The sequence below is a fragment of the Petromyzon marinus genome, chromosome 20 (genome assembly GCF_048934315.1).
Source record: "Petromyzon marinus isolate PM22_M1 ecotype Great Lakes invasive population chromosome 20, UKy_Petmar_22M1.pri1.0, whole genome shotgun sequence".
Taxonomy (NCBI): Eukaryota; Metazoa; Chordata; class Hyperoartia; order Petromyzontiformes; family Petromyzontidae; genus Petromyzon; species Petromyzon marinus.
Genome location: NC_133686.1, coordinates 1,183,779 through 1,417,105, shown reverse-complemented (window position 1 = coordinate 1,417,105; position 233,327 = coordinate 1,183,779). Strand labels below are relative to the sequence as shown.

The following is a 233,327-nucleotide window of genomic DNA, read 5'->3' as shown; positions in this document are numbered from 1 at the left end:
TCATAGCCGGAGCTGTGAGAGAGCTCGGCGCTCGGCAGAGTTGAGCCTGCATAGCGCACGCGTGTGCGCGACCATCATGCGTGCGACACAGGTGCTATAGGCTGCTACTGCGGGGCAGCTTTGTGGGTAGCAGAGGGCAGTGCAGAACAACCCGCTGTTGTGCTGCACTTCTATGGTCGTTCACACCCTCCCAGTGCAAGCGCTGTCCAGTTGGACCTCAGTCAAACTCAACCCCCTACCATCGCCCCCCCCCCTCCACGTCGCCCCCCTCTTCCTCATCCTGCCTCTTACTCGATAGCTACTAACAGGCAACACAGTTTAACACCACGTAGCAGGCTTTCGCGACCAATATTATTCATAATAAAGGTCGTTGGGTTAGATCGCGTAAGTATAGATGTTGTGTCTTAACCCTCCACCACCCGACACAGCCAATTAGTAAGGGATTTGTCACGTAGACAAAACGCCAATTAGTTACTACTTCAGCCCACCGGTGTGTTGGAGAGTAAATCCACAACGTTTACAATTTGAGTAGTACGACGTTTCGTTGGTAATTACATCCAGCATCATCGGGCGATTTGCCAGAATAGTGAAGCCCTCCACCTGCTTCCGGTCGATTGACTTGCCAATTAAAAACGGGTCATCAGCAAGAACTTTTTTTTTTCAAATTGCATTGCTACCTTACGAGACCTCGTCATGTAAATAAGTCCACTCGCCTCCAACTACCATCAACCTCCGCGTCTCTCTAACGGCATCCCTATGTATGTACTATTAAGAAGGGCCATTAGCCGAAACGTCGCCTATTGTATTGTTTTGCTTTTAATCCCCCACACACAGTGTTACTGACGAACGTGTTGAGTTTGTTTATTATTTTAATGTAAAAATATATTTTCGTACGATTGTTTGAATCATGTTTTTATTGTGTGTGTATATACATGTTGTTTTGTTTGTTATTACTGAAAATGTCTATGCTAACGTCCCTCACTTCCGCTCAGCATCTCCCCGACGCGCCGCGCTGACGAGACGCAGCCCTGGATCGCCCATTCACCGCGACCTCCGTGCTCCCCTTTCGGGGGGCGATGCTCGGGAAGCCCCCGTGGGCCGGCAGGGGGGGGGGGTAGTGGGGGGAAGTGGGGGGTACTGAGGGTCAGGCCACGGATGACCGGACAAAAAATTCCCCGCGGCTGACTTCCTTGCGTCTCAGAGATCTCGCGCAGCAGCTGCTGCGCGTGGAGTTCCCCAGCGCGGACCAAGATCATAAGTCGCTTTAGCCCCAGGCTGTATCACCACCCGCCCGCGGCTCACCCCGGCGGGAAGTGGGATGGGGCGAGCGGGTGAGCGTCTCTCGTCTCAGACCCAGAACGGTGCTCGCTAAATTGAGCCCTCAATTGCGGCCGCTAGCTCGCTCCCACGATTTGTCATACCCCCCCCCTCCTCTCCCCCCGCCTAATGCAGCAGTCGTGGGGGTCCGTGCGGAACGCGCTGCTGGGGGGTGGCGGGTGGAGGGGAGTGGGTTGGGGAAATGATTGAAGCGGGGTTTGGTGGTGGGGGGGGGGTGTCTACCCCCACCGCAGGCCTCCCCCACTCTACCCCCACACGCCCCCCCCCGCCCTCCCCCCCCATGCCCCCCACGTCCACCGTCTCACGTAGCCGGAATCCATTGATGGAGCGCAGAGTCTGGGGACTGTAGCCTTAAGCGGCAGCGTGCTGGGTCCACGTGTTCGAGCAGGGGAGCGGTGGCGCAGCGGTTGGCGCGCTTCGCTACCAACCCGGCGACCTCGAGCTCGATTCCCTCGCGCGGCCAACACCGGTGACGATTATCTGAACCGGTCCTGGGTGGGCCTCCCCCCCCCCCCCCCAATAGGTCGACTCAGACCTCAAAAAATGAGTGCCCCGTGCGGTGTGTCAACATCGGCACTGGGGAGACGAAGGTGGCTGGGCGTGGGGCTGTCCGCCCACCCACTCGTGTGACGTGCAGGCCTTCGTAGGTGCTACTCGCTAACAGCACTTGCCCCAAAAGTCGGTTCAGGCTATACGGGGGATCTTTGTCTTTGTGTCCGAGCTGGTCTCGGTTCAAATCCGTCTGGCCGTCCAGAGCAGTGCTTCTGGTGGAAGTAGTGCGAAGATGTTTGGTGGTGGTAGTTGTGGTGGTGGTGGTAGTTGTGGTGGTGGTGGTAGTTGTGGTGGCGGTAGTTGTGGTGGTGGTGGTAGTTGTGGTGGTGGTAGTTGTGGTGGTGGTGGTGGCGGTTGTGGTTGTGGTGGTGGTCGTTGTGGTGGTGGTGGGAGCACAGCCGATACATCTGCCAGTCATCTCAGTCAGTCACAACCCATGGCACCTGCTGGGTTTGTTCCGTGACTTCCTGGCAGCAGCGAGCCTTGGACACTTCACGTGGCCTCAAAGCGCATCTCGCCTGGCACAAGCGCCCTGGTGACGTTACAAGCGCCGTGGTGGTGTTGATGTTGAAGATGTAACCAAGCCACTCATCCTGCGTGGCGACATCTGGTTACAATCGCCACACGTGCTCAGCCGGGCGCGACCACATACATCACACGGCTTCATCTCACGTGTGTGTGTGTGTGTGCGCGCGGGCGTGTGTGTGTGTGTGCCTGCCCCCACCCCCATCTCGACATGTTTACAGTCGCCCGGGGAGCGTGTCACTAATGTCTCACGTGAAATGAGCGCGGGCAGCCACTTACGTTGATCACGACCGGTGCACCGCTCCGCTCAATTCATTCATTCCGCGAAGAAAAAAATAATTAGCCTCGATTAGAGCCACATTTCGTCCGACGCGCGTGGGTGGTAGTGCTGATGATGGTGATGAAGATATTCACATTGCTCATGATGGTGATGTTCGGTGTGGTGGTGGTGGTTTTGATAAATACATTGCCCATGATGATGATAATGATCATGATGGACATCAGCACTGGGGAGACAAAGGCGTTCCTGGCGTGGTTCGGGTGTCAAAATTACCGTCTCGTTGGCATTCCTTCATCAGCGCTCCCTAGCAGCACAGTCCTGTGCAGGCGAGACAGGTGACCTTTGTCAGTGCTTTTATCATCATCATCATCAACAACATCATCACTCCTACGAGACCGGTCCAATATTATTCACACCCCCCCCCCCCAAATAAAACTTCTACTGTAAAAAATAAAATAGGCATATGTTATACAATGTCTATTCTAGAAACCATTAAACAATAACATCGCTCCGAGCACCGGGAGAGTATAAAAAAACAGTTGCTTGAAACCCAACACGGATTCTTCCATCTTAGATCTCTCTCTCTCCCTCGCTCTCTCGTCTCTCTCGGCGAGCCGAGCCGTGGTGAAGCCACGGGGTGAGTCGGCAGGCGACGAGCAGCAGCAGGAGGAGGAGGAGGAGGACCTCAGGACCAGAGCGTCGTGCATGGAAGCCGCCTGATGAGGGCGGCACGTGGCCCACCCGCGGTGAGAGAGGCCCACACGCACGAGCGTAGGAGGGCGGTAATGAGACGCGAGCTCGTGGTGGGCGCCTTTGCTCCCTCCCTTCCTACACCCCCCCCCCTCTCACAAAGCCAAACTATCCACACATCTATCAGACTCTCACGACACCCCTCCTCGTCTCCCGCAGCCCCATCGCTCTCTCTCTGTTAGATTCTCGCTCACGGCCACCACCAGTGACGATTATCTGAACAGATCCTGGGCCTCCCCGAGGCACCTTGTGCGGTGTCTAAACATCGCCACTAGGGAGACAAAGGCGGCCGGCCGGGCGTAGTGCTGCCCCCCCCCCCCCCACCACCAGCCTCCCTCATGTGCCCGTGCCGGCCTTCATAGGTGATACTGGATAACAACACTTGCCCCCAGCAGTGAGTTAAGGCTACACGGGGGGTCTTTCTTGTAAGCGCGTGGAATCGCAGTCGAGGAATGATGGAGGAGATGATGGCGAAGATAAACACCGCGCCGGTTATCAGGAGCGAGCAGGCGGGACGGATGAGAGGTCTCGGCGGGAGCGCGTTGTAACCTCTCATCCCCACCCCCCTTCATTCCCACCCGCTGCACCCCCCCCCCCTCCTTCATCCTTCTCCCTTCACCCACTCACCCACCTCCCAACGCAATTTCCCCCACCCCATCAACACCTCCCATCATCAAATACTCCCCCCCGCCGCCCCTTTCATCAACCCATGCAGCCACAGGGTGCACCTAGCCTGGCACAAAAGCCGTGAAGACGACGTCGCCGTCACTTAGGAGCGCGCGACGTCTGTGCTTCGCGTCTTTGCCTTTGTTCCCTGCAGTGGTGGCGCTGGGCGTGATCGAACGAAGCAAAGTCTGTGGCACCCAAGCAGCGCAAGGCGCCCCTGGCTGAATACTGAACCGATGGATGCATCAAACATAAGCTCGAATCCAGATCGCAATCAACTTTACATTCACGTGCCCCGTGATTCCGCGGGACGACCCTGCACGAGAACGATGTTGTGTACCCCGTAAAGCGACATGGCCATGCGTAGTGGTGGTGATGGTGATGATCGCTCACCATCGCAACGGCTGATATCATCAACACCGCACGTGGGAGTTGAAAGTGGCAGCCACATCATTCGACCGCGTATTGATGCTAAATATGGAGTGGGTGGGGGGAGCAAAAGAAGAGGAAACCGAAGATCAATCGCGCGACCAGCACGGCTAGAGGGAGAACACGCGGACTGAAAACACACAACAACATGCATCGCCAGGTTCCGGGATAGAACCCGCGTATGGGTGTGTGCGTGCGTGTGTGTGTGTGCGTGTGTGCGTGCGTGTGTGCGTGCGTGTGTGCGTGCGTTCGTGTGCGTGCGTTCGTGTGCGTGCGTGTGTGTGCGCATTACACGTGAGTTTAAATCCAAAGCGCGCTCAAGCCATTAACGCGGCCTAATTGGCTGTCCTATGCGTCATCGAGCGCGCGCGTGTTCATGAGTTAGTGCCATCGGAGTAACGCGCTCATCTACATAATCACGCTGGGCTAATGGGCGAGGCGTACGCGCCTCGAGAAGTGGTCGCTCATTGCCTCCGCAACAGAATCCACCAGCAGGGCAAGGCGATGTCCTGCCGTTCGCATCCACCATTGCACGTGATGTGTGTGGACGTGTGCACGGTAAACTTCTGTAGCACCGCGCGTAGCCACAACGAGGGTCTCGCGTGGGGGTTGTCTCGCTGCTGGCTGGCTGGCAGGCAGGAGGAGGTCACGAGAGAGAGCCGGGTGCTATGGGTAGACTGATGTGCCAGGCTAGGTGCGGGAGGAGGTCACAGAACAGACTCGGGTGCCATGAGTAGACTGAAGGAGGCGCATGACAGATGCACCACCACCACCTGTGCCCCTGACCGTGCCAACTTCCAGAGCTTCGCCGCCCGGCGCTCCGCTCGTTGTTCTGAGCGTCACTCCTCTGCCCTCCGTTGTTGCTGGAGGGCGACTGCCTCCAACTGCCCAGTAGCAGCAGCAGCGTCCTTCACGAGCCTCCTCCTCTTCCACAGAGACCGACCTGGACACTGCTGGTACCGGTCAACGGCCAGGCCACTCAGCTCCAAACCCTTCTGCACCGCATCAGCTCCATCTCTTCTCCGGCGCGTGCCACTCCCATTCATTGTAGCTCGACTCTATTGTAGCTACAGTCTATTGTAGCTACAGTCTATTGTAGCTACAGTCTATTGTAGCTACAGTCTATTGTAGCTACAGTCTATTGTAGCTACAGTCTATTGTAGCTACAGTCTATTGTAGCTACAGTCTATTGTAGCTACAGTCTATTGTAGCTACAGTCTATTGTAGCTACAGTCTATTGTACTACAGTCTATTGTAGCTACAGTCTATTGGAGCTAGAATCTCACCTCGTCATTGCTCACACTCAGCTAGCGCCCCCCGATTCCCGGCCACGGCTTACGTCAGTGGCGAGCGAGACCCGAACTGGTCTCTGTCTCCGGCAACCATCGCCCACTGGATGCGTCCCGTGACACGCACGGGTTGCGATGCGTTGCAGAAGCCACGTTAACAACAACGATCGCATTCCCTGCTATGATGGGTTGGGGGGGGGGGGGTCAGTTTGTCCCTCATTCTCCTGGGCATCTGTGAAAAAGAGCTTTACAGCCCATCAGATTCCACCAATATAAATACATATTCCGATTCTGATTGATCCCAATCGTCTTGTCAGCGCCCGTTACAAAATCAACCCGGAACGCGCCCAGTCTCATGCTGAGGATCTCGGAAGCCAATCAGGTATGAGCCTGGTGGAACGCACATGGTGGTACAAATGTCTTGTGACCCAAATCGCATCCTCTAAAACGAAATATTCGGCTCCAAACTCCCGTAGCTCTCCGCACACAAATGAGATTCTGTGTCCAAGTGACCTGCTTCCACATTAATGGATTGGTTGATGGAATTAATTGAACAGTTGGTTAATTAAATGACGTATTGCTTGGTTAATTGAATGGTTCAGGAATTGTATGCATGACTGATTGGCTGATTAAATGCATGGTTTATTCATCGAGATGCTGGCTGATTGATTTGGTAATGATTGGTGCGTTGATTGATTGGTTAGCTTATTTTCTTTGCTCAATTGATCGATTAATTGGTTCATTGGCAAGGCTTGGAGCAGGGGGGTCTGGGTGCGTCTCTCGGACAAGGCGATACGACCCGAGACTCGCGAACTCCCCTGCGCTCACAGAGGATGAGTTCGCCCCCCGGTTCAGTGCAAGCGTACGGGACTCGATTTTCTATCGGCCTGCATCCTCCATTCATTCATTTATTCATTCCACCTGAATTAACCTGAAACGTCTACGGGACCCACGCGATGGAAACAGAGTCTGACCCTGACCCCAATACTAACCCAACTCCTAACCCTGACCCCAATCTTAATACCACCACTAACCCTGGTCCCATTAATAACCCCACCACTAACCCCCCGATCCCAATCCTAACCCAACCTCTAAACCAAACACTCACCATGATCCTCGCCTTATCCACAACCCTTAACCTAACTAGAAGTTTAACCCGAATCCACACCGCTAAGGGTTAATGGTCAGAGTGACCCTCACCCTGACCATTTACCCTCAACCCTCGTGTCGACTCCACTTCGATCGACACAGCGACGTTGAGTTCTCGAGCCTCGATCGCTCCCCCCCCCGCACCCTCCTCTCCCCACTACCCCCCTCCCCCAACTACCCCCCCCCACTACCTCCTCCCCCCACCACTACCTCCACCCCCCACCACACACCTCCCCCCACCATCCCCTCCCCCCACTACCCCCTCCCCCCACTACCCCCTCCCCCCACTACCCCCTCCACCCACCACCGACCTCCCCCCACTACCCCCCTTCTCCCACCACCCACCTCCCCCCACTACCCCCTCCACCCACCACCGACCTCCCCCCACCACCGACCTCCCACCACTACCCCCTCCCCCCACACACACAATCGGCCCTAGGTCACCAACGTGATGTCGGCGCTGCTGCAGTGCTGCACCACATGGCACTGCGCGCGCGCGTGTGCGTGCGTGACAACCCTCAAAGACAAGTATCTAGTCGGCGACGTTTCGGGCAACGGCCCTTCAGCACAGCGGTTACAAATAAACTGCGGGCGGGGTTGAGGGTGGGTCTGGACGATCGCTGCCCACCCCCCATCCCTCCCGTAATTAACTACGAACAATGCAGCCTCGACCTCGCGGCTCCACTCGATCTCAATTTATGAGCACGACCCAATAAAAAAAGAGAGAGAATTTACACTGCGCGAGATTCGTCCCGGACACGTGGATTCGTGCGGCTGCGCTGGGGCCTGCCGCTGGCTGTCACCGCAGCGCCGTGAAATAATTAATTAATAATTTACCAGCCACGTTCAATCTACTGCTGGATGATGACTCCATCGCGCACTCACCTCGCCGTGAGCTGAAGACGGAGAGACTTCGCCTCTCACACTCACCACTCACCACAGAGACACTTCGCCTCTCACACTCACCACTCACCACAGAGACACTTCGCCTCTCACACTCACCACTCACCACAGAGACACTTCGCCTCTCACACTCACCACTCACCACAGAGACACTTCGCCTCTCACACTCACCACTCACCACAGAGACACTTCGCCTCTCACACTCACCACAGAGACACTTCGCCTCTCACACTCACCACTCACCACAGAGACACTTCGCCTCTCACACTCACCACTCACTCACCACAGAGACACTTCGCCTCTCACACTCACCACTCACCACAGAGACACTTCGCCTCTCACACTCACCACTCACCACAGAGACACTTCGCCTCTCACACTCACCACTCACCAAAGAGACACTTCGCCTCTCACACTCACCACTCACCACAGAGACACTTCGCCTCTCACACTCACCACTCACCACAAAGACACTTCGCCTCTCACACTCACCACTCACCACAGAGACACTTCGCCTCTCACACTCACCACTCACCACAGAGACACTTCGCCTCTCACACTCACCACTCACCACAGAGACACGTCGCCTCTCACACTCACCACTCACTCACCACAGAGACACTTCGCCTCTTCACCCACACTCACCACAGAGACACTTCACCTCTACACTCACCACTCACCACAGAGACACTTCGCCTCTCCACCCACACTCACCACTCACTCACCACAGAGACACGTTGGGATCGTGCGCGTGGTGAGGCCCGCAGCGTCATCGTAGAGAGTCACGGTAAGATCACAGCGGACACAACAACCCTCGGGGTGGATTACCGCAGTCACTGAGAGCAGCGCGCGACCACCAGATTCAGCTTATCCGGGCCATCAGATGGTAACGGCCACCGGTGAGACCTTCATCTAGCAGTGGAACGATCATGACTGATGTGAATCCCCCCCCCTCTCTCTGCCCCCCCCCTCTCTCTGCCCCCCCCTCTCTCTGCCCCCCCTCTCTCTGCCCCCCCCTCTCTCTGCTCCCCTCTCTCTCTGCCCCCCTCTCTCTCTGCCCCCCTCTCTCTCTGCGCCCCCTCGCCACCCCCAACCCCCCCACCACCCGCCCCCATTAGCGAAATCAAAAGCGGAAATTCTCCTCCCGATTCGAGTCGCTCAAATTCCATGAGCAGATTAATCCGCAGCGCGTTTCGTGTTCCCTGGAAGTTTCGTGGGAGCAGCGAGTTCGGGGCTGGGGCTGAGGGCCTCCAGATGTCGTCGGCGGGGGAAAGGGGGGGTCGGGGGGATGGAGGGTGGGTGGTGAGGGGCGGGGGTGGGTGGTGAGGGGCGGGGTGGGTGGTGAGGGGCGGGGTGGGTGGTGAGGGGGTGATGTTTCAATGATCAGAAATAAACAGTGGCTCTATTGTATCCGGTGTAACCGGTCTACCCGCGATGGGAATGTGGAATTTCCACCACCACTCTCTCCGGGCTGTGAACGGGAGATGAACGCCGCCGGACTGCTAACTGGAGATTAATTTGACTTCTTGAATTCATATCTGAGGATATCATCCTGCTGCTGATTAAGATGATATCATGCCGACGACAATGTCATGCTGATGTTGTTATCATTCTGATGATATGCTGGTGATATCATGCTGATGTTGATATCATGCTGATGATATGCTTATGATGATGTGCTGATTATATAATGCTGAAGAAACTACGGTGTTCAAGAACGTGTTCTTCTCGCGCTTACACAAAGACAAAGATCCACTGTGTAGCCTTAACAGACTGTTGGGGCAAGTGCTGTTCGTGAGCACCTTTGAAGGCCGGAATGGCTCACGAGGGGGTGGGGTGGCCAGCACCGCGCCCGGCCACCTTTGTCTCCCCAGTGGCGATGTTTACACAACGCACCCAGCACTCATTTGAGGCTGAGTCGGCCTAGGGGAGGCCCAAGACCGATTCAGTTAATCGCCACCGTGCGCGGGAATCGAACTCGGGTTGCGCGCGTTCGTAGCACAGCGCGCTAACCACTACACTACCGCTCCCCACCAGTAACACACAACAACAAGCGCCATTCGCCATTAAGTAGCGGTGACGTCGCCACAGGGCCTGTGCCAGGCTAGGTGCACGCTCAGGCTATCACGTGAAGTTTCGAACGCCCGCTGGCAGGATGTCACGGGGAAGACCCAGCAGGTGCCACGGGTTGACCGACTGAGACACACACAGAGCATCAGGCACGCGAGCGAGTGAACACTGGCTGGTGCGCGTTACACATTGTAGTTATTATTATTATTCTTGTTGTTGTTATTATTATTATTGTTGTTATTGTTGTTGTAGTTATTATTCTTGTTGTTATTCTTGTTATTATTGTTGTTATTATTGTTGTTATTATTGTTGTTATTATTGTTGTTATTATTGTTGTTATTACTGTTGTTATTATTGTTGTTGTTGTTATTATTATTGTTGTTAAGCTGCTTCATTCACACCTAGAGTTAGAGCCGTCCATGTTGGGGGGGGGGGGGGGTGCAGTGGCCCCGGGTAAAATCCCCCCCCCCCCGCCATCGACGCCTTCAAAGTATTGCATCTGATGACGCCCCCCCAAAGTGTGGGGCCCAGGACGGTCGCCCCGATTCGCCTCGTACCCTACCGACGGCTCTGCCAACAGCCCGTATCTGACACCCAGACGTACACGTATCTGACACCCAGACGTACAGGTATCTGACACCCAGACGTACACGTATCTGACACCCAGACGTACAGGTATCTGACACCCAGACGTACACGTATCTGACACCCAGACGTACACGTATCTGACACCCAGACGTACACGTATCTGACACCCAGACGTACACGCGATGTTTACTGGGGGGGGGAGCACGGGGGGGGGGGACTGCCCCTCCCAGCCTGGACACATTTTTATTTATTTATTTTCAATCGTTTACAATTAAGATTAAAAATTAATTAATTGATTATATGCCACCGCGATTCCGAATGTGAGGGACAACGCGAACCCCTGCCTCCCCCAGCTAGAGAAGGCAACCCGCCCCTATGTGTGTTGTCCTTCCCCGCACCTCCGTTTAGCACGGTTAGCTACGTATGGTGCGAACAGAGTTCAACATAGTTACATATATGCTTACACGATATATGTCCAATGTGGTGTGTACGCTGAGTGAGTGCTGTGTGTGCGAAAGAGCATTCCTAGGCAATTTAACAACAGTGATGTCTCCTCGTTTCCCTTATCTCCACAACTTATTACAACTACTTCTTTGTTTTGTATTGAACTGATACAGAACTGGAGGTAATCATTCATGGTAATGATTTGGAATGTTGTGAACATTTGTCAAGTGGCAGGAGCTCCCCCCCACTCCTCCTCCCCATCCTCTGCCCCCTCCTCCTTCCCCCCCTCCCACTCCTCCTCCCCCTTTTCCCTCTCTCCTCCTCCTCCCCCTCCTTTTACAACATCTTCCACCGGATTGAGAAATTTGGCAGACCACACGCAAGGCTGAGAACACCAGACAAACAAATTCACAACAACGTTGCGGAGATTTGTAAGTCACGAAAACAATAGTCTCCTTCATCTCTCTGTCAATCTACATTTTTTTATAAATAAATAAACATTAACTAAACCCAGGGGCGGAACCAGGATTTCAGGCCGGGGTGACATTCAACAAATGTTAATTTCAAGTGATTAGAGAGTCAGGCTGTTGAACTAGACGCCATCGGTTGGCGACACACTCTGACAGTGCAGTTGCACGGAGTCCGCCAGACCGAGTGTCGTACATTTATACTCAGAATGTCACTCCTGTCACCCCTCCTGGCTCCGCCCCTGACTAAACCCCATCAGTCTCGCGGACTTCTGAGAGTGCAGCATTTCGGCAGCATTTGGTTCAATATAACAAAGCTCTGGGCCTGTTTTGGCGTTCACTGTCTCATCGGTAGAGTCAGGCTGAAGTCATCCACTCCCCAAAAGTCCGTGTGGCTCATGGGATGTGTCGAAAAATATGAATGTGCTTTATTGTTTCACGTGGAGGTACATATGTACCGCATTCGACACTGCAGGTCACAACAACACACTCACCCACTCACTCAACCGCTCCCTCGCTCACTTACTCACCCACTCACTCAACCACCCATTCACTCACCCACCCACCCACTCATTCACCCACGCACTCCCTCGCCCACTCACTCCGTCGCCCACTTACTCACCCACTCGCTCACCCACTCGCTCACCCACCCTCTCGCCCACTCACTCACTCCGTCACCCACTTAATCACCTACTCGCTCACCCACGCTCTCACCCACTCACTCACTCCGTCGCCCACTTACTCACCCACTCGCTCACCCACCCTCTCGCCCACTCGCTCACTCACGCACTCCCTCACCCACTCGATCACCCACTCACTCACCGGTTGAGGCACTGGATACTCAAAGACTTGCTCTCTGAAACTATAAACTTATTTTTGATTACCAGCTAAGGCCCACTGAGGTACATAGCTCTTTTTCAGAAGCAATCTGGCCACAAATTGTAGCTCAACGAAGTAGCTCATCACGTGACAATGTACAGCAGCCAAATGCTCTAAACGCGTGTTGCTAAATGTGGAGGGGAAAACCGGAGGACCCGGAGAAAAATCCACGCGGCCGCGAACAGAGGGAGAGACACCGCAAACTCCAAGGTCAGGATCGAACCCACGACCTCCTGTATACCAGGCGAGGTAGTTAACATCTCATAGCCATCGCGGCGTGAGGTCTGGAGGAGGGAGAAGGCACGCGGGGTCTGTCCCCCCCCACACCAATCCCTCCGCCCCCCCACACCCGGCTCCCGCTACATTGAGGTATTCTAAATCATCGAGGTTGCAAACTCACATGTCTTGTTTACAGCTGTTTAGTTTGTTGTTGTTGTCCTTCCCCCGCACCTCCGATTAGCGCGGCTGGCTGCGTACGGTGCGAAAGGAGTTCAACGTGCATCAGATTACACACCACGTGGTGACGAGGTGCATCAGATTACACACCACGTGGTGACGAGGTGCATCAGATTACACACCACGTGGTGACGAGGTGCATCAGATTACACACCACGTGGTGACGAGGTGCATCAGATCACACACCACGTGGTGACGAGGTGCATCAGATTACACACCACGTGGTGACGAGGTGCATCAGATCACACACCACGTGGTGACGAGGTGCATCAGATCACACACCACGTGGTGACGAGGTGCATCAGATCACACACCACGTGGTGACGAGGTGCATCAGATCACACACCACGTGGTGACGAGGTGCATCAGATCACACACCACGTGGTGACGAGGTGCATCAGATCACACACCACGTGGTGACGAGGTGCATTGTACACACCATGGTGACGAGGTGCACTACATTACACACACCGTGGTGACGATGACGACGACATTGACGATGGTTCTTCTGTGGGGGCCGATGCCTTGACGCCGGAGCGAGACGAGAGGCGCGGACGTGGCGACTTTCATTCCCGATCCTGGCTCCCGCCTCGTCCACGACTTTCATTCCCGATCCTGGCTCCCACCTCGTCCACGACTTTCATTCCCGATCCTGGCTCCCACCTCGTCCACGACTTTCGTCCTCGATGGCGCCTTGGACGCCACGCGACCCGTGACGACGAATCCCAAATCGATAAATCTCTAAATCTCTCCAACGGCGACAAAATAAATGATCGCAGCGGAATAGCAGCAGTGTATTGGTCCGTTTGTTTTTGTTTATTTACACGACACGCAGGAAATGTCCCAATTAGCGCGCACGCGATCCGCAGTTTGTCTATCACGGCGTCGCTACTGATGTCCCTCGTTCACATTTTACTCAAATGTATTCGACTGGGGGAATTCGGAGGCGCGACACGAAGAAGTTACACCGGCAGCAACTTGAGCAATCGGATACAACTGAGGAGGATGAGAGCAAAGCAAAGTCGCCGAGTTATATATCAGGGGCGGAGGTGAATGGAGGCGAAGGTCGCGGATTTGTCGACGTCTTTGAGACAGGACGCGGCTCAGATGACCAAAGAGAGGAGGATCACGGTGCAGTTCTTCAGGAACTACTGGTGAGGGTTTTTTTTGCTGTTGGAATTGCGCACTCCCAGAAGGCCGTGCGGCTAATGGGCGATGTAACAAAAAATTTTATTTATTTTTGACGTGGAGAGTCGAACGTGTGAAGCAGATGTTTTTGATTGTTTATTTTGTTACCTGGCGATGAGGGGGGGGGGGCGAGGCGAACTCTCCATGTGGCCAAGCTGGGTAGCTAAGCGGGTCCCGTGGACGAGCCCTTCTCTACTCCTTGCAAACGCGGCAGCTACACCTGGACACAAGCCCGAATCATAACACGATTGCCAACCGGGCACTGGCCCTGACTTCTAACCGCTAACCCGATCGGCCCGCCAGACTCCATCCCATGCAAACTCGAACGACAACAGACGAGCCGACCAGAACGCAGCGTCGGACAACGAGAATCTCAACTGGTCGTCACCCTCTTCTGGAACAATCGCCCGATGACGCTGGATGTAATTAGCAGCGAAACGTCGTACTATTCAAATTGTAAATGCTGTGGATTTACTCTCCAACACACCGGTGGGCTGAATGAGTCACTCATTTGCGCGTTTTGTTTACGTGACAAATCCCTTGCTGGCTGTGTCGGGTGGTGAATGGGTTACGACACAACATTCATACCTACGCGATCTAACCCAAAAAATGTTTTATGAATCATTTTGGTCGCGATAGCCTACGTGTTAAAGTGATAATCTCCCTGCGATGACATCGGATCGACTGACCGCCCAACACTTCACGATCTCGCGAGCATCACGCCACGTTCCTCACTCCCCAGCGCAGCATGCGGGCCCTCTCCACGTTTTGATGAATTCACGTTTGATGTTTGAGCGCTCCCTCTTGCCGCGTAATGATTTATTGACTCATTGACGCTCTTTATTTAACCACAAGAGAGGCTATTTTCACAAATCGTTATTCTGTTTTATGATTGAAAGGCGCGCGTGTCTGTGCGTGTCTGTGCGTGTCTGTGCGTGTCTGTGCGTGTCTGTGTGTGTCTGTGTGTGTCTGTGCGTGTCTGTGCGTGTCTGTGTGTGTCTGTGCGTATCTGTGCGTGTTTGTGTGTGTCTGTGTGTGTCTGTGCGTGTCTGTGCGTGTCTGTGTGTGTCTGTGTGTGTCTGTGTGTGTCTGTACGTGTCTGTGTGTGTCTGTGTGTGTCTGTGTGTGTCTGTGTGTGTCTGCGTGCGCGGTGGAGCGGTAGCGCACTGCGCTACGAACCCGGCCACCCGAGTTCGATTCCTGCTCACGGCCAACACCAGTGACGATTATCTGAACCGGTTCTGGGCTTCCCCAATGTCGACTCAACCTCAAATTTAGTACCTGGTGCGACGTGTAAACATCGTCACTGGGGAGACAAAGGCGGCCGGGAGTGGTGTTGGTCACCCGCCCTTTCGCGTGCCGTGCCGTGCCGATCTTCGTAGGTGCTCGCTAACAGCACTTGCCCCAACAGTCTGATAAGGCTATACGGGACATCTTTGTCTTTGTTGGGTGGTGTAGTGGTGGCGCAGTGGTCGTGCAGTGGTTTCGCGCGATTTGCCAACGAACCCCGGCGACCTGAGATTGATTCCCGGTCACGGGAGCCCCAGGGACCGGATTCAGGTGATCGTCACTGGTGGTGGCCGTGAGCAGGAATCGAACCCGGGTGGCTGGGTTCGTAGCGTCACCGCTCCCCACTCAAACAGACAGACATACTCCTTGCTCGCTCGCTCACTTCGCTGTAGCTAATTTACCAATTATACAATCAACTCTCACCAACCAGCTGTAACCGTGAGAGAACATCTGCCCCCCTCCCCACATCGCCCCCCCCCCTTCCCACACCCCCTCCCCCGACGCCCCCCTTTGTTCCAGGTGAGTATTTTGGGCTCAAAGCTCCCTCGATGCCGGCGCTGTTCCCTCTTCCCTCTCGCACCTCCCGGACCGCCCCTCCCCTCCATCCCCTCCTTCTCTTCTTCACCCCCCCATCCCTCCCTACCCCCCCCCACCCCTCCCTACCCCCCCACCCCTCCCTATCCCCCCCCCTTCCCCCACCAGAGTCCGCGCTCGCTTCGCTCTCACAGCGATCCGTGCGCATTCGACCGCGCCGGGCGGACGCGGTGACTGGCACAAGGAACGGCGAGTGGTGATTCTAGAACACGGGTTCATGTTAATTCTAGAACACGGGTTCATGTTAATTCAAAGGTGGCACTGCACTCCCCACCCATCTCCCCCACCCTCCTTTGCCCCCCGTCTCGAGACCCCCACGATTACGATACTGGACCCCGCTGTGCCTGTGTTGTTCACCCGTGTACGTAAACCGATTTGTATTCTTTATTTGTAGGATCGCGAGGCGGACCGACTCCACGGCTGCCGGTACCCCCGGTACCGCCCGGTACCCCCAGTACCGCCGGTACCGCCGGTACCTCCAACAGCGGCGATCGAATCCCCAGAGCTGTCCTCGGGTCTCGAGGAAACTGCCCCCCCCCCCCAAATCATCCGACTAAATATTATTCAGAGGCGACGGACTACTCCCCCCACACCCCCCCCCCCCGCTCGCCCCCCCCCCCAAAACGAGTTTCCCTGCCGGCATGATTCAACTCAGATGAAGAACTCCCTCCTTCGCATCCTCCTGCTCTTCCATCCAGGAGGCTCCTCCAGCTTTGGCCGGATCCCCGTGACTCCCCTCCCGCTACTGGTGGAGGTGGTGGCGGCGACTGGTCGAGGCGTGCGGAGGCTCCCTCCCTGTATCAAGGTGGGCTCCGTGTTGGCGACCCCGGTCCGCGGTGCAAAGAGCGCGAGTGTGCAGGCGGTGCAACTGCGCCCCGCGCCGGAGCTGGCGTGCCGGAGGCGGTCCAGAGGCCGGGTTACGAAGAGGGGGGAGGGTGGTCAGCTACGGGGGCTCAACGCGGATGTCCTTTGATGTCAACAACACAAACAACAGCATCAACAACAGCATCATAACAACAACAGCAGAGAAACCGGGACACCACCGCTCGCCGTCTGCGCTGTCCCCGCCTCTGTGTCCGCACGCGGCCCTCCGCGTGCGTGGCTAACGGGGGGCTCTCAGAGGCACCCCTGCGTAGGGGAGGGGGTGGAGGGTGCCCGCGTGGGTCTCGAACCCCCGCCCCACCGTCTCCCCCCCCCTCCACCACCACCATCTCCCCCACCCTCCTCCCCCCCCCCCCCCGCGTGATGAACGCGGAGGGAGGCGGTAGTCTGCTGTGACCCACGTGGCACCACAGACGGAGAGAGGAACAGCAGCAGGAGGATGGTGCAGAAGCGCTGAGGAGTTGAGGAGCAAGGAGGTTGAAGAGGTGAGTGCGACTCCCGTCCGTGTGTGTTTGTGTGTTCCTGTGTGTGTGTCAGTGTCTGTGTGTATGTTCCTGTGTGTGTGTGTGTGTTCCACTGTGTGTCAGTGTCTGTGTGTATGTTCCTGTGTGTGTGTGTGTTCCTGTGTGTGTGTGTTTGTGTGTTCCTGTGTGTGTGTGTTTGTGTGTTCCTGTGTGTGTGTGTTTGTGTGTTCCTGTGTGTGTGTCAGTGTCTGTGTGTATGTTCCTGTGTGTTTGTGTGTTCCTGTGTGTGTGTGTTTGTGTGTTCCTGTGTGTGTGTGTTTGTGTGTTCCTGTGTGTGTGTTTGTGTGTTCCTGTGTGTGTGTGTGTGTGTTCCACTGTGTGTTTTAGTGCCTCTGTATGTGTGTCAGTGTCTGTGAGTATGTTCCTGTGTGTGTGTTCCACTGTGTTTCAGTGCCTCTGTATGTGTGTAAGTGTATGTGTGTATGTTCCAGTGTGTGTGTGTGTGTGTTCCACTGTGTGTGTCAGTGTCTGTGTGTATGTTCCTGTGTGTGTGTGTTCCTGTGTGTGTGTTCCACTGTGTTTCAGTGCCTCTGTATGTGTGTCAGTGTCTGTGTGTGTGTATTCTGGTGTGCTCCAGTGCGTGCGTGTGTACCAGTTTGTATTTGTCAGTGTCTGTGTGTATGTCCCGGTGTCTCTGTGTGCGTTCTCTGTCTTTCCACTGCTGATGTTTACACATTGCATCAGCTACTCGACGTTGAGTCGACCTCGGAGAGGACCAGGATCGGTTAAATTATTCGCCACTGATGTTGTCCGTGAGCGGGAATCTAACTTCAGTTGCCGGGTTCATAGCGCAGTGCGCTAACCACTACACTAAGGCCCCCCAGGATAACACACATACACAATGAAGCACATTTGTGTAAGTGGATGTGTGTGTGGGGGGGGAGCGGTGGTGTAGCGCTACGCTGCGCGACAAACCCGGCGACACGGGTTCGATTCCCCTTCATAGTCACCAACACCGGTGATGATTATCTGAACCGGTCCCGGGCCTCCCCTAGGTCGACTCAGCCTCAAATGAGTAACTGATGCGGTGTGTAAACATCGCCACTAGGGAGACAAAGACGGTCGGGTGTGGTGCTGGCCACCCACCCCCTCGTGTGCCGTTCCGGCTTTCGCAGGTGCTCGCTAAAAGCACTTGTCGCAAAAGTCGGTTGCAGGTTATACCGGGGAACTTTGTCTTTGTAAATGTACCAGTGCGCGTGTGCGCGTGTGCGCGTGCGTGTCAGTTGCTCATCCTCGCGCACGATGCACGCGCGAGACTCCGAGCGCCTCTCGATTCCCCCGTGCGCCCGAGGCATTGTGACCGTGCAGGTCAAAACTGGAGGCAAGTTGGGGGAGGAGGGGCCGCGCCTTAGGGACCCCTCCAACGCCCTCGCCCCAAGCCCCCCGCTCCCCTTCCCAATGGGCTGGGGGGTGAGGGGTGGGCTGAGGGGGGTGAGGGGTGGGCTGAGGGGGGTGAGGGGTGGGCTGAGGGGAGTGAGGGGTGGGCTGAGGGGGGTGAGGGGTGGGCTGAGGGGGGTGAGGGGTGGGCTGAGGGGGGTGGGGCTTCCTCCTGCCCGTTCGTTGTCGTTCGTGGAGGTCGCCCTCCTCCGTCGTAATGAATCCTCAAGGGGAGATGGTCAAATCAAATGCTCTCCACCCTCAATGTCAAAATCGTGATTCTCGCCACTGGAACTTCAATAACCGTAGCGAGGCGACCGGGGCACATCGTCTACCGTTGTTCATGTTTTATTTCTTCCCAAATTGATTCAACGTTGCGCTGTCGACGTCATGCCCACCCCCCCGTGACACGGCAGTGCATCACGACGTGACGACGGTCCCGCGGAAGGGGATATAGTGGAACTATTTCCGAGCAGCAGTGGCGGCTACGCACGTGGGCTGCCTGATATCCAGGGCAGCGGCAGCAGCGGCGGCGAGGGTTGGTGAGAATCCCCTCGCTGTGGGTGAGGGTCGAGCCGTTCCCTGGCTCGCCAGGTGAAGGCGGTGCGGCAAAGTGCACCCACCCCCGCCTGTCCCTTCTGTACGGGATCGAGCGTTACCCCCTCGCACGCGTGGAATGCCTCCGGGTGCTCCGGTTTACTCCCGCGTGTACTCACTCATTAATTGGCCGATAACACTTTATTACATATTATTATTTATTCTTATTTATTATATATTATTTATTATATAGTCTTATTTATTGTATATTATTTATTCGTATTATATAGAGGATCGCGAAGCTTGGGGGACACTCGTTGGTAGTGCCGGATCCTCACTGCTGCCTTCCCCGCTCCTCAGCTGTGGTTCCTCCTGACGCCTCTGAGTCGTCCCCTCTTTCTCTCTCTCTCTCTCTGAGTCGTCTTTTTGTCTCTGAGTCGTCCTCTCTCTGAGTCGTTCTCTCTCTCTGAGTTGTCCTCTCTCTCTCTCTCTGAGTCGTCCCCTCTTTCTCTCTCTCTCTCTGAGTCGTCCTCTCTCTGAGTCGTTCTCTCTCTGAGTCGTCCTCTCTCTGAGTCGTCCTCTCTCTCTGAGTCGTTCTCTCTCTCTGAGTCGTTCTCTCTCTGAGTCGTTCTCTCTCTCTGAGTCGTCCCCTCTTTCTCTCTCTCTGAGTCGTCCTCTCTCTGAGTCGTTCTCTCTCTCTGAGTCGTTCTCTCTGAGTCGTTCTCTCTCTGAGTCGTCCTCTCTTTGAGTCGTCCTCTCTCTCTGAGTCGTCCTCTCTCTGAGTCGTCCTGTCTCTGAGTCGTTCTCTCTCTCTGAATCGTCCTCTCTCTGAGTCGTCCTCTCTCTGAGTCGTCCTCGCTCTGAGTCGTCCTCTCTCTGAGTCGTTCTCTCTCTCTGAGTCGTCCCCTCTTTCTCTCTCTCTGAGTCGTCCTCTCTCTGAGTCGTCCTGTCTCTGAGTCGTCCTCGCTCTGAGTCGTTCTCTCTCTGAGTCGTCCCCTCTCTCTCTCTGAGTCGTCCCCTCTTTCTCTCTCTCTGAGTCGTCCTCTCTCTGAGTCGTCCTCTCTCTGAGTCGTTCTCTCTCTTTCTCTGAGTCGTCCCGTCTCTCTTTCTCTCTGAGTCGTACAATCTCTCTCTCTCTGAGTCTACCTCTCTCTGAGTCGTCCTCCCTCTCTCTACGAGAGCGATGAGCGGATACCGTGCGATGGTGGCAGGACAGTGTTACAAGCTGACGTCATTATCATCATTATATGGAACTAGTTCTGATGATCCTGCATACCCCAATGTCCCTTCGACCCACACCCTGCACGTTCCCACGCCCCTACCACAGAGGAATGTTCCTCGCCGGACAGTCAACTCGATCATTTGTAACTTTCAGAGCTGAAATTTAGCCAAACTAAGTGATTTAAAAAAAAACGCTCGTTCGTGTCGTGTGTTGTTGTTTGTTTGCTTTGTGCAGCGACCGGGGCCGAGTCCATCAACTCTCTGCACTTGGGAACCCGGTGGTGTCATCACGGCGTGGCAAGAACCCGGATTCGAACTCAGGTTCCGGGTCCTGACTCCAGACCTTCTGTGCGCGACATTAGAACATTAGAACCATCACCTCGTGCTCGCCTGACCTTGACCTCGTTGACCCCCCACCCACGTGCGCGAGCACCATGCCGATTCTGACGAGCGGCGGGGAGGCCGCGATCGGCGACCTGCACTCGTACGGCGCCGACTCGGCCTTCCGGCGGCCCTTCGCCTTCCAAGAGTCACCGGCGGCCAAGGGCCTTCACTACCGAAGGGCTCGGCTCCTGCCCCACGACTCGGCGACACTGCTGCAACACTCGGCTCCTCCTCCTCCTCTGTCTCATCAACATCCTCATCAACATCCTCATCATCATCCTTATCAACATCCTCATCAACATCACCCTCCTCTCCAGCACCACCGTCACCACCAACACAACCAGCCCCACCACCACCATCATCACCTCCACCAGCAGCACATCCACCAGCAGCGCCAGGTCGTCATCAACGTGGGTGGCATCCGATTCGCGATGCCGTGGACCACCCTGGAGGCGCTGCCTTCGTCTCGCCTGGGCAAGCTGCGGTCGTGCAGCTCGCGCGCGGCCATCCTCGAGCTGTGCGACGACTACGACGGCTCGAGCAACGAGTTCTTCTTCGACCGCCACCCGGGGGCCTTCCGCCTCATCATGAGCTTCGTACGCGCCGGGAAGCTGCGTCTGCTGCGCGACACGTGCGCGCTCGCATTCCGCGACGAGCTGCGCTACTGGGGCATCGACGAGGCGAGCCTTGAGTGGTGCTGCCGCCGGAGGCTCCTGCGACGCGTGGAGGACGACGCCGCCGGCACCGCGACGACGCCGCAGCAGCCGCAGCAGTCGCAGCAGTCGCAGCAGCCGCAGCAGCCGCAGCAGTCGCAGCAGCCGCAGCAGCCGCAGCAGCCGCAGCAGCCGCAGCAGCCTCAGCAGCCGCAGCAGTCGCAGCAGCCACCACGACCGCTACGGACGCCGCTGGCGCCGCCGCCGCCGCCGGCGGCTTCGAGTGATGGCCCCGCGGACCCGGCGTTGTCGCGTCGAGCTCGCGTGATGGTGATGTTGAGGGACATGGTGGAGGATCCCAGCTCAGGACTGCCCGGGAAGATCTTCGCGTGCCTGTCCGTGGCCTTTGTGGCCATCACGGCCGTGAGCCTCTGCGTCAGCACCATGCCGGACATGCGCGCCGAGGAGGAGCAGGTATTGCGACGATGATGGTGGTGCTGATGATGATGATGGTGCTGATGATGATGGTGATGATGATGGTGGTGATTATGATGGTGCTGATGATGATGGTGATGATGATGGTGGTGATGGTGATTATGATGGTGGGTGGTGATGATTATGATGGTGATGATGGTGGTGATTATGATGGTGATGATGATGGTGATTATGATGATGGTAATGATGGTAATGATAATGGTAATGAAGATGGTGGTGGTGATTATTATGGTGATTATGATGGTGGGTGGTGATCATTATGATGATAGTGGTGATGATGGTAATGCTGATGGTACTGATAGTGGTGATGATGATTATGATGGTGATGATGATGATGGTTGTAGTGGTGGTGATGATGATGATAATTGATCAGGGGCTTCATTGCAGCAGGAGCTGTCTGAGGCTGTGCTCCCGAAACTGTGTACCGGCTTCCTGCCCTCCAGCTGTCGCGGGGAAGTTTGGCGGAGTCCGGGCAGGGGAGGTTGCGGGTCCCGAAATACATTCCACACACAGTACTGTAACGTGCCCTCGAATCTATCTGTGCGGAATTTCGCGAGTTGTCAATCGTGTCGTGGGATGGGAGGGGCAGTCGCCCCGGGGCTACTCGGGAAACTCTCCCACGCACACACAAACCACAGCACCGCTCGTTAAAGGGATTGGCCACACACTGCAGTGTGGCGGGACCCTCCCGAGTGAGCGACTGGCGGGGCCACGTGACTCCTTGTCCCCAGAGACCCCCTCCGTGGCGGCCCCCGATCCTCATCGTCGCCCTGCCGCGGTTGGCCGCGTACGGCGCGAAAGAAGTTCAACGTACATAAAGACGGGGATCAAAGAGTTGCGCAAGGAACCCACCGCGTGCGCTCGTGGAGCAGAAGGAGTCCTCCGTGTGCGAGGGGGGTCCCGGCGGGTGGGGGGGGGGGGGGTATTTGACGCTGCATCCGGTATCGGACAAGTGCGTTCGTCCGCGTGACTATCTGTCGATGTCTCTGTGCACCTGTCTCTCTACTGGTCCGTTTCCTCGTCTGCCTGTCTGTCTGTCTGCTTCTCTGTCCGACGTCACACTCGTTCCTCCATCCCGTCATCCGCCCGTCCGTCGGTTTGTCTGTCCGTCCATCCGTGGCTCTGTCCGTCCGTCCGAACTAGGACCTGGGGCGCTGCAGTCCACATCTTGGTGTGAGGGTGACGTGATTGGCGGGGCGATTGGTGTTCGGCCTCTCTCTCTCTGTCTCACCCCTTCTCCCCGTGCACCCGCACCCCCTCTATGTCACTGTGTCTCATCCAGAAATGCAACCTCCACATTCATCTGGCAGGGCCGAGTCTGCGTTACCGCCCCGAGTTACCCCGACAGAATTATCGGCGATTTCTGTCTCTGTCCGCGTAGAGACATCTGTTTATCTGCAGCCCTGGGTGGATGGTGGGGGGGGGGCTAAGTGGGGGGATGGAGCGGTTGTGGTGAAAGCTGCCAAATATTGCGACACCTGCAGATTTCCCGATGGAACGCGAGTGTCGCTATCGCTGATGGGACGTGAATTCCTCGCCCCAGGAGACGACTCCAATAGCGCGGTTGCAGTGACCGCCAGCTGTGACGGGCCCTGATGACGGGCCCTGATGACGGGCCCTGATGACGGGCCCTGATGACGGGCCCTGATGACGGGCCCTGATGACGGGCCCTGATGCCGGGCCCTGATGACGGGCCCTGATGACGGGCCCTGATGACGGGCCCTGATGACGGGCCCTGATGACGGGCCCTGATGACGGGCCCTGATGACGGGCCCTGATGACGGGCCCTGATGACGGGCCTTGATGACGGGCCCTGATGACGGGCCCTGATGACTGGCCCTGACGACGGGCCCTGACGACGGGCCCTGATGACGGGCCCTGATGACGGGCCGCCGGGTTCGTAGCGCCGTGCGCTCAACACTGCGCCACCGCACATAAACGCATACAGAGATCCCAGACAGTTGGGGCAAGTGCTGTTAGCGAGCACCTATGAAGGCCAGAAGGGCACACGAGGGGGTGGGAGGCCAGCGCCACGCCCAGCCGCCTTTGTCTCCCCAGTGGCGATGTTTTTTACGCACAGCACCAGGTGCTCACTTGAGTCTGAGTCGACCTAGGGGAGGCCCCAGGACCGGTTCAGATAATCGTCACCGATGTTGTCCCGTGAGCGGGACCCGAGCCCGTATCGCCAGGTGCGTAGCGCGCCGCGCTAACCGCCACGCTGCCGCGTCCCCAGGGCCGCTGCTCGCGCAAGTGCCGGGACGTGTTCGTCGTGGAGTCGGTGTGCGTGGCGTGGTTCTCGCTCGAGTTCGCGCTGCGCTTCGCGCAGGCGCCGGGCAAGTTCCGCTTCCTGCGCGACCCCCTCAACCTCATCGACGCCTTCGCCATCCTCCCCTACTACGTGACGCTGCTCGTGGACGCCTTCTCCAGCGAGGGGCGCTCCCCGGTGGCCGGCGGGGGGCCCGGCTCCTACCTGGAGAAGGTGGGGCTGGCGCTGCGAGTGCTGCGCGCGCTGCGCATCCTCTACGTGATGCGCCTGGCGCGCCACTCGCTCGGCCTGCAGACGCTGGGCCTCACCATGAGACGCTGCACGCGCGAGCTGGGGCTGCTCCTCCTCTTCCTGTGCGTGGCGATGGCGCTCTTCGCGCCCTTGGTCTACCTGGCCGAGACGGAGCTGTCCGGCTTCGGCGGCGGCACCGCCACGCGTTCGCGCGACTTCACGAGCATCCCCGCCTGCTACTGGTGGGCCATCATCTCCATGACCACGGTGGGCTACGGGGACATGGTGCCGCGCAGCGTCGCCGGCCAGGTCGTGGCCCTCAGCAGCATCCTCAGCGGCATCCTCCTCATGGCCTTTCCCGTCACCTCCATCTTCCACACCTTCTCGCGCTCCTACGTGGAGCTCCGCGAGGCGCAGCTGCGGAGCCTCCACCAGCGACCGCCCGACTCGGCGCTGCTGCGCGACAGCTGGGCCGCGTCGCCCGCCAGCGAGAGCTCCGTGGAGGACGCGGACGACTTGGCCCCGCGGCACGACGCGGTCGCCGCCGTCGCCCGCTGAGCGCAACCCGCGACGCCGTGGGCTCCGTCGCCGGGGTGGAGTCGCCCGGTTCGAGTCGCCCGGTTCGAGTCGCCCGGTTCGAGTCGCCCGGTTTGAGTCTCCCGGTTTGAGTCGCCCGGTTTGAGTCTCCCGGTTCGAGTCGCTCGGTTCGAGTCGCCCGGTTTGAGTCGCCCGGTTTGAGTCGCCCGGTTTGAGTCGCTCGGTTCGAGTCGCCCGGTTTGAGTCGCCCGGTTTGAGTCGCCCGGTTCGAGTCGCCCGGTTTGAGTCGCCCGGTTCGAGTCGCCCGGTTTGAGTCTCCCGGTTCGAGTCGCCCGGTTTGAGTCGCCCGGTTTGAGTCGCCCGGTTTGAGTCGCCCGGTTCAAGTCGCCCGGTTTGAGTCGCCCGGTTCGAGTCGCCCGGTTTGAGTCTCCCGGTTCGAGTCGCCCGGTTTGAGTCGCCCGGTTTGAGACGCTCGGTTCGAGTCGCCTGGTTCGTTCCGGAGACGTTGGGCACGCGTTCGCTGTGCTTGACGCTCGTGGGCTCAGTCACTCGTTCGTTCACTCGCTCACTCAATTATTTGCTCACTCGCTCGCTTACTTATCCGTTCACCCACTGGCTCGTTCGCTCACTTATTCATTCTTCCACCGGCTCGCTTGCTCGCGTGCGTGCGCAATCGCTCATTCACCCGCGCCCTCACCCGGTCGCACGCTTGCTCACCTATCAACTGGCGCACACACAGAGTTCACCCACCAACTCGCCACCACCTCACCACCAACAAGCACTCTCCTCGCTCACACGACAGCTCACCCGGTCCTCGTCCAGTCACTCTCTCGCTCACTCACTCACTCGCTCTCTCACTCACTCACTCGCTCTATCTCTCGCTCAGTCACTCGCTCTCTCTCTCGCTCATTCACTCGCTCTCTCGATCTCTCCCTCGCTCGCTCAGTCACTCACTCACTCACTGGCTCTGTCGATCTCTCTCTCGCTCACTCACTCACTCGCTCTCTCTCGCTCACTCACTCACTCGCTCTCTCTCTCTCTCGCTCAGTCACTCGCTCTCTCTCGCTCACTCAGTCACTCACTCGCTCTCTCGCTCACTCACTCACTCGCTGTCTCGCTCGTTCACTCAGTCACTCACTCGCTCACTACCTATCTAGCTCATTCGCACGAGGAATCTCTCGCTCAGGTAAGAAAGACAAAGATCCCCCCCCCTCATAGCCTCAACAGACTGTCGGGGCAAGTGCTGTTAGCGAATAACACCTGTGAAGGCCGGCACGGCACACGAGGGGACGGGTGGCCAGCAACACGCATGGCCGCCTTTGTCTCCCTAGTGGCGAGTCGACGTAGGAGAGGAGCAGAACCGGTTCAGATAATTGTCACTGGTGTTGGCCCGTAAGCCATCCTCGTGTCAACAATAACAACCCCATGTGCTTGGTCGTATTTGCTGTTCGCTGCCCTCGCTGCTGCTAGCGGAGGTTTATCTCCGCTTCCCCATCACGGTGAATCATTCTCGTCGCGGATACGGGAGGCTGAGTAAATTACATCCGCTCGCTGCGCTTCAGAGCTCTGTCATTTCAAATCGAATAACGCCGCGGCCGCTCTGTGTCTCTGTTTACTTATTTACACGCGCGCGTGCGGCGCTCTGGATTTGCCGAGCTGCCATTGATTAAGGGAGGCGAAGGCGCAGCCGTGCAAGTGCTCTGCTCACGCCACTGCGACAGCACCTCCGCTGGAGGGAACTCTGGAGAGTCTAGAGAGAGCTCCGCCTCCCCCTCCTCCTCTACGGGCTATTGCAGTGCCGGGCTAAGCCAGTGCGGGGCCTGTAGCATGATGTTATAAAGGGGCCCTAAATTAATAAACACCTAAATATTAAAACACAAATTTGTAACTTGCGTAGTAAAGTAATTGTATTTTTTCATTTGCTATACAGCCAGATAATACGACAAATCGCTAACCTTAAACACCCAGTCGTTCATAAAAGTTGAAGGCGGTATAGTACTCTAGTAATAGAGCAAGTGCTGAATCACTGAACCGGAATTGATAGCTTGAAAGCATTTAGCACGGGGCCCTTGAAATTGCGGGGCCCTTAGCATTTGTAGCTACTTTTGCTGTTAGGATAATCCGGCACTGAGTAAACCCCCTACAACATTGACAATTCATTTAACCTCATTCGCTCGCTCGTCCAGTCTACGCGAGAGACGCGGCGACCCCCAATGAAGCTCCCCAGGGTGAATGTGTTGCTCGATCGCCCATTGGTCGACGTTGCACGCGTGCAGAGGCTCCGATGCGGAAGCGGTCGCGAGCGGGCAGTGCGGTCGCCGCTCTGACATTGCCACAGAGGCGGTGGCTATAGGGGCTGCGTATAAAAGGAGATCTCAGAGGAGAGAGAGAGACTTTGGAGATGTCACTAACTACCTGCAGTGGAGGCCAGCAGCGGCGGCGGCGACTGAAGGCGACTGAGCCCACTGGGAACTCCCAAGTCTTGTTGACGCTGTGAGTACAACCCGACTGCACTACGCCGTCTCGTGTCTAATGTTCTGTACACCAGGGTCACCCGAGGCGATGGGGACCCCTTGCGCGGATCGCTGTGGCCGTCGGGACGAGAGTCCGAGGCGGAGCAGGGGGGGTGGACGGCAGCTAGTGCTCAATGAAGATGATTCTCGTTGTAGTCACGCGGTGGGGGGGGGCAGGCGGCTGTCCCTCGCGCCAGCCCGTGGCGAGCAGCCGTCGGGTGGCACCGTGCGCTACCAAACTTGCGAAGTGGAGAAGCTCCTTGACGCCGAGGACTGCGGTGAAAGTTAATTGGCGAACCGTGCGTGCCGGAGTGCTGAGGGTGTGGTCGCGCGTGTTTCACTTCTTTCGCACCGGACGTAACCAATCCCGTAGCTAATCGGAGCTGCCGACAAAGGACAACAAACTAAGCGCTAAAAGTTGTTCCAAAGAAATGAGAGTGTCAGCGTAAATTACTTTAAAAGTGCATCATAGCTCCCGGTTAGCGTCCTAATATCGGAAGGAAGAGGCGTTCCAGACGGCCGCAGAATCGCATCTTGAGAGCGCCGCGCGATGCGGGGACCGCCGCCGTTTTGAGCGGCGTGGCGCGCCGCCTGGCGGGTTGTCGTCCTGGGGCCCCGTGGGTGACGAGGTTGAGGGGCCCCGTGGGTGACGAGGTTGAGGAACCCCGTGGGTGACGAGGTTGAGGGGCCCCGTGGGTGACGAGGTTGAGGGGCCCCGTGGGTGACGAGGTTGAGGGGCCCCGTGGGTGACGAGGTTGAAGGGCCCCGTGGGTCACGAGGTTGAGGGGCCTCGTGGGTGACGAGGTTGAGGAACCCCGTGGGTGACGAGGTTGAGGGGCCCCGTGGGTGTCGAGGTTGAGGAACCCCGTGGGTGACGAGGTTGAGGGGCCCCGTGGGTGACGAGGTTGAGGGGCCCCGTGGGTGACGAGGTTGAGGAGCCCCGTGGGTGACGAGGTTGAGGGGCCCCATGGGTCACGAGGTTGAGGGGCCCCGTGGGTGACGAGGTTGAGGGGCCCCGTGGGTGACGAGGTTGAGGAGCCCCGTGGGTGACGAGGTTGAGGGGCCCCGTGGGTCACGAGGTTGAGGGGCCCCGTGGGTGACGAGGTTGAGGGGCCCCGTGAGTGACGAGGTTGAGGAGCCCCGTGGGTGACGAGGTTGAGCGGCCCCGTGGTTGACGAGGACCACGGGAGGAGAGAGAGACGCTGACTCCAAATACACAGCAGGCGTCAGGGTCGGGGTGGAACCCACGACCTCCTGCATACCGGGCGTGGGACTTAACATCTCTCCACCCGCGGCCCATAGTTGATACCCCCAAACCCACGTGTTTTTTTATTCCCCCAAGAGAGTTGAACGATGTCATTAACCCCCGCGGTATGGCCTCTGATCCACGCGTCCCGCTGCCTGCGAGTGGTTTTAGTCGAATCGTGGCGCCTCCCCCGTGCTGCTTGGCGCATCGGTCAGTTTGTGTGTTCCACTTATACTGGTAGGAAACGTAGTGGACTGGAAGGGGATTAATTCACAGGAGGCAGGGGATTCATTGTGTATGTCTGTCCACGTCGGAGGGGTGGGGCTGGGTGGAGAGCGGAGAGTAGGGAGGGGCTGGGTGGGGAGGGGCTGGGTGGGGAGGGGAGGGTGGGGAGGGGCTGGGTGGGGCTGGGTGGGGGGTGGGAGGGGTGGGGCTGGGTGGGGTGGGGCTGGGTGGGGGGTGGGAGGGGTGGGGCTGGGTGGGGTGGGGCTGGGTGGGGTGGGGCTGGGTTGGGAGGGGCTGGGTGGGGGGTGGGAGGGGTGGGACTGGGTGGGGTGGGGCTGGGTGGGGAGGGGCTGGTCACCCCGTGGTGCCCTTATATGGACTGGAAGCCCAACCGTATTTCCTATTTAAGCTTCTGTTCATCCCTCCGGCCCCCCTCTCTCTGCCTCCCTGTCCGTCTTTCCTCCCTCCTTACCTCTTGGTGGACTTGTATATGTATTTCTACTGACCGTGTACCTCGTATTCTTCATTCTATCTATGCTGGTATGTGCAATCCAAAGGTTGAACACGAAATTTAACACTCTTCTGAAATTCGTGGTCCGCCAGGAAGTGTCTGTGTTGTTGGCCTGACTGGATGTGCTTCACATAATGTTTTTTAAGGTTTGTTGAATTCTCGTCTCTCATCTTTTTGTTGTATTTACCTCCGTGATTTGTTCTTGACACCTGATGAAGATCGCTTGCGTTGTGATCGAAACGTCGTGATTGTTTTTTGTTTTAATATAATTTTATTGTATTTCTACATACGTGACTTTACCGAAAAAACCAATGAGTAGGAGGCAGGGGATTATACACTGCACTTTCTGGCGTCGTTTTATAATTCTGCTCACTTTTCATTTTGCTTTCTTCTGCGCACGAAAATATCCGTACATAATTACTTCAAATGTCCTACCAGCCCCGTCCGCAGGAATGTGTTCTCTTCGCCAACGACCCGCGTCTCTCCCCTAGACGATGCCACTCGTGTGGCCGTGGCTACACCGCGCCGCGGGGAAGGGGGGGAGCAGTGTGTGGTGGTGGGGGGCGGTGGGGGAGAGGGTGGGAGAGGAGGAGAGGGGATGAGAGGTGAAGGATGGAGACGGAGCGGAGGAACGGGAGCACAGGGGCTCAGGGGAGACGAGGAGAGGGAGGAATTGACACACTTTTGTGTACTGTGTAATTATACACGTGATTTTATTTGAAAATGTTTATGTTTAGTGACTGAGCGGGCTGATTGAATCCGCTCTCTGCTTCTCATCTTCGTTATCGAGATCAGCTCGCAAACACTCGGGGTGTCTTATCGCATCCGATCACTGACAGCAGGCGTTAGATGCCCCCCCCCCTCCATCGCCATCCTGTGTATATGTAGCGGCCGTGCCTGTGTGCGTGTGTGTCCGTGTACTCGTGGGGAGCGGTGGTGTAGCGGTTAGCACGCTGCGCTATGAACCTGGCGATCCGGGTTCGATTCCCGCTCACGGCCAACGCCAGTGACGATTATCTGAACCGGTCCTGGGCCTCCCCTAGGTCGACTCAGCCTCAAATGAGTATCTGGTACGATGTGTAAAAATCGCCATTAGGGAGACAAAGGCGGCCGGGCGTGGTGCTGGTCACCCACCCCCTCGTGTGCCGTGCTGGCCTTTATAGGTGCTCGCTAACAGCACTTGCCCCTACAGTCTGTTAAGGCTATACGGGGGGTCTTTGTCTTTGCATAGAGTTGTATGCATTGTGGCTATGTGTACGCTCGATATTATGAGTGCAATGTGGAGGTATGTGGAGGTGTGTGTGTAGGAGTGAATTGTTTAGTGTAGCGGTTTGCACGCTGCGCTATAAACCCGGTGACCGATCTTGGGACCTACCCTAGGTCGACTCAGCTTCAAATGAGTACCTGGTGCCGTGTGTAAACTTCACCACTGGGAAGACAAAGGCGGCCGGACCTTGTGTTGGCCACCTCACCCTCTCGTGTGCCGTGCCGGCCTTCATAGGTGGTACTCGCTGACAGCACTTGCCCCAACAGTCTGTGAAGGCTACACGGGGATCTGCGTAGTAGTAGTACTTTAGTGTACGCATTGCGGCTGTGTAAACATCGCCCCCACCCCCTGTCCCGTCCTCCTTTATCGCCCATCCAATTATAGCGAAATGATTCACACGGACAGGGACATGAATTGACAAAAGCGTTGGGGATGTGAGCGTTCATTACGGCGGGGGGGGGGGTGGAGAGTGGGGGGGGGGGGCGAGGGGGGATTAACCCCCGCTCCGCCCCCCCCCATTTTTAACCCTTCATGCGCTGAGCATCACGGGGGTAGGCAATAGGGTTAGGGTTTGGGAGACGTGGTTAGGATTTGGCTTTATGGACTGGGTTGTAGGCCTCGGCAAGGTAATTTACCCTTTTTACCGGGTACAAGGGTAAAGGTAAAGGGGTCGACATGTCAAGGGGTAAGGTAAAGGGTAAGGTAAAGGTAGCACGAAGTATTACCCGGTAGGGTAAAGGTAGCGTGAAGTATTACCCGGTAAATACGGTGCCTTGTTTACCGCTAAAAGCTCCGTGGTACAGTCCGTGGCCTCCATTTAATAAGTAATATATTTTTTTACTTTTTTTTTAAAACACGCTTTTATGAAATCTACGAATAATGTCAGAACTCCACGACTCCAGTAAGTGGCCCCGAAGCTCGCCACAACGTAAGGGGCCGTGGCCAATTACAGCCAACGTCAGTTGACAGTGGACAATTAGACCCAAGCCGAAACATAACATAAAAAACATAATGTTTAAAAATATTTTTATTTTATTTTTAATGATAGAATATAGTATTGTCATCAGTATGACGTAAGTATAGCAAGTTTTCAGTCGAAACCACATTGGGAAGTGTGTTAACCTTTTACCTTACCTGCTGAAGGGTAAAAGGTAGGGTAAAGGTTTTTACTTTTTACCTTACCTTGCCGAGGCCTACTGGGTTGTGGGTGTTAGAGTTGCGAGTCAGGGTTAGGAATGGCGTTGCCGATGGGGGTTGGTGTTAAGACTCGTGGTTGTGGCTAGGGTTGTGGTGAAGGTAGTGGCTCGGGTTGTATGCTGGTGGGGGTTAGGGGCAGGGCTGGGTGAGGGCGCTGGGGCCGCGAGCGGATTGGAGCGCCAGAGCGCGACAATAGATTTGGCCCTCGCCATATTTTTGTTCGCAGTCGCGCCGTTTCGCTCCGAGCTTCCAATCCATTCGCCGGTCCGCGTCGCGCCGCCAGACGATGACGCAGCTCCGGGCAGCAGCGAGCAGTGGCATCCGCTTGAGAGCCCGGATAAACCGCGGGTCGTCTCGGTGGCTCAACATCGGATTCGAACCCAGGTCCGCGGCTGTCCCAGCTCAGCGTTTATAACCTCCCGCACCTGAATCCACCAGGCCACTTTTCCTGAATGTTTGGGACAGGCCCACGCTCAATCCACTGCTGGATGAAGGCCTCCCCGACACCCCCTCCTCGCCCCACCACCTACCTGTCACCATCTCTCACAGCCCTGCAATGCAACAATCCATTTGGCACCGACACGATGAGCTGATTTCATTGCTCCATCTCCCTCGGGGTTACACCCTCTCGTGCACCCCTGACGTACGTCTCCCTCTCTCTGTGTCTCTTCCTCCCTCTCTGTCTCCCCTCTCCCCCCTCCTGTCCCTCTCCCCCCCCCCACTCCTGTGTCTGGTTGTAACAATGAATGGAGACACGGGTTGGGATGTACCGATGCGTGACCCGTGCCGTGAGCAGCTACCCCGTTGCGTGTCCTCCTCATCCTCCTCAGACCGTGTCGATGGGAGGTCGCTAACTCACGTGGTGACTCCTGAGAGAGGCGTATCGATTGGCTGTGTGTGTGTGTGTAATGACGAGAGACAGAGAGATAGAGACGGATGAATTGATGCGTGTGTGGGCGAGAGTTCGGCGGCAATACGCCGATGAAGACGCAGTTCGTGTCGTGTCGTCTCGCTCGGCCGGTCGGCCGGCCGGGCGTGCTGCCTCACCTCGTGCGCCGCGCCAGCCTTCATCCGTGCCACTCGCTCGTAGCAGTTGCCTCCTACAGCCTGTTAAGGCGACACGGGGGGAGGGATCGTTGTCTTGAACGGGAGTGCGTACAGTCTGTTAAGGCTCTACGTGAGATCTTTGACCCAGCAGTCAGCGAGACTAGGGGGGAGATATTTAACTTCATTTTTACATGGGGCCACGGTGGCTAGGAGATGTTAACTACATCGCCTGGTATACAGGAGGTTGTGGGTTCGATCCCGACCGTGATGCCTGCTGCTGTATATTTGGAGAGTTTGTGTGTGTCTCTCCGTGGTTGCGTGGATTTTTCTCCGAGTCCTCAGGTTTTTCTCTCCGCGTTTAGAATCAACATCACCACGCGTTCAGATCATTTGGCTGCTATAAATGTCCACGTGGTGATAATCCACTATCATTTGTGACCAGGTCGCTTCTGAAAACGAGCGACACTGTTCGGCGGGCCTCACCTGGTAGAATAACAGAATAGTAGCGAATCATTTATCCGAGTGGTGGAGAAAGGAAGAGTGGAGGGGGGGGGAGGACAAACGGCTCCTGAGATTTCCTAATGGATTCCTCGTTCGCCACCTGCGCGTGGCTCGGCAAATCCTTGCTACGACAAACACAAAACAACCAAAACGCACCCGCGGCCATGAGATTACATTTTTTTTATTTTTTGTAATGAAACTTCGCGTGAGGTTGCTTTCGGCCAGAAAACCCCCCTAGACGATACAACAACAACAAAAAACAGTGTACAACAAAATAGCCCTTTCGTTGTGGTTGTTGTGAGTAAGGCAGAGAGCGGCACGAGTTGGCGGGACTCGGAGAGCCGGAGCGCGAACGCGGCTCCAGCCACGCCGCGTTCCAGTTGCTGTCGGAGGCCGAGCCCAGCGTAGCGCCGAGAGATTGGCGCTCGCTCACTCGCTCGCTCGCTCTCTCTGGCCACCTCGCGACCACCACCTCGCCCGGATTATAAGACGCACCTTCGTGAATTTTAAGAGCAACCGTTGCACGGTGCGTCTCGTGATCCCGGCGGGGTGTTTGTGTGTTTCTCTTTGGCGGGGAAGGGGGGAGCGGTGGTGCCGTGGTTAGCGCACCGCGCTGCAAGCCCAGCCGCACGAATTCGATCATCGCTCACGGCCAACACCGGTGACGAATATCTGAACCGATAGAGGGCATCTCCTGTGTCGACTCGGACTGGAATGGGTCAGGCTATACGGGTGATCTTTTGCCTTTGTACGAGTGTACGTTTTTGTCTTGTACGTGTGATGGTGTGTGTTTTTGTCTTGTACGTGTGATGGTGTGTGTTTTGTCTTGTACGTGTGATGGTGTGTGTTTTTGTCTTGTACGTGTGATGGTGTGTGTTTTTGTCTTGTACGTGTGATGGTGTGTTTTTTGTCTTGTACGTGTGATGGTGTGTGTTTTTGTCTTGTACGAGTGTACGTGTGGTTTTGTCTTGTACGTGTGATGGTGTGTGTTTTTGTCTTGTACGTGTGATGGTGTGTGTTTTTGTCTTGTACGTGTGATGGTGTGTGTTTTTGTCTTGTACGTGTGATGGTGTGTGTTTTTGTCTTGTACGTGTGATGGTGTGTGTTTTTGTCTTGTACGTGTGATGGTGTGTTTTTGTCTTGTACGTGTGATGGTGTGTGTTTTCTGAGCGGGTGTAACAGAGCGTGTGCGTTACGGTGAAAGCGCGCGTGTGTGTGATATGTAAACATTGCCACTAGGGAGACAAAGATGGCCGGGCATGGGGTTGGCCACACAACCCCCCCCCCTCCCCGCCCCTTGCGTTCCGCGTCCGCCTTTTATTCGGCGTTGACTCACAGCAACTTGCTCTATCGGTCTGTCGACCCAGGGGGTGGCTTCGTGTGCCTGTGTTAGCGTGAATGTGTTCGTGCGACCCATATTTAAAAGAACCTTTGACGGCAGGAAATACTGTGTGTGTGCTATCCGAACGCTTCTTGTGATCCGGATAATACCGTGGACGATTAAGCCGACGACGGATATACCTCCCTGAGAAACCGCAAAAATACTCACAAATGTATTATTAACACACCTGCAGAGCAGCTGTAACCCATTAATGGCAATAATATCACACAGCCTTTGTGCCAGTCAATCCACTGCTGGATGAAAGCTTCCTCCGTTTATCCGTGTCGCTCGCGGGAGGAGTTTGACCATACTTCACCACGCTGGTCAGTACGGTGTGATGAATGGGGGAGGGGCGAGGTGGGGGTGGGTGGACGCAGGCAACCCCGGTTCTGGACGATCGCCGTAGCCAGGAATCGAACTCTTTGTTTGCTGGGATCGATAGCGCGGCGCGCAACTCCCTTGACCAACGGTGACGTCATTCGCACGGATGGCCCCGAAGAGTTATAAATAATAAATAAATAACTGCGCTGTTCGATATCCCTGATTGGGGGGGGGGAGGCTACGTCCACACAGAGGGGATACTGGGGGTGCACACTGAAGCCTCTGGTTTTCAGCCTCCCCCCCCCCCCATATATACCATCGTCCCCCCCTTCCCCACCACCTCCCAATATATGTATATGATGGTTGTATGGCAAGATTATATTGCTCCTATAACAAACAATAACAGTGGCCATAAACTACATCTCGAGTGTATAAAATAGGTGCTAGGTTCAGCCATGGCCCTTGTATCATAGCACACGGCTGTTCTGTAGATGGCGTGCTTAGATGTTCAATGTGCTGAAGAAGGGAGATTGCCTGAAACGTCGTAACCTATATATTTAATTCCCTTGTTTGTTTTTTTGTTAAGGCCAGATTTGGCGAGGAATGTTGAGATGGTCTGTGTTTATTATGTTTAACACGTAGCCTTTCGCGACCAATGTCATCCATAATAGAGGTTTTGCTAGTTGGCTGTGTCGGGTGGTGGCGGGTTTAACAACACATTTATATATATATTTGTCTATTGTTGTGCACCCACGCAGCAGCGGCAGCATCGCCAAGTGATCGGTTGTGATGCATCGAGAGTCTGTGCAGGCTACACGGGGGACCTTTGTCTTTGTGTGCACACCTGCGTGAGGGCGAACACGTGCCGGAGAGAGACAGCTCACAGCGTGGATCATCTCCGTCTCTCTGTCTCTCTCGCGGCGATAAGTAACACCGGTGGTTTGGTACGAACACTCTACACACGTCTACACGCACCCATTCACACTGATGGACAACACGCATCCATTCACACTGATGGACAACACGCATCCATTCACACTGATGGACAACACTCATCCATTCACACTGATGGACAACACGCATCCATTCACACTGATGGACAACACGCATCCATTCACACTGATGGACAACACGCATCCATTCACACTGATGGACAACACGCATCCATTCACACTGATGGACAACACGCATCCATTCACACTGATGGACAACACGCATCCATTCACACTGATTGACAACACGCATCCATTCACACTGATGGACAACACGCATCCATTCACACTGATGGACAACACGCATCCATTCACACTGATGGACAACACGCATCCATTCACACTGATGGACAACACGCATCCATTCACACTGATGGACAACACGCATCCATTCACACTGATGGACAACACGCATCCATTCACACTGATGGACAACACTCATCCATTCACACTGATGGACAACACGCATCCATTCACACTGATGGACAACACGCACCCATTCACACTGATGGACAACACGCATCCATTCACACTGATGGACAACACTCATCCATTCACACTGATGGACAACACGCATCCATTCACACTGATGGACAACACGCACCCATTCACACTGATGGACAACACGCATCCATTCACACTGATGGACAACACTCATCCATTCACACTGATGGACAACACGCATCCATTCACACTGATGGACAACACGCACCCATTCACACTGATGGACAACACGCATCCATTCACACTGATGGACAACACTCATCCATTCACACTGATGGACAACACGCATCCATTCACACTGATGGACAACACTCATCCATTCACACTGATGGACAACACGCATCCATTCACACTGATGGACAACACGCACCCATTCACACTGATGGACAACACGCATCCATTCACACTGATGGACAACACTCATCCATTCACACTGATGGACAACACTCATCCATTCACACTGATGGACAACACGCATCCATTCACACTGATGGACAACACGCATCCATTCACACTGATGGACAACACGCATCCATTCACACTGATGGACAACACGCATCCATTCACACTGATGGACAACACGCATCCATTCACACTGATGGACAACACGCATCCATTCACACTGATGGACAACACGCATCCATTCACACTGATGGACAACACGCATCCATTCACACTGATGGACAACACTCAACCATTCACACTGATGGACAACACGCATCCATTCACACTGATGGACAACACGCATCCATTCACACTGATGGACAACACGCATCCATTCACACTGATGGACAACACGCATCCATTCACACTGATGGACAACACGCATCCATTCACACTGATGGACAACACGCATCCATTCACACTGATGGACAACACGCATCCATTCACACTGATGGACAACACGCATCCATTCACACTGATGGACAACACGCATCCATTCACACTGATGGACAACACTCAACCATTCACACTGATGGACAACACGCATCCATTCACACTGATGGACAACACGCATCCATTCACACTGATGGACAACACGCATCCATTCACACTGATGGACAACACGCATCCATTCACACTGATGGACAACACGCATCCATTCACACTGATGGACAACACGCATCCATTCACACTGATGGACAACACGCATCCATTCACACTGATGGACAACACGCATCCATTCACACTGATGGACAACACGCATCCATTCACACTGATGGACAACACGCACCCATTCACACTGATGGACAACACGCATCCATTCACACTGATGGACAACACGCATCCATTCACACTGATGGACAACACGCACCCATTCACACTGATGGACAACACGCATCCATTCACACTGATGGACAACACGCATCCATTCACACTGATGGACAACACGCACCCATTCACACTGATGGACAACACGCATCCATTCACACTGATGGACAACACGCATCCATTCACACTGATGGACAACACGCATCCATTCACACTGATGGACAACACGCATCCATTCACACTGATGGACAACACGCATCCATTCACACTGATGGACAACACGCATCCATTCACACTGATGGACAACACTCACCCATTCACACTGATGGACAACACGCATCCATTCACACTGATGGACAACACGCATCCATTCACACTGATGGACAACACGCATCCATTCACACTGATGGACAACACGCATCCATTCACACTGATGGACAACACGCATCCATTCACACTGATGGACAACACGCATCCATTCACACTGATGGACAACACTCACCCATTCACACTGATGGACAACACTCACCCATTCACACTGATGGACAACACGCATCCATTCACACTGATGGACAACACGCATCCATTCACACTGATGGACAACACGCATCCATTCACACTGATGGACAACACGCACCCATTCACACTGATGGACAACACGCATCCATTCACACTGATGGACAACACTCACCCATTCACACTGATGGACAACACGCATCCATTCACACTGATGGACAACACGCATCCATTCACACTGATGGACAACACGCATCCATTCACACTGATGGACAACACGCACCCATTCACACTGATGGACAACACGCATCCATTCACACTGATGGACAACACGCATCCATTCACACTGATGGACAACACGCATCCATTCACACTGATGGACAACACGCACCCATTCACACTGATGGACAACACGCATCCATTCACACTGATGGACAACACGCACCCATTCACACTGATGGACAACACGCATCCATTCACACTGATGGACAACACGCATCCATTCACACTGATGGACAACACGCATCCATTCACACTGATGGACAACACGCACCCATTCACACTGATGGACAACACGCATCCATTCACACTGATGGACAACACTCACCCATTCACACTGATGGACAACACGCATCCATTCACACTGATGGACAACACGCATCCATTCACACTGATGGACAACACGCATCCATTCACACTGATGGACAACACGCACCCATTCACACTGATGGACAACACGCATCCATTCACACTGATGGACAACACGCATCCATTCACACTGATGGACAACACGCATCCATTCACACTGATGGACAACACGCACCCATTCACACTGATGGACAACACGCATCCATTCACACTGATGGACAACACGCACCCATTCACACTGATGGACAACACGCATCCATTCACACTGATGGACAACACGCATCCATTCACACTGATGGACAACACGCATCCATTCACACTGATGGACAACACGCATCCATTCACACTGATGGACAACACTCACCCATTCACACTGATGGACAACACTCACCCATTCACACTGATGGACAACACGCATCCATTCACACTGATGGACAACACGCATCCATTCACACTGATGGACAACACGCATCCATTCACACTGATGGACAACACGCACCCATTCACACTGATGGACAACACGCATCCATTCACACTGATGGACAACACTCACCCATTCACACTGATGGACAACACGCATCCATTCACACTGATGGACAACACGCATCCATTCACACTGATGGACAACACGCATCCATTCACACTGATGGACAACACGCACCCATTCACACTGATGGACAACACGCATCCATTCACACTGATGGACAACACGCATCCATTCACACTGATGGACAACACGCATCCATTCACACTGATGGACAACACGCATCCATTCACACTGATGGACAACACGCATCCATTCACACTGATGGACAACACGCATCCATTCACACTGATGGACAACACGCATCCATTCACACTGATGGACAACACTCACCCATTCACACTGATGGACAACACTCACCCATTCACACTGATGGACAACACGCATCCATTCACACTGATGGACAACACGCATCCATTCACACTGATGGACAACACGCATCCATTCACACTGATGGACAACACGCACCCATTCACACTGATGGACAACACGCATCCATTCACACTGATGGACAACACTCACCCATTCACACTGATGGACAACACGCATCCATTCACACTGATGGACAACACGCATCCATTCACACTGATGGACAACACGCATCCATTCACACTGATGGACAACACGCACCCATTCACACTGATGGACAACACGCATCCATTCACACTGATGGACAACACGCATCCATTCACACTGATGGACAACACGCATCCATTCACACTGATGGACAACACGCATCCATTCACACTGATGGACAACACGCATCCATTCACACTGATGGACAACACGCATCCATTCACACTGATGGACAACACTCACCCATTCACACTGATGGACAACACGCATCCATTCACACTGATGGACAACACGCATCCATTCACACTGATGGACAACACGCATCCATTCACACTGATGGACAACACGCACCCATTCACACTGATGGACAACACGCATCCATTCACACTGATGGACAACACGCATCCATTCACACTGATGGACAACACGCATCCATTCACACTGATGGACAACACGCATCCATTCACACTGATGGACAACACGCATCCATTCACACTGATGGACAACACGCATCCATTCACACTGATGGACAACACTCACCCATTCACACTGATGGACAACACGCATCCATTCACACTGATGGACAACACGCATCCATTCACACTGATGGACAACACGCATCCATTCACACTGATGGACAACACGCACCCATTCACACTGATGGACAACACGCATCCATTCACACTGATGGACAACACGCATCCATTCACACTGATGGACAACACGCATCCATTCACACTGATGGACAACACGCATCCATTCACACTGATGGACAACACGCATCCATTCACACTGATGGACAACACGCATCCATTCACACTGATGGACAACACGCATCCATTCACACTGATGGACAACACGCATCCATTCACACTGATGGACAACACGCATCCATTCACACTGATGGACAACACGCATCCATTCACACTGATGGACAACACGCATCCATTCACACTGATGGACAACACGCATCCATTCACACTGATGGACAACACGCATCCATTCACACTGATGGACAACACTCACCCATTCACACTGATGGACAACACGCATCCATTCACACTGATGGACAACACGCATCCATTCACACTGATGGACAACACGCATCCATTCACACTGATGGACAACACGCACCCATTCACACTGATGGACAACACGCATCCATTCACACTGATGGACAACACGCATCCATTCACACTGATGGACAACACGCATCCATTCACACTGATGGACAACACGCATCCATTCACACTGATGGACAACACGCATCCATTCACACTGATGGACAACACGCATCCATTCACACTGATGGACAACACGCATCCATTCACACTGATGGACAACACTCAACGTGTAGTCGACGCAGACTGTTGCGGCTAGTGCTCGCGAGCACCAAATGAAGGCAAGGCCACACGACGCAAATATACCCCCCCAGTATAGGCTGAACAGACTGTTGGGGCAAATTCTGTTCACGAGGAGCACCTAATTAAGGTCGGTAGGGCTTCACGAGGGGGTGGGTGGCCAGCACCACACCCGGCTGCCTTTGTCTTTTCCTCTGCCCTCCAGTGGTTATGTTTACACATCACCCTGGCTACTGATTAAGGCTGAGTCGACACATGCACACACAGACAGACACATATACACACACGCACGTCTATCCATTCACCAACCACGTTCGCTTTTGTGAGCAAATCCAAAACCGGGGTTGATGTTTTTGTTGTCTTGTTCGGCCCATCGACTTGACGGGGAAACGTGGAGGAGTTTTGCACACCACGTGGGTCTGTGACGCGTGGCAACTCGACAAATCAATCCGCCCTCGTGCTCTAGAAATGAATCCTGCAAGGGCAGAGGAGCAGCCCCTGCAATTGCTTTGCTCACTTCACTGCTGGCCGCCGTTAAGAGGGAGCGCCAGAGAGAGAGAGCGAGAGACCCATCATCTCCCACGCTAGCGAGACGTCCTTGGAAGTGGGTGGGAGTTCCCACACTTTACCCCACCAACACGCGACATACCGATCTCCGATTGAGCACTGGTGGCTACGTACAGTGAGAAAAAAAGTTAAACGTAGTACGTCATCCGTAACACCTGCGGTGGAACGCAACCGCGTGGGTGGACCGTGGCCAGGAAACGTCCCCCACCCCATTTGGGTCTCAAACTTCCGAGCCGGGAGATCCAATGACGACCTCCCTGAAGCTGTCCACCCGTGATGACGCAACACGGGGCCCAGCGCAGGCTCTCAGAGCCACGTCTCACTCGCCCTTGAGCCCCCACACCCCCACCACCTCCTCCTGCTGCTGCTGCTGCTGCTCCTGGCCCCCCCGCCCGGCCCCCGCCGACCCCCCAGCCCCCGCGTGACGTCCGGCCCGCGTGGCCGTAGCGTGCCACCTGTGCCAGGATGGCGACGTCCATGCACACCTGGGTCACTCCGCACGCCCGGAACTGCAGCGGCGCCGCGTTCGCCACGAAGTAGAACGTCTTGAAGACGTCTCCCACCAGCCACAGCAACACCATGGCCACGCTGGGGGGGGCGGGGGAGGGAAATAATGGAGGGTGGGGGAGTCAGGGGGAGCAGCCTCCGCCATCTTTGACAGAATCCCAAGGCGCGAGGTTTCACAGCCAGCGTGAGTGGGGTCCGCGTGACGTCATGGGAGGTATTCGGGGACCTCCAAGGAATTCGTCTCCCCCCCCTTCACCTCCCAGCGGGGGGGGGGGGGGGGGCAGGAGGGTTCAGGGCCCCACCACTTCCGTTCTTCCCAACGCGTTAATGTCACGAGATGCAAAACTAAAATTTGACGGCAGGATTTGGAAATTGCCCACGCGCCGATTTGACAGCGACACACACCGAGGGGGGGGGGAGTAGAGGGGGGGGAGTAGAGGGGGGGGGCTTGCCCACGTGCGCCCCACACAACTGGCGCTGCGCTGCTGCTGATGCTAATGATGATGGCGAGTAGGTCGTGGTGCTGCTGCTGATGATGATGATGATCACTTACACGAGCCGCGCGGGTGCATGGGGCGGTTAATTGTAGGGGGCAGAGGCGCAGCTCGCTAATTGGGGAGCTCGCTAATTGGGGAGCTCGCTAATTGGGGAACCCTCGCGGTTTACAGGACCCCGATATTTTACACAAAGGTGCCAACTCACGTCCGGCCTAATAACTCGTGTAAATAATTGGATGTGATTTATATTTATTTCCGAACATATATAACATCTTAATTAATGTTAAGTAACGTATATACAGGCCCGAGTGTGACGGGACAAACGTGACTCGTTGTCTGCTGGGTTGGGGCGAGTGTTGCCCTCCAAGCGGTAGCTCTTTGCCAGCCGCTTCCGCGGGCCGTTCTCCGGCACGGAGGGGATGCACCACCGCCTGCTCTGAGACTTCTTGAACGGATGGGTCGACCCCCGTTGGTCAATCCACTGCTGGATGAAGGCCGCCCCAAGCCCTGGTGGGGTCACCTTTGGGGTTGCTTTGACTATGTTTCACCACGGTGGGGAGCGAGTTGTTTCAAGTCGCGGGGACAATGAAATGCAGTACAATTTACGATTTTTTATTTTTTTTCCCCGCACTGCCCTCTGCTGCCCACAACGTCGCCTCCCCCAGCAGCAGCCTATAGCACCTGTTATGCACCCATCCACACTGTATCCGGGCTCAAGCCTGCTTAGCTTGTAATGTCCGTGTGCGGCCCCGTGTGTCCGTCTGCCTCGCCGCTGACCGCCAGTGCCGCCGGATTGGTTGCCTCGGCGTGGAGGTTCAAGAGGACGATGCCGCCGCACTGCCCTCTGCCGGCCGCCACGCGGAATGCCACGCTGAGTGCACCGAGCGCTGTACCCACGTGCTCTGCGGCGTGCGGGAAATACCACGTGGTATACGGAGGGGGTCGCGTGCACCCCGCGACTGTTGTGTCTCATGCAGTGTGCGGATCTTGTCGGGAGGGGAGTGGAGGTGTGGGTGAGGATTGCAATTGACCCCCACCACCTCTCGACTTTTAAAATCTGGAAATTGCGGAACTGATACCGCTCCTCTCCGCCTCCCCCCGTGTTGTTTGCGTGTTGTACCGTTCTTACCCCGTGTACCCCTTACTGCGGTCAAAGCGGCGTCATAACTCATGGGATTACCTCCCGGGACAGACGCAGATTCCGACTCTGACCTCATGCCCGCGGCGGAACGCGCGCGGTGGATGCGGTACAGCTGCGGGGCGCCCAGCATCGCCTCGCAGAGCAGGGCGCCGGCGCCCAGCACCTCCACGGCCCAGGGGGAGCCGCGGCAAAGCCACGCGCTCGCCACGGCCGCGGCCACGCTCAGCACCGCGGCGCACGTAGCAAAGTCCCAGAACGAGTCCCAGCGCCAGAAGTCTTCTGCGCGCAGGGCTGGGGGAGGAGGGGAGGAGGGATAGGGGAAGGGGGGGAGGGGGGTGAGTGAGGAGTGGGGGAGGAGGATGTGGAGGCTGGAAAGCGGAAATCGGAATCACAATATGTATACTGGGGAAATCCGATGAGCTATAAAGCTCTCTTTCACAGATGTCCAGTAGTAAAAGGGCGGTAAAGGAGGATCCGAAAGGATGAAGTAGGATGATGAAGGATGATGTAGGATGATGAAGGATGATGTAGGATGATGAAGGATGATGTAGGATGATGAAGGATGATGAAGGATGATGTAGGATGATGAAGGATGATGAAGGATGATGAAGGATGATGTAGGATGATGAAGGATGGTGTAGGATGATGAAGGATGATGTAGGATGATGTAGGATGATGAAGGATGATGAAGGATTATGAAGGATGATGTAGGATGATGAAGGATGATGTAGGATGATGTAGGATGATGATGTAGGATGATGAAGGATGATGTAGGATGATGAAGGATGATGTAGGATGATGAAGGATGATGTAGGATGATGAAGGATGATGTAGGATGATGAAGGATGATGAAGGATGATGAAGGATGATGTAGGATGATGTAGGATGATGAAGGATGATGAAGGATGATGTAGGATGATGAAGGATGATGAAGGATGATGAAGGATGATGAAGGATGATGTAGGATGATGTAGGATGATGAAGGATGATGAAGGATGATGTAGGATGATGAAGGATGATGAAGGATGATGAAGGATGATGAAGGATGATGAAGGATGATGTAGGATGATGAAGGATGATGAAGGATGATGAAGGATGATGTAGGATGATGAAGGATGATGAAGGATGATGAAGGATGATGAAGGATGATGAAAGATAATGTAGGATGATGTAGGATGATGTAGGATGATGAAGGATGATGATGAAGGATGATGAAAGATAATGTAGGATGATGTAGGATGATGTAGGATCATGTAGGATGATGAAGGATGATGAAGGATGATGAAGGATGATGAAGGATGATGAAGGATGATGTAAGATGATGAAGGATGATGAAGGATGATGAAGGATGATGTAGGATGATGTAGGATCATGTAGGATGATGAAGGATGATGAAGGATGATGAAGGATGATGTAGGATGATGAAGGATGATGAAGGATGATGAAGGATGATGTAAGATGATGAAGGATGATGAAGGATGATGAAGGATGATGAAGGATGATGATGTAGGATGATGAAGGATGATGTAGGATGATGAAGGATGATGAAGGATGATGAAGGATGATGATGTAGGATGATGAAGGATGATGAAGGATGATGATGTAGGATGATGTAGGATGATGTAGGATGATGATGAAGGATGATGAAGGATGATGTAGGATGATGTAGGATGATGAAGGATGATGTAGGATGATGAAGGATGATGTAGGATGATGTAGGATGATGAAGGATGATGAAGGATGATGAAGGATGATGAAGGATGATGAAGGATGATGAAGGATGATGTAGGATGATGAAGGATGATGATGTAGGATGATGTAGGATGATGATGTAGGATGATGAAGGATAATGTAGGATGATGAAGGATGATGAAGGATGATGTAGGATGATGATGTAGGATGATGAAGGATAATGTAGGATGATGAAGGATGATGAAGGATGATGTAGGATGATGATGTAGGATGATGAAGGATGATGAAGGATGATGTAGGATGATGAAGGATGATGAAGGATGATGTAGGATGATGGAGGATGATGTAGGATGATGAAGGATGATGAAGGATGATGTAGGATGATGAAGGATGATGAAGAATGATGAAGGATGATGTAAGATGATGAAGGATGATGAAGGATGATGAAGGATGATGAAGGATGATGTAGGATGATGAAGGATGATGTAGGATGATGAAGGATGATGAAGGATGATGAAGGATGATGAAGGATGATGATGTAGGATGATGAAGGATGATGAAGGATGATGAAGGATGATGATGTAGGATGATGTAGGATGATGTAGGATGATGTAGGATGAAGGATGATGTAGGATGATGATGAAGGATGATGAAGGATGATGTAGGATGATGAAGGATGATGTAGGATGATGAAGGATGATGTAGGATGATGAAGGATGATGAAGGATGATGTAGGATGATGAAGGATGATGTAGGATGATGAAGGATGATGAAGGATGATGAAGGATGATGAAGGATGATGTAGGATGATGAAGGATGATGAAGGATGATGAAGGATGATGAAGGATGATGTAGGATGGTGTAGGATGATGAAGGATGATGTAGGATGATGAAGGATGATGTAGGATGATGTAGGATGATGAAGGATGATGAAGGATAATGTAGGATGATGAAGGATGATGAAGGATGATGTAGGATGATGATGTAGGATGATGAAGGATGATGTAGGATGATGAAGGATGATGAAGGATGATGTAGGATGGTGTAGGATGATGAAGGATGATGTAGGATGATGAAGGATGATGTAGGATGATGTAGGATGATGAAGGTTGATGAAGGATGATGAAGGATGATGTAGGATGATGAAGGATGATGAAGGATGATGTAGGATGATGAAGGATGATGTAGGATGATGTAGGATGATGTAGGATGATGAAGGATGATGTAGGATGATGAAGGATGATGAAGGATGATGTAGGATGATGAAGGATGATGTAGGATGATGAAGGATGATGAAGGATGATGAAGGATGATGAAGGATGATGTAGGATGATGAAGGATGATGAAGGATGATGAAGGATGATGAAGGATGATGAAGGATGATGTAGGATGGTGTAGGATGATGAAGGATGATGTAGGATGATGAAGGATGATGTAGGATGATGTAGGATGATGAAGGATGATGAAGGATGATGTAGGATGATGAAGGATGATGAAGGATGATGAAGGATGATGAAGGATAATGTAGGATGATGAAGGATGATGAAGGATGATGTAGGATGATGATGTAGGATGATGAAGGATGATGTAGGATGATGAAGGATGATGAAGGATGATGAAGGATGATGAAGGATGATGAAGGATGATGTAGGATGGTGTAGGATGATGAAGGATGATGAAGGATGATGTAGGATGATGTAGGATGATGAAGGATGATGAAGGATGATGTAGGATGATGAAGGATGATGTAGGATGATGAAGGATGATGTAGGATGATGTAGGATGATGAAGGATGATGAAGGATGATGTAGGATGATGAAGGATGATGTAGGATGATGTAGGATGATGAAGGATGATGAAGGATGATGAAGGATGATGAAGGATGATGAAGGATGATGAAGGATGATGAAGGATGATGAAGGATCATGTAGGATGATGTAGGATCATGTAGGATGATGAAGGATGATGTAGGATGATGAAGGATGATGAAGGATGATGTAGGATGATGTAGGATCATGTAGGATCATGTAGGATGATGTAGGATCATGTAGGATGATGAAGGCTGATGTAGGATGATGAAGGCTGATGTAGGATGATGAAGGATGATGTAGGATGATGAAGGATGATGAAGGATGATGAAGGATGACGTAGGATGATGATGTAGGATGATGATGTAGGATGATGATGTAGGAGGATGATGTAGGAGGATGATGTAGGATGATGATGTAGGATGATGATGTAGGATGATGATGTAGGATGATGTAGGATGATGAAGGATGTCCCGTGTAAAATAGCCGCGTAACTGCCTAAAACAGGATCATCCTTTTTAACACGCAAATTAAGCTTACACATCATCATCACTATCATCGTCCGGCATGTGGACTATGCACGATTACGCAGACCATTGTAAGACTTCAGCATCACCAGCCGCCGCAATGATAGCCATTAACAACATCCACCTTCGCTAGGTATCAATACAATACACTACAGTGCACCATCTATGTGAGGGGGGTCAACAGGTGGAAGGGAGGCCATCTATCCCCTCCACTTGTCACCGCAATCGATCCCTGAATCCCTAAAAACCTGAACCCCTAAAAACCTGAACCCCAACGCCAAGGGGATCGCAGACCCCGAACAGGGACGAGGGAACGCCGCCCTCTAGCGGAGAGAGGGGGTGGTGGTGGAAGTGAAAGTGCGGCGTAGAGAGAGAGAGGGTGGTGGTGGTGGAGGAGGTAGAGCAGGAAAAGGAAGTGAAAGAGTGGGAGAGAGAGGGAGTGGGAGAGAGAGTTGACGAGGTGAGCGAGTGAGAGTGGTGACGCGCGCGTCTCACCGACGAGTCTGCGTGGCCGCGTGTCCGTGGCGCGGGGGCTGCCCCCTCCTCCACCGGTGGTGCCCCCCCTCGTGCTCACGTGAAGCATCGCCATCATCACGGCGATCATCACCACGCTCTGCAGCAGCAGCGGCAGCTCGAAGCGCTTCCACACCCTGCGCGCGACAGCAACAACAAGAAGACGGCCGTCTCACAGGCGCAGAGTCGTGATCCTCAGCGGCAGTGATCTATCCACTGCTGGATGAAGGCCTCCCTTATGGTCATCGCTTTCGTTTCAAGTAAATGATTTGCTGCCGCTACTGCCAGCCTAGGGAGCGCCCAGGACTCGTTCAGACATCACCCCCCGCTGATTTTGGCCGTGTTCGGGAATCGAACTCGGGTCGCTGGAAGCAAAGTGCGCGTTAAAGAAAACAACGTAACCTCCACCCCCGAAATATCACCGGGGTAAAAATAAAACAGCCGTGGGCCGATTTGGCAACGGAGCGAGAACACCGAACCGAAATAACTTTTGACTTAAAACTTTCGTGACTGCAGAAATTTATACGAACTAAGTTCACCCCCACCCCCCCACGGGAGCCGCCGCTGCTCGGCCGGCCTGGAGCATGGATGATCGGCGTAAGGCACTTCCACGAGAGTACAAGTTCCGCCTTTCCATAATCTCTCTTCATAATGATAATTAAATATTATGCCCTGCATTGCTCTCAAGTAATCCTATTAACATGCGCATGGACAATTATAATTGTTTTTTACCCTTTCTGGCAATAAATCAGGAGGTGTTAAGCTCAGACACCAAATAGAAACCTCTTGCAAGGAGTCAAGTTCACTGCATTAACCACACACAGCACTTGTGGTGAACGTGCAAACAACACATGCTCTGATCATAGCTGATGGCATTGTCTTTGAAACGGATTGGTCTCCGCCAGAGACAGCAGCCTTCATCATTACCTCGTCTCAACAGTGTCAGACGACAGAAGAACGCCGAAAGACGACCAGTACGAGGACAATGCACGAAGAACAGTACGAGGACAATGCACGAACCCAAGCATTCATAGCTCGGGGTGAGCAGCTTCATGATGGGAACTTTTTGCCAGTATCAAAGTATGAAAAATAAGAAGAGGTTTTACCCTTTCTGGCAAAGTGAAACCTCTTAACGCCTGTTTTATTTCCAGAAAGGGTTAAACTTTTATTCGTATTTTTAATACTTTGATACTGACATAAAGGTCCCATTATAACATGCCTCTATTTAGCTTTATATATAAACATCAACTATGATGAGATGGATATAGATAAGGTTCTAAACGAATTGCCGGAGCTGTTCCGGTAGAAACAAAGCGGTTGTCGATTCAGCGTGCATCACGTGGTCGAGACAAATATGGCCACAGTGCAGTTCCTCAGGAACTGTGATGATTATTTTCCCTATAAGCATCGGCACGGCCACTGTTATTCTCTCTTGGGGTCACTCTCCACTCGAGTCGTTCGCAGATTTTATTTCAGACACGGTGGGCGTCAGGCATGGAGATTGTTGGGGGGGGGGGGGGGAGATACTCAAAACTCGTCGATTTATAATCGATTTTTAATCGATTTTTAGCCACACGACGCCTCGCTCACGTGACGCTCTCGCGATAACGCTGAATGACAACACCCGTCCAGAGTTTTCGGGTCGTGTTGAGACCCAAATGTTGCAATTCCCCCCCCCCCCCCCCAGAAGGCCCCGCGTGGCCCATAAGATATGAAGGGGGGGGCTTTGGGAAGGAGGTGAATGGTCTGATTGTTTGTGTTGTTCCCCGTTCATTGAGTCACTCAACCGCAAAGTCACCCAGTAACTAACGCGCTCACTCAACCGCTCACACATTTACTCGGCCACTCATTAACTCCTTCATGCTGCCACTCATTAACTCATTCACTTTGCTGACGTATCCACTCGCATTTGCCCTCCGCCCCTCCATCCCCTCGCCCCCCGGATCCGCCACTGTCAAGTGCGAGATGTCGCAGCTGGGCTCTGTGAATGTGCCCAGCAAGTGGAAAGACGTCACGGAACGAACGCTCGCCCCCTCCTCCTCCCCACTAAAATTTGCCCGAACCCCCCTCCACTAATATTGCCTCTCCCACAATAATAATAATATTGTTCCTACCACCCTCCACTAACATTGCCTCTCCCACAATAATAATAATATTGTTCCTACCACCCTCCACTAACATTGCCTCTCCCACAATAATAATATTAATATTGTTCCTACCACTCTCCACTAACATTGCCTCTCCCACAATAATAATAATATTGTACCTACCACCCTCCACTAACATTGCCTCTCCCACAATAATAATAACATTGTTCCTACCACCCTCCACTAACATTGCCTCTCCCACAATAATTATATTGTTCCTACCACCCTCCACTAACATTGCCTCTCCCACAATAATAATAACATTGTTCCTACCACCCTCCACTAACATTGCCTCTCCCACAATGATAATATTGTTCCTACCACCCTCCACTAACATTGCCTCTCCCACAATAATAATAACATTGTTCCTACCACCCTCCACTAACATTGCCTCTCCCACAATAATAATATTGTTCCTACCACCCTCCACTAACATTGGCCCAAACCTCCAATCCCCACGAAGATGAGGCCCCTACTCCCCAACTAAAAACAACTTCACCATCATCAGGCCCCAGAGTGGCGATGCTGCCCAGCTGTGGTGCATTCAGCCGCGCCCGTTGCAGAGGCTCGCGGTTCGGATCAAGCGGCCGCCCTGACTTAATGCTGCGGCTGTAGTGAACGGCAAACGATGCTTCCGCTGAATCACGCTGGACGTTACAGATCTCGGGGTCAAACTAGTAAATGACACCGCGAACGACTCGTTTGTGAACTATAGACGACACATCGCCCCTCTGCCGGTAGACTATCCTGGCCCCTTCAGGCCTCCCCTGGCTCGACAAAATACAGGGACTCCTCTACTTACGAACGAGTTAGGTTCCAGAGGTCTGTTCGTAAGTGGAATTGTTCGTGAGTCCAACTTTACTTCTGTCGATTCCAAACGTGTTTGTGCGGCGTGTACACTAAACACGGGGAATGGCTTTTAAACGTTTTATAATCTCCTGTAGATGTTGAGGCCACTGGTTCTTCACGTTCTACAGATGTAGATGCCACCACCGCCATCTATTGCGCAGCGGTTGAACTTACGACTCTCGGTCCGAACAGGCAACTGGACATCCGGACAGGTTTGTTCGCATCTCTGAAAGTTCGTAAGTCGAGTGTTCGTAAGTAGACTTTACCGAAAGACCCAAATAATATGAATTCCTGCAGTCACCAAAGCTTTTAAGTCAAAAGTCACTGTAAGCAACTTGAAACGCCAACTACCACCGTAGAGAACCACAACCATCAACACCACACCGCAACCACCCATCACATCAACAACCACCGCACAACCACCACCGACCAACAGCACCACCACCACCCATTCCATTTTAACAACAAAGGCAAAGATCCCCCATACAGCCTTCACAGACTGTTGGAGCAAGTGCTGTTAGCGAGCAGCTAATGAACGCCCGTACGGTACATGCAGGGGTGGGTGGCCAGCACCACTCCCGGCCGCCTTTGTCTCCCTAGTGGCGATGGTTCGCTGGTCGTGGATCGCGGTATAGGGCTTGGTTCTGTTCAGGTCGTGTTGGGTTCCGGGTTTGGGATGGCGTTTGGCAATTGCCATAATTACAGAGGGGTGGGCGAGGAGGGGAGGGGCCTTGGCCTCGTTACCCCCACGTGTGTTTGTACGAACGTTGAACTTCTTTCGCACCGTACGTAGCCAATCGTGATTTAATCGGAGGTGCGGGGGGGACGACAACAACAACACTAAACACGCGAGTTGTTGAGAGGGCGAGAAGGGTGGTGGTGGTGGTGACGGCAGTTTAAACAATGTTTAACTCCTTATCGGCATCTGCATTGTAAAGCACTCGAGCTGGGTGTGACTGGTGGTTGTGATGCTTGTGATGTCCACGATGACGATGATAGTGACACTGGAAACTATCGTCTTGCTCATACCGACGATGATGATGATGATTGTCCTGCTGATACAGCTGTTGGTGATAGTACGACTGGTGATACGGCAGTTGATGGTACTAACGGTGCTACTGATGATACAGCTGATGACGATGATAGTGGTACTGCTGATGATGATGGTGCTACTGGTGGTGATACAGCTGTTGATGGTACTGATAATGCTACTCCTGATACATATGATGGTACTGATAGTGGTACTGCTGATACAGCTGATGGTACCGACAGTGCTACAGCTGATGACGATGATGGTGCTACAGCTGATGACGATGATAGTGCTACAGCTGATGATGATGATGATGGTCGCAACGAGCTCCATCCGTAGCGCGCGCTCGCTCACCAGAACACCACGCGCAGCACGCTGGCCGTGAGCACCACGAGGCAGACGTGCAGAGAGAAGTTTTCTGTTCTCCCGGAGCGGCGAATGGCGAGGTACTGGGGCAGGTAGGGCACGGCTCCCCCCAGCACCATCGCCGCCGAGGCAGCATACTCCCAAACAGTCATTCTTCGGCTCCTTCTCTGCTCCTGCTGCTGATGATGATGACGATACTGCTGCTGCTGCTGATGATGACAACACCTGCTGATGCTGTCCACATGGCCCAGCAGCAGCGCTTAGCCCCAGCCCCTTGTCCAGGAGTCCAACCCTAAAGCCCGCGGGGGGGGTCGCGGCCTCGCGCGGTTGATGAATGCGCGACCCGGGCTGAACCGCGAGCAGGAGGAGGAGGCGGAGGAGGAGGAGGGAGGGAGGGAGGGGCGAGTCGGTGTCTGTGACGATCCCCTTCTTCGTCTGCGCCTTCACGGGCGATTCGAGGTTTGTTTTGCGTTTTGGGGTTAGAGTTCGGAGTGAGGTGAGGGTTGGCGTTAGGAGTAGGGTTTAGGCTGGGGTTGTTGTTGTTGTTACAGTTGGGAGGCTAAGAGATGCAAGTTGTAGTTCGTGTTAGGAGCTTAGTGGCGGGTAGCGTTAGGGTTCGAGCAGACACTGAGTGACTCATTTCAACGATTGTTTGAACGGAACACTTTCGGTTACTCAACCTCCCCCCACCCCCCATTCATCCGGCGGCATAAGCGTATTAATAATTCATTATTATAGTAATTATTCATTATGATAATTATAGTAACTATTAATTATTATTATGATGTGCGACGAGGCTGTGGGCTGGATGAACCTGAAGGCTGTCGCTGCTGGCCGCGTGACCCCTCACGGGCGCCGCGTGACCCCTCACGGGCGCCGCGTGACCCCTCACGGGCGCCGCGTGACCCCTCAGGGGCGCCGCGTGACCCCTCAGGGGCGCCGCGTGACCCCTCACGGGCGCCGCGTGACCCCTCACGGGCGCCGCGTGACCCCTCAGGGGCGCCGCGTGACCCCTCACGGGCGCCGCGTGACCCCTCACGGGCGCCGCGTGACTCCTCACGGGCGCCGCGTGACCCCTCACGGGCGCCGCGTGACCCGCAGCCTCCCGGGGACAGCCGCCACAGCCACGGTTGCGGGCCGGCCGATCACTCTCAGTGCGGTACGCGGGAGCCAGAGGCTGGCACGGGCAGCGAGAGGGGCAGCGAGAGGGGCAGGGATGGGGGGCAGGGAGGGGCGGGCGGCAAAGGCTGCGGTGGGGGAGGGGCAGTGAGCGCGCATGCAGTTGAGAACGCGCTGCGGGCACAATTCAGGTTTGGTCACATACCTGGGAGGGGAGAGAGGGGAGGGAGGGGAGAGTGGAGGGGGTAGGGGGGGCGTAGTGAGGAACAGAATACTGGGAGAGGCAGAGCCGGGGGAGAGAGAGCACACAGGCTAAGAGGGGAGACGCACGTGGGAGGCCAGAAACGGAGAACCGGGGAGAGAAGACAGAGGAGGGGGGAGAGAGAGAGATAAGGGAGAGAGAGAGCGAGAGTTGCTGCACTATCTTGCGGGTGTCCGCCCACACCGCTAACGTTGCCGGGATCCGGTAACGCGAGAAGGCGGTGGTGATGGGAGGAGGCGAGTGGGGGAGACGCGGGTGGTGGTGGGGATGATGGTGATGGTGGGGATAGTGGGGATGATGGTGATGGTGGGGATGATGATGGTGGTGCCCTCGTCTCAACGCCACCGCTCACATCGCCACGGCTCCTCCCTCCGCCTCCTCTTCCGCCTCCTCTTCCTCCTCCTCCTTCGTCCCGCGCCGAGCCTTCCCGGAACGTCACCGCGCACGGAGCGGCGCGTGCGTCACAGGGGGGCGGCGGCGGGGGTGAGGGGAGGGGCTGTGGGGGAGGGATGAAGAAGCAGAGATGCGATGAGCAGAAAGGAAGAGGGGAGTGAGTTTGAGAGACGGGTGATCCCGTGTAGGCAGTTCCCCCGGCTCTCTGTGGTGTGCCGCGTGGAGCAACAAGGGACATCGCCGTGGCAGAGAGGCAGGAGCGTGAGCTCGGTGAGGAACGAGAGAGCCTTCGGGGGAGCCGGGTTGACTCGAGCCGAAAAGACTCGACCTTGTGACCCCGGGCTAGCGCAGCCAGCGCGTGCGTGCGAGTCGCAGGAAGGCGAGAAGCAGAGAGGCGGCAGGGAGAGAGGAGAGGGTCAAGATTGGCGATACTGGGGGGGGGGGGGGGGGGGGAGAGAGAACGGAGAGATAAGAGAGAGAGTTACTCTTTGGTTCTTTCGGTAAAGTCACGTAGAAAATCAAATAATAGAATACGACGTATCGGTTGCAACTCAAGCAACCATCATCAGGTAAGAATGAATGATAAAAACTCAGACACGGGAACAGCATAGGCAGACACACATGCAGAGAGAGACACACACTAACACCTATTCTTGGTTCTTTCGGTAAAGTCACGTAGAAGGGAAACAATAAAATAAGAAGAATAAAAATATATAAAACAATAAAATTCTCACGACGTTTCGACTGCAACACAAGCAATCATCATCAGGTGTGAAATCCACAGCAAGAAAATTTGAAAAAGTGGCGGGTTTTTTTAACGTTAGCACCACGGATAGCGATATGACAGTTTGTTCAGATGGACGAATCCATCTATGTTCGGAAAAGAGGAGGGGGGAGACAAAAATAATGGATGCGGTCTGAAAGCCACTGTAAGCGTGAACAATCAATTAAGACCCGAAATGGTTTATCAAATCCTTCCAATGACTGCTAAGCCAGAATCCAACTTCTCGCTTACAGTGGCTTTCAGACCGCATCCATTATTTTCGTCCCCCCCCTCTTTTCAGAACATAGATGGACTCGTCCATCTGAACAAACTGTCAAATCGCTCTCCGTGGTGCTTACGTTAAAAAAACGCCACTTTTTCAAATTTTCTTGCTGTGGATTTCACACCTGATGATGATGGCTTGTGTTGCAGTCGAAACGTCGTGAGAAATTTATTGCTTTATATATTTTTATTATTCTTATTTTATTGTTTCCCTTCTACGTGACTTTACCGAAAGAACCAAGAATATGAATCCCTGCAGTCACGAAAGCTTTCAATCAAAACACTAACACCTGTTTCTCTTGGTGTGTGTCTCGCTCGGTGTCTTTGTGTGTGTCTCTCTCTGCATGTGTGTCTGCGTATGCTGTTCCCGTTTCTGTGTTTTATCATTCATCCTTACCTGATGATGGTTGCTTGTGTTGCAACCGAAACGTCGTATTCTATTATTATTTGATTTGATTTTCTACGTGACTTTACCGAAAGAACCAACGAGTAATTCCTGCAGTCACGAAAGCTTCGAATTTAGAGAGAGTTGCTAACCGGACTGCGAGGTCAACCGGCGCGGGCCACGGTGCCTAGTAATCCAGGGTTGGTGGATCACGCACGAGAAGGCGGTGTGCTCTACAGCAAGCACGCGGACTCCACCTGCTCCGTCTGAACGGGATAGAGTGTTTCCCCGTCGCACGCGTGCGGTTTCCCCCCCCCCGAGTGCTCCGGCTGCTTCCCACGTGACAGCACTCATTGGCGGACAAAAGCTTGATAGAGGACTACAGAGCGTGGGCAATTGTTTGCGCGAGCTGCTGCCATCACGATCGTCTGTGCCCCCCTCCCTCCCTCCCTCTCTCTGTGAGCTAACGTTTTGGGCAACGACCCTGGTCCAGATGACCACAGACGGCGTGAAAAGGCCGACCGAGAACAAGACTGGAGGTCGCACCCGGCCTTTTGAAAAACAGTGACACATTCGCACGATTGTTACAGTCATTGACGGAGTTTATTGATTCATAGGAGGAAGAAACAAAAGTTGTAAAACAAATCACGCGATAATAATATTATTACAAGTTGATGTTTTCTTATTATTAAGACTTTGGCTTTAGAAAAAACAATTATTTCCCTCTGTCGCCTGCTCAACGACCGCGGAAGCTTGGACAATGAGGAGTGGCCGCTGCTGTGGCGTGTGCGCGTGTTCGGGTTGGTTCCGCGTGTTGTTCTGGCACGAGGTCCGACGTTCCGCTCCACGTACCGGCAGCTTTTATATTCGGTTACTGTGGCAACCTCCCGATCCCTGATGCTCCCAGCACGTGACGTGCTTAGATGCCCGCAGAGTCGCAAAGAGACTCAGAGATGTGTGGACTCACAGACCCACGGACTCGTACAGAGGAACGCGTGGCACTGCAGTGCACACGCAATGGCCATCGGGTGGACTTCACGCACCGCGTCTGCGCGCGTGCGTGTGCGCGTGTGGACTCCCGTCCCGTCCCTGCGTAATTCCGAGCGTGCGCCTCTCAGATTTAATTCCATCAGGGAAAAAAAAATACACGGAAATTCCTCGCTTAACGCGGCGTGGTGTTCACACAATGCGTTTTCGCTATAACGCGGCTCTTCCGCTCGGGGACGCTTCTCGCACAACGCGGGTCTCTGAGCGGTCGACGACGAACTACTTTCATGAGCTGCGCAGCTGAGCGGAGTGATACGGTGCTCGGAACGATACAGTAATGAGGCGACGTACCGCCAGACATTTGTCGCGTCCATCCGTATATCTCGCCAAACTTTAGCGTCGCGTTGTTTACAGGGAGAAGTTGTTTTTGCTTGACGCGGCACTTGTCTTTTTTAGTAACGAATCTACCGCGTTAAACGAGGACTTACCGTTGCCCGTGCACGGATCGGTGATGTTGAGATCCACCAAGGAAGTGAGTGGGCCGTGGAGTGAGACGCACGCTTGGGGACTGCGCCGAGCGACAGGATGAGGAACGCCACGAGGATGAGAGAGGGAGAGTTCGCGAACTGGAGAGGCGTTGGCTGTTGAGACGCATCATGGCTTGAAGGGCGGATGATGGTGACGACGATGATGATGATGACGATGATGGCTGATGGAATGGCACTATGGATTGTGGCATCGCCGGACAGCGAGGGATGACACCGGCGTGGAGAGGCCTTCATCCAGCAGTGGACAATTACTCATGATGATGATGGACAGGCCTTAATCCAGCAGTAGATAGACCAATGGCTGATATGCGGGCGCTACATGCCCTTGTCTTCATCTCCGTTATTGGGATTTCTCTGAGCTTAAAAAAAGCCACCGATGATTTACATGAACTATGTTTGAGCTTCCACCGCGAACAGCGATTTCGCCTTTTTAACTGAGCCCGCAATCCAGAGGTCGCCCGTTCGACCTCCCGGCGCGGGAGTTAAAACAAGGATGGAAGTTTCTTAGCCCCCCCCCCCACGTCTCCCCCCCCCCCCAACCCGCCTCTGTCCACCCAGCATCGGCAAGGGAGCTCACCCCGGTAGATTTGATCGGCAGATCGCGTATCGGTGGGGTAAAGTGTGGGTACACACACCTCCTGGTAGCCGAATCACGGCGGCGGGCACGCGTGCAAGAGGCGGCCAAAAATACCCCCAAACACCCCCCCCCCCCCCCCGCCGAACGGAGGCACCCTTCCTCTAACACTTGCAGCGCTGCGCCTTTGCCCGTGTAACACATTGCGTTGTATAAATGCATACATAGAGGATGGGGGGGGGGGGGTGTGAAGGAAGGGGTCTCGCTTTGAGCCCTGCATAGTAAATGTCCGACGATAAAATACAAAAACAATCCCCTCCACGTCGCCCCCCAGGCAACCCGCCGCGCCAGCATCAAGCAGCGGGCAACGCGGGCCGCTCACGCACGGCGAAGCGGGCACGGAGCCTGCGCGCACAGCCGCCGCTGCTGCTGCAGGAGTGGAGCGGGCAGCAGAGGGCAGCAGAGGACAGTGCAACATCAACAAGGCCGTCCACAGGGGTGGGTGGTGTGGGCCACGGGGTAAATCCCACACCGCGTGGACCCCCCCCCCAAGCCTTCAGACTAAACCGGAATCGTTAAATCTGACACCGTGACGTCAAAGCGAGCTCCCGCCCCCCCCCCCCCAAAGCACCGGGCCCGGGGCGGTCGCCACGATTCACCGGCGGTACCCTCGCGACAGCTCTGAACATCAACATCCTAGTTGTTGTACTCTGCTGGACTGTACTTCTGTGCTCCCAAGTGTACGCTCCCCCGACCTTCGCCCAGCCCGCACCCGAGACCAGAGAGCCCGCGAGATTCCATTCCGTGTCTTGAGTGTGACGCGTTGGTTGGTGGTTGTTGTTGTTGTGGTGGTGGAAGTGGTTGTGGCTGTTGTAGCCGCTGAGATCAGAGTCTGTTCCGTTTCTTGAGCCCAAATCTCACCCAAGCTCTCGCCTCAAACACTCCCAGCACCATCACCATTCCATCATCACGACCGCACCATCATCATCACGACCAAAGCATCATTACTGCCATCGTGCTCACAGCATCATCATCCTGTCGTGATGCCACCATCACCACCCTAGCATGGCTATGGCATCAACACAAAATATATCATCAATGCTACTACAGCATCACCAATCAGCATTATAATAGTAATCATCATCTTACCATGGCTACATTACAAAACAAAATACCATCAGTATCACATCATCATCCTAGCATCACCACACATCATAAATATAATAATCACTCACATCATCATCCGAGCATCACCACACATCATCATCATAGCATCACCACACATCATCATAAATATAATACTCCCATCCACCACCACAATCATCATCCTACAGTTGTCACATCATCGTCATCATCTGCCCCCCCCCCCCTATCTCAGGACTTTGGCTCGTCATCCGCTCGTCACATCTTCACGCTGAACACCATGGTCATGAACTGCTCGAACGAGATGTGGATCCAGCCGTCCAGGTCCGTGTCGTGGCCTCGGAACGAGTTGGTCAGAGTCTGCGGCGGAGCGAACGTCACCACAAAGTGTTAATACACAAGGCAAAGGTTCCCCGTGTAGCCTTCACACGCTGTAAGGGGCAAGTGCTGCTCACGAGCGGCACCTCCTGAAAGGCCGGCACGGTTCGGTCAACCCACTCATTCACGTATTCGAGTCACTCGGCCACTGATTCAGTACATCACTGAATTAAGTTGTGGTTGAGTGATTGAGCGAATGAGTGGTGGAGCGACTGAGTAAATTTATTAAATAAGCGGACCGTGGCCACCACTGCTCGACTTTTATTAACTCGTTAACTCACTCGCTGCTAGATATTGGTCCTGGTTCGATGTGAAGCTGTACATCACACAAAGTAACGATTGGCGAATGTGTGGCCAGTTGGACCGGACTCCCTGGGTCCCCCACCAACTGTATCGCTCTAAACTATAAACCATTTTTATTTTACCAGCCAAGGCCCACTGAGCTACACAGCTCTTTTTTCAGAACCGGCTTGGCCACAAATGATAGCTCAAGGAAGTGGCTTATCACGTGGAAATGTATAGCAGCAAAATACTCTAAACACGTGACCTTGATTCTAAATATGGAAGAAAAAAATCCACGCGACAATGTAAACTCCAAATCTACAGCAGCAGCAGCAGGCGTCAGGGTCGGGATGGAACCCACGACCTCCTGTACACCAGGCGAGGTAGTTAACATCTCCTAGCCACAACATCTCCTAGCCACAACATCTCCTAGCGCTCCCCTAACTAACCCAGGCCACGAGGGGCCACGCAGTCCCATCGCCAAGGCTTCTCGTCTCCCACGTGGCTTGGGTGCTTGGGGGGAGGGGGAGGGAAGCTGGGGGGGAAGGTGAGGGGGGGGGGGTCCAAAGAGGGGTCGCAACCAGCCCCGCCCCCCTAATACCCCCCCCCCCCCCCGGCGTGGTAGTGAAACAAGAAGCCCCTTTCATTGACACGGGGCAGCCAGAGGGGCGAGGCGGGTGGTGGGGAGGGGTCACGCACCGTGCCCAACGCAATTAGCCGCCTCAGCCGAGCTCTGAGCCGGCCGTTGTTGCGTGCAGGATGCAAATAGCCCGAGCCGCGGTGCACAGGCGACTCTGTGCACAAGCTGGGGGGCGGGGGGGGGCGGGGGGGGGGCGGGGGGGGCTGTCCGTCGCCCCCCCCCCGCCACCGAGCGTCGCCCACTCGGGCAGCAGTGGCGAGAGGCGGCGATGCCCCGGGCTCTGTCCCCCTCCTCCCCCCCCCCCCCCCCATTGACCAGCGTGGGGAAGTATGGTCGAACAATTCCTAATGATCGACACGGCGTGGTAAAGGCCTACTCATCCAGCGGCGGTGGAGTGATGATATCTCGTGACGATGCTTTTCGAAATAAGAATTAAGAACCTGACCCAGAGCGCCCCCCCCCCCGTACCTGCAGCACCACGCAGCACTGGATGAAGTCGTCGAAGGCGATCTGACCCCGACTCTGGCGGTCAAACCTCCAGATGAGGAGGTCGTAGAACTGGTCTGAGAAGCGGTAGCCTGGCGCGCCATGCCCACGGGGAGAGATCGGCCCCACGTGACTCCCAACACCGGCCAGGTTCGATCACCCACCCACCCACTCAGCCACACATCCACCAACCCACCCACTCAGCCACACATCCACCAACTCACCCACTCAGCCACATATTCACCCACTCAGCCATATATTCACCCATTCACACACTCACCTACCCATCCATCCACTCACTCACCCATCCACTTATTCGCCTACTCGCTCACTCGCCCACTCGCTCACTCGCCCGCTCACTCACTCACCCACCCACCCAACCACTCACTCATCCACACATTCACTCATTCGCCCACTCACCCACCCACTCAGCCACACATCCACCCACTCACCCTCCCACCAACTCATTTACCCACCCACTTATTCACCTATCAACTCACCCACTTTCCCACTCACCCGCCCACTCACCCACCCACTCGCATAACTTCTGAAGCACCCCACCCCCCACCGACGTACCGAACGCGGTGAGGGCCCCCCGCAACTCGCGCTTGTCGATAAACCCTGAAGAGTCCTCGTCGAAGCGGCGGAACATGGCCTGCCAGTCGCTCACGTACTTCCAGAGGCCCGCGAACTCGGCGAAGTTGATGGTGCCACGCCGCTCGCGATCGAACAAACCTAGACCCCCACCACCCGGAGGGGCGGGGCGTTGGAGGGGTGGGGGGAGTCGCGCGCTTTCAGATGCGCTGCTTCTGCGGCCGTCTGGAACGCTCTCTCTTCAGATATTAGGAAGCCACTGGGAGCTGTGATACACTTTTAGTTCATCATCCAGATTGACAATCTAATTTCTTTAGAACTGCTTTGTGTGATTAGTTGGTTGTCCCCCCCCGCACAACAGGTTAGCGTGGTTGACTACGTATGGTGCGAAAGAAGTTCAACATATATACAGACGAGGAGAGAGAGAGAGGGAGGGAGAAGTTGATAGACACGCAGACAAACGCACGATGGACATCCGTGAAAAAGAGCTTCATTCTGATGTAGCTGGGTGGTGGATGGATAGACAGAGAGACGCCTGGACAGACAGCTGGAGAGACACGTGGACACAGGCAATCCAATAGATACATACATACAGACACACGTACGTACACACACAGCAGTGGCATGACCCAATCACCATTGTCTTCGCTCATTACATCATTGACTCATTGTCTAATTACATCATTAGCTCACTTTCTCGTTAACTCATTACCCCATTATCTCGTTCCCTTGTTCGATTGTATGGCTTTAACAACTGCGTGTTCAACTCCCCGTATATCTGAGCGTGTGTGTCTGTGTCAGTGTTTGTGTGCGTGTGTCAATGTGTTTGTGTGTGGGGGGAGCGGTGGTGGAGCGATTCGCGTGCTGCGCTACGAACCCGGCGACCCGAGTTCGATTCACGATCACGGCAAACACAAGTGACGATTATTTGAACCGGTCCGGGGCCTCCTCTAGGTCGACTCAGCCTCAAATGAGTACCTGGTGCGGTGTGTAAACATCGCCACTGGGGAGACAAAGGCGGCCGGTCGTGGTGCTGGCCACCGTTCCTGCCTTCATAGGTGCTCGCTAACAGCACTTGCCCCAACTGTCTATTTAGGCTATACGGGGCGTCTTTGTTTTAGCAGCAGTGTAAGGTGGTTACAATGCGCTACAAATCCCGCCACGCGAGATCGATCCCCGCTCAGGGCCACCATCAGTGACCGAATGTCCGAACCGTTCCTGGGTCTCCCCTAGGTCGACTCGGCCTCAAATGAGTACCTGGTGCGGTGTGTAAACATCAGCACTGGGGAGACAAAGGCGACCGGGCGTTGCGTTAACCGCACTTAATGGGTACCCGCTGAAAGCACTTGCCCCACCAGTCTATGTCGCCTACACGGGGATCTTTGTCTTTGCATGCGTGTGTGTGTCCGGAATATTTCCGCGTGTTTAAGACACCTACCCATCATCAGCTGTATGGTCTGTATGTTGAATGGCGTCCACGTGCCTGTAGGGTGGAGAAGGGGGAGGGAGGCGTTGTGGGGCGAGGAGGGGTCAGGGAGGGGTGGGGGTTGGGGGGTGGGTGGCGGGGTGGGGGATTGGGTGGGGGGTTGGGGGTCAACATGAGATCTGAAATCACGGCCTCGCCCAAATAATGTCACGTGACCACAGCAGCATCAACAGCCAACGTGTGTGTGTGCCTGTGTGCGCGTGTGCAATTGGATCCTTGGCTGCGTGCGTGCGTGTCACGAACGTCGTGGAGGAGCGGTGGCGCGGTGGTTAGCGCTATGCGCTGCGAACCTTCGCGACCCGAGGTCGACTTCCGCTCACGGCCATCACCGGCACCATTGAGGATTATAATATCTGAACGGGTCCTGAGCCCCCACGAGGGTCAACTCAGCCTCAAATGAGCAATCAGAATATGTATTTATGCTGGAGGAATCCGATGAACATCAAGCTCTTGATAGCCGGGCGTGGTGCTGGCCACCCACCCCCTTGTGCGCCGTGCCGGTCTTCGTAGGTGTTTGCTCACAAGAGCACTTGCCCCCACAGTATGTTTAGGCTATACGGGGGATCTTTGTCTTTGTATCACAAAGCCACGCGCCGGCGTGTGCTGTGCTGATTGTCGGAGCGCGAGAACACGAAAGTGTTCGACAAAATAACCAGGTCAGACAATTCTCGAGTCCATTCCTGGACGCAAAGACCACTAAGACAAAGATCCCCCGCGTAGCCTGTAACAGACTGTAGGGGCAAGCGCTGTGTGAGCGAGCACCTAATGAAGGCCGGCACTGTGGCAAACGAGGGGGTGGGTGGCCAACACCACGCCAGGCCGTCTTTGTCTCCCCAGTGGCGATGTATGCACACCGCACCAGGTACTCATTTGAGGCTGAGTCGACCTAAGGGAGGCCCATGACCCGTTCAGAAAATCGTCACCGGTGGTGGACGTGAGCTGGATTCGAACTCAGGTGGCCGAGTTCGTAGTGCAGCGCGCTAACCGCTGCACCACCACTCCCCAATACACTGACACGCACACTGACACGCAGTGTATGTTACACATCCCATCAGCCAAACCGCAATCTGGGGAGTGCATCATTTCAGCAGCAGCAGCGGTGGCGGCGGTTCAACTCCAGCAAACACTCTGATCGGCTTCGACATTGGGCGACTCATCAGCAGTCTTGCCCGACCCGACTCAACAACGCTGGCGAACAGCCACTTAAACTACCAGCTCAGGCCCCTCAGAGCTGGCCACGAATGATAGCGCAACGAAGTGGCTTATCATCGTGTGGAGGAAATTTACACCGGACAAATACTCTCTAAACGCTTGATTGTTGATTCCCGACGTAGAGGGGAAACCACGGAGGAGCTGGAGACAAAATCCACACGACCACGGCGGGAGAGAGAGAGAGAGAGACGCGCAAACGCCAAATATACAGCCTCGGACGTCACGGTGGGGATCGAACGCACGACCTCCTGTAGACCAGGCGCGGTAGCTAACATCTCCTCGTCAGCGTGCCGCCAGTTGTCCCCCAGACAAGGAGGAATGTCTCTCTCTCTCTGAGCAAGGGTGGTCTGTCTCTTCTCTTCTTTCGTATGGCAAAAGAAAGAAAGCCCCCCCCCCCCCCCCCGCGTCCCACGAGCCCCGGGCGCTAAGCCCGCACGAACACGGCGAGCGGCTCTGCCAACACCTGCGGTGTTTCTTTGTTGTTCACCACAGCCCTCTGTCGATCCACTGCTGGATGGAGCGATTCCCCCCCCCCCCCCACACCACCGCGTGGGGTCACGTGGGGTGGCGGATTGACCGGATGAGCCACTGCAGCCCCCGCCGTCGAGATATAATTCGTGATGGCCCAGGTCGCAACGGAACTCGGCCAAGGCTTTACAGCTAAAATACAAAATAGTTTATAGCTTTAGTTTATACTTCACGACACTGTGCCGGTCACCGGGAGGGGGTGAGGGTGGGGGGGGGGGCTAGACTGTACTTCACCACGCGGGTCAGTGCTAGTTGGTGTGTCGACACATCATGGGGGTATTCACGTGATCACACACCTCAACTCAAACTAAACTCTGTTTACTTGACCAGGTAAAGCCCCACTAAGCTGTACAGCTCGTTTTTGAGAAGCGACCTGGCTCTCACAAATGATCGCGCAACGACGTGGCTCATCATCACGTGAATGATTTATAGCAGGGAAATACTGTGAGCGCGTCATGCTGATTCTAAATGTGCAGGCGAAAACCGGAGGACCCGGAGAAAAATCCACGCGTCTACGGGGAGAGAGAGAGACGCAAACTCCAAATACACAGCAGCAGCAGCAGGCGTCAGGGTCGGGATCGAACCCACGACCTCCTGTATACCAGGCGAGGTAGTTAACATCTCATAGCCACCGTGGCGCCCCAAGAATCTAGACACACGAGTCGAGATTCTTCACGAACACGTCTAACAGCTGTAGCACCCCCTCCCCCCGTCCCTCTCACAACGACTTCGATCTCTGCGCGTTCTGTTCCCAGCTGGTTAAACCGGACTGGGGAGGTATGGCGATTCCCTCCGGGCTCGCCACATGGGCAAGCCGAGAACGTCCCCTGACAATTCACCCCCCCCCCCCGGGCCTCCACCCCCCCCCCCCCGGGCCTCCACCCCCCCCCGGCCTCCACACCCCCCGCGCCCCCCCCCCTGACCATCCCCCCCCCGACCATCCCCCCCCCCCGACCATCCCCCCCCCCGACCATCCGCCCCCGACCATCCCCCCCCCCCGACCATCCCCCCCCTGACCACCCACCCCCCCCCCGACCACCACTCAACACCACCGCCCCCCGAACCCCGTTCCGTTCCCCCCCCTGGAACAGACGACGCGTCACGCGGTGTTCGCGTGACGCTGCGCTTGTCACGCGTGACGCTGCGCTTGTCACGCGTGACGCTGCGCCTTGTCACGCGTGACGCTGCGCCTTGTCACGAGTGACGCGGCGCCTTGTCACGAGTGACGCTGCGCCTTGTCACGCGTGACGCTGCGCCTTGTCACGCGTGACGCTGCGCCTTGTCACGAGTGACGCGGCGCCTTGTCACGAGTGACGCGGCGCCTTGTCACGAGTGACGCTGCGCCTTGTCACGCGTGACGCTGCGCCTTGTCACGAGTGACGCTGCGCCTTGTCACGCGTGACGCTGCGCCTTGTCACGCGTGACGCTGCGCCTTGTCACGCGTGACGCTGCGCCTTGTCACGCGTGACGCGGCGCCTTGTCACGAGTGACGCGGCGCCTTGTCACGAGTGACGCTGCGCCTTGTCACGCGTGACGCTGCGCCTTGTCACGAGTGACGCTGCGCCTTGTCACGCGTGACGCTGCGCCTTGTCACGCGTGACGCTGCGCCTTGTCACGCGTGACGCGGCGAACGCGAGAACGCGAGAACGCGTGACCTTTCATCCAGAGTGCCCCCCCCCACCCCTCGCTTTTATGAGTGGACTCTGACAGCGGCAGGGTTCACAATCACCATCATCACCATCGCCGTCACCATCACTACCATCACCACCACTACCATCACCACCACTACCATCACCACCACTAACATCACCATCGCCGTCACCATCACTACCATCACCATCGCCATCACCCCATCACCATCGCTACCACCAGTACCATCACCACCATCACCACCAGTACCATCACTACCATCATCACCACCAGTACCATCACCACCATCACCACCAGTGGCACCATCATAAAGACAAAGATCTCCCAGTATAGCCTATAACAGACTGTAGGGGCAAGTGCTGTTAGCGAGCACCTATGAAGGCCGGCACGAGATACGAGGGGGTGGGAGGCCAGCACCACGCCCGGCCGCCTTTGTCTCCCCAGTAGCGGTTTATTGCACACCACTACACCAGGTACTTGTTTAAGGCGGAGTCTACCTAGGGGAGGCTCAGGACCGGCTCAGATAATCGTCACTGCGGTCAGCGGGAATCAAACTCGGGTCGCTGGGTTCGTAGCATAACGCGCTAACCGCTACACCACCGCTCCCCACACCACCACCACCATCACCACGCTACCTCCCCAGCCCTAGTCTCATTTGTAAGAGCGACCTGGGTGAGTGGGGTGAGGGTGAGTGGGTGAGTGGGAGAGGAGGCGAGTGGGTGAGTGGGTGAGTGGGTGAAGGTGAGTGGGTGAGGGTGAGTGGGTGAGTGGGAGAGGAGGTGAGTGGGTGAGGAGGTGAGTGGGTGAGTGGGTGAGGGTGAGTGGGTGAGGGTGAGTGGGTGAGTGGGAGAGGAGGTGAGTGGGTGAGTGGGTGAGGGTGAGTGGGTGAGTGGGTGAGGAGGTGAGTGGGTGAGGGGGTGAGAGTGAGTGAGTGGGTGAGTGGGTGAAGGTGAGTGGGAGGTGAGTGGGTGAGTGGGTGAGGGTGAGTGGGTGAGGAGGTGAGTGGGTGAGGGTGAGGGGGGTGAGGAGGTGGAGAGGGGAGTGAGGGTGAGGGTGAGTGGGTGAGTGGGTGAGGGTGAGTGGGTGAGGGGGTGAGTGGGTGAGGGTGAGTGGGTGAGTGGGTGAGGAGGTGAGTGAGTGGGTGAGGGGGTGAGTGGGTGAGTGGGTGAGAGTGAGTGGGGTGAGGGTGAGTGGGTGAGGGGGTGAGGGTGAGTGGGTGAGGGGGTGAGTGAATGAGTGAGGGAGTGAGTGAGGAGGTGAGTGGGTGAGTGGGTGAGGGTGAGTGGATGAGGGTGAGTGGGTGAGTGGGTGAGGAGGTGAGTGGGTGAGGGGTGAGTGGGTGGGTGAGGGTGAGTGGGTGAGGGTGAGTGGGTGAGGGGGTGAGTGGGTGAGGGGGTGAGTGGGTGAGGGGGTGAGTGGGTGAGTGTGAGTGGGTGAGGGGTGAGTGGGGTGAGGAGGTGAGTGGGTGAGGGGGTGAGGGTGAGAGTGAGTGGGTGAGGGGGTGAGTGGGTGAGGGGATGAAGGTGAGTGGGTGAGGGGTGCCTGTTTGTGAGGAGCGGTCGTGGAGTGGTTAGCGCACCGCGCTACGAACCTCACCACCAATAACATTGGCGAATATTTGAACGGATCCTGTGCCTCCCCTAGGTCGACTCAGCCTTAAATGAGCACCTGATACTGCATGTAAACAGCAGCACTGCGGAGACAACGGCGGCTGGGCCGTATCCTTGGCTACCCACTCCCTCGTGTCCGGTGCTGGTCTTCATTCGTGCTCGCTAACTCTTGCCCCAACAGCCTCATGAAAGCTAGACGGGAGATCGTTGTCTTTGTTGTTTGAATAGGTGAGTGGGTTAGTGGGCAAATGAATGGGTAAGTGGATGGGTGGGTGGGTGAATGAGTGGGTGGGTGAATGAATGGGTGGGTGAATGAGTGGGTGGGTGAATGAGTGGGTGGGTGAATAGAGGGTGAATGAGAGGGTGAATGAGTGCGTGGGTGGGTGAATGAGAGGTGAATGAGTGCGTGGGGTGAGGTGGGTGGGTGAATGAGTGGGTGGGTGAGGTGGGTGGGTGAATGAGTGGATTAATGAGTGGGTGGGTGAATGAGTGGGTGGGTGGGTGAGGTGGGTGAATGAGTCAGTGGATGAATGAGTCAGTGGGTGAATGAGTCAGTGGGTGAATGAGTGGGTGGGTGAATGAGTGGGTGGGTGAGGTGGGTGAATGAGTGGATGAGTGGGTGGGTGAATGAGTGGGTGGGTGATGTGGGTGAATGAGTGGGTGGGTGAATGAGTGCGTGGGTGGGTGGGTGAATGAGTGGGTGGGTGAGGTGGGTGGGTGAATGAGTGGATGGGTGGGTGAATTATTGGATGAGTGGGTGGGTGGGTGAATGATTGGATGAGTGGGTGAATGAGTGGGTGGATTAATGAGTGGGTGGGTGAGGTGGGTGAATGAATGGGTGGGTGGGTGAATGAATGGGTGGGTGGATGAATGAGTGGGTGAGTGAATGAGTGGGTGAGTGAATGAGTGAGTGGGTGAGTGAATGAGTGAGTGGGTGGGTGAATGAGTGGGTGAGTGAATGAGTGAGTGAGTGGGTGGGCGAATGAGTGGGTGGGTAAATGAGTGAATGGATGGGTGACTGAGTGGGTGGGTGAATGGATGGGTGCCTGAGTGGGTGACTGCTTAGGTTCAAGCTGTAGGGTTTGATTTGTTTCCCCGGATGAGAGCTCAACAGACCAGGGCAGTCTCGTTTGCATGCGCGAGTAACCAAAATGAGAAATGCAAAAAAACATGAATACAGTAGCAGGCATGTAGCAAACAGAAATGACCGTTGGCACTCGAGAAGTCAAAAATACGTATTGTGCAAACATAAATCACCGTTAAATAATTAAATTTTCAGTTCGTTGAATAATAACGTAAAATAATTAATTCCCAAGTTTAAATCGGCGAGACTGTCGCCGTGGTTCGTTATGTAAGGCGAGCGGCAACACGAACACACACACACAGCTACACACACAAACACACAGTCACACACAGCTACACAGCTACACACACAGCTACACAGCTACACACACAGTCACACACAGCTACACACACAGCTACACAGCTACACACACAGCTACACAGCTACACACACAGTCACACACAGCTACACAGCTACACACACAGCTACACAGCTACACACAAACACACACAGCTACACACACAGCTACACAGCTACACACACAGCTACACAGCTACACACACAGTCACACACAGCTACACACACAGCTACACACACAGCTACACACACAAACACAAACAGCTACACAGCTACACACACAAACACACACAAACACACACAGTCACACACAGCTACACACACAGCTACACTCACAGCTACACACAGCTACACACACAGCTACACACACAGCTACACACACAAACACAAACAGCTACACAGCTACACACACAAACACACACAAACACACACAGTCACACACAGCTACACACACAGCTACACTCACAGCTACACACAGCTACACACACAGCTACACACACAGCTACACACACAAACACAAACAGCTACACACAAACACACACAGCTACACACACAGCTACACACAGCTACACACACAGTCACACACAGCTACACACACAGCTACACTCACAGCTACACACACAGCTACACTCACAGCTACACACACAGCTACACAGCTACACACACAGCTACACACACAGCCACACAGCTACACTTACAAACACACAGCTACACACACACAGCTACACACACAAACACACACAGCTACACACACAAACACACAGCTACACACACAGCTACACTCACAAACACACAGCTACACCGCTACACACACAGCTACACTCACAAACACACACAGTTACACACACAGCTACACACACAGCCGCACAAACAGCTACCCACAGCTACACACACAGCTACACACACAGCTACACTCACAAACACACACAGCTACACACACAGCTACACACACAGCCGCACAAACAGCTACACACACAGCTACACACACAAACACACAGCTACACACACGGCTACACATAAACACACACAGCTACACACAAACACAAACAGCTACACACAAACACACACAGCTACACACAGCCACACACACAGCTACACACAGCTACACATAAACACACAGCCACACACAGCTACACACACAGCCACACACAGCTACACATACAAACACACACAGTCACACACAGCTACACACAGCCACACACAGCCACACACAAACACACACAGCCACACACAGCTACACACACAGCTACACACAAACACACAGCCACACACAGCTACACACACACAGATACATACACAGCCACACACACAGCTACACACAGCTACACACACACAGCCACACATAAACACACAGCCACACACAAACACACACAGCTGCACACAGCTACACAAAACACACAGTTACACACAAACACACACAGCTACACATACAGCTACACACAAACACACACAATGCTACACACAAACACACACAGCTACACGCAAACACACAGCTACACGCAAACACACACGGCTACACACAAACACACACAATGCTACACACAAACACACACAGCTACACACAAACACACAGCTACACGCAAACACACACGGCTACACACACAACTCGCTACACGACCACACTAAAACAAAGATCCCCCGTACAGTCTTTGACAGGTTGCCAAGTGTACGCTGTTCGCGACCACCTGTGAAGGCGGAAACAGCACACGACGGGGGGTGCGTGGCCAGCACTTCCACGCCCGGCCGCCTTTGTCTCCCCAAAACGGATGTGTATACACCGCACCGTGTGGTTTTTTTTTTGTCAGGTTGAGTCAACCGTAGGGGAGGTTCAGGACTGCTTCAGACATTCGCCGCTCGCGTCAACAGCGAGCGTGTGGTAGTGGAACTCTGGTCGCCGGGTTCGTAGCGCAGCGCGCTCACCATTGCGCCACCGCTCCCCACGACACTCACCCGGCCGGGGACGGGTGAGGGAGGAGGGGAAGGGTCCTTGCCCGAACCAAAGGCGAACGCCTCCTTACATTTCTGCGGTTACTCATTGGTTTTTTTCGGTAGAGCCACGTATGTAGAAATACAATAAAATTATATTAATTATTGTATTTCTACATACGTGACTTACCGAAAAAAACTATGAGTAATTTTACGCAGTCACGAAAGCTTTAATACTTTATTATTTCTGCGGTTATTTGTTTTTGGGTGGTAACGCTGCTGCCGCTACCGCTACCGCTATTAGTCGCTGCTGCTGCCGCTATCGCTGCTGCTATTAGTCGCTGCTGCCACTGCTGCTGCTATTAGTCGCTGCTGCTATTAGCCACTGCTGCTGCTATTAGCCACTGCTGCTGCTATTAGCCACTGCTGCTATTAGCCACTGCTGCTATTAGCCACTGCTGCTGCTATTAGCCACTGCTGCTATTAGCTGCTGCTGCTGCTGCTATTAGCCGAGTAGCCGAGGGCCGTTTTTGGAGCGACCTCGCGCAGAGCCGCGATTGCCGAACCGCCTTGCTCACTCGTCACCCCGTAGAGTTTCTCACCAACCTCACCCCACATACTCACCTCCACCTACCCCCCACCTACCCCCCTCACCTACCCCTCTCACCTACCCCCCTCACCACCCTCACCCCACATACTCACCTCCACCTACCCCCCTCACCTACCCCTCTCACCTACCCCCCTCACCACCCTCACCCCACATACTCACCTCCACCTACCCCCCTCACTTACCCCTCTCACCTACCCCCCTCACCACCCTCACCCCACATACTCACCTCCACCTACCCCCCTCACCTACCCCTCTCATCTACCCCTCTCACCTACCCCCCTCACCACCCTCACCCCACATACTCACCTCCACCTACCCCCCACCTACCCCCCTCACCTAGCCCTCTCACCTACCCCTCTCACCTACCCCCCTCACCACCCTCACCCCACATACTCACCTCAACCTACCCCTCTCACCTACCCCTCTCACCTACCCCCCTCACCACCCTCACCCCACATACTCACCTCCACCTACCCCCCTCACCTACCCCCCTCACCTACCCCCCTCACCTACCCCCCTCACCTACCCCCCTCACCTACACCCCTCACCTACCCCCCTCACCTACCCCCTCACCTACCCCCCTCACCTACCCCCCCTCACCTACCCCTCTCACCTACCCCCCTCACCACCCTCACCCCACATACTCACCTCCACCTACCCCCCTCACTTACCCCTCTCACCTACCCCCCTCACCACCCTCACCCCACATACTCACCTCCACCTACCCCCCTCACCTACCCCTCTCATCTACCCCTCTCACCTACCCCCCTCACCACCCTCACCCCACATACTCACCTCCACCTACCCCCCACCTACCCCCCTCACCTACCCCTCTCACCTACCCCTCTCACCTACCCCCCTCACCACCCTCACCCCACATACTCACCTCCACCTACCCCTCTCACCTACCCCTCTCACCTACCCCCCTCACCACCCTCACCCCACATACTCACCTCCACCTACCCCCCTCACCTACCCCCCTCACCTACCCCCCTCACCTACCCCCCTCACCTACCCCCCTCACCTACACCCCTCACCTACCCCCCTCACCTACCCCCTCACCTACCCCCCTCACCTACCCCCCCCCACCTACCCCGCTCACCTACCCCCCTCACCTACCCCCCCACCAAACCCCCCCAACCTACCCCCCCATCTAATTCAGCAGGACCTTACCTCTGCGTTAGTGTAAAAATCCACCCACTCATGAATATTAATGAGGGGGGGGGCTCATGTAGAGTGACGTCACGCAAGGGGGTGGGCCTCATGTGGAGTGACGTCACGCACGGGACACATTCTTGGCGTATTATTGTAGTAATTGATCGTCGTACACTATATTCTCTGTGGAGAGGGGATGACCACCCGCTGGGAGATGGAGCGGTGAGTTCGCCTGCCGTTGCTGGGGTACGGATTCTCGTTGGGGGTTGATGGCGCTTTGGGGAGGCCTTCATCCAGCAGTGAAATGATCATGGCTGCTGCTGCTGATGATGATATTCAATTAAACTAAATTATTTTACCAGGTATGGCCCACTGAGCGATATAGATGTTTTTCATAAGCCACCTGGCCACAACTTTACCAAGTGGCTTAAACCCACGACTTCCTGCATACCAGGCGAGGGAGTTAACATCTCGCCACCGCAATCAGAAGTTTGTATCTCCACGTGGAGACACGGAGAATGGCTCTGCTTAGAATGTCAATAGGCACGCATCAGGTCCCACAGCAACACATCATGAGCTTGTGGACAATACTCAGAGTCCGATTGACGATACCATCTGGGTAACGCGACAGCGTTTGCTTCACGAGCCTGACTGCTGATGAGACCCAGGAGATATTTAAAAAAAAACCGGTGCAGAGTTTGCCTGCCGGGACTAATACTGCTCCTGCTGGAGAATATTGGTGTGGAACGCCAACATTATTATTATTACTACTACAGTTTTAATATTAGGCCGATGAACCGACAGGGTTGCGTTGATTGATTTGCGTGCGAAGAAGACGCGGCTGACGTCGGCCCCGTGGGCCTATTGGGCTCGCCCTCGTGGCCACGCCCTGCTGATGATACCCGGAGACGTCGAAGCCGATGTTGTTGGGATTTTGCATCCCCGAGCACCGTGGTTGAGATGGCGCGGCAGTCCGGGGCTGGGGCTGCTGCTGCAGGGCCCCACTCGTCACTGCGCCGCGCTCCCACGGCACGGAGACCCCCCCCCCCCCCACCGCCTGCCCTGTGGACTCGTCCATCGGTCTCCGACATCCAAGACTCCCCACAGCTCCCCCCCCCCTCTGTGGGGGGGGGGCTGGGGGGAGGGGGGGCTGGGGGGAGGGGGGGGGCTCGCAGCTCCGTCCGCGAAGCGAGCGGCCTCGCCTCGGCGCGAGAATTCTCACCGTCCCGCAAATTCCACGATTTAAATAGAGACGGGGGGAGGGGCACGTCCCACCCGCCCCTTCTCCCCCCTCCCCTCTATCCCCCCCCCCTACACGGGATGACTCTTTGTAACAGCTGAATGATCCTGGCAGAAGGAAGGAAGCGATGACGCTTCACGTACCGTTCGACAGCGCCTGCTGCAATTCCATTGCAGAGATAGTTCCACTTCGGTCCTTGTCCACCCTGTGGGTAGGGGGGGGGGCCCACACACGGCATTCATTAAGTTGGAGAGCGGTTCGTGGTGGGAACTTGAGCCATCATTGGGGGGGGGGGCGGGGAGGCGGTGTGGCGGTGGCGGTCGTGGTGGGGAGCGGTGGTGCAGCGGTTAGCGCCACGCTACGAACCCAGCCGCCCGAGTTCAATTCCTGCTCGCGGCCAACACCAGTGACGATTATCTGAACCGGTCCTGGGCCTCCCCTAGGTCGACTCAGCCTCAATTGAGTACCTGGTGCGATGTGTAAACATGGAAAATGGCGAGACAAAGGCGGCCGGGCGTGGTGCTGGCCACCCACCCCATCGTGTGCTGTTCCAGCCTTCACAGGTGCTTGCGAACAGCACTTGTCCCTGGGTAACGCGGCAGTCTGTTAAGGCTACACGGGGGATCTTTGTCGTTGGTGGTGGCGGTGAAGAGTCAGATCTGCAGCGGTCGGCAGGTCAGAGCAGGGAGTTATCGTTGCGAGGAGTTCCGTTCCGTCTCAAACGGGCTGCACGTCTTCCCTGAGCGTCAGTCGACGCTTGCCTCGCCCAGCTGTGTGTTGTGTCGGGGTTCAAGGCCACCCGGTGAACGCCCTTCAATAATCGACCGAGTTTGTGACAAATTCCAGCGTTCTAGCTCTTCTAGAACGTTAGTGCCAAATTCCAGTGTTCTGGCCCTTCTAGAACATCGCAAGATTTGACATCGATCGTATATCTAACCCCGTTCAGTGCCCCAAATTTAAACCTCTTGAGGTGAGAATTGAGCCCAGAACAATGATCACCAAAGGTCATTTGAGTCTAATTTAGTGGGAGTTTAACCCGGGAGGACCGCATTACCACGTGGACTGCACACCCGCTGCTAATCAGCAAACACGGTGATAGTGGAAGTATTACCACGTACATGGTAAGGGAGTCGCGGTGGCTAGGAGATGTTAACTACCTCGCATGGAATACAGGAGGTCGTGCGTTCGATCCCGTCCCTGACGCCTGCTGGATATTTGAGCTTTGTGTCTCTCTCGGTCTCTCTCCCCGTGGTCCCGTGGGGTTTTCTCCGGTTCCTCCGATTTTCCCCTTCACATTTAGAATCAACATCACTGCGTTCAGAGTATTTGGCTGATATAAATTTCCACGTGATGATAAGCCACTTTGTTGAGCTATCATTTGTGGCCAGGTCACTTCTAAAAGAAAGAGCTACATCGCTCAGTGGGCCTCACCTGGTAAACTAAATAGTGAATAGTTGAGTTCATGGTATAATACAAAGCCCGGTCTCCAACTCGCCTCCACTATACCGCTCGAGCTTCTCTATGTGCTGCCATGGAGGACCGTTGCCCGAAACGTCGCCTATTATATTACACAGTTTTTCCTCTGTAAGGCCACACGCACAGTGATGCCACTTCGAGCGTTTAGTCGTTCCATTGTCCTTCCACCGCACCTCCGACTAGCGCGGTTAGCTCCGTGCGGTGCGAAAGAAGTTCAACACACAGGGGACGTACACGCACGCAGGGGACGTACACACACACACCTACACACACACACACGTACACACCTGACGTACACACAGGGGACGTGCACACACACGTACACACACGTACACACACACACACGGGACGTACACACACACACGTACACACACACACCTAACGTACACACACACACAGGGGACGTACACACACGTACACACACACACGGGACGTACACATACACACGGGACGTACACACACACACGTACACACACGCACGTACACACACGCACGTACACACACGGAACGTACACACACACAACAGGGGACGTACACACAAACACACACACCTGACGTACACACACACGGGACGTACACACACACACGGCACGTACACACACACACACGTACACACACACACGTACACACACACCTGACGTACACACAGGGGACGTACACACACACACACACCTGACGTACACACACACACGTACACACACGGGACGTACACACACACGTACACACACACACAGGGGACGTACACACACACGGGACGTACACACACACGTACACACACACACGTACACACCTGACGTACACACAGGGGACGTACACACACACACGCACGTACACACACACACACGGGACGTACACACACACACGTACACACACACACACACGTGTACACACACACGTACACACCTGACGTACACACAGGGGACGTACACACACACGCAGGCGTGCGCAGAATGTGAACGCTCTTTGTGTTTCGTTCCGTTTCTTCTGCCGGCGCGGTGCGATTCGAGCTCCGTGAGCCAAGGACATTAATCGTCGGGGCAGCAGCGCCAATCCGCCTCGCTCGTGCGGCCCTCCACCACCCCGCCGCGGGGAGGGGGGGGATTTCTGTTCGCCGCTCGCTGTCCGCCAGGCGGTGCCACTGCTCGATGGGGGCGACGCGCGGGCTCCTTGTCAGTGATGCGGCTCAAAATAAAGTGTCACGAAATGGGTGGCGACGCGAAACGTCGTCGTCGGTCCCCTGGCTGCTGCCGGTCAGAACCGAGCCGCGGTCCCTCGACTCTGCACGGCCAAAGTTGGCCCGGATAATTGGCGTGACAGACCGGGTCTGTTTCCTGCCTGTGTGGACTTGATAACAACAACAACATAAGTGGCGCGTGTTTTTAAAGGGAATAACCCGAATCCACCCCGCTCCAACACCACCACATCTGTCTGCGTTGTGCCTAATTAGGGGGCCCGGGGAGTCCGTACGGGGTTAATGGTGGCCGAGGTGAGAGTTAGGACCCCTATGACTGGGTTCTAGGGGGTGCTGAGTGCAGAGAGGACCCGCGTCGTAGAGGGGACCCGGCCCAAACAGTAAACCGTCGACTACCTTCAATATCATTGTCCTAGGCGACGAGTATCCACGATCATCGCCAACCATAACTATGATCGTCTCGTCAAAACATCATCACAGTTGTCACCATCAGCCGCAGGGACAGCACTCGTCAACATCGTCGTAAAGCGCCGCATCAACATCCAATCTCCATCACGAGTAGCAGTGGCACCAAAATCATGCACATCATCATCAGCATCATCATCACAGACAATAATAACACAATCATCCAATCCTCACCATGATCCAATCATCATCCATCACCCAATCATCACCATCGTCAAATTAACGCTCACCATCAGCTGGGTCTCACCTCTGAAACATCGAGTAGAGAAAGGCTTGATCCTGTACCGAGCCCTTGGCCATCGCGACCCCGGGGCCAGCGAGAGGCAGCGCTCCGAGAGGTGGGGGGCAGCGGGGAGAGGTGGGGGGCAGCGGGGGCAGGAGGTGGGGGGCAGCGGGGAGAGGTGGGGGGCAGCGGGGGCAGGAGGTGGGGGGCAGCGGGGAGAGGTGGGGGACAGCGGGGGCAGGAGGTGGGGGGCAGCCGGGGGCAGGGGGTGGAGGGCAGCGGGGGCAGGAGGTGGGGGGCAGCCGGGGGCAGAGACACCCCGCGCGATGTGTGGCGTGATACAGAGAGCGTGAGAGAGTGAGAAAGAGCGTGAGACAGAGACAGAGAGAGAGTTAGACAGAGAGCGTGAGAGAGTGAGAAAGAGCGTGAGACAGAGAGAGAGAGTTAGACAGAGAGCGTGAGACAGAGAGAGAGAGACAGAGAGAGAGTTAGACAGAGAGCGTGAGACAGAGATATAGAGTTAGACAGAGAGAGTGAGACAGAGAGCGTGAGAGAGAGAGTGAGTCAGAGAGAGTGAGACAGAGAGAGAGTGAGACAGAGAGAGCGTGAGACAGAGAGCGTGAGAGAGATATAGAGTTAGACAGAGAGAGTTAGACAGAGTGAGACAGAGAAAGAGAGTGAGACAGAGAGAGTGAGACAGAGAGAGAGCGTGAGACAGAGAGAGCGAGACAGAGAGAGCGTGAGAGAGATATAGAGTTAGACAGAGAGAGTTAGACAGAGTGAGACAGATATATAGCGTTAGACAGAGCGCGTGAGAGAGAGCGAGAGACAGAGAGGGAGTGAGACGGAGAGGCTCGCATCCTCCTCCTCGCTCTTCCCCTCCCTCTTCCGTGGACGTCACGGCGCGCACTCACACACGTGTGTCAGTGTGTACGCGTGTGTGTGTACACGCGTGTGTCAGTGTGTGTGTGTACACGCGTGTGTCAGTGTGTGTGTACACGCGTGTGTCAGTGTGTGTGTACGCGCGTGTGTACACGCGTGTGTCAGTGTGTGTGTACACGCGTGTGTCAGTGTGTGTGTACACGCGTGTGTCAGTGTGTGTGTACACGCGTGTGTGGGGGTGTGAGTATAGTGGGGAGCGGTAGTGTAGTGGTTAGCGCTACGCTGCGCGACGATCCCGGCAACCCGAGGATCGATTCCCACTCACGGCCACCAACATCGGTGACGATTTTCTGAATCGGTTCTGGGACTCTCCTAGTTCGACTCAGCCTCAAGTGAGTACCTGGTGCGGTGTGTAAACATCGCCACTGGGGAGACAAAGGCGGCCGGGCGTGACGCTGGCCACCCATCGTGTGCCGTGTCGACACGTGCCCCAACAGTAACCTGTGTAGGTTATAGGGGGGGGGGTCTTTGTCTTTGTTTGTGTGAGTGTTTGGGGAGCGGTGGCGCAGTGGTTAGCGTACTGTGGCACATTACAATACGTTAACATTTTAAACAGCTACCGCGCTTGGCTTGCTATCACAAACGGTTGTCATCTAGGGATAGACTCCTTGAAGGAAATGCTTGATAGCAATGGCCTTCCTGAGGAGTACCGATTAGACATTCGTGGTTCCAATGGGCTCAAAGGCTTGTACAGTTTAAAACTGCTGTTACTCCAGCACGCCACCTGCTGTACAATAAAACAAAACGCGCTCGTCAACAAACAGCGCGAGTCCTGAACAAGAAAACAACATAAATATATAACAGACGTTTCGGGCAATGGACCTTCTTCATAGCACATTAACGTATCTGTTCTGTGTGTAGAGTGACGGCTTGTAAGTTCGAGTCGGGGCTTTGCGGGTTATCATCTCGGAAGAAGAAAAATAATTGTCCGAACCCGGCACACTACGTCCAGTATACACACGCCTCTCGCTGTACATGTGGCTTACTCATCACCATCATCCAATCATCACCTACCACCTACTCCGGTCTAGCCGCCTCCGACACCACATCGGTGTTGTTTGACCATACTTCACCACCCCAGTAAGCGGTGCATCACCGCGTCTGCCTGTCGCGCCCCGCGTCTGCCTGTCGCGCCCCGCGTCTGCCTGTCGCGCCCCGCGTCTGCCTGTCGCGCCCCGCGTCTGCCTGTCGCGCCCCGCGTCTGCCTGTCGCGCCCCGCGTCTGCCTGTCGCGCCCCGCGTCTGCCTGTCGCGCCCCGCGTCTGCCTGTCGCGCCCCGCGTCTGCCTGTCGCGCCCCGCGTCTGCCTGTCGCGCCCCGCGTCTGCCTGTCGCGCCCCGCGTCTGCCTGTCGCGCCCCGCGTCTGCCTGTCGCGCCCCGCGTCTGCCTGTCGCGCCCCGCGTCTGCCTGTCGCGCCCCGCGTCTGCCTGTCGCGCCCCGCGTCTGCCTGTCGCGCCCCGCGTCTGCCTGTCGCGCCCCGCGTCTGCCTGTCGCGCCCCGCGTCTGCCTGTCGCGCCCCGCGTCTGCCTGTCGCGCCCCGCGTCTGCCTGTCGCGCCCCGCGTCTGCCTGTCGCGCCCCGCGTCTGCCTGTCGCGCCCCGCGTCTGCCTGTCGCGCCCCGCGTCTGCCTGTCGCGCCCCGCGTCTGCCTGTCGCGCCCCGCGTCTGCCTGTCGCGCCCCGCGTCTGCCTGTCGCGCCCCGCGTCTGCCTGTCGCGCCCCGCGTCTGCCTGTCGCGCCCCGCGTCTGCCTGTCGCGCCCCGCGTCTGCCTGTCGCGCCCCGCGTCTGCCTGTCGCGCCCCGCGTCTGCCTGTCGCGCCCCGCGTCTGCCTGTCGCGCCCCGCGTCTGCCTGTCGCGCCCCGCGTCTGCCTGTCGCGCCCCGCGTCTGCCTGTCGCGCCCCGCGTCTGCCTGTCGCGCCCCGCGTCTGCCTGTCGCGCCCCGCGTCTGCCTGTCGCGCCCCGCGTCTGCCTGTCGCGCCCCGCGTCTGCCTGTCGCGCCCCGCGTCTGCCTGTCGCGCCCCGCGTCTGCCTGTCGCGCCCCGCGTCTGCCTGTCGCGCCCCGCGTCTGCCTGTCGCGCCCCGCGTCTGCCTGTCGCGCCCCGCGTCTGCCTGTCGCGCCCCGCGTCTGCCTGTCGCGCCCCGCGTCTGCCTGTCGCGCCCCGCGTCTGCCTGTCGCGCCCCGCGTCTGCCTGTCGCGCCCCGCGTCTGCCTGTCGCGCCCCGCGTCTGCCTGTCGCGCCCCGCGTCTGCCTGTCGCGCCCCGCGTCTGCCTGTCGCGCCCCGCGTCTGCCTGTCGCGCCCCGCGTCTGCCTGTCGCGCCCCGCGTCTGCCTGTCGCGCCCCGCGTCTGCCTGTCGCGCCCCGCGTCTGCCTGTCGCGCCCCGCGTCTGCCTGTCGCGCCCCGCGTCTGCCTGTCGCGCCCCGCGTCTGCCTGTCGCGCCCCGCGTCTGCCTGTCGCGCCCCGCGTCTGCCTGTCGCGCCCCGCGTCTGCCTGTCGCGCCCCGCGTCTGCCTGTCGCGCCCCGCGTCTGCCTGTCGCGCCCCGCGTCTGCCTGTCGCGCCCCGCGTCTGCCTGTCGCGCCCCGCGTCTGCCTGTCGCGCCCCGCGTCTGCCTGTCGCGCCCCGCGTCTGCCTGTCGCGCCCCGCGTCTGCCTGTCGCGCCCCGCGTCTGCCTGTCGCGCCCCGCGTCTGCCTGTCGCGCCCCGCGTCTGCCTGTCGCGCCCCGCGTCTGCCTGTCGCGCCCCGCGTCTGCCTGTCGCGCCCCGCGTGTCGACAGCCGGACTGTTGTCTGAGTGTGTGCGCTCATGTGTTCAGACGACAAAGACAGAGATCCCCCGTGTAGCCTTAACAGACTGTAGGGGCAAGTGTTGTTAGCGAGCACCTGTGAAGGCCGGCACGGCGCACGAGGGGGTGGGTGGCCAGCACCACGCCAGGCCGCCTTTGTCTCCCCTTAGTGGCGATGTTCACACATCGCACCAGGTACTCATTTGAGGCCGAGTCGTCCTACGGGTGGCCCAGGACCGGGTTCAGATAGTCATCAGTGGTAGTGGTGGTGGCCACGAGCAGCAGGGATCGAACTCGTGTCGCCCGGTTCGTAGTGCAGCGCGCTCACCGCCACGACCCAGGCCCTTCGTGGCGATGTCTGCGTGCTCGCGAGCGGACAGTCGACGTTTTGGACACACGTGGAGAGACGCGCACGCAGGCAGAGCGAGACAAGTTGCGTGCGAGTCTGTTCGGCCTCGACCCCGCACACCTCAATGTCAGCCGCCGCCGCCACCGCTGCTGTGCTGCTCAGTCGAAAAACAACCCGAGCCGTGCCACGCGCGTGCAGCGGCACCGTGCCAGAGGAGGGAGGGAGGGTGGTGAATACTGAGAATTTTAATGTCAATCAGATGTGTGGCTGTTGACGGGGAATGACACGGCGTGTGCTCTCATAGCAACAAAAACAAACTCGGAACGACACTGCGCGCGCGTGTGTGACTCTTAAAAGAACAGAATTTATACAGCAGAGCGACGTTTCGGGCAATGGCCCTCCTTCACAGCACACACACTCTCGTCCCAAACGTCGATCCGCAAACACACGCGCGCACACGCGTGCAGTGTTGTGTTCATTATCAAGGAACGTGTTGATGCTTCTGCTGCTGTTGTCTGTCTGTTTACACAGCAGCATTGCCAAAAACATTTAATTAATATTTGTGGGTGACTTTGGTCAATTGCAAAAATCAATCTTTCCCTGAATGTGTGGTACATTCCACCACCAGTCACCAGTTGTCCATCCTTAATGGCCACGGAGTTCACGAGGACACTCCCTCTCTCACTTTGTCCCACTTCTCACATTCAACAACAATACTATCCCACTGTGTTTCTCTTCTAGAATCAAACAAAACCGTTCAATATTTAAACTTGTAGCATCTTCTAAATGTGTAAACATCACCCCCGTGTGCGTGAGGTGCTCAGGGCAGGATAAGGGAGATGGGCAGGGTAGGGTGAGGGAGATGCCCAGAGCAGGGTGAGGGAGATGCTCAGAGCAGGGTGGGGGAGATGGGCAGGGCAGGGTGAGGGAGATGCTCAGGGCAGGGTGAGGGAGATGCTCAGGGCAGGGTGAGGGAGATGCTCAGGGCAGGGTGAGGGAGATGCTCAGGGCAGGGTGAGGGAGATGCCCAGGGCAGGGTGAGGGAGATGCTCAGGGCAGGGTGAGGGAGATGCCCAGAGCAGGGTGAGGGAGATGGGCAGGGTAGGGTGAGGGAGATGCTCAGGGCAGGGTGAGGGAGATGCTCAGAGCAGCGAGGGGGAGATGCTCAGGGCAGGGTGAGGGAGATGCTCAGAGCAGGGTGAGGGAGATGCTCAGAGCAGGGTGAGGGAGATGCTCAGGGCAGGGTGAGGGAGATGCTCAGGGCAGGGTGAGGGAGATGCTCAGGGCAGGGTGAGGGAGATGCTCAGGGCAGGGTGAGGGAGATGCCCAGAGCAGGGTGAGGGGGAGATGCCCAGGGCAGGGTGAGGGGGAGATGCCCAGGGCAGGGTGAGGGAGATGGGCAGGGCAGGGTGAGGGAGATACTCAGAGCAGGGTGAGGGAGATGGGCAGGGCAGGGTGAGGGAGATGCTCAGGGCAGGGTGAGGGGGAGATGCTCAGAGCTGGACGCTGGAGGTCTCGGCTGCGCCTTCCGGAATCACCGCGACCCCGCGGGGCTGCGCCATGTGGCGCCACACGGCCAGTGCGAGGCGCGCGACCAGCAGCACGCACGTCACGCCCAGCAGCACCACTGCAAAGACACAGACAAAGGTCCCCCGTGTAGCCCACGCCGAACTGTCCGGGGGCAAGTGCCCTGCCGCACCAGGTACTCGTTTTAAGGCTGCGTCGACCTAGGGGAAGCCCGGAGACCGGTTCAGATTTTCGCCACCGATTGTTGGCCATGATTGGAAATGTAACTCGGGTCGCCGGGTTCGTAGGGCAGTGTCAGCTGCAGAACAAGAAATGTTAACTACCTCACCTGGTATGCAGGAGGTCGTGGGATCGTTCTCGACCCTGACGCCTGGTGCTGTACATTTGGAGTTTGCGTGTCTCTCTCATCATCATCACGGTGGTTACGAGATGTTGACACCCTCGCCAGGTATACAGGAGGTCGTGGTTTCGATCTCGACCATGACGCCTGCTGCTGTATATTTGGAGTTTGCGTCTCTCTCTCTCTCTCTTCTGTGGTCGGGTGGATTTTTCTCCGGGTCCTCAGGTTTTCCCCTCCACGTTTACAATCAAAATCTCGCCTTCAGAGCATTCGACTGCGATACATTTCGACGTGGTAAGCAACTTCGTCGAGCTATCATTTGTGACTGCCAGGTCGCTTCTGAAAACGAGCTATAAAGCTTAGTGGGCATTACCTGTTGAAGTCCCATAGTTGAATTGTATTCAGTTTAATAATAATAATAACAGATTTCCCAGCCGACACGATGCATTCACTTTGTGGCTCACTCCCTCTTCCTGCACCCTGAGATGTAACAACAGCATCATCATCGTCGCTGCCCAAGTTCGACAAGAACGACACCGCCAATGTCTCGACTGCGATTGAACAGCAGCAGCGGCAGCAGCGGCAGCAGCGGCAGCAGCAGGGGCAGCAGGGGCAGCAGCGGCAGCAGCAGGGGCAGCAGCAGCAGGGGCAGCAGCGGCAGCAGCAGGGGCAGCAGCAGCAGGGGCAGCACCGCCCCCTTCTCGGCGGCTTGCAAGAGCAAGCGCCGAGTCACCGCTTGCCGCACAGGGACAGCTGCCACTTTGGTGGGGCCCCTTGCAAATTGCGTTCAGATGCGAGTCGCTCATCGCGTGTGCAGCGTTCTCGCTCTCTCTCCAAGACTCCCTGGCGTGAAGGTGTCCCTGGTTGTTGTTGTTTTATCAGAGGTGTCAACACTAAGCCCACCTCGCTTAGCCCCGTTATTACTCTCCCTCTTTGTCTCTCTCTCTTTGTCTCTCTCACTTTCATCTCTCTCCCTCTTTGTCTCTCTCTCTCTTTGTCTCTCTCCGACGCGCTCTCTCTTTCGCCCCCTCTTCCTCACGCACTCTCTCGCACACACTCCCTCCCTCCCACACACTCCCTCCCTCCCCCCCGTCTCTCACCCGTGAAGACGTCGTTGCCGGAGGGGCTCTCCGCGTCGTAGTTGCGGCTCACGCTGCCGCTGAGCGCCACGATCACCACGGGGTAGACGGTGAGCGTGTAGCGCACGTGACGCTCCAGCACCACCACCTCCAGCACGAACCTGGACAACAACAACAACAACAACAAACAAAAACCGTCACGCGACACAGACCACGGCGCTCGTGCCAGGCTAGGTGCGCATGTGAGGCCACGCTATGTGTGCGCGGCGTGCAGTCTCGCTAGCGGGACGTCACCCGGACCGGTGCCAGCACAGCGCCGCATTCCACACTCGGTGTTTTCCTGCGACGTAGCTCGTTACGGGCGTCGTTTGACCATACTTCACCACGATGGGCAGCGCGCGCCGGTGAAGGCGGGGGTGGGGGGGGCATAGAAGCACAGTACCGCAATGGGGTTTGCTGCACTGCCCTCGGCTGCACACCACGTGGTAGCCCTCTGCTGCTCGCACCTCGCGCGGTTGGCTTCGTGCGGTGCGAAAGAAGTTCAACTTACAGCGGCCTATAGCACCTGTTATGCACGGTGGTCACCCGGGCCAAGCGCTCTCCAGCCTCAACCCTTGCCTGGGGTTCGACCTCTGACGAGTTCGGGGCGCAGACAGAATTGTGTCTCTCGTCTGGCGCCCGATGAGAGGGCTTCAGCAGAGAGAGACAGAGAAAGTTGGTGTCGTGTCGCTGTTCCTCCCCGTCCGTTGGGTTGCATGGCCACAGTCACACTGCTGTGGCTTGTCTTTAATATATCTCTACGTACATGTAGTATCTCTATGGGGCTCTGTGTATCTCTATGGGTCTCTGTGCATTTATATAGGTCTATATGTATCTGTATGGGTTTACTGTGTGGTCCAGAGATTGGGTTGCATGGCCACAGTCACACTGCTGTGGCTTGTCTTTAATATATCTCAATGTGTCACTATGAGTTTACTCTATCTATGAATCGCTGTGTGTCCCTATGCATCTCTATGAGTCTCTGTCTCCCAATGGACTTTACTATATGGCCCATAGTTTGAGTTGCACTACTGTGGCTTGGGTTTAATATATCGCTACATACAGTATATCTATGGGTCTCTGTGCATCGCTATGGGTCTATGTAGCGCTTAGTGTCTCTCTGGGTTTACTGTGTGGTGCGTAGTTTAATGCGTGTATCAGGTCTGTTGGTGTGACGTTCCGGATGGTCATCGACAGGGCTGAACTTTGTCACTCGCGACTCTCTGCAACTCAGCTGGGCTGGCTTGGAGTAGCGATTATCGGCATAAGGCACGAGCACTAGGATACAGGGCACGCCTATGCACAACAAAAACAATAATAATCCCACACTATTATACTCTACCCGATATTCCTATAGTTCCATAAACGCGATGGAAAAAATCAGAATAGGCTTTTAGTCTTCCTGAAGGTGTTAAGATGTTTACACACTAAATAGATACCTATTGGAAGGCATCAAGTCTGCGTTAACCACACACAATACTTGTGGTGAAACATGCAAACACGCTCCGATATCTGCCATGGTCTTTGAAACTGATCCACCTACACCAGAGACAGCTGCCATCGTCTTTGAAACTGATTCACCTATACCAGAGACAGCTGCCACCGTCTTTGAAACTGATTCACCTACACCAGAGACAGCCGCCATCGTCTTTGAAACTGATTCACCTATACCAGAGACAGCTGCCATCGTCTTTGAAACTGATTCACCTACACCAGAGACAGCTGCCATCGTCTTTGAAACTTATTCACCTACAGCAGAGACAGCCGCCATCGTCTTTGAAACTGATTCACCTACAGCATAGACAGCTGCCACCGTCTTTGAAACTGATTCACCTACACCAGAGACAGCTGCCATCGTCTTTGAAACTGATTCACCTACACCAGAGACAGCTGCCATCGTCTTTGAAACTGATTCACCTACACCAGAGACAGCTGCCATCGTCTTTGAAACTGATTCACCTACAGCAGAGACAGCCGCCATCGTCTTTGAAACTGATTCACCTACAGCATAGACAGCTGCCACCGTCTTTGAAACTGATTCACCTACACCAGAGACAGCTGCCATCGTCTTTGAAACTGATTCACCTACACCAGAGACAGCTGCCATCGTCTTTGAAACTGATTCACCTACACCAGAGACAGCTGCCATCGACTTTGAAACTGATTCACCTACACCAGAGACAGCTGCCTTCCTTGTGGCCTCATCTAAAAAGTCTTAGACGAGAGGACGCCAATTTGCATCTGAAAATGCATTTTCACAAATATATTAAAATTCATGCGGCGTCATGGTATACGACATAAGTTAACGGCTCGGCGAAGCTGCCGGTGAGACCGTAATCACAGGTGAGGCTCCAACCCTCCCCGCCTCCCCTCCTCCAACCGCTCACCAGGTGAGCACCTCCACGGCGAGGATGGCGAGCACGGCGCTGTCCGTGGCCGTGCCGCTCACTCGGCCTTCGTAGCGCAGCACCACGCCCAGGTTGAGCAGCGTGGCGATGCTTGTCCACGTGGCATACATGGCCAGCCCATTGTGAGCCTGCGTCACGTGGGGGGGGGGGCACGTGGGGGTGCACGTGAGCGTCACGTGCCGAGGGGTACGGGCGAGGGGGCGCCACGGTGGCTAGGAGATGTTAACGACCTCGCCTGGTATACAGGAGGTCGTGGGTTCGATTTTAGAAACTCAGTCGGGGGAGGGGAGGGGGGCGCAATGGGGGAGTCGATGGGAGGAGGAGTAGGGGGCTCGTGGGGGTGATGCTGTCACTCTTGGTGCGAGTGTGTGTGTGTGTCACCTCGTGTGTGTGTGTGTCACCTCGTGTGTGTGTGTCACCTCGTGTGTGTGTGTCACCTAGCGTGTGTGTGTGTATGTGTGTGTCACCTCGTGTGTGTTACCTAGCGTGTGTGTGTGTCACTTTGGGCTCGCCTTCCCATCAACCGGAGGCGAGGAATGGTGGTCGTGGTTACTTATGCCCCCACCGAAGATGAACATCCGTGGAGGGATGCAGGCAAAGCCAAAGAGTCAGATGCCTTCTATGACCTCCTGTCACAGGTGCTGGCTAAAGTGGCCCCTCGGGATAGAGTCATCATGTTGGGTGACTTCAATGCCCGAGTTGGTCATGATACTGGCACCTGGTCTGGAGTGATTGGAGGGCATGGGCCAGATCAGCTCAATAACAACGGTAGGAGGCTGCTAGATTTTTGTGCAGCCCATGGGCTTGTAATTACCAACACGCTGTTCCGGCATCGGCGCATCCACACAACATCATGGATGCATGCCGGGTCCAAGCAAGAACATCTGCTGGACTACATAGTGACGGACCAGCGAATGCGAGCCCATGTCCTTGACACCAGGACCTACCGTGGAGCTGATCTGCCCTCTGACCATCGACTAGTCATCTGTAAGATGCGCCTGCCATTCTTCCACTCCGGTGGTGGGTGTACACCCAGGACCCCATTCCAACCTAAAGTGGCCTGGTCTCAGTTATCTGATGAAAGTTGCAAGCGAGAATTTCATCATCGCTTGCGGCTGGGATTGGCATCGTCCCCGACTCCTCCTGATGTCGAGGGTAAATGGGCGAGGTTTAGGACTGTGACTCATGCAGCTGCAATGGCTGCTTTGGGTACGCGGTCCAGACCTCCCCAGACACCCTGGATGACAGAGGAGTTGTTCACGATGGTTGAGAAAAAGCGACAGGCCCACTGTCATCGGCTACAGAATCCCACGTCAGAGAATGAGGAGGCTTACCGCAGTCTTCGCTCGGAGGTTCGGAGAGCCGTGAGGCGCTGCAAGGATGGGTGGTGGTCGCGGGTTGCTGAGGAGATGGAGTCTGCCTCAGTGGCCCGTGATCACAAATCTCTATTTAACTCCATCAAAAAAGTAACCTGCAGCGCCACACCTATTACCATCATTAGGGGAAAAAACGGTGATCCAATTTCCGACCCCCAGGAACAGGTTCGCAGATTTGCTGAGCATTTCTGTGAGATCCTGGGGGAGGGAAAATCCCTCAGCCAGGAAAACATCGTGGCACGAAGTGAGGATGACCCTGCTGAGGCTGCGGTGCCTCAAATATTGGATGAAGTCACCCCCTGTGAGTGGCTGGCTGAGGTGCCATCTGCTGAGGAAGTATTGAAGGCGATCCGGAGTCTGAGACCAGGAAAGGCAGCGGGCAGAGATGATCTCCCAAGCGAAATGCTGAGGGAGGGTGGCGTTTGTGCACAGACTGCCCTATATGACATCATAACAACGGTCTGGACCACTGGACGGGTTCCGCAGGATTGGAAGGATGCCCTGGTGGTCCCCCTTTTTAAGAAGGGGGACCGCACAGACTGTAACAACTACAGGGGCATCTCACTCCTCAGTGTGCCGGGAAAGGTCCTGGCAAGGATTATTCAGCATCGCCTTGCCAGGTACGCTGAGGAGAGGCTTGCGGAGCCCCAATGCGGTTTCAGGAAAGGGCGGTCCTGCACAGATGCCATATTTTCTGTCCGTCTGCTACAGCAGAGGTGTAGGGAATTCCAACAAGACCTACATCTCTGCTTTATTGACCTGGTCAAGGCCTATGATACCATCAGTAGGCCTGGGCTCTGGGTCGTTCTTCGTGCTTTTGGAGTACCTGACCCTCTGCTCACGATCATTAAGGACCTTCATGATGGTGAGCGGGCCCGGGTAAAACTACGTGGCCGGGAGTCAGAGCCATTCCCTGTACACCTTGGGGTGCGACAGGGATGTCCTCTGGCTCCCACATTATTTAACATCTATTTTGACCACGTAGTTCGTGAAGCCTTCAATAGCTGTACCGGGGGAATCTCCATATGGTACAGATATAATGGGAGGCTAATCGATGCCCGGGTGCGGTCAAGGGATGGCTCCCTGTTGCTCAACCACGTTATGTATGCTGATGACTTGGTGATGGCTGCTCAGTCAGAGGAGGAGTTGGAGACGCTGCTGCTGGGGCTGGAGCGTGCCACTAAGAGGTGGGGCCTTACCATCAGCCCCACCAAGGCTAAGCACCTGCCTGGGTGTTTTGTGCCATCGGACACTCCACCCCCACAGCTCCCAATCGGTGATGGGGCAGTTGTGGAGAGGGTGGAGAGTTTCCCATGCCTGGGCGGTGTGCTTGTGGCTGGCTCCAGTTTGGCAGCGGAGGTCTCGCTCCGGGTCGGTCGAGCGGCAATGTCTTTCCATCGGTTGCATAACGCTGTGTGGAAGCTACCTGGTCTGTCGCTCCGCACTAAGCTTCAGGTCTTCTCGGCCACGGTCATTCCCTCCCTTCTCTACGCTTGCGAAACGTGGACCCCCCTAATGGAACATCTTCGCCGGTTAGAAACATTTAGGCTGGCCTGCCTACGATCCATCCTGGGTTTAACCAGACTGGATTGTGTGAGGAGCTCACAAATCCTTGAAAGATCTGGGCAGGGTCCCATCGGTGAGCTCCTCCGGCAGGCAAGGCTGCGATGGCTGGGTCATGTAGCCCGCATGCCCAGCCACCGCATGCCGAAACAGCTTTTGTTTGGCCGGATTGAGGGGGCTAGGCGGGCGCGGCACGGGCTAGAGAAGAGATGGAGTGATGTGGTACAGGAGGACGTGGAGCTGAGTGGACTTGCCGATGACTGGTACCAGCAGTGTCAAGATCGGCCTCTGTGGAGGAGGCTCGTGAAGGATGCTACTGGGCAGTTGGAGGCAGTCGCCCTCCAACAACAACGGAGGGCGGAGGAGCGACGCTCACAACAGCGAGCGGAGCGCCGGGTGGCTAAAGCACAGCAGGTTGGCACAGTAGGGGGCACAGGTGGTGCATCAGCCAGTCATCTCAGTCAGTCGACCCGTGGCACCGGGGTCTGCCCCGTGACCTCCTGCCAGCGGGCGTTCGACACTTCACGTGGCCTCAGGGTGCACATAGCCTGGCACAAGCGTCGTGGTGACGTCACCGCCACTTAGTGGCGAATGGCGGTTGTTGTTGTTGTGTCACCTAGCGTGTGTGTTACCTCGTGTGTGTGTGTCACTTAGTGTGTGTGTATGTGTGTGTCACCTCGTGTGTGTCACCTAGCGTGTGTGTCACCTAGCGTGTGTGTGTGTTACCTAGCGTGTGTGTGTCACCTAGCGTGTGTGTCACCTAGCGTGTGTGTGTGTATGTGTCACCTCGTGTGTGTGTGTATGTGTCACCTCGTGTGTGTGTGTGTTACCTAGCGTGTGTGTCACCTAGCGTGTGTGTGTGTCACCTCGTGTGTGTGTCACCTAGCGTGTGTGTCACCTAGCGTGTGTGTGTATGTGTCACCTCGTGTGTGTGTGTCACCTCGTGTGTATGTGTCACCTCGTGTGTGTGTGTATGTGTCACCTCGTGTGTGTGTGTGTGTCACCTCGTGTGTGTCACCTCGTGTGTGTGTGTGTCACCTCGTGTGTGTGTCACCTAGCGTGTGTGTCACCTAGCGTGTGTGTGTATGTGTCACCTCGTGTGTGTGTGTTACCTAGCGTGTGTGTGTCACCTAGCGTGTGTGTGTGTGTCACCTCGTGTGTGTGTTACCTATCGTGTGTGTGTCACCTAGCGTGTGTGTGTGTGTCACCTAGCGTGTGTGTGTGTCACCTCGTGTGTGTGTTACCTATCGTGTGTGTGTCACCTAGCGTGTGTGTCACCTAGCGTGTGTGTGTATGTGTCACCTCGTGTGTGTGTATGTCACCTCGTGTGTGTGTCACCTAGCGTGTGTGTCACCTAGCGTGTGTGTGTGTGTATGTGTCACCTCGTGTGTGTGTATGTGTCACCTCGTGTGTGTGTGTATCACCTCGTGTGTGTCACCTCGTGTGTGTGTGTCACCTCGTGTGTGTGTCACCTAGCGTGTGTGTTACCTAGCGTGTGTGTGTGTATGTGTCACCTCGTGTCTGTGTGTGTCACCTCCTGTGGGGAGCGATAGTGTAGCGGTTAGCGCGCTGCGCTATGAACCTGGCGACTCGGGTTCGATTCCCGCTCACGGCCAACACCAGTGACGATTATCTGAACCGGTCCCGAGCCTCCCCTAGGTCGACTCAGCCTCAAATGAGTACCTGGTGCGGTGTGTAAACATTGCCACTAGGGAGACAAAGGCGGTCGGGCGTGGTGCTGGCCACCCACCCCCTCGTGTACCGATCCGGCCTTCATAGGTGCTCGCTAACAGCACTTGCCCCTACAGTCTGTTAAGGCTATACGGGTGATCTTTGTCTTTGTCACCTCCTGTGTATGTCACCTAGCGTGTGTGTGTGTGGTGCTGGCCACCCACGCCCTCCCCACGTACCGCGCCTTCATATAAAGTGCTATTCGCGAACAGCACTTGCTCCAACAGTCTGTGAAGGCTATACGGGAGCTCTTTGGTGGTAGTGGTGGCGGGAGGTGTTTGTGAGCGTTGGTTCGGGTGGGCACCAGTGCTGGACTAAGCCAGTGCGGGGCCTGTAGCATGATGTTATAAAGGAGCCCTAAATAAAAACACAAATATTAAAACACAATTTTTTAACTTGCGTAGTAAAGTAATTGTATTTTTTCATTTGCTATACAGCCAGATAATACGACAAATCGCTAACCTTAAACACCCAGTCGTTCGTAAAAGTTGAAGGCGATATAGTACTATAGTAATTGAGCAAGTGCAGAATCACTGAACCGGAATTGATAGCTTGCAAGCATTTAGCGCGTTGCCTTTGAGAATCAGGGGCCCGTAGCATTTGCTACTTTGCGACTACGATAAACCGGCACTGGTGGGCACCAACGCTCACAGAGTGAAGGTGAGCGAGCGGCTGAGCGAGCGGGTGAGCATACCAGGATGCGGGTGAGCCACAGCTCGCGGGGAGCGATGGTTTTGAGCAGCAGCTCCGCGCTGCGGTAGGAGAGTGCGAGCATGAGGTAGAGCGTGAAGGGGACGAACGCCAGGAAGATGAGCGATGGGATAAACAGCCTGGACACCACACGCACACAAAGATCCCCCCCACCGTGTTAGCGAGAACCTCTGAAGGCCGGCACAGCACACGAAGGGGCTGGGTGGCCAGCACCACGCCCGACCGCCTTTGTATTCCGAGTGGCGATGTGTACACATCACACTAGGTTTAAAAATAAAATAATGTAGGCTGAGTCGACATAGAGGAGGCCCAGGACTGGTTCAAATAATCGTCACTGGTGAGCGGGATTCGAAGCCGGGTCGCCCGGATCGTATCGCAGTGCCCTAACCGTTACACTACCGCTCCCCACTACAAATACAAAGATCCCCCATATAGCCTTAACATAAAATTGTGGCAAGTGCTTAAAGCCAGCACCTATTAAAGCCGGAACGGCACACGAAGAGGTGGGTGGCCAGCACCACGCCCGGCCGCCTTTGTCTCCCCAGTGGGCGATGTTTACACACCGCACCGGGAACTCACTTGAGGCTGAGAGAGTAGCCCCCCCCCCCCCGCCTCTAGGGACATCCCGAGCGGGGTTACTCACTCGGCGTCCCACAGGAAGAGCCAGGCCACGTTGATGACGTTGTTGAGGAGCCAGATGAGGTGGAAGGCCGGCGGCGTGGCGCTGGCCTCCTCGTAGAGGGGCCCCTCCTGGCCGCTGTGGGGCAAAGCGCAGACGGGAACCGCGGCTCAGCGCCTCGGCGCAGCCAACACCACGCGCGGTCGTCCGCTGAGCCCAGGGCAGACGTCTCGCGCGTCGGTACCAGCCGGGGTGTCAGCACGGCACTGGCTCACACTTCGTCTGTGTGGCCAACAACAGTGAAGGCCGCGGTGGCTAGGAGATGTTAACTACCTCGCCTGGTGTACAGGAGGTCGTGGATTCGATCCAGACCCTGACGCCTGCTGCTGCTGCTGTATATTTTGAGTTTGCGTCTCTCCCTCTCCCCTTGGTCGCGTGGATTTTTCTCCGGGTCCTCCGGTTTTTCCCCTCGACGTTTAGAATCAACATCACGCGTTTGGAGTATTTGGCTGCGATACATTTCCACAAGATGATAAGCCACTTGGTTGAGCTATCATTTGTGGCCAGGTCGCTTCTGAAAGAGAACCAAATAGTTAAATGGGCCTTATCTGGTCAAATGAAAAATAGTTTTGTTAAGTGAATGACGAAATGGCCACTGTAAAAGACCGGTTTATCAAGAAATTAACTCTTATTAACAATGTGAATTAATCACTACAGTACTGCTGCATGTATGTTCGCACCCTACGTAGCCAATCGTGCTAATCGGAGGTGCGGGTGAAGGACAACAAACTGAACACAAAAAGCAGTTCTAAAGAAAGCAGTCTTCAATCTAGACGATTTAAAAGTGCATAGCTCCAGTGGCCTCCTAATATCGGAAGGAAGAGCGTTCCAGACGGCCCGACCGCAGAAGCGCATCTGAAATGGCGCGATGTGGTGACCACCGTCTTTGTTAAATGCCCGAGCCAAAAGCCACCGCTGGGAGGATGACTGCTGAAGACTTCGTACCAGGGGTCGTACCAATTTCCGCTCTGGCCCACGGACTAGAGAAGTGGTTTTAAAACTGGGGGTGCACCCTGCACCCCCTGGGGGTGCGAGACACGGCCAGATTTTTTAGAAGGTAAATAATCGAAAACACAAATGAAGCACGGACACGTGAGCACGAATAGTTTGTGTCATCACCCGTCGATGTATTTTTTGACGTTGTAAATGTGTTAACGCTTAAGAACCACTCAGTGGTCGAGAGGGAGCACAGGGGGCAGCGGTCAGTGGCGCACTGGTTAGCACGCCGCACTACGAATCTGGAGAGCCCAGTTCGACGGGCGGCCTCGGCTAACATCAGTGGCGGAGTGCTGTCAAACTACAAGGGTTGGTGGATCACTGCACAAGTCGAGTGAAACTCCCCCCCCAGGAGGAGGTTGCAGTACCCTGGCTGGCCAGGAGAAGGAAGCACACAAGAGCGTGGACTAATCTCCATCTGTCTCCATCTGTAAGGGGATAGAGTGTTGCCCCCTCGCCCGTGTGGGTTTTCTCTCCGGGTGCCGCGGTTCCCTCCGACGTGTATAGTAAGCAAGACCCTTTGACTCATCGGCCGAACCAAAATAAAAAATAACGTCTTCAAATAAAACCCCCAAATGCACGAGCGGGACTCTCGTGACAGAGACTCCCACGACTCGGCGTGCATTTCCTGCGTGAATAATAAAATTATTATTTTTTAATATATTAAAAAACATTATATTGACTGACAACAGTGTGGGGGGGGGAGGTCTTTACCCCCCCCCCCCCCCCCAGCGGTGGTTGTGCAAAAGGACCGTAAATCCCGATTGTTGGAGCACGAAGCCACAGCCACGCCTCGACACCACGGCGTGCTCGGCGTGCTCGGTGACCCTTCGTCTTTGCCCCTCTCGCCCTGAGCTCGCCCAGCTCAAACAAACGCCCCCCCCCCCCCTACATCCCACCCCTCCCTCCTGTCCTTGGTTCCCCCATCGTGTTGGGCACTTCCCTCCCCCCCCACCCCCATATAGATCTTCACCCTCCCCCCCTCCCACCCACGCGGTGTCCCCACTTGGTGGTTTGGGCAGCGGGGGCCCAGTGCCACGGCTGCCTGCGGACGGCCCCGTGGCGCTGAGTGGAATTGTCGCGAATTCTCAGTCCCAACTCTGTCCCCCTCTCTTCCTTGAGGCCTCGCGGGCCCGCGTTTTTGGTGGCAAATTACAACAAAAACAACAAGCAGGCACCCCCAAAGATATCACACCCCCCTCCGCTCCCCCACCCCCACAAAGATACCCCGTATAGCCTTAACAGACTGTAGGGGCAAGTGCTGTTAGCGAGCACCTATGAAAGCCGGCACGGCACACGAGGGGGTGGGTGGCCAACACACCGCCCGGCCGCCTTTGTCTCCCCAGTGGTGATGTTTACACACCGCACCAAGCACTCATTCGAGGCCGAGTCCACCTAGGGGAGGCCCAGGACCGGTTCAGATAATCGTCACCGGTGTTGGCCGTGAGCGGGAATCAAAGCCCACCCCACACTCCCACCGACAAACCCCAAGCCCCCCGTCCTTCCCACTGCCGCTCGCCCGGAGCGCCTCACCGGCGCCAGAGTGCGGAGAGCGCGTGCGTGACCCAGAGGGCGTTCCACGCGTAGATGAAGCCCCAGATGCTGAACGTCCACCCGGCCGGAGTGACGCCCAGCGAGTAGCGGCCCGAGATGGCGCCCGTCGTGTTCCTGAAGAGTCCTGGGTCACGGCGACACCACGGGACGGATGGACGGGATGGAGGAGGAGTGGTCAAGTGGGGTCAGCGGGTGGGGGTCAGCAGGTGGGGTCAGCAGGTGGGGTCAGGAGGTGGGGTCAGCGGGTGGGGGTCATCAGGTGGGGTCAGCAGGTGGGGTCAGGAGGTGGGAGTCAGGAGGTGGGAGTCAGGAGGTGGGGGTCAGCAGGTGGGGTCAGCAGGTGGGGTCAGGAGGTGGGGGTCAGCAGGTGGGGTCAGCAGGTGGGGTCAGGAGGTGGGGTCAGCGGGTGGGGGTCAGCAGGTGGGGTCAGCAGGTGGGGGTCAGCAGGTGGGATCAGCGGGTGGGGTCAGGAGGTGGGGTCAGCAGCGCGGGGTCACCTTTAATGGAGCCGGTGGCGGCTGCTATGTTGAAGATGATCATGGCGACGAAGGAGACGAGAGAGAGAACCGGCAGCGCGGCACGAACGGCGTGTGGGGCACCCATCACAATGCGGCCTGGGCACAGGGCAGATAAAACTCGGTACTCACGACAACATGCCGCTTGGCATTCCGAGTGCGCACATCTCCGCGCTTTTGTGAACGCGCTCCTTTCAGGTATTGCACATCGGACGAAGGCGTTTGAAGTCGTTGCAGACAACCGCGAATCTGCATGGCGTGTAATGTAGGGTCACGTGAGCGGTAGCGGCAGCGGCTTGGGGAGGCCTTCATCCAGCAGTGGATTGATCATGCCTGATAATCATGATGATTGTTGTCTATTTTGCGTAACAAAAAAATATTAATCGATTTTCACATACCTTGTTGAAGTCCCCGGTGTGAGAATCAATTTAAGTCGTTCTACTCCCGATGATGATGCTGATGATGCTGATGATGCTGCTGCTGTTGATGATGCTGATGCTGATAATGATGCTGCTGATTATGCTGCTGATGATGATGAAGCTGCTGATGATGATGCTGCTGCTGATGATGATGAAGCTGCTGATGATGAAGCTGCTGATGATGCTGCTGATGATGCTGCTGATGATGATGAAGCTGCTGATGATGAAGCTGCTGATGATGAAGCTGCTGATGATGCTGCTGCTGATGAAGCTGCTGCTGATGATGATGCTGCTAATGACTGAGATGAAGCTGAGACTGGTCCACAAGCAGCTCGACCGGCCGTCCAGGTCCCAACTTGTCTGTAAGAAAGCAAGAACACAAAATATCACGCACACGTACATACACATACACACACATACACTCACACACATACAAAAGATCCCCCGTATAGCCTTAACAGACTGTAGGGGCAAGTACTGTTAGCGAGCACATACACACATACATACACACACACATACACGCACACACGCACACACACGCGCGCACATACACACGCACAAACACACACGCACAAACACACGCACACACAAGCACATACACACACGCGCACACACGCACGCACACGTACGCACACGCACGCACACACACGCACAAACACACACGCACACACACACACGCACAAACACACACACAAGCACATACACACACGCGCACACGCACACACACGTACACACACACACGCACGCACACACACACGCGCACACACACATGCACACGCACACATGCACACACACGCGAACACACACACACGCACATACACACACACGCGCACACACACGCACACACACACATGCATACACACGCACGCACACACGCGCACACACATGCACACAGAGGCGCGCGCGTGTCACACGACACTTGCTCCGCGAGTCCGCGCGTGTGTGTGCGCGTGTGAACGAGTTGGTGTGTGTGTGTGTGCATGTGTGTGTGCGAGTGAGAGTGAGTGAGAATGAGTGAGTGTGAGTGAGTGAGTGTGAGTGAGTGAGTGTGAGTGAATGAGTGTGAGTGAGTGAGTGTGAGTGAGTGTGAGAGAGTGAGTGTGGGTGAGTGAGTTAGTGAGAGTGAGTGAGTGGGAGTGAGTGAGTGTGAGTGAGTTAGTGAGAGTGAGTGAGTGCGAGTGAGTGAGTGTGTGAGTGAGTGTGAGTGAGTGTGTGAGTGAGTGTGAGTGAGTGAGTGTGAGTGAGTGAGTGTGAGTGAATGAGTGTGAGTGAGTGAGTGTGAGTGAGTGAGTGTGAGAGAGTGAGTGTGGGTGAGTGAGTGAGTGTGAGTGAGTGTGGGTGAGTGTAAATGAGTGAGTGTGAGTGAGTGAGAGTGAGTGAGTGAGTTAGTGAGAGTGAGTGAGTGGGAGTGAGTGAGTGTGAGTGAGTTAGTGAGAGTGAGTGCGAGTGAGTGAGTGTGTGTGAGTGAGTGTGAGTGAGTGAGAGTGAGTGTGGGTGAGTGAGTGAGTGTGAGTGAGTGAGTGTGGGTGAGTGTAAATGAGTGAGTGTGAGTGAGTGAGAGTGAGTGGGAGTGAGTGAGTGTGAGTGAGTGTGGGTGAGTGAGTGAGAGTGAGTGAGTGTGAGTGAGTTAGTGAGAGTGAGTGAGTGGGAGTGAGTTAGTGAGAGTGAGTGAGTGTGAGTGAGTTAGTGAGAGTGAGTGAGTGGGAGTGAGTGAGTGTGAGTGAGTGAGTGTGAGTGAGTTAGTGTGAGTGAGTTAGTGAGAGTGAGTGAGTGTGAGTGAGTTAGTGTGAGTGAGTTAGTGAGAGTAAGTGAGTGGGAGTGAGTGAGTGTGAGTGAGTTAGTGTGAGTGAGTTAGTGAGAGTGAGTGAGTGGGAGTGAGTGAGTTAGTGAGAGTGAGTGAGTGAGTGTGGGTGAGTGAGTGTGAGTGAGTGTGGGTGAGTGTAAATGAGTGAGTGTGAGTGAGTTGGTGAGAGTGAGTGTGAGTGAGTGAGTGTGAGTGAGTGAGTTAGTGAGTGGGAGTGAGTGTGAGTGAGTGAGTCCTTGTGAGTTCCGCACGGCAGGCGTGAAGTCGCTTCTCTCTCTGTCTCAGTCTCTTCTCGCAATGGCGCTCGTTACAAAACACGGGAGTTGTGTAAGACTCAACAAAAGGGAGTTCTGTAAGACGCTCAATGCTGCTGCATCCCCCCCACTGCTGCTGCTGGGTTGGGGGGATTGGGGGTGGGGTCAGGGTCAGGGTTAGGGGGCTGTCTGCCATCGTAACCCGAGACCTCTGGTTGGAACATTACACAACAACACTTTAACAATCGCACACACACAGCATCACACACACAGCATCGTCACGCACAGCATCATCACACACAGCATTAAACAACAACAACCGCCATTCGCCACTAAGTGGCGGTGACGTCACCACGACGCTTGTGCCAGTCCATGTGCACCTTGAGGCCACGTGAAGTGTCGAACGCCCGCTGGCAGGAGGTCACGGGGCAGACCCAGGTGCAGGGGTCGACTGACTGAGATGACTGGCTGATGCACCACCTGTGCCCCCTACTGTACCAACCTGCTGTGCTTTAGCCACCCGGTGCTCCGCTCGTTGTTGTGAGCGTCGCTCCTCCGCCCTCCGTTGTTGTTGTTGGAGGGCGACTACCTCCAACTGCCCAGTAGCGTCCTTCACGAGCCTCCTCCACAGAGGCCGATCTTGACACCGCTGGTACCAGTCATCGGCAAGTCCACTCAGCTCCACGTCCTCCTGTACCACATCACTCCATCTCTTCTCTAGCCCGTGCCGCGCCCGTTTAGCCCCCTCGATCCGGCCGAACAAAAACTGTTTAGGCATGCAGTGGCTGGGCATGCGGGCTACATGACCCAGCCAACGCAGCCTTGGCTGTCCAGATCTTTCAAGGATCTGTGAGCCCCTCACACAATTCAGCCTGGTTAAACCCAGAATGGATCGTAGGCAGGCTAGCCTAAATGTTTCTAACCGGCGAAGATGTTCCATTAGGGGGGTCCACGTTTCGCAAGCGTAGAGAAGGCAGGGAATGACCGTGGTCGAGAAGACCTGAAGCTTAGTGCGGAGGGACAGACCAGGTAGCTTCCACACAGCGTTACGCAACCGATGAAAAGATATTGCCGCTCGACTGATTCGGAGTGAGACCTCTGATGTTAAACTGGAGCCAGTCATAAGCACACTGCCCAGGTATGGGAAACTCTCCACTCTCTCCACAACTGTCCCATCACCGATTGGGAGTTGTGGGGGTGGAGCGTCCAATGGTACAAAATACCCAGGCAGGTGCTTAGTTTTGGTGGGGCTGATGGTAAGGCCCCACTTCTTAGTGGCAAGCTCCAGGTTCATCAGCAGCGCCTCCAACTCCTCCTCTGAGTGAGCAGCAATTACCAGATCATCGGCATACATGATATTGTCGAGCAATAGGGAGCCATCCCTTGACCGCACCCGGGCATCGATCAGCCTCCCATTGTAACTGTACCAGATGGAAATTCCTCCGTTACAGCTATTGAAGGCTGCACGAACTACGTTGTCGAAATAGATGTTAAATAATGTGGGAGCCAGAGGACATCCCTGTCGCACCCCAAGGTGAATAGGGAATGGCTCCGACTCCCGGCCACGTAGTTTTACCCGGGCCCACTCACCATCATGAAGGTCCTTAATGATCGTGAGCAGCGGGTCAGTGACTCCAAAAGCGCGAAGAACAATCCAGAGCCCAGGCCTACTGATGGTATCATAGGCCTTGACCAGGTCAATAAAGCAGAGATGCAGGTCTTGTTGGAATTCCCTACACCTCTGCTGTAGCAGACGGACAGAAAAGATGGCATCTGTGCAGGACCGCCCTTTCCTGAAACCGCATTGGGGCTCCGCAAGCCTCTCCTCAGCGTGCCTGGCAAGGCGATGTTGAATAATCCTTGCCAGAACCTTTCTGGCACACTGAGTGAGATGCCCCTGTAGTTGTTACAGTCTGTGCGGTCCCCCTTCTTAAAGAGGGGGACCACCAGGGCATCCTTCCAATCCTGCGGAACCCACCAGTGGTCCAAACTGTTGTTATGATGTCATATAGGGCAGTCTGTGCACAAACGCCACCCTCCCTCAGCATTTCGCTTGGGAGATCATCTCTACCCGGTGCCTTTCCTGGTCTCAGACTCCGGATCGCCTTCATTACTTCCTCAACAGATGGCACCTCAGCCAGCAACTCACAGGGGGTGACTTCCTCTTCCAATATTTGTGGCACCGCAGCCTCAGCAGGGTCATCCTCACTTTGTGCCACGATGTTTCCACTTGCCCCATGATGTAGGTGTGGCGCTGTAGACCCCATCTCCTTAGCAACCCGCGACCACCACCCATCCTTGCAACGCCGCACGACTCTCCGCACCTCGGAGTGAAGGCTGCGGTAAGCCTCCTTATTCTCTGACGTGGGATGATGTAGACAGTGAGAGTGGCCGGCCTGTCGCTTTTTCTCAGCCAGCTGGAATACCTCCTCTGTCAGCTAGGGTCTTTGGGAAGGTCTGTACCATGTACCCAAAGCAGCCATTGCAGGTGCATGAGCCACAGTCCTAAACCTCGCCCATTTCCCCCCGGCATCAGGAGGAGTGGAGGACGATTCCAACCCCAACTGCAAGCGATGATTAAATTATCGCTTATAGCTTTCATCAGGTAGCTAAGACCAGGCCACTCTGGGTTTCAATGGGGTGCTGGATGTACACCCACCACTGGAATGGAAGAATGGCAGGCACATCTTACAGATGACAAGCCGATGGTCAGTGGGCAGATCAGTTCCACGGTAGATCCTGTTGTCAAGGAGATGGGCCTGCATCCCCTGTTCCATCACTATGTAGTCCAGCAGATGTTATTGCTTGGACCCGACGTACATCCGTTGATTTTGTGTGGATGCGCTGATGCCGGAACAGCGTGTTGGTAATTACAAGCCCATGGGCTGCACTAACGTCTGGCAGCCTCCTACCGTTGTTATTGAGCTGATCTGGCCCATGCCTTCCAATCATTCCAGACCAGGTGCCAGCATCATGACCAACTTGGGCATTAACGTCACCCAACAGGATGACTCTATCCCGAGGGGCCACTTTAGCTAGCACCTGTGACAGGAGGTCATAGAAGGTATCTGACTCATCGACCTTGCCTGCATCCCTCCACTGGTGTTGTTCGTCGGTGGGGGCATAAGTAACCACGACCACCACTCCTCGCCTCTGGTTGATGGAAAGGTGAGCCCAAAGTAGCCTGGGGCTTTCAGCTTCCCTCACCTCACCGCCACGCTCCCACGCCCCCTTCATTATTTTGTTCAGAAGAAGAGCCACACCCTGTTGTTTGGCAGTCTGCTGCCCCGAGTAGAGGACTGTCCACCCCTCATGGTGGCAGGAGCCAGAGCCGGTCCACCGGACCTCCTGAATACCAGCAGCACGCAGAGACACACACAGACACACGAAGAGACACAACGACACGCGGAGGCACACACAGAGACACACACAGACACACGCAGAGACACACAGGCACGCGGAGCCACACGCAGAGACACACACAGACACACGCAGAGACACACGCAGAGACACACAGACACGCGGAGACACAGACACACGCAGAGACACACACAGACACACGCAGAGACACACACAGACACACGCAGACGCACAGGCATGCGCAGAGACACGCAGAGACACACAGGCATACGCAGAGACACGCAGACACACGGAGACACAGACACACGCAGAGACACAAAGACACGCAGAGACATAGACAGACACAGGAATAGGCTGTACGAAGTCGTGCGCGGATTGAAGCGAACTTCGCCGCGACCGATGTCCGAGTGTCACTCGCTACCCGCGTCAACCCAAGTCCCGGGGGTCTCCCGCTCGGCCCGACTCTGCTCCGCTTGGTTCGCTTGCTGGACTCCGTTGCCGCGAGGAACAAAGGGAGGATTATCATCCTCGTTCTCGTGGTGGTGCCAGACGCATCGCCGCTGCCCAGACGCACGGGGGCGCCGCGCCACCGTCACGGCGGAACAATGCGGCCGACATCAGACTCGGAATACCGTGTCCACACTGGAGGAATCCGATCAGCTATAAAGCTCTTTTTTATTTTGTTCACAGATGTCCAGTAGGGTGACCGTGGGTCGCAGAAGATGTTTTGTGGCGCTCACGACGCGCAGAACGAGGACGAGTATGGCATGCTGTTTATATTGCTATGGTTTGACCATTTGCATGTGTTTGATTTTTCGGAGAAAAACTGTTTATTCAGCGTATTTTCAGTATATCCTCAACAATCGGAAACATGCTTGTTGAATATCGTCGTCGATTGTGGATTGTCGCGTCTTAAATATACTGACGCATCTGGAGCGCACGGACGCAAGGAACGCGGTCACGTGTCTCCATCCACTCATCAGCACGCACTGGAAGTTGTGACGGAGAGCGGTGGACGTTACAGCACCAACGTGTTTGTTGGGACGATCTTATTCCTCCTCCCTTGACATCGTCAATCTCTGCCCGTCAACAAATTTTCTGAAAGCAGAAGTTTAGCGCTGGATAGAGCCACGTGATTTGTGACTGTGAACCGAACCCTACGTTTCGATGGTTTCACTTTATAATGCGCAATTTTTATTGAGGGACTGCGCGCGTGTGTGTGTTTATTGTCTCGAATGTGGCCTGGGACTGGTTTTGCTGTTGTTTTACTGCCTTTACCCAAGCTTCGGAATTGATGTACAAATAAAGTCAATATGTACTAATTAACTTATCGACTTAATGTTTTTACTTCTTTAAGGGGCACCGTGGCACCGTGGTGGCGTGATGTTATCGTTCTTTGCCCGTCATGCATGATGTTGGAGGTTCGATCCCAACCTTGGCGGCCTGTATATTTGCATTTTCTGTCTCTCTCTCCCCGTGATCGCATGGGTTATTTTTTTCTCTGGATTCTCCGGTTTTCCCCTCGACATTTAGAAGTATGTGCTCAGAGTATTTGGAGCATTTGGCTGCTACAAATGTCCATGCGATAAGCTACTTCGTTGAGATATCATTTGTGGCCAGGTCGCTTCTGAAAAATAAGCTAAGAGCTCAGTGGGCCTTACCTGTTAAAATAAAATAAAAAGTTAGTTTTTTTGTGATTTGCTTACTTTTCCTAAACTTTTTCCACGCCTCCCATGCTTTTTGCATTGTTGTTTTTGTTGATGTAACTTTCTGACCGCCGTGTCCTTACAAGATATTTGTGGACAGGGGGTGGGGGGAAAGAGCTTCACAGCTCATCGGATTCCTCCAGCGCTGCATAAATTAAGATTCCGATCCCAGCCGCGGCGCGTGGACGGCGCGCCGGCTCGCCATTGGCTCAGCGACGTCCGCGACTTTAGACCCCGCTCCTTCCTCCGGGACGCGTGCGTCATCACCGGAAGCGGCCCACGGAAGCCACGTGGCGCGCGAGTCACGGTCTTATTTCGTTCAGGATTAAGGGCAGCTGAAGTAGCAGCAGCAGTAGACATGGCATTTTAGATTTGTTAGCAGCTTCATTGTCTGCTCGGGAGGGGCGTGGATCGCGTGCATCCTTCAACGGAGTGAAGACAGCCAAGTGTTCGCAATGCGGTCGATGGTGCGACCAGGTGAGATCGTGGACGCGCCTCGGATGTTTGAATAGTTCCGCTCTCGCCCTGTGTGTGTCTACCAGGCACCGTCTGGCCTTCTAAGCATCGTGGCATCGGGAGGTTTGTCGAAGGTGAAATGTGGTGCGCGTGTTTTTTGCTCGGTGTGAGAACTGGGTAACTTCAAGTTACGAACACAAACTAGGGGGGGGGGATAAAATGGGAGAAGCTGGCGCGCCGGGTTCGTGTTGGCGGGCCCAATCCTGAAACGGTGTCCACGTAACGTCCGCGACAAGGTTCGATATGTGTGTGTGTTCACTGACTTTGTACTGTTTGTGTGTGTGTATATATAGATTCGTAGCGTGTAATGATAATTGTGTGGGTGTCTCAATTAATATCGCTTATCGCGTGGGCCGAGTTGGAGACTTCGAGTCCGAGTCCGAGTGATGAAACCGCTCACGAAACAATGCGTGACTACTAAAAGTTGTTAAAGTTGTTGGGTCCATGAACACAGTGACACCAAACAACAACAACAACGCATGCACGCGAGACAGAGTCCAGTCAGAGGTGGTGGGGGTAGTTTATTTTCTTCTGTCGAGAAGATTTATTCTCAACTCCAGAATTGATCACCGTCCGAAGGGAAAATAAACCGCGGTACAAATTCAAAATTTTTCTCCAGTTGCGTTTGCCTCGACCCGCAGACCTCCTCACTAAAATGACCACACTCCTTACGACACGAGGCGTATGCAAGGATGTTGAGGGGAGTGCAGGACGTGGTTGTGGTTAACGCTCGTCACCATGGTCACTGGCTGTGTCGCCTGTTGGTGCCAGTTGTACTTACTGGCGAAACGTCGTACTTTGGATTGTAGGTGTTGTGGGTATACTCCAACACACCGGTGTGCTGTACTAGTAACGAATTGGCACGTCTTGTTTACGTGACAAACCTTAAAATTGTCTGTCGGGTGGTGGCGGGTTTAACGACACATTTATGTTTACGCGATCTAACCCAAAAAACCTCGTGGCTAACACGATCAATGTTAACGGCATAAAAAGATGACAAGTATTTTGTTCAGGTTATAACAAGATCAACATCAATGCGGGTGATACAAGGCCAGATCCCACGGCTGCAGGGGTTCGAGGCTAAGTTCGTTCACAGGTCTCGGACACGAGTCCAGCTGGGGCGGCCGAGGTTGTAAGGAGGCCCGGAGGCCTCGCAGGCCTGCACGGGTCACGGCCTCAGGCACAGAGGCCTCGCAGGCCTGCACAGGTCACGGCCTCGCAGGCCTGCACAGGTCACGGCCTCGCAGGCCTGCACAGGTCACGGCCTCGCGGGCCTGCACAGGTCACGGCCTCGCGGGCCTGCACAGGTCACGGCCTCGCGGGCCTGCACAGGTCACGGCCTCGCGGGCCTGCACAGGTCACGGCCTCGCGGGCCTGCACAGGTCACGGCCTCGCGGGCCTGCACAGGTCACGGCCTCGCGGGCCTGCACAGGTCACGGCCTCGCGGGCCTGCACAGAGGCCTCGCGGGCACAGAGGCCTCGCGGGCACAGAGGCCTCGCGGGCCTGCACGGGTCACGGCTTCGCGGGCACAGAGGCCTCGCAGGCCTGCACGGGTCACGGCTTGGCGGGCACAGAGGCCTCGCAGGCCTGCACGGGTCACGGCTTGGCGGGCACAGAGGCCTCGCAGGCCTGCACGGGTCACGGCCTCAGGCACAGAGGCCTCGCAGGCCTGCAAAGGTCACGGCCTCGCGGGCACAGAGGCCTCGCAGGCCTGCACAGGTAACGGCTTGGCGGGCACAGAGGCCTCGCAGGCCTGCACGGGTAACGGCCTCGCAGGCCTGCACAGGTCACGACCTCGCAGGCCTCGGCACTGGCCCCAGTCAGGGGCAGGGTGGGGGTGGTGTAATCTGGCCGCGTTATTTTTCTCGTAGCTTTATTATTTTTATAAACAAAGTGAATCCTCCATTGTATTGAAGCTTACTATGATGTGTGTCATAAACAGTGGGGGAGATATCAATGTTTTTGTTACATGAAAAATCGGAATTCAAACCGACGTCGCTTTTGTCAAATGGGGAACATTTTAATTACTTTATTTTTAACTTAACAGCGATTCCAAGTGTGGAAACGAAAAATCCCAGCCTCTCATTCCACGGCACTCATCGTCCTTACGTCCGGCCTCTTGGCGGCACACCGAGCCTGAAAACAATCGCCGTGAGCGGAGGGAATTCACAATCCTCCTGCTTCGACTTATCAGCGTGTTGGGAACCGGGGACGTCAAGTGGTACACCGACATCTTGTTTTATTATAAACAGAAGTCAACATCGTAATCAATAAATTTGTGTCGACTCCGTCCCACCGCGCACACAAACGCCGCCTGGCGCGGGGATCGTCCTGTCGTGTCCAAGCGCAGCAGCAGCGAGGACGAATGTGCGGAAGAAACAAAACTTTGATTAGCGCATCGTGTCGAGCTCGTCGAGAGGAATACATTGTCGTGTCGTTCGCCTTCAACAGACATACAATGACGTCGCAATGCAATTTATGCGAGAGCCCCGGGGGCTTATGGAACCCTGGGGTCCCGCCAAAAGGTTCAGTTGCGCGAGTGTATTCGTCGTTATCTGCGTCTCGTTGTCCGTGTGTGTGAATTGTGTCCGTCTCGGTGTCGATGTGTGGATGGCCGTCGAGGCCTCGTTAATCTCGTCGACGACGCAGGAGTCGGTCGACCGCGGAGCATGCCCGCCAGGCCGATGCATGTTCGTTCAACTTCTTTCGCACCGAACGTAGCTAACGGTGCTAATCGAAGGTACGGGGGGGGGGGGCAGGACAATAAACTAAACACAAAAATAAATCTGTTTTAAAATAGCCTCGCTGGCCGCACATTATGGCCTGTGGCTCTGCAATTGTTTTAAACAGCATGGCGTCATCATATTGTGACAGCCACGTGCGTTATTACTGAATGTCAGTTTGTGACCCGCGCGTGACGTCACTACGCCGGCCAGCCCCCCTCATCATGAGCAGGTGACGTTACTCCACATCGAACAGCCCCCCCTCATTAATAATCATGCAGAGGTGACGTCTTACAAATGGACCCCCCCCCCATTAATGATTAGCAGGTGGTCACTCCACATGGGTGGGCGAGGCGCCTCCTCCCCCCCCCTCCTCAGCGTCAACTTACAACCCTCACTACAAAGGCAGAACCCTTGCGTAACGCAATCTCCGTAACGCTGTTGAGATATCGAAGTAAAAAGGACGTCATGATGAACGATTTAAATGAAATAAGTCTGTCACCACGGCATTACAAATTGCACACGAATTGATGCAATGAATATCACATTGCGGTCTGCTTTTCGCTTGAAAGTTTCAGGTTTACTGAAATACACCCGTCCTTGGACGGGCAAAAGCTACAGCGCTCGTGGCAGAGTAATGGTGAGTGAACTGCCGTTAAATATCTTAATAGAAAATCGTTCTCCGTAATTAAAGTGCGTTGGAGCACAAAACGCGATCCTGTTAAAAACTAAGGTACAATTACGTTCTGGCAAACCGATATCGCCGTCTTATCTGTGAAATCGAAGATTTCAATTTGCATCGTGACAAATAGCACGGCGACCACAGGCGAAAACAATTGCCCCTCTTCGTCCACCCTTCTCTCGTGGCACAGGGAAGATCACCCCTGGAAATAATGAACACTTGGGGACACGGTGGGACATGGTATATAACATTTCCTAATGAGCACAAGTGGTACGAACCACTGTTAAATGTGGAAAATGTCAGAGGTGCTGGGTAGTTCCAGACTGGGTTCGAGTCCAGGCTGTGGTTTATTAACAGGCTTTCTCAAGCTTCGAGTTAATGGTTTAGGCTCGGCCAATGACGAGTGTGCAAAACAACCATAACATTTCATTTGTTTGTGCTTCTAATTCGGTTAATTTCCAGGAAAAAATATAAAATTGGTGTGGCTATCATTAATACCGTTCGTGGCAGGGCGGGTGTGTGGAGCAGAGGTCGCTTGAAGCCAGCTCAGTGGTAGCTGCGATATAAATTTCCACAACGCGTTGCACACACTTCTGCCAGATTTCCTAATGGATTGTTCGTCTCGTCACAGGTATGGAAAGATTGAAGACCAGCGCAGCAGGAATGCGGTGCGGCGTTTCCCAGCTTGCAAGGGGGGGGGGGGGGGGTGTCGCTGCTTGGTGGCCATGGAAGGTACTGCAGTGCAACACTTGGTCGAGTGTATGTAACACGATTATAACGTGACGCAAGGGAGAACACTCAAAACTATGTTATAACTACGGTCACCATCACTAAATCTCAGATGTTGACCCATGTTACACAAACGGTGCCTAAGAAAACATTAGCAATGCCACATGACACCGGTGCGCTCGTGACCTTGCCACAAGTGGTACTTAAAGTCCACCAATTAACCCGGCAAGCCGTCATGATGATGACCGAGTGTGGCAGCTGACACATAATCTGCAAATGACGTGAGAAGTGTGGCAGGCATGGAAAGCCGGACGCTCTGGCAGGCACGGGCTGGAGTTCAGGGCCGGGTGTTTTTATGACAGGGTTGGTGAAGTCCACTCTCCTGGTCCATCTTAATCCAATACCGATTTACGTGAATTCCCAGAGGCGTGGCCAACAGGTAATCCCAGAGCTTACAGTTTACCTTAAACACCTGCCGTGAAGTGTGCGTGTGTGTGTGTCAAGCCATTGTGGTGACCGACAGCGCAAAGAAATCACGCAGTGTTCCACTGTAGAAGTAATTTATTGATAATGTTGTGCTTTCAAAACACTTTCTACAAAACCCAATACGAGGAGGAAACCCCATCTCTGCTTAAAACAGCACAGCAAACTAAAGCAGTAAATGTTTATATATAATATAATAATATACAGGGCTGAGAAAAGCCAGCACAAAATAAACAAGTTCTACAAGGAAGCCAACTAAACTGCATTGTACAATATTGTGTATATATATAAAAAAAGATATTTAGGCTTATACTGAGACTTGTTTTACTATTAACCCAACAGTGAACAACATTTGCACCGAAGGGGCACTTTTTCCTCATATAAAATACATTTAAATACACTACTGTGTACAAAATTTCCAAAAAAGAAACTCGCTCGACACGAAGGATGTCCCGATTGATGCCTCCGACTTGGAAAACGGTAAACCTTCGACGTTTGAAAACCATTCCCTGTCACGAAACGACAACCCCCCCCCCCCCCCCACCAGATAAGCTCGTAGAGTAGACAGACAGACACGTCAGTCACGTATACCTCAATGGGGCTCCAAAAAAACTCTAAAGTTAAAAACGCATACTGACTGGTAACAGCAAAAAACCGCGGTCTCAACAGGTTTACTTCGGAAGTGAAATTCACAGCTGATGCTATAAACAACATTGTAATGAGAGAGAAAATAACAACCCCCCACAAGGGGACAGGCATAATAAATGTCATTGCACACGCGCGCACACACACTAAAGTTCGGCAACTGTATGTAATTAAGCATCACAGACATCATCCGTTGGCCTGAAATCACAGCAGCAATAATGTGTAAAGTGCGGGAAGCGTATGTAATACAAACCAAACGAAAAAGCCAATGAGGGGGGAGGAAAACAGGGCCCAAGCGACCACTAGACGCACCTACACGGTCTGTGAAAGGCCATTTCAGCGTGTAACAAAGAGCTGCCGACTAAGACGCGGACACATCACGACCACGTACAAACATTGAATCACAGTGTTAAAAGCTTATTTTGTCCACGTAAGACACAATCAGCTACCACTCCAATACACCAGAGCACGTTGACACACACACACGACTAACGTCAACAACTGAGACCAGATTCACTAAAATCCATACTACCACTTTTAGCTTGTACAGCCATGGTTAAGCCGTGCAGAAGTGCCTTTTGTTGTTGCCTTGGGCAGAAATCCATCACTCACTCGGAATGGTGGTCGTATGTTCATTCCTGCATACTGCAACAAATTAAACAAACGAGTTAATTGCAACACACCCAGCAAGTCGCTGAAGAGGCGCATTGTTCCAAAACAATTCATGATTGGTATGTGTAGTTTCCTCACCATTCCGATCCTGCTACACTATTTCACATAAATACGTGTTGGACGTTTCTAATCTGATCCACCATTATTACGCACAGGCTAAAAATAATTTCTCACTGAACGTTTTAAGCGTTCACTGGTTGACTGGTAGGTGGCACTTGGCTAGTAGCCGCGAAGAGAGCTCAACTGGATGTGGTTTCCTGGGAGCGAGACTATTTTTCAGATCACTAACCCAGACAGGGCTGCTGTAAAAATTAAGCCCTGGATGTGTAACTTCTATGCTCGCCAACCTGCACTGATCAGTGTGAAGTATGGTCAAACAACTGTTGTAACTGACACTCCATGGGGAGACCTTCATCTAGCAGTGGATAGACAAAGGGTTGGCAAGCTGAAATTAATCCCTGAACATCAGGCAATAAATCAGATTTAACAGAAAACACCAACTTTGATTTTATAAGTTGACCCGTAAAAATATATACACTTAAAAAATACAGCCATGTGTTCACCAAGGCCAACCAGCCAAAAGTCCAATAAAATAAAAAGTTCTTAGCAGACAGGGTAAAAACCAGCCAGCCCAATAAACGCTTATCTTCCAGCAAACCAATTCGGTTCAAATTTAATCAAGGCACCCTTTAATACAAGAGCCAACAAAACCTGGGAAAGAATGTACTACCCAGATCTAAAGTATAAAATGCCACGCGGCTGAGTTGTCTTAGGAATTAGGCCATGTGTTTGTGGCACAAATCTGGGTTAAGTCTACAGTTCACGTCCAAGCAGATTAAAAGCCTGACCCGATCACCTACGCCTCCCATGGATGGAAAGTGCAGTCGAGAGCTAATTTACAAAATTATGACTGAGGCAGGTGGCTTGTGTGGAGCCCCAACCCACGGCAGAGCCAGGTCTGCGTAGCGGGGTTTACCCCACCTGGACTTTCCACGCTCGTCCTCTCCACATTTGTTAGCTGCGTATTAATACACCGCTCATGTAAATGTCGTTCTCCCCTGTTCTGGGTTTTGTGAGATATCCTTCCCGTGCATCCCGGTTAATTTTGTACCTGAAGGAGGCAGGCAACCCAAGTGTGAAGCCAGGTCTGCGTAAATGTATGTTGAACTGGAAACTTCTTTTGCACCAGACGCAGCCAACCATGCTAATCGAAGGTGCGGTGCAGCAGCATCAGCTATGCTGGATCCCTCACCTGACATCGTGGTCCTGGTGGTGGTGGTCGTCGCGCCGTGCCTGTAACGACACGAGCAGCTCTTCGATGCGCTCCATGTTCTGGTCCAAGGTGAGGCCGGCCATGGGATCTGTGACGCAGGCGGCGACAGCGGCCTGCATCCTGCCACCCGACGCGACGTGTCCACTCGCAGGCGCCAAGGAGCCTGGGGCGGCACCGGCTACGCTACCGGCGGCGTCGCCCACGGCGCTGCTGCCGCTCCCGCCGCCGCCCAAAGACCCAGACGCCTGCAGGAGGTGGGAGGCTGGCAGAGCACCCAAGCCAAGCTGCATGGGCTCCCCGCCGCTACCCAAGGGCTGGCTCTGACCAACTGAGCGGTGACGACACGCGCAAGACAGACCGGTGTTAGAAGAGGTCACATTTTGAAAATCAAAAGGGTACTGTATACATTTCTTTCATTTACCCCCCCCCCCCCCCCAGGCTAGGGGCATCATGGAATGAGATGAAGTATCCATTTGGAACTCATAGCAGTGCAACCCTCAATGTTAGAGAAAGGCTCAAATGGAAACTACATCTGGGATCCCTCCCAGTGACCTCTGGTGAACCTTCCCACCTGCTCTGCCATTGACAGTAGTGGTTTGTGCATGATAATTACTGAAATTTAGAAAAATTAAGTGCAAACATTTACTGTAATGTTTTTTTGTGCCATTGGTTGTCAAGCTGAGACGCATCAACTTACGAGACTTGAGAACCAGGCTCAATCACAGGTGGCTACTGGGAGTTGAATCCGGCATCTCGGCGGTGTCGGCTCAACGATCTTGAGCCACACTGTACCTCAGCAAAAGTACTGTGTTCATGTGAACGCTGAACCAACGAAACAAAACTTAGCATTCAAGTTTGTTTCATCTATTCCCTTGAGTAATATTCTGTTACAAGGTCAAGAGGTCATCACGACCACTGTTAAAACATCAAGCCATTGCTTCCTTCTACTAGATTCCATAGCTATTGCAAAATGAAAACCCTGAGGTCCATTTCCAAGATATTTTTGGTCACCGTAACTTACCAGTGTCCATGTCCACGAACAGAAACAGGTCCGGCTGTTGCAGAGTGACCGCCTGCTGATTTTGCTGAGACGTCATGACGGCCGCGTTGGGTGCCTGGGCCGACGCCTGCGATGCCACCAGGCCCCCCCCTGGCTCTCCCTGGAACCCGGAGAATATCGTGGCTTGCCGAGGAGGGTTCTCCGGCACTTGCGATGGCAACATCTCTCCGGCGGCCATCGGTACGACCGAGCCATGCCCTGCCACAGACATAATGCCATCGCCTGGCAGGCTGGCGGGCGGTTGGTTACCACCTGCGACCGGCGTCACGGACGCCTGAAAGAGGCCAGGCTGTCGAGTCTGAGCATTGCCCTGCTGCGCCGGCAGCATTTCTATTATGGTCTGCGGTGGTGCGTTGGACATGTGAATGTTGATGTTCGGCTGGGAAGGTAGAATATTTCCTGTCGAAAATAACAACGTAGGTTGCTGAGACATTACGTTGGTCTGCATGGCCATAATGCCACCATTGGTCTGAAAGAGGCCGGGCTGTACTGCGTTTACATTGGGGTGACTGGATATGAGCTGTCCAATGGCTTGTGGTTGGCTTGACATCTCAATTTCGTTCTTTCCCTCAGTCGAGATGCTGTCTCCGACCACCAGTAAGCTGAACTGTTGAGTGTTGCCGCTGTGTTGCACAATTCCTGAGGGCTGAAACAAGCTGGGCTGCTGAGATAAGTCTCCAGTGGTTTGGAAAAGGCTTGTTTGTGAATTTGTTTTTGGTGGCTGTGAAGTAATGAGGCCTAGGTTTTCATTTTGGGCAGATATCTGCATTCCAGAGTCAACCTTCATGGATGACATGGAGCCCTCCACCTGATACAGATCTGACTGCTGGGAGCTTTCGCATGGCGCTACACTGCCTTGGAATACAGCCTGCTCCAAGCTTCCGTTTTGTTGCGTTATACCTCCGTCAGCCTGGGATGAATTCAAGATCTCAAGCTCCTTGTTTATCTGAGAAAGCATTTCATTGGTGTGGTACATGCTGCTCATTTGGGTCCCACTGCTCGGCTGAGAAGAAACGATGTTCACGGCGGCCTGAAAGAAGTCTGCCTGGCTGGAACTGCTGGATGCCTGAGTGACCTGAAAGGGATTCGTCGGCTGAGGACTCTCATTGGAATGTTTGTTCAAGTCGCACACAGCACCTTGAACCATGTCGACTGGCTGGCACTGCTCGTGCACCTGCATCATGTCCAAGTTGGACTGAAACATATTGGAAATACCACTCCCTGTGCACTGCTGCAGCATGGGAGCACTCGACTGAAACCCATGCGTCTCCGAGGTGGCGTCCGACCGCATCTCCATGAGGTTAAAAGTGTTGGAATCGGAGCATTGGCTGCTGCTCTGGCCCGACGCAATTATTTGGATCATTTCAGCCTGGATCTGCCTGTTGGCATCAGCAATAACCTGCTCCACCACTTCGGCTGGAGTCTGCTGATAGACGCCAGTCTGAATTGGACCCTGTGGAACACTCTGTGTTGTGTACTGCATCATTTCATTGTGCGTCATGAAATGCGAGGACTTGGCTGGATTTTGATCCTGGTGAAACAGCTCGGGTTTCATGTCAACATGGGGCCTCTTGTGGGCCGCTTGCTGCACATCCATGGCCTCCTGGGGTTGGAAGATGGTGCCGCCGCCATGCGACCTCTCCTCCAGCGCCTGCTGCATCTCGATCACCATGTTCACCGTGTCCAGGTCCTCGGAGCACATGCTGCTCGGCTGTCTGTGCAGATTCACGCCCTCGCAGCGCAGCAGCGGCGACGACGGGGGGTTCGCGTTCGACCCCGAGGACTGCATCAGCGTCAACTGCGGCGGCGCCGCCGTCACCTCGCACAGCTGCTGCTGCTGCTGCGGCACGTGCTGCTCGGGACGTGGGTGGCTCACGGCCATCCCCTCTTCCACCTGAGCGTTGGTCTGCGGTGCAATCTGAAACATCTGTTGGGGTGACTGCTGCTGCTGCTGAGGAGGAGGCTGTTGAGAAGGAGGCTGAGAGCCCTGCTGCATCAAGTGCAACTGCACGGTAATGGGCACCATCGGCTCGCCAGCAGACAAGATTCCATCCATGATGCTCACGGGCACTTGGCTGCCTGCAGAATCGTTTTCTGCTTGCGCCTCAATGCGAGGAGCCACAGATGATTGCTGCGCCATGGGTTCTCCTGCCGTCTGAAAAACGACTTGCTCCATCGATGGGTTTTGCAGTGCAGCTGCAACTTGCAAGAGGCCCTGTTGTTGTTGTTGTAGACTGCTCTCCTGGCTCTGCACTTGTACAATTAAGGTTTGGGGGGTAAAATTTGGAGCCTGAACTGGCTGGCTCTGCGGTTGTTGCTGCTGCTGTGGTGAGAGACCTCCGTGGGCAGAAAGAAGAGCAACTGCTATGTCGCTTGGCTCGGGTTTGAACTGGCTCATGGCAGAAAGCTGTGCAGGGGATCCAAGTTGCGTCGGTGACAAACAGAAGCACGGCTGTTTCATATCCTCCTGTTTTGGAGACATCTTGCACGTAACACTAACCTCCCCGCCGGGCTGTAAAACAAAATCGGAACATGACAACACATACACAACACATGTCATCTGCCCTACATACACGTACAGTGAAGTCTAGAATACAATATGCATACACAAAAATGCAGAGACAACAGACCCCCCCCTTCACAACACAAACTTCCACAGTATTCAGTCATTTGCACTACACACGCACATATAAATGCACACAAACAAAGATCTCCTTCAGAGGGTAGACCACTGGCACAAATCTGCTGGTAAGCACCTATTATTGCTGGCATGCGACGTGAGAAGGTGGTCGAGCCAACACCCACACCCGGCCGAGACTGCCTCCCCTGCATTGCGTGTTGCTACACTAGCATAACAAGTTGTCATTCTAAGCCGAGTTGGCCACATGCATGCGTGCGCACACACACGGTATTCTCTTTGGCACTGCTGGGCAATTAATTCGACACTTTCCGACTGCCTCATGGTGGTGCTGCGGGCTCCAGAACAGAGAAGCGAAAAATAAATAAAAATGGGGGCCCTGGTGAAGTGGCAGAGGTTAGGATTAAGGACGGTGGGGGAGGGCTGAGTACAAGTGGCTAGTTGAGGGATCGGCAACCAAAATAAAATCAATTTTATTTGGTAAAAAAAACTATTCCAAGAGCTGCAATGCATGCATATACCAGATCCTTCAAAAAAACGTTACAAAGCAGTCCTTAAAGAGCCGCATGCGGCTCTGGAGGTTGCCAACCCCTGGGCTAATTCAAAACGGTTAACGGCAAGACTAGCGTTTGGTTAGCCAGTGAACTCCATATTAAAACTTACTTTCCTTTCCCCTCCCCTTCACTGCAACACGGAGTCCCTGATCATTCTTTGGGTGCTTTCTGTTTCTGAAAAATTGCAGGGGCACACTTTAACAAGTACTACGGACGGATTATCACACCTGTTGGGGCAGGGGGCTGCTGTTGGACACCTCCATCAGGGCAACGTCGTCCAACTTGGACAGGAGCACCCCGTCCGGCGCGTCGCAGCTGCCCGGCTTGAGGGCCAACGTGACGCACTGGCACGCCACCGATGCTGTACGGGAGGAGATGCAATTGTGCGGCGATGCAGTATGGAAGATCACAGTGGAAAGTGTGGGCATCATCAGTGATGCTTTGAAGAACATTATTCGTAACCAGCCCAAATGTCATCCAGACAAGTGGCTTTATAGCAGACCCAAGACATGGTGGCATTGAAAAAATATATATTTTGTAGCATGCGCTTATCCTAAATATTTATGAAAACAATTACATTGATCACACTTGTGCCAAGATGCACAGTAATCAGAATACCCATAGGCTGAATATCAAATACCTAATTAGGTAATGGTGCTGTGCTGCAGTTACTTGCTCTCACAACTGCTGGCAAAATAAAAGATTGTATCCTGTGAATCCTGTTGGGCTCACATTTAAATGAACATTTGCCCAATTGTAAGAATGACGTGTTGATTGCAATGCATTAACTACGCACACTGCTGTACAGGGTGGTGCATATGTCTTGTGACCCTCCAATTAATTGACCCCTAACATACAGAATTCCTGGATCCTTCACAAGGCCATTGCTAATATTTACAATGATAATTAATGAAATGATTGCATGTAATTATTACATTGCTTACATTACACACCCATTGGTATCCAAAAAGATTAAGTTTTACAGAATTAAATTAGGGTCACAAGGCATCTGGACAACTCTTGGTTGCAGCATTCCCCTCTGGATGTGATTTTATATATGGGATGATTTTATATCTATATATAAATAAGGGAAACTTGTGAATGTGTGTTAAAAATGTTTAGCATACTTCCTGACATGCAACAAACTTGAAATTTGGCATGTGGGTATCTTCCAGACTGTACACAATGCAAAAAGTATAAAAATAGACTTCTGTATTTTGGGGAGTAGGGGGGGCGCAATAATGTATACTTTTTGCACAGCAAGTGACCTGTTACATCAAATCTGTCATGTGACCCGCGCATGTGGAAGCGTAACGCGTTGTAGTGTAGTGGTTAGCGCGCTGCGCTACGAACCCGGCGAGCCGAATTCGATTCCCGCTCACGGCCACCACCGGTGACGATAATTTTAACCGCTCCTGGGCCTCCCCTAGGTCGACTCAGCCTCAAACGAGTAACTGCTGTGGTGTGTGAACATCGCCACTGGGGGGACAAAGGCGGCCGGGCGTGGTGCTGGCTACAAACCCCCTCGTGTGCCGTGCTGGCCTTCATAGGTGCTCGCTAACAGCACTTGCCCCCTACAGTCTCACAGGCTACACTGGGGATCTTTGTCTTTATCCTGTGTGTGTGTGGGGTGGGGGGGCAGCAAATGCATAGCGATTCGCACGCTGCGCTACGAACCCGGCGACCCGAGTTAAATTCCCGCTCACGCCCACCACCGGTGACGATTATTTGAACCGGTCCTGGGCCTCCCCTAGGTCGACTCAGCCTCAAACGAGTAACTGGTGTGGTGTGTGAACATCGCCACTGGGGAGACAAAGGCGGCTGGGCGTCGTGCATCCAAGTCCCGGGCGAAGCCGGATAGTAAAGCAAGTATTATATATAAAAGAAAGATTCATTGAAAGCTCATGTGTTCATAACTACAGCTTGAGCAACCACCTCGGAGAGAAGAGAAGACTTACTTTGTAAAGGCTCTTCGAAGGCGCACTGTGACGACTCCTCACTTTTTATGCTTTTCGCTTTTGCAGGCACCGTGACTGCACGCACACACACAAGACAGACGTTACAATGTGCCAGAGTTTAATCCGTGAAGATGTTCAATAGCTCAAATATTCATCACAGGATAAAGGGTAAAGGTGCAGCCCCGCAAGTGCCTGCTCATGCCAATGTTGGCTGATGGTCCTCTGCTATAGGGAGCTCTCCAGAGCCTCTTAAGGGTATTCTGGACTACTCTCTCTCACTTGCCAGATGTTTTGGAAGAGGTGGAAGTAGTCACACTAACCCCGCCACGTGACCTGCTGATAAACAACTGTGACATACCCATTTATACTGTTGGGTGGACAGGCGGGGGAGGATTTAAGTAACTTGCTCAATGTTTCAACTGGTGTGCTGGAAAATTTAACCAGCAGAGACCTCTGGGATTTCAAGTCCAGTGTGCTAACTATTGCATAACAGCAGCATCCCACTGAAATCGGTGCTTAATTTCAGCCTGGTCTGTCTGGATCAGCAAGCCAGACTATTTCTTCACCTAGCACACCACATCCAGTATTCCACACCTCCGATTAGCATGGCTATGTACCATGCAAAATAAGTTCAACATACATATACCTCTAGCTATGGCGACTCAAAGTCACATGCATTCTCCAATCAACCACCGACTCAGAAAATATTGCATGAGTAATTAAAAACCTTGCATTAAACCCACCACACAAACAACAGTGGAGCACCATTAATCATTGCTATGGTGAAATCAACAACCTCTTTTGGCAAACCTACAACTGCATACCAACCTTCACGCCTCCGCAGGCATTTTTTTTATTGCAAAGTTGGGTCTAATAAAAACGGTGCTATGTTGATGAAACAAAAAATATTTAACTCCACAGGCACACGTGGTGTAAAGGGATGAGCATTTTTGAGATTTCCCAATAATGCATGTACATATTCTTAGTTCTTTCGGTAAAGTCACGTTGAAGGGAAACAATAAAATAATAAAATATATATAAAACAAAAAAATTCTCACGACGTTTCGACCATAACGGTCGACACACCTGATGACGACCGTTTGTGTTATGGTCGAAACGTCGTGAGAATTTTTATTGTTTTATATATTTTTTATTATTTTATTGTTTCCCTTCAACGTGACTTTACCGAAAGAACTAAGAATATGAATTACTGCAGTCACGAAAGCTTTAAATCAAAATGCATGTACATTAAATCTATATACATGAATGTACAAGTGCTCCTATCCACATGATATTAAATCATGAAAACTTAATTTACGTGTAATAATTTTTTCACCATTGCTCCAAAAAGCTGGCCCCTCCAAAACCTTTAACTTGTTGAGCCCACTCATCATCCATGGTCAATCCACTGCTGGATGAAGGCATCCCCAAGTCGCCACCACCTCGCACGATCCTGTGATGTAATAAGCCACCTAAGCACCTGCACACAAGTTGATTTCATCGCTCCATCTCCTTGGTACTATGATACACAAATAGCGAGCCCGTCATGTGACCACTCTACGGAAACCCAGCACGAGCTTACCCTCTCCCCTTACCTGTGTCGGGTGTGTACGTGAACGGCTGCACCTCATGCGACCGCCCTGCGCTGCTGTTAACAAAAATCCCCACAGACACAGGACTGGCGATGTCGGGGTCGCAGTACGGCGGTACTTTCACTATAAGGTGGTTCTGCACATCACACACACACACGCACAGATACGTGTCACGAATGGAACAATAAGGAAAACGACGAAAGGCAAAGATCTCCCGCTCTTAAGCGCAAGTGCTGCAATAGTTGGGGTCGCCAAGAGATGTTTGGAGGCGCGGGGCAAAATGTGAGATGAGGCTCCCTCTCGAATCTGAAGTCTGAAGAAACTGCCACATCTTTGCTGTTAGTGAGCACTTATAAAGGCCGGCATGATACAAGAGAGAATGGTATGGCCTTGGTCTCCCTACTGTAGATATTTGCACAGCTTGCCAAGCACTCATTTAAGGCCGAGTTAATCTACTGGAGGCCAAAGACAGGTTCAGATTCCACTTGCCAGTGATGTTTAGCCGTGGCTGTGAATTTAACTCTGGTTGGTGTATTTTGTAGTAATGTGGCAAACCAATGTGCCACTGTTCCCCACCATACAGAAATCTGCAACTGGAAATTTTACAGTGCAACGGTTTTACAGGATGCTGCGTTGACATTTAACAAACAGCATGGAAACAGACCAAAGCGTATTTGTTTATTTACGCTTGATACCAACATGGCAGGAAGGGATACATAAACCCCACACAACACAAGGACTTTTATTAAGTTACCCGAGTGGAACACTTCGCAAGGCAAAAACCCACCCTATGGCAAGACGAGACGATCTTTACAAATTACAACATCCAAGCCATGAAAAGCATCCATTGCCACAGCTGACGCATGTGAATAGTTACTGCGCATCGACAAACAGTAAACTTACAAAAATCCATGCAGTAGACAATCTTACAAAAATGCAGTATTTATCGATAATAAAAGTATAATCACCATTGATATCAATTTCAAGGTCTGCGCTATATTCCAGTTGATTTGTAAATGTCTATCAAGGCAATTTTAATTAATTTTCACTTTCAGAAGCTTTTTATTTGTTTTTAGTGCTGATGGTTTGGCAAATGCTAACATGTTGTTTGATAGCAGCAGCATTGCTCCTGAAGCTATGCAACACAATATAATTTGGATGTACATTGCCTTCAAATGCAACCGCATCTCAAGATGGCACATCACTGCATGCTCCGAATGCAAGAATAATGGAAATGTGAATACCTGGTGATAAAACTCCATATCAATCTCTGCTTCTGCCTCCCACACAACTTGTCCTTCTGTATCGAGAGGACAGAACATAACAAACTGGTTCGTGTCAAACTCTTCAGAGAATGCCAGCAGACAGTGCTTCGTATTGGTGACATTACATATGCAAACTTAATAGCGCCATGGGTCAACAGCAAGACTACGAGGCAACGTTAAAATAAGCACTCCCGTCAAGCGACAGACAGCATTGTTTTCAGACAGCTATCAAGCTGAACATACATTGAATGTTTTACTCAAAATAACACGATGGCTCTACAGCGACTTCTGATGTGCAATAGAAAAAAATCACGTTACGTTGGAGGTCACTGTACTCACTCCAATGCCCCCCCCCAAGCCCGACAATTGGCCACTTATCTCTCCCGATCCCACTCGCCTTTCATCACTCATTTCACCTCGCATCTCCCACCACCACAACCCCGTTATACCCTCCGACGTCCATCCCACCCCCCCAACCACACGGGGGAGCTCTGCCCCGGCACGCACCTGCTGCAGTCTCCTGGAAGATGACCTTCACACCTTTGAGAAAGTTCTTGCCGATGATAAAGAGCTCCTCACCCCCTTGTGGTGAGCAACTGTGTAGGCTCTTTTTCAAGATCTCTGGAGTTCCTGCTGGCTGAGCTGCAAGACACAGCAGCAAGAGGCGATCATTATCGTCGTCGAGGCCACACCGTTGTTGCAGTGACCACAGTCGTAACCACAACCGCGCAAGGAAAATGCTGCAGCTGATATCGCAACCGACGATCCTCAGCAACCCAACTGTCATCCGAATCACCACGCTTTACAGCAATTCACGCCAATTAACAAGTTGTACTGTTCAAAAGTAGTACATCAGAATTTTGTAGAATTGTGTGTGTGTGTGGACAGATTGTCACGGGTGCCAGGGTGGCATAGTGGTAACTCTTGTACCACAGTAAGATAGTCCTGGGCTCCATGTCCGACTCCAGTACATTTTCTGCGTGGAGTCTCTTCTCCCCCGATCTGCAAGGCTACTCCGGTTTCCTCTCATTGCTAAAAATAAAACAATGTAACTGGCATTGGCCAAATATCACAATGCTAAAAGATTTCCTGCAAACCAATCCATTTGGATTACACGCAGCAATCATTTCACCATGCTGTGAAAAAACGTGGCCAGGCCGTCTTTTAAAGAGTCTTGCGAATGAGTGAGGCCTTCCTGGGTAAACAAGCCAACGGTCATAATAAATCGTGCTATATGGCAGTTCAAATATGCTAACAGTATTGTTCAACTCTTGAAACTACGAGTGCTAAAAAAACATTGTCTAAATCACAAGGGTGTTCTTTTGATATCAGTAAGCTATCATCGATTGCCGAAACGCTTGTAACAAAATACACCACAGTTTACGAATTTGTTTATAAATAGCCTACCAAAAGCATAGTTCGATTCACTGTGGGGAGGGCGCAGGGAATTCTAAGCACGAAAAGAGAACGGAGCCCCAAGTGGTCTGCACGCTATTCATGGTACTTTGCTAGAGGAAGGTATAAATCAGTACGAACCCATGTTCCACTGCATGAAATGTTGCAACAACTGCCGCATGTTATTCAATGTCAACCGATTGCTGGAGATAAAAATAGGACGAGCGGAGATGTTCGGTCACGGGATACGGCATTGGGCTGTGTCTATTGTCCCATGTTCGGTATTGATTTAATTACCTTAAAAGGGCCCAGATGCCCTCAAAACAGTGTTGAGGCTTCTCTGGTTGAGATCTGTACTGCTATGTCCTTGGTTGTGTTCATCTAACATACACAGTTACAACTGTTAAGATTTAAAGTTAAGTTAAATGATCTACAAATCAGTGTTAAATAAGCAAATCATGTGCATCTCTTTTGGAAAATATTTTTAAACATTCACCTAATTATTTCTTTACATATTCAAGGCTTATGATTGGTAATGACCATGATGATGACACCTTCTCAGTGCAGTGTGTCAAACCCTACAGACACAAGTGAGCAATGAACAGATTCAACTTCAATGTTATCTGTACAAAAGTAATCTTTTTTTATCTCGCCCAATATCAGTTATAAAATAATATTCTCGGATTGAGTCACACGGTTATCCTTGCGCTGGTATGAGAGCACGCGCGGGACTTCATACCGACGCTGGTCCAGGGCTTCCCAAAATCCTAAATAAAGACACGAGGCATGCCTGTGTTATGTGGCCATACATGATGAGCCAAGCAACCTCGTGTGCCGTGACCTAGATTTCAGTTACTCTACGAGCCTTCGAAAGCCTACCGTCTGTATTAAATTACTCTCCTTTCCCCTCTCCCATTTCCAGTGCCCCAGGCCAGCTGGCTCACCCGGGCATTCTTACACAATAAACTTATCACTCCTTAGAAAAATGTTTTTGCAAAACGTGATATAAATTTCAAAAGTCTCGTTGATTAAATGCATTTACAACCTACGCTCTTGTTTGAAAGTTCCATGCTTTTCCCCCATTATTTCTTCCTTTGGGGTTGAGAATGCCACGTGGGACAATTTATACCTCTGGCAGCGTGGGGCATGGTGAGGGCATAACCATTAGCATCGGCTTTGCGCGTGGAACAGCTGACCCCTGACTTACAAACTGGGAACGGTAATCAGCAGGTTTGCAGAAACCCTCACGCCAGGATAAAGAGCTTCTTTATTTAGCCGTGGCAGTCACACCAGTGATCAGTTTAGCGGGGCACACATGGAGTGGTGCCAGGGACACAAAGGCAGCGTGTGACAGAGGTGACTGGCAACAGCAGAGCAGATTCACTGCTCAATAGTCCGATTCAGGTTTTTTAGTTGTCGGCATACAATTTTTATTTACACGAGCCAAGGATGAATCGTGTTAGTAGCCATGATGAATTATGATTAACAAAAGTTTAATTGGTTTGATAATTTCTACATTACTGTATTTTATTTAGACCTTTGTGAGAGCTTACGTAACTGCATCAGTTTCCATCAAATGAAATGCCTGTTCACATTTTACAAAAGCCAGCCACAATGGTATTTGATAGTTATTTATACTTTATATAGATTTATGTTCTCACGAGTACAACAACCGTTACTAAATACAGCTGTCACGGGTTGCTTTGCCTCTCAACTGCCCATTACACAATTCTCTATCATAAACAGTTAAAATGTGATCGTAGGGGATTCCCACCAAAAAAGAAAAGGCGATGAGGATGGCCACTTGCGGAGATGAAACCCTTCATCAAGCATGGCTATTAATAAAGTCTCATTTGTCCTGCCTACACTTCGATTCACCAACCTGTATTGACCAGCATGGTGAAGTATGGTCAATCAACTCCCATGACTTGCACGGATTGAGGAGCCTTTATCCAGCAGAGAAGGGACAAATGGCTGTAACATTTTGTTATTTTATCATTAGGCCTTCCGGCCAGGAAAGTCACGAAAAAATTGCACACGAACGACGCATTCACGCAAGCACCCGATGTTCCATTTTGAAGTTTTAAAATGAAACATCTTTTGTATTATGTTTTGAATGACATAATTGTACTTCTTCATTAAAAGCTTCGATAATTTTACATCTGGAAGACTTAATTGAAAACGACATTCGTGTGAATTTTCTCTCGTCGTTAAGTAGATGGCCTTGCTGGGGGTTTGGTTCGATGCGGACTTTCACCTGTTTGGGATTGCGGGATCGAGATAAGGCGACAGAGCTGGCCGTGCGAGAAGACCGTCGCCTGCAGATCGATTCCAACGTAATCGAACGTTTGTCCCTGCGCCTCCGTCGTTCATGCAGGGGGCGCGTAGGTTTGCAGCGCCCCCTGCATGAAAACGACGGAAAGTGCAGCGTTCACCACAGGTAAAGTTGTGTGTTTAATATTTTTCTTCTCAGCCTTTCCATTAAAATAATATTAATCACAATTACCCAAGTTGAACAGTTCACATCATGTATCTTTTGACTTTATCTTCTGCCAATAAATGGGTTTTATTTCAGGAGTTCATTCGGCGATCCACCAGCCTTCGTGAGATTAAGTTTCACAGTTGGGTACTTTGCCAAATGCCAAAAAAACCCTGCCCATTTGACACAATCGCACTTCAGCAGTGCTCCCCCGGTGGGTCGACAAAAGATCACGTGGCCTCCGATGGATATTTCCAACTGGATATCAAAACTCGATCTACCCTTGTAAATATTTCTATTTCCACACGACAGAATCTCGTGTCAAGTGCATAAAACGCAACGATACCAAGCAACACAGTACAGGGTGTCATTGTGCCTGCAAACTTTCAGAGTCCCTCGTGAGGTTTCTTGCTACGGGAGTACATAGTACACGCAAATATATCTGTTTCAACGGCTTGCGCACTAGCAATGAAACGCTAGCTTCTCAGTACGGGCTGACTGCTTACTTCATGAGGCTACTGCCTGTGAAAACCTGAACGTCCACAAGTATTGATTACTCAGTGGCCAAACTCCCCGTGGCGTAACATGCAACGATTTGAATCCCCCAGAATGCTATACATGGCAATTGACATGAACGAAAATAATCACACCCTGGGTCCACTTAAGAACAGAACATTTTAATCACCGATTTAAAGCTTTCGTGATTGCAGTAATTCATATTCTTAGCTCTTTCGGTAAAGTCACGTTGAAGGGAAACAAAATATATATAAAACAATAAAAATTCTCACGACGTTTCGACCATAACGCAAACGGTCATCATCAGGTGACAAACCAACGGCAAGAAACATATACTCTGTTTCTTTTTTTTATTGTTTTATATATTTTATTGTTTCCCTTCAACGTGACTTTACCGAAAGAGCTAAGAATATTTTAATCACTGCTCATCACAAGGGTGGACATGCACTCTCAGAAGGCCAGGGTGCCTATGCCACATATATGGCATCCACGGCACAAGTTTAATATATAAATGCAGCGTTCACATTTTCTGTAGAGTTTTACAGAGCCACTTCTCACATTTAAGCAGAAATTGCGAGGTATAATAAATGTGTACATTAATTATTAACTTTGTATGCAATGGCCATCCCTTTTTCATTACACTGCTGGATGTTGGTTATTTTGACCATACTTCACCGTGCTGGTCAGTGTGGGTTTGTGAAGGAGGGGGTGGGTTACAAACCAGTTAAGATCTTCCTTGGTAAACAAGTGTAGTAATAATAAACAATGGGCACCCAAGAAACTGCACTGCCCACTAGTACTGTCCCAGAACCACCTCGCAAAACTGAGGTGAAGTATAAACTATAAAACTACAAACTTTGTATTTTACCACGTAAGGCCCACTGAGCTATATAGCTCTTTTCAGAAGCAATCTGGCCACAAATGACAGCTCAACTAAGCGGTTTATCACGTGGAAATGTATTGCAATCAAATACTCTAAAACGAATGTTTCTAAATGTGGAGGGAAAAACTGGAGAAAAATCCACCCGGCCACAGAGAGAGAGAGAGACATGGAAACTTAAAATATACAGCAGGTGTGAGGGTTGGAATCAAACCCACTACCCTCCTTGTAGATCAGGCGAGGGACGTAACATCTTGCCACCGAGTATGGTCGGTCGGGTGCGGCGTCGGCACTCACTGCACAGGATGGGCGTGGAGCAGGCCTGCAGGGTGAGGGCCGGCCCATCGGGCCGCGGGATGGTGACGCGGAACACGAGGCGCACGCGCGTGCTTTTCTTCTTGGAGCGCACGGGACCGATGCGAGCCTCCACGTCTGCATTGCGCAGCTTCAAGATGCCGACACAGTCCACGCTGCAAGGGCGGGGGGGGGGGGGGGCAGTGATGACGACCAACGGTTAACGGTTGCGCCCGCAGGGGGGGGCGGCATTGATGGCCAATACGAGAATAACTGCACAAAGGTGTGTCTAGAACAGTGGTTCTTAACCTGGGGTGCACGCACCCCCTGGGGATGCGAGATGTCCTTCCTGGGGGTGCGAGAAGTTAAATAATCGAAAACACATTAAGCACGGGCACCTAAGTACGACTACTTTGCGTCATCAAACCTATGTTATTTATTTATGAACATTATAATTGTTTTACGATTGAGAAGCAAAGGAGTGCAAGGCTACAGTAAAGGTTAAGAACCACTGGTCTCGAATATGCTGCTCCTTGGGTCTGATTGGAAATCTACTTAAGAGAAGCCTCCTGAAGAAGCTCTCCCAACACCATGGAGCAAAACGTGGGACGTCATGCCGGACTAAACACGTGGTATTCAACCAGAAAGCCCACCAGAGGAGCTGAAAGACTAGTTCTCTGTCTGGACTCATTACACAATGTAACACAATTTTTCTTCCTGGGTCGTCAGTGTTATTCCCTAAATACTTATGCCTAAAAAGTATAGAAAATGGCTATTATTCCCCACAAGCTTGCTTTTGTGACCAGGACAGTGATATTTTGGAATGTATCTATTTTCAATTAGGAAACAGGCGAATTTGTGTCTTTTCGTTAACATAAAGTCACAAAAAACAACATACAAATCAAAATTATCATGTATTTATACTAAAGTAATAAAAAAATTACAAGAAAATATTTAGAAGTGAGTAATTTTTCGAGATTTACGAATATTTACGATTATACGAGAACATGATGGGTAGTCTCCCATCATGTTCTCGTTATTCTGTTCTTGGTAGCGGCGTTCAAAGTCCAGTATATCCTGGGGGAAGCGCTCGCCTTGCTCCTCCGAGTACGCTCCCATGTTCTCCTTGAATTAATCAAGATGAGCATCAAGGATATGGACTTGAGGGACATCCCACAGCCCATTGTGCCGTAGTTCTTCACCAGGGTCTCAACCAGCTCCACAGTTTTCGACCTTGTGTTTGCCCCGGAAGCCACGAACCACTGCGGCGCAAAGCTGTTCCAAGCGGCTTTCTCCTTGCTAGTGAGCTTCTTGGGGAATTAATTGCACTCCACTATCTTCTTTATCTGTGGTCCGACGAAGACAACGACTTTGACCTTTGCCTCAGACAGTTTCGGGAAGAAGTCTTGAAGGTACTTGAAGGCTGCCGACTCCTTATCTACAGCTCTGACAAATTGTTTCCTAAGGCCCAATTTGATGTGCAGTGGTGGCATCAGCACCTTCCGGGGGTCCACCAGTGGCTCCCACTTGACGTTGTTCCTCCCCACAGAGAAATCGTTCCGCTGTGGCCAGTCCCGCCTGTGGTGGTGCATCCTGGTGTCCCTACTGTCCCAAAGGCAAAGATAGCAGGGAAACTTGGTAAAACCGCCTTGGAGACCTATCAGGAATGCCACCATTTTGATGTCTCCGATGACCTCCCAGCCATACTCGTCATACTTCAAGGCATCCAGCAAGGTCTTGATGCTGTTATAATCCTCTTTGAAGTGCACCGAGTGAGCCAGGGGAAGAGACGGGTACTTGTTACCATTATGGAGCAGCACGGCTTTGAGGCTCCTGGATGAGCTGTCAATGAAGAGGCGCCACTCATTCTGGTTACAGGCGATTCCAATTGCCTGGAACAGACTGGTCACATTGTGGCAGAAACAGAGCCCATCTTGATGGGTGAAGAAGCTGCAAAAAGGCTGGTGACGCTTCCTCTGATCTGCGACTTGCACACTTTCATCCAACAAGTTCCACTGCTTGAGCCTAGACGTCAAAAGCTCTGCATTGGACTTGGTGAGACCAAGAAATCTGATCAAGTCGTTGAGGTCTTTTTGGTTGGGGTAGTATGGGTTTCTCTCCTCAGCTCCACATCTGAAATTGTCATCTGAATCTACAACGTCTTCCTCGCTCTCTGACTTGCTGCTCTCTTCTAAAGATGGCTGCTCTCTCTCCGGAGGAGTGGGTACAGGGAGCCCAAGGCAGTGTGGCACCGGGGCGATGGATGAAGGAAGGTCCAGATACGTGATAGCAGGTGCATTCTTGCAAGAAAGACGTTTGGAAGGGTCCACCATGCAGAAGTAGCAGTTGCTTGAGTGGTCAGTGGGTTCCCGCCAAATTATTGGGATAGCGAACTTCATGGCTCTCTTTTCCCCTCTGTACTATCCTACAAAAATACATTTATTTCACCCATGACTAATGTGTAAGAGATTAAATCTTAACTTGAAGCTTTCGTGACTGCAGGAATTAATCTTCTTTGGGTCTTTCGGTAAAGTCACGTACATAGGTTTAAAACATAAACAAAAAACTACGACGTTTCGATCGCAACACAAGTGATCGTCATCAGGTGCAAAAAAGGGGGGAAAGCCACTAAAGGCAAGCTGTTTTAAAGGTTTAAAATGGGCGTAGCCCAAGCGTCTTGGTATCAGAAAGAAGTGGACGGGGTACAAGTGCCCTGGGGCCAGCAGAAGCGGAGATGGTTATGACAATGTGAGATTGGAGAGCAAGAAAGGGAAGACGCACAAGCCGTGGAGAATTTAACAACTTGTGGTACGCCCAACACAGAGGCGACACCGCAAGGACTGGAATTGCTTGTCCCATCTTAAGTAAAATAAAACTAACATCGGAAGGTGACAAGATGGAAACATCACAACCAGTTATGACTTAAACTGGTTGATGACGTCCTTCCAATGATTTCTGTGTTTGTACCCATCCTCTCGGTTGAAATTGTGTCTGTCTGTATATCTGGATGGCTTCATGAACGAATCTTTGTTGATAGCCAGTGGGCTTGCAAAGTACCTTCGTCTCAGAGAAATCTATTTCGTGTGAGCCTACCGCATTAAAACAATGATCAGCCACGGCCGAAGTGTTGGTCCTCCCGTGTTTCAAATCTATCTTATGCTCATGAACACGGTAATCATTGGAAGGATGTCATCAACTAGTTGAAGTCATAACTGGCTGTGATGTTTCCATCTACTCACTTTTAAATCTTTTGTCGTCATTTTTGTATTACTTTGGTATAAATACATGTTAATTTTGATTCATATGTTTTTTATGACTTAATGTGAACGAAAAGACACAAATTCGCCTGTTTTCTCATTGAAAATAGGTACATTTAAAAATATCACTGTCCTGATCACAAAAGCAAAGTTTGTGGGGAATAATAGCCATTTTCTGTACTTTTGAGGCATAAGCAATTAGGAAATAACACTTACTACCCAGGAACAAAAAAATATACAAATTGTTCCAGTGTTATCAAAAGGCGACAGCTCTACATCTACTCTTTTGCATGGCAGTACATTCTACAAAACTAGTGTAGAAACAAGCGATGATGGTGGCTGTTTACCTCTGTACAGTTGTACACGAGAACTGGGTTACTCAATCAGGCCTTAGCGCACACTCGCCCACAATGCCAACCCACACGCGTCCGTGGAAATAACTCCAATTAATATTTTTTGTAAAAACTCTCCCAGGAGGCATCGGGTGGGCTGAAGGTAATGGTGTGAGACTTCACCGACAAGTTAACCTATCTGACACTCAAAGGTGGTTTCATTGCAGAGCAGCAACGGAGTACAGCTGAACAATATATATAAATGCTCACTCGTCGGCAAAGTGTGGACTATTGGTTTACGTGGGCCAAGTTATAATTATCACTTCCTTGTAAGCACAATTATGTAATCCTGTGCACCCAAAGCACACCCGAGAACACTTTTTGGAAAATTATCTTAATTAACTAAAAATCACAAGGACACTTAATGTTATCTCACAAAACGAGCAATAAAAAATAACAAAAACGTAGATAAATTGTACGTTCTATATGTGTTGTATGGACAGCATGATACGCATATGGAAATGTTTAATGGAAACATTCTTGGCTACAACAGCACATGATTTGTGCAAGAGCATGTTTTTCAATCGGTTCCCACACGCTCTAGTTGATTTTTTTCTTCTCTTTTTCTCTTACTTGAACGCTTGGTCCACACGTTTAAGCGAAGCATAATGGTCACAATGCAAATGCCAAACCAGACAAAAATTAAAGGCACGCCACTGCTCTATGCTATCCACAGCATCGACATTTAATGGTGGGAATAAACACATTAGGGTGACTAAAGCACTTACTCCTTGGCTCTGCATTATAGCCCAACAAATACTATTTGCCACGTTCCAGCCATTTAACATTGTTCCACGCACCATTCCAATCACTAGAGATTAGGATTTTTCTCCAATATTATTCATCAGTGTCTTAAAGCCTTAATAGGGAAATATGTTGCTGTGAGATGCATAAAACTTCATCATCTCACAGGTAGCCCTGGACTAGCAAACAAAGGTGAGTGCTATTCAGTTACATTTCAGTGATCTTTCAATCGCGATATTTCAACATTACTATTCTACAAGGGGTGAGGACCGATGGTGAAGAATAATGACAGTGTGGAGGCCAGGGAACGGAACGCATTTAAAGTACATCCCTAGATGAGATGGAGTGACAAAATCAGTCTTGTGCAGATGCTAGGTGGATATCATAGCATTGTGAGAAATGGTGACAGCTTAGAGAGACCTTCATCCAGCATGGCTGATGATGATGACTTAAATATCCTGTGTACATATCTAGTATATCAGCATGACTCCATGGAGGGAGGGGGGGGAAACTCACAGTTTTATTATTACTTTGTCTCCACCACTATAGCTAGAAATTGTCCAAATTTTAAAGGAGCTTATTCTGCTAACCCAGAAGTCCTTGACTGGTTTCCAACTCAGCGCATCACTGACATCACCCGGGGCTTATAAACAATAATGAAAATGCGTCATTTCCAAATCTTGCCTAATGCCAGCTTTATTTCGGATTGCGCACAGCTGGCGACCTTGGCTACGGTGGGGGTTACAAGGTTCCTGCTCTCCTCAAGAACCGGCACGAAAGGCAGACCTCCGGAGGAGACGTGCGAACCTGTCGAAGCTTACAACTACCATGTTCGCACCGCCTCCGCGCATGTAAACAAAGTGTGGAGAAGCATTAAGGGATTTTGGCGAGTAAAGCTGTAAAGTTTATTTATACTGCTGCCCTTTTGCTAACGTGAACAATTTGAATTTGCCATCGGACAAGCGCGGATTACTACTGACTACAGGCAACGGATTACTCTACCTTACACTTCCTGCTTTAGTGTCATACACGCACGCTAAAAAATAAATGGCTTTTTTTCCCCAAATATCATAGTTTCAACTGTTACATTGAATGAGAGAAACGCTGAAGGTAGAATGGGTGAGTCTGTCAATTTGGACCTCCATACCACAGTGCTTTCGGCTATGACCAAACCACCGACACTATGACCCCTATATCACCAAATATTATACAAGCACTCTTGAGCCTGGACAGTGCTTCCATTGGCGACCAACATGAAATTACAGGTATGATACGCTGCTGTGGGGATACGTGGTCGGCAGCAGAGGGGCCATGCAGTAAAACCCATTGTTTTAATTAACTTCTTTGCTCGCAATATATGTTCCCCACCTTGACCAACCCGCACTGAACAGCATGATGTGCGGTTAAAACAAACCTACGAGACCCGCTGAATGTGGGGGCTAATTTACAAAGGGCTGTACACATACCACAACTCACACTGAGCCAAACACAAATTGTGGGAATCATTAGGTTCACTACACTTTAAAACATGCCATGAAAAAGGACAATGCATTTTGTTATTCCCTGTTCATGTCATGACTCGGATCCATTAGTGAAATATCTTGATGCGCTGGCTCAATATCCCAACTTTGCATTAACCGCATGTGGATTCTTTGCTAAATGAACCAGGTTCAATAAATACAGTTACAAATTGATTGCAGATTACTCATTCGACATTGCATGTGTTTCCATTTTCAAAGCTAAAAAAAACACCTGAAAAACACAGCATGTTAAGTGCTGTACACACAGTAGACTGTAGCCATAAAGGAACCGGTTGCATGATTTATATTCGTCGATGCAAGGGATTCTCAAACTTCATTCCACATACCCCAATACAGTGCGCACACCTTTTCACATTTCCCAATCTTCTCATATAAAACCCATGCCAAATACACATACCGCAGGCACGTGATGACACCTGATGACTGTCTAACACGAAAAGCTGCAACATGATAAGGTACAAGGACACACCGCTTTGCCTTTATATTGTACATGTCAGTCCACTGCTGGATGAAACGTGCGTTCAGAGAATTTGGCTGCTAGAAATTTCCACATTCGTTAAGCTATCATTATTTTGTGGCCAGCTCGGTGGACCTTACATTACTACTATAATGAGCCAAGAATGTCTGTTTGTGTGTAACGTGCGTGACGTCACTCTACAAGCCACACACCCCCGTCATTAATATTCATGAGCGGGTGGATTTTACACTCACGCAGGTCGAGCGGAAATCAAATTTGTTTTCGCAAATTCGCTTTAAGTTTGACGTTTCTTTATTGAAAGGGACTCTAATAAATAATTCTACGCAGAAACGTGGATTTGGTGTCTTTATTTCTTCAGCACTTGAGACAAAAGGTAAGTCTAATTTATGCTTCTACATTATGGTAAAATAGACATTTCTCGGTGATTTTCCAGATATTTTATCGAATTCCAATTTATTTCAACTCCAGCGACTGAAAGCAGAAGAGAATAAAGTATCAGAGCAGTGAATTTGAACAAATTTAAGGTCAATTATATACAGTGCTACAGTGACATGAAGGGAGGTGTTTTATGACGTAGCTTTGTGCAAGAATCACTGCCATTAATACAGTGCTACATTGAAATGCAGTGAAGTGTTTAATGACGTACTTTGGTGCAAGATTCACTGCCATTAAATTTACACAAGATACAATTATACTCTATTCAATTTTTTCGTAAATATTACAGCTTCCATCCTATGACGGGCAAACAAGCTCGCCGTAAAATAAAAATAAAACTGTTTAACAGCTGAATAGGATGAGGGCCTCCCCACAGCTGAACGAGTCATCTGCGTTATTCGACCATATTTCACCGTACCGGTCAGTGCGGGTTTGAAGGCAGGGAGCATTGATGTGAAAGCACCGAAGCAGAGCACAGCAATGGAGTTTTCCGCACTGCCTGCTATTGTCCACCACGTAGCCACACAAGCACCTATGACCCCCCCCCTTTGTGATGGTGGTCCCCATCCAAGCACCATCCAGGCTGAACCCTGTTAAGCAGCCAAAATTTAATGAGATCCAGACCCATTCCAGGCGATTTGGTCAAAGGCAGGGTTGTCGTGCGTGGTAAAGTGTGGGTCTCACACCCACCACTTCCTCCAAGATATCTGGAGAAGCATGGAAGACCAACATACCCTTTCGAGAGGTGGTATCTAAAGTTCCCTCTTGCAGAGGAGACCATTACACCAGCAGTGGCACGAGTAAGAAATCTCAGTCCTTGCCCCTTTACCATTACCAGCAACTGCTTATACCTTTTCCCCTACGGTAAGCACATTAACATAAATCACAGACGTGATGGTGAGCCAGACAAACGCGAGGCAGACAGAGGGGTGCAGCTCGGGCGGGCGGGAAACTCACGGCAGAGTCATGTCATTGGCTGGGTCCATGGTGACCTCGATGACAGTGGTGCCCTCCACCTCCAGCTCGCTGCAGAAGGTGGTGTTGCGCCCCGTGACGCGGCACGCCTGGTAGAATCCGTGCGGCTTCACCCGCCCTGAGTCCGTTCCCACAAACACCTGCAGCGTCACTGGCTCCTTGTAGCTCTCCAGCTGCGACGGGCAAAGGATGGGTCGTTCAACGGCGTTCGTTAGAATCGGAATAGTTATTTACACTGGAGGAATCCGATGAGCTATACAACTTTTTTTCCCACAGATGTCCAGCACAGGCACGGGGTGAGCACGTTAAAACAATACAAAAACACGATAGGAGCGCAAAAAGTATAGGAAAGGTAAGCAAATCGGTCTGTCCCGTAAACAAGATGCCGTTCGCCACCAAAACAGTTCGACCGCAGCTTCCCCTACGGGGACGGTGACGAATTCCAGCGGTAGTGCATTAGCCGCTTGTTGCAGAGGCTTGTGGTTCGGATCCAGCTTACCGCCCCTATTAATATGGCGGGTGTATTATCCATAAAATACACGTCTACTTCACAGCGGACGTTAAAGGATCCTGTGATGTCATTCCAAAAGAGTAGGCCTATTTTAAGTGCTGGCGTTATGGTCCAAATTGACCACGTTTGAAAATGTACACGCAACACACCAATTTAGATTACAAATTGCAAGATCGCAGACGACGCCTGCGAAAACACAGCGACCTTCGGGATAGCCTTGCGTGGCTAAAGAAATTGATTCTCAAGTTGCAACCACTGCGAATCACATGCATATCATAAAATATCAATGATCGTCTTACCACACATACCAAAATGTTTTTACAGTCCAGCCATGCATGTGCCTGTGTCCGTTCAACCAATCGCACTGTGTGAAAGTTCGAGCGTGCCAATCATGCATGCCATTTGATTCCACGACTTTTGGAATCGATTATTGCTTCCCAAAGCAACTGTCGTTAGATTCTCAACCCAATGCTCACAACATGCAGACATAGCACTCGAAGTCTAAGCTACGGAATTTTCTTAATTTTTTTCAATTACCACTCATACACCTACACATCTCCATCCCCCCCACCACCACCACCTGTACATCAGGGATCACCAGCTTGGTTTTCAAAGTTTATAAAGATAGAATGTGTAAAACATAAAAAGGCATTGTCCTCAGGGTCAGCAAAGCCATTGTTTGTATTTAAAGGCCACTTTCAGCTGCTGAAGGGTCATGCTCGGAATTATTTTTCCTCGGCTCAAGTGACAATGAGGTCATCAGCAGTGCCAATGTATAGAAGACCGTGTGAAGTTCAGCACACACAAAAGCATGAGTGTGACAATTAGCCAACAGTAAAAACTATGAAATAATACCGATGTTAGAGAAACATCAAAGAATGAGCTTAAATGTCAAACAAAACGACAGATGATTAATGTCTGCTGCAATCAGGGAAGGGGGTTAAAAGGGATCACCTTATGCTTAGGTTAGCATTATCGGCCCTGCTCATGGGGCCCACGCTGCTTGATTGCGCGTGTGAAATGGCTGGAATTGGAGGTTTGGTTTCGTCCGGCAAGATTTAATGAGTCACAAAACAAAGTTAGGACAATCCCAGGCATGGATACGCCACACCTAGACACTGCGATAGGTCAGTGCCAGTGGAATGGTGTACTGCGTGCGAAAAACAAAGTGAGCAAGTGTGGCCAGGGCATCCAAATCTGACTATGTTTCTCAGTTGCACACCGGGTAGGTGCAGGCAAGTCCACAGCATGTTGGAGCACAAGTTGCATCGAAATTTCCAACAACGATGCCAGATTAAAATAAAAAATTGGCAGGATTGCTCATGTGCAAGAAAACAATGTATACAGGTTGATTAAAAGGTATTTATTTTATATTACAAAGTTTAGTTTTGGGTTCAAATTAGCAATGTCAATGGAGCAATCTGAAAAAAAGTCTGAAATAAACCCCACTGTAGATATTCGAGTTAACACTGCTCCCTGTGAATAAAAAACGTTTTAGTTTGAGCCAAGCCTCTTGTGGGCCTCCGTTTTGGCTTGGCAAGGCTGGGGGCGATGGCTCTGTTGCCAGCACGCCCACACACTTACCATCAGATTCAAGCCAAGCCCGAACATGCAAACAATAAAGCATGGGTTTGTTTCCAAATACTGCCAGCACAGACCACACAAATGCCTTTAGCATTTACAAAGACTGGCATTAAAGTTCTGAAATCTAAGTTTTGTAAGTTAAACCTTCCCCCACCTTGTGTGGCAAAGTATCATCAAATAACTCCCATGACCACATGGTGTGAGGGAGTTCCGCATCTAGCAGTGGATTGACAAAGGGCTTGACATATACCTTTGAAACCTTACATATGTAAAATATCATTGGAAAAAGTGAATTACGGATTATTAAAAAAAACTTACTCAAGTAAAAATAACACCTATTGCATAATATTTAAACACAATGTACTTTAGGATACTGCAAAAAATGTATACTCATAACACAGGTTTATTAACCAATAAGAAATATCTAGCCCTTCGTTACAGTTCTCAGTGAACACATTTAATGGTCATTAAGTTATATGTACCACACAAAAAAACCCAGACCTCATTGTGCGGAATAAAATGTCAAAGCGTTGGCATGCCATTGTGGTTACCTAGTACTCATAATACCTAGTACTCTTTCCGTTTCCATTGATGTTTAACACCAAGAGCCATTACTCCACGGTTCAGTAATGGCCTAAAACGAAGTCCAATTTGCCAGTATCACTCACTTCCCATTTCACTTGCCTGAGCAATGAATGGCAAATCTGTTATCAGCTATTGGCATAAAATCCTTTCCCACAGAATGTAATAAAATAACAAACATTGGTAGGAAATACAAATACTGTAAAAAGGACTCGGTAAATTTTGTCCGTCATCATTCCAGGCATTGGGGGTTGGACAGCCCTGAAGTTAACACACCTATTGCATAATATTTATGCAACAATTTATATGCATTCACCAACAAGCATTCTAAAGGGCTCTTTCTTGGCAGCTCACTGCACACGCATTCCCGCCACTCGTTTCCCCACCCATCTCTTGATAAAAATCAAACCACCCGCAGCATGTCCAAACATGAGCCATGTCCAAACATGAGGCCCGCTGAATTAAGGGTGGATTTCATCGGCTAACCGGTCAGCCTTGACAAGCCCACAAGGGTAAACTTAAAATAGTACTGCCAAAAAAGGGGGAGTGGCTAAGCAAAACTGTCAAGGAAAGAGCAGTATCAATTTACAAAGTATGAGCTGTTTGCAGAGGGCAAGTTGGTATGAAGGCAGTGAGTCGGTCCACCTCAACCTGACCCGAGCTGCGGTTCACTCGCAAACATGATCACAAAAGGCTCGTGAGCTTTCCGATGTCGTTGAACAGTCCCTTTCCATATCACATGCTGTTATTTCTGTCTTGCTTATAACGAGCGCACGTGTGTGCGCTGCCCTTCAGACCAAAGTCAACTGTGAATAAACGTTGCGAAATTTCGAAATACATAGGTTCGGGCCACCGGCCTCTTTCTGTCCAAGGTCCACACGTGTGGTAGTAGCCCCCCATCTCGGCCCCTAATAATGTGCTGCCTGGCACCGTATCAAAACAAACACGCCACCTGCAAGTGTGTGGATTTCACCATTCAAAACATTTCTCAGCGCAAGCAAGAGTGAACAATTCTGTGTGCGCTTATGCAGAAGCCAAATTCATCCAGTGGAATAAGAATGTTCCACACTAATATAAACAAAGCCTCCTGAAGACATCGGACAAACGTTTTGTGAACCACAACAGAAGCATATCCATAATTTTATTTAAATAACTAAAAATACTCTACACACATGTGATATCTATACCTCATGTCCTTTTCCTGGACCACTTAATTTATATGCAATGCATTTTTGCGCACTAAACCTTCTCATACGGAATCAGAAGGGGAGATTAAATAATCATTAAAATCCAATGACCCAGCTTCCAATGGCACAGAGCAAATAAAGGTTAATGAAGTCACAGACTTTTAATAGCTCTCGTTATAATTCTAAACACTTGTATTTAATTAAAAACAGTTTGAGGTGGATTAACTGCCAGGGAATTCAAGCTGCTTGCAGGAAAAACGCCATGTGAAGAAAGCGGAAGGACAACAAAGGCTAGCAACTGAAGTTAAGTAGAGACTGGCTTACAGAAGGACATCATAACAATATAAATGGTCGAGCAACTGCAGTTGGATGCATTCATAACGCAGTCTGTTCTGCTATAACGCAGCAGTTGCGTTCCCGAAGAACACCTCATTTATGCAAAAATCGCGTTATCGTAAATAATAATATAGGGCAAAGCACGTGAGATGTGTATGCAGGCTGAACAAAGACTGAGGCACGTGGGTAGCATCTAGAAGCATCCCGCCTCATGTGACACGACGCCGAGGCACCCGTACAACTGCTTATTCCTCTACTCGCGTGACGTGGTTCCGTTCAATCCATCACATCGCATCCAATTCTCGCGTGATGAAAACTACGCGTTACAGAACAACAGACTGTATTACGTTAATCACATGGCAGAAAGGCGTCGTGTCGAGAGTACCAGCTGTTGTGTTCCAGCGTGATCGTTATGTACCACTAATGCCGGTGGCACTCTCAAAACTCACTGTACGCCGACAGTGTAGTGGAGCGCGTTTGTGTTCGCGCAGTTGTCGGGTGTTATGCGAGATCACGGGGGGGTGGGAGGGGGCTCTGAAAGGCACCAATGGAAATGTGTTTAAAATATTAATGCATCAGCTCAACTGAGGCTTACAGGCCGACCATATGATACCACACACTGAGCCAATTTAGCAGCAGTTAGAGGAAGAAAAACACAAAAGGAATGTAAGCCTCATAACCACCCCCCCCCTTCAAATGGTTGCAGATTTGTGGGGACAGTGCAATTGCAGCGCGGGACGATCTGCAGATGAGATGGCACAGTGCCAAGTAGAATCACATTCAATCTGCCCAGCTTCAGGGCAAACCGTGAGCCTTTGTAGTGAAACGGCTCAAAGTGCCAGTGACCAGAGGGGAACATCAATAGAGCTTAATGGAAATGAATAGGATACACTGTACAATTTAAATCCTGACAGCGGTTGATGCGTTTTAAACTGTGTACACAGTAACGTGCCCGAAACTGGCGTACGTCTAAGCAAAAATGCGCATACCGAATTTAGACAATTTGTAAGGCATAACTAATGAACGCCAACTGCTGAATATTTTCCTCCATCCAAACCGTTACCATATTTTCTGGATTATAAGACACTGGGAAAAGTAAGACACGCCCAAAACTTGTGCCCGTTGTCAATGCGGCAATACAAATCTGAATCATTAGACCTCCTTTGCCAGTACCACAATGTAATAATAGGGTTTTCCCCTTTTTTATTACAACAAAACTGAATCCTTTTTACAAGGATTCATGTCTGCATTAACCACAATACCTGCAGTCAAAATGCAAACAAAAAACAGACTATGATAATATATGCATTGTCCTTGAAACTGATTGGTCCACACCAAGGGACGGCTTTCTTTTGAGCCTCGACCCAATTGGTGCCTTTTGGCGTCATCTGGTCAAGAGAACACACATCGAATTCATAGCACGGCACCCCCAACTTGTGCTTTAAAATTACTTCTATGAGCCAAGAATGTCTATGTGTGTAACGAGCGTGACGTCACTCCACATGCCGCACTCCCCCGCCCGGTCATTAATATTGATGACCGGGTGTATTTTTAGACTCGCGCAGGTCGAACGGAAATAGACATTTCTTGGTGATTTTCCAGATATTATATCGAATTCCAATTTATTTCAACCCCAGCGACCAAAAGCAGAAGAGAATAAAGTAACAGAGCAGTGAATTTGAACAAAATGAAGGTCAGTTTTGTGCAGGATTCACTGCCATTAATACAGTGCTACAGTGAACTGCAGTGAAGTATTTTATGACTTCGTTTTGTGCCAGATTCACTGTCATTAATACAGTGCTACTGTGAATTGCAGTGAAGTGTTTGAGGACATACTTTGTGCAAGATTCACTGCCATTAAATTGACACAAGATACAATTATACTCCGCTAAATGTTTTCTTATTGTACTAAGCAAGCTAGTACAATAAGAAAAAACAGATAATCTTTTAAATCCGGAGAATACGGTATAACAAATTAGCTGGTGGTTCAGATCATTTAAATGCTTTGCTCTGTCATGGGGATCGTGAGAATGGCGGAGTTATGCTACGGATTTGGCTGCAGGGGGGGCTTGTTTTGGCAATGGAACTTGTTTTTGTCGAGGTCCAGGCAGGCCTGAATCAACTCACGGGGCTATGCTTTTGCCGCCGCACGAGCTTCATAATAAAGCGGCCAGAGCATGTGCTACCGCAGAGGCTGGAAGGATGTACCTCACAAACACCTGAATTACGGATTGGCCAGGACGGCACAGCCAAGTCTTTTTTTTGCAGAGTAGTTTCTGCTTTGGGATGCGGTAAAATGTTTGCAGAACTCGGGAGGAAATTTTTTTAAAAGCAAATTGCCTTGAGGGGTGCAATGCAAGAAAGGTGATTTTATTCGCCAAGAAGAGGCACACTGCACGGGTGCTGGTGGGCCTTTAGAAAACATCTCAGAGGTAGCAACAGTGGGCCAAGGGGCAAGGATAAAAAGCAAGTAGGGGAGGGGGGGATCTTAAGATTCGGTAAGTTTAAATCCAAAGCATACACCAGCACAAAAGTAAAAACATATCAATCAATTTCTGGATGAAGGTCTCGCCCATGCCGCCATCCCCCACTGTTCCGCGGTGCAACAACCAACCCAGCACGCACACGCTCCATCTCCGCAGTGCACGGATTCCAGGTGAATTCCCTCCCTCGTCTGCCACACCATCATTATCATTTCACATCAGCCTTCAACCGTTGTCGTGGCTTGTCCTGCCCAAGCCTGCTTACTTTTGTTCGCAGCCAAAATAAAAATTGTATTTACCTGCATATATTCTCCAATCAATGTGTTCCTGTTTATCTCAAAAGTATTTCCAAGCGTAAACTTCTCCATGCTTTTTGGCGCACTTCATTTTTGCAAAGAGCAAAAACACCCACAAGGAGTTTGCAATGGAGCGATTAGCAGTATGTTAAGCACTCCAGAGAAATAAGTTTTGTTTACCTGTGAAAAAGGAAGGCACGGACCGGCTATAGTTGACATGCTCAATGTTTAGTGTATAATTATTTTTTTATGTGGACCCAATTGTTACTTAGCTGCAGTCAAAGTAGGGTTCTTCTAGGTCACCTTGAATTCCCAAGGGGTGATGGGGAGCAAGTCCAAGCTGCAATAGTTTAAGGACATCGGCGTTCAATTGGGCTCTCGCCACAATTCTGCACAAAAGTATATGACGGGCAGTCATGTGTTTTTGATTATGAGACATAGAATCACTTCTCTACTCTTTAACAGTCACACCACTATTACAATTTTCTGATCTGTAATACAATCACTGCACACAAAATAACCAGGGTTCATATTCATCTTAACATTACATCGTCAGACACGCACTACACACCTGTAAGACCTTTTGGGTGTCTTGTTCTTAACATCTGCTTACCAGGTGCAACACTGGTAACGTGAGTGACGGTGAAATTGTTGCAACGTTCCAGCGCATGAAAGCTCACAAACGTGCAAAAAAGTCTGAATGTTTACCTTCTGACAGGGAATGGCAGCTTGAGTTTCTGTAAAACATTAATGCTGTCAAGTGTATTTAGGGTTACCAGCGGTGGCGCCAACCAGACTTACACAGAGCTATTTTTTGCACGCCTGGCATGGTGTACTGGCCACACATGTCGGGGTAATCACAGAGCCACCTCCGCCAATTCCTTGCAGAATAGATTCTTTATTAACCTTCCCCAACTAAAATAACATGTCAAAACTACTACACAACTACTGTGAAAGGATTTTTTTCGTCAGAAAATAAAATTAAGCCGAGCGTAAACTTGTGCGTACAGCATTCTGCTGTGAAGACATGTCCCTGTTTAAACCTTCTTCACCTCCTACGACCTTACCAGCCAGAATGTACAAGTAAATTCACACTCAGCTAACAGAGGCCCATTCACCTGTAAGAGCAGCAGCGCAACAAGTCGGTTAGCTTTGCCCTTCTTCTTTCGTACGGCTGATGGAGATGCAGAGCAACAACTCCAATTTTACATTCAGGTGGTCAAGCCAGATAACCACAGCTGGAGCAACAGAGTGTATCGCTGTGAGGTCTCCGTATTTATGGATCGGGCATTGCGTCATTATACATGGTACGGTTTATTCTCGATAACCACAGTCGCACGCTGGAGAATTTTTATTTTCCATATGTGCATGGAGTATCTGCCATGATTTGTGCGGATGCAATTTATGGTGGACCATGAGCTTCGTGGAAGATCAAACTCGGGGATCTTCTGCGTTGGGTCTTTCTCTTTACGCTACACCACAGCAAGTTTTGTAGGGTCCAACTCAATACCCATTTTCCACCGTGAAACCGAGCCGCATCAGTGCCATGCCGATTCCAGCGCAGTGCAAATCAAGAAGCACGGGGTTGGTTTTTCCACTGCAGAGCCGTGCCACTCACATTAGACGAAATGAACGAGTCTCGACGCATGCAGATGACCTAGCAACGCTGTCATCACACACCGATGTGCAATGCACACGCCATTAGCCCTATCCCTACCCTACAACTTGTCCCCGAGCCAAAATGTTTTGTGAGACTAATTTGTCAGTTTGGTTCGGAAAGGCAAAATAGCCAGAGAAAAACCTTGCAATGTGTTCTGCGCTCAGCAGTAGGTGAAGGGCGACAGTGGCATTTGTGGGTTTTTCACACAGCGGGAAAAAAAAAAAAATCACAACTATTTTACCACTGCTCACTTTATCCGTGGCACGACTTGGATGTGCCGGTGGAAAAAGGAATACGGCGATCAACACAGCGTGGCCATTGAGTCACCTTGACAGTGGGGAATCCTTGCTGCGTGCTGTCCTTCACCGACCCGCGGCTACCCTCGGTGAGATAGCGAGCACGGTGCTGGCTCTCCGGTTGCACCAGGATCTTGAGCTCCATGCTGTCGGCTTTGCTGGGGAACTGACCGCTGAGCGACGCAGCCTTGCCCGGGGAGGTCACCTCACGGCCGCCACCCTTCACGGTGCTGCCGAGCGCAAAAGACATTGCACACCAAACGTGCGCGCATGCGGCATTCGCAGGGAAGGGAGGGCAAGGGCGGGGAAGATGTAGAGATAGGGCATTAAGTTGCCTTGGGCGATTCAGGTGATAGCAGCAAGCAATCAAAACCCACTTTAAGAAGTGAAAACTTTCACAAGACACGTCAAGAGTGTTAAATGTGTAGTTAATGTCACTTACCTTCAATGTGACAACACAAAAATTACAAGGGTGCATAGGAATGCCCATCTTTCTGAAAGTAGGCCGTTTGCTCACAAAGCACCCGCGTAGCGAGATACAGCACTCCCAATTGGATTACCCATAACACACGGCAGCATTAATAGGGAAACCACAGCACAACAAGCCTTGCACACCTCTGGGAGTATAATTCGTAGTTTGCAAGCAAGAACTATTTTGGCGATGTCATGGGCAAAACCTGGAGGCATTTCTTTTGACACCAGCTGTGACTGGCAATGGTTACTTGATAGTCACCAGTGGATATATATTCCACAGCGTGCTTAAAGCAGATAAGCCAAATTACAGGGGCCAGAATGAAAGGCAACAAAACGTGCATTATGCAACAAAATAAACGTTTTAATTTTCATGGTACTATATGGAGAAAGGAGCTTTTGTGAAGAAGGCTGATATAAGATTAGCCAGATAACTCAACCTTCTTTAGTATGGTATGAAAAAACCCAGCTGCAATACACAGCACTACAAGTCACCCATTGTCTTCTGGTAGATATGAATTGTTATGCCAGCTTAGAATTGAAAAACAGTGTGTATATGCGATGAAGCTGACAAGCTATAAAAAGCCAAAATACCGTTCATATATACAAACTACACAGCACGTGATCTACATTAAACACTAATTGCACTGCCAAGGAAGAGGCTGCCAAAAGCTTGCCTTTCTAAAATCCTGGCAGGAATCACAGCGGCCAATATTTTGTTTTAAATTTTCGTGTCCGAAGGCTACCAGATATATATCCTGGCTTTGGCAGCCAGGGTTCACCAGAGAAAGGTAAACACGCACCATTTGCAAGTAGCAACTCCCAACGTTATGCTTTGCAAGACGTTTTGCAAAAATCACGCAAGCTTGTTGTTACATACCGTGTAGACAATAAAAAGGCACGAAGCGTTAAACAAGTAAGTTTATTGTACTTTTTGGAAGTACTTTTTAACATTTTGTTGTTGCATTTATCAATCAGCTTTTTACAATGCCATTCATAAAGCTGGAAAGCAAATATATCTACAGGCCAGCAAATCAAGGGCAATACATAAACATGTATAATGAAAAATAAATACTCGTTCTTTTGAGGCAAGGCAGGGTACAGATAGTTATCATTAATTAACAGTGTAACTTGAGCACAAACCACAACAAAGCACACATCAAACACAAAAAAATACGTGAAATGATTATGAAGGGTATTCATTTATTAAGACACCATTCAGTAAAATGCAGCATCACAGCACACACAAAACACTTGTGTGCTTGACAGCTCACCCACAACTTCCGTGAAGGTGACTCTCAAATGAATTCAAGCTGTTACACCCATTTCTGTGGTTCTGACGTAACAAGTATGAAATTAGTTCATTTGAAACGGAATTTAAAGGCCACGTTTAATATCAAAAAGGATGCAGGATGATTTTTCTTGTGGACAGGGGGCTTCAAAACTGACTTTTGTCAAATGCACACACATTTCACAAAAATAATCAAAATGTACAACCCTTTGTCAATCCACTGTTGGATTAAGGCCTCCCCATGACCGACTCAGCGCAAGGCCGCCTTTGGCCATACTTCACCAAGCTGGTCAATGAAAGTTGAAGGGAGGGGGGTGAGGGGAGGCTCAAGACCAGTTCAGATGTCATTCACCACTGCTGTAAGCTGTGGGCGGTAATACAAATAAGGTTGATTGGTTCATGGCGCATTTTGCCAACCACTGCACCAGCACTCCACCCCATTAACTTCATAGGGCTTGAACAAACAATCAGTACATTTAGTATTCACACCATTCCTGTCGTAAAGGTAATCACGAAGGTGCAGTTTCACAGACAAGTATAGTCTGCCAGCAGCAGGCAATATTGGTATGTGGTTATAACAAATTAATTTCTATGTAATTTCTAATTTAGCAAATCTGCACCATAGTATATTCTTTCCCAAATAATGTTGCGAGATCTTTAACGTCCACTGCAAAGCTGAACAATGGGTGGTATTTGGGAAGGATGTTTGGGTCAATGCAGCCACAGTATTAACCAGGACAGCTGCGGGGCTGAAACCGTGAACCCCTACTGCAAGCGGCAAACGCGCTTCTACACGGCCATGGCACTGCCCTTCGGTGGTCTTTACACTCAACTCAAATTCCTACATAGTTTGCTGTTTCGTAACATCCTTCCTCTTACTTGCTATTCAGAACCACAAATTTGTGCACATGTACAGGGCTTGGTTTGTTAGGAGAGAAGGGAATGTTTTTTAATGGCAAACCCCTAGCCCACTCACCCTGCACTGTTGTTGCCGAAAGCTCCGGCCTTAGGACTGGCCTGTCCGTCCCCGCCCCCTGCAGCCAGCTGAGAGAGAACGTAGTGCGGTCCGTTGGCGCTGTCCGCGTCAAACACCATCTCCATGGCTGTGGTGGCGGCTGCGGCGCTGGACGCTTCGTCACTGGGCGCCGGTGGCGACGAACCAGGGTGCTGGCGGGACGACACCTTGCGCGCCTTGCGCGGTCCCGCCGAGTCTGCGCCGCTGCAGCTACTGTGACCGGCGCTGCCCGCGCTCAGCGTGCTGAAGTTGGAGCACGAGTCCTCAGTCCACAGGCTGCCACTGAGCTCCGATGTCGCGGGCCCGCCGCCGCCGGCGGGCTCGAGTCCCTCCCCGACGCCGGCGGCGTCCCAGCCAGGCGCTTCCTCGCAAGACATGAAGCTAGCGTCGTCGAGCAGGTCCTTGGGGGGCGGCTGCACGAGCGGCGGGGCCGTGCCCGAGCGCCGTTTTGGCGTGGCGGTGGCGGCGCCGGCGGCCGCGGCCGACGACGCGGCCAGCTGCGGGGCATTAGCGAATGGTTGCTCGGGGCTGAGCGGGCCACTTACCAGGGGGCTACTTACCGCAGCGGTCGCATGTGCTTGGCAAGCGGAGCTAGCTACTGGGGTAATGGCGCCGGGCTCGTTGGCGGGGGGACCCGGGGCCGCGAGTGCCGGCGGCTGAGCTGAAGTGCTGCTTTGCCGGCCGGCACCGCTGCTGCTGCTGCTGCATGGGACATCTGTGGCGCGCAGTACGATTGCGAGTGTGAACAAGGAACCAGAACGTCAGGCTCAGCCTGGAGCATAAACGTCCTGTAGGCAGCATCCAACAACGCACCTCCCGATGAGGGCCTCTGCCGCTTACAAGGGGCTGGCTCACAGAGGCACATTTACTGATTAAGTGGCATTCCATGGGAGTGAGCTCTAGAGACATCTCAGTGAAACTAAGGCCAGTTTTTTGCATTCTGGGTAGCAGGTATTTGGAGTCAACTCAATGATTATATGGACCTAACCTATGCTAAATAATATTTGTATATGTGTACGTATATACTAAGTGGCCTAATTTGATTTTTTTTACAAAATAAAAGTTTGTGCATGCCACTAGAAGCTTAATCATCACCACAGCACAAAGGGTTAATACTAAGTGATTAATATTCAACATTTGAATGTGTGACATCTGTCATTGTTCTCTTAGGGTTACATTTCAAATTTCCACAGCCAAACACACACCTTGTCTTTCATACTATGTGGATACTTTCAATGTTAAACCAAAAGGGCATACAAGTCCACCTTAGAATTGACAAATATCCAATGTTACTGATGTTCAGTGTTAAAAATAAGAGGGATTTTGTTTTCATGATTCATTAAACTGAACATGTGTGTGATGATTACTTATTATTATATTTCAGTCAACTAAATTTACCTTTCAAATTTCACATTCTGCTAAAATGGCAAATTAGCCTATTTTAACATTTAAAATACATTAATCATTGTATATGAGTGCCATATGAATTGGTAGACTCCCGTTTAATACACAGCTGCTGTTATAACATAATCTAGCAAGGCAGCACAGAAATTAGCCACAGTAAAAATAGTTTGTGATTTATAAGCCATGCATTATTATAAAATTATTTTTAAGGCAATATGTTCTGCTTCGTAAAAACGGATTAAATGTTAGTCTCCTACATTTTCAACATCCGCTATGTTAAGTGAAAGCCAACGAAAAGCTCTGCAAGAATCGTTACCATAAATTGCTGCATACTGGCTGCAACTTAAGATTTATATTGTTCATCCCATTATACTTAAAACCTACAAAAAGCAAACATTTTGAAATAATGAAAGGAAGGAGGAAATAAACAAATCAATCCTTCCTGTTAGACACAAAGTAGATAAAGAAAGCATACATAACAGCATTCCATGGTTGCCCCTGGGCTAATAATGAAACCAATTATAGAGAAATTCCCTTTGTTTTAAAGCCAAAAATAACAGACAAACACGTAAGTAGTTGTCAACATTAAAATATGTAAGCCACAGTAGGCACGTTCAGAACACTAAATAAAAGAAACCTTGATGACACCAGACTATGGATTTCTGAACACAAAGAACAAACAATTGATTTAATTCTTCCGAGATGAAGACTTTATTAGAACAAGCTCTATATATAATTTTAAAGGGGCTTTCCTTCAGATTGTCGCCTGGAAGAACACCAGCTGACATTAGCATGCAAAAATATCTAAAAAACAAACGTAATTGCCATGGCAATTTAAGCCAAGAGGTGAGGGTCTCGATTTCGCCATGAGCACCGTATGGGTAGCTTTGGAACTGCATGTCATAATGAGGACGTGAATAAAACATTACTAGGCAATGCCTCCTTTTGCCACCGATGAGAGAGATGGAAACTAGATCATCGCAGGAATTCCTCTCTTTTTAAAACAAGTACAGCAGCTGCATTCCGTACAGCCCAATGGAACGTACTGCGTTGCTAGTATGTGAAAACTTGGGAGTGTTATTTTGCCCACAACAGCTTCATTTGGACATGGTGGTTGACAGCGTTGCTGTGTTTTAAATTCTTGCCAGCCAAAACAAACTCACCCCATCATGGCAACCTTCGTCTATTTTGAAACTAAATCTCACTAAAATCACATCCTGCAAGCCACAGATGTCAGCGGTTGCATACAAAGGGAATTTCACTGGAGCCATTTTGGGTCAAATATTTTAACTGCTTACTAATTGTGTACTTGGGATTAGGGATAGAAAGTAAATTTGGATTTAAAGCTTTCGTGACTGCAGGGATTCATATTCTTGTTCTTTCGGTAAAGTGACGTAGAAGGGAAACAATAAAATAATAAAAATATAAAACAATACAATTCTCACGACGTTTCGACTGCAACACAAGCAATCATCATTAGGTGCTGTGGTTTTCACACCTGATGATGATTGCTTAATAAAAATATAAAACAAAATTCTCACGACGTTTCGACTGCAACACAAGCAATCGTCACCAGGTGCTGTGGTTTTCACACCTGATGATGATTGCTTGTGTTGCCGTCGAAACGTCGTGAGAATTTTATTGTTTTATATTTTTATTATTTTATTGTTTCCCTTCTACGTGACTTTACCGAAAGAACCAAGAATATAGAAAGAAAGTAGTTAAAACATAATTAGTAACTACTCGTTATTAACAGCATATCAATATTTAATAGTCAGTGGCAGTGTCAACAACTTGACAATTAAACAAATTTGCCATATGCACACAATTGTTAGAGGTGTTTTCAAAAATAATTTAATCAAGTGCATGTGTGTCCATCTGTTTTATGTTAAGACCTCAGCAGCAACCATGGATTGCAATGTTACTGACCACATATCCATCAGCACTCCTTTCACTCATCACTTGATAGACATCAATATCACTTGTTATAACTCCAGTGTAAGTTCAAATGAGGTAATTACTCTGCTTCCGCTAATTGCTCAGCAGAGGAACAATTATGAACATCTCAATGACAAACGTCAGTGGTGGCCACTGCTCTGTACAGGTGCCCCAAAAGCTGCAGGGGATTTTTTGTAAACGAAGTTTCGTAATTCTATTCAAAACAAGCATCAGCTTACAAACAAGCTCTATACTACAGTGCACTTGACTGTGCAATTTGCACGCATTCTTAGAGGACTGCGAGTCAATTAATTAGTGTGAATACAATCTCCATATATACGGTTACAGGAAGGGTTAACGCATGCTGGTATCTCGCACGTCTCACAGAATAATATGGTGTTAATTAAGTAGAGCTTCAGTGTGCAATGAGCACAATTACAAAAGGGCATTAGAGCAGCGTAAGAAAATTGTGTGATTAACATGAGATCCTTACTCGATAACAGAACCCCACATAAATTAGACCAGAAGGCTGATTACCCGGACTATCTGATAGTCAATGTCGAATGAAGATGATATGTTCGTGCTATGCTGTATCATGTAGCGTACAAGTAAAACCTACATCCATATGACTAACCGACCAAAACCCTACATCTGGCAGCCTTCAGGAGTCATTATTAATCATAATGCGCAATGGCAGTGAGCTATATGCAATACAGCAGATACACATTTGCACTGTAATTCATACAGCTGATCCACAGCAGGGCTCCGGTGTGCATTCGCATGAGCGTGCGCACCAAAGAAATGCGAGCTGACACGGCACCTCGGAGGAAATCCGCTGCTGGGTTCTTGATCGCAGCATTCAAAGCCACAATCGCAAGTCACGAGTTACATGCCATACGGTCAAGTGACATGGGTTCAGTTCTTAAGCTGACGGTGATCAGATATGCGGGGTTCTTACTGTAATTCAATTCACAGCACCTCTTTTGAACTTCAGCTGGAGTTCTAGTCACAACTCTGAACTCACACTCCACTATAAAAAATAAAACATTACATCAATTCATAAGCACTCATTCAAAGAAGAAAACAAAGGGAAAGAAAGCAACCATTAGAAGTCAGAAAAAGGAAATGAAAATAAAAATTGAATGTAAATATAAATATGTATTTCTCAATATGTATTTATCTATGAGGTTGATACTTTTATTAAAATTGGACCGACCTATGCCCTGGGTAGGAATGATTGGGAAAGTGTCTCTGGCATTAAATTGGCTTCACTTACGAGAGACAGACACCGCCACATAACCCAGCACGACTGCCTGTCTCAGAAAGGGGGGCTAAAATGCAAATGCAAGTATTAATAGCACAACAACTACATTCCCATCAAACAAACAAAAAACACTTGCATCCAGGGGATTCTTTTTTTTATGGGCACGTGAAAGGTGGGGCTGGTGCCTGTAGAGTCAAGAGGTTCACACTGCGAGTTCCGGGCACTGTCGTGCGCGTCACGTTAAAGCACCAACACGCGGCAATGTCGCGCTGTACAAGTGGTTATCCTTAGCTCATGACTGTACAGCACCAGCACAGCCCATCACTCATTTTCTTTCTCCAAAAACTCTCCATTTGTCATCTATTTTTAAGGTCATTAACCAAAATGCTATTTTTTTAACGTACGCATTATTTCGCAATGCAAATTTGATTGCTTATTTAAATTGGACAGCTTTTCCATTACATACATATATTATTCAATTTATGCATTTGTAAACGTATATCGATATATATCCATGTGATTATATATCGATATATAATCACATGGATTTAAAGATAATCAACTATAATTTGGCTTAATTGACACTGTGGTGCCGTTTTACAAGACAAATAGACTATTGAAATGGAAGATAAATACATTGTTTAAAGAATAATTACGTGGCCATTTAATTACATTGCTTTTATATCTCTAACGAGTATTATTGTTGTAACTCCATGCACTGTTCCCTTTTTTTCTGGGAAATGGTGACACTGATTACAAATAATTAAAAGGTGAGCCTTGGATTGATTTACAACTATTAATGCGTGAAATGATTAACTAAATCAAATACTAATCATTATTCACATGTACCATTTCACCCCTTATTATTCTTCTTCCTTTAAAGGTAACTGATACCCTGGAATGTATTTTGCTAAGAAGGTTCAGTGACTTGCATGAGCAAGTGCTGTTTAGCGTCAAGGGAACAATGCTGTATGCAACATTATTCATACGTCGGCCTCCATTTCCACTTCAGTATTGCCAAATCATTTGCACAATTTTCTATATCATTGCAGCATACATACAAAAAACTCAAAATTATATATTTACAAATGCATATACAGAATATTCATATGTATATATTTATCCATTTTTATGATATGTAAATGTAAATAATTCACAATCCCCTTTGAATATACTGTATTCAATTTAAGATATTTTCAAATTGTTTTCATGACAAATAGTTTTTATATGAGATGCACGTATCAACAACCAGATTTTGCACATGCATATATTTCACTAATAAACTTTAATGGTAAACTTCAGATACACTGATTACCTATCACAGGGGGTCATTTTGTGATGCCTGCTGAGGTGTGTCTTGGCAAGGGGTTTTGCCAAGAAGATTTGAATAAAACCTTCACATACAGCAAACGCAAAAACAATCAGGATAAACAATTTGCGTCAATGTTTTAACACATCCGTTTATTAGGTGTTAGGTGTCAGACTGATCTGCAGAAAACATCAAGATTTTCATTTGACTTGACATATGCAAAATAAATGTTAAAAAACTTTTCATCAAAAAAATGCCACCGAAGGTGCAAAGATCACATGTTGCGTGTATTATTTAGCGTACAGCTACTATCACGAGAAACGTGTTTGGAGTAAAAGCCCTTGTTTTTTTAAGGGACATTTAATGGCGTAACTTAATCGAGATGTTAAAGCATCCATGACATTATAAAAGCGGACCACTCTCAAATAAGACCTTCAGATGTTAGGATTAGGGCTCCACTAATGTGCCAAGTTGTTCAGAAATGTTCGGTCACTCCGATGCTTTACCTTGGTTTAAAGTCCCAATAAAATATATTTTTGCCCACCTTTCCTGAACACACAGTATGCCGCCTCTGAAAACCAACTCGTTCATCCAGTTCCAATTTCAACACATGTACCCATATGTTGCTGCAGTTGTATTGCTCAGATCTCATGTTAATTCACCCATAAACCTTATCCATTACGTAAAATCTGTGAAAACCATTCGATTTTTGACTTTGCGTTCACCTTCTTTTAGCACATCACATGAAGCAGATAGGAGATTTATATTGGCACCAATAAAACTAAGTCACAGCTGTTAAATTGTCTCAAAAGCAGCGACAACTGATCTTACAGTGCACAGCTAGTTATGACAAAATAAAAATTATTGGGAGGTAATGCGCATCACTACCAAACCTCATCTGCCAAAAGGAAAGAAGTAGCCAGCAAATGATGCAAGTTAAATAAAGACTCTATAATTAGAGTCGATACAGCAGTACAAATGTGATCAACAAAGCTGGAGCCAATGCGATTTACAAATCTGCAAGGCAACAACAGGCCCGTCATCCACTTCAGCGTCTACTTCTGTGGCTGCAGTGACTTAACCACGGATGCTTAGTTAGCATTTAATAATGATTACACTTTTGCCTTAAATTACAATTCTTTAAATATGTGTATGATAATCGTTCAGTGAACAGTCTTTCAGGCTAAAATATATGATAGCAATCTGCAGTATAGCTTTAATATTACACTGCTGCTGCACAGACATGTGTTGACATTGTTGGAACCATGTTAAAAAATAACCACGTCATAAAGCAACGGCATTTGTGGTCTGTTATTCAAATAGCAAAACAAATACCTTTCACTTCATTTAATAGGTTTCCAAAATATTATTATAAAAAATCGGGAAGCTAGCTTAGCATGTTTTTTCCCTCATTGGGAGATGATTTATTATACTCCAAACAGCTGTTCGGAGAACCCTAGTGTTTTTTAGTTATTGGTCTAAAAAAGAAATAAACTTTAACGACGGCAACTGGGATAAGAGGCGAGACACAGTGTGTGACAGAAGGATGGCTGACTTGCTCCATCACCGTAGACCCAACCCACATCAGCCAGAAAGTGTAGGTGTAGAGAGACAGGTGGCAATTCTAGTAGAGGTGTGGGAAGAGTTTGCTTGTATGTAAAAAAGAGAATTAACGCGAGCAAGCGAGCGACTGGAGCAAGAGGGTCAGAGGGGGTGGGCTAACGTGGTGTGGCACAGGTTGGCGCAGGTGGTGGTGCGTACCAGCAGTCAGCGCAGCCATGGGCTCCATGCCGCTCCCCGCTTCTCGGGGCTGGCTCGACGGAGCAGGAGCCGGGCTACTGGGTAGCTGCAGCTCTTTAGGAAGCAGATCATATACAGATCCTGCTGTGCCAAATGGGGGGGGGGGGTGGGTAAGAAAACAATAACACAGATTAGCCTATTGGACCATCCGCATGACGAGTGGGCAACGCCAGAGCATTTTCAAAACCAATGTCCACAGCTGGATGTATTGTTATTATTATAGTTAATTTTACAACTTTGCACTGGAAAAACATACATGCGAACAATCAAACACTGTTAATAGTACGATGCAATCTGGATTTATGCACCACTTAAATGCGACTGCGTCTCAATATGCTGTGGGGAAACAGTGAACATTATAATAGGAATGTACACGGCACTCTCAAGGGTACAAGAACTGATAATTCACTATGTAACACAATTTTTGTTCTTGGGTACTAAGTGTTATTTTTTATTGCTTATGCCTAAAAAGTATAGAAAATGGCTATTATTCCCCACAAACTTTGCTTTTGTGACCAGAACTTTATGTGAACGAAAGACAAATGCACACGTTTTCTCATTGAAAATAGGTAAATTTCTAAATATCACTGTCCTGGTCACAACAGCAAAATTTGTGGGGAATCGTAGCCATTTTCTGTACTTTCGAGGCATAAGCAATTAGGAAATAACACTACCCAGGAACAAAAAAAGATATTTTTGTTACACAGTGTAATGAAACAATACTTCTGTAGTGAGCGAGTTCCGAGACACGTCGAGTAGAAGGCTTCTTATTTATTAAGAGCACACGGGGCGATACACCTCGTAACGCAGCTACACACAGGCGATCCTAACACGCAGCCCATCTCCGTCATACACGACACTAGCTGTTCGACTAGCGTAGCGGCGGCGACGGAGATGGTCTTGCAGAAGAACAGCCACGTGGTCCAAGCCGAAGAAATGACGACGAGCAGGGATGTAGCCAGGACCCGCAAAACAGCCCCGAACCTCTGGTCCAGTCCCCCTTATATCTGCCCGGCGCGGCCAAGCTGCACCTCTGGCCACGCCCCCTTTCTAGAACCTTCGGGCTGGTTCTCGGAGCTTCTCGACCGACTCCATCCTTCACCTTTACCCCAGATACGACCCCCCTTATAATAAGGCATTATGTAATGCAGCCATAACCGTAATTACCCCTACAGGCCGGCAGGTGTCACCCTGTCAATACACTTATAACGTGCACTATTTGTGACGGACATAACAAGTTTGGTCCACATCTACTTGGCGTGGAGCCCGGCTCAGACTCCATTAATGGAAATGTATTTGTCATGATGAGTCATCAAATCCCCTGCCAATAATCAAAACGTTAGAATGTGGTCTTGATTTGGTTCAAGGTTCAATTATTTTTCTATCACGTGATTTTTATTCGATATAATTTGTTTTAACCACATCTGTTAAGTCACTCGTTTCTTTATCCTGAATGTTATAGTCTCATAAATCTGAAATAACTGATTGTATATATTAAACGCACGATGTGATGTATGCATCATGAGCTTAAGACGAGAAATTAATTAATGAGGTTAAAAACACACTTATCACTGATTAATGTTGCTGCCATTTTCATGCTTTTGCTTGCAAGGCACTCCTATCCCCCAAAAAACTAGTGCTACATGTTGCTTCCTCAACAGAAAAGCTCCCAATTTAAAGCTTTCGTGACTGCAGGAATTCATCTTCTTGGTTCTTTCGGTAAAGTCACGTAGAATGGAAATAAAATAATAAAAATAAAACATAATAAAATAAAATTCTCACGACGTTTCGGCCACAACCCAAGTAGCCTTCTTCAGGTGAAGAAACAGGACTGTCCAGAGGGCAGCGCTTGAGTGAACACTGCCAAGCATGAACCGCGTCTTATAAGCTGTGTGGGCGGAATTTACATGAATTGGCATGGTTCATCAAGGACTGCATATTGATGTACCCCCCCTGGTGAGACACTGCTTAACCAACACATACTTCACCTGGAATGGAACTTTCTACAAACAAACTGAGGGCACCCCAATGGGCTCCCCCCCTATCTCCGGTGGTAGCCAACGTGTTCATGGAGAAATTTGAAACTGACGCCATCCAGACTGCCACTCTACGCCCGACCTTGTGGAAGAGGTACGTGGATGACACTTTTTTCATCTGACCACATGGCCGTCCTGCTCTAGACCAATTCCTCGACCACATCAATTCCATACACCCAGCCATCAGATTTACCATGGAAGTCGAAAAAGATGGCAATCTACCCTTTTTGGATGTACTAATTAAAAGGAGACATGATGGTTCAATGAGCCACTCTGTCTACAGGAAAGCTACCCATACGGATGCTTACTTAAAAGCGGATTCCCACCACCATCCATCCCAGAAGAACTCCCTCATCAAGACTCTATGACCATAGAGCCCAATGCATTTCCGACCAGGAACACATTGCCAGTGAACTCAAGCACATACACCAAGCTCTCAAGGCTAATAGTTACTCCGACTACACAATCCGCAAAGCCATCACTCCAGTCATGAGAAAGGATCCTCTTGAGGAGCCACTCAAAACCATCACCTTACCCTACATTGCGTGGGTCACAAAAAGATCTCCAAAATCCTGAGTAAACACAAGATCCGGGTCCGATTCAACACAGTACATAAAATCCGTGATCTGGTTCTGTCTGTAAAAGATGTGGTTCCAGACATACAGTACCCGGGCATTTACAAACTAAGTTGCCTCTGGTAGCAGCTACATTGGAGAAACCAAACGACATATCTCGGACCGCATCCGTGAACATAAAGCAGACTTGAAACACGGTAGGACTAACTCCTCGGCTGTGGCAGATCACTGTTATAATTCAGTGGGCTCACATGACATTGACTTCTCCAAGACGGAAGTTCTCTGCAAGCATTCCAGCTACCATGAGAGATTCGTTCATGAGGCCATCCACATATACAAACACAGAGACAATTTCAACCGAGAAGATGGATTCTGGCTTAGTAACCATTGGAACGATGTTATAAACCATTTCGGTTCTTAATTTATCGTATTTTACGGTGACCTTCAGACCGCAGTCCATTCGCAGGTACTGCCTCTTAATACCTTTCACACGACGGTCAATGGTATGGCTTATAGCATGTTGTATAATAATAAATAGTATAACATTGTAATGTTTAACATAATTCATGGGGCAATATATAGTATCATAATTGTATAGTGAATATACAGCAATGTGGTATACAGTAGGGTTGATAGAATAAGACAAAACATTACAAGTCTAATATTTGATAGTCTAAAGTATAGGGTATTGTAGAGTAACGCATTGTATAATTCAAAGGTGGAATTTGTCCATGGATATGATATTATATCATGTAGTTTAGATTGAAAGGTATAATATTGTAAAGTAGTCCAGTTTAGAGCACAGTTATAACGCAACACAAGACAGAGCACCGTGGTGGTTTTGTTGTATCCCTTTTTTACCCCCCCCCTCCTCCGTACCGAAGCTTGTCCCTATTCATATGTGAATTCCTCCCACACAGCTTAAAAGACACTGCACTTGCTTGGCAGTGCTCACTCAAGCGCTGTCTTCTGGACAGTTCTGTTTCTTCACCTGAAGAAGGCTACTTGTGTTGTGGCCAAAACGTCGTGAGAATTTTATTATGTTTTATTTTTATTATTTTATTTCCATTCTACGTGACTTTACCGAAAGAACCAAGAAGAGAAAAAGCTTCCATAACACAAGCCTTCCAGAGCCACTGCCTTTCTTCTGAACCATGTATGTGCACGAGACAGGGTAACCGCAGATTCATATTTACACTTAAACATGACGTGCTCATGTGCACTGCCAACAGGATAGCCGGCTACAAAAGCTAAACAAAAAAATCCATAGATTTTATATTACAGGTGATTTGGCCACTTAGTGGCTAACATGATTGAGGCAAGTAGGCAATCAATGAACAACAGAATGGTAATTAATATGCTACACACAGAGAATTGGCAGCAGCAGAGGCAATACGATGCCCACTTCACAGGTTGGTGTTTAAACCCCATTGCTTCTTTGACTGGGTTCTCACGGGAATTTATACTGGCGTTCACGTTCATTAGATTATGTAAAAATCGGTCCGCACCATCAGTGGAGCGTCTTAACGTTCGAGTCACGTGGTGCGTCACATGGTGTTTGTGGGTTCAGAGTTCATGACTAAACTAAGCTCAAAAAAAGTTACCTTTTATTTAGGAATAACCAAGTCCAAACAATTTCCTTTACGATTAAGGTCAAAATATTATTACAATAGATCTTCCTAATATGGGACCTTTCTTGCCAGTATTAAAATATTATAGGTTTTACACTGTCTGGCAATAAAACAGGTGTCAAGATGTTAAAACACCAAACAGAATCCTTATTCAAGGAAAGCTGTCTCTGGTGTGGACCAATCCGTTTCAAAGACAAAGCATATGATATCAGAGCATGTCTTTTGTTTGCATGTTCACCACATGTACATGTGGTTAATGCAGACAGGATTCCTTGAATAAGGATTGTTTGGTGTTTTAACATCTTGACACCTGTTTTATTGCCAGAAAGGGTAAAACCTATTGTTATAACTCTTTCTAATGTTTTAGCAATTTTACTCATTCATAACATACACTTTTTGGATACATTTATTCGGTCCAGGCATGCCAACACCTTCCACTCCCCCATTGTAAACCTCGAATTAACTCAAGAAGTTTGAAGCAAAAAAGCATCTCATTTTTTCTCCCTTGTGCCCTTGAAATCAGGTTTGTAGCGTACAGCCATAGGCAATGCCGTAATTTATCGTTGCTTTCTGTAGGTGACATTTCTTCAATGTCAACTGCTGCAAAAAGTTTCAGAGCCCTCTGCTCCCACCCCCTCGATGTCAACCAGGATTGGTCGCGACTTTATTTATTGATGCAAAAGGGGGCCACTGAGCGCAAGTGTTGGGTTGCATCACGTTAACTGTACCCCCCCCCCCCCACCTGTGACGTAAACGAATTGAGTCCTTAGTGGTCACTACATTACGTGATGTATGTTAAGAAATTCTGTGCTAGCTTCCTTAAAAGTATTGCGCGGGTAGTTACGTGTGCCGTTAAATAATATGGTCCTTCGCGTTTTTAGGAACTATCAACCTGGGGTTATGGCTCGATTCAAAAACATGTTTCGTTCATGTTTGCAGGCTGTTTTATATTATTTGTCATTCCTTACATCTCAATAATGTGCCTAAATGTAACAAGCATATACTTTTCCTGAATCATAATTAATAATTCGACGCGCGATTCGATGCATGTATGGAGCCTTATTCATTTATTAAATGTCAAGTATGGGTTGGTAATGAGATGTTACATTACCTCTTTACCTTGAAGACCATGAACAAGTATGTATGTGTATATTCTTGGTTCTTTCGGTAAAGTCACGTAAAAGGGAAACAATAATCATCAGGTGTGAAAACCACAGCGAGAAAATTTGAAATGTTTCTTGCTGTAGTTTTCACACCTGATTATGATTGCTTGTGTTGCAGTCGAAATGACGTGACAATTTAATTGCTTTATATTTTTATTATTTTATTGTTTCCCTTCTACGTGACTTTACCGAAAGAACCAAGAATATGAATCCCTGCAGTCACGAACGCTTTAAATCAAAATGTATGTGTATGTTGAACTTCTTTCGCAGCGTACATAGCCAACCGTGCTAATTGGAGGTGCGGGGGGAGAACAAACTAAAAACAAAAAGAGAAGTGCAAATGCATGGTTTTTCAATTCCACTTAAAGGCAACCTGATATTGTACACACACCCAAACGAATTGGCATACAAAATACACTTCAAATGCAGAGGATTTTGTTTCCTTTTAAAACCGGTTACTTTCGTGGACACAATACCCACGTGACACGAAAAAATGTGGAAAGTCGCTAAAACACAAAGGTCCCACCAATGCAACAGCTCAACAGTGTACTGCTGTTTTGTAAATCACGAACGGTGGAAGCCCACCACCGGGACCATCACTGCCCACTGCTACCATCATCACTACCAGTAACCCTTTATTGGTGGAAGACCACCACCAGTGCCGTCGTGGCCCTCTACGAGTACCGTCACCTCTAGCAGCAACCTCCACCGTCAACAGTGTGAGTGTGTAAAGAGAGGTGCAATGATTACTTGGCAGCCCTTTAATTTGTGAAACTCACCACCAGCGTTATCGTCGCCATCTACGAGTACCATCACTTCTTACACCTCCCTACATCACCTTCTAGCACTCCCTTACATTCTGGGGCACACCGTTTTTAATCACTTACATTAACATTATCTGCCCCGCCCATGCTGCTGACACTTGGGCTACGCCCATTTCAAACCTTTATAAACAGTTTGCCTTTAGAGGCTAACCCCCTTACCTAATGACGACTGCTTGTGTTGTGATCGAAACGTCGTAGTTTTTTGTTATTTTCTTTGAACCTATCTACATGACTTTAACGAAAGACCCAAGAATATGTGTTCATCCAATATAACTCATGCCCAAAAATAATGGCTTTATTCTGTTTAAAAAAACTTACACAAATGGACACATAGAAAACAAGTGTACTATTCAAACGACAAGGTCATAGGGAAAAGAAACGGTAATGGTTGTAACCTTGCATAACTTCCTATTGCACAAACCCTTATCTAACACTACATACATCTGGGAGAGTGTATGTTACAGTAATAGGTTTTACATCATACCAACGTCAAGCGTAAGTTTAGAATGACACAACTGTTGTTAGAACGTAGTTTTAAGAAGTACTGTTATAAGTTACAAAGTCCTTTGTGTGCACAACTTCACTTGCTTGTTTTAACTCTGTTACCAATTAATCACTGCACTGAGAATACAAAACACACGCAACTTGCATTATACAGTTGGCTTAATGTGCGCACCAGATATCAGTATGTCCATTGTGTCCTGAGGTTTCATACGATGAAAAACTGCCAAGTTTTCATGTTCAATACTTTTTTTTCTTCTCAACCCCAACAAGCGGTTCACAAATTACAGCATACTACATGTAGCAACGCTCCATGTAGTATGACCAAGAATGTTGAACCTGTTGAACTTCATTTTAAGTCAAGATTATGACAATTCGTCTGCAAAAGCACATTTCCTTCATGGGTGTAACATTTAACCCGAGGTTGACGGATTATATAACGTTTAAAACGAGACTGTACACACAATGCTTATCTGATTTGTGATATTGGCACTGTCATTAATGCAGTAGTTTTGCCCATTGTCAGTCCACTGCTAAATTAAGGCTTCATCCCACCCCCCTGCCCCCAAGTGTGTTGGTCACCATGGGGGTTGCTTGACCATACTTCTTTAAGCTGGTCAAAGCAGGTTTTTTTTATGGAAGAGGATAAAACAGAAAGGGTTCAGACTGCACTCACCACTGATGTCATCCACAACCTGGAATTAAACTCAGGGCAGCACCCGTTTCGTAGCACAGTGCGAGTCTTAATAGGGGACTGAGCAAAAAGTATGAACTCTAAATAATATTTCGAATCGATAAAGCAAGTTTGCCTAAGCTGCGAAGCAAGTGGCCTCGGTTAAACTTTTACACTTAACGCCACGCAGTGCTCTGAAGTAAACAGTATTATATTACACTTTCTTGTTTGCCTTTTCAAGGACGGGTGTATATTGCAGTAAATCTGAAATAGAAAAAATGTTCAGCTCATGATTATTAATGAGGGGGGGGTTGCCCCATGTGGAGTGACGTCACCCGCTAATGGTTATTAATGCGGGGGGGGGGGCTCATGTGGATTGACGTCACGCGCGGGACACATATTCTTGGCTTATTATATTATAAATTGCACACACGTTTGAGAAAAGCTTTCTTTGCCCGAAAGTTGGTCATTGCCTCCCAAAGCCAGCACAAACCTTCCTTGCCCGTGGAGAGCAGGATGTGGGCAGAGGAATTCATCTCTTGTCACCACGATAATCTAACCAATATAACGTGTGCGTACACAAGTGGATGACTCATTCTAAAACAATCTATCGTATCCTGTTATTAACATGCACATTCTGTACATTCTTGATTAATCAAAAATGGCGATATCACTTTAAATCCTAAGATCATGTGTAAACATATGATCCTTTTATCTATTAACTATGCAAATAGTAACAATGAGCATGTGTTAATTATCAAAGCAAAATAAAAAAAATAGCAAAATTAATAATTTAATAAAACTGTATTATTTAAACATGATGTTTTTTTCCCTTCATATATTAATCGACGATATTATAGTTGCCGAATTTCTACTTTGTAAGGGGGTTTACCTCAAAAATGTACGGTGCTACATGGGAATCAAAAAACTAATTCTCATGTCAGAGAATCGGCAATTTGCCTATGGATAAGATGAAAACAAATAGTGTAGAGTGCTGTGTTCTGAAAGGTGTACTGTTTGCCTTGCGAGTTACACAGCCAGTTGCCAAGTATTTCATAGCTGCTGCATGCCAATAAAAATGTAAACCATTTCAGTTGGTCTCCCGAGGCATAACAAACCTAAAACCATTTCTCTAAGTGAATTGTATGGCTTAACAAGCAAGTGTTGATTTTGTTAATAACTCTACACCCGCGACTATAACTTACTTTAATAATTATTTAAGAAAAAATACGAACATAAAACAAAGAAGCCTAGAATTGCTGATCTTAACAAGGGCAGGCTTTAAAGTTCACATGTAGAAAAGAGCACGTGGACCCATCCCCTGAAATCAATTGCAAAGTATGAATAATGTAATCTAGATTCGGATAAACAAGTTTAGAAACTTTAAAAGTACAAAGGCCGGCTCACCACTCCACCAGCAACAGACCCATACAAAGCGCCGCTATGCACAAACGCAATGACCCCCCCCCCCCCCTTTATACGGACAGCGTTGAGCGCTAAACTTAACTTGCATAAACCGTCGCATTGTTCACGCGGGAGGCACGTGATTTAAAGTACCCTGCGCGTCGTGGAAAACAATCGTCAAATCCACCACCACCGCGTCACGAGCGTTTTCCCCACGCCATCGCGACGGCGAGTCCACGCAGCCCGTGGGCTGACGGCTCGAATAAAAATTGGAGGAACAACCACAAAGCGTTATTAACAACAGCATTATTAACAACAGCGTTATTAACAGCATTATTAACAACAGCGTTATTAACAACAGCGTTATTAACAACAGCGTTATTAACCTCCTTAATCTGCGCACATACCAGTGCCGCCACAGTGCAAGCTCGTGAGGAGAAATAACCCATTAATCTGCACTAATGCTCGTTGGTATTTTCTACAACAGGTTATGAGAACGTTAGATGTTGCAACTGAATTAAACACGGGTCCACAATACAGTATTAACAATCAATTATTAACGTACTTTGGTTATAATGAAGCAACTTATTTTTTATGTTAAATTATTTGTGTTTCCCAGGCTGCAAACGTCTGTCCGATGACATGTACCATTTTTCTTAGCATAATCATTTTAAGCACGGTCACAATCACAACACCAGGAACAAATATTACAAAAATATTTCACGTTACGGCGAATTGTCACATCTCATTCAAACATTGCTCTATTTACGTCAACAATAAGTTGAAAGTCATACCCAACTATCCACAAAACACGAATGCACCAATCTACCTACATTGACAACGAAGAAACAAATGAACATGGAGCTTCTTTTCATGACCTCACACCAATATCAGTCAAGACTAATTATTAACATATGAAGGCTGCAACATTCCCCCCCCCCAGATAAAAATAAAAGTCTCCGCTGTGCGTGTACATATTTTCAATGGATAAACAAAAGCCATGGGGCACATCCACTGAATACCAAGCCTTGCATCTGAGAGCGTAGGAGGGTGTCTATCTCTTCTTCCATTGTCTCGAGAAAGACAAATTATACATGTAGTAAGCGGACCACTGCAGCTGCAGAATAGTATGATAAATTCCATATAATGCAAACATCTATATTCATGAATCATCTCTCTGCTAATTCAACTCTTCCAGTCTGCAGTCTATATAAGCACATTTCCACCCTGTGCGTTATACTTGAATCATGAATCATATAAGTTTCCGACCAATACATTCACCCAATAGACAGCACTCACCCAAAATATAGCACTCTAAGCGAACCATGTATTGTGTTTATGTGTCCACTCAGATGCACCTTTAATGTCTTAAATATATTCAGGAAATAAGGAATTCCATGTTAAGCCTGTTACAATTAAGGACGTTTGTAATTTCCGTTTAATTAGCTTGGCTTTCTTGATCAGCTCGGAAGTGACTAATAACATGTTTTGTGTGCTGAAACTCGTGAAAGTATTGTTCATGTGATAACAGGTTACAATAGTGAACATTTTTCCCTCTTTTTCACTATTAGTGCATCAATCTAGATTTGAAGCTTTCTCTCTGGTTCTTTCGGTAAAGAACCAGAGAGTATTAGTGCATCGTTAATTTATGAGCCCCCTACGACGAAGTTTCCACAGGGGGTGCATGAATACGAAAATACTATTTCAGATGTAATCCCTAAAGTTCACCATCAACAGTGCTTAAACAAAAGCTATCAGCATGGTTGGAAGTGTGCCACTTATACAATATTGCACCCATGGCACATTACGAGCTGTTAAATTAACCAAATGCAGTTCACTTCACGAAATTTACTGCGGTACTTGGATGGTGGATGGCAATTGTAAATATATCCAAATAAACCTTTATATATAATTAGCAAGACTTCAAGACAAGTCTATTTTTTAACGGAAACCTTGGTTTAAATAATTACTAGAGAAAATCGATACCAATATATTTCCATGATACCATAAGCCGTATACATTTTAATACATCGGTAATTCTAGCTAATGCACTGCTGTACACTTTACTATCCATTTCTTAAGTCTACTGCTGGATGATTGCTTCTGCATGCCGTGCAGATCGTGGGGGTAAATTTGACTTTACTTCTCAACGTGATTCAGTGCAGGTTGATGTGATGATTAGGAGGGTCATACAGGACGTCGTACTCAGATTGTAAATGTTGCGGATTTGCTCTCCAACACACCGGTGTGCTGTACTAGTAACGAATTGGCACGTTGTGTTTATGTGACAAACCTTACCAATAGGCTTGTCGGGTGGTGGGGTTTTAACGACACATTTATATTTACGAGATCTAACCCAAAAAACCTACACTATTGGAGGACAATGGCTTTTACTGCCACTGTCTTCTGCCGACAACGTAATGCTGCAGCAGCCTGCAAGCCCTGTAATTTGCGTTGGCCGTCGCCAATCCAACTAACCACTTTCCATTCTCATTCCTGCTTACCTTCTGTGAGATTTGGTCAAAGGCGAGTTCAATACAATCCCAGGAAATATGGTCTCAAACAAAAAAATACCACAGGAAAAGCTGTACCAGCCGGAGGTATGCTGGACAGAAACCATTGAGTTGGCTCGTGAGGATAGTGCTCTGGCTTGTGTTGACTTATGAGACCTGCATAGCATTAAGACACATTCCCCCATATGACGTGCACACAGATAACGCGACTATCACGTGCTAATGCAAGATGTTTATCTTCACGTTGGGTGACCTTATATCAGCCCTACATTTACAGTCAACAACTACCCAGTTTCACAAAGTAGATAATTAACTGTTGAATTACGGCATTATGTATCCTTAGAATATAATAATAATCTGCAAGCAGAGTTTGAATGTGTTGATACACGTTCAGGCAAGAATGAAACACTTTCAAAATTCCCAGGAAATTACAAACCTTGAGCAAAACCCCAAAGCATGCCATTCTTGGAGGAATTTAAATTAAATCAAACCACTATTCTTGCATACCACTGGGATTTTTGCACACATCGTTGGTGTACGGTGCTATTTCAGGAATATTTTGATGTTTTTTTTCCTGCATTTTCTGTTTGCAGTCACATAGTCACTTTAAGATGTTTTCTTGTTCATGTTTTTTGTTTGTTGCGGTTGCACCCGATTCAAGAGCCGAATGGCTCACAGTGCTATACCAAATAAATGGAACTATCGCACTTGCAGAGTAGTCTACAATCACAAATCACGCCATAGCAATATGCAAACTGAGGTTTGATTTGCGGGGGTGTACTGTATTTTACCGTCATGGAACAGAGACAGCTACACCAACGCAGTGAAAATGAGGATGGCCTGCACGCGGCCACAGGAATGTGGAAATACCACTGGCTAGCTCAGCTCATGCTAATTGAGCAGAGTAACACTCAATGCTTACTCGACCACGGAAATACCTGCAGAAACAATACTGTACCGATCTAGTTTTGAAAAACTAACTTTTTCCTGTTTAATAAAAAAACACACAACTGAGAAGTGCGCACGATAGTGCAGTTTAATTTGCTCTAGTCAAGGTAATGGGTTAGAATGACTGAACAACCGCATCTACAATCTTGTCGCCGTATTTCAGATTACTGGGTAAGATGTTATACTAGCGATATGATAAATTACTCCACTTACTATAATTAATTTCTTACGATTTTTTTCATGTTTCGTGAACAGTCTACTACCCGCTTTTATTATATATCCTGGAACTGAGTGAAATCTAGATTTTGAAGTAATATTTTGAATATCAAAACGATTGCATTTTTTTTTCACCCGAATACAACTTGTTTGAGGGGAAAAAATCACATTGGTAAACCAAACAAATGCATATTAATTATACGTTAGATTTAATTCACCTCGTGTTAAACAGAGCACTGGATTTAATACATTTGCATATCCTTCAGAACAATTTCACAAACCGTTGTATCAGAACACAACAGTAACATCACATCTTCACCCATGGTTCAAATAATTATGAAGACCTCCCCATAAAGATGCCATCTCTCGTGGCCTTACGATGCCAAGCTCATTCCTTGCGTACATACTCATCTCATCGCAACATCTCCGCGGTGGTCATTCCATGAGGCGTTATCTCCTCTCTCTTGGCCGTGTAAATATCTTTTCTCTTGGCTGCAATTCCGGCACCAGTGTCATCGATCGGTCACCGTGCCTTTTAACAAGAGCCCCACACTTCTCTCAAATGAATGTCTACGATTTGCATATCGTTCCAAGCCACGTGCTTCTCGTCATCAGTGTCATTAAAAAAAAATCGAATATGCCAAGTTGCTTTGCACAGGCGAGGGAGGGGTGGAGAAAGCGGCCAAGAGGGCCCGATATTTAATCCTTGGAACCAGGGCCCATGTCAACCACGCTACACCACTGTGACCCACAGACTATCATAGTAATCCGCAGACTCACATTTAGACCCAAACACATACACAGTGATAAACCAACTGAGAGACCCAAAGACTAGCATAGGCACCTATAGACGAGTATAGGACTCTTAGACTTAACACTGGACCCAGTCAGTGGCCTTAGGTGTCGACTGTGTTTGGCAATGCAACTGGTACCGGGGCCTACATGCCGGAGGGGCACACGCGCTAGGCTGTAAAGAGGTAAGGCGGACCGGGAGGGGAGGGGCTAGCCCATTCCATTCCTTGAACTCGGGCCCATGCCACGTGCCCCCGACTTCCTCTATTCTCGGTGCCCTCTGCAGTTGAGGGGGGGGGGTTCAAACCAATGACGAATACAGCACGTCTCTGCTGGAGTCGAAATACAGGGGTCGGTACGCGTTGCCCCCACAAAGTTGATTTTTTTTTTAAGCTCGTTGGAATTCGAGCAGGAGACGCCAACAGATGCGACAAAGCCACCCTCAGGCGCAAGCTTCTCGTCGGTTCTTGGAAGTTAAGCAGAATAACCCCCGATTAGTATTTAAGACGGGAGCAGCCGCTGCATTCGTAAAACTGTACACCGCACTCGGCGTTGAATGCCAGATGGCGGAGTGGCAATAGATTGTTGAATCAATCTGTGCAAAGCTTTTCAGCGTTACCTCCTTGTATGCATGGTGGGTTATGCCCGGTTTTCTCTTACATACTCATCCTGGAATTTGCCAAACATACCAGAATTCGAATATGTATTTATACTGGAGGAATCCGATGAGCTATAAAGTTATTTTTCACAGATGTCCAGGCGGACCCCCCCCCCCCGCCACTGAAAAGGAGTCTTCAAACTCGGTATATTTGCAGGGCGATCAATATTCGAAGGCTTATGACCAAATCTCTCCAGGAAATGCGCCCAATGTCAGCTCAGCAATCTACAGCCCGGACCCGTCTTTGGGTTGTCGTGTTATAAGCGGCATAACATTTACATTCCGAGAAAGGGAGACAAGAATGGAGACGTCTTTTGGGAGACGTGGGTTTTGCTTACCTAATGTAGAAAAATCGGCGAGTGTTGCAGAGGTCATGAGGAAGTTCTCCGAGCAGGTTAAACGGAGAGAAGCCTCAGAAAATTCTAGAGAGGGCACGAGATGTGGGCTTGGCATATTCTCAAGAGATAAAAGCTTACGTCCTGTAAAGAGTCAATTGGCATTTTTTTAAAAAGAATATTCTATATCATATCACCTAAAATGTTCTCGGTTTCGGAAGTAGGAATGAGTCTGGTTATTGCTTGGACGGGTGATATGGCATACACAACTCAAAGCAGCTACGCCATGGGCAGCCAAGGCAGTGGGAGTGCAGCAAACATTATTATTGAACTGCACTCCTATGGGCCCCCCGACTTTACAAAAGTTAGTGACTCACCAGCATGGTGAGGTATGGTCAAAGAGCGTCCACCACGACCCAACGGAGCTGTAAATGCACAATGTCACATTCTATGGGACCCTTATTGCCAGTGTCAAGATGGGAAAAAGATCCATAAGTTTTTTGGGTTAGATCGCGTAAATATTTAACCCCCCCAAAATACCCCTATATTATATTTGTATGTATTATTGGATCGATTTGTTTGCCTTTCGTGTACTTTGCACTCGTTTGTTGTTCTAACATTCTTACCCCCCTCGTCCAACCAAAAACGCCATGAACCTTAACTGGTAACATCTGTAGGGGGGGTGGGAGGGGGGAAAGAGCTTCACAGCTCATCGGATTCCCCATCCTCATCCTCCTCCTCCTCCTCCTCGTGCAGCCGAAGATTTCGCGATCGCGTGGCCGCGTGCGCATGGCGGGGGCCCTCTTCCTGACGGCGACGTCATCAGCGTTCGCCGAGGCGTCGTCGTTCGCGACGTGAACGAAAACATTCACGGCTCGCTCACGGCGATCGTCAAGGGGGCTGTGGCCGCACGTCGGGGTCCTTCGCCGTTTACACTTCGCCGAGCGTTGACTCTCTTCGCCAAACACCTCACCTTTGGAGTAGAGACTTTCCGGAGAATTGAGGTCCATATCCGTGCCGAGCAGAGGGATGAAATCAGAAGGCATTGTACGCACGGCAGCGTCGGCGCGACGTTCACGCCGATGGTCTTATACCTCCCTCAGAAAATAAAAAATACGCTCTATTTAAAGTACAAAAAATAAACTGAACGCGCGTTAACGAGAGATATCACAATTAGCCCCGTTGGGTGAATAAATTACGGCCGAGGTGTGCGAGCAATGATGGGCGGGCTCTGGTATTGTGTTGGCTGCGTCACCTCACGACGCTCGCTGAGGGGAAAAAAAACTCGCACCCCCCCCACTACTGAATAAATATAAATAGAAATGTCGCTACGTTTGCTATGATTATTGTCGTTAATAATATGACGTAAATATATAAAAACAAATATAACAGCAACAATTAAAAATTGAAGCGCGCGCTCTCTCAACCGTTTGGTTCGGGCGGGAGAAGCGGGGCGCGCGCTGCAGGCGGAAAGCGAGCGGCGCGCGACTGCGACTCCCTCTCCCTCGCGCTCGCTCGCACACTCTCCCCTCCTCCCCCTCTCCCTCACTATCCCCTCCAGCTCCTCCCCCTCTCTCTCTCCCCTCCAGCGCCTCCCGCTCTCCCTCACTCTCCCCTCCAGCTCCTCCCCCTCTCGCTCACTCTCCCCTCCAGCTCCTCTCCCTCATGCTCTCTTCCAGCTCCTCCCCCTCACTCTCTCTCCAGCTCCTCTCCCTCACTCTCTCTCCAGCTCCTCCCCCTCTCCCTCACTCTCCAGCTCCTCTCCCTCACTCTCTCTCCAGCTCCTCCTCTCCCTCACTCTCTCCAGCTCCTCCTCTCCCTCACTCTCTCCAGCTCCTCCTCCTCTCCCTCACTCTCCCCTCCAGCTCCTCCCCCTCTCCCTCACTCTCTCTCTCCAGCTCCTCCTCCTCTCCCTCACTCTCTCTCTCCAGCTCCTCCCCCTCTCCCTCACTCTCTCTCTCCAGCTCCTCCCCCTCTCCCTCACTCTCTCTCCAGCTCCTCCTCCTCTCCCTCACTCTCCCCTCCAGCTCCTCCCCCTCTCCCTCACTCTCCACTCCAGCTCCTCCCCCTCTCCCTCACTCTCCCCTCCAGCTCCTCCCCCTCTCCCTCACTCTCCCCTCCAGCTCCTCCCCCTCTCCCTCACTCTCCTCTCCAGCTCCTCCCCCTCTCCCTCACGCTCCCATCCAGCTCCTCCCCCTCTCCCTCACTCTCTCTCCAGCTCCTCCCCCTCTCCCTCACTCTCTCTCCAGCTCCTCCCCCTATCCCTCACTCTCTCTCCAGCTCCTCCCCCTCTCCCTCACTCTCTCTCCAGCTCCTCCTCCTCTCCCTCACTCTCTCTCCAGCTCCTCCTCTCCCTCACTCTCTCTCCAGCTCCTCCTCCTCTCCCTCACTCTCCCCTCCAGCTCCTCCCCCTCTCCCTCACTCTATCTCCAGCTCCTCCTCCTCTCTCTCACTCTCCCCTCCAGCTCCTCCCCCTCTCCCTCACTCTCTCTCCAGCTCCTCCTCCTCTCCCTCACTCTCTCTCCAGCTCCTCCCCCTCTCCCTCACTCTCTCTCCAGCTCCTCCCCCTCTCCCTCACTCTCTCTCCAGCTCCTCCTCTCCCTCACTCTCCCCTCCAGCTCCTCCTCTCCCTCACTCTCCCCTCCAGCTCCTCCCCCTCTCCCTCACTCTCTCTCCAGCTCCTCCCCCTCTCCCTCACTCTCTCTCCAGCTCCTCCTCCTCTCCCTCCCTCTCCCCAGCGACTCCCCCTCTCCTTCACTCTCTCTCCAGCTCCTCCCCCTCTCCCTAACTCTCTCTCCAGCTCCTCCCCCTCTCCCTCACTCTCTCCAGCTCCTCCCCCTCTCTCTCCAGCTCCTCCTCCTCTCCCTCCCTCTCTCCAGCTCCTCCTCCTCTCCCTCACTCTCCCCAGCGACTCCCCCTCTCCCTCCCTCTCTCTCTCCCCGTCCCAACCCTCACATAACCCTCGTGACCCCCCCACCCCCTCCGCTCTCGGACTCATTGCGCACGCGCGCGACGAGAGGGGCGGGGCTTATTGGGGAGGGTGGGGGTAGGGTGGGTGACGCGTTGGTGGAAGTAGGTGAAGGGAGGGGAAACGGGAGGAGGTGGGGGGGGTGCTACGGGTCGCGCGCGGTGCCAATTCCGCTGTATTTACGAAATGCGTCCACGTTGCTTTGCGGGCTATGGTAATGCTGCAATAGACGCATGCAGCGGAAGTCCCAATGTCTCTTTTGTCACCAGACCGTGGCAGCGGTATCGGGGCTGCAGCTCTCTGATGCACTCTGGTTGGGGCGAGCAATGAAACGGTTGTGTACAGTACATCGCTTTTTTGCCAGTCCACTGTGAGTCCAGGTGGTTATTTGGCTATGGATTGGCGGGTAATTTGATGGCTAAACGGATGGATGAGTCGGTGACTTCATTCGATGGATGAATCTGTGGGTGATTAGATTGATAGATGGGTGACTAGATGGGTGGGTGACTGGATGGATGAATGTGTGGGTGATTAGGTTGATAGATGGGTGGGTGACTGGATGGATGAATGTGTGGGTGATTAGATTGATAGATGGGTGACTAGATGGGTGGATGAATGTGTGGGTGATTAGGTTGATAGAAGGGTGTGTGACTGGATGGAGGAATGTGTGGGTGATTAGGTTGCTAGATGGGTGACTGGATGGGTGGGTGACTGGATGGATGAATGTGTGGGTGATTAGATTGATAGATGGGTGACTGGATGGGTGGGTGACTGGATGGATGAATGTGTGGGTGATTAGATTGATAGATGGGTGGGTGACTGGATGGATGAATTTGTGGGTGATTAGATTGATAGATGGGTGGGTGACTGGATGGATGAATTTGTGGGTGATTAGATTGATAGATGGGTGGGTTACTGGATGGATGAATTTGTGGGTGATTAGATTGATAGATGGGTGGGTGACTGGATGGATGAATGTGTGGGTGATTAGGTTGATAGATGGGTGACTGGATGGATGAATGTGTGGGTGATTAGATTGATAGATGGGTGACTGGATGGGTGGGTGACTGGATGGATGAATGTGTGGGTGATTAGATTGATAGATGGGTGGGTGACTGGATGGATGAATGTGGGGGTGATTAGATTGATAGATGGGTGACTAGATGGGTGGGTGACTGGATGGATGAATGTGTGGGTGATTAGGTTGATAGATGGGTGTGTGACTGGATGGATGAATGTGTGGGTTATTAGGTTGCTAGATGGGTGACTGGATGGGTTGGTGACTGGATGGATGAATGTGTGGGTGATTAGATTGATAGATGGGTGACTGGATGGGTGGGTGACTGGATGGATGAATGTGTGGGTGATTAGATTGATATATGGGTGGGTGACTGGATGGATGAATTTGTGGGTGATTATATTGATAGATGGGTAGGTGACTGGATGGATGAATGTGTGGGTGATTAGATTGATAGATGGGTGGGTGACTGGATGGATGAATTTGTGGGTGATTAGATTGATAGATGGGTGGGTGACTGGATGGATGAATTTGTGGGTGATTAGATTGATAGATGGGTGGGTGACTGGATGGATGAATGTGTGGGTGATTAGATTGATAGATGGGTGGGTGACTGGATGGATGAATGTGTGGGTGATTAGATTGATAGATGGGTGACTGGATGGGTGGGTGACTGGATGGATGAATGTGTGGGTGATTAGATTGATAGATGGGTGACTAGATGGGTGGGTGACTGGATGGATGAATGTGTGGGTGATTAGGTTGATAGATGGGTGTGTGACTGGATGGATTAATGTGTGGGTGATTAGGTTGCTAGATGGGTGACTGGATGGGTGGGTGACTGGATGGATGAATGTGTGGGTGATTAGATTGATAGATGGGTGGGTGACTGGATGGATGAATTTGTGGGTGATTAGATTGATAGATGGGTGGGTGACTGGATGGATGAATTTGTGGGTGATTAGATTGATAGATGGGTGGGTGACTGGATGGATGAATGTGTGGGTGATTAGATTGATAGATGGGTGGGTGACTGGATGGATGAATGTGTGGGTGATTAGATTGATAGATGGGTGGGTGACTGGATTGATGAATGTGTGGGTGATTAGATTGATAGATGGGTGGGTGACTGGATGGATGAATGTGTGGGTGATTAGATTGATAGATGGGTGGGTGACTGGATGGATGAATGTGTGGGTGATTAGATTGATAGATAGGTGACTGGATGTGTGGGTGACTGGATGGATGAATGTGTGGGTGATTAGATTGATAGATGGGTGACTGGATGGGTGGGTGACTGGATGGATGAATATGTGGGTGATTCGAGGAAATAGATGTTTGGCAAGATGGATGAATGCGTGAGTGACTAGCTAGATAGATGGTAACTAGATGAGTGACTCACTGGATGGATTGGTGAGTAGCTAGATGGATGAATGCGTGGGTGACTCGTAGGATGGGTGGGTGACTGGATGGGTGAGGAATGAGGTGGGCAGATTTTGGGCGCCATGGCGCGTCACGAGCGCCACCTCCTGGTAACCTACGTTAGGTGCGTATCGTGGCCCTGCATGCATTGTTATTAGACATCTCAGAATCATACCTCTTTAGACTGCAGGAATCCGATTATCAATTAAGATCTTTTTCACAGATGTCCAGTTGACATGATTGTAAAAATATATCCCCTTTTAAGATGCAACCATATGTTACCATGACGGTTTAACGTTTTAGCCAAAAACCCTCTCCAGATTTCCATAAATGTTAATCTATGGCCAAACCAGCCGGAATGCTTCCCATTTCGCCAGATCGAGCTGAATGCCAATGTCGAGGTCTGACAGCCACAAGAACTCTGCAGGAAAGAGTTTGTATCGTTTTGATGCTCCTCCGTTGAAAGAGCAGAGCCTACAGTGGATTACTATATCATAATAATTTCATTTTCTATAGCGTCATTCATGCAATTGCATCCCACAACGCTGCACATCAATTATCCAGTTCCGTACACAGGGAATTTAAAAAAAACACTACTGTACTTATAAAATATGAAAAAATCCATACGTAAATTGCCAGTGTATGCCAGGACGAACAAATAGGCCTTTAGTTCCATAGTTTGGGTTGCATGGACACAACAACACTACTGTGGATTGTCTTTACTCTGTGTCTCTATGGGTTGACTATAGGCGCTACGGTGTCTATGAGATGTTAACTGCCTCACCTGTTATACAGGAGGTCGTGGGATCGATCCCAACCCTGACGCCTGTATAATTGGAGTTTGCATGTTCTCGTGGTTGTGTGGATTTTTCTCTGGGTCCTCTGGTTTTCCCTCCACATTTAAAAACATGCATTTGAAGTGCTATACATGTCCACATTATAAGCCACTTCATTGAGCTTTCATTTGTGGCCAGGTCACTTCTGAAAACGAACTATATAGCTCAATTAAGCCTTACCTGGTTAAAAAAAAAAGATTGGAATAGTTTTTTGTTTATATGATCCGTAGTTTTGTTTGCGCGATCCCATCGCACTCGTGTAACTTGCCTTTATCTTCCCGCCTTTGAAGATGTGTGCGCATCAGCCTGTTGATGATCTGCTGCGATCGATGGTTCCACCCCAGTCTCGAGGAGCAAGGAGGAATGTCAAAACCGGGTGGCGTGCGATTAAATTTCGATTTAAAGCTTTCGTGACTGCAAGGATTCATCTTCTTTGGTTCTTTCGGTAAAGTCACGTAGAATGAGAATAAAATAATAAAATAACACAATACAATTCTCACGATGTTTCGGTCACAACGCAAGCGGCCGTCTTCAGGTGAAAGGAACAGACCTGTCGGGACGACAGAGCTTCAGACCTGTCGGGACGACATTCTACGTGACTTTACCGAAAGAACCAAAGAAGATGGCGTGCGATTGTTTGCGTCTCGGATGAAGCGTTCATTTTGGACGTCCGCCGTTGTTCCACCGCTTGCCCACAGCGTTTCTCCGCATCTGGGTGAGATTTTAGGATGACTCGAGTCGGCAGGTCTTGCTTGCTGGGAATGTTGTAGAATAACGCCGATGAAAGGGGGAGGTGGTAGACCAATGCAATCGGTGCAATTAAACTTCTTAAGAAATTAATGTCCCAACAACGTAAAAAACAATTGCATGCAAGGTCACCACCGGCAGGGCGCGTGCCAAGTTGAAAACAATATCGGTGAATCCGCGACCTTGAACGTGTTACTTCACCCACGAGCTCTGCAGCTCGTGGTGGCTTCCCAGTGAACTTGCAACGTTGAGGCAACGTTGGCGTTCACTGGGAAGCCAACGTTGCCTCAACTGAGTGAAACCCGGTGAGCTAAGAAGCTCTTCTTCAAGGGCGACTCGGCCAGGAGATGACATAAAAGCATTCCACAATTACGGATTTAAAAAATGTAATAATAGCAATTGTTGTAAATTTACATTCACACTTACACTTGTGGTTTAAACGAGGACAAAGATGGCAGAATGGAGATGCCGAGAGACGAAACTGGGGCAGTGACAGACACTCCGGGGCAGCAGCTACGTGAAATGCTTTCGATCCAAATTGTGTGCGAAATCTGTGAACTATTAATAGGCATATTATTGGGTCTTTCGGTAAAGCCACGTAGATAGATCAAATAATAAAAAACATTATACAAAAAATAACAATATCACGACGTTTCTATCGCAACACAAGCAATCGTCATCAGGTGAGAAATATCGCGGGATGGGTGTAGCCCAACGGTCAGTGGGAGGGGCGAGAGATGAAATTTGCATGTAAATGTAAGATCGGGTAAATCTTGACAAACAAAGCCGTGGGAGTAGCCATTGTATTGTAAGCTCGGAGAGAGCTCGGCAAGAACATCACCACATGGAGGTAAAAAAGGGTGGCAGACCGCCATTTACTAACACGGCTAACGGTGGCTGTTGGTGAATGTAACTCAGAGAGTTGAAAATAACTGCTAACATAGGTAGGTAGAGAGGGAACATCACAGCCAGTTATGACCTAAACTGGTTAATAACGTCCTTCCAATGATTGCTCAGTTCGTACCCAATTTTTATTAATAGCAATCAAGACGTGCGTCACGTTGTTCCCTCGTTTTACGTTCTATGGGTTTTGTGCTCCCATTGTCGAACGCTCGTCACCCACACCCCCCGTTTTCTCCACGTCCTCTTTCAGTCGTGTTGTGGCGGTTTCTAAATAAAAAGGTTCGATTTCACGGAAAACACAGCCCCGCGTTTCCTGGACGCTTCCCTGCATTCCACCGCGAGAGACCAAGAAAAAAAAATCCCAACAGAAACGCTCCTACCCACGTCCCAGAAACGACATTCGCGTCGCCGCACATTCACTTTGACGCTCACTCAGACCCCCCCCTCGCCCCGCTCGCCCGGCCTTTAAGAAACTGTTGGGGGCAAGCGCCGTTCCTATTGAAGGTCAACACAGCACACGGGCGGGGGGTGGTGTGACCAGGAACATGCCCGGCCGCCTTCGTTTCCCCAGTGATGACGTGGACACATTGCACTCGGTAGTGCCGAGTCTACCTAGGGGAGGCCCAGGACCGTTTCACAAGTGGGAATCAAACTCGGTTAGTTGGCTTCATAGGGCCGTGCAATAACCACTACACAAATATATTATCTCGTACTCGTATACTCTCCATCTGCGAGACTGATATTAAACTAAACTTTTTTTTATGTTACCAGGTAAAGCCCACCGAGCTGAATAGCTCTTTTTGAGAAGCGACCTGGCCACAAATGATAGCTCAACGAAGTGGCTTATAATGTGGACATTTATAGCAGCCAACTGCTCTAAACGCGTGTTTCTAAATGGAGGGGAAAACCGGAGGACCCGGAGAAACATCCACGGGACCACGGAGAGAACAGCAGGCGTCAGGGTCTGGATCGTCCACAACCTCCTTGTCCACCAGGCGAGGTAGTGAACAGCTCGCCACTGTGGCGGTTGATACAATTCACCCCTCCCCGTGCCACAATACTCCAGTCTCCTGTCCACGTGGAGAAGAAAACCACGAGGGAAGAATCCCTAACACCAGCATCGATGACCGCAGCAGCAATAACAATAATAATGACACCGAGGCAGCAGCTCAACATGAAACAGTTTTATTTTCCTGAGAAAATGTACAAGAAACACAGACGGACGGCTGACAATAGCACGCCACACCCATTAACGAGCCCTGAACATCAGGAAAAAACACAAACACACCTACAGGCAGCACACACACCACCACGACAGGCGGTGAGCACACCCCTATCAGGCAACATACATACACGAGAGGAATACACACACCTCAAAGGAACAAAACCATTACAGGTAGCACAAACCGTACAGGCGCGCGCACACACCTGTACAGGCGACAAACGTATAGGTGGCGCACACTTACAGGACCACACGCGTGCAGGTCGTCGGCAGCACACCGGCCTACAGACACCTGTGCGAGTGACCTTGTAGGAATGCGGCACCCAGCGACTCAATGTAAACAAGACCTGAGTGGTTCTATTCTTCCTCCCAGTTTTGCGCTCGATTTTTTTAAATTAATTTTTTATTAAAGACAATTCACAGGCCCACAATACCCCACCACCCCTGCCCCAAGCCTGTGTGTCCAACAAGCTACATAAACCTCTCCCTTGCTAAAAACCTGCACGGGTAAAAATGTGTTAAAATGTACAGGTCATTTAAATAATCTCTAAAAGCGACTGCAATAGCAATCAATACGGAGGAAAGAATCGTAATTCGTAAATCTATTGTGCACACACACACATCCCCAACGACCCCAAGTCAAGCTGCTGGTGCTAGTGCTGTTGGCGAGCACTTATTTGAGGACAGAAAGTTCGGTTAAGGTGGACGGTGGCGTCCTGCCACCCTCGTCTGCCCCAGCACTGGTGGCATTCTAGTCCAGGTGCACCTCCGGAAGGCTCGACACGGTTCAAGGCAAGGGTGTCCGCCGATGCGCTGCCGCCAGGAATCGAAATCGGGTCACACCGCGCGCTCGCACGTCTGTGTTTGTGAGCCTATCACACACACAGCCGCACAAAGTGTCACACCCAGCTTCATACACACATTAAGAATTGTACTTGTACAGCCACACACACACAACAATGCCTTTAGACTGTGCAACTTTTGTTCTCAGTCACACGCGCACACAAAGAGAACGCCTTTGAAAACTGCACGTGGGAGCGGAGTGCCGGGCTCGCGGCTCCCTCGTGCCAATGCTTTAGCAGCCACCACCACCACGTAGCCCCCGCGGGGTGGGGGGGGGGGGGCTTCCGTCGCGATTTAATTACAATTAACTCGGCGATCGTTGGGGAGAACCTGTATTTCTCCTATCACAATTGATGCGTGAGCGCGAGAAACTGTATTACATTATTTTAGATTCGTACACGTCATTGTAGCAGCCACTAGAGGCGCTATAACACCGCAATGTAATAAAAAAAAACTCCATTGAATCATGAGCCGCCCCGAATTGTCGTGACGTTCACGATGGGGGGGGGGGGGGAGGAGAAAGCTAGTATTGATGTCGTGAAGTCAACCAATTTTGAAAATTAACCACGAGATCACCACAAACCTCGGGTTCTTGCCGTCCCGTCGCATCGGCACGACGGAGCGAGACGGTTCAAGACGCTCTCCACCAGACCGACCACTCCCCCCCACCACAGCTCCAGTAGTGCACGGCTCTAGGGCTGGCAGCCTCACCAGCTGATCAGACCCCTTGTCCACTGCCAAAGAGCGACGCCAGCGCGGGGTAGTTTTTGCTCCCCGCTGGTTATTTAGAGCCCAGTCATGGCCAGACTATGCGCGGGCTTTCCTCATCACAAGGCTTCCCACTCGGGGACCAGTAGGGCCAGGGGGCGGGGATAATGGTACGTTTGTTGCAGCGTGCGTGAGATGTGCGTGAGATGTGTGTCAGTACGGGGTCGAACGCAGCACCGCCATCCACCCCGCGACTCGTCGGCATGGCTCGGCTTCTGCAGTGGAAAAACCACCCGGCGGATCCCGAGCCATGCCGGGCTGGCTCGGCACAGCCCCGGCTCAGTAGCGGAGCGAGAAAGGGGCGCGTCCAAACTCTGTCCACACGCGAGCGACAACGGTGTCGTGCGAGCCTCGGGCTGCCGTACAACACGCTTTAGTTTCGACGTCGGGGGGTCAAGTCTCGCTCAGGAAGGTCACTTGGCCGCCCTCCGACAGAACAGCAGAGTTCACGACAAGAGCTTTTCTCCTTTATCATCTTCTTCAAATCGCTGGTTTAAAAAAAAAGTCTCCGCATGTAATTGTTGAAATGTTCGGAACCGCAGGGCGCCGTCGCCGCCTTCCCTGGTGGTGACGCGTGCACCCTTCGCCTCCTGCCCCACCAATCATGCCGCCCCCTCGCCATCACTGCAGATGTAGCAGGAGTCGCAGTCCGCAAGGTCAGGGGTCACGCCATGCCAGCAAGGTCAAGGGGGGGGTCACTCTTCCCACAAGATTGAAGGTCAGGCGACTTGCAGGACGAGGCGGTTCTCGTCTTGCGCATCAAGTTCCCCTCGCGCTTCCTACAGATCGCACGAACAAAGAGATTTGAAAACATTTATATAAAATCGATACGTCACCGGTTACATAACAAGAGCTTAATTAAGAACACACGCACGCACAGACCTGCACTCCCCCACTCGCCGCATCATCATCAACAGCCACCACTTGCGGCGCCTCTTGCGCAAGGCACGATCCACCACGTCGATGGACGGGGTCCCCGCGAGACGCCGCTGCTCGCTCACGCCATCCCCCCCATCCCCGCGCTCGTGCGTGAGTCACGGCTCGCCCATTCCGCTCGCGCCAACAAACGCCGGCAGCGAGAAACAACAACAGCCGGGGCCCCCGCAACTTTCCCGTGATGAGTGATCGTCGTCAGAAACACTTCCTGAATCCCAGAGCTACAAAAACACACAAAGTCATCGGTGTTGGCCAAACATCCCGAGGTAGCAGCATCCCCCTCAGGTCTGACTCAAGTGTGGCCTTCCCGGACAAATACGTCATCGCGATTTCCAAAGTCGCTGGGTTAAATCGTCACGTAGCGAACGAGTATGTTGGATGTGGTGTGCTCGGATCAAATTAATCGCCGATCAACTTAAAGCCCAGCAGCTGCTTTTGTTGGGTGGACGACCGGTTTCGGGGTCATGACCTCTGACCACAAACGCCTTCCTCAATGTTTACAGCTGCAGGTTGTAACAAAGCGAGGCTTAGCAGCTTCTGTAGGAAAAAAGAAACTCAGCCGGGGAAAGGCGCAGAACTGAGCCACAGCGATGGGGAGAGTGCAGGCGAGCTCAGTCTCGAAAATAAACGCGAACGCCGTCCACAGCTTCACTTGTCATTCAACGCTTTCCAGCTCGCTGGTCGACTGGAACAGGCTGCACGCGACTAGCAGTGGCCACACGGTCATAGCGAGAGGGGTATACTGGATGTGGTGTGCCAGGTGCAAAGATAGCGTCCGGCTCACAGAACCAGAGCGACCCAGCTGAAACTAAGCCCCCGTTGGGACGGAAGGGTTGCTTGCATTCCGTCTACAAGAGTGAGCTTGCGTGCGGTGCACGTTAGAGTGTATGATGTGGTTCTGACCACCCACCACCCCCTTGTGCACCGTGTCGGCCTTCATTAGATGCTGCTCACTAACAGCACTTGTGCCAACAGTCTAAGGGATATTTGTCTTTGAGTGTGAGAGTGCGCACGAGCGGGCGAGCGTGCGTGTAGGATCTCGTTGCTTTGTTGCGTCGTTGGGGTTTTATTTATTTCTCGCGGTTGAACGCGGGGAGGCATCCAGGAAACGCGGCCTTATTTTCGTGAAAGGAAGGAGTCATTTTTAGAAACCGCCACGACCATGACACGACTGACCGAAAGGGGAAACGGAGAAACGGGCGATGACTGTGCCCCGGGACACGCAACAGTTTGTACAACAACAGGAACACCGGACTCATCGATGCGCTCCAAATACAGCAACAACGTAGGCCAGCCAGCACAACCAACGCCATCCACGAACGTTCACCGGCTTCACCACGCTGGTCACTGCACTTTGGTGAACGGTGGATGGGCCCCTGAACCAGTTCCGGTATCGGTTGCGTCCGATGCCAGCCGTGGCTGGGAATCCAACCCAACTGCGTGCGTAATAATGCAGGTGTAGCCGCGGACGTTTGCTGCACAATTCACATGCATCCTATTTTTTTATGTTTTTGCAAGTAAGTGGAACTGAAACGACCAATGTCTAATTTCGTTCAACCAAAAGCGGCTCCAATGGGGAAGCGGTAAATTAACTTGCAGGTCGCAATGCCAATGACGACGACGACGACCTTTGATCCAATTTTGTAAACATGGGAAATGATTCAATAGTTATGCAAATCAAAAACCACAAAATTTGTTTCGTGCATTTGTTAATCTTAAGTTTCATTTGAATAATGTTGCGTGGTGAGCAAACCACCCCCACGCAGGTTCAACTGCTGATCACGGCTATCATCAGTGGCGAGTGACAGCTGAACCATTCATAGGCCATCCCCCAACCCCCGTCGCAAACCTGCACTGACCAGCGTGGTGAAATATGGTCAAATGATTATTTGACCGTACACGGGTTGGCCTGCTTCCATCCTCGTGTGCAGCTGTGTTTTTAACCACAGATGCACATGACCTTTAAAAACCAGGAAAGAGCCGACTAGATAAACACGCAGCAGACACAAAGACCAACATCCCCCGTGCAGCCGTACAGACTTGTTGGGACAAGTGCTGTTCACGAGTAGCACCTATGAAGGCCGGCACGGCACACGAGGGGGTGGGTGACCGGCACCACGCCCGGCCGCCTTGGTCTCCCTAGTGGCGATGTTTACTACACATCGCACAAGGAACCCATTTAAGACCGAGTGGACCAGAACCAGTTCAGATAATCGTCACTGGGTGCTGGCCGTGAGTGGGAATCGAACTCCGATCGCCGGAACACGCGCAGACATACAAACACACAGTATCGATAGAAGATCTTTACAAAATGTTCTGCCACCATCGCCAGCGAGCAAGATTGTTGTTTATATGCAGGTGAGAGTCCATTGTGCCCAGCGCAGGTGAGTGATAAGCAGGAAGGAACACAGGGTACCGGCACGGCATGTTCAGGAATGCAGCATATCTCAAGTCTCTCCCCATCATCAATGCACACCTATCACCGCACGTGGTCCTGGACTGCACTCGAGGAAACCGGATCAAGGTACGGTCAAGAGTCGCTCTCAACACCACATCACCAGCAGCAGCCATGACTACAGAAGTCACCCAACGATACCGCACCTATTTATTTGCAGCCCTGAGCCAGTGGCGGAAATTACAGATTACTATGACAAACGTTTTATTTCCCCGCAAATTGGTACTCATTTTATTGACTTCCGGAGGAATGATGAGCAGAATAGATCCCCCCCCTCCCACACCACAACCAAGGTTGGAACTCTCAACCTTCGGATAGCGAGTGGCCCCGCTCTGTTGCCGGGATGCCCGGCCGCTTACACAGAGAGAGAGAGGGGACAGTCAGGGGGAGTCTGGCAGAGGCGATCCACAGCCTTAGCTGGGACAGGGGACGAGGGAGTAGACAGCACGGACCGGCTGTGGGGGGTGGGGAGAGTTCCAGACCATAAGAACAGCAGAGGAGTAGGAGCGACCTCCACACAACAGAAGTAACTTCTACTTGCTATTTTGCTTTGGGTCCCATAATTTACGTGCGAAATAGCCTTGCCAATAACATCGTGCAATGCAGCAGCAATTGTTTCACGAGTCGAGGCTCCGCTGATGAAACCGGGAGTGTCAAAAAAAACCTGTCCGCAGTGGACAGAGGTCGTTTCCTTGTTGCAACAAAAAATAGCTTTGGACAGGCAAGAAGACGCCGATTTGATGGATAAATGTCTGCTGGGGCAAACAATTGAGGAAGCGAACCCGAGACCGCAGCTTCGCGATCGGCAAACAACGCGTTTCTGGGAAGGAACGAGAGAATGAATGGGTGGGCGGGTGTGGGCAGCTGAACTGTTCATGTTTGGGGAAACGTTTGGAACAACGCGGTAAAGTTTCGACAGCGTGACCGCGTGCCCACGCCGTGTGGATAAATACCGGCAAAATACATATACCACGGTACGATAATAACCACGCAGGGCCCTGCCAATCCACTGCTGGATGGAGGTCTTTCACACGCCGTGGCGGTCATGGTAGGTTTAGAGAGGGGCACAGTGGTGGTTGTTTTGACCATACTTCCCCACGACAGTCAGTGCGGGTTGAAGTAGTGGCGAGGCAAAGGAACAGTTTAGATATTACTCGCCACTGACGCGAGCCGTGGATGAGAATGGACCTACCCCCCCGTCAGGTTTGTGGTGTTCATAGCGTAATACACCAACAAAGACCTCCCGTATAGACATTAAAACAGACTGTTTGGGCAAGTGCTGTTAGCGAGTACTAACAACCATTCTGCCATAAACTAAGATGAATGGACTGGCACCTTCTCTTAAGGCCGTCCATCCATCTCGGCACGACCGCAGTGCAGACCCAGTCAGCAACACCAGCCTGCCATGAGGCTCGTGTTCTGGATCATGATCACTGCTGGATGTAGGCCTCCCAAATCATGATCACTGCTGGATGTAGGCCTCCCAAAAGCTGTCGCCATGTCGCGGTCTTGCGTTGTGACGACGCGAGCCAACACATCCTACCGTCCATAGCGCTGCCCTAAAATTACAATGTATATATTTTTAAAAAAATAGGCGACGTTTCGGGCACTGGCCCTCCTCTATAACGAAGCTTTATTGACGAGTGCGTTGGGAACTACTGCAAACGCAGCAGCAGCATCGCTGCAATGTCGTTCTATACAAGGGGTCTGCAAACAAAATATGAGTAGTAAAAAAAGTATGTACAAAAGTCAATATTTAAAGAGCCCCAATACAAACAGAACGTCACGGAGCGGTCCGTACAGAGCCGCAAAGATTCCCTGCCCGGGACCCGCGTTATCTACTCCCCCCCCAGTGGCGATTTGCCCACGTCCGCTAGAGGTCGCTGCGCAGCACGCAGCCCCGGGCTGGCGCGCCATCCACCGTGCCCCAATGTCCTCAACAACAATAACATGTTGTTGTTGTTGCTGCTGCTGGGTCTCTTCTGCCACGAATTAATTACAAAGACGCGTCACGGCATCCACAGCGCACCACCGACACGACATCGCCCCCCACCCCCCTCCAGGATGGTAATCACAAATCGCTTTGTTGTGTATTTAACATCAATGGCACAGCTGCGGAGCAGCGCTGGGCGTAAAGGAGAAAAAGGCCTCCCATAAACACCCTGCGCTCTATTTTGGGATCTTATGATGGTGGTGGGATGACTACTCGTCATCATCGGCCGTGTTCATTCCACTGCTGGATGAAGGCATCCACAAGCCGCCACCCTCTCCCGCGACGCGGTAAGTCCGGGTGGGTAAAGGCGGAGTGAACCTGAGATTCCGTCTCACGATCCCCGACTCATTTTCATTCATTGCTCAGCTCGCGATTCAATCCCTGATTCAATCCAATCGCCGTTCGATGCCATTACAATTCCCTACAAGAATCACGTGTGGGTTCAATTCCCGGGATGATTAAATTACCAAAAAATTGAAACCTCAACGTATGACCATTCTGCAATAATTAAATCCCATCCGTTATAATTCCCGATTCAACCTCGTCTCATTCCATGTTTATTCCAATTCCAGCCGTGACTATGCTGTTTAATCATCGACTCAACCTAACCTCAGCTTCACACTTCACGCAATTTGCCACATTCTCAATCATTGATTACCTACCATCTCTTTTAATAGTCCCACCAATGATCCAATCCCATCTAATAAAAAATATATATTTTATTATTTAACGCCAGTCCAAGCCCAAACCAAATTGCAAGCTCAGCCATATTCCATGCCAGAATCAATCTCCAAAATTAAAATTCGATCCCGACCTCAGCTCGATCTGACCGTGGACTACATTCCACCACCGATTCAACCCACACCTCATTCAATTCCGCCCCAGGTTGAAATCCACACACAACCACAATGGCCCATCGCGGCCCCAATCCCATCCCTGACCTCCGGGACGCATCCCCCCCCTCCCAATCCTCACCCCATCGTGGCGGCTGTACATCACGAGTCGGCGCAGCAGCACGGCCCCGTGCGGAGGCGCCTCACCGCCTCCTTGATGAGGTTGCCGCTCAACAGCAACTCCCGCAGCATCTCCCGCGGGTCATCCAGCACCTCCTCCTCGTCATCCTCCTCACCACCCCCGTTCTCCCCGTCTCGTCCACCCTTTCGCCTCCTCGCGCCACCGGCACCGGCCGGCCCTCTCGCAGCGCCGCGCCCGGTCGCGCCGGCGGCCCCAGACCCCGCCTTTGACGGGACGCAGTAGGGGGTTGGCCGGCGACCGAGGCTCCTCCGGCCCGTCCGGACCGCCTTGAGCCGCAGAGTCTCGCCGAGGCGACGCACCAGCTCGTCCATCTCCTGCGATGGTGCGCGATCTCCCGTCGCGGGCGCCTTGAAGGGCTCGTAAGACTCTCGGCAAGGCATGGTGACTGCTGCTGCTGCTGTTGTTGTTGTGATGGGGAGCGAGAGCGCGAGTGAACCTTCCTCTGGGAGTGGCCGGCGCGGGTCGCCGGCTCAATGAACAGCGGCTCCGCCCAAGGCCGCCTTTTATACCGCGTCACGTGGAGGCGGGGCTCGTCATGTTAATCGCACGTGGGCGGGTCTTGTCACGTGCATGTCTATACGGTAAATATATAACAATGGGGACGTACACATAAACAATCGAATTGTAAATGTTGTGGGTTTACTCTCCAACGCGCCGGTGTGCTGAAGTAGTAACGAATTGCCACGTCTTATTTGCCTTACCTGTACTTTGCAATGCTATCGTGTGTCTGTACTGTTCGTTGCTGTTACGTTCTTACCCGACCCTCCTGGACATCTGTGATGAAAAAGAGCTTTAGAGCTCATCGGATTCCTTCTGCAGTCTAATTAAAGATTCTGATCTGAATTTTTTAAAAAAAAAACGTGGCTGTGTTGGGTGGTGACGGGTTGAACGACGACCTTTATTATGTATGCACATATGTTGTACTTCTTTCGCACAGTACGTAGCCAACCGTGCTAATCGGAAATGCAAGAGAGTGTACGTTACCCGGCTCGTTATCGCCAAACACTCACGTCGGCGAGCCTGATCGTGCCCGTCTCGTGGTCCTTTGACGAGGATGTGAAGCCTACAAAAATATATATATATCTACGTGTGAAAAGAGTTGCGCATTATTATCTGCGTTTCATCGGATGAGAAGCCCACTGAGATGCGCACTACTCCGTGTGGGGCTCAGGCTGAGAGAGTCCACGCCGTCGGCTCTGTCCACGCCGCTAGAATTGAATGGGGGAGCGATCGCTGTCGTGAAGGTGACCCAACACGAACGCGATTTTAGTGTCGAGTTATCCATGACAAAAAACAAGTTGGATAACACGGGCGAGTCGCAGTATTTATGGTCCAGTAGGGACGGGTCACAACGTCACAACAACAAACGATACAAACAGGTCCCTGCAGGGTGGGCTGGTAGGACAAGTCTCTGCGCTGTCTATTGCTGATTTTACACCCAACAGCACGAGATTTCACTTCGTAAAAGTATTGAAAGGGGACGGACGGACGGACACATTAATCTATTGTAGGCTGGTACACTCAGTTTACAACTTCGTTCCTACCAGTAAAACACACGATACACAGTGCGTCTAGCAAAGGTTAGCAAATCACTCAAAATATATATTTACAAATACAACTAAACAATTTTTATTTTAGCAAGTAAGGTCCACTGAGCTATTAGCTTCCTTTTTTTCAGAAGCGACCTGGCCACAAATGATAGCTTTACGAAGTGGCTTACCACGTGGACATTTATAGCAGCCAAATAATCAAACTAATCTAAACGGTCGTGGCCTCGAAGGTTTATGTGGGTGGGTTGAACGTTACAGTCCAGTCAACATCAACTTTCAAATGTACGAACTGAGTCAAAAATAATAGTGAATACTCTTATTGCGCCGTATGGGTTAAAGTGTCGTCTCCACCTCTAATCATTCACTCCATCTCTCGAGCTGCTAAAGAAGGGCCATTGCTTGAAACATCTCACCTCTTCAATGGACCTCCTTTGCCAGTACCAAAATATGAGAATAGGTTTTCCTTTCTTATCTGGCAACAACACAGGCGTAAAGATGTTAAAACACCAAACTGAAACCTTTCACAAGGAATCATGCCTGCATTAACCACAATGCTTGTGGTCAAAATGCAAACAAAAACACACTCTGACAATATATGATGCATTGTCTTTGAAACTGATTAGTCCACACGAGAGACAGCTTTCTTTTGAGCCTCGTCTCAAACGGTGTTAGACCAGAGGACGCCAAAGACAATGCATATATTATCAGAGTATGTTTTTGTTTGCATTCTGACCACAAGTATTGTGGTTAATGCAGACACGATTCCTTGTAAAAGGTTTCAGTTTGATGTTTTAACATCTTAACACCTGTTTTGTGGCCAGAAAGGGGGAAAGCTATTCCCATCTCACCTCTCGTAAATGTTTTTTTTGTGTTCTTTTCACGTGGCCGCTATTGTTATTGACATGCAACGTCGTGGTCATGTAAATAGAGGGACGTGTACATTTTGATTTAAAGCTTTCGTGACTGCAGGGATTCATATTCTTGGTTCTTTCGGTAAAGTCACGTAGAAGGGAAACAATAAAAGAATAAAAATACGAAACAATAAAATTCTCACGACGTTTCGACTGCAACACAAGCAAGAGGTGTGAAAACCGCCACTTTTTTCAAATTTTCTTGCTGTGGTTTTCACACCTGATGATGATTGCTTGTGTTGCAGTCGACACGTCGTGAGAATTTTATTGTTTTATATTTTTATTATTTTATTATTTCCCTTCTACGTGACTTTACCGAAAGAACCAAGAATATAGAGGGAGGTGGTTTACGGTGATGTGGTGGGCGGTCCGTTATGTGACGTCACGCGAGAAGGGGTGTGGACTGATTGCGGTGTTGGCGTGTGGTTGGACTGTGCCGGCAGTGGGCGTGGTTTATGTTGATAGGGTGGGCGGTTTGTTCGGTGAAGCCACGCAAAAAGGGGTGGGGCCTGATAGCGGTGTTGGGGTGTGATTGGACGGTGCCGGTAGTGGGCGTGGTTTTGTTTCCACCCACTTTTGTGGGCGGAGCTCAGAGGAGTCCTTCTCGCACCCACCGCTCGCTGCCTGCAAGAGATACAGCAACACTGGATACAATGGGGCGACGTTTCGGACAATGACCCTTCTGAATTGTGTGCCGCTGCCAACGCAACAGCAGCAGCAGCGGGAACTAATTCATAAGACACCATCGGGGCCAGCAAAGGGTTCACGCTCTATTTGATGGGCGGTTTCTTTTTCAATTTCCGCGTGGGCGCCGTATCCCTCCGCGTCCGTTACGAGTGAAGCGGCCGCCCCTTTTGTTTACGTTTGAATTGTTTGCCCCCGTTCGCGTTTACAATTTACGCAAAGCGGCAATGTTGAATTAAAACTGCGTTTTGTTTTGTTCGCGAGCCGCCGCGATTGACATTTCTCGACGAACATTCCGAACTAATTTTTTCCCCCGAGCGCAAAATCTCGAATAAAAACACCGCCCGCCGCCGCTTGCCTTCACCAACCGGCGTGGTGAAGTATGGCTCAGTAACCCCAAGACGGCGCGTGTAGGGACATCATCCAGCAGTGGATTGAGGCTGTGACCGTGGCCCCGCACGGATATTCACGGTTCGGGTCCGGCTAACCGCCCCAATTAGACCATGCCGACGTCGTGGTACAAATGTTGTTCTTTAAAACTCAATGACGTGAGAATTTAAAGTTTCTTTGCAAGCCGCGTGCTGAAGTCGCCTGGTGCCACACAGAGAGACAGCTACCGCTGGGGGTGCCCCAGATGAGACTAAAGGCGTTTATGAGATGCCGTTTTGCATTACGAATGTCGGCGTCGGTAATTCGACGTCTGTGTGCCAGTGACGATTTTTTGAACCGGTCTTGGGCCTCCCCTAGGTCGACTCAGCCTCAAATGAGCACCTGGTGCGATGTGTAAACATCGCCCACTGGGGAGACAAAGGCGGCCGGGCGTGATGTTGGCCACCCACCCCTTCGTGTGCCGTGCTGGCCTTTATAGGTGCTCGCTAACAGCACTTGCCCCTACAGTCAGTTCAGTTAATTTATTAGGTAAAGCCCTGTGAGCCATGCGGCTCTTGAATCGGATGCAACCGCAACAAACAAAAACATGAACAAGAAGAAACATCTTAAAGTGACTACGCGCAACAGAAAAATCCAGGAAAAAAACCAGCAAAGTCTTCAAGTCTACACGGGAGATCTTTGCACCACTGACAACGCAATCGCAAACTTTCCATGGTGTTGTTTGTTATTATTTCTGCGGACGTGCCTGCGCACGCGGGCAGTGCGGGTTCCTGGGTGGGTGCGGGGCCGGGTCGGGGTAGCGCGCGCTCACGGCCGCTGTTTATCTCGCGCCCTGAGCGGCTGCACCGTGCTGGGTACAGTGTTTACGATTCTCGGAAAACTCTTTAACTCTCCCGCCCCTCTTTCTTCCCCCCCCCCCCCCACCTCTATCTGTCTCACCTCTTCAAAGCCTAAAATTAGACCCCAGCCGTGAAGGGGTAGAGGAGGCACACTCCATCAATGAGGGCTCTTCTATGGGAGCCACTATGACCGCTGTACTACCACCTCGCACAATGAATCCCCCCCCAGGCTGCTGGGGGACTCATAATAATGCACAAACACAAATGTTCTTACTTATGAAGGCTGGGACAGGGGGGCTCACGACTGGCTGCACGATCAACACCACCTTGGCCACCACTACCAACAACTACCAAGTCTACCACTACCAACTACAGCTGCCATTACCACCGCTATCGTCACAATGCAGGGCGCTCTTGCAATGGGAGCGCAGTGTCCCAGTTTCTTTAACGATCTTGCACGTGTCAACAAATACTCTTGTACTGATACAGCAACCACGCCAATCACCACCACCACACGCTACCACCTCGCAGGACCCCATACAAAAGGCACAGGGCGCTCACGCGGCCTCGTGTGACATTCCACGGCCCCTGAGTGCGTAGCAACAAGCCCCGAGTTGGCTGTCACGCAAATATTTGTGATCTCCATCGCGGCTGTTTGTGCGTTACGCGATCCTCCGGAGATGCATCGCTGCTGTTTTATTTTCCTCCCCAGGCGTTGAGATTCCACGAAATCCACGTGCGTCGTGTCGTTTTGGGTCACACCGAGTCTGGATACTTTACTCACGACGATAGGTTCTTGAATTGGAGCTTTTATTAGTCACAGTTAAATGATCATTTACAGCCCCTTTGTCAATCCACTGCTGGATGAAGAACCTCGCTACACTGGCTTGGTCTTGGGGATCGTTTGACCATACTTCACTACGCTGGTCAGTGCTGGTTTGGCGAAGCGGGGGTGGGCAGGACCGGCTCAAGTATCACCACTGATGTTGACCGCGGCCAGGAATCGAACTCGGGAGGTCTGATTTATTATGCAGTGCGCTAATCACTTAATCACTGCGCCACCAATCAAAATGTTTACATAGCCTTGTCTACACACCGTGGACTTGCGTTGGTGCATACTGTATACACGTGTGTGTTGTGTGTGTGTACACGCAACACACACGTGCGTATATCCAGTCGCCACTGACGTTAGCCATGTGGCCGGGCATTCTAAATCTGCAGACGATCAACGGCTCACGCGGTTATTACGCCAACCATTGCACCACCGCTCCACCCCGTTACGGTTGTAACGACGGAGAGCCGTCGAAATATGTCGAAACAAAAATTCCGAGGTGGGTGGGGGGAGGGGGAAATCCTCGAGACTATTTCGAGAGGGTCCTGGTACATTGGGATGTTTGGCCAATACCCTTTAAAGGGGATGTATTTTTCGTTTGTTTTTGCAGTCCCACGCACGCAGCGACATTGACCCCAGACTAAGTGCCACGCGGGTCACCGCCTCCCTGGCCACTGGCGGAGCCAGTGGGGGTGGGGTGGCACGTGCCCCCCCAATGATCCGATCGAAATCCCTCATTTCGATCGGATCATTGGGGTTTATTAGTAATAAATCGGCATTTTACGACCCCCACTGCCACTGTGTAGCATATTATTATGTGCCAGGGACTGAGATGATAGGACAATAGTCCGAGTCCATAATTGGCAATAAGTAACGGAAAAGCGGTTATAAGTGACTCACAGAATTGTGCGCAGTTGCGTCTACAGAGTCCACGACTTCCCTGAAGGCATCAACACCTTCAGCGAGCGCGATGCCGATCACACAACGCCGTTCGAATTCGACCCTCGATCGGTGGCTGCGCCATCGCCGCACACGCGTGGAATAAAAAGCAAGGGACAAGTCCTTGCTTACTAACAACTCCTTACTTACTAACAACTCCTATCATTTTTCATTGCTGGAGGGGTTGCCCCCCCTACCTAAAAATCCTGGCTCTGCCGTTGCTTGATGACGAACCACCGTTGTCGTTGTGCGTGTGGAGTGCGCGTGAATATGTATGCACGAGGTAGCAACCAGTCGTTCGTGTTTAATCTTGTTAATTAGCACATTAAAGCACCGATTTACATATGTACCAACGTGTGATGCTGCTCCTGCGTTGGCAGTGGTGCAGAAGCAAAGTGAACAATTCAAAAACAACAACACACTGGGGCCTTAAAATGTAAAATAAGAATCAGTTTCGCCATTGTCTCTGGCTGAGACATTAATTCCCCGCAGCGCCACGTGCTGCTGTCACATCACACGGTGGGGAGTCGCCTCGTTTTGCGCATTCATAAAAAATTGTGAGCCGTCACCGCGTCGTCCCGCAAGGCGGTTAATATAAAAATACGAATCGGGCATCGCGTGTGTATAAAAAGGTTCTGCTAATTACAGTATTCCTAGTTGCGAGCCGCTTAGATAAGTAGGGCATGTGTCGGAGCTACGGAAATAGCCGTGAGCCGCGAAGCGTTGCACGTGGGGTGAGTGGTGTAACGCATCGGCTGAACGGGGCCCATTACTAAACTCGTTAACGTCACCGCCATACAACAACAAAAAACAACAACATTTAACAGGCTGACGTTTCGGGTAATGACCCTTTCTTCAGAGTCAAGCGAAGACCGGGAGAATGACAGAACTCGAGTGCTTCCACCGGCGATTGTGGTGATGGTTGCCTATTCGTGGTGGTGTCGCTGGTGGTGGTGTTGTTAGTGTTGTTGGTCACTGATAGTGATTGTGATGGTGGCATCGCTGATGGTTATCATGATCACAGCAGTGGTAGCAAATACCTCACTCATATATGTACTGATCACATAATACATTTTATTTTGCTTATCTCTGTGATGCTGAGTTGTCATTAACATTGCCCAAAAAATGTAAGATACAATCTAGATTTGAAGTTTTCATGTAACATACAATCGGCGACGTTTCGGCCATTTGACCTTCTACTGCATATAAAACGCGTCCCCTTGTATGCCAGTTATATGGACGTATGTGGTGTCGTGTGCAAGTTAAACAAAATATGAATATTTATTTAAACTGGAGGAATCCGATGAGCTATGAAGCTCTTTTTCACAAATGTCATGTACAGGCGAGTCAGAACGTTACAACAACAAACAAAACAAAAAACAGGATAGGAGTGCAAACTATAGGAAAGTTAAGCAAATCACTAATATACAACAAACTAAGCAAAAATGTGACCAGGTAAGGTCCACTGAGCCTATTGTCTTGTTTCCCAGCAGCGATCTTCCCACAAGTGATAGTCCAATAAAGTGGCTCATCGTGCAGAATTGTATAACAGCAAAATAATCTCAATGCACGTTAATCTCAAATCACAAACGAACAAAAATACATTTGGGTGCCACGGCAATTCACCACAACCATGCACGGCCCCTCCAAAATCGAGCCCCAGTGAGGGGGTAACATTTGAGAAAGTTCACTTCGCTCACTTCCTCGACTTGGCTCCCCAACCAGCCCCCACCACCCTCTACGCGCTGTTGAAATCTGCAAGCATCCGCACAAAAGGCTTTACGTAACCGTCACCTTGGCTGACCGCTTTGCTCTTCGGTTCAGCCTGTACCCATTGATTCCCCCCCCCCCCCCACCGCTCGCTCCTCCCCCCGTAAACACCACGAGTACAGTGGCAAGAGTATCGAGTCAGGGGCTTTCTAGGGCCACGCTTAGGTTGTGACTCTGTATGCTGGGTGTTGATCGTGGCGTCGCAAACACGAATCGGAGGACAACAGGGGCAATGGATTCGTCAAAAAAAACAGCACTGCCCCTCAGAGGGACTGTGATTGTTAGTGCGGCTCAGGGTAGGAGCACTAGGAGCTGTTTGGATGGAGTCCTGGTGGAGGGGGGGTGATGATGTCGAGGTCGATCTGGAGGGGTCTGGGGCCGTAGCCGGGGGGGCTGTCCTCGAGATGTTAACTACCTCGCCTGGTATGCAGGACGTCGTGGGTTTGATCTCGACCCTGACGCCTGCTGCTGTATATGTGGAGTTTGAGTGTCTCTCTCTCCCCACAACATAAGCCGCTTCATTGAGCTATTATTTGTGACCAGGTCGCTTCTGGAAAAATAACTATATGGTTCAGTGGGCCTTACCTGTTAAAATAACAAAAAAATGGTTCAGTTTAGATGCATTAAATTGTAAACTACGATGTAAATTTATATGATATTCAATAAATACGTTCTTGACACTCGGTCATCCGCGAACATTTATTGACGGTTGACATTGAGTGGACCTCTTGTCCAGACGTGTTGGAAACCACTGTTGGAGACGGTACTTTTGCCTACTCTTCCATGCTGGGCCACACGTCTTGGAATACATGGGAAGCACCCACACTTTATACCTGCTCCAAAGAGGATCTGGGCAGTGGTGGGTGGGACGGTTACAGGACATTTTTAAAGGATTTCGTCAGTTCTCTAGCTGGCGGCTCGGCTCACAGTGGAGCCGGTGTGGTCGGCTGAGTGCCAGTCTCGTGTCGGCTGTCGCGAGAACGGCGTGTTCCGACAGCACCAGGCCTGTCGCCAGCCGCGTGTTTACACTCGCGAGGGTACACGTCCCCGCGTGTGTGTCAACTATAAACTAAAACTAGTTTTTTTTATATAACCGGGTAAGGTCCCGTCGAGCCGCTGTATTGTAGAGCTCTTTTTTCCCAGAAGCGACCTGGTAATCGTAAATAACAGCTCAACAAAGCGGCTCATCAAGAGGGCATTTATGGCAGCCACATGTTCTGAACGCGTGACGACGTTGATCGTTGAATGTGGAGGGCAACACCCGAGGACCCGGAGGAAAATCCACGCGACCACGGGGCGAGAGAGACGCGAACTTCAATGATACAGCGGCCGGCGTCAGGGTCTTGGTCGAACGCACGACCTCCTGTAGACAAGGCGAGGTAGTTAACATCTCCTAGCCACCGTGTGCGTATGGGAGCGGTAGTGTAGTGGTTTACGCGCTGCGCTTCGAACCCGGCCACCCGAGTTCGATTCCTTCTCGCCTCAAACGACTCACTGTTGCCGTGTAAACATTCGGCATTGAGAAGACAAAGGCGACCGGGCGTGGTGCTGGCCACCCACTCCCTTGTGTGCCGTTTCGGCCTTCATTAAGGGTGCTACTCGCAACCAGCGTTTGCCCCAACAGTCTGTTAAAGGCTACACGGGAGATCTTTGGTCTTGTCTTCATTCATATTTTAGTTGAAGGGAGAGCTCAGTCGGAGATGCGATGGCAGGCTGCGCGTGTCTGCGCATATACAATATGTGGCACGTGTGTGCATGTGTGCACCTGTATATGACGAATGTATATGGGGACCCTAACATCCTGCGAAAGTTGTACGAGGGGATCTTTGTCTTTGCATATGAATGTGTAAGGAGTGGTGGCGCAGTAGTTGAGACACCGTACTACGAAACCGGCGGCCTGAATTCCACTGCCTGCCACGGCCAACGTCAGAGGCGAATATCTGAACTGCGCATTGGCCTCATTTAGCTCGACTCAGCCTTAAGTGAGTGCGTATAACCACACAGTCATATACGACCCTTCTTGAGGCTGCTGCTGCTGCTGGTAATGGTGACGAGGGTTTGTTGTTTCCACGCTACATGTTGCAAGCCGCGTCACGTGTCGGGAAGCCAGGGACACGGATAACAGCGCATGGTTGGTTACGTATGGTGCGAAAGAAGTCCAACATCAACACACACATCAACATACACACACATCAACATACACACACATCAACATACACACACATCAACATCCACACACATCAACATCCACACACATCAACATCCACACACATCAACATCCACACACATCAACATACACAGACATCAACATCCACACACATGAACATCCACACACATCAACATACACACACATCAACAGCCACACACATCAACATACACACACATCAACATCCACACACATCAACATCCACACACATTAACATACACACACATCAACATACACACACATTAACATACACACACATCAACATCCACACACATTAACATCCACACATCAACATCCACACACATCAACATCCACACACATCAACATACACACACATCAACATCCACACACATCAACATCCACACACATTAACATCCATACATCAACATCCACACACATCAACATCCACACACATCAACATCCACACACATCAACATCCACACACATCAACATCCACACACATCAACATCCACACACATCAACATACACACACATCAACATACACACACATCAACATACACACACATCAACATCCACACACATCAACATCCACACACATCAACATCCACACACATCAACATACACACACATCAACATACACACACATCAACATACACACACATCAACATCCACACACATCAACATACACACACATCAACATCCACACACATCAACATACACACACATCAACACACACACACATCAACATCCACACACATCAACATACACACACATCAACATCCACACACATCAACATACACACACATCAACATACACACACATCAACATACACACACATCAACATACACACACATCAACATACACACACATTAACATCCACACACATTAACATACACACACATCAACATCCACACACATCAACATACACACACATCAACATCCACACACATCAACATCCACACACATTAACATACACACACATCAACATACACACACATCAACATCCACACACATCAACATACACACACATTAACATCCACACATCAACATCCACACACATCAACATCCACACACATCAACATCCACACACATCAACATACACACACATCAACATCCACACACATCAACATCCACACACATTAACATCCACACATCAACATCCACACACATCAACATCCACACACATCAACATCCACACACATCAACATCCACACACATCAACATCCACACACATCAACATCCACACACATCAACATCCACACACATCAACATCCACACACATCAACATACACACACATCAACATCCACACACATCAACATCCGTACTCATCCAGCCCTGAACACACCGCGCGGCGGGGATCCGCCACGCGTTCGCACGGCGTTGGTGGATCACGCACCGACGGGAACGCATCTTGCAGTGGCCGCGACTTGGGCAGCAGTACAGCAAGCGGGATAACGTCAGGGTGAGTAAGCGGTGGACGTCTCTCTGGAGTCTCGGCCTTGTCTCGCGGCAGTCCGGCGCACTCCCAAACACAATTACGAATACAATGCTACATCAAATTATTTGGTGCTCTGTCAATCCACTGCTGGATGATGCCTCCCCCACCCCCTCCCTCCCCCCACGTCAGAGGCGGACTGAGAAGCTCCCCAAGGAGGGGGCCGGGGGGGGGGGGCTGCGTTCATAAACCAAACACAAATATTCAATATATGGTGGTGATGGTTGTGGAGGGTGGTGGGCGGGGATAATCGCCCCCCGCCTCCACCCGGTCATCATCACCATCGTTCATTCATCACCATCGCACCATCCTCGTAGTGATCGTGCTCGTCAGCGCTGCATGGCCAACGTCAACACCGCCACGGCGGCCCCGTCCTCTGTTGACGCGAGCGGAACGGCGTCTCGGGCTGCCCAATGACCGCCTCGGACCCAGCGCGCAGCCCCTTGTAAGGCGCGAGTGGAGGTGGACGGAACGGCCTCCTCCGCTCCCTCCCTCTCCCCCCCCACGCCCGTCCACTCCCCACCCCATCCCCCACTGATCCCCCATACCGTCGCGCAGCAGCTGCAGGGGCTCACAACACGAGTACCCACGTGGGCTCTGTCTGGGCTGGGAGTGTTGTTTTTTGTTGTTGTTTTTTGTTGTTGTTGTTGTTTTTGTTGTTGTTGAAATCGCTGCTCTGGGAGCACAGGGCCCCAATGGCCCAGAAAACGCCAAGCGGCCAGCAACGGACGGCGCTGTGGAAGTTGTGACAGATAAACGTGAACACGTGTTTTGAGTGGAGCAAGGGTACTCTTCGCGTCTCACGCCTCGTTCGTTCGCTGCGCGATATCCCCCAAGCACCCCCTTGTGTGTGTACTGCTTCTCACCACCACGGATCTCGCGCGTGAAATAGCCGGGCAACTGGCCAAACGGGGACCATTATCATCCGTGTAACAAATCAAATGAACTCAATAAGAATTTGGGAAACTTGGGACGCTGAGAGAGAATTCAAAAGTGCAGCAGTGTGAAGGAAGCAGCGCAAAGAGAGGAGCTGTGACCTGCAGTGTGGTGGTTGCATGAGTGGGTGAGTGAGTGGTTGAGTGAGTGGTTGGGTGAGTGGTTGGGTGAGTCGTTGGGTGAGTGGTTGAGTGAGTGGTTGGGTGAGTTGTTGGGTGAGTGGATGAGTGGTTGAGTGAGTGGAGAAGTGGATGAGTGCGTGAGTGATTGAGTGAGCGATTAAGTGGACGAGTGGGTGAGTGAATGAAGTGAGTGGTTAATATTGGTCGCGAAAGCCTACTACGACTACAACTACTCCGTGTTCAACTGGGATGAAGCAGTCGGTGTCTGGTAGACCGAGTCCTCAACATGCGCGGACGAATGAATGAGTGAGAGTTGGTGGTGGAGAGGCGGGAGAGGCGCCCGCCACGTGGAGGCTCCTTGTGATGGAGCGCCACGGTGGCTCGGGGATGTTAACTACCTCGCCTGGTATGCAGGAGATCGTGAGCTCGATCCTCCCGAGTTTGCATGTCTCTCTCTCCCCGTGGTCGCGTGGATTTTTTCTCCGGGTCCTCCGGTATTTACCTCCACGTTTAGAAAAAAAACCCGCGTAGAGAGTATTTGGCTGCTATAAATGTCCACGTGATCTCTGGTAGAATAAAACATCGTTTAGTTATTTTTAAAAAAAATCAATCACCGGGGCGCCGGGTGGTGTTCGTTGGCGACTTATGCAACGTGCTCAGAGACCCGGCTGAGACTCAATAACAATAGCACGTGGTAAGGGTGCAACCCCTGCAATTTCAATTAAATCTCCCCAACCCTCCTCCCCTCCGATGTAGCCAGCAGGTACGCCGCCGGGAATTACAATTCATGACATTTCCGCGCTCTGAAGAAAGTCCATTAAGCCAAAGCGTCGCATATTGCATATCTGCTCTTTGTCATTCGCGAAGGTGCTTGATTGAGCTGCTTGATTGCTTGAACACCGCTGGTTGTGCGCGCCTGCCAATGCGTTTGCTTAATAACACATCTCACGACGCCACCTAGGTGGCGTTAAAATTATAAAGTATTAAAGCTTTCGTGATTGCGTTAAAATTGTTTATACCGCGTTAGAGAGTTATTGAGCTGCTGCGCTACGTGACATTGGGATGACCAGAAGCGGCGTTCAAATTCGCGTTGAGGCTCCCCCCACCAAGGTTAGGCAGGGTAAAGGATGATGATGATGATGACGACGACGACGTTATGGTTGTGATGACGACGACACCGTTATTAATATCGGTATACTTTCGCTTTTCCATAACAGCTACGTGCGGATGACACGTGGGTGGTGAGGGTGACACGTGGGTGGTGAGGAGTGGACGAGGAGGGGGAGGAGGTGGTGACGACCAACAGAGAAGTCTAAACATAGCAGCAGGGTAGGGGGGGGGGGGTCGCACGGGGCTCTCGCTACGAGTCTACGGAATGTCGTGGCACACACACCCACACACCTTCAACAAAGATCCCCGGATAACCTCAACATTCTGTTGGGGGTAAGTGCTCGAAGCGTGCACCTATGAAGGCCGACACGGCGGCACACAACGCGGGAGTGGACAGAACGACGCCCGGCCGCCTTTGTCTCCCCAGTGGCGATGTTTTACACACCGCACCAGGTACTCATGTGAGGATGAGTCGAGGCTCCGGACCGGTTCAGATACTCGTCACTGGGTGTTGGCCGCGAGCGGGAATCGAACTCGGGTCGCCGGGTTCACAGCGCGGCGCGTAACCGCTCCGCCACCGCTCCCTGAATATATAAAAGACAAAAAGATTTCCCTTATAGCCTTAGCAGACAAGTGCTGTTAGCAAGCGCCTATGAAGGCCAGCAAACACACACACCCAACACCAATAGTCGCCTTTCGACACTAAGTGACGGTGACGCCACCACTGCACCTGTGCCAGGCCAGGTGCACACACAGACAACACGAACGCAGCCGGCTCTGTCGCAGTGATATATCAATAACAACGGCTCGGATGTCCGCTTGTTGTTGTTGTTGTCGCTGGTGCGGGTGTTGTCGATGGGTGGTGCTGGCGTGGACTTTACCCCGCTGATGTTTACCTCGTTCCGGCCCTGGCAGTAAACTCCTCGTTCCTCGTTCTTGCTGTCGTCGTGGGAAACGGTGCGATGTGTAAACATCGCCACTGGGGGAGACAAAGGCGGCCGGGCGTGGTGTTGGCCACCCACCCCCTCGTGTACCGTGCCGGGCTTTATAGGTGCTCGTTAACAGCATTTGCCCCTACAGTCTGTTACAGGCTACACGGGGGATCTTTATCTTTGTTTATTGATGTTGGCTGCTGGTCCTTTTAACGGTTTGTGGTGGTGGTTGTTGGTGGTGGTTGTTGGTGATGGTTGTTGGTGGTGGTTGTTGTTGGTGGTGGTGGTCTGTACATTCTGCTGTAGTCGTTGGTTGTTGGCACCGCTGACGTCGCCGCCGATGCCGCCGTATTGTGGTTGTTGGTGTTGTTGTGGTTGATGCTGTGGTTGTTGTTGGTGTTGTGGTTGGTGTTGTGGTTGTTGTTGGTGTTGTGGTTGGTGTTGTGGTTGGTGTTGTGGTTGGTGTTGTGGTTGGTGTTGTGGTTGGTGTTGTGGTTGGTGTTGTGGTTGGTGTTGTGGTTGTTGTTCTCGCGACCGTTTCGTTATTTGCCAACCGTGAATCGGGGCAAAAGGGAGCGGACGGGATCGTGGTGGGGAGTCGATGGGAGACGAGATTCCAGATTTGGGGCGAGGTGGGGGGAGCGGGCGGGCCCCGGGGGGGGGGGGCAGGGGGGAGTTGGGGGGGCGGCTAGAGGGGAGATGGGGGGGGGCTAGAGGGGAGATGGGGGGGGCTAGAGGGGAGATGGGTGAGGCGGGGGGGGAGATGCGAGACGAGAGACGTTGGCAGGAGCATTGTTTAAGAGGCCGACGTGAGGTTTGAGATGACGTTCGTGGGTTAAGAGGGGAGATGCCGGTGGAGATGACGAGAGGCGGAACATGGCAGAGATTCCATCTATCACTCGGCCTTAAGATTTACATTGAACTGCCCATATAGGACTCACCACTATGATCTCTAGATTGGGTCAAACTTAACATCTCTTAATGTTCGACGGCTAGTGCACCAGATCTTATTTATTCACGATGTACTTACAAAAAAATCCGCAGACTACCTGCTGGATCTCCTCTCTGTTTCAAAGAACAAATTTGACTTCAGGTCTTCGCTCATTTACCAGCTTCACATTCCCTATTGCCCTACAAAAACTGGAGGAATGGCCTTTGCTATTGATGCTCCCAGGGTCTGGAATGCTATTGCCAATAAACTGCAACTTGAATCGCTACCAATGAGATCTTCTCTCAAAACTGCTCTAGAGGAGTTGTACACCCCTAGCAGCCACTGCAATTCATTGGCGTAAAATAAAAAAAATGTTTCGCTCCGGATGATGCTGCAAAGTATTATCTGTATTTTGATTTAGCGTGCTGATCTTAAAGGTGCATTGAAAAATTTGATACTCCGACCGGTGCCTCTGTTGTTGTGGAGTGACTCATGCAGCCAGCTATGGCTCTAGGATTTGGTGTTACATGTTATTTATGTAGTTTATTGTAAAAATTCGGTCACAGTCCCTATGATCACTGTCACGTTGCAATTATGACTTTATTTTTTGGTGATTTCGAAAAAAAATTTTGGTTTGGACATGTTTGTTTTGTTGTAGTACGGAGTTAGACTGATGGCCTTAATCTAAGTTTCTTGTGGTTGTTGTTTGACTTGCATCCCACATGGGATTTTTTGCACACAGCGTTGGTGTTCGGTGCTTTTTTCAGGAATATTTTGATGTTTTTTTTTATGGATTTTCTGTTTGCACAGTCACATCGTCACTTTAAGATGTTTTCTTGTTCATGTTTTTGTTTTTTTGTTTGTTGTGATTGCACCCGATTCAAGAGCCGAATGGCTCACAGGGCTATACCAAAATAAATAAACTGAAAACTGAAAAAAGAGACGTTTATGGAAATGCAATGGGCGATGTGAGGATGGGGAGAGGGGGGAAGGGGAGATGGGAGGCGTGCGCCTCGCGTGCCCCCAGAGGGTGAAGATGGCTGGGCCCAGCCGTGCTGGGCCCGGCACGGCTCGGCCCGGCACGGCTCGGCCCGGCACGGCTCGGCCCGGCACGGCTCGGCACGGCTCGGCCCGGCACGGCACGGCTCGGCACGGCTCGGCCCGGCACGGCTCAGCCCGGCACGGCTCGGCCCGGCTCGGCTCGGCTCGGCCCGGCACGGCCCGGCTCGGCCCGGCATGGCTCGGCCTGGCACGGCACGGCTCGGCCCGGCCCAGTACGGCCGGGCTCAGCACGGCTCGGCCAAGCACGGCTCGGCTGGGCCCAGCACGGCTCGGCCCAGCACGGCTCGGCCCGGCTCGGCCCAGCACGGCTCGGCACGGCTGGACCCAGCACGGCTCGGCCCAGCACGGCTCGGCACGCGGCGCGACCCCAAGGCCTCACTTGGCAGGACTCGCGTCGTGTTTACAGCGCCGGGCGGCTGGTGTGCAGCGGCAGCCAGGACGGGAACACAGCCACACACAGTCACATACACACACAGCCACACACAGCCACATACACACACAGACACACACAGCCACATACAGCCACACACACACAGCCACACACAGCCACATACACACACACACAGCCACACACAGCCACATACACACACAGACACACACACAGCCACACACAGCCACATACACACACAGACACACACACAGCCACACACAGCCACATATACACACACAGTCACACACAGCCACATACACACACAGCCACAGCCACACACAGACACACACACAGCCACACACACACAGCCACACACAGCCACATACACACACACAGCCACACACAGCCACATACACACACACAGCCACACACAGCCACATACCCACAGACACACACACAGCCACATACACACACACAGCCACACACAGCCACATACACACAGACACACACACAGCCACACACAGCCACATACACACACACACACAGCCACACACAGCCACATACATACACACAGTCACACACAGCCACATACACACACAGCCACACACAGCCACACACACACAGACACACACACAGCCACACACAGCCACATACACACACACAGCCACACACACACACAGCCACACACACACACAGCCACATACACACACACAGCCACATACACACACACAGCCACACACAGCCACATACACACACACACAGTCACACAGCCACATACACACACAGCCACAGCTACACACAGACACACACACACAGCCACAGCCACACACAACCACACACACACACAGCCACACACACAGACACACACACAGCCACAGACACACACAGACACATAGCCACAGCCACACACAACCACACACACACACCTACAGCCACATACACACACACACAGCCACATACACACACAGCCACATACACACACAGCCACATACACACAGCCACACACAGCCACACACACACACAGCCACACACACAGTCACAACAACAACCGCCATTCACCACTAAGTGGCGGTGACGTCACCACGACGCTTGTGCCAGGCTATGTGCACCCTGAGGCCACGTGAAGTGTTGAACGCCCGCTGGCAGGAGGTCACGGGGCAGACCCAGGTGCCACGGGTCGACTGACTGAGATGACTGGCTGATGCACCACCTGTGCCCCCTACTGTGCCAAACTTCTGTGTTTTAGCCACCCGGCGCTCCGCTCGTTGTTCTGAGCGTCGCTTCCTCCGCCCTCCGTTGTTGTTGGAGGGCGACTACCTCCAACTGCCCAGTAGCATCCTTCACGAGCCTCCTCCACGGAGGCCGATCTTGACACCGCTGGTACCAGTCATCGGCAAGTCCACTCAGCTCCACGTCCTCCTGTACCACATCACTCAATCTCTTCTCTAGCTCGTGCCGCGCCCGCTTAGCCCCCTCAATCTGGCCGAACAAAAGCTGTTTCGGCATGCGGTAGCTGGGCATGCGGGCTACATGACCCAGCCATCGCAGCCTTGCCCGCCGGAGGAGCTCACCGATGGGACCTTGCCCAGATCTTTCAAGGATTTGTGAGCTCCTCACACAATCCAGTCTGGTTAAACCCAGGATGGATCGTAGGCAGGCCAGCCTAAATGTTTCTAACCGGCGAAGATGTTCCATTAGGGGGGTCCACGTTTCGCAAGCGTAGAGAAGTGAGGGAATGACCGTGGCCGAGAAGACCTGAAGCTTAGTGCGGAGCGACAGACCAGGTAGCTTCCACACAGCGTTACGCAACCGATGAAAAGATATTGCCGCTCGACTGATTCGGAGTGAGACCTCTGCTGTTAAACTGGAGCCAGTCATAAGCACACTGCCCAGGTATGGGAAACTCTCCACTCTCTCCACAACTGCCCCATCACCGATTGGGAGTTGTGGGGGTGGAGTGACCGATGGTACAAAATACCCAGGCAGGTGCTTAGTTTTGGTGGGGCTGATGGTAAGGCCCCACCTCTTAGTGGCATGCTCCAGTCTCAGCAGCAGCGTCTCCAACTCCTCCTCTGACTGAGCAGCTATTACCAAATCATCAGCATACATAACGTGGTTGAGCAATAGGGAGCCATCCCTTGACCGCACCCGAGCATCGATCAGCCTCCCATTATATCTGTACCATATGGAGATTCCCCCGGTACAGCTATTGAAGGCTTCACGAACTACGTGGTCAAAACAGATATTAAATAATGTGGAAGCCAGAGGACATCCCTGTCGCACCCCAAGGTGTACAGGGAATGGCTCTGACTCCCGGCCACGTAGTTTTACCCGGTCCTGCTCACCATCATGAAGGTCCTTAATGATCGTGAGCAGAGGGTCAGGTACTCCAAAAGCACGAAGAACGACCCAGAGCCCAGGCCTACACACACACACACAGCCACACACACACAGCCACACACACACAGACACACACACAACCACACACACAGCCCCACACACACAGCCCACCACACACAGCCACACACAGACACACAGAAACACACAGATACACACAGCCACAGCCACAACCACACACGTACCACTCCATACACACACCCATACCTCGAACACACCACACGTACCACTTCATACACCCAGACCTAGAACACGCCACACGTACCACTCTATACACACAGACCTAGAACACACCACACGTACCACTCCATACACACACCCAGACCTAGAACACACCACACGTACCACTATACACGCAGACCTAGAACACACCACACGTACCACTATACACACAGACCTAGACCACACCACACGTACCACTCTATACACACAGACCTAGACCACACCACACGTACCACTCTATACACACAGACCTAGAACACACCACACGTACCACTCCATACACACACCCAGACGTAGAACACACCACAGTACCACCTTATACACACAGACCTAGAACACACCACACGTACCACTCTATACACCCAGACCTAGAACACACCACACGTACCACTCCATACACACAGACCTAGAACACACCACACATACCACTCTATACACACACCCAGACCTAGAACACACCACACGTACCACTCTATACACCCAGACCTAGACCACACCACACGTACCACTCTATACACCCAGACCTAGAACACACCACACGTACCACTCTATACACCCAGACCTAGAACACACCACACGTACCACTCTATACACACACCCAGACCTAGAACACACCACACGTACCACTATATACACACAGACCTAGAACACACCACACGTACCACTCTATACACACAGACCTAGAACACACCACACGTACCACTCTATACACCCAGACCTAGAACACACCACACGTACCACTCTATACACACACCCAGACCTAGAACACACCACACGTACCACCTTATACACCCAGACCTAGAACACACCACACGTACCACTATACACCCAGACCTAGAACACACCACACGTACCACTCTATACACCCAGACCTAGAACACATCACACGTACCACTCTATACACACAGACCTAGAACACACCACACGTACCACTCTATACACACATACCTAGAACACACCACACGTACCACTCTATACACACAGACCTAGAACACACCACACGTACCGCTCTATACACACAGACCTAGAACACACCACACGTACCACTCTATACACACACCCAGACCTAGAACACACCACACGTACCACTCTATACACCCAGACCTAGAACACCCCACACGTACCACTCTATACACACAGACCTAGAACACACCACACGTACCACTCCATACACACAGACCTAGAACACACCACACGTACCGCTCTATACACCCAGACCTAGAACACACCACACGTACCACTCTATACACACACCCAGACCTAGAACACACCACACGTACCACTCTATACACCCAGACCTAGAACACACCACACGTTCCACTCTATACACCCAGACCTAGAACACACCACACGTACCACTCTATATACACACCCAGACCTAGAACACACCACACGTACCACTCTATACACACAGACCTAGAACACACCACACGTACCACTCTATACACACAGACCTAGAACACACCACACGTACCACTCTATACACACACCCAGACCTAGAACACACCACACGTACCACTCTATACACACACACAGACCTAGAACACACCACACGTTCCACTCTATACACACAGACCTAGAACACACCACACGTACCACTCTATACACCAAGACCTAGAACACACCACACGTACCACTCTATACACACACCCAGACCTAGAACACACCACACGTACCACTCTATACACACAGACCTAGAACACACCACACGTACCACTCTATACACCCAGACCTAGAACACACCACACGTACCACTCTATACACACACCCAGACCTAGAACACACCACACGTACCACTCTATACACCCAGACCTAGAACACACCACACGTTCCACTCTATACACCCAGACCTAGAACACACCACACGTACCACTCTATATACACACCCAGACCTAGAACACACCACACGTACCACTCTATACACACAGACCTAGAACACACCACACGTACCACTCTATACACACAGACCTAGAACACACCACACGTACCACTCTATACACACACCCAGACCTAGAACACACCACACGTACCACTCTATACACACACACAGACCTAGAACACACCACACGTTCCACTCTATACACACAGACCTAGAACACACCACACGTACCACTCTATACACCAAGACCTAGAACACACCACACGTACCACTCTATACACACACCCAGACCTAGAACACACCACACGTACCACTCTATACACACAGACCTAGAACACACCACACGTACCACTCTATACACCCAGACCTAGAACACAGCACACGTACCACTCTATACACACAGACCTAGAACACCCCACACGTACCCACACTAAAAACAGAGAAAGACCTAAGAGAGAATACTTTGACGACGACATCAGAGATTGGTGTCAGAAGGATGTGGCCACGACTTGATCATACTGACACGACAAGACAGAAGAGGAAAGTGAAAACAAAAGACGAAATGTGCAGTGGACCACCTACGGGTTCTCTGCCCATGGATCGCCACGATCATCGTCATTGTCGCAGCTACCGCGCAGGGAGATTGGCTCGGTACCGGCGACCCTCCGCATTGCACTCGCAGAGCGCTAGGCCAGTCCACAACGACCACCACCGTGGGCAGCACGGCCCGAGCCACGGGGCAGCAGCAGCAGCAGAGAGGCTCCGGGCTAGAGCCGCGCTCGCCCCCTCGCCCCCCTGGCAGCGCTGAAATGGGCGTGCGGGTCAATGGGTCAGAGTGTCTGGAGAGGCCGCGAGACGCGGGCCATGCCAAGTCAACACCACCGCGCGTCCAGCCGCTTCGCCATTTCCGACCCCCTCTGAGCTGCTCTATTTTTGTACCGCGCGCCTCTCGCGATAAAATCGCAGCAAAAGCGCGCGGCGCATGCAGCGACAGACAAACAACACGCCCCGAGCTACACACAAACATCAGGCCCCGAGCTACACACAAACATCAGGCCCCGAGCTACACACAAACATCAGGCCCCGAGCTACACACAAACATCAGGCCCCGAGCTACACACAAACATCACGCTCCGAGCTACACACAAACATCAGGCCCCGAGCTACACACAAACATCACGCCCCGAGCTACACACAAACATCACGCCCCGAGCTACACGCAAACATCAGGCCCCGAGCTACACGCAAACATCAGGCCCCGAGCTACACGCAAACATCAGGCCCCGAGCTACACACAAACATCAGGCCCCGAGCTACACAGAAACATCAGGCCCCGAGCTACACACAAACATCAGGCCCCGAGCGAGGTGACTCCGTGGGCAGACAGAAGCACCAAGTTTAAGGCGTAGTAGGAGTAGGAGGAGGCTTTTCGCGACCAATATCATCCATGAAACAGGTGGGGGGTTTTATTTTTTTGGGGGGGGGAGGGGTTAGATCGCGTAAATGTACAAATGTGACGTTAAACCGGCCACCACCCGACGCAGCCACTTGGTAAGGCTTGTTACGTAAAGACAGCGGGACAATTCGTGATTCGTACAGCACTAACCGGTTGTGTGTTGGAGAGCAAATCCACAACATTTACAATTTGAGAACCACCAACCCCGCGGAGGCCAGTGGTGGAAATTCCACATTTCTGTGACGAAGGGCTATTGCCCGAAACGTTGCCCGTTTCATATATATCGCTCCCAAGGCCACGCTGTTATTGACGAACGTGTCGCGCGTGTGTTTGTTATTTGTGCTTGTGCACCACTGCCAACGCAGCAGCAGCAGCGTCGCCAAATAATCTGCTAACATTTCGGGTCGCGACAGGACACGGCGACCATCGCCTGCCGCTCCCCCCCCTCTCTGTAACCCCTCACCCAGATCCATCGCCTGAATTAAGGGCCATGGACCAACATTCCACCAACTCTGCGTCACGCGAGAAATTGGTGTTACCCATGCATGTTTACGAGCACTGGACAGAGTGTGTTGACATCTATATACAGCGCTGTGTTATATATACACACACAACACTGCATTTGAAAGGTGAAAGCGCAGCCCTGCAATGTCTTGCCCTAGCCTCTGCTAGACAGTGGCAGTTCTAGAAAGCACGACCACGGGGAATTTGGCCACAGACAGAGTGGACGGAGTCCCCACACTCTACCCCACCACACGCGACCTGACAATCAACCGATCAACTTGTTTATACAATTGTTAGGCCGCGGTGGATTTAAACTCTGGCGCCGATGAAACTAAACTATGAAACTAAACAAACTTTTCTTAATGTTAAACTATGATGGGAATTACAACCACGGATAAATAAGAGGTTTTACCCTTTCTGCCAATAAAACTGGTAATGAGATGGTCAAACACTAAATAGATACCTTTTGCAAGTATTCGAGTCTGCATTAACTATAAGTACTTGCATGTGCATCACAAGTACTTGTGTTTAATGCAGTACTTGATTCCTATTTGGTGTTTGACCATCTCATTATCTGTTTTATTGCCAGAAAGGGTAAAACCGATTCTGATTTCACGTTTAAAGGCCCCAGTGTGTTGTTGTTTTTGAATTCTAGATTTCAAGCTTTCGTGACTGCAAGGATTTATACTCTTTGGTTTTTTAGGTAAATTCACCACTTAGGTAATATAAATGAAAACAACGAAATTAAATCACGACGTTTCGGAGGTAACACAAGCTTCCGTCTTCAGGTGGAAACCGTCACAGCAAAATTTAGCTGTTTTCATTTATTTTACCTACGTGACTTTACCAAAAAAAAACAAAGAGTTTGTTTTTTAATTGTTCACTTTGCTTCTGCACCACTGCCAACGCAGGAGCAGCATCACACGTTGGTACATATGTAAATCGGTGCTTTATTGTGCTAATTAACAAGATTAAACACGAACGACTGGTTGCTACCTCGTGCATACATATTCACGCGCACTCCACACGCACAACGACCACGGTGGTTCGTCATCAAGTGAAGTCACCACGTCGCTCGTGCCGAGCGAGGTGCCGCTTTGCGTTATGTACGTGCACATGCATGCGTGCATACACACGGTAAATGCAAAGATCCCCCGTGTAGACCACATCGGCTGTTGTGCAGTTAATTAGCGAGCAGCTCTGAAAGCCGGCACGGCACACGAGCGGCTGGGTGGCCAGAACCACGCCCGGCGGGCCGCCTTTGTCTTCCCGGTGCTGATGTTTTACAAAACCACACCAGCTACTAATTTAAGGGCGAATCAGCCTCGGGCAATCCTAAGGACCGGTTCAAATATTCGTCGCTATCATCGGCCGTGGGCGGAAACCAAACTCGGGTCGCCGCATAACGTTAACGTTTGCACGCATACATACACACGCGAATCTGTAAGGATATTTTAAGGCGGGCACGGCGCTCACACAAAGACATTCACATGGACCCATATATCCAGACGTCATGCACGCACACACAAAGACAAAGATCCCCCTATAGCCTCCACGGCGCTTGTGCCAGGCTAGGTGCACCTTGAGGCCACGCGTGGAAGGCTCGCTGCTGGCAGGAGGTCACGGGACAGACCCAGGTGCCATGGGCTGATTAAGATACACGCATTTGGGTTATAAATGTTGGCGAGACGTTTCATTTACGCGCTAATGAGTCACCGTGTGTGTGAGTGTTGTTCTGTTGTGGGGAGCGGTGGCGCAGTGGTTAGCGCTAACAACATTAACGACAGGATATCTATCTGAACCCGGTCGCGCTCCTCGCCTAGGTCGACTCGGCCTTAAATAAGTGTCCGGTGACGGAAGGGGACAATGGGGAGACGAAGGCGGCCGGGCGATGTCCCTATCCACGGCTCCGCCTCGTGCAGTGCCGAGTAGCAGCAGCACCTTCACAGGTGCTGCTGATACTCGCTCACAGCACTTGCCCCAACAGTCTGTGCAGGCTATACGGGGGCTCTTTGTCTGTGTCTCCACTCTGGGAAGCGGCAGCCATAGCGCACTGCCCTCCAAAGCCGGAGATCCGAATTCGGCTCCCGCCCACGACCAATAACTGTGGGCCTCCCCTAGGTTAACTCGGCCTTAAATCAGTGCCTGGCGTGGTGTGTACACATCAGGATTTGAGGAGACAAAGGCGGACGGGCGAGCGAGTGTACGGCCACACCTCGCTGACATCGCTTGCCCCAAGCAGCCCGCAGTCTGTAGGCATGGCAGGGGGCCGGGGGACCTTTGTCATTGTTTGGGACACGCACACACAGCCTTGCAACACCTGGCATGAAGCCGCCTTATCTCGATTAATTATTTCCTGTTATGATAAAAAAAACAGCATCGACACCGCCGCTTGCTCTTTGGCGGCGAGCAACAACAACTTTATGGCGCGTAACGACGTCATAAAGGGAATCATCGTCACCATAAAAAACACGGCGCGTCCCGTTGGCAAGAGGCGCCCCCGGGGCACCGTTGGCAAGAGGCGCCCCCGGGGCCCCGTTCCACCGTCAACCTTCACGTGGCGCGCTCACACTGCCGAGTGGAGCGCATACACCGTAAGATGTGGTGCACAGAGCACAACTCGTCATTAAACAACAACAACAACAAACACCCCACAACAACTCGACACGCTCCCTGTGAGCATCACCGCGCGCGGCCGACGGTTCATGCAACTGCCCCTTCTTCATGGCAGCAGGCGCTCACTGCCGTCTCGCCGTGCATTGTTCGCGCTGCGAGGCGCCGATTCGAGGCGACGCCTTCGACACCCAGCTGACTCATCAGCGGCAGTGCCAGCCTCGCCTCAATCAACGTCGGTGGACTGCCAGACGTTATAGGCAAGCACCCTGTATTTACGATACGGGTCCTTAGTTCAAAAAATAAAATACATTTTTTTATTCGAGGTTGAGGCTGGAGAGCGCTTGGCCCCGGCGATCACCGTGCATAACAGGTGCTATAGGCCGCTGTACATTGAACTTCTTTCGCACCGCACGAAGCCACCCGCGCGAGGTGCGAGCAGCAGAGGGCTACCACGTGGTGGGCAGCAGAGGGCAGTGCAGCAAACCCCATTGCGGTACTGTGCTTCTATGCTCCCCGCCTTCACCGGCGCGCGCTGCCCATCGTGGTGAAGTATGGTCAAACGATCGGCGTGCGGCGGTCCTAATCCAGCAATGGATGGGCAAGATAACTGTACTGTACTGTACTTGCACAGGGCACCGCTTACCCTGCAATCAGATTTAATAGCACTCGGTTGATAATAATTATCTGCCAGGGCCAATCCACTGCTGGGCGATTGCCACTTAAAAGCCCTTCACCCATCATCTCCGACGGAGTCGCCACTTTCACCATCGTTCAGCAGCCACGGCCATGCCCGTCTTGCTGATGTTTTTTTTATTTGGACATCTGTGCAACAACAAACAACAAAAGCGCTTGCGAGCTCATCGGATTCCTCTGGTCGAAATATTTCGATTCTGATCATCGGGCGCCCTCTGGCGGTCGCGTCTCTCCGTATCAAAGCGACTCCGAAAGGATGACGACGAAGGCCGGACTCTGGTTCTGTCGGTAAAGTCACGGAGAGAGAACCAAAGAGTATTGATCCCTGCAGTCACGAAAGCTTCAAATCAAGGACGACGAAGGTCGTTTACCAAGGCAGCGGCGGGCGGGAGTGCGCACCTCCGCGCGCGGCTGTTGACACAGTGGGGCGATCCCAGGCCACGCTCCTGCCTGCCCACCGGCTTAGCAGTGCAGCACGTTCGTCGGATCGGGAGGTCGCGTGCGGTGGGGTAAAGTGTGGGTAACGCCCACCACTTCCAACAAAGCTTGGCGCGCTTTGGAAGAGTAGACCAAATACAGTCTGCAGATTTGGGTTCGGTGGAGGTGGGGCCCCTTTGTCACGAGCGGTGGCTGCGCCTCTACCCAGCCGCACAGGTTTCACGCGCGCCACGGTGACGCGAACGAGTTCGATTGATTTGAGAAATACTTGGACGGACGAACTCAGTTCCAGATGGCTCCCGGCATGACAGACGCGTTGAGGCGGTGCCCCTCGGGATGGCACCGCGCGTGTTGAGTGGCACGGCGCTGCCGTCTATGGGGGCAGCCCGCGACTTACAACTCAACACGATCGTGAATGAGAATGAAATAACAGCCTTACAATAAAATGTATTTGATAGGCGACGTTTCAGGCAAGAGCCCTTCTTCAGAGCACATAAATACCGATGGAGTGGATGATCAGAGTTGGAGATCGCACGTGTTTACTTTGCGGCACTAGACTAGGACATCTGTGAAAAATAGATTCTTAGATCATCGGATTCATCCAGTCTAAATAAAGATTCCGATTCTGAATGACATGTTAAACATAATTCCCGATTAACAGTTTGTACATTGGTAATGCATAGTTAACTATAAATAGAAAATAATTACCCAGACTCACACAGAAATACCCACTCACACAGAGACCCATATATTTCCAGAGACTCACGCTTACACAGAAATGCCCATACTCACACAGAGACCCACAGACTCAGACCCATAGATTCCCACAGAGACTCACACTCACACAGAAATACCCACACTCACAGTGACCCAGAGACTCACGCCGAGACCCACACTCACATAGAAATACCCATACTCACACAGAGACCCACACAGTCGCACAGAGACCCGTAGACTCACAGAGATCCAGAACGCACAGAGAAATGTGGGCTTGCACTGAGACCCACAGAGTCACACAGGCTCTCATACAAAGCGACATGTCAGACATCATGTCGAACACGCGCGGTACAGCTCGGAAACACATCGGACGCGAATGCCATTCCACGAGCCAAACCAGTCACCCTCCTAGCCACGTGGTGCCGGAGAACGCGACTCGCCACGTGGTGCCGGAGGTACAGAACGCGACTCGCCATGCCGACCGTCGGTTCAACCGTTCCCTTGCACGGGAGTCCAGTAGGACGTCCGCCGCGCGTTCACACGGGGTATGTGAAGAGGTTCTTGCGGTGACCTCCATCTCCGAGCTCGGCTACACCGCTCACCGCACTGCCCAAGTGACCACCGCGTGTAGGATTCAGTAAAAAGGCGCAGCCCTGCAATAACCCGCGTGCGTCATTGCTGGCAGAAGCGTCTCCACGAGAGGACGCTCTAAAGAGTCGCAGAGTTAGAGGTGTCTCCCCTGGGGGATCGAATCGAACACGCAGCGCCCTCTGAGATTGCACGCACTCGGTGTGCCATGAGACCAGGGCAGCGTCGGCAGCAGCTGGTCGTTGTAATCATCGCGTTAATTAATTCAGAACGGGAGAGTTGTTTTATATCGTGTAATTTAAAGGGCACCGTTGAAATGCCAGGGGATGCTGTAATTAAATGCAGGCAAGGTTATACATCTCGGTTATGTGAATTCTAATGAGGTTCCTTTTTAATGAAATCGTAGTTGTAGCTAATCGCGAAAGGTTCCCGGACGAACCTTAACTTATGGTTTGGGACTACGCACGTGGCGCCCCCTAGTGGCAGACCCACGCACGGCTTGCAGGGCAGGTGGGTGCCGAGTCACCTCGTGGCGCACAGGGACAGCTGCCGCTGTGGGTGCCGCTTTCAAGCTGTGTTGAGATGGGGTACGAGATGCAAGTCGCTCATCCGTGCCTCAACAGACTGTTGGGGCAAGTGCTGTTAGCGAGCGCCTATGAAGGCCGGCACGGCACACGAGGGGGTGGGTGGCCAGCACCACGCCCGACCGCCTTTGTCTCCCCAGTGGCGATGTTTACACAGCACACCAGGTACGTATTTGAGGCTGAGTATACGTAGGGGAGGCCCAGGACCGGTTGAGATAACGGTCACTGGTGTTGGCCGTGAGCGGGAATCAAACTCGGGTCGCTGGCTAACCGCTACACCACCGCTCCCCATCAACAACACAATCCATACACACTGCCAGTAATAAACAGAGACAACATGACGAGACAGAGACATCTTTCGAATCCCCTTTTCAAGCGGTTGTCCGATACTAAATATTCTCTTAAATTAAATGGACAACGCTATATAAATATATATATTTTAATTACATTGGAAATTGATAATCCCTTGTGATGGAACATCTCGGTTTGCAACCAGCGTTTCCAAGATTTTTCTGTCATTGAAAAACAAATCAAGCTGTTCTCGACCCCCTTCCTGGTGGATGCAGAAGAAGTGGAAGAGTGTCTGCAGTTAAAACTGATTGAAATGCAATGTGATGATTCTCTGAAGAGTCAACATCAGCTTCTCTCCCTCCCTGACTTCTATCAGAGTTTGGATAATGCCAAGTTTCCTCTGATGAGACGCCACGCAAAAAGAATGATGAGCCTGTTCGGCTCAACATACATATGTGAACAAACATTTTCTGTTAAATCAGAACAAAAGCAGACTGAGAACCAGAATGACTGATAGCCATCTCTGTGAAGTCCTTCGTGTCTCAACCACCAAACTTTCTCCTGACATGTCAGCCATCCTTCAATCCAAAGGACATCACTGCTCCCACTGAGTGCAATGTTCTTCACATTATAGGTGAGTTAGAAATACACACAGTATTCACGTGTCAATATGTCACCTCTAGTGTGTGGCCCGGCCTTTTGTTTATATTTCTGTATTTGGCCCTCACTAAAAAAACTTTGGACACCCCTGGTGTAGTGTATAGTGGTGTATAGTGGTCGTGTATAGTAGTGTATAGTGCAGTGTATAGTGGTGTAGTGTATAGTGCCGTGTATAGTGGTAGTGGATAATAGTGTATAGTGCAGGGATGTCCGAAAGCCAATTTCGGACTCTTCATCTAGCAAACATTTGTCACGTTCCCTTTCTCTCCGGGCGCCACGGTATCCGAAGCGCACTCTCAATCTCTCTGGCGCCTCTGCTGTGAAGAAGGCCCATTGCTTGAATCGTTGCCGATTATTTTTTTGCCTCTCTTATTAGGGTCCCGTCCGCGCCGAATGTGACCTTTCGCGAAGATTCTGTTCCTCCCTCCCTCCCCCCTCCTCGTCGATCGGCGATTCGTCCCGGGCTCGCGTTTCGTCGCAAAACGAAAACTTGCGGTGATAACGGGGCTCTCGTTTGAAGAAGTGAAGATAACAGCTGCCGCTGCTGCTGCTGCTGATAAACATTATATGCTCGCAGTTGATGCACTGCGAGTTGGCAGCTGATGATGATGAACAGTCGATGCTGGCAGCTTATGTAGTGGTGAGTTTGTAGCTGATGATGATGCACAGTCGATGCGCTGCGGCGAGTTCGCAAGTCGAGTGGAGCGGTGGTGCAATGGCTCACGTACTGCGCTCCGAACCCCGACGTCAGGGTTCAATTCCAGGCCGTGGCGAAAGATCCGAGGCGAGCGACCCCTCCACCAAACCTCACCAGCCCGCACGGCCCTCCGTGCTGAACCCGTGTCGAGCCACGGAGGCTTTCATCCAGCAGTAGAATGCCAACAGACTATTTAGATTATTCGATAGGCTTTCGGGTCTCGGTGACTGCAGCTGTGGGTAACAGCTGGGTCCAGTTGTGCAGCCTTCCTTCAAGTGTGCAGGCGGTGCAACTCCACCGGAGCACAAAGGCCACAGAGGGGGCCCAGGGGCAGGGTTACAAAGAGGGGGGAGGGAAAATCGGACGGTGGTGGCGGAGGAACATTTCATACGGTGCACCGGCGCCCGTGCCACCAGCACCACGCCACTGGCTGGGTCAATTATGGCCCCGAATGTCCAGCTCCCGAGTTGGGCATCACGTCTCCCTCCCTCTCTCTCCCCCCCTGTGGTCGCGTGGATTTTTCTCCGGGTCCTCCAGTTTTTCCCCTCCACATTTAGAATCAACATCACCACGCGTTTAGAGTATTTGGCTGCTGTAAATGTCCACGTGATAAGCCACTTCGTTGAGCTATCATTTGTGGCCAGGTCGCTTCTGAAAAACAGCTACATAGCTCCGATGGCCTTACCTGGTAAAATTTATTTTAAAAGTTTTTTTTTTTTAAATCTGGGCTGCACCACCTTTGCCCCAGCGGTGAAGACGTCCAAATGTCCCTGGAACGTCTTCCCCCGCATCGCCGATTAACACGGTCGGAAACGTCCGGCGTTAAAAAAGTTAAACACTCACGCACACACACACCTACCTCTCAAAACTATCCACGTCAACGACGGCTCGCAGCAGGTGCCCTTTTATTTCACTTGGACAACGGGGGCGACGGTCACGACACTGACAGTAATACGACAACTAGACCGTAGGACGCGCGCTCGGAGAGCAAGCCCAAAGGGTATTCATCACCGCTACACCAGGCCAAGCCGCGGAGACGCCGGTGGACAGCGCGCCCCCCCCCCCGCCCATTACAGTACTGGGACAAGTGTGTGTGTGTGTTTTAAAAAAGATATAATATATACATTCAGCCACATGCTTCAGTGCCAACACCAAAACATGCCAATACAGACCGTTTAACGTAAAGCAGTATATCATATTATTATTAGCATCAATTAACAGTTAGTGAACGAGTACATTCCACAGGGCAAACATTCTACAGGGTTACGTGCGCACACGCTGGACGACGGGCAGTGGCGTGGCTATCGAGTGCACAGGCGGTGCAACTGCACAGCGGCCCAGGCTAAGGAGGGGGAGGAAATTGGACCCGGTGGGGGTGGCCCCATTTAACTCCTTGCGTCAGCACCCACGCTACAACCACCGCTACACCACTGCCCCTGCGAGTGCCAAGTCAGTGTGCTCGATCAGTAGTAGTTCGGCATCGCGTGCCGCCTCAAGGGAGACGCAACGCAAAAGGACGTGGCCGGCTCCCTTACCTCGTAGCTGCACGACCTAAGGTGGCCACGGTTGGTTTCTTTTGGCACAGCCAACGCCATCGGTTCAATCAACGGCGGGCGGCTGAAACCTCGAGTCCCACTGAAGCCAGGAGCTCGGCCGTGCTGGCTCGGCACCTCCGGACTTCCGAGTCCACCAGGCCGGCCTCCCCGTGCAGTCTCCAATCCGTCGCGGCATTACTACGCGCGACTCGAAAACGCTTTTTGTTGTTGTTGTTCTCATCAGCGGAGGCTTGAGACTTCCGGTACCGTGCGTGGCTACAAGGTAAAGGAGCCGTTGCGTTTTGAGCCGCGTTGTCCTCTCGCGAAAAAACGCCGACGTTTCCGAGCCACGAGGGGGCGGCGCTTTACATCCACGGACCGCCCGGCTCCCGATTCAGACGACACCGCTTTTAATTAAGCGACACACAAATAAACAAAACCACCCACACACAAAGACGACCGCCGGCATTGCTGCACACTCAACAAACCGGCATCATCCCCGCGCCTCTGATTAGCATGGCTGCATACGGGCGGTGCTAAAACAGAAAGTTCAACACGCGCACCTACCTACGCACGCACGCACGTGCACCTACGCACGCGCACTGCCACTTTGCTGCACACTCGCATGGAGCATCACGCACACCGCCACAGCTCTCTCGTTGACCGTCTGCTGGACGAAGGCCTCCCCCACGATCGCCGTGCGGGGTCGTGGGGGTCACGTGGCCACTCTTCATGGGTTTGTGGAGGTGGTGGGGAGCGGTGGGGAGGGTTGTTGACGTGGGCAGAGTGGAGTACCAACAACGGATGATGCTTCACCGCCCTCTGCTGCCCACAACACAGCCCCCGCAAGGCCCCCCCCCTTCTGCCAACCTGCTAAGTACGCACGGTGGCAGGGTCACCCATCCAAGCGCCGCCCATCCAGGTTTGGGGCGTTACTCCGGGTGACACACCACGAAACGCTCACGCTGGACGACTGCACTTCGAACGGAGGCAAAGGGTTAGTCGTTTGGACAGCGTTAACTTTGGTTGTAGTGATTAGTTGCCAATGGCACTGCATAGCTGCAAGAGTGTACAGAGGTTTCACACAGTAGCCGGTAGCACAGACTCTGTCTAATTCAGTACAGAAGTGCAACAGTCAATTATTATTCTTCATCATCATCATCACAAGCTAAAGACAAGCACAATGCATACGAGGTGTACAGTCATGCTGGGGAGTGCTAAGCCACGTGGGTTGATTTAGAGTACACACAGCATCGTATAGAGAGCAACGATTATAGCGGAAAGTTTCACATAGCCAGGGTCGGAAGTAATAAGGCTACAGCCCTACTTGCTTGAAGCCCTGTTCAGTACAACCCTGTTGAATACAGCCTCACCTCGCCTACAGCCTCACCTCGCCTACAGCCTCACTCACCCGAAACCTCACACACCCACAGTCTCACACACCCACAGTCTCACACACCCACAGTCTCACTCGCCTACAGTCACACTCCAACAGTCGCACCACTACACCCTCACCCCAATAGCCTCTCACCTACAGCCTCATGAGTAGAACCCAGTGTGATTGCCAATGGGACTTCTATCTGCCCAATCCTCACCGCTGCCACCCCCTCGACCGCCGTCACCGCCGTCACCACCGTCGTCATCGTCGTCATCGTCCTCGTCGGAGTCCTGCGTTCCGTTGGAGGTCCTCGAGCTGTCGCCGCGGCGACCTCGCGACACCGCCGGCCGGGCTTCCTCCGCGGCGCCGGACGATCCCCGGTTGCCATTTGCCACCGTCACCTTGGCAACCCTGCCCACCAGGTCGTCGGAGGAGGAGGAGGAGAGCGGCCCGGCCGGCGCCGTCACGGCGGCGGCGGCGGCGGCGGCGGCGAGGGAGTCGAAGCAGTCGATGCAGACGCGCAGCGGGCGCGACGACTGGCCGGGCAGCAGGAAGCGCCGGTCGGAGCAGGCGCCGCACACCACGATGCCGCACTTGCGGCAGTGGTGCCGCCGGTTGAGGGCGTTGAAGCGCGAGCGCTGGCACCGCATGCACGCCGAAGCCGACGAGTCGGGCACCCACCACGCCGCCGGCTCCAAGCCGTCGGCGGGAGACGCGGCCGCCGCGGAGGAGGCGCCGGCGCCGCCGGGGCCCGGCGAATTGCACGGCGCCGGCAGGGGAGGCAGGCCGCGCTTGGCTCGCAGCTCGCGCACGCACCGCTCGATGTGGCCGATCCACTCGGCGCGCTCCGACTCCGTCGCGGCAAACACTGCGGAACGACGGTGCGGTGAAGACCGGGACGGTGCGGGACGGTGCAGGGACGGTGCGTGACGACACGTGACGACGCGTGGCGACGCGTGACGACACGTGACGACACGTGACGACGCGTGGCGGTGCGTGACGACGCGTGACGACACGTGACGGTGCGGGACGACGCGTGGCGGTGCGTGAGCGGTTCTCTCGCTGTATTTTTCAGAAGGCCGCACCGTGAACGCGGCGTGCGAGGTGTGTGCAGGCGTTAGGACGCCGCGTGACACTGCGGGTGCATCACACACTGCCTCTACCGCTAATCTGTCGTCTCCAAGTCTCTCACCGCTATCTCTCCGCCTTATTCACACTCGCCCACACCTCACCCTCGCTCACCGTCACTCTCTCAGTCTCACCCTCACTCGCTCACTCACCCTCACGTTCAGGTTCTCGACCCTCACAAACCCTCAACTTATGCCACCCTCAATACTAAATATCACTCTCCATGAATCTTACTCTCACTCTCTCTCACCCTTACCACCCTCACCGATCTCACCCTTTTACCCTCTCATCCTAACCCCCTCACCTACACTCACCCACCCACTCACCCCCAATCTGACCATCACCCCCCTTAACCCCCACCTCACCGTGACACCCCCCCCGCCCCCTCCTCACCCTCACCCGCCGCCGCTCACCTTTGAACGACTTGGCGGGCGTCTGCATGAGCCAGCCGTTGCTCAGCTCGCCCTCGTCCGGCAGGGTGCAGATGGTGACGGCTTCCAGCGCCAGCACGCGCTGGTTGGCGTAGCGCCGGTTCCCCAGCACGGCGGCGCCGTACACCACCATGTCGTCGAACAGGAAGAACTGCCGCGGCTTGGGGCCCTTGCGGCACAGCTTGGTGAGCGTCCCCTCGCCCACGAGCACCCGGCCCGGCGCCATCAGCGGCCGTCCCGCCGCTCCGAAGCAGCTCTCGATGCGCGCGATGCGCCGGCAGTTCTCCTCGCTGCTCGCCAGCGGCTCGGCCATGCCGGGTGGCGTGTCGGGTGGCGTGTCGGGTGGCGTGTCGGGTGGCGTGCCGGGTGGCGTGTCGGGTGGCGTGTCGGGTGGCGTGTCGGGTGGCGTGTCGGGTGCCGTGCCGGGTGGCGTGTCGGGTGGCGTGTCGGGTGGCGTGTCGGGTGGCGTGTCGGGTGGCGTGTCGGGTGGCGTGTCGGGTGGCGTGTCGGGTGGCGTGTCGGGTGCCGTGCCGGGTGGCGTGTCGGGTGGCGTGTCGGGTGGCGTGCTGGGTGGCGTGTCGGGTGGCGTGCCTTCCGCGGCGGAGCCTGGCAGTGGAGGCGGCGAGGGGGGCGGGGGCGGGGTGGGGGGGGTGGGAGGGGTGGTAAGCGCCAGGAAAATAACGGGAACGACGGTTTAATGACATTTATCCACACACACACATATATATACACACATACATATATACACACAAACATACACACACACATATACACACACATATATATACACACACACACATATACACACACATATATACACGCAAACATATACACGTACAAAGATCCCCCGTATAGCCTTAACAGACTGTAGGGGCAAGTGCTGTTAGCGAGCACCTATGAAGACCGGAACGGTACACGAGGAGGTGAGTGGCCAGCACCACGCCCGACCGCCTTTGTCTCCCGAGTGGCGATGTTTACTACAGACCGCACCAAGTACTCATTTGAGGCTGAGTTGACCTAGGGGAGGCCCGGGACCGGTTCAGATTATCGTCACTGGTGGTGGCCGTGAGTGGGAATTGAACCCGGGTCGCCAGATTCATAGCGCAGCACGCTAACCGCTACACTATCGCTCCCCACATACACACACACATATACATATACACACATACACACACACATACACACACACATATATATACACAAACGTGCACTGGACTTGCGATCCAGAGGCTGCCAGTTCGATCTCCTGGCGCGGCAGTTCAAAACTGGACGAGTTTCTTGAACCCTCCCCCCTCACCCCAACCCCCCCTCCCTCACCCCAACCCCCCCTCCCTCACCCCAACCCCCCGCCTCTGTCCACCCAGCGGTACAAACGGTTGCACCACGGTCGGTCAGCGGGTCGCGTGTGGTGGGATAAATGGTGGGTAGGTCTACTTACTCAAAAATGTCTGGTCAGTGTGGAAGAAGAGACCAAATACCCTTCAGAGTACCCGCCAATGGAGGCTCTTTTGCCAGCGGGAAACGAGGGCGAGTTTGTACGCTTGCACGAGCCAATCGGTGCATTCGTTACAAAAAACTCCACTTGAATCGCTTACCGGCTCGCGACTGTCGGAAATGGTAACCAGTTTCCGAAATCGGTCACCGGCTTACGGGTGAACGTTTTACAAACTTAGTTTGTAGCGATTGCCACGGCTTCCGGTTCAGTCGCACCGCCTGCACACTCAATAGCTAGATCGCTGGTAGGGCGGCGGGTGGGGCCGTGCGAGCACGGGACGTGAGACGGTGACGCTGTGTGTCTGGTGTATGGTCACAACAGCAGTGTCAAACAACAAGCACTTGCTACTCATGACAGTGATGAAGTCAGCGCGGAGTTATTCCGAATGCCCGGTCACACGCGAACGCACAGAAACACAAAGAGCCCCGTGGAGCTTATACGGACTGTTGCGGCAAGTACCATAAACTTGGCGAGCACACACAAACAACAAAAGATCTCCTGTTACAGCCTTATCAAACTGTTGGGGCGAGTGCTGCTAGCGAGAACCTATGAAGGACCGCGTGGCACACGAGGGGATGGTGTGGCTAGCACCACGTCCGGCCGCCTTTGTCTCCAGCAGCGCACCAGATACTCATTTACAGGTGAGCCAACCTGGGTAGGCCCAGGGGCAGTTCAGATAAATCGCCACTGCTGTTGGCTGCGAGTGGGAATCGAACTCTGGTCGCTCAGGTTTGTGGCGCAGCGTGGCGCTCGCCACCGTCTTCAAGGATGTGCGTCATCGTCTGCCCGCCGCCACGGCTAGGGTCCGGGTTGTCACGCAAGCCAAGCCCGCTCAGGCTCGCCGCACGCAGGTCTTGGCCGGTTTGGAACTCTGTTGACTCGGGGCCCAGTCACGACGCCGAGAGATCAAGGGAAGCGGGCGGACACCGTAGGACGCCCTACGAGCAATCGCTTCCTTGTTGAACGACGGGCGCCGCCGTGACTTGGCTGACGCGTGCTGGCGTAGCGCGTCGGTCGGCAGCGGGTGCCGTGATGGCGGGCAGCGTGCGGGCGGGAGACGTCGACGTTCGGCAGAAGTCTCGGCTTGGCGCGAATCGTCTCCGGTTGCGCGGCAGTGGCGGCCTCCCAGCGGGTGCGTGGAGGGGCGACGTTGGTCAGATAATGGCAAGTCGGCCGGAGGGCTCGCGAGGCGACGGTGTAACACCGGCGGACGTAGCCGCGTGTCGATGAGCTCAGGTGTAAGGTCCATGGAGCTTTTAAAAGCTCTTTTTTTATTTTAGGAGCGACCTGGCCACAAATGATAGCTCAAAGAAGTGGCTTATCGTGTGGAAGTTTATTGCAGCTAAATACTCTAAATGCGCGATTCTAAATGTGGAGGGAAGAACTGGAGGACCTGGAGAAAATCCACGCGACCACGGGGAGAGAAAGAGAACACGCAAATTCCAAATATACAGCAGGCGTCAGGGTCGGGATCAAACCCACGACCTCCTGTATACCAGGTGAGGTAGTTAACATCTCGCCACCGTGGCACCCAATAGCAAACACCTAATGGCAAATCTACACACACATAAAATAAACCATGCGCTGCTAAAGTTCCTGCCACATGACTTCCTGTGCAGGAAATGGAGCGGCGCTGCTGTTGCTGCTGCTGCTGCTGGGAAATGCGGCATTCAGAATGAGATGGATTCCGGAAACCGGTCACGCCTCATCACACGGCGAACAAACCGGCGCCGGGACACAATATGGACGCATTGTGTGTGGACGTGGAGGATGTGGCAGTTCCGACACAAGCCTCTATATAAAAAAAAAGGAATACTATCGGCCAGAGATGACGGTATGCAAGAAGTGTGAATGTGGAGACACTTCACACACACAGAGATATCAGTCACAAGCAGAAGAGAAGAGGGAGGGGTCTTGAGTCTGGACTTGAAGATGGGGAGGGTTGCGAAAGTGGACACAGCAAGAGAATGTGCGTCCTGGCAGGATGCGAGAGCAGCAGAAGAGGAAGAGCGACCACCCATCGAGTGAGTGTTGGCCGACGGCATTGACAGAAGGCCTTGCTTGGTCGCTGGAGCTGTCGGTCTTTGGCAGACGAGCAAAGCAGGGCTGGGAATCGACAGTGCAGAAGGCCGAGGGAAGAGCGTTCCGGCCAATGGGGACCACAGAGGAGAATGAGCGGCCTCCCACTGACTTGGGGGTTTTGACAGAAAGCCTTGGACGCTGGAGTGACGAGTGGGTGGAAGGGAGTTGAACCGGATGAGAAAGGAAGAGGTAGGCAGGAGAGAGCCCACCAAGGATGTTGTCGACGGCGCATTGTACCAACCCCAATGGTTCGGTGGTGGGACCGCCGTACACTGAACCACAACAACAACAAGAACGCATGATTTTACCACACACCGCAAAAGCCATTCAATAAATCATATCCCTCAAGGCATAATTCTGACTTATGGTAGCCTCGCAACTATCACTCCTCCTTACTCGACCACTCCCAAGTCATTATAACAAACTAGTAACTACTATTCTACTCACTATAAAACATAAACACACCCCCTGTAGTTTTATAGACAGATGGGGTGAGCCCCTATGAAGGCCGGCATGGCACCAATGAGGATGTTGTGTAGTCAGCACCATGTCCGGCCACCTTTGTCTCCGCAGTGCTGATGTTTAAACGCCACACCAAGTAATTATAAGTAAGGGACGCCCAGGACCATTTCAGATATATATCACCAATGTTGGCCATGAGAGGGAATCGAACAAAGGTGTCCTGGTTTGTAGTGCAGTGTTCTTAACCACTACGGCCGCCACCACGCCCCATTGTGCATTCACACTCCACACCAGAGACCACACATGCCTGCCCAGCCGGTCATGTCACAATCTGAGAGAAATGTATGCCAGGGGGCAATTTAATTATATGTACCTGCCTGAGTGCAGTGCACATAAGCAATCATTTACACTGTGTTCAATTAAGGCAAAAATCCCCCACACATAGCTGTCACAGACCGCCGGGGCAAGTGCGAGCAAGTATTAAATTCGCCACAGCACACGAGAGGGGGTGTGGACAGCACCACGCTCGGCCACCTTTGTATCCCCAGTGCTGATTATAACACACCGCACCCGGCAATCCTTCGAGGCCAGGTTGATCATCGGAACGAAGCAGTCACGGATGCAGTGACGGATAACGACCAAAATCGCTTGCAGGCCGATCCGAGAGCGGTACGCTTCACGTGGTGGCACGCCACATTAAATAAATCCAAGAGCCGTAGATTCCCACACCTGGTTCAAACTAAATTCCGGTGTCGGTCGTCATTCACCCCAGATCACCCCTTGCAAGCGAGGCCCGTGTGTTTACATTCAGACACGCAAAGCTGTATCGGCAGATTGTAATCCCACTGTGGTTCTCCAGGTCGGACTGCGTTCTTGTGAACGTTTCATCTCCCGAGTTTCGGCCACGTGCCACTGCCACCCGGCATCCTCGGCGCTGCGTGGCAAAAGCTTGAGAGAAGAGATGCTAAAACGCGCTACTCAACCCGGAGAACCGCACTTGGATCGTGTTGATGTGTTTTGTCTTCGTGGGCTGTCTGCGTTTCCTGGTGAAACCGAGATCAATTAGATGGGTTAGCATGGGCGATATCCACCAAAATAACAAGGAGCCATTTTTTTGGGAATTCAGTCAAAAAAACAATATACGCACTGTGTGGTGCACACGAGACGGTGGTCCTTAATAAATGACGTCACGAAGCGGTCCTTGAAGAGACGCCGCAGCTTGCCGACCCCTGGGTTAGCACCGTTTGCTTTTCTGGCTTTCTGTTCAGGAACTTGTCACGAGTTAAACAGCCTGAACCAATCGGCTGTTTCAGGTGAAGCTGTTTCAGGTGAGGCTGCCCTGCCCTTCTCTACCCATGCCGCGCCTCGTAAGCTGCACACACCCGGGTACAATGTTCCTCCCCTCCAGCAACACTTCATGTCAGAGTCCAAGTGCCGTCCGTTTTCAAATGCGCAATAAGGTCACGTCTCTGTTGGCCCCTCTGAGCCAAGTGGTCATCTTCCTCATCGTCGGCCGAGCTCTACCCACTGCTGGGCGAAGGCCTCGTCAGGTCGTCGCCATCTCGCGGTCCCGTGTAGCGACAGTGAACCCAGCGCGTGCGCGCGAGCCAAACTCGTTGCTCCAAGGTGGTTACCGTTATAACGGTGGCCCGTGGTCAAGGCTCACGACGGAGTGGAAATCAAAAGGGGGAAACAACTGAGGACATCCGGCTGTGGAGGTGGAAGAGGAGGTCGGGGCGTGTGCAGCTGCTGGGTTCGTACGTTGCAGGACCGTGGCAGATGGCAACAACTTGGTGGGGCCTTCATGCAACAGTGGACACATCACATCTGATGACGACTCTTTTCAGGATCGTACAACAGGGTGCTAAAAAAAATGTTCTACCACTTCTGAGAATTTCTAACAACACCACGTGACACGTGCTGCTGCCTCCGGGCTCTGGACACCACCTGGAGAAGAAGATTCCAGGCACGTGTCGACAACGATGGTGAACAAGTGGAGACTCTGTTGACTTTTTGAAGCTATTAACATTACATTTGTTTTCATGTTAGTGGATCAGATCTTTTTCCATTAAAACGATAGCCCCATGTTAAAACATTTTATAAGCACCGTGTATGTTAATATACTTATGAAAGACTTCAAATGTATCGGCGCACTGTGTGCTGTTCAACTGCCCATGCGGAATAAATAACTCTCCGCTGTGTTCGTGTTGTGCCGTCTAAATTGTCGTTCCCGATTTCGCGTTATTTTCCTTCCCATCCGATTGTGGGCAAGAGTGGTGGTGGTGGTGCCTATGACCCCATCACCGACCATGGGGGAAAACCACCAAAGCGCTTCGCAGTTGGCCATTACGTCAACCCGCTAACGTAGCCCATGTGCGTGCACGTTTGCGGCGAATTAAGCTGTGGAAATAACCGAAGGGGACAGTTTGATCCCCAAACCACGGGCAGGGCTGGTGGAACTCATCCTGGGGGCCTTGGCAGTGATCCCACAACACCCTCACCTGCATCCGTAAACAAGAGCACGTGGCCCCCATACTGCAACCCCTCCACCGACTCCCACTGCAATCCGCACTCACCGCCTTCAAGATCCTCCTTGGACGCAGCCCTGCCTACCTCTCTCATCTCACTCCACTCACCTCCACACACTCTCCTACCCCTCTCATCTCACTCTACTCCCCTCCACACACTCCCCTACCCTCTCATCTCACTCTACTCACCTCCACACACTCCCCTACCTCTCTCATCTCACTCTACTCCCCTCCACACACTCTCCTACCCCTCTCATCTCACTCTACTCACCTCCACACACTCCCCTACCTCTCTCATCTCACTCTACTCCCCTCCACACACTCCCCTACCCCTCTCATCTCACTCTACTCCCCTCCACGCACTCCCCTATCCCTCTCATCTCACTCTACTCACCTCCACACACTCTCCTACCCCTCTCATCTCACTCTACTCCCCTCCACACACTCCCCTACCCCTCTCATCTCACTCTACTCCCCTCCACACACTCCCCTACCCCTCTCATCTCACTCTACTCCCCTCCACACACTCCCCTACCCCTCTCATCTCACTCTACTCACCTCCACACACTCCCCTACCCCTCTCATCTCACTCTACTCCCCTCCACGCACTCCCCTACCTCTCTCATCTCACTCTACTCACCTCCTCTCGCTCATCCTTCCCAAGTCAATCGTCACCCAAGGGGAGTTCACCAGTTCTCATGTGCTGCTGCCCCTATAGTCTGGAACTGCCATCACCCCAGCCACCCGACCCCCTGCCGCTAGCGTGGGAGTCCAGGCACCAGGGACTGCCTCTGACAAATCCGCCACCTGGCAGTGGACAGCACCTTGAGGCGTGCTCACGTCTCCAAGGCCGCCGCTGCACGCAAAGCCCAAGCGGCGTTGACTCTGTACAGACAATTTGTGGGGGGTGCCTTGAGGGATTGACCGCGGCAGTGAAGCTGCTGTGCACAAGTGGAAGCTGTAGAGACTTGCCGTGCCGACTTCTGCCGTGTTGCGATTTTTGCGATAAGTCTACGGACATAACATTGCGAGCCTGCGGTAGCGCACAAGTAGAAATAATTCAGACCTTGACACGGTCGTCAATAATACTGACCTCAAATGATAAACATGAACCTACACAGCATAAACATACACACCTCTACACAACACCTACACAACACCTACACACACACACCTACACAACACCTACACACAACACCTACACATCTTCTTTGGTTCTTTCGGTAAAGTCACGTAGAATGAGAATAAAATAATAAATTGATAAAATAAAATAACACAATAATATTCTCACGACGTTTCGGCCACAACACAAGCGGCCTTCATCAGGTGAAGGGACGAGACTGTCTGGTAGGACAGCGCTGATGAAGGCCGCTTGTGTTGTGGCCGAAACGTCGTGAGAATATTATTGTGTTATTTTATTTTATCAATTTATTATTTTATTCTCATTCTACGTGACTTTACCGAAAGAACCAAAGAAGATGAATCCTTGCAGTCACGAAAGCTTTAAATCGAAACACCTACACACACAACACCTACACACACCACCTACACAACACACACACACACAACACCTACACAACACACACACACAACACCTACACAACACACACACAACACACACACAACACCTACACAACACACACACACAACACCTACACAACACACACCTACACAACACACACCTACACACAACACCTACACAACACACACCTACACACAACACCTACACAACACACACAACACCTACACAACACACACAACACCTACACAACACACACACACACAACACCTACACAACACACACAACACCTACACACACAACACCTACACACAACACCTACACACACAACACCTACACAACACCTACACAACACCTACACAACACCTACACACACAACACCTACACACACAACACACACAACACCTACACACAACACACACACAACACCTACACACAACACACACAACACCTACACACAACACACACAACACCTACACACAACACACACAACACCTACACACACAACACACACAACACCTACACACACAACACACACACAACACACATACAACACACACACACAACACACATACAACACACACACAACACACATACAACACCTACACAACACACATACAACACCTACACAACACACATACAACACCTACACAACACACATACAACACCTACACACAACACCTACACAACACCTACACACAACACCTACACAACACACACACAACACCTACACAACACACACACAACACCTACAAAACACACACACACACCACACCTACAAAACACACACACACCACCTACACAACACACACACAACACCTACACAACACACACACCACCTACACAACACACACACACCACCTACACAACACACACACAACACCTACACAACACACAACACCTACACAACACACACACAACACAACACACACACAAACACCTACACAACACACACACACAAACACCTACACAACACACACACACAAACACCTACACAACACACACACACAAACACCTACACAACACACACACAAACACCTACACAACACACACACAAACACCTACACAACACACACACACAAACACCTACACAACACACACACACAAAACACCTACACAACACACACACACAAACACCTACACAACACACACACAAACACCTACACAACACACACACAAACACCTACACAACACACACACAACACCTACACAACACACACACAACACCTACACAACACACACACAACAACCTACACAAAACACACAACACCTACACAACACACAACACCTACACAACACACACATACAACACCTACACAACACCTACACACACAACACACAACACCTACACACAACACCTACACCACACACAACACAACACCTAAACAACACACAATACCTACACACACAACACACACACACAAAACACCTACACACACACCTACACACACCTACACACACACACCTACACACACACACAACACCTACACAACACCTACACACACACACCTACACAACACCTACACACACACACCTACACAACACCTACACAACATGAACATACACGGAAAGAACATCGCCGCCGTTTCGGGCAGAGGCCCTTGAAATTACTGTATTAAAAAATTGCCAAACGTGTTATATACATCAAGTCAAACCAAAATACGACACCGACTGTTAACTTTAATTGGAATTATTTACTATATTAATTCAGGTAATATATACAAAACTTAAGTTTGAATCAGGGAGGAGTTTGGCCCTCAACTCACCAACTTCAGCAGCCGGCGTTTTCCTGAAACACCCACGGGCTAAGGGGCGCCGTTCCCGGGCCGAGGTGGTGGAGGGGTGGAGGTCGGCCCGGGAAACCGCTACGCCGAGCGCCTTCACGCACGCGAGAGGCGAAGCGAATCGAACCGCGCCCAAGCGCCCCTTAGCAGGGGGCTTCTTACCGGAGCCGGAGCGAGCGAGAGACGAGCCAGCGACTGGCGAGCAGGAAGCGCAGCGCCGCCTGTTTACACCTCCCAGCGCTCATTCGCGGGCGGGATCAGCGACGATTCGCATACCGCCGGGTGGGTGTCAGCTCAGAGGGTTTACTGCCAGATCGAGCGGGGTTGAAGCTGTGGGTGTCAGCTCAGAGGGTTTACCGCCAGATCGAGAGGGGTTAGAAGCGGTGGGTGTCAGCTCAAGGGGTTTACCGTCAGATCGAGCGGGGTTAGAAGCGGTGGGTGTCAGCTCAGAGGGTTTACCGTCACATCGAGTGGAGTTAGAAGCGGTGGGTGTCAGCTCAGAGGGTTTACCGTCAGATTGAGTGGAGTTAGAAGTGGTGGGTGTCAGCTCAGAGGGTTTACCGTCAGATTGATTGGGGTTAGAAGCGGTGGGTGTCAGCTTAGAGGGTTTACCGTCAGATCGAGTGGGGTTAGAAGCGGTGGGTGTCAGGCTAGGGGGGTTTACCTTCGTCTTGATTGTTCTCCGTGTTGCAGGTGTCAGGTCCGAGGTTTTCAGAATCTGTTATTTATTCCAGAGCTGTCGACCCATACGGTCTCCTCCGTAGTCTTGTGCAGGGAAATTGGGTTGTCAGGTCCATACAGCGTACGGCCGTTTCAATGCAGACACAAAATAAACGTCTGTTTGTTTGTGTTTCTCTCTTGTGGTGGGACTTTGTAGGGTGAACGTTGAGATTTATAAGGGCAAGGGGGTGACCATTAAGGTCTGAGTTGCTCTGTAATAAGGTAGGGCACTGATAAGGGGTTGACAGGAATGTTACTTAGACTTGAGGAATTCGAAAAGCTATAAAGCTCTTTTTCACAGCTGTCCAGTAGGGGCGGGTCAACGAACAACACAAAACACGCCGGGAGTGCGAAGTACAGAAAATGTAAACAAATCACTTTAAAAATATATATACCAATAAAACATATATACACCAATAAAACATATATAGTATATACCAATAATATATATACCAGTAGCATATATACCAATAACATATATACCAATAAAACTAAACACATTTTTGTATGTTACCAAGCAAAACGCCCCGAGGTATGAACTTATTTTTTCAGAAGCGACCTGGCCACGAGTGATAGCTCAGCCAAGTGGCTTGTGTTGACATTTGTAGCAGCAACAGAATCTCAGCACAACCTCCAGGCGTGTTGCTGAATGCGGAGGGATGAGAATCCCCACGCTGCCAACACAATGGCTCCGCGCAGCGTTTTACGAATCACCGATTGAATGGGTAATTGTGTACAACGTTAATTACTTCGTTTTCTTTTCAAGTACAATTGAGCCGATAGGGTGTGTCAATATGTTATATATATGGATGTACAGGATTATGTGAACGAGGCGATTTGCCCACTTTGTTGTATCTTGTGACTCCGTGGGTCCCTGAACACGCGACTCCTGACGGCTGTGGTGGTGGCTGTGGTGGTGGTGGCGGCTGTGGTGGTGGTGGCTGTGGTGGTGGTGGCTGTGGTGGTGGTGGTGGCTGTGGTGGTGGTGGTGGCTGTGGTGGTGGTGGTGACTGTGGTGGTGATGGCTGTGGTGGTGGTGGCTGTGGTGGTGGTGGCTGTGGTGGTGGTGGCTGTGGTGGTGGTGGCTGTGGTGGTGGTGGCTGTGGTGGTGGTGTTGGCTGTGGTGGTGGTGGCTGTGGTGGTGGTGGCTGTGGTGGTGGCTGTGGTGGTGGTGGTGGCTGTGGTGGTGGTGGTGGCTGTGGTGGTGGTGGTGGCTGTGGTGGTGGTGGCTGTGGTGGTGGTGGCTGTGGTGGTGGTGGTGGCTGTGGTGGTGGTGGTGGTGGCTGTGGTGGTGGTGGTGGCTGTGGTGGTGGTGGCTGTGGTGGTGGTGGTGGCTGTGGTGGTGGTGGTGGCCACGCACGCGGCTGCTGTCACCCAGCACTGTGGAGGCAGCAGCAGCAGCAGCGAGGGTTGGTTGATCACACACGGACGTGGTCAAACTCCCTTCGCCGTGTGCGCCGAGGAGGTGCCGTACCCTGGCTCGCCGCAAGAGGGCGGTACAGCACAGTGCAGACTCCACCTGTCCAATGTGTACGGGATAGCGTGTTGCCCCCTCGCATGAGTGCGTTTTCTTCGGGTGCTCCAATTTTCCTCCCGTATGTGTATATATAAAAATACATTTTCATTGGTTGAAAACATTTTCATACACAGAGGACTGCAGAGCTTGGGCAATTGTTGACACAGCGCGGGCTCACCACCTGGCTGCCTACCTTCCGGCTTTCCTTTGGTTTCTTCTCTGCGTTGTAAGATGCAATTCGAAAACAAAAGAACGTTACATATTTATTCAGGCGCAGCGATAGCAGAGCCTTTCTGAACGGGAGAGCTATCACAAGGGAGGCAATGTGCGGCAATAGATATCAGCAGCAGCAGCATCATCAGCAGCATCATTATTAGCAGCGTAATTCTCAAAATCATAAATCAGTAATCATAAATGCATTATTATCACCAGCAGCACAATCTTCAAAATAATGAATAATTAATCACCATGAATGCATAATTATCGCCAGCAGCATCAGCAGCATGATCCTCAATATAATCAATCAGTAATCATCATGACTGCATGCTTGTCATCATAA

General features: G+C 51.5%; 6 protein-coding genes and 1 long non-coding RNA gene across 13 annotated transcripts; 2 read left to right on the top strand and 5 right to left on the bottom strand.

Moving 5' to 3' along the window:
- The first annotated feature begins 16,464 nt into the window (after positions 1-16,464).
- On the top strand, positions 16,465-26,563 carry LOC116944249 (voltage-gated potassium channel regulatory subunit KCNG2-like). Its single transcript, XM_076068225.1, has 3 exons — positions 16,465-17,224; positions 20,634-21,909; positions 24,164-26,563. The coding sequence occupies exons 2-3, from the start codon at positions 20,833-20,835 to the stop codon at positions 24,983-24,985; spliced, it is 1,899 nt and encodes a 632-aa protein (XP_075924340.1). The 5' UTR covers positions 16,465-17,224; positions 20,634-20,832; the 3' UTR covers positions 24,986-26,563.
- Positions 26,564-32,052: 5,489 nt separating this feature from the next.
- Positions 32,053-55,056, bottom strand: LOC116944044 (solute carrier family 66 member 2-like). The gene is made up of 6 exons (XM_076068194.1): positions 53,219-55,056; positions 48,821-48,975; positions 44,370-44,589; positions 42,561-42,741; positions 32,971-33,030; positions 32,053-32,247 (listed from the first exon to the last, which is right to left on the bottom strand). Exons 1-6 carry the CDS (start codon positions 53,380-53,382, stop codon positions 32,053-32,055), a joined length of 975 nt encoding a protein of 324 aa, XP_075924309.1. The 5' UTR covers positions 53,383-55,056.
- Positions 55,057-59,311: 4,255 nt separating this feature from the next.
- On the bottom strand, positions 59,312-79,433 carry LOC116944250 (programmed cell death protein 6-like). Its single transcript, XM_032957763.2, has 6 exons — positions 78,284-79,433; positions 75,047-75,108; positions 63,505-63,549; positions 62,049-62,207; positions 61,455-61,564; positions 59,312-60,046 (listed from the first exon to the last, which is right to left on the bottom strand). The coding sequence occupies exons 1-6, from the start codon at positions 78,334-78,336 to the stop codon at positions 59,945-59,947; spliced, it is 531 nt and encodes a 176-aa protein (XP_032813654.1). The 5' UTR covers positions 78,337-79,433; the 3' UTR covers positions 59,312-59,944.
- Positions 79,434-82,556: 3,123 nt separating this feature from the next.
- On the bottom strand, positions 82,557-103,229 carry LOC116944251 (uncharacterized). Of its 4 annotated transcripts, XM_076068224.1 has the most exons (10): positions 103,104-103,219; positions 102,530-102,670; positions 97,244-97,624; positions 96,828-96,944; positions 96,310-96,454; positions 93,745-93,858; positions 93,085-93,220; positions 87,700-87,848; positions 85,295-85,434; positions 82,557-83,954 (listed from the first exon to the last, which is right to left on the bottom strand). In XM_076068224.1, exons 4-10 carry the CDS (start codon positions 96,931-96,933, stop codon positions 83,821-83,823), a joined length of 924 nt encoding a protein of 307 aa, XP_075924339.1. In that variant the 5' UTR covers positions 96,934-96,944; positions 97,244-97,624; positions 102,530-102,670; positions 103,104-103,219; the 3' UTR covers positions 82,557-83,820. The 4 variants fall into 4 exon arrangements, with proteins under 4 accessions (XP_075924339.1, XP_075924337.1, XP_075924338.1 ...); XM_076068222.1 differs by lacking the exon at positions 102,530-102,670 and having other exon boundaries at positions 103,104-103,229; XM_076068223.1 differs by having other exon boundaries at positions 102,586-103,174.
- Positions 103,216-117,081, top strand: LOC142925335 (uncharacterized). 2 transcript variants are annotated; one of them, XR_012942306.1, is made up of 4 exons: positions 103,216-104,865; positions 108,942-109,042; positions 112,029-112,507; positions 116,553-117,081. It is a non-coding gene; the product is annotated as an uncharacterized LOC142925335 (long non-coding RNA). The 2 variants fall into 2 exon arrangements; XR_012942305.1 differs by having other exon boundaries at positions 112,029-117,081.
- LOC116944252 (uncharacterized) lies at positions 109,583-169,801 on the bottom strand. 2 transcript variants are annotated; one of them, XM_032957766.2, is made up of 14 exons: positions 169,235-169,801; positions 153,954-154,073; positions 146,239-146,992; positions 143,532-143,730; positions 134,548-134,738; positions 126,747-126,919; positions 121,687-121,821; positions 121,159-121,214; positions 119,918-120,050; positions 118,323-118,397; positions 116,592-116,725; positions 113,134-115,684; positions 112,092-112,440; positions 109,583-110,812 (listed from the first exon to the last, which is right to left on the bottom strand). In XM_032957766.2, the coding sequence occupies exons 1-14, from the start codon at positions 169,305-169,307 to the stop codon at positions 110,800-110,802; spliced, it is 4,956 nt and encodes a 1,651-aa protein (XP_032813657.2). In that variant the 5' UTR covers positions 169,308-169,801; the 3' UTR covers positions 109,583-110,799. The 2 variants fall into 2 exon arrangements, with proteins under 2 accessions (XP_032813657.2, XP_032813656.2); XM_032957765.2 differs by lacking the exon at positions 169,235-169,801 and adding an exon at positions 168,265-169,203.
- A 47,277-nt stretch (positions 169,802-217,078) lies between these two features.
- PLEKHF2 (pleckstrin homology and FYVE domain containing 2) lies at positions 217,079-231,073 on the bottom strand. 2 transcript variants are annotated; one of them, XM_032957768.2, is made up of 3 exons: positions 230,515-231,073; positions 220,645-221,268; positions 217,079-219,971 (listed from the first exon to the last, which is right to left on the bottom strand). In XM_032957768.2, exons 2-3 carry the CDS (start codon positions 220,973-220,975, stop codon positions 219,265-219,267), a joined length of 1,038 nt encoding a protein of 345 aa, XP_032813659.2. In that variant the 5' UTR covers positions 220,976-221,268; positions 230,515-231,073; the 3' UTR covers positions 217,079-219,264. The 2 variants fall into 2 exon arrangements, with proteins under 2 accessions (XP_032813659.2, XP_075924336.1); XM_076068221.1 differs by having other exon boundaries at positions 230,695-231,073.
- Between the last annotated feature and the right edge of the window lie 2,254 nt (positions 231,074-233,327).

Bases quoted from the DNA above. Each gene is read 5' to 3' on its own strand.
- LOC116944249 (XM_076068225.1), top strand. From the start codon at position 20,833: ATGCCGATTCTGACGAGCGGCGGGGAGGCCGCGATCGGCGACCTGCAC. The intron at 21,910-24,163 runs GTATTGCGACGA...CCGCGTCCCCAG, and splicing joins TGCGCGCCGAGGAGGAGCAG to GGCCGCTGCTCGCGCAAGTG.
- LOC116944044 (XM_076068194.1), bottom strand. From the start codon at position 53,382: ATGACTGTTTGGGAGTATGCTGCCTCGGCGGCGATGGTGCTGGGGGGA. The intron at 48,976-53,218 runs GTGAGCGAGCGC...TGTCGCGCGCAG, and splicing joins GTGCTGCGCGTGGTGTTCTG to GGTGTGGAAGCGCTTCGAGC. The intron at 33,031-42,560 runs GTCGGCGGGGGC...TCGCCTTAACAG, and splicing joins CGTCACGCGGGGGCTGGGGG to GCTGTAGGAGGCAACTGCTA.
- LOC116944250 (XM_032957763.2), bottom strand. From the start codon at position 78,336: ATGGCCAAGGGCTCGGTACAGGATCAAGCCTTTCTCTACTCGATGTTT. The intron at 75,109-78,283 runs GTGAGACCCAGC...CCCTACCCACAG, and splicing joins CTCTACTCGATGTTTCAGAG to GGTGGACAAGGACCGAAGTG. The intron at 62,208-63,504 runs GTAGGTGTCTTA...GTGGGGGTCTAG, and splicing joins GACCATACAGCTGATGATGG to GTTTGTTCGATCGCGAGCGG.
- LOC116944251 (XM_076068222.1), bottom strand. From the start codon at position 96,933: ATGGGTGCCCCACACGCCGTTCGTGCCGCGCTGCCGGTTCTCTCTCTC. The intron at 96,455-96,827 runs GTGACCCCGCGC...GCCGTGACCCAG, and splicing joins CGCCACCGGCTCCATTAAAG to GACTCTTCAGGAACACGACG. The intron at 93,221-93,744 runs GTGAGTAACCCC...TGTGGTGTCCAG, and splicing joins CTCTTCCTGTGGGACGCCGA to GCTGTTTATCCCATCGCTCA.
- LOC116944252 (XM_032957765.2), bottom strand. From the start codon at position 168,379: ATGCCAAGCCCACATCTCGTGCCCTCTCTAGAATTTTCTGAGGCTTCT. The intron at 134,739-143,531 runs GTGACTCAATGG...TGCCCGTCGCAG, and splicing joins AAGGATTCCCCACTGTCAAG to CTGGAGAGCTACAAGGAGCC. The intron at 115,685-116,591 runs GTGTGATAATCC...TTTGTTTTACAG, and splicing joins GCAGCCCCCTGCCCCAACAG to CCCGGCGGGGAGGTTAGTGT.
- PLEKHF2 (XM_032957768.2), bottom strand. From the start codon at position 220,975: ATGGCCGAGCCGCTGGCGAGCAGCGAGGAGAACTGCCGGCGCATCGCG. The intron at 219,972-220,644 runs GTGAGCGGCGGC...GTCGTTCCGCAG, and splicing joins GCCCGCCAAGTCGTTCAAAG to TGTTTGCCGCGACGGAGTCG.